Source organism: Nyctibius grandis, chromosome 13 (assembly GCF_013368605.1).
Source record: "Nyctibius grandis isolate bNycGra1 chromosome 13, bNycGra1.pri, whole genome shotgun sequence".
NCBI lineage: Eukaryota > Metazoa > Chordata > Aves > Nyctibiiformes > Nyctibiidae > Nyctibius > Nyctibius grandis.
Window position 1 is genome coordinate 8,778,715 of NC_090670.1, and position 228,750 is coordinate 9,007,464.

Below are 228,750 nucleotides of genomic sequence, written 5' to 3' on the forward strand. Positions count from 1 at the left end.
GAAACAAAAACATGTTTTTAATTCTAAGAAATTTGTCTGGAAGCTCTTTAAAACGAGATTTGGGTCCAAGATGGGTCAAGACTGCTGAAGTGAAAGCTGAGGTAACTGTGGCACAGGCCGTTTTGTACCTTCACTCCACAATGCCGAGTTCACAATGAAGTCAGAGTGTTCTGACATCTCTACCATGTTGTCACGGGCCATGCATGTTCATCTGAGCACACAGATCCTGAAGACTCCTCTTTAGGAATGGAATCAAACTGAAGCCTGGGGCTGCTCCATCTGTCTATAGCACTCCCTGTGGTGTAGCAGCTGGTAGGTGTCCTCTAGACAAGAACAGCATTGGGGGGGACCCAAACCTTTTCAAAGCAACCATGCAACTGCGTGCAAGGAACACCTTTCTTGAACACAAGTTTGTAAGAGGTATAGCCACACCTCTGCACATCTACTAAAATCCAGAATAAAAAGCACAACAAAACAAGCTCATGAAAGTTTACAGAACTTAAATATTTATTTTTAAGCCATTTAAAACCCCCCAAAACATTGAAATAAGCTTCATCTATAAACAGATTTACAAGACTAACAACTACAGAAGCTAAAGGAGCACTACAATTTGTTTCTGTGATGCAGTTATTTTGTAAAGCTTCAGATCAACTGTATTTACAACTTTTGCCGCTTTTACATTTATAAAAATATTTATTTAATCCATAACATTATTGTTTTCAAAAACTATTTCCAGACTTTTTTCTCAGATATAAATTCTAATCGAATTTCAGTTATATAGCAGATGAAAGTTTTAAACAGAAACATTTTTTTAAAATTAAAACAAGGAGTTAAAAGTAATTTTTTTTTTACAGTGTAGGCACCATTGAAAATAATTGTCCTTGGCATATCTAACCACCACCTCTCACAAGTGTCCTTTATATAAAAACGATGTAATGGCAACATTTGACTAAAAATGCAGTATTTACTTGCACACCATTACGTTTTCAGTATTTGGCAGATATATTTCAGATTCTTTAAAATGACTTTTGTGCAAAAACAAAATGTGCAGGTCTGAACCATAAAATAAACACACCCAGCCTTTATCAAAAATAAATTTACACCAACAGTTCCACAGCTAAGTACTGAAAAACAATCCCAGTTCAAAACTTCAGCATAATATACATACTGGGTTGAAAAAGGGAAAAAAAAAAAAAACCAGAAGATATTACCCATCTAGCAGTACCATAAATATATAACTGAAAGCAACTTTTATAGTCTTACCTACTTTTTATGAAAAAAAAATAAGAAAAAAATCACTCCAAACTGCACAGTACTACTTTTTTGTGAAAGAATATCTATAACTCAGTTATTTGCATATTAACTGGTAAATACATACTTAAAATACACTTTCAGAAAATTATAAACAAATTATGTTGATGTACTGTATTTAATGTATTTAAGAACAAAAATGTGTATAAATATGTTACAGGAGAAACAACACCACCACACAGAACGCTGGTGTTACACTTATACCTGCTTGTGAGGTATGTATCATGCGACGCTCGGCTTCTCTGGCTCCCTTCCACCCAGGCATATATACTCAGAGGAAAAAAATTAAATTAAGTTAAACTGGACTTCAGGTTTTGTCCATTATTGCCAAAAGCCCCACCCCCTCAACTGTATTGCTTTAGATTTTCCTACCATGATGATATAAGTTTGAATTACTACTTCAAAACCTGTTCTAAAAGGTAATACATATACTGTACATCAGGATATTCCTGTTGCTACATATCACCTGCAAACTATTGACATATTGCTCTCAAATACATTTAATCATAGAGCTGCCTAAAATACTGTACCAATTTAGAATTATAATAGATACTGTTGCAGGTTTACTTTTCAGGGCATGATAACTATATGCTGGTTGAAGCAGGTGCTACAGCGATACCCTTGCCACTACATTACATGTTTTGAATACGCTTGTGAAAAAGCTATTTTCTCTGAAGCTTGTTAGTGATTTACAAAAGTTTAACTCATGAATACAAAAGGCCTGTACACCCCCATGTACAGGAACAAAACAGCATCAAAACATACTGTACTTGCACTTTCTATTAACTAAAGTAATGGTTATTTCTAAAAGCAAAACTGCACCTCAACATTTATCAGATTAAACAGGTGAAACTACAATATTAAAAGTTGTTCTTTACAAAATAATTTCCTGAAAATATAAAACCATGTGCACTGCCACAAAATAGTTGAGTAGGTTCTTTCAAATCCTCAGTCGCCATCAATATGTTGCAAAGATCCAAAAGGCACAAGGAGCTCATGAGCTAAGCACTGCCAAGCTTGAAGTAGTTTTGGTGGGTTTCACTGGGTCCATATGAAACATCAGTCAATTATGTGAAGTTTCTTAGGCTGAGTCATTAACAGAAAATCTACAGACAAAAAAAAAAAGGCAATCAAGAATTTTGTTAATTATATAGTTTCAGCTTGGCAAACAGCACATAACTATTTTTGCATCACTGAACTAGTACATGCCTTCAACTCAACAGATCATACGAAAAAACACCAGAAGTGACATTCTCAAGAAAATACTCACTGAAAAGGTAAGTTAAAGGATCCCCTGCTCTCTTACTTGCTATAAACATGCTTATGACAAAAATGCAGGCTACATTAAAGGAAGCAAGGTATAACAACTACAGTAGTGTTTGAGACTACCGAAGCTAAAAGTTTAAATCCCTGGAAATAGCAGATCTTTCACCCATCATAAAACTACTCAAATTTCCCCAACATATGAAGTTCAGTGTCAACTAATCTTTCCTGTGCATAAATACTTAATTTAATTTTTTTCTTTTAAAATAAAGCTTCACTCCGCACTGCATACAAGAAATTCCTTAACTTACTTCTGAAATTTCTCCATAAGTTTCTTCACCATCTTATCTGTGATCCCTGGACATGTGGCTTCTGCCATATTGATGCTTTTCTCAAGTTCCTCAATTGCTTTCTTTCTGCTAGCATTATTTGTATCCTGCTGTTTGAGCTGAGTAGCAAACCAAAACAGATACAACTTATAAAACTTATCAGACACTTGGGTAATACTTTGAAAGAAGTTTTTTAAGTCAAGACTTACCTCAGCAAACACAGGGGTGATTATCATAGTTAAACAACTCAGAGTTTTAACAAGATCCTGATCCTAAAAGTCAACAAACAAGGATTACATTAGCAAATTCCTATACAACATAAAAGTTGCATTTAACACAGCACATGTGATTTTGGAAGTTCAGTTAAATTCAACAAAGCGCTTGAAATACACTACAGAAACAACAAAGGCACAGTACCTCAACAAACGTTACATGATGTGGAAACAGATGCCTGATGACATCTGAAACATTGTCACATAACATCAGAAAAACAGTTCAGTTTTTCCTCTCTAGTATTATATAAGCCTTTAAATTCCCATCTCTATGAACAGATAGTAATCTGTTGGTATGTGGTATCTTTTGCATTTAAGGCTGACATGGGCATAGGAAATAACACTAACAATCATCACCTCTTGAACTACAAAAAGGTAGCTCTTATTAGAAGTGAATAATTACTAAGTTTTATCACTATCTTCCTTAAATTGGCTTCAAAAGCAGCCCTTTGGCACTTAGAAAGAACTATTCAGACTGTACATACCGTTCCATTCTGCAGCTTCTTTGCATCTGGCTTCTTTCGAACTGTAGTAAAGCTCCACTCAGGATGAGAGTTATTTTCTTTGTTACTGGACTCCCTGAAGAAAAAGGATATGATGTACACAGTACTAGCCACAACATAACGCTAAGCAAGCGTAGGTAATGCAAATACATAATAAATCTATATGGATTAGTTCCATATTCCTTAAAAGAAAAAAAAAGTGTATTGAAACATTAACTGAACTTTAAATAAACAACTTCAGAGGCTGAATAAACTGAAATACGATCAAAGCAAACAGAAGATGTTATCTACCCATAAAGCTTACCTCCTCCCATGGCATCCCATTTAAAACAGTTACCTGACACCCAGAAAAGCAAGAGACTTACAGATTGTATGTTGTTCCACAGGCATTGTGCAAACTTCTTCATACACCTCAACCTTGCTCTGCCCTTCTAACTGTGACTCATTGTTTTTTGTACAACCACTAGCCCTGACTAGGAAATGCACAGCACTTAAACAGAACTGAAACTGAGTTCAGGGAGAGAAAGTTTAAAGAGAGAATGAGCGCATAGCTTGACCTATGCATTAGTCTTCAGGTTCATACAAGGGGTTTTCTTGAAAGAAGCCCATGAAATACATATGGAACAAAGACAGATATACAGAAGAGGAGTTATTTACAGAGAAACTGCAACAAACCTAACTAACATTTTTTACTAACATTAAAAAAAAAGCCCAAAAGAGACTAAACTGAAAATAAACTTACGAATCGGAACCATCAGAATCACTTTCATCACTACTATGTCCTTCTGCTTTCCATCTCTTAAACCTATCAATCAGTTCTGTCAGATATGACGTCTTCTTGGCATTTTTCATAATGAATTTGTGCTTCAGAAGTTCTTTTGCAGTAGGGCGCTGTAAGAAACACTTATTTAATGTTATGCTAACATTTCATGATTTTAAATGTTAATAGGGGAGATTTAGTAAGACAAATGACTTCTAGAGCTAACTCATGTAGTATCAGGAAATTAGTGAAACAGGAAGTCAAGAAAAGGCAGTAATCCACATTTATAAGCACTCTAAAAATATGATCAAGTTGCACACAAACTATACTGCTTATCCTTCTCTGCTAGAAGGTACACACCCAGGAAAATGACTAATCAAAATTCTCCAATGCACCATTTCCTTGTAAGCAGAATTCAGACAGCAAAAGTTCTGCTGGAGGAAAAGATTTAAGTTCTCTCCTCTGTTAAAGCTTCTCTTCTGACATTATTGTAGGTTTGAGTGCATTTTAGGAAGCTGCCTCTGTCACCATCATTTCTTTCAGCATTCCCCTCTCCCCCTTTCAGTATTTTAAACAACGGAGACTAGGATGGAGACATAGCTATTAAAAAACACTACTACTATTAGCAGTGGAAAGTATAGTGTCTAAAATTATTCCAATCAATTATGATGCACTACACCAGCAAAATGCTTTGCAAGCATGAGAGAGTAAAAAAAAAAACCCAACCCCAAACCATCTATATATACATACACACACATCTACTCACAAATGTTGGGTCCTTATTCAGACATGCATCAATGAATTCTTTAAAAGGTTTACTGAATTCTCCTAATAAAGTCGGAGGATTGTTTTTCGGAATGAGGAACAGAACTCTCATCGGATGCATATCAGAGTTGGGAGGCTCCCCTTTGGCTAGTTCAATAGCAGTGATTCCCAATGACCAGATGTCAGCCTGAAAAAGGGAAAAGTTACTTTTAGTATAAAATTAAGGGCTACCATGACTAAGTATTTAATGACTGAAATCTTCACATATACTGCATCTACATAATAGAATTAATTTTGGTCTAAGTAGATAATGCACAAAGATTCCTTTCTAATACTTGAAGGCTATAATTCCCAAAGACCTGGCTGACTTAATCAGTCTTTAATAACTTTGACAAACATCTACAACATCACTTTTGGTGCACTCTTTGTCACAGTTGTAACACTGTCAGCAAGTTAAACATACACCTAAATACACATGCTTTTGGAAAAAGCTTCAGAAAAGTCAGTCTTCCTTCTTTTTTTTTTTTCTATATAATGAACTACAACTGCCACAAATTTCCTATGTCTACCTCAGTTTTGTTTACATAGCAAAACTGCATGCTGATACTTCTTAAACTGTAGATGCACTGAGGTATCCAGCCTTGTTTGACACCTCACTCTAAAGGAACAAGGCAGAGTTGAATCAAATCCAGCAGGTGATCACTTAATTTCTTTCCTAACAGACTGCTTGATGAATTTAGCTAGAAAATTAACAACCAGTTAGACCTGAAACACCAAGTTCATGGTGCAAGTTTCTGAAGGATAATGAAGTGATATTTATTTTAGCTAAAGGAAGCATTATAAACAAATTCTGTCTTTGCATCAAAATATCTTATGAACTATAAAATTCTTTTCTGATTTTAGAGATTTTTCCCAAATGAAACACACATTACTTGCATCTTTTTCGATGACTTACAATAGCTATTAACATCGCTAAAGGTGTTTCTCATTAAGGAGTGCCTGGCAATGGTTAACTACACTTGGCACAGAAGTCATAAACCAAAGTTGCCCATAGAGTAAACACAGGTTACAATTTGCATCTCTCCAATAGTCCTTTCCTATTGACAAGAATTAAAATATCTGTATTTAATACTGAAGAATTAAGCTAGCTCATTGTTTATTACTGAAATACCATAACCAACAATTGTATATTGGAGCTAAATATTTTGAAAGAGATGGAAATCTCTGCCATGACCAAAATGTACAAATTTCTATTTTATTTTCTGTCGTTTTGAAGTAGGGAGAGAAGGAGAAAGGTTAAAATTCAGTCCAGATGCCAAAATATTCATCAGTATTGGCCTAGAAATTGAAGTGCATTCTGTCCAAACCCCTTCATCTGTCCTACCAAAGGCTTCCATCTTCTGTGCTTTCCCACCAGATTTTGGCATAGAAAGAAAAGGGGGAGGGTATTGCTCTTGCAACATACTTAGAAGATACAGAAGGCAAAAGATTAGGTTGCTGGAAGAATGTAAATGAAAGGGTGGTACAGCTGATTTATACACAGGGCAAGCAGAAGAGGAATTATTGACTGGACAACACGCGTTTTTAAAGCAGGGTTGAGTGCTTTTCCAAAATGCCCTAGGGAGCACATTACAGTTGCGCCACTGAAACCCTAAACATGAAAATACAACTGTATCCACACGCTCCTTATCAGCAAGAAGCCTTGTGGTCTGTACACAAATGCCTTCAAGTCTGAATGATCCTGGGAAAGCCTCCTGGAGTCTGAATATCTTCAGGACATCTCAGATATTCAACAGTCTTTTCTTTATGTGCACATCACAAGTACAGTTACATGTTTACTATTTGAGAAAAAACAATATGAAAGTATGACTTTGCATATACCAAGATTTTTAGATTTCTTGCTCCTATTTAAGGTTGCATCTACGGAGTGTAGAAAGTCCACTGCCAGAACCAAAGTACACTGCCATTTCACTAACCACACGCTCTAGGTCATCTTGTGTGTATACACATGGAGGAAGAGGGAACTGTTCCCTCCTTATCATTTCCAGCAGCAGTTCCCAACCCTCAGAAAAACACGGAGGAGTCCTGCTTTTCTACTGTTAGCTCACATAAGAAAACTCTCCTTTGCAATTAGTCATCCGTTAACAGCTCCCATGAGAAAGAAATGTACAAGGCACCATAATGCTATCACAGCTATCCATCCTAGATTCAAGTTAGTTTTTTCCTTCTCAAGATTAGTCACCTGTGCTAAAATCTTCAGCATTAGACAGGTCCTCAGAAACACAATTAAAGAAATTATATCCAGAGCTGTTTATAAAAATCTGAGAAGAGAGTAAAATTTCAGCCATCATCTTGGCTTTAAATAAGCTGATAGGTTCCACTGGCATTCTAATTTGTGAGAGCTTTATTACTGATTGAATTAAATGTGAAACTTTTAATTGAAATTGAAAGCAAACCAACCAACCAACCCACCCACAACTCTGAAAGCATCCAGGGAGTTTCTCTTAAAGAATCTTAACATGAAAGCATCAATTTACTTGGCAAGTTTACATGGGTCTTGCATGTGAGTACAGTGACATGCAACTAGTGTATAAAAACAATTTAATCATACTTTTTATTTTATTGTTATTTGAAACCCTGTCATTTGAAATCTACTTTTTTCCTCCATACCGACAGAGCTAAAAACACAAAACCAAAAGTCATTTCTGTTGGATCTGCAGATACAAAGAAAAGGTATTCTAGTCTCATACTTACTTTTGAATCATACGCTGACTGCTGAATAACTTCAGGGGCCATCCAAAACGGAGTTCCAACAAAGGTATTCCTCTTAATTTGCGTGTCTGTCAGCTGCCCAGCAACTCCAAAGTCAGCAAGCTTAACATCGCCTTGTTCTGATAACAAGACATTGGCAGCTGCCAAGGAGAAATAACATAACATCTAAATTAGATTACTGCTCTTATGATTCTTAAAGGCTTTAACAAAGTAACATTTAAAATGTTATGCACCTTTTATATCCCTGTGAATTTTCTTCTCTGAGTGTAGGTAGTCAAGACCTTTCAAGATTTCCTTTAGCATGGTAGCAATCTGGAACTCATCAAATGGGCCAGCACGCAGCTTTAGCAAAAAGACACATTAAAATCATTTTAGTCTTGTAAGTTTTGCCTTGTTATTGATTTAATTAAATCTTGAACTTGAAAGATTTTTTAAAGTAATGAACTAACAGAATTCATAAAATATTCAATGAAGTACATCAACATTCTGTCAGAAATAGGTACCATTGGAATGATCATCTTCACAGATAATACACTGAAAATGCTGTTACTTTTCTAACGCATACAGTATGCACTCCCCTCAGCATGCGATGCACATGAAAAGCTAAAGCTTTCCACAAAGTTATAGTTTCCTATAGACAATAAACACAGCAGACTGAACTTTGCATTTTAGATTAAGTGAATTAAGAAACTCACTTTATTTCAAAATAGTCTATTGGTCTATATTCCAGCATTTTTGATTCCTTGCTTGCTTGTGCATCAAGAATATAACGCACTACTATAAAGCTGGTAGTATGGAGTAAGTGTAAACTTTGCACATTAGAAAGCTATGTAAATAAAACAGAAGCAACTAAGGTGGTTGATTCTGCTATTAAAAAAATACCAGCAACACAGCACTGAAACAGAGAACACCATGAAATTACTGTATGGCAAAGTGAGGCAAATGAGGCAAAACTTAAAAGTTTATTCTTCTAAAGGTTCAGTGGTTTCCACTGTCACTAATAAAAGCTATTTGACTATTTCTGACACTCCACAGAAGATGATCAATTACTTGAAAGTGTTAAAGAATAAGTATCTCGCAGCCCCTTTCTCCAAAATACTAAGTTCCAGAGCTACATGCTACACAGAATTACTATGCTTTTGCATTCCCATAGCTAAGTTGATGTGATGTAATTTCATAAAGAAGTTTAAATAGATTTATGAAGTTAAGCACCTACTTCCACCCTTGCAGACAGCACCCACTGTTAGCAAATATATAATTAACACCATTCTGTAACACTGAAGACATGGTATTTTTCCTTCAGAATCGCACAAAGACTGATATACATTATCTTACAGGAAAGGGTGGGTCTCTAAGCTTTACAGCTGAGGCAGAGCTGTACTGAAAGCACGGGGAAACCACATCCACATACAGTGGACTGTGCTCTTGTACTCTCTAAGCTACACCCTTCATGAATGCTACACTATCTTAAGTAAAAGGCACTTTCATGCTTAACTGAAAGTACCTGAAAATGGAAAACCCCAACACCTTTTAACCAGTTAAAATTAACTGTACTCTGTGGGCACACACTTCATTCATTTCTGAGACCCAATCCCAAAGAAGCATTTTTTTATTCAAGTATAATGAATATTCTTCTGGGCAGAAGGGACAGGGAATGGACAGATGACTCAAAACCCCAGAACCCACCACATATGTCAAGAACAGTACTACTTCTCATACTGAAAAAAAATTGCCTTATATTTGACTGAGAACAAATGGATGCTTCCTAATGCTTAGGGACAAACAGTAAAAACAAAAAAATCAACACCAATTCAATATAACAGAACTACCATTCAAATTCACACTTTTTAGAGCATTACAATGTAGCAGAGATGTAGTATCACCCACCTCCAGAAACTAGATTTTATAAAGAGATATGAAGGCACAAGGAAATAAGGTTCACTAGTACTTATTATGCAAAAAAATCATATACTTACAAGATCCAAAGCTGACCCTCCACCCAAATATTCCATTATTATCCATAGTTTTGTGCCCTGTAAAGGAATGCATGAGTTGTTAGAAGCCCAAGTCTGCCATAAAAAAAAATGTATTTCAATAGAGTACCAGCATACTGTTAAGAGAATGCAAATGCAGAGTCCCATTAATCACCAAGTTACATGTAATTACTTCTTGTAGAATGATCACACACCTCCTGTGCAAGATGTCTAAATATCAATTAAAGTTTGACTTCTGCATTTAAGAAAGCAACAACAAAAAAAATCCCACCACCATTCCCCCCCCGCCATTTTCCATTAACTGGTATCTAAAATGATTCCACCTAATGGAATTGAACTTGGGAGAAAAAAAGTGATTTGGTGGTGGTTTAAGTTTGAACTAAGTGTTTTAATGTAAGACTGCAGTTCTTACAAAAGACTTTGTATTACAATTATTGATCCCAGCCATTTGTGATATAAAAGCATTACAATTTTAATAGAAAACTTTCTTGTAACATCACCACACCTCTCATCTGAGGAAAATACTCAGAACTTAAAATTATTTTTGAGGGAGAGAGTGAGCATGAACACGCTTCAAAGACAACAGAAATTTAAAGCCTAATGGAGGCAGCTGCTAGGTGCCTCTTCACCTATGTAATAACTGTGCAAGCGTGTATCTAACATGTCCACAAGCTCCAACTTAAATTGTCAGATCCAGCAAGAAGTGAGAACTGACAGCCCTTGAATATGCTTGTACCTAAGGACTTACCTTACATCCTACCACAAAACATGCCTGCTACCATAGGGGCAGCTCCGATTTTGAGATACAAAGAAGCACTACAACCACCAGCCAGGAGAAATTGCACTGCCAGACCTGGAACCCTACAAAGATGTTCAGGTTTCCAAAGTTTCCAGATCAGAGGTTCGAAATTGGCCATTAAAAGGACAAAGATAAGAGCAACATAATTCAACAAAAAGTATTACTTAAGGAACCTATCTTAGGAATTATTTTTTAAAAATTGTTTCTAGTAATATTGCAAAGTGCACGTACTCCTTCACTTTATGCTATTTGAATCTCAACCCCTGTGAGTTTCTGTGCTTTCTTTGTGCAGATGTCTCAACTAGTAGAATACTAGAACTGACAAATGCTTCTAACACTGATTTCTAGATGCTGACTTTGCCCTTGGTATGCAGCTGCAAAAGGTGGCTGGTTCATACAAACAAAACGGGAAAGATCTGGTATCAGATCTACAGACTGTACGTTTCAAAACTGGGATCTTCTGCTATTTGCTTGTCAGAGTCCCCTCACATTTCCAAATATTAGAAGAAACCCAAATATTAATCTATGGGCTACTACTCTAAGAAATTCTGCAAATAAAAACATTTCTTTATTTAAAATAAAAACCAGTTATTAAAAATACTCAACTAAACCAGACCTGCTGAAGCACTGTGCACGCTGTTTAAGTCTCCAGCAAATATTTACTGGTTCCTTAGGACAGAACACAAGCTTATGGCAGAAGTACTTTTTAAAGCCTCTTGCATTCCACATTGTATGCTTCCCCACCCTATTGCCTGACGAGTGACAGAAATCTAAAGAAAACTCAATAAGCAAATAAAGGTGCAGTTTCTGAAAGTACCACATCCAATTATCTTAACAAAGTGTGCTCTATTAGATTTATTCTGAATTTAAAAAACACACCATTTATGAGAGTCTATTCCAATATTATGAGATCAGCAGGGAAGGGCTGGCTAATTTTAGCAGTTTTTATAAAGCCCAACTTTGTCAGCTGAGAAGACCTGCTAGGAACTCCAGTTTAAGGCAAACATTGTGGTTACCAAACATGTTTGGAGGATTTGACTATTACTTGAAAACAGTATAGGGCGAAAATGAATAAGTAGTACTGTGTTTCTGAAATGATGTCTCAAAGAAATTGCTACTATCCACTGTAACCGGGTGTGGATATTTTCTAGCCAGGCATGAACCACCTTTTTCCTAGCTATTTTAGGTCAATCAAGTATAAATAGACAATGCAGAACAAACAGTATCTTTAGATTGCCTCAAAGCTTTGCTGCACAAAGTGCTGTACAATTTTAATGGAAGTCTCTGGATGCTAATATATTAGTCCTCCATAATAAAAACTGAAAAATGGAGAGTAACTTCAGCCTTGCTTTAATAGCGAAAGAAAAGAGCAAGCCCAGCTGGCTGTAATAGTTACAAGGACAGATATTTAAATCCCTTGGCTAGATGGCACAAATAGGGAAAATAATCAAGAAATTTCAGCCATCAAGAGAAGATCTCTCTCTGTGGGATCAGATGGAAAGCACAGCTCAAGTATTTCATCAAGCTTCACGAATTTGTGTAACCAAAACTCGCCAGAACCAGGGTAACTTTTAATACCTTTAATCTTTTTCTTGCCTGAACCAATAAAGTAGTAATACATTTTGACAAGCCATTAGGCTTGCAGAAAACACTCATTTTGGCTATCTAATGTAACTCACACTTCTGCATTGCTATGCACTATCACTTTCAAGGGCACCCTCCACAACCAATGTTTTATTTATTGAGGTGTGATGTTAATTGCAGTGAAAGTGCAATACGGGATGATGAGACAAATTTAGATCCTGACCTACCACGAATATGAACATCTCCAGACATCTACATCAGGATTTTAATTATCTTGCGGTTACAGAAGTTCCATTAATACAGCTGTAAGCTTGTACAATTCTACATGCATTTAAAAAAGACATGATATAAAGGTAAAACATTTTACTACGGTACACAAATATGTTTATTATGGTGCTTTGACTATATATATGCATGTACATGCCTACCAGTATGTTTAGAAAACACTACTGATCTTGCCAGATACCCAACGAAAATTTAAGAAAAAAATTACTAATGCCTAAGCTCTAGGAGTAGTTCAATGGAAACTCCCATTCAAACTCCAAAATTCAAGACATACAGGTACCCCAAATTACAAAGATATGGAGGTTTTGCACCTTTTTGTGTCACAACAATTGAAAACTGGCATCAGCTTTATCCCAAGAACCTCAAGGAGGTAGATCTTGCCATCTTCTACCATTTATAAGGTTTTTAAAGAGGAAAATATCTGATAATAGACAAATAACATTGCACTGCTACGTAAAAATATTAAGGGACTGTCCATGCTTTTAAAATCACATTTGCAAGTCAGATGTACAAGCTGTAGCTAATGAGCAGCTAGGCTGCAGAACATAAGAGTATCGTACATAGCATCAGCTGAGCTGACTAAGTTACAAATTAGTAAGTCAAGTAATTGAAATAAAGACACTCTTCCCTTCCCCCTTGCAGCAGCAGGAGCATCTGGAAGAGCCTGCATGTAGCTGGTAAGCCTCAGGCTCCCTGAGACTGCGCCACTCCATCCCAGTCAGCCACAAGGCTGGCTTTGCATCCTGACGTACGAGGAAACTGTAAAGCAGCAGAATATGTAGAACAGACTGTACAAAAATAAAATTTTTCATCTGAAATGCTTACAATTAGAAAACCTTCACAGTTAACATCTCTTATTTCGTGTTTTGGTGATAAAAACCTTTTAATTATCAAATATGTTATCTTACTGGAGGAAAAACTGAAACTGGCTACAAATTGATGATGAGAACAATCTGCTTATTCAAAGCTTACTTAAAATTGGTTAAAAAAAACAAGAATAAGTTACAACAGAAGGTGATCCATTACAGTTTAACTGGATGAACTGAGGCACACATGAAAAACCCGCAACCAACACATCACTGCTGCAGTTTCTTAAAAGTAAAAACTATCAAATTTGTAGCATTTAAAGATTTAAACCAGATCTAGATTACTCAACTAAAAATATCAATACAGTGTTGAAAGCAACCTGAATGCCTTTTCACTGAGGGTTTGCTTTGGTATAGTCAGGAAAATATTAAGTCTCTTTGATTTAAACAGTGCAAAACTAAAAAACATTTTTAATGCCACCCCTAGAGCTTCAGAGAAAGCTACATATATGATTAATATATTTTAGTAAACTATTTCTATTCCATAAGCATGATCAGAAAGGGCAGATCGGAAAGGCAGACTCAGCTGTTGTGTTTTCCTGTAGATAAAGATGCAAAAGGAAAAAGAAAACTCTTAAATTTTGAAATATCTTCTATTTACTGTATGCTTATGCTCTTTTTAGCCACTACTTTAAAAGGTATTTCTAGGAATATTTTCAGTGATCTTTAGATATAAAACTAAGTATTCACCAACAAACCTATGGGACCACTTTTAATGTGATCTTTTTACCATAGAAAACTGCTATTAATCTCTGCTGCCTAGGACTTTGCTTTGTAAGAAATAAGATGTCTTAATTTTCAGAATTTAGCTTCAGTATTCTTTAAGCTTTAATTATAAAGTCATTTGGTACACAACTGTATGTACTGTTTCCAAGAGATGTCTACAGTATATAAAGAAATTAAATCCTGAATGAAGTACTACACAGCTAAATACTTAGGCTGACAGCCATTCTCAGAGTAAAAGCTAATAAAAAGTTAAAAGCTATAGCAATTAAGTAAAAAAAAAAAAAAGTAGACAGATACAACTCGAAATATCTGTTATTACTAAAATGAAAAGGTAGCATAAAAGATTCTTCGCACACTTCACAAAGCTAATACACTCTTTCCCCGAGCGATCTCAAGCTGAAAGATCTGGTATTAGTAACCAAGGATAAATCTAGCCTAAGAAAAATTTAGAGCCAAGATACTACTTGAACAGCCATTTTCTTTATTTATTTTAAATTACAGAAATAAAAGTAATCATTTATTTGTGGACTTTTTTATTCATTTACCTGGGGAACTGCAAGCAGTAGTCTGGGATGAAAAACATTCCTGTGAATCATATTTTAGGTGTGTTTTTTTTTTTGTTTTGGTTGGTTTTGTTGTTTGTTTTTTTGTTTTAAAGGAATTTCTTAAAGAAATGGGAAAGTAACCAAAACTCCACAAACACCTCCCCAAGCTCCACACACAGAAACTTTCCTTCCCCAAAAATATTAGAAGTGTGAAAAGTAAACAGGAGATCGGCATTAAGCTTTCAGAATCAGAACAGAAATCGAAAGAACTGAGCGGTGAGGAAAGTACAGCAGTGTTAACATGATCCTATATTTGTCAGCAATTTTTAGAAAGTAAAAAAACCTAACCAGAAGTTGATAGTTTTATAGCACTGACAGAATAACTACACCTACATATCTAAGAAGAGGGGTAAAAAGTGAAAGACTTGCGTAAGGCCAAAGACAAACTGCTGTGATGCACTGGTACTCAGGCAGGTTTGCGAATCCCTTTTTGCTTTCAGTACCTATGTTGCTGTAATAATGACTCTCTTCTTCCCCTACTCAACTCATGACTTATAAAGCTTTTTCCACACACCACCCCTCAAAAAAACCCAAAACAAACAAAACGCCCATCAAATCAAAGTTTCATTTCCCCATTTACAGCTGCTGAAATCACTGTTTAATTCTGAAATTTAACAAAACACTTTGCCAAGCAAAAACACTTCCAAGATTTACCTTGACCTGTTTGTACTTCAGGGCAAACAATTGGGCTTTTACAACACAAAGTTAAAATGACGGACACCCAGGAGGATAACATTTAGGACTGAGCTCATCACAGACAAAAGGACTGTAAAAAAGACTGATCATGTCTGGATCTGCAGTACCATTTGTGCACTGCTCCAGGGGAACATTGCTAGCTGAATTCAAAGTTATCTTGAGAAAAAAACAGCTTGTTCTAATATACTATGATGTGGGAAAGTAAATTCTACTACATCTCAGAGCTCTATCACTTAATAGCAAACAAAACAAAATCCCACTGATTGAGCCCAGTAAGGAGAAGGAAAGATGGGACATCGGTGACAACTTGTATGTTCACTACAGCACGACCCACAGAATACTGAGTAACTAAGTAAACAGCAAAGCCACCATAACTGTCTTATCTTAGTCAAAATGGGAATTTAGTATTTGGCATACAGAAAATTAAATTACCCACTTAGCATTAAAATATTAGAAATGGAATACTTTGGCAATTTAAAGAGGAAAAAAGCCAAATCTACAAAGAACACAACTAAATAAATTCTGCAAATACTTTTATAGTGTCACTGAAAGATACAGCACAAGTGTGACACAGGAACGTTTCTCAGAGATCTGTCTTTAGAATAATGTCAAAAAAACCACCATACCTTAAGGAGCCAGAAATGCCTGGGGAGTTAACAAAACAAAACACCAACAAAAAACCCAAACCCAAGCAAACAAACCAAAAACAAACAAACCCAACAAAAAAAACAAACGCAAGCAAACAAAAAACCTCAGACATTTAAGATAGCTCTAACTACGGTTAACACTTTCGCTTTTATTAAATGGTTTTAGTCTTTTTAGAAATTATCTAAAACATGTACGTACCGCAGATCATTTAAGCAATAGTTAAGGTGATTATATTGGACAATTTTGCAAGTTGAAGAGACTCAACATTTTGTATTTCTGTAGGTTTTCATGTTTGTTTGTTTGTTTTTAAATTATGCCTTAGATAACATTTCACACAGTGGTTACATAACTCTGCTGATGTCAGGTTTACTTTGTCTCAGGCCTACTATGCTGCATAATTACCAACACACCTCTACATGGTGAAGGGCTTCTTTCCATATCAGAGAAAGGTTTGTGTTTCTATAGCTCTGAAGATATTTGTTTCTTCCCCAGGAAGGCCATAAAATTGTGCTAAGGATTGGGGAGGGAGGAGAGAAAACCAAGGTCCAAAAGCAATAACAATGGCAAGAGGAATCCTCTATCAACTCCATTCACCCTCTAGCCATTTTGTGCAAATTCCAGCCTCAAAAAGCAAGCAGCAAAAGGAGCAAAACAAAGTGAAAAGCTCTGTTCAAAGAAAACCAAAAACCTACTAAAAAAAAAGGTCAAGTTGGCATGATAACTCTTCCTGAATTTTAGAATTTTTTCCTAGTGGCATTCAAAACAACTGGGTGCTGGCAAATCTTTGTACAATACTATACATTACCTTTAAATATGATCCGTAGTATTTTGTTACATAAGGACTATCACACTGACTTAAAACAGTTATCTCTTGCTGTATATCTTCTATTTCATCTTCTGCTTCCTCAAGGTCTATGATTTTTATAGCAACCACTTGCTGTGTCCGATTATCAATTCCTTTAAAGACTTCACCAAAGGAGCCTTTCCCAATGCGTTCCAGTTTGGTGAATAGTTCTTCTGGGTCTGCTCTATGGTTCTAGAACGAAGGAAAAAAAAAAAAGAAGGAAAAAAGAAAAAATATACACAAGTTACTTAATTTACTTCCAAGTTATTAGCCCTCATTACTTCCCAAGCAGCACATCATTCAGATTTATCATCACTAGAAGGCGTGCATCCAATAAATTAACTTCCTGCACACTAACTTCTAATTCAGCTATTAGTTACAGAACATACATTATGCAATTATGTCAAAGGTAAATGAGCCTCACCAGGAAGGGTCATGTACAAACCTCATTTCACTTCCCCACATAGCAACCCTTTAAAAAGGAAGAATAGAGCTGTTCTTCATATCAATCCTACCTGTGCGGTAATTCAAAAGACTGGGGAACGCAATTACTGGCACAGAAGCACTAACACCATCACCCAGGCAGAAAAGGCTGGGCTTTCTACCTGGCCGACAGCCTTGGGTAGACAAAGCATCCTATCAAGTAATAGAGCTGGAGCTAGGCACTACCTAGTATTCACTTGCAGATTCTCAGATCTAACAGGTGTCTTCAGGGCAGCTAAAAGTGCTGACAGAAAGTAGAGCAAAAGGGACTGAGAGATGTCCAAAGAAGGAATAAGGCGTCTGGAACAGAGCACTGTAACTGGGGTACTGATCAGAACTGGCTGGTATCACCCAAGCATGCCTTAAAAAGGGGAGCAGAGCACCAAGGCAGCACAGCACTGCTGAGGGACACGTGGCTTAGGGTCTCTGTTGATTCACTACTCTAAGTTCAGCAGACTGATCATACAAAGATTTTAAATTTCTCAGCTCCATTCTAGTAATCATGAAGAAAACAAAAAGGAAGCAAATTCTCATTTTCCCTTCAAGATAAAGCATGCTACATGGCTGCTTAGAGAACCTTGTGTATCCAAAAACCACAGCAGTGACTTCTGAAGGATACGGATGACTTGCTCCACAGTTTAAGAACACAATCTTTAGACCATAGTAAGAAAGTTTGCAGAAAGGTGTTTTTAGGAGGCAAGACAGATGTATTAACAGAACAGCCCACGCTCTGCAGAATAACAGAATTAAATATGTTACTGCTGTCAGAACTGGGCAACTCATTGCACAAATCAAACTTTGAACAAGAAACATCTTCCCAAAAAAGCCCTCTGATTCAATAGCAACATTTGAAAATATAAAAGAGATGCTTTGCTTTAGATCTTTCTTGCACTCCAAAACTCAGAACCAACAAAAGAAGTGACAGTTTTGGCAAAAGCAGACATTCAACCCAAGGCACAGATTACCCTACATAACAAAATACTCAGGTATCAACATGAAACTCCAGAAAACATCTTTACACCAGTATTCTTGCCAATGGATGTGAAAATCTTTACTGGAGAAAACAATACATTAGTACTTTAACCTAGTCTTAAATGGACGATCTGATTTCCTTACTGGGCCCTTATTGTCACTTCTTCTCTTCTCCCAGAACCAGAATTTATTCCACAATACTGTGAGATGAATCAGGAAACAGATTTAGCTAAGAGTTAACCATATGATTTGTCAGGTTTATTTTCAGCAGAATCAGTTCACTGCTCATACAAAGCAAGCTGTCATTTGTGCTATCACAAGAGGAGGGAACATGCAGTATGGCAGATTCATGCTGATCTGTGGAGTTAGATTTTTAGATTTTGCAAATATACAAGACACACTGCTGTTCCTGAGCAGCACATTAAAGCAAAAAGAACGAGGAATTTCCCCTTTGTCTACAATGAGCTCATTACTCTCTGCGCCATTAAAAAAAACCACAAACCTGAAAACCCAAAAAACTACACCCCTTTCAGAGACATAATAAAGAAAAACATTTTGTGTTTTCTTCTACTGATATATCCAGTGAAAGACTTCAACAAATACATAACCAAAGCAAATGAAAAAAGACAGGAGGAGTACTATTTTGATCTGAAATCTGGGACAGTTAATATTATTATACTGGGAAAGAAAAATATTGTAGGCCTCAGATGCTCACAAAGTTAGACAAAAAATAAAAACAAACAAACCAGTAGATCTTCAAACTGCCCAAAGATAGCTATATTGCCATACGCTACTGCATCAGCTCCTGCTATCTTTTAATTGTTAACACTAAAAAAAGAAAAATAATTTAAAAAAAAATCTTAATTTAAAAACTATTTTCAGATGTGTTTCAAAAAAATATTGTAGGGACACATGTGGCAAAAGCAGCAGCAACTGCCACCCAGCCTTTGCCATGCTGCAGAAAAGCTGCAGAACTGTCATTTAGCTAGCAACCTAATGTGTTCCTGAACTACAACTTTAGTTGCAATAAGCAATAATTAACTGATAGTTCTCCATTTGCAATACACAGAGACACGCACACCCCACAAGAAACAGAGTTAAGAGAGAGGATTGGTGAAACTTTCCATTAACTCTAAAATATAGAAATATAGTCTCCAGAAAAACTAGCTTCATTTTGAGACACGCTTGGAGCCTGGGATTCCGGAAATCATTCACGCTAACTGATCGCTCTTGTTGATTTGAGATAAAACCTGTTAAACACTTCCAGACAAAGAAAAGCAATTTAATCACAGATATAGTCAGCTAATCCAGCTCTTCACAAATGTTTGATGAACTCAAAAGACAACACTTGCGTTTTGCTTGGGGAGAAACCTTAAGGAGAAAATTCCTCTGGGCTCCTCAGTGGAAATTCATACCACTCGATCCTATAAAACCCACTTAACCATCACCAACAAAACAAGCCAGGCCTCCAAACTCTCTCCCCCAAGGTACTTCAGATGAATCAGAGCTTTAGAGGTTATTTTAACTTCCAACAACTACTAACGCCATTACGTGGGAGTACTGGAGCATAGGGAGAGATGGGGCATGGCTAGACTTCCCGACACCGAATAACTCCACGTACATCCCTGGAAGGGAGAGGTGGAACAGAGGGGCATCAGAGGGGAGCAAACTGTGCGGAACTACCAGAAGAAAAAGTCGCATCTTTCTGTTCTGAGAAAATCCTCTCACACAAGCAAAGTCAGCTTTACAGCTTCTGTTATCCACAAAGGCTGACAAGGAACTGTAGGACATTCTAGGATAAGGGCAAATATTTCTGACCAACTATGGCTAATATTGAGATCATGTCCTTTGGAAAGGCTTCAAACTTAGAACACTACATAACTTAAATGATGGCCTTAGAACAAATACTGCATTTTGAAACAGATTTGCTTTTACCTTTCTTAATTTCCTTATCTTTCAGACTATTGTTCTACAGGAATGTTTTTCTACAAGTAATTAAAAAAAGAAACACCAAAACTTTAAAAAGAGTACTTTTTAAACAAAGGTAAATTTATATAATGCAGTAATGCCTACCCTCCTTCTCCTGGTACAGAAAAGAATGGAGATATATATTATATAAATAAAAGTGTGTATGTCTGTATACAAACCCCCAAAATATACCAATAAATTTTTGCAGCACAGCTGCCAGCTAAGCTTCTAACATGGTAAAAATTAAGAGTTCTAACACTATTAACACTCCTGAGCAAAACAGTCAAATGTTATTCCCTGTTCTTTCATAGATCTTTCATTGAACGGGAAAAAGGTTTAGAAGTTTTGAAAGTTGCCTGCAGGAATAATTGTTCGGGTTTTTTAAAAAAATAAATACTGGTTTCTATGGGGAGTCGTGTCTGTTGGGCAGCAGATGGTAACAATACAACAGACAGTGTACGGACTCCATCACCACCTCTCCGAAGATAACACCTATAAGTGGACAAATCAGGCAGAGAATCTATTGCTCTTCCCCTCCCTAAGCCCGTTTCCACAGACAAAAGCAGCAACAAGTATGACAAGCACAGGCACATTCACATGCCAACTTCAATCTCGTCAGCATGAGTAACAGTACCAGCATGACAATACAAGCCCTCTGCATAGCTTAGTCCACCATTTCACCAGTGCAGCACAACTCTACAGCCTGCGCTAGTGTTCAGTAAAATCTCTCCTCCTCTCTTACCCAGACGTGTGCCATTACTGTATGTGTTTACACACGTATGTATGTACACATACAGAGTCACATGATCACAGCATAATCTGGCTTGGAAGCAACCTCAGGAGATCATCTAATCCAACCGCCTGCTCAGAAGCCTCAAATAAAAACCACTACAGCGTAACTTTTGCCAGTATACCTGCAGTGTTTGCATCAAGTATTCTGCCAATACGGCTTGTATAAGCATTTTCTTTTTATTCTGACAGACACAGCTACACAGCAACGTCCTGGCTACAAGACTGACTGGCTGACTCACCTTCCCACCTCTGACCCTTTCACAAACCTGTTCTCCAAATTCTGTGTTCTTCTTTTGAAACAAAGTTAAAGTAGACTAAATATCTGACTTCCAAGGTTATATAGGTATCTAATGACATATGCCAAATTAGAAGAAACAATATCTATGTTAAACTCCTTCAGCATCTGTCAGCGCAGGACAGCTCTTTTACAGAAAGAGGGTTCATTAATTAATTCCATTAAAGGGTACTGAGTACAACTGGATGAAAAACCAAAGCTTCAATGAATCTTGGACAGAGACTGAACTAATGCCTTGTACCTAACAAAATCAAAACCAGGATCCTCTAGGTCTCCCAAAGCAAGTAATTTAACATAATCTTGTGAGATTTCTTCTAAGCAGTCTGTCAATGTGAGAACATATATCCTGTTGTCTTAATAGTATTTCTAAAACCTGACCCAGAAATGCTGTTACACTATCTGGATTTTCAAGCGTCTCCCAGGCTTTATGTGGAACAGAAGTTCCCTTAAAATTGTAGCAGCACTACAGAATAACTCACCTACACTGGGAGACATTACTCAAATATGCATTACATAAAGATGCAATAATTAGCTCGAAAGATTTTATAAAAGGTTAGTAAGAGAAGACCAGAGTGTCTACTTGTATATTTTTCAGTATGCTCACTAAAATAAAAACCTGATCTTCGTAGCCAGGGAGAAGTCAAAAGTAAACCATAAGGAAAACAGCTGTCTTACATAAGGGTTAAGGAAAAGAAGAAGGTTATGTTACGGCAAAACATTTCAAACCAAACCAAACCAAAAACAACCCATCACCAAAAACACACCCCAGTAATTAATTTGTTGTGCAGCCTTATAGTTACATTAGCATTAAAATGCCAGATCAGGAGTGTATGCCAACTTTGTTGCTGAAGCCAGCATGCAGTGCCCCGCTGTCTGCATTGTCTGAATTACGGCTAACAATAAAATTAAATAGCAATTATGAGGCCTAGTTTACTATCTGTAAAACTCCAAGATACCTTTTATTGTCTTAAGAATGAATACCTGAAATACAATGAGTAAAAAAAGACACCTGAAAGTCAATAAAAGAAAAACAGATTAAAAGTGAAGACATTTCATCTATTCTCAGCATTTATCTGACTCTTACACAATACTGCATCTGGGTTGAACACATCAAAATCATAAGGAATCAGTCCATTCATAGACATTTATCCCATCTCAGATAATAAAGTACCTCTAAGTTTTTCTTCTGTACAGACCCCCAAAAAATTGAAATGAAGAGGGAGTAAGACTGGTAAACCTGATAGGCTACAGGACTTCTTAGAGCAATGTCTTAATCAACAGATACATTCTTCTTAGTTAAATTTCTTTCCATACACTATCTGCATGTCATTTCAGATATTTTATATATGCACATTAATTATACACCATGCATGTTCTAGTATATAACAACATATATTCACATACATTATATATATTTCCATATTTTATCCACATAAGGAATGTTTTACTTCTTTACAACAAAGACACCATAGGTAGTGACAGATTTTAATTCCTGAAGCTCCTCCCCACCTTGTCCCACCAATTTTATTTTTAAATCCTATTGCAATTAAAGTTACTCACACAAACAGTGCCATAGGCATGTGTGTATATATATAAAAATTTAAATAGCTTGAGGTTAATGAAGGCACAGGTGCAGATCTATTATTATTTATAAAGAATCAGAAAAAAATGAACCTGCAGACATTCAAAACAAGGGTGGAACCTGTACAAATCTTTTTTCTCCATCTTGTACACACACTCTTGCTTCTCAGACTTTTGCATGTAACTAAGCTCTGATGCTACCCTGCAGTCCTGTTCAAGACCCAACCATCAGGATAGTAGATACTTCATTATATCTACTGGAACTGTATGATACATACTGAAGAAGAAAATTATTTTAACAACAAAACAATTTGATTTTGTAAAGTATCAAACTTTTACATTATCAAGCTTTTCTACATGGTAGGTAGCAAAAACTAGATCTGAGCTTTGCCATCCTTAATTGGAACCTGACCTCTGTTACACCCTTTATGAAACATCTCCCTTATCTGACAAGTCCAAGACTCATTGCCATTTTTAGTGAAAACCTGGAGAACTTCAACATAAAACAAAAGCAAAAATTAGCTAGCAAAAAACCCATGTGGCGTTGTTTTCATCAAGTCAGCCATGAGGCGAGCTGCTTGAAAAATCATATGACTATCAGAAGTTTAAAATCAGCATTCAATCCCACCCATTCTCACATTTTTAAGGAAAGAATCACCTTCATCTTCAAACCATCTCTGACCTGTGGCAGATGCAAGCTGTCAATTGTATGCTGTGCTGAAAATGGAAACCACTGAACTCACTTCCTCTATTCTTAGCTATTCTTTCACTTTGGTAACATAACATGAAGCAGCTTAGGAAACAGCAAAAATAAGCAAAAAGCAAGAATACCAACACATCTCACAAAGATCAGCTCTTTGACACAGGCAATTAAAAAAATTTACACCAATTATTTATGAAGAGTTTTCTGCATTGAGGAAACACAAAGAGAAAGTTCTCATGCCAGTGCTCTGTAACTGAATATCCGTACATTTCAAATGGAGTCCCATTTAGCTTCCATTCTATTTATCAATACCTTTTAACCGTCTAGTATCTCTAAAAAAAAAAATCCTCAAACCACTGCATACAGCTGCATATCCTTCAGTCTGCTCACATCTCTGAGGAGCATGGCCTACCAAAAGAGTCAGAGGAACTAAGGAGGGAGGGGGGCACAAACTATGTGGCTAGGTCTTTACTGTGGTTTGAAAAAGACATAAGAGACTGAATGCTCTATAGCCAGGAAGGATGGACATCTTCAGACAGACACAGAAGTCAGTTCAGGAAATCAACAGGTTCTGGTATCCCAAAGTAATAAATGCAGAACAGAGTTTGAACAGAGTTCAACAAGCTGATCTTTCAGAACAAATATAATCTCCTCTGTTGAACAGTGCAGGACAAGTGTTTGCTCAATGGGTAATTAACCCACCTCAATGAACTAACTGCCTGTACACCTGGATTGGAAGCCACAAGACAGAGGATTACTGCAATTTCTCATGCTGAAGAACATTTGTAATCTCTCCATTTCATAAACTGCTTTGAAAAACCTAATCTGCAGAGAGATTACAAAAGCCACATCCAACAGAAATATGGAAAAATAACCATTTATGGGCTGCAGCCTACTTTCAGCAGTATGCCTTTCCTTTCAGCAAGCAGCCTGCTTATCAGTACACAAACTTTTTTTATTTTTGCCACACCCATTTAAAGGAACAACTACATCAAAACTCTGGCAGCAATAAACTCTATCATTACAGCATTTGGACCATTTTCCTAACACATTCAGTATCTACAGCTAAATAGCAACTGCTACATAAACCTTATAGGCCTCCTCACTGCTCTGAGAAGCCATTTTAGCAGTTTTTTCTGTGCAAGTTGGAACACGATACACAGGTTTTCCTCCTGTAAATAAGATTAAACTTGCACTAAAATCCAGGTAGAACAAAAAAAAAAACAACAAAATTCAGCTTTTTAACTTGTCAGTAAACTATAAAGCATCAACAAGACCTCAAGTTTAACACACACGTAAGTATCTTTGTTAAATCTCTCTACTGAAGTAGTCATTACTTATTTTCAGGCTAAATAAAACTAAAGCAAGGAAGAAAAACACTGGTTGAAAAACGATGGCTCCAAAACACAACGTGGGTGGAGCAGCCCACCAGTTTACTTACCACAGATACCTCTCCAGGCATAATCACTGCCTGCAATGAACCCCAAATGGGAACCCACGTTAGAGGATATCACACCATTCCTTCAGCTTGGGTAGGGATCATTTTGAGAAAGGAAGGCAAACACACTAGTCTACTAGAATCCTCGGTTTCTGTCCTCTCCCCAAGGCTAGACGACCACCAGCTTGAAAGCTGTACTCTCTTCTTGAATACTGGCCCTTGATCATATCAATCATACTGGACCTGAAGCTAGAAGCAGCACACAATGAAAAACCAGAAATACAACTCCAAAATGAGCTACAAAGGAAGCAAGAAATGTACTCTGCCAGAACCAACCTGCCCGTTTCAGGAAACTCCTTTTTCAATTAATTTGCAGCTCATTCACAGCATGGCAAAGCATCTCATTACATAAAAGGTGAGGGGAAGGGGGAGGGGAAGAAGAGAAACACCCTGAAAAAAAATTCAGATTCTTCTTGCCAACTAGGCTGGAATAAAGCTGTGCAGGAATGTAATAACGTTCTTGCTATGACCAGCTGCCAGATGACACCTTCCTAGGTGAGAGATCAACAGCAAGCTCATCTTGCTCCGCTCATAATTCTCTATATGCTCTTAATTGATTTACATCAGTAGAAATCCAATCTTTTTCATTCCGTGTTTTACATTTAGGCATTTTACAACACTCACGGTCATTTCAAGCTGTACAGTGTTTTTATTATTCTGCATTCAGCTCCCAACACAGAAGCCCGCATTGAGATACAACTTGACACCCAGCAAAGCATAGACACCCTCTGATCCCCCCCAGTCAACATTGTTCAAATATTCAAAACATATAACAGTACCCAGCTGAAAGAAAAGCCTGCAAAAGATTGGGGAGCAGGGGGAGAAACAGAAAAAAACCCACATTCTTCAAGACTGAACAGATGGTTCTTGATTTCTGGTTCATGAAAACAGTGAAGCCACACTGGGCTCTTAGTCTCCCCCTTCCACACACAGCTCAAGCATGAAATCTATAGATAACTAACATTTCTCTTTCCTTCATCAATGCATATAGAATTCATGCAGATCCAGGACAGATCACATCACAAAGCTTTTCCAGATATAGAATTCATGCAGATCCAGGACAGATCACATCACAAAGCTTTTCCAGATACGCTGCCTCAGTCAAGACCACTCAAATACAGATTTTGGCAAGACAAACTTGGCTTCACACTTCCAAGAGTCAACTACACAGTTGTTCAAAGCTTGCTCATAAAGAAAGATCTAAGCTGAAGCCATGCTCTTTCCCAAGCTATGGACCTGACCAATATAGCCTATCTCTGCAAAACCACATGCACAAGATACGAGGAACAATGAGACCGGTGAGCTACTGACACCTTATCAGTCCTTTTATTAATAGTTTCTCTGATTGAGTTCTTTTTGCGGGATTTATTTGGCCAGCAATACCTCTGGCAGAATGGATTCCAGTGAATATCACTAGATGGGCACCCTTCCCATGAGACTGAAGTCTCTCCTTCAGAGCTAAGGAGTGTGCTCAGTGATCCTCATCTAATCAGCAGAACAGACTTGTTCTAGAAGAACTGCTAGAAGTTTAAATTTAAAGAACAAATGACAGTTCTTTAAATAGACTAAAAACTGGTGACACAGTATTAGGAAGGAATTTGATTTTCAAGTATTATAAGTTAGATCAAAATAACAGGATTTGGAACAGTGGCTCCTAACATGATAGACACCTCACTAACTTTTTATTTCTGCAAAGATAACATACATGTAGCCACTAATTACAGCATGCCAGAAAATTATTTGTTACAGAAAAACTTCAAAACCAACTTTGTACTGTTCATCCCCAACCCCATCCCCCCAAAACCCATTCCTGAACTCTTCAAAGTGTCTGTCAATTATTAAACTCAGTCCCTAAGAATAAATGAAAGACAAAACAATAGTCTCTTATCACTTTTCAGAGTTCGTGACTCTCTCAAATCATAAAGTAATCACCAAAGAGCAAACAAGTGGTACTTTTACTAACAAGTTTAAAATTCATCCTTTCACTTCTGGAGACGACTGAGAACAATGAAAACTGAGGATAATATGCTTGCCTATCTTTATTAAGATGTTTCATAGGTCTCATAGAACAGATACTGCTGCAGAGACATACTCAGTCATACATACTCTTCACAGTGTGCCACAAAGTTACCATATATAAAGAAACAATCCTCACCTCAAAATAAGCACCTAAAGAATTTTGTTTCATTTTTTTAACAACAAATTGCAATATATTACTGAGCTACTACTTGCTATATATTCTCTTTCTTGATGAAAAGGAGAAAAGAAAAAGCAAACTTTCATCAGGATTTGTCAAGCATAACAATAAGACACTGGAGTTCAAAAGCAGACAGTGTGAATCTTTTCAATGTTACATTCAACAGAAAAAAACACTACAGAATAAAGTAACAATTACTTATTTTTAAAAGTTAAAAGTCTCGTTTCAGATGCGATGTTTTTACCTTTTGGGGGAAATTATCCTCTGCCCAAAACTGAGAGTATGTGATGGTACAGAACAGCAGAGAGATTAAGGTGAGAAGAGTTGAGTTTGTTTTATGTGCTCTCTGCAGCTTCAGCAGATTTGCCTCTGAATTCCAGGTCAGTGCACTTAATGCCTGCATAAAAATGTGACATCTGCACAAAAAATACTAGTAAAAGACTGCTGTGGATTTTTTCTTCTAAGCCTGATAAAAACATCTGCTGAATTCCAGCTGATTATACCTACACAGCTCCCATGTATCACTTCCAGAGCTTGCTCGATTCTCCTCCTTTGGTAACAGTAAGACAGTACAAGGATGACTGAGCCCTACTTTTGTCATCAGAATAACTTATTACAATGCACAAGACGGAAGGACCAAGTTCAGCTAATAAAGCCTGAGCTGACTTAGCAGACTACTATTAGGTATGATACAGCTGGTACATCAAGCATGACCAGGGAAGGAACAACTGCAGTGTTGAATTCCACAAATATTTGAATGCATTTCTGCTTCAAGTACAAAGAGGCATGTTCTCCACAGGTCTTAAAACACTATCTTCTGCAGTCTGCCTGCACTGTAACTCAAAGTACAAATCAAGGAACTGAAATTGGACAAGGTATTAATCATCAAAACATTAGAGTCCATCCTAGTTTAATCGTAAGAAATCCCTGTTTTCTAGGCACTGTGGAAGCCTCCTGGTGTCCTGCAAGCGTTAGACTTTCCAGTTTCCTTTAAGTCATGTCTCTAAATTACAAAAGTTTAAAGCTTTTTCAAACTCACAGTAGAAGCATCTGGATACAGCTCATTTCCTAGGAGAGGAATAAATTAACATATCCTTGAATGGATCTTTCTTCAAAGGTTTAAGTTCCTCTAATGTCCACCCTCTAAACGTTTAAAGAGTTTGACAGTAAGAGACTGCTTGCTCTTAACAGAAATCATATTATTGCAGCTACAATGCATAAGGTTTACCAGAGATCTGACACACTTCCAGACTAGCTTTAGGCACCACACAAAGAGCCCATTTCTACAGGTGCACTAAGTTAAGAGAAAATGTGTTTTTTTTATTAGTCTATGAAAAAAACCACTTCCAAAATTAAATGCTACCTTTCCTTCAATCTCTCTATACCCATCCAATAACTAGAGACTAACTGATCTGCCTCTGAGCATCCTGCAGGGAGAGACTCTCCAGCTGCCAGGCTCAGGTTGTTCAGTGAGCTGCACCCTCCAGCCAGTCTGTTAACTGGCAGCACAGAGAGCAAAGCTCACCTTTACATCCAAGTTTGTATTTAATCAAGCAGTCCTTCAGTTGTGAATCAGAGTACACCGGCTGACAGGTCACATGCTTCTGGCTGCTCTGCTTTTAGAGGAAGTTAGGTTCTTTATTGCAAGATAGCCTGAATGCCAATAAAAACAGATGGAGATCAGGTCTAAACAACCTTTCTGGCTGCACTCAAGACTGCTGCCATACAGGATTAGGAGATATCAAAGCCATGAGAAAGGAAACAAAAAGTGTTTAGATGAGTAGGATAGCAGATATATAGAGAAACAAAGCTCCAAATCGGGTTCCAAAGACACGTATACTGACAAAGAGAAATGCAAATGAGAGGAATCAATATTTCCATTAGTTAACAAATGAATATTTCACAGACTTAAGATTTTACACAACAAATCAGAATAGGAAAAGGGAAAAAACTAACAGCTAAAAAAAGGCATTTATTACATGAGTGATGTTCCATTGCTGAAGTTTACAGACTAGTTTGGAAATTTAGGATGCTGACAGAAAAATTTCCTCACTGTCCACCTTAGAAAGGTTAATTGTTACTCGCTTGTAAGTTAACAGTTTCCAGCCTCTTTTATTTGTAAAGAAGTTTTAGAGTACTGTATGAGATACTGCCAATAACATAAGTTCATCAGAAATGCATCAGTCTGAAATGACTGACATAGTAATGACTTTCTGATCACTTGAGACAAACATAACCCTCTGAACTATGCATCCTGCCTGCTGGGCAAAAGAAAAGTAGGACTACTAATAAGGGGTCCGTCACCTTCACTCCAGCTCTGTTTTCAGTACAGGCCCTGGATTGGTAAAAGACACAAGGAGGCTCTAACATCTCTCCTGCAAGCCATATCCAGAAATGCTCCCTATGAGTTCAGCTGGATTCCTTGAAGATAGTGCCAGTGGACAAGTTTCTCACTGCGAGACCTCAAAGCATTCCAGACTAAGAACTAGTTTGAATATTTCTATCCTATTAGAAAAAAGAACAAATTTACAGTTACATTACTGAAAAAAAAGCCTCCAACCTGACATTCAAACTCATTGCAAACTGTGCTTCATGTAACCAGGACACCTTAACTGTGCTCACATAGCTCTATCAACCTTCTATTTTTCCTTCTAGTCTTGGATTCTGTATAAAGCGCCATAATTTGGTGTATCATGGTCAATTTCAGAGCACTCATTTTATACATTCACTGAGTACTTTGATTTTATTGAATGGGCTTAGAAGTTTGGCAGCTGAGTAAGTTAACATCATACAATTGGATCAGGTGGAGCCTTTCCAAAGAAGTGAGGAAAATGAATGTGTTTAGGAAGTTGTCTGCACAGGCAAGAATTGTTAGGTATAAAAATCGGTTTTGTCAGGGACACAAGACAGGTTAAACAGAACGCAACCACTACATAAACAAATGGTTCTGTAACTACTCATAAGAGTAACAGATAATACTACCTCTGGGTCTTCCATTGTTGCCAGGGTACTGACTGCAAGTCAGACTTCGAGTTCACCAAAATAACTCTATGTGACTTTCTGTAATTTTCCATGTTTGGATTTTTTTTAAAGTGAACCTGACTCTTCATAAGATGAAAGATCTTAAAAGAGACAAAAAAAGCTTCTGTTATGCTTTGGTGATACACTGTCAAAGCCTTCTTTTCAGAGTATGGGAATTATATAATACATTATTTCTGGATTTTTGTTGATAAATTTTTTTGTATAATGAAATAAGAGGGAAAGTATAAGATTACAATAAAACTGAAAACTTCAAACCTGTTAACACATTCTCTGGCAAATTCAGGTTTCAATTGTTATATTCAATAAAATGCTTCCCTCAATACAGACAACAAAGCAAGGGGGTTGACATTACAGGCACGTTCCCACAGTGATAGTTTTAATGTAACTATTAGATCTTCTTCCATCACAGAACTGTTATTTCTTCCTCAATCGATCACCATGAATTTACTTCAACACTGAGCAGAAGCGGGGATGCTTTTATCACCACTTGGATGATCCTGACTGAATAGCTCAGATGAGGTTAAAAGAAACCAAAATAAGCAACCCTTATACCTCAGACTATCACACTCTTCTAGACCAGTTTGGGTTTTTTTTAAATTAAAAACAACTATATTATGACTCTTCTAAAAGAAGAGTGAGCAGAATAATTTTACACCAATTTCTATTTCTTTGTATTCTACGACTTTGAGGACTTGTATAATAGCCTTCATAAAAAAAAAAGTCACCAACAGAAAAATAATTTTAATTCTATGCAGCTGTACATATCTAACAGTTTAAAAAATGCTTTAAACATACAGATATACGTTAAGGAGTCTGGGTTAAACTAACAATACTAGTGGAACTAAGTATGCTATTACATAAAGTTTATTGGTGTAATGATGGAAAACAAGACCTCAAATAATTTCAAGGTCCTTTTGTGATGACAGGGCAGCTATGGAAAAATAGGACAGCAATACATTAAGCAAATATAAAAATAAGAAATTGACAAACTTGGACTTTGAAATAGAAGTCTCCCAAATACAAACACTAAAAAAAACAGAGGATATAAATAAAGCCCAGGCAAAAGCCTCTAAACCTTTTATCACAAAATTTCTTTAGGATGTATCAATACAACAGTAACCCTGACATATTAATGGAAGAAGGAGGCTGAGAAAATGTGGTTTATGTCCTCTTATATCAACAGAAAGTCAGTGGATGACCAAAATTTAAGTGATTTCAGAAAACCTGCAAATTATTATAAATCAGAAAGGTAAAGCAAACCTCGGTGTTGTAACTGGACTAAATTTATATAAATACTGTTTATACATCAATTCTACGTTTTCTAAAAGTGATGAAGAAACCTGACCAAGAGAAATTTTAGCTTTCTGTTCTGAAACCTCCTGAACTCTTCACCGTACATGTCTCGCATACATAGAGATGTATCATAAAGGCTTCTATGTTATTTGAACTGAAAAAACCTCCAATATCATACAGGCATGACTATTCCAAAAGCTAAGAGAAAATTCAAGACACTGACTGGGCTGCCAGTGTCTGACAAGCAAAAACCAACACTGAAATGAGTTTGGTCCTCCGCTCCTTTCCGTTTGATAAAGGTCTCCAACCAAACTTGTACTGGATTGTCCAGTGGAGTAAGAATGAAGTCAGAGGCATTCCACCTTTCCTATGAACATCAGTACCATACGGGCTTGTTTGTTTTTTAAGCAGATACCACAAACACAAAGAAAGGACACCAGGTCTCATTGCCAGCCGCAGAGAGGTGTAAGTTTCTGACAGATGACGGCTCCCCACAGCAAGCTGGCCGCCGTGCTGTATCCCCACCGGCCCTCACGTTTACCACCTTCCCGTTAAGCGCAAGGTCCTCGGAGAAGCTGCACTACAGGCCCAGCGCCAAGCGCATGTCGGTGGGGAAGTCCTGCAGGAGGTAACGCTTTGCCAAGCGAGCCTGATATGTCATTTACAGCACACCCACACACCCTGCCATTAACTTCATTTCGCCTTTAATCAGTTTTAGAAGCTCTTACGTGCTCCTGGATGCAGCGCGGCCAACCCTGAACAAAGGAGGGAGGGGAAACCCCTCGCCTCCGAAGGGCTGGCTGCAGGTACGCGGCACCCCCAGGGCACGCTGAGGGAGCGGGGCCCCTCCAGGGCCTCCCGTTACCTCAGAGCACCCCCCTCCCTCGCTCGGCGAGGGCTCCGGCCCGCGCTCCTCCCGAAGCCGGACAAGGCCTTTCCGCGGCCCCTCCGCGGCCAGGTCCCGCCGCCCGCCCCGCTTCACCCACCCGCGGTCCCCCGGACCCGTCGCCCCGGCGGCGGCCTCCGCCCGGTGGGGCCGCAAGCGCCGCTTCCGGGGCCGAGCCCGGGCCCGTCGCCTCCATTTTGGGGCCGGCGCAGCGCGGAACTCACCTGCATGCCGGGCACTTGCACCGCCACGGGCGAGTGGGCCATGGCGGGCTGCGGCGGCCGGGCGCCGCCCGCTGCTCCCCTCTCTCGGCCTCCCTTGCTCCTGGGCGACGGCGGCGCGGCCTGGAAGGACAAAGCGGCGGGGAGGCGGCTTTAGCGCGGGCCGCGCTCCCTCCTTCCCTCCCCGCGGCCCGCCCTGCCCGGCAGCCCCCGCCCGCCGCCGGCTCACCTCGCGGCCGCGGGGCTGGGGCCGAGCTGCGCGACGCGGGCGGGAAGGGGGTCCCTAGCGCCGCTCTCCCATGCCCGCCGGGCTCCTAGCAGCGGCCCTGCCGGCTGGCGCCGCTCGCCCTGCCCATGCCCCCCCTTCCCCGGTCCTGGCGCGGGGGGCGGCTGCTCGGGGCTCCTCCGGAGAGGCGCGCGGGGTGACGGCTCTCGGCACGGCCAGGGCTGGGCTCAGAGCGCCATGTCGGGCTCCGGCGGGAGGCGGTGGCTGCTGTGCGGCGGCGGCGGCTGCTTCCGTCTCAGCTTCGGCCTCGCGGGGCGGAGCCGCCGCACAGGCCCCGGCGTCAGCTGCCCCCGCCTCCTCGGCCGCCTCGGGCCGCCAGCGCCGGGCGGGCGGGGAGCGGGGGACGGAGGGAGGGGCGGTGGCGGCAGCCCGCTCAGCGCCGGTGACCCCTCAGCGCCGTCCCGGGCCCGGCTCACAGGGACGGGGCCACCCGCGACGTTGCGCGGCGCCCTGGGCCCGTCGGGCACTGTCGCACTGCCCTGTACCCCTCAGGCACTGTCACACTGTCACAGGGTCCTGTCCTCCCACACTGTCACGGTGCCTGTACCCCCGGACACACGGCCCCAGCCCTTGTACCCCCAAGCACCCTGTCACCACCACGCCTGTACCCCTGGCTCCTTGCGCCTCAGAGACACGTAGGTGCAAGGAACTGAGTGGATATTTTATGGGGTTTATTTGCCTTTGCGACACAAAGAGGTGGTGTCTTCTCCTCTCGGGCGTTCCTGGCAGCCAGCCTGGGCGAAGGTGGTGTGGGCAAGTCCGATGCAGCTGTGGGGGTTCAGGTCCCAGTTTGGGGTGGTTGGTTTTCTTGCCTCCCCAGGAGGATTTCTCACCCAGGCCGGCTCTTCACCAGCCCTGCCCCAGCTGCCGCGGGACCCTCCCAGCACACACTTCTGTCCCACACTGCCTTCTTCTTCCCGGGTGGGGTGGACTGCCCCCCACATTCTGCTGGGGCCCAGGGAAGAGAAAATAACAGTGTTTTCGGGTGACATTTTTCCTATTCATACATGAGTCACCTATTCGTGTGTGTGATTCACATTCCTATACATGAAAGTTTTGCCAGTTACTCAAGCACAGTTAAAAATGACATCTTTCATGACACTGGTCTTCCCCTCACCCTTCTGAGCAAGAATGTAGAAATCACATGGGCCTGGCACAAATATCCTTGGTGGGTATGCAAGGACTTCCCTTAAATTCACATGTTTATGGGTTTAAAAGCCAAGAAAATGTAAGATAAGCTGGAGATGTTGGATTGTTGGCCATATCAGAGCTACTCCGTTCAGAGGGTGGGTCCCTTCGGAAAGGATGTGATGGAAGGCGGTCTCCCTCCCTTACGACTCAGAGAAATATTGCACTGTGGCAAGAAACACAAAACACCTCTGTTTAAGGTAAGGTTGTGTTTAAACAGGGTAAAGCCAAGAATTTCAAAGTTAGGCAGTCTTTCCATCCTTAACTCACTCTGGTTTGAACCAAAAAACAAACTCACAGTGGTGTTAGTTAAGGACAGACTCGTGGCTCATGCGGGAATATTTTTTTTTCTGACTTGCCAGTTTGTTAAGCCTTTACTGCTATTAAAATATTTACTTTCTTCTGCACCTTTTGAAAAAATAACACAGCTTTAAAAGGCTTCTGTGTGATAGTTATACTTAGACAAGTTACCCAGGAGCCTATAAGGAGACCATTTTAATGGGTGGAATATTTAAGGTAAGTATTTTCTGAAAGTTTATACTATATACTTAAATTAAAAAATATTTTTGATTAATAAACCTTTGGGAAGAAAGGAGGATTTCTACTGACAAAAACTTTCTTAATTATGTACAGTAGTTCAGTAAATAAATGAATGAACATCCACTCATGAACTTCTGAATCCTGCCTTGTTCATTCTGCTAAAACGTACTTAAATCACTTCTCCTCTTACCTTTTAATGATCTTTAGAACATGACTCCTGAAAAAATCCTGACAAATGAAATATGAGGATTTTTGTTTCATGCTGCTAATGCATTACCGTCCCTTTGTTCCTCTTCTGGCTCTGAGGCTCTGCTTTTATTTTTCTATCCATTCGTTACCTTGATTTTTCTCCCCAGAAACCCGCTAACAGGTTACCTCAGCCTTGTCTGGATTTTATACTCTCTCTCACATATTATCTCTTGAAGGCACCTGTTTACTTTGTATCAGAGAGTACTAATTGCCAATCCACACTTCCTGTTTTGGGGCCATATTCTGAGACTTTTGGCCTTTTATGCATTTCTGACTTACATGAAGCTTAATATAATGTGAAAGGGAGTGTAATAAAGTTATTTAATAGTGTACAAGCAGGACAATTGCTATGCACGTGATAAGGTATTCTCCCCAGTAATTATATCTATAGTTATCTGCCACCCATGGTAGATTGGCCGAGAGAACTACAGTGACAAAAACACAAAGCAAACTGTTCTGTGAAAAGGCAATGCTCATCTGTGCCATGCCTACTCGGAAAGCCCCGGGGATGATATGGTGAGCTGGTGAGCGAAGCAAGGGAGGAAAATCTGTCAGGGAATCTTAAGTAATCAGCTGGTCACATAATGACTGAATCATGGAGCCAGGCTGTGGACTGAGGTAGGCTGGCACCATAACATCTAAGAAAAGGGTTGTAATGTTGTCTGCCACTCTCTGTAATTAGCGAGTTCTAATGTGTGCATTAAGAAAGTCCGATGGTCAGTTGCTGATATTGCCGTATGAAAGACCTTCCCTGTCCCCTCCCAGCCTGTCCTGTAAATATTTGTTCCTGCTGTTTTCCAAGACTTAAAATGTGTCTGTAATTCACTTAGGACAGCCTTGCAGTAGCGATGTGACCCAAGTCAGACCTTCTACTGTTTCATGTGTTTAACTACTATTTTTGTGTTTCTGGTGTGAAAATATAATTATTTTTACATCAGAAGCCTGCAGGGAGCTAGTAAAAACACTGGGCTCTTTGAGAGTGCCTGCACTGTGTTTTAGACCTACCACAAAAAGTGGTAGAAATTTCTCTCAAACTTCCAAACATAAATGAATAAGACAAAATTACTTACACTGCTGAATAGAAAAATACTGCATCGTATAGCTGTGGGTTCCAGGGACTCCTCACAGTCGTTTGCTGGGGTGAGGGAGTGAGCGGGTGTCTGATCTGGTTCTAGCAGAGCTGATGCAAACCCTCCATTAGCAAACACCCCATCAGGCTCACACATATGTCTAGCAAATGTGATGTCCAGTTTCTACGTATCAGGGTGGATCTGGGTATGTTAAACCCTCTAGTGCCTTTGCAAAGTTCAGCTGGCCAGTGCAGTGCTGGCTCCGGCTTGTGGGGATGATCCTGTGTGATGAGTTTAGAGCCCACTCCACAATTCTCCTCCTTGCGCCTTTCTCAATACAAGCAGCAGAGCTAATGGATCATCACATAAAAGTGGAATACAGCATCCTGAACTGGTAAAAAACAATGCCTTTCAGGTTTTTACATTTGAAACACCTTGCCAAAGATGTTGTGGAAGTTAAAAGATGATTGGGATCAAAAAAAAAGGGCTGCATATTTGTTTTATTAATGAGAACACCGGAGATGTAAAAGGAAGAATGAAAATGTTTTTTTCAGGGATATAATTTCTCCATTCTTCAACATAAATCAGTCTCTGATTCATGGAAATCACTTTGTCTCAGAGGCAACTTATTCAGCAGCTGCAGAATTTCCAGCACTGCTGCTGGAAACTGCCAATACTCTCTAACATGGGAGACAGATGTAGCTCTTGTCAGTCCCATGTTACAACTTTGATATTTCTGTATCCAGTTAATCATTTAAAATTATAAAGCCTTGCAGTTGGACTAGAACCACTATCATAGTACATCCACTCCATAGTACATTCCACTTTCCACACCCTGTATCCATCCTCTTTCCCTCCCCTCATTCTCCAGCTCCTGCAGCATCTGACCTTCCCTGTTGCCTCTGCGACCTGGCACACTGTTTCCAGCCTCCTGCAGCCTGGGTGCGTGCAGTTGAGTGCCAGGACATAAAGCAGAAGTTCCCCTTGTTCCCAGCATGGTGACAGCAGCCCCATGCCACCAGGAGAACTGGCTGGCAAAAGCCTTCTCCAGCTCTGGGTTCCCCCAGAGGAGCCAGCTCAGTCATTCTGAGGGACAGTGGGTGCAAGGAGCTCTTTCAGCACAAATGGATTATTTAGAGAATTCAGCTGCCAAAGTCTGTCAGTGTCAATGAAGTGCTCATGAATGGAGATTTTCACATAATATGGCCAACCTGTGCGTGTTTTTCAGGAGACATCAATGGCACATCATGATGGCTTTACCACATTCCACGTCCTCCTTCAAAAGCAAGGGGGCAAAATGATATCTCTTAGCACGGCAAAATCATATATCTTCCTGCAATCTTCTTCTTAGAAATGGCTGAAATATTTTTTAATTGACACTTCCTGCACTTTTAAGGAAAATAATCAGGCTGAGGTAAATGCCTAGGATGGAAAAGGTGGGTGAGGGATGCTGGTTCACCATCTCCTTCAATGCAAAGACTAAGGATCATTAAATCAAACAAGCAGGTGCCAAGTTCAAAACAAACAAAAGTAGGCACCTCTTCACACAGGGTGTAGTTAAGCTGGTGAACTTGCTACAGGCCAAAAGTGACTGGACAATTTAATGAAAGAAAAAAAACAACATTGGGAAATACTATTTATAAAACTAGCACCTCTGGTTGAGGAAGTATGTGAGCTGCAAATGCCTGCAGGTGAGCGCAAGCATTGCCCCTGCTCACTCCGTTCTCATGTACTTCCTTAAGCCCCTGCCACTGGCTCCAGCCAGAGATATGGTAGATGGGCTTTGTTCTGGCATGATTGGCCTGTTCCCATGTTGAAGTTTCAGCCTGGAAGGTTAACCTTGGGCCGGTCACGTAATGAGCTGAGATGGGAGGAACCATCCTGCGACGGTAGGTAAAGCTAGTTGCTAACAGGGCAAGTAGACTTGGTACCCATGGTACTAGATGAGTCTGTAGCAGATTTTCATTTCTTTCCAGGGAGTTCTTCATTGAATCTTCACAATCTTTAATTTTCCATAAGAGGAAAGAAAATCAGTAAGTTGTCTTTAGGCAGGTACTAAGCTAACAGTGAATGTGTATTGTACCAGTGCGGTCAATAGTGAGTCACTGCGTTACTAAGGATTATGATAAATTGAATGGACTGTTCACAAATTCAAGGGCAAACTTTCTACCTTTGTCACAAAAAAGATCCTTGTACCTGTGAACTTTTTATTTGAATACAGTATTTGGCTTAAAGAAGCCAGTCTTCTGTAGGACAGTCCTGTGCTTCCAAGATTGCAACATAAGTGAGATGGGGTTAGTGTTGTGTTTATGACCTCTTTATTACAAGTATACTCTACTTACACTTCCATCTGTAAAATAAACCACACGCACACACACACACACATATGTATTTATAGGTAATTATATCCAATTCAGTAGTTTAACATCACAGAACATTGTTCTTCTCAAATTAATGTTCTCATATATTCTCCTCCCTGCTTGCAAATGTATTTTATTCTTTCAAATAACTCTTCCCTGCTCTAATTTCCCCCTTAGCAGGAAACCAAAATTTCAGCAAAGCTTGCGCTCTTGGAATACCAAAAATAGTTTGGCCACAACAGGGGAAGGGGTGAAGGAAGTGAGTGAGAGGCCCTGCCAGTGGGCAAACGAAACACCGGCCACATCAGCACAGCGTCCTTGTATAGCTGGTACAACCATTTTTTAAATATTTTTTTTTAGTAAAATATATATAGTATTTATAGAATTAAAAAACATTTCTATATAAGGGAACAGCAACAAGAAGCTGGTTCTGGTGGAATTCCTAGACTAACAAAGCACGGGCTCCAAAGGGGCATGAGCCCAGGCAGGGCCCTGGGCAGGGTGCTTTTAGCACCCATTTCTGCCAGCAACAAGAAAAGGGTGGGAAGAAAGAGAGACAAGGTGGGTTAAAGGAGAGAGAGAAAAAATAAATAATTTTTTAAAGATTCCAACAGGAAAACTAGGGAGGAAATGAAAGGAAATGGGAAAGGAAGAGGGAAAAAAAAGACATTCAGGAAGAAGTGGTATCTCTTCTCAGTAGTTCTCACCTGGAATTACTGTCCTAAAGAAAGGGATCTCCTTACCTTTTCTACCACATCTTCAGTCTTTTTTGGTGCCTGGCTTCTCTTGCTCTCAAGAAGAGGATGGTCTCATCAGCTCATCCCCCAGCCACGCTGGTCCAGGTCTGCAGCAAGGCAGCAATGATTTGATGAAAGCAACTGAGAGGGAAGAAAAGAGAAAAATGAAGGGCTGGGAGCCCTAGCTGCGAGCAGGAGACTGCTTTTCCCCAGCCTTGCCAGGCTTTCAGCACCAAAACAAAGCCACACAAACACACATATGTGCACACACACACATGCATGTGCATAGACACATGCATGCACATGCACTCTCATTTGCAGTCAGTCTCCACACAGCTTCAGCCACCCCTCCTGAGAGGCCAGGGCCATCAGCTTGCTTTGTGCTGCTCTGCCACATGCCTCTCAGCCCCGTTCCCCTCTGTGCTGGCTGCAGTGACAACGCCTGCCTGTTGGGCCCTGACAAGCGCTTGGCTCCCGGGAAGAAGTATTCACACACGATGGCAGCTCAAGAGAAAAGTCGAAAAGGAATCAAAGCCATCTCTGTTGAAATAAACATCTGCTCTGCGTTTAGTATCACAGCAACAGGGCTCACAAAATACACGGGCATCCCTCCAAGGGCTCCTGGCACATCACAGCTATCAATACCTGCTGAAAACAGGCTGGCGGAGCGGTCACAGCATGGTGGGGAGCACAGACGGGGACGCTCAGAAGAGAAAACTTTGGTCAAAGTTAGAAATAACTTCATAGTTCCCTTGGAGGAATACGGCTTAGAAATCCACCGCCCCCACAGCGATGCTGGCAGATAGGAAGAGACAGCAGCACCATGATTCCTCCCATGCAGCTGGGAAGTGTGCTGATCACCCCAGCCCACTGATGGTTTCTTCCCAGTTGCCCCAATGTGGCAAAAGGAAGAAAGCAGTGGGATGTGGCTTTGGAAAAGCACTTGTCCCTGGAGCCCATGCAAGGAGAAACGTGTGTTTGGTGGCTCTCAGTTAACATGCAATTCCCTGAGGAGCAGTCAGGGTAGACAGAGACCCATTGCCTTTGCTTGTGCTTACAGCTTCTGCAAGGCCAAACTGGGACATTAAATGCAAACCCCTCCGCCCCTGTTTCTGGCTTTTCATTTCTGTATCCCTGCAGAGGCAGCACTGCGACACAATGCTGAGCCAAGTCCGAATGGGGCAACGAGCTCTAACCATTGGGATGGTATTACTGTCACAGCCAGTGGACCCGAGTGCTGTATTTGCCATGTATACCCTTTGCTATTAATAATGATGCCTTAAGCAGGGGGAAGACCACAGCTTGGCTCATGGAGGCCCACCTGAGCCTCCAGCTGGAACTTAGTAATGACGACAATGAGTCCTTTTAATGAGTGAATTGGATGTAGTTAAGCCAGGAATCAATGTGAAGGGACAGCCTGATAATACCGCTGTTACTGAGCTCCTTCTCATAGCAGAAATACACACGAAATGCAGGAATCCAATACCTTCCTGGGAGAGGGAACAGAGAGATTTTTGTTTCCAGTCCAATTTACCCAAATTCCTCCCAGAGCACTAAGTGACAAACACGGCCTTCACTGAGAGCTTCAAAAGGAAATTTCTCTTTGCATAAAAGATTTACTAAGTTCAGCTGGTTGTTAAAAGGGAACTTGAGCAAGAGGAGAGGATGGAACTAATCTCTTGGAAAAATGTCCAAAAGCTACTGGATTGTGGGAAATGAGGCTCAACATCTGTGTCCCAGTTGGGCTGTCACTCGACAAGAACAGCAAGCACCCGGCTTTGGGTGTGCTGCTAGACATCACAGATGGTGGCTCCTGTGTAGAGAAAATCAGGAGATGCTCAAGACTTCAGCAAGGACAGTAAGGGGGAAAGGCAGGGCACTAAGAAGCTGAGATGAAGACAGTTTAGAGTTTTGTTAGTTTTACAGCAAGACAGAGTAAAAGGATAACAAAAATGAAAAGGAAACAGGGCTACCAGAAAATCCTGCTAGGTTTTCATCTCCATTTGAATATGTAAGTAGGGTGATCTGGAAAATTTCCTGCCTTCATAATTCTTGTTTCCAGGAAATTAATCCTCAAGCAATGCTGCAAACCAACCCAGCTGCCAGCACGGCTGTGACTAGCTTTGGGGCAAACAGGGTAACGACAGGGTTGACAATTCTCAGTCCCAGTTCTGAAATCAGACTGGTATGGGCAGAGCCTGCTAGGTAAAACCTAAGTCCACGCAAGAGCCAGGGTCTCTCTGGGTGAATGGGTGAAGCCAAGGCACCAGTGTGGTGAGCTGCGTGGGTCTGGCTGAAGCAAGGAAGGGAAATTTCCAGTACTATTCTGTGTGTACAGAGTCATTTTTCTGCCAACGAGGAGCAAGCAAAGAGCAGATGACTCATAAGCACACATCTCTCCTGGTTGCTTCGGGAGCTCTCCTCTATCTGGTCCAACTGCTACGTAGCAGTTGGACAAAGTTATCCTTTGTGCTGATGAGGAAGTCAGACATAAATATGTGGATCGAGGCCAGCAAGGCTACTGGTGAGACTGTAAGTGCCATGATGGTGACAGTGTGACCTGTGTGCTAAAAGGCTGCATCCATAAAATGCACAGTGGTTGGTGTGTCCTTTGTGTGTGCTACTGCTTGACCACCTTTGCATCCAGGAAAGTGGGCGTATTTTTCAGTAAAACGTAAATAATGGTGAGACCTAGTGAAGTACCACCTTCTACCAGCAGATGTTGAACAGCACACTCAGTCCAGGAAACTGCCACTACAAAGGTTAAAGTACGGGGAGGATATAAGTGAGAAAGGGAAGAAGGGAAGAGGAAGCATCGCAAACCCTATTACCATTCACTGCTAACGAGCTGCTGAATACATGGGCCATTGGTTCCCCCTTTCTCAATGTGTGAATGAGGAAGGACAGCAAAATAACCTACCAGAGAGCACAAAAGGATCCCAGGGAGATGTGTCAAGAGCGCACTCCAGAGCCTGATCTTCCTGCTATGTTTGGAGAGGCTGCCACGGGGCGAAATGTTTACTAGACTGACTCAGATACTAATGGGAGTCAGGGGATAAGTGGGAGAAGAGGGAAACAAAGAAGTAAGCGCCGCAGATGAGAGCTAAACTTTCATAAGAGGGAAGTGAGGAAAGCTTGTTTATGAGCTGCTTTGCCAGGAAGTCCTGTGACTAAACTTATTTCACACACCGATTTTATGCACCAAAATTGTATTAATGGCACGCAGGGCAAAATGCACAATAAAGCTGTGAAAAGGTGGGCTCACCCTTCCTTCGTCAGGTTACAGCGGACTCCCTGAAAGCTGTCCTGCCATGAGAGCACCCCAAGAGAGCAAGGCTTTGCCTTTACAGCTGAGTCTGTCATGCGGGGGCCTAGGAGCATATTTTGTAACCTTGGGGAGGAAACGAACTCAGCAGAGCTGGGTGTTCTTGCAGAACTGTTCTTTTTGCAATTTAAAGAAAGAAAATTTGACATGCTGTAGTTTTGCACGTTGCCGTTCTGATTGCTCTCATGCAGCACGACGGGGCATCTCTTCCCTTTCCGTTCCCCCTCTCCTGCACCTGTCCGCTCCTCTTTGCACTCAAAGGAAAGCCAGACTATACTGTTATACAGTTTCAATGGCAACTTACGGACCACATGGGAAATGCACAGAATTGCACAGGAGTGTTCTCTAGCAGAACTTTCCACTTTTTGCCCATACCACAATGTGGACAGAAAAGCAGAGATGACCTGGGAGTTTATGCAAGCCAAACAGGATGGACGTGAAGCACAGCGTCACCTCAAAAAGCCTGCGCTCATGGCAGGGCAAGTCAAGGAAGGTGCTGACAGACTGAAAAAATCAGGGGAGGAGAAGAGGGAAGGCTCAAGGGCAACAGTGCCAATGCAGAAAGATCATAACAAAATAATGCTTGACTTGGTTAAACATCAACTCACAGATAAGGGGAACAAGCCAGCCTCCTGAAAGTGTTTGCACAAGCCAAAAGGATGAACTGTTTGGCCTAGGCCCATAAAGACACAAGTAACAAAACCAACTAACCAAATAAATGAAGTGATTTTCAGAAGCAGGCTAAATAACAGGAAAAATGTTGATGGTGGAAGGAGGTACTAGCCTGGGCATCAGGGCCCAGTGAGCAGAACGAGGTGCATGTGGCGTCTCAACTCTGTCGCTGCTGTCTGCCCACGCTGCCTGCACCCGTGCCACTGACGTGGGGACAAGGGACTGGGGCGGGTGCTGCCAGGCAGGGTGAGCAGATGCCCTCAAATGTCCTCCCTGCCCCACATCCCGCTGCCAAGGAGAGGAAACCCTGAAAAGTGTTCTCCCTGCCCTGCCACCTCCTGGGGGAAGATGGGTCACCAATCTGCAAGTGTAAGGTCAGAAAGGACAAGTAATGTACCCAGACTGGCCCAACGTGGTAGCAGTCTGTGGAGGTTTATGCTTTAGCTGCTTCGCACAGCTTTTCTGCAGCCCATGAGGTGCTTGAAGGCAGCACCAAGCCCTGAGAAACAGGCCAGGCCGTCAGACATTTGGTCTGATGCCCCCATGGATTAGGTAGGTCCCACCTGGCCAGTTTATCATCCTAGGTGTCTTCTCTGGCACATCTTCCCGTGCTGCAGTTTGGCGGTTTATGGCTGCTCTGATGGACGCATTGCTGGCTGCTGGCTGGCTTGTCCCAACCTAATGAGCAGATTTTGAACTGCCTGCTGTTGGCAAGGTCATCCTAACGCAGGGACGGACAACCTCTGTGGCTATGTTTTGATCTGTAGTGCTTTTCTTTCACTTCTCCCTGATGTGGTGGGCAAAGAGGGTGGAAACCTCCTTTTCTCTGGCAGAGGGCTGTAGAGGCAGCAGGGACATGGCCAGCAGCAGTGGATCACCCTTGGCAGAGATGCATACCATGATACAGTCTTGCAGGAGCTGTGGGCTTGCACTCACCAGGATGCTGGGATTCCTTGTACCCAGTCCCAGTGCACCTCTGCCCATATCCCTCCCACCCCTCCTGCTCCTGGCACAGGCAGTGTCACCAGGAACTCGTGACGTCCAGGCTAGACAGACACAGTGCTCCTGCAGCCTTGCCCATACGATTGCATTCAGCTCCCTGGTAATTATAGCTGGCATAGATTGAAGCCTCTCCCAGTGTTTCCCCATCTGGCATGGCATGTTTGGGTGGGCAGGTAAGGGGCTAGCAGCATACCCTGCTTCCCACTCACCTCCCTGTCCTCACTATGGCTCTGCACAGCCCTGACCATCCAGTGCTGCCATACTGCAGCGGGGCCACGCTGAACCTCACCTGCGGCTGCAGTGCTTCCCCTGGATTTCCCCAGTGCTCTGCATGGTGGTTTCTGTAGGTGGTTTCTGTAGGTGCTTTGCTGTGCTCCAGAGGTGCCTGTATAGGTGGATCCCATTTAACCCACTTTGATTAACCTGCTTCTGCTATCAGCCCTAGCACCTTGCCTCCACGGTGTGCCCATGCCGGTGCTCCTGTGGCATTTGAGTGCCTGAATTTTGGAGCAATTTGTGCCAGCTGGATATCGCTGCTGGTGCTCTATCAAAATGAAACACCAAAGCTCATGCACACGTATGCAAATACGGACATGTATAGCCTGCAGCCCCTGCTTTCCATTGCTGCAACGAACACCCTGATGCAGCCTACAGCGCAGCTTCCTCAGACTTTTGGTTTTGTCCCAGTTATTCCCCCAGCCTGGGCTTTGTTCCCAGGGAGGGACCTGAAGAGTGGGCCACAGCACAGAAAGACCCTGTTGGTTCCCTGGGGTCCAACATAGGTGACCCTTTGCCTCGGGCTGGCTTTTGAGACCTGCCTCTGTGTGTGGCTGGTGCAGACCTGGGCGCATCTCTCCCTGCCGGGGACAGCAGTGATCCCCAGCTGGCCCTTGGCTTGGCGCATGCCCCTGGCCCATGCCAATGGGGAGGGCTACAGCTTCCTTCCCAGCAGGGCTCCCTGCAAATTAACAAGAGGGGGACCCTTGCAAGGACCCCCTGCAACCTGCTCCTATTTTCTCACTCTGGCAAGATGGTAGGGGTGGGGGAGTGGTTTGCCCCAGCTGATGCCAGGGCAAGAGCTCAGCATCTCCCTCCTCCCTCCAAGTTTCTACTGTATCTCCAAGCTGGGAAAGGAAAACACAGGCTGGCAGCATGTCCGGTCCTGCACTCTGTACGGTGGAGGACAAGGGTCAGACCTTACTCTGGGTCAGGTAAGGTGGAGACGGGAGCCTCCCCCTGCGGGCCAGCCCCCAAACAGGGGACCATTTCCACAGACATCTGCCCTTCTCCTTAGAAAAGCCACTCTGAAGAACGGTGCTGTGTCCCTGGAAAGGTCACATTCCCTGGAAAAACACTCTGCACCAGCCCCTTCCACCCAAAAGTCCCCACTTTCCTCTGCTTTGGGGGATATGGGAAAAGAGGGAAGGGCAGCAGCAACTGATGTCCTTCCCCAGCGTTAACTCTTGCCCTGGTTAACTGGGAGAGGCAGCAAAACTGCAACCAGCTGTCTCAAAGAGGCAGTGAGCACCTGGTGAAGCAAGGCCTCTCCCCCAGTTATTTGGTAGATATTTATCACATAACACCTGCACCAGCACCTCCTTTGAAGCCGATTTGTTTAGGAAACAAAAATGAGAGAAAATAACCAAGTCACCCGAGGTGTCTGAGGACGAAAAGGAAGCTCAGTAGTCAGTTACCTTCCCTCTGATGCCTGAAGTGGATGGGGGTGGAGGAAAGATAAAACAGCAGATTACCTGACTTTCATTCATTTGCACATCGGGCCGGTTCAGCAGGATTTCTGGCTGCTGACATCACAGCGCTCCCCACCAGAGGCAAGGCAAAGCCAACGTACCAAGTTTTCAGGAAATGCCAAAGAGACGGTCATTAGCAGCTTATTAATAAAATGTCACCCTTCACTGTCATCTCAGGCTTTCCAACAGGGGCTGCGCACCCCGCTCTGCCCTCTGCTCCTGAGGGACTGCCCAAGTGTACTTTACCTTTACTAATTCGGGCTCTCCTGGCAGAACAGCCCTGGGTCTTCTCCTGTTTATTTGTCCCATTGCACCAATTTCTCTTGATCTGGCAGGAGCAGACATCATGTTTGTGCTGTGTTGATGGCTGCTCCTCTGGGTACCAGTGCCGGATGCCCGCAGTGCAGAGGTAACTTGCTGACCTCAGAGAGCTGTGTAGTGGCAGAGGAGGCTTTACTGGTGCCATGTGCTGCACAACCACAGTGCCTATCTTCTGGTCCTGGAAGCCCCACAGCAGGATGTAGCACATCATTGTCAAACCGCCAAGAGTGGCTACAGAGGTCACAGGCTGCTCAGTCCTGCCTGTTAGAAAACGCAGATTCAGTTAAAACAAGAAAAACAGATTTTGTTGAAGTATCAGAGACTGGCTGTTGCCCGGGACTAAGGGTCAAAGGTGGCTGCAAGAACCCTCTCTGCAAAAGGGAACGTGAGACCTGCTCCTGAGACACTAGTTAACTCTTGGGTAATGCTGCCATGGGCAGCTCTCACCCACTGCAGTTGCTTAAAAACAAATTACATTTCAGGAGATGGATCTGTAGGCAGCTCCTGGCAGGTGCACACCACAAGGGCCCCATTCATCCTTCTGCTCCCCTCTCACCCTTGGGCTGCACTTTGCACCTGGACCAAAGCCCCTTCTGGTCTCTCTGGGTGCTGCTCAGTGCCTGGAATGAGGGCTGTGGGTGAATGAAGTGGCAAGAGCAGGAGGACTCTCACATGAGAGCAGGAGGTTGGCGGGAGGCTGTAGACCAGGGACACTCCCAGGCAGAAGGTCCTTGTGCTCTGAGAAGTTCTTGAAACTGTTCCCCCAGTTTATTCAACCAGCTGGAGGCATGTGTTCCCTCTCCTCACCCACCAAGCCAGACCCAGCATCGGCCCCAGTGCTGGCCGTGCCCTGGAGTATGCACGTACGTCTTGTAGCACACCTGCATCCTCCCGGAGCACCCTTGCACACCCATGAGCACACCTGCACACCCAGCCTTGGTGGTACCAACAGCTGTGAGGCTGCTGGGTGCCTGGGTGTGCACAGGGTGGGGGGCTAGGGGTGCATGGGGGGGCCAGGGCATGTGCGGGGCTGTCAGGGTGGGCGTGTGGGGGTGGCCTGGGCACTCCCAGGGCGTGCACAGTGCAGCCTGTGCCGGAGGTGACAGGCTGGGGGGGGGGGGACACAGCCAGGCTGGGGGGGGGACAGCCAGGCCGGGAGGGCCCGTTTGCGGGAGCCTCCTGCCCCCCAGTGTCGGCTGCGGGCAGCGCCGGGCTCCCGGGGCCAGCCCTGCCCCAGTCCCGGCTTGCTGGGCTGGCCTTGGCTTTGCAGAAGCAGGGTTTTGAAGCCAAACATATTTTTAAACATCGGTTTAAGAAAAACAAAAAACAAAAAACAACGAACCAAAAAAAAAAAAACCCACCAAACAAAAAAACACCCCAAAACACCAGAAAACAAAAACCAAACAATAATCCCACCCCACAACAACAACAAAACCCACATCAGCCACAGAAGCATCCCAAATGCGTGCATTACAAGGACAAACTCCCCAGGGGTGATGCCAAGTCTTTCCCCCCGTGCTGGCCGTGCCTGCCATGCTCTGGTCCTTAGTCACATTCAATGATACGCCAGTCTGCATTCAAATTTTACGCTGCCACTCCTTGTGTAAACCTGAGTTTTCGGAGGGGCAGGGGCAGGGCTGAGTGCTTTCCCTCCTCTCTAGAGTAACTTTTGAACCTTCTGGCCACTTCCAGCTGACTTTGCTAAAGGGCTGAAAGGGCTCCTCCATGGATCTGCTCCTACCATCTTGTGAAGGTGGGAGAGGGATGAGCCCTGTGAACGCATCCCAGGCAAGGGACTACAGCACATCCCCTAGGTGCCAAGGGGCTGTCCGGGAGTGCACGGCACACACCTGGGGGAATCAAGGCTTCATCTGTTTCAGTGCTCACAGCCTTTTGCTGTGGCACGGAAAGCGTGACACCTTTCTCCCTGTCCCCGCTCCGAGCTATGAAAATAAAATGTAACAGGAGCCCAAGCTCTCCCGAGGAGCTAGTTATCCTCCAGCATTAATAACTACAGACAGACATGTCCATGTTGCAGCTGGCAACAGCATTGCCTCAGAGTATCTGTAAATGAAGTGCAAGTAAGACCAGGGCCTGCCACGAATCTTGCAGTGTTTGACATTTTCCCAGAGCTCCATGTCCTGGAGAAAAATGGCTACAGCTTCCCCTAGAAAGCAAAGCTTTTACCTTCGTTGTTATTAAGGGAGAGCCAGGAACTGACCTGATTGCACCAAAAAGGCAAAGAAGCCAGGAAAAAAAAATATTGGTATGATCTATATCTGTGTTGTATCGATTCCGATCAGTCAGTTTGGATTCTGTGCTTCTGGAGGCACAATATGCTAAAGCTTTCAATTTTATTTTTATTTTTTATTTAGCCTTAAAAATAGAGGCACTTCCCCCCTGGCAAAGTGGAAAGTTTTACTCCTGCTGCTCAGGATTCAAAGCGGGATTACAAAATAAAATGCATCGTTTTAGCTTATACACAACAGTAAGTTTCCTTCTTAATTGTCTATCACTCATTCAGAGGCATCTCAAACAGTTAAGCAGTACACTAACAGCATTAATTTGTACCAATTCCTGTAGAGGCCGCACACAACTCATTTATAACGGCACCAGGGGGCTCGGTAGGAGGATCTGCTAACTAGTCTGTCCTTGGTATCGTGAGCTATGCATGCTGAAGAAAATGCTTCTTTTGCAAGCTTATTTTGCTTATCTGACCTAGCGAGGAATAAAAGTGGAAACACAATTGACAAGTCAGGAGATAAACGTAATAGCAGGACAATATAAGCAGAAACACATTTACAAAATCATTCAGAAAATGCCTTCGCTCTGTTTGTTATTTAAATACAAAGAATCATGGTCATGTTCCAGCTCTTTCAGAAAGAGTCTTTAATCCCATTACAGGAGGAAAATTTCTCCCTTGCACACTGGTATTCAAGAGCTGGGTCAGTACAGATGGGAGGAAAAGCCGAAAGGCTGGGAGCAGCCGTGCCCAGGGAGAGCACCCTGGGAGATGCCTGGGGAGGGATTGCAGGGCTGGAGCAAGCAGAGACCAGCTGCATCCACCTCCCTGCCCTGGCTGGCCCATACCGCAGGCTGAGCGGAGCGGGATGCGTGCTGGCTCCTCTGCTGCTTCTCAGCTAGAGGGGCTGGGAATGCTATAGCTACTTCTGCTCTGAACCAGCCAGCATCTCACCCCTTTCTGGGCTGCGTACCTGTACCTGCAGGAGGGAAAATAGCTTGGCAAAGGTCTGCTCTGCACTAGCAACAAAGCTCTCGGCTGCTTCCTCTTCCCAGTTGCTTAGAAAAAAACTTTAAAAATTACATTTCCCAACCCCAGGCAGGGTGCAACATTTCCTCAAGAGGAAGCAAAGCTGTACAACAGCTGAATCAGCTCCAGGTTGTGTAAACGACACCTCCGTCACCCAGGGAGAGACATCCATTCTAATCCCAGTGTTACTAACATCCACAAATCTGCATGGACCACCTCATTATTATGGTAAATTTGCAGCTCTGGAAGTCTTCGTGTAAATAAAATGAACACTATGAAACCCATGTGCATTAAGAAGAAGTTGCTATATGGCTTCCCCACTTACAGATAAAATAAAAGGTTGCAGGTATAAATAAGACCATTTAAAGACCAGTATCCTGAAGTTGGGCCTTAGCAAGTTGAAAATCTCTTGCTACTTATAATGCACCTTACATGAGCACCACAGAGCCCTGAACTCTCTGGCTGCTGTTCTTTTGGAATACACTTCCCTTTCTAGTCCTACTTCAAGAGCACAGCAACAGAGCAAAAAATTTGCATTACATGCACTTTCAAATATTTTTTGTAAACATTTTTAAAATTAGTCTTGACAAGCATGCAAAAATACAGGATGTGTAAAGAAAACAAGCCAGTGAACTTTTTAGGAGTGACATCAAACCACCTTTGAGAGCATTCTGAGAAGAGGAAAGCTGCACGTCGGAACGGGTTGACGTGCATGCCGTCAGGGTTCTGCCTCCCCATGTTCCCACCAGGCACTTGTACCATATTTGGTAGAGTAATGAGGGTGGAAGACCAGAAGGAAAAGCCTGGCTTAGCAGGCAGTTGACAATAAAGCCTGTTTTGTATACGCTGTAGTTTGTGGTCACTATCTGGGTGGGTGCTGATGCCTCTCATTTGCTCTGAGCGTGCCCTTCCTCTGCCCTCCAGCCCTCACCCCACTGGGGACGGGGCTCAGAACCACAGCTTCCAGCACGACTGAGGGCATGGAAGCAAGAAGCTAAAACAAGTCCTAATTAACAGGGGACAAAACAGACAAGAAAAGAGCCTTTGGATACCCTGTGAGCTAAAGGAAGGTGAAGTGCAGCCTCATGACCCGACAGGAAATATCAGATTGAGCTGCAGCGAAGCTTGGTGCTGTCAATTTTTCTTTCGTTTTAGTCTTCACAAGGATTATCTATAGCCAGAGCAAACTAAGTTTAACAAGCAAATAAACATACATCCAGACAAACAGGCTGGAGAACATTCAGATAAAATGGATGTCTTCAGGTGGGCAGGGCCATATTAATCCCACAGCACTTAACGATCTAAACACTGATGCAACCTGAAACCGGGGCAGTTTTCCTTGAGGTCTGCAGCAAACAGGAGAAGTCTTTAAAAACTGAAGGACAAACATCTTATTTGTCTTCAGAAAGGAAACATCCCAGAAATTATTGGTCCATTTGTCCAACTTTTATCCCTAGAGTAATTCTGGAAAAACGTAAACACTTTTTTTAATCTCTTCTTTGCATTGTTTACCAGCCATCAAGAACAGTTTGTGCCAAACCAATCCAGTTTCCCTTTTTGACAGGCCTAACATATGAGGCAACATCCTTCTAATCAGCTTGAGGAAATACAACTGTTAATCACTGAGTAGGATATGCAGCTAGCTGAAAAAACCCCTCTTAAAGAGCACTTCACCACTCAGCAGGACAGCAAATGCCGCTGTTTCACAGGAATCTGTCAGGTTAGCAGCTTTATTCAGCACTTTAAACAATTTGATCATGTGGAAGAAATCACTCCACGGATTATATCAAAGGAGGAATGGTTAGAAAGATGTCCTGGGACATAATCAGAGTGTAAAAAAAAAAAAGCAGCAGTTTTTCAAATGGCACAGCAACACGTGACAAAAATGCAATCCAATAAAATTGTTAAAAGCATTCCTCTTATGCAGGAGAAATCAATTTTGCAGTAAGGAGTGACTGACAGGGCAGCAGCATTGCTAAAAAGCTCAGAAATCAAAGCAAGCCACAAGCTAAGGAGCCGCTATACAACAAGATGTTGCCACAGAGAGGAGAAGGTACTTGTTCTGGATGAACTTGAGGAAAGAGAACTGAGAGACAAATAAAGTAACTGTTCTGCTGGCTTGGGCGTGATGCAGTCTGGTTTAGATAGCAACACACTCAGCTCTAGGTAAGACCAACTAGAATGATGAATGATTTAGTAAACATAACTTAGGAGTTGAGGTTGAAAGATTCAAGCTTTTTTTTTCAAAGCAGAAAAGAGCAGAGACAGAGCTCAAGGCAGCATGATCAGAGCGCAAACTAGATGCTAAACAACCATGGTCCCTGGTGGTGGGAGGAAGGAGAAGGTGGCAACTTAATTTGCAGCAAAATCAATTTAGGTCAGTTGCTGGTGGAGTTTTCTAATTAAGGAGAATACAGCAGTGAGACAGAACATTTGGGAGACTCTTTCACTAGAGATTTTTTACAAGTTGGACAAACCTCCACCAAGAGCATTCCGTTCTGGCACTGCTCAGCAGAAGATCACAGGGCAGGTGGTATCCTGACAACTCTTCCAGCCCTACCTAAGCTTTAATAAACTGATGATCAATACCATTTTACATACATCCCAGAAACAAAAAAAAAAAATCAATGATGTTACACACCTATTAAAAATGGCCCAGTGTTTCCAAGGCTGCAGGATTTTTGCTCCAATCCAAGCTCAAACACAGCCCCTGAAGTCCCACATACAGAAAGGCAGATTCCCTTCTCTCCGACTGGTACGTTATCAGCTTTTCTACCTTTTATTCCTCCTAGGAAAGCAAGTCACAAAGTCTTGTATGCAATAAAAGTGCTATGAAAATCAGCTGTGGAAAAATGTCAACTAATGGCTCTGCCTTAGTACCTGCTGATCTAGTCAGGGTTATCTACAGCAGAATATTCTCTTAGAACAGGATAGCATATGAAGTTAAAACTAAATAGCCATATCCTGAATAACTTCCCCTGTAGCTGACTTTGACATTTGAAGGACTGAGCAGTTTCACACCTTGTAAGAGTACCTAGCTGGCATTTCTGAAGTTTCTACACTGACATTTTCTGTGAAGGAAGGAAACTAGTGAGGCTAAGAGGCTTTGAAGTGCAGGAGGGAGAAATGCTCCAACAGGCAAAACAGATAGACACATGCTGATTTTGGTGCTCTCACTGCCATAGTCAAAAAAATCAGTGGATTTTGTTTCAACTTGCTACATTAAAACAGGTTCAGGAGAAGCGGCAACAACATAGCTCAGTGCCTTAAAAATGCCTCATTTCTGGTATTTCAGACTTTACAAAATTACACTGTACATGTGCAGAGAGCTCTGAGACAGCAATTGCTGGTAGCATGGGATCTAATTGATCTTTCATTAGATCAATAGGAAAGCATGCCCATTGTACACACCGATTTGTTCCAGCATGAAGTACATATAGTTGGTTGTTGGTTTGGTTTTTTTTTTGTTTGTCTGTTTGGGTTTTTTTTTTAGCACAGAAGATGTAGGGCCAGCTCTACTTTTAAACCAAGACATTAGTTTAAGTCCTGGTTCAAGCTGCTCCTAACTTTTGATCTAGCTTAGTAGATTTTGTCCAGATTCCAAAAAGTGTCAGTGCCTGATCTTAACAAAGCCTCTTTCTCACTAAGCTTTCAATCTCATCATGTGCTTAGCCAAGTCCATTTTAGCAGTGTGAGCCAAATTAAATAGAGGAAAACTTCAGTGTAATAAGCTAAAAGTATGATTACTGGAAGAAAGCAACTCTTTGTAGATGCTTTGTGCAAGAGTCATCAAAATAATTGCAGTACTTTGGCAAAAGCAAACCAAGGAGCAGAGAGTGTTACTAGAATACACTGGCTGTTTTACAGCTTTGCGGTGACAGCAGCGATCGTCTTTCCCCGCTGAGTTATTACCTTCAGAAGACTACTTGGTAATAATCAGAGTACAGCTGTACAAGGGATACTTTAGTGATAAACACCACAAGGTTTACAAGCAAAGAGAAACAATTTCATTAACCTAACCAACATAGTTGGAGAAAAGAGAGGAAAAAAACCCCCCAAAAGTCATCGACAAGCTTTCAGGCTCTTACGCGCTACAAACCTGAGGCAGAGTTTCCGGACCTGAAAGAAAGTTTCTCTCTCTCCTGTGCCTCCCACCCAAACCCATATTGCTTTGCTGTGGTAATAGCGTGGATTTAGTTACATCAAAGTGATCTCAAGCCTCCTACTTTCACCATGATTCAACATAGCTAACAGGAAGCTCATCCACATAGAGAGATTTTAATCTGGTTTTGCGTTTGGATTTTAAGTATTATCTAGAAGCCACATTTCTACGGCTGGCAATACAACCGAGGGGGGTTGCTCCCATAAAACATTTTTTGCAAATATTGAGTAAAACTGAAGTATTTGAGAATCGTCTTGACGAACCTCCAATAACCCTGGCAGATCTTCTCCTCTCAGCCCTACCGTGCCCATTCCTGGACCTGAAGAGCTTAGCTGCTGTCCCACCACGGTGCTGGGGTGAGAAGAAAGGAGGGAGGTTTCTGCAGTGCCCTGACCATCCCTGGGCTTCCACTCACCTACCTCCGCTCTTTCTTGGGTGTGGGGAAAACCCTCCAGAACTGAAAGTCTTTTTTTTTTTTTTTTTTTTTTTTTTAAATGAAAAATAAATCAACATTTCCCTTCTAGGGGAAATTCTGAATATTTGAAGTTCCAATTCAGAACTAAGTTTATTGAATATTTTCCAGTGAATGGAAATACCCAATCATCTGTGACTAGTTCTACCTAGTGAGCATTGAAACACCATTGCTTACAACTCAGTGTGTTCATCTATTGACTGATTTAAAGCTATCCAACTATGTCATGGCATTCCTTAATTGAAATGAATTAAAATTCACAAAAAAAAGAAAAAGTGTTTAATTTTTCTAGCATGCCAAATACAGAAAATGTAAATTATTTAACATAGTGTATTAAAATAGGAAAAGGTCACTTATGGGGAGTGATTAAAATCATTATGCCACAAACACTGTAGAACTGGAAAAGAGAAATCCACATGGACTTGCTTTTTAACTTCACAGTTTATTCCTTAATTTTGAATGATCTGCTCACTCACCTGAAGGGAACAAAGCATGCTTTCTCTGAATCTTTCAAAGAAGCCATTGCTAACATGTTTATTTGACACTTGAACACAGTTGTGTCTGTGTACAACTAGGTAACGGCTCTCATCAGTTTAGCAACCTGGCATTTTTAATGACTTCTGCCACTAACAAAGATATAGAATATCGGAGCTACGTTTGGTAAGGCTACAGCAACCTCAGCCAAATTCCAGTCTGAGAATTTATTAACTCTCTACAGTGTTTTGAAAAAACATGCCAATGTAAGAAAGTAGCATGGCATTGAGTACACAGAGGGTGAGAGCACAAGTCTTGTGCACAGTTCCATCTCCATCTCACTACTCCAGTCAAAAAAACAGCAGTTGCAGCATTCCCCACTGATTGCATGGGCTGAGGTAATTTTTGAAAGGGAAGAGGGTAAAGCAACACTCAGTTTTTCTTCTCTGGGTTCTGCATGCCTCAGACATGGTTTCTCATTAAACCATTGCCATCTCTTCTGTCTCGGTTTATCTTCTCAACCCAAGAACAAAATGCCATCCAATTATATTGCAAGACATTCAAACATGTTTATTAATTCTTTAAACAAACTTACAGATCGACTAACTGCAATAAAGAACAAGCAAATGATAGCAAAACTTGGAAAATTTCAAGCTAAAACAACCCTAATCATAAACAAGACACGTTAAAGATGACAATATACTCAGACACCTACTTTACATGCCAAAACACAGGCTCAAGAAATCCATCCAGTAGGAAGTGTGTCAATTATTATTATTCAGGAAACAAATAATCACCCCAAACATTTCTACATAGTGATTGAAACCATTCTCCGCATTTAAGTCTTCCTTTCGGCCTAACACCTTCTGTCTGTTTTTTTCCACTCCTTTGGCTTTATGAATTCAGTTTTTTAATTGTTTTTCAAACAAACAAGCTTTGATTTTACCATAAACACCAAAACAAAAGTCAAAAGAATTTAGGGTGAAGTACCAAGGATCGTCTTCTTAGATTGCTATACTGAAAGCCACAAAACTTTATATTACACTTGTTATGCTTACTTATCTTGAAATCATACAGTTCCGTTTGTCTAGCGGTTTATGATAAGCAACATTCGAGATGAGGTAGATTTGAGAAATATTTATATTGCTATAATGATATAAATGTTGTGGGGGTGAGGGAATGAAGTTGGCACAGGAATTTAATTACCCTTTCCCCCTCGCTATTCCCTTACCTCTGGAATTATTAGACAGTGCTGCTAGCTGACTTTGTATAACCTGAGTTTTGTTTTATCTCACTGAAATCCCTGAGGCTTTATTCTCGTTTTGTCTCATTAACCAATTTTTATAATGTCTTTTTTTTTTTTTTTAGCCTGATTGTAAGTAAAAGACTTAAGCTAATACGGAGTCTCCTACATTTCTCCTCCCCTTTCTACCACCAGTAACAAGAGGTAGATAAGAGACGTGGAGGAAACTGTGTATTCAAGAGGCTCAGTGGGGACTGGGGAAAGCATTGGATTTACTGAGAGGGAGGGAATACATAAGAGGGTAAAGGATGTAAATGTGTAGCTAAAAAGCAAGCTCTGTTAGTTCTACTTCTCGCAGAACAGTATGTTCTAAAAATGTAGCATTTCATTTGAGATTTTTGATTGAATGGAGTTTGAGGATGGGGCTGAACTTTAAAAGGTTAGTGGCTATAGAGTTTGTTCCTAGCAAACTTCTGAGGAGATCTCTTCCCAGCCTGCTAAGACTGACTATATCAATGACTAACGTGTCTGCACTTAGCTGGGAGGAGCAAGAAATTAATAGAATCACAGAATCCTAAGATGGTTTGGGTTGGAAGGGACCTTAAAGATCATCTAGTTCCAACCCCCCTGCCATGGGCAGGGACACCTTCCACCAGACCAGGTTGCTCAAATCCCCATCCAGCCTGGCCTTGAATACTTCCAGGGAGGGGGCATTTCTGAACACTAACAAGGTGCTGCTGTTAACACCCTTGCAGCACAGGGTAGAAACTAATGCTCAGAATTCAGAGCAGAGAAACATCACAGTTGTGCCAGAAAACATCTGTTGAACTTTGCTGGGTAAAGCAACCTCAAAACAAAACCATCAAAAAATGAACAAATCAATTCATGATTTAAAAAAAAAAAAAAGTCACCAAGCTGCTGCAGTAAAATACAGAAGATTTTTTTTTTAAAAAAAAGTCAAATCAGCACCTTGTTTGAAATTGCTAAGCTCCTGGAGGGGAAGCTCAAATCACAGCCTCATCACTACAGAAAAGAATAAAGCTTACCCCTTGGAAAGCAGGCCAAGATTTGTCATCTCCTCTTCCCCCAAATCCATCAGCTCAGCAGTAAGGATGAGTCTTGAAGCCTTTGAATTAATGCAGTTTCAGTGATTTAACACTTGCTAATCAATTTGACCACAGCTCCTTAGACTCATGCATCCATCCTGGTAATTTTGCTGGACGGACTCAGGATGACTTAGCTTCCAAAAATCAGGTGTTTTCAGGCCAATATGGCCAAAGTAGAATCACAGTCTGGTGAGACTCAATACAGTTATCTGCCACTGCACAACACAGGTAAAAAATTCTATTTATCATTTTAAACAGAGTACAATTAACCCAAGAAGTCCAAGAAGGCAAGGCATCTGAGGACAGGCACTTGAAAAGAAAAAACTAAGCCTTTTCTATGAATAGTCTGAATACCGGCTGGAAAGCAGAGGGGCTATTCATACACATTTTTAAAGAAAAAAACAACCCTCTTTTATGGGGTTTCACCAGGCCACAGGTGACACACATCAACTAGAAGCATAAGAAGGTCAGTCCATGAATGCCCTCTGGAAAGCGCCTTGCCCTGCAGCACACGACACAGGCCATCCACCAACAGTCCATGCTCTGGCATCCCAGCTGGCAGCAGTTCCACACACTAGCACTAATGAGCCATCTACTGTAAACGAGCCTCATCTCACCTGCTGCAAAATAGAGCCAAATACTTCAGAGAAGTCACAGTGCTTGCTCCAAAAAACTTATTTACAGTCTAATGTGAGGCACAGACACAAGTGCAAATGACAAGCAACAGGGCAGAGCTGGCTGGAGCCAGAAGGAGAGATGCTGCAATGCAGTCACATGAAATTTATGAACACGCTCATCTTGAACGAACCAAGATGAATATTTCTAGCAGAGGTGGAGGAATGGCCACCATTACTGATGTATCTTCTGAGCATCAGAAAAGTAAGGCTCAGAGAGGACTCAGTAAGGTGAAAGTTGGTGAATGTCTTGCATGCCTCTTCATGTCTACATTGTCACCTGAGGTATGGGAGCAGGAATGAAAGTTTCCTCATCTTTCACTGGTAAAGCAGAGTTTATCGGTTTTCTTTTTCAGAATTAGCACACTCTGGAGTTTCTGTTAAAATTAAAGAATGAATTTCTTCTTCCTTAATTAACCTGTCGTAAGCATTCACAGAATCATCCTTCGCACAGCTCTGAAAGAGAACAACATTATTTTTAACAGCACTTCTTCATGATGAGCATTGTTTTTTCAGCCCAATAAGACCAACCCGTTTCACAATGTATAGCCTATATTGTGGTGAAAAAGACAAGGTAGCTGGGCAACAAATTGTGCTTATTAGGGACATGGCTTAGGCCTGGTTGACAGAAGAGTTGTCCTCTCTGGAGATGAAGAACTGAAGGTTGGACCCCATCTTAAGAGTGCTTCCAACTACAGCTAATGGGTGAAGCTCAGGTAGGAGGATGGAGAAGTGAGGATGCTTAGTAGAGTTTTCACTGAGATCCTGAGCACATAGAGAAGATCAAGATAATACTCAGAGGTAAGAATGTAGAATTACTTGGTGCAGTAACAAAGCACTTGTCAAAGCACGATGAAGTGTAACAGCTACCATAGTTATGATCCTCACAGCCAAGAGTCCCATCTTACTCTCATAATGATCAATACATGCTGAAATATTTGTCCAAAAGGTAGTAAACTAGGAGGCCAGATCCATGCTTTCCACATAGTTCCGGTTTATTATTAGGTGAATTCAGAATAACCCTGTGGAAAAAGGGAATACTGGATTTTGGCCTCTGACTCCATTTGCAATTGGGAGGGCACAAAAGGAGACTTATTTTCAAAAAGTCAGTGATTCCTGCAACTCCTGTTCAACTGGGAACAGCTATGCACATGCAGCTCCAGACATCCAGATAGTCATTACCCTCTACAAACATTCCACAGGTGGCATAAATTTTGAGACACCACAGTGAGTCAGAAGGTCCCTTCCATACAAGGACTGTGTTCAGAGAACACATACGTTGCCTCATGCCCACATTTGAATTAGGGCTTGTCAGTGAACTTCCCTTGGGATTTTTATAAAGAGCTACTGATTTAGTTTTGTTTAGAAACACAGATAATAAAAAAATGCAGAAGAGTTTCCATAATCAGTATTATGTTTATTTTTCCTGAAATAAGGGCCCATAGCAAGTCTTTCATCAACCAAAGCTTGAAGCAGCTATAGTTAGTTTTGGTTTTTGCCAATGAGAAGCTAAATGTCTCTTTGTACTTCATAGCTAACTGACTGTGACAAATGTAAAAGTGCTAAAAATACAGGTTTCTGGAAGTCAAATATGAACAACTTTATTCAGCATCATAAATATGAGCAACTAGCGGAGAAAGACCTGAATGCTCAGAGGTAGTTTAGTGAAGTTGCAAAAAAAAAAAAAAACCAAAAAACCAAAAACCCCACACCACCAAAACCAAAAACAACACCCACCACAAAAAACAATGAACCAAAAAATCCAACAAAAAAAACCCCAAAACCAACCCAAAACACATTTAAGGGACTAGCAGTCTGTGAAATAACAGAATAATAGAATTCTATTAATGTATCTAGAAAAGTATACGCAACTTGAGGGAAAAAATCCCTCTCGGCGTTGGGCAATTGTTTCTGAACAACTCTTACCATTGTAAATAGTTAGTCTGCATACAACATACTTACGTATATACAGTTGGTTTTAAGATAGACACAAGTATTAGGAAAAAGAAAACTGGAAGCCTATGGACTCTGGTTCAACCAATTAGTTGGCCCAACAGCTTCTTACTAACCTGGGAATCCTCATTCTGCTCTCCAAACATGCGCTTAAGAATTTCTCTAGGGTCCGGAATTGGTGGAAGAATTAGTATCTTAAGCCTTCAGAAAATTAAAAAGAAAAGCTTTAGATGAAAGATGCATTAGTTTAAAAATCACCATTTCAAAGTCATACTTGGGTGCAGTCATGCGAATTTTTGGAGTCAGATTTGGCATCACTGGCCAGCCTTCATCCTCTGTGCAACTGTACCTAATTCTCATTTTTACTCCCCAAACCAAGAGGAAATGAGAATATTCACACAGACAAATTCTAAATAACTTTCCCTGTTGACGAAGACAGCAGCAAAAGCCGACTTCTTAAAAAAATCTGGTAAAATATACTTTATATATAAGCTTAATTTTGAATTTGGACTTCATTGCTTGAAGAGAGCAGAGGCAATAGCTGTGCAACAAGAATCTAACTGTAAGCAGATATAAGCAATATTACCCAAGTGCTATCAGAGCATGCGTATGGTCTATAAACCTAATTCTAATGACTGAGGCACAATGATGCTGCCATTTTTGTTAGGCAATGCATGTTATGGATAAAACAGCTGCTATCAAAACATGCTTCACCATGGACAGTTACCACAAAGAGATGAATTGTAATGCAAGTCAAAGACCAATCAGAATTAGTGGATTGTAAATAAAGGGCGATTGTTATTTACCTTTTTAGATAAACTAGTAGAATTACCATAGATACTGCCACTATTAATGGAATGGTGATTATTAAAACAAAATAGAATGTAGAGTCCGTCTTCTCACCTAGAAAATAAAAATTGTAGAAACTTAGGGATGTTTTGGGATGCTCTTTAGGAATAATGACAAAAAATTAATTCTCTAATTAATTCATAGATGGAATGTTTTTCAAACCCGCTAGCACTTTTGTAGGCAAGGACTCATTTTTCAAAGCATGATATTATACTGTAGATACATTTGGCAAGAAAATGAAAACCAGCAAGACTCAGGGCTGAAAAAACTGATGGCACTGGAAAAGGGGTTATTGCACAGCTACATGGATGGCAACCCCACCAACATATATAGCAGTATAGGCAGCAATTTTTGGCAGTGCTGAAGGACTAGAACTCCTAGGACAAGAGTCCTCTTTTCAACGAAAATTAGATACATAGGAAAACGATCTTTGACTCCCATTTATTTAGCAGACAAAAGGTATTAGATGCCTTACAGATGAAGAATAAAGTGCAACAAATTACAGGAACAATTGTTCTCACCAATACTCTTTTCTTCACTCCAGTCACTATAGAGCTTGCTGCTGTAACACTCGGGCTTTGGTTTTGCTCTCACTTTGAAGATGTACTTGCTATTAGGATCAACACTAGGAATTGACGTATAATTATTTTCAACCTAAGGTACAAAGAAAAGGTAATTTGCTTTGTTCAATTACCAGTGTATTCGCAGTCATTTACAATCACATTTTTATTGTGCAGTTAATGTGTTCTGAATGTTTTGATGGAAGATCTTTTGCTGAATACTGAACTTCATGAAAAAGGACACAGTAGCATTTAAACCAGCACAGACTGCCTAAACAGAGATTCCAAAGCTAAGATTTAATCTTATTCACTGCTACATTTATCACACAGCATTTGGCATCAATGATTAAAGAAAGACCTAGTGTCTGAAATAGTGTCTTTCTTTTTTTTTTTTTGAGAAACATCTGTGATTTACGCTGCCTTCTCCTGTCAGGGCAGCAATGTTGATCCAACTTTGACCATAGCAAAGTCTTCTATGATGCCTCTACAGAGACGCACACACACACACCCTCCCACCAGCTGGGATCAAACTTGCCCTTATTGTTGATCCAAAATGCCTGTTTCCTGAGGAGAGTTGATATCATTCAAGTTTGCTAAATCTGGGGTAGAACAAACAACTCAATATCCTTCGCAGGAGAAGACTGCCACCTTACTTCTAAATTTATCACGCTGTTTACCATGCTGATCAAACAGTACAGTCAGTTTAGCTATGCAGATACAGGCATGAGGACATCCAGGCACTGAACTCAATGCTTTTTACACGTACATTAAAATCAGTGTACCTAAGAGCGCACACCTTTTTCTTCCCCCTCATCCTCAGACTTTTTATCCCCTTGCTTTTCCGTATAACATTCTGTGCTCTGGCGTGCACCAGCAATTAATTTTGCTTTACGGTAATCAAGGCATGTCATTCAAGAACAAGGCAGTCATCTGACTGAGCGCAAACCAACGACAGGAAAACCCAACACTAACAGACAGGAGTCCCATATCACTGAGAAGCAAACAGGTACATGCACTGCAGTATATTTCCTGATAAATGTTGTTTAGTTTAGCATATACTTCTTGTTCAGACTGCTTTGCCGTAACAGATGATGGCAAGGATTCAGAAGACTTGTATGAATTGTGTTCTATAGATATTACTACCAGAAACCCACTATATGGGAGAAAAATCTTATGTCCACATAACACTTCCAGCTAGTGCACCAGCCCATTAACATGCAGCATGCATAATTTTTCATTTTTAAACAGCAAATATTTGAGTTACTATGAATATCAACACAAGTTATAAAAGATACATAGGAAAAAAATCAGTTAACTAAGTAATGAAAAATTACTTTAATTATTTGAGCAGTGTCCAAATCACCATTGTGATATTCAACTTCATAAAATAAACAATTTTCTGGAAAGGTGTCTGATTCACTCCATTCTACATGTATTTCACCATTAATCTTTGACAGTGTAACTCTTCTCGGCATAGCAGGTTTTACTGAAATGCAAAATGGCAGAATTAGTTAAAAGCTGTATTTCACTGATTACAAAAGTTGTTCAAGCCCTGTACTGCATAATACTACACTTTTTCCTCTTTCTGTTCCTAAACTGGTATAAGTTAGCATCAAAAAGTAAAGAAAGAATAAAAATAACAGAAGAAGAAGAGTAAAATTGAGTGGAAAATGAAAAAACAAACCCAAACCACAAACAATACCCCCTCAAACCAAACCCAGTCTATATAATTTCTAAATCAAAGGTCAATAGAAGAAAAGAGCATCTAATCATGTTGTCTCATCCACAGCTTATATGTTGCAAGCTTCTCAAACACAATGATATACTAGCAAACTTCTTTCTTTATATATTTTGTAATGTGGTGTTAGAATTACCGAGGGTGGTAGGATTTTTACTTGCACACACAGGCCTAATTTCTTCAGAATCATCTCTAATCAAAATACTTATAGCTGGGTAAGTATTCAGGACTTTTGGGAAGCTAAGGTTGAAAACGCATCCAAAGATTCCTTGGTCCATAGAATAGTTGTTGCACTTCTTATAGTGTTTCAAACCATCAAACCTACAGGAATAAAAATATTTTTTTAAACTTCAAAAGAATAGGACAGCAAAGGGCAAGCTTATTTTTAAACCTGCGTTACAAACTCTACAGACTGATCTTGCATTAAAGCTGTGCTATAGCATATATGAAAGTAAAGCTAAGCAAAGTAAGAAGCTTCTAACTTATCTCAAGCTTTAGAAAGAATATTATTTTTGTAAAGAGTGTCAAGTAGCAGAAAGAGAGGCAGGTTTGCTTTATATCCAAGCATGAAAGGTAACAGCTGCTTTCAGCTTTGGTTCACATTTTCCACATAGGAAAACAATTTCAAAGGAAAAAAAATATTTAGAAAGCAAAACAATTTGGATCACTTCCCATCAACAGAATTTCACTTCTTGGATAGAATGAGCTGATCAATCTCCCTTAGCAATGCCTCAGGTATCGCAGCTCTTGCTAGAGACGGTCAAGTTTCACCTATTGCCTGCATTTGCTTTTCAAAATGTCAGTACTCACTTCCAATAACAGAGAAGCTATTACAGCCTTCTTCCTTGCTTCAATTTGTGCCCCAAGTTCCAATAAAAATATGCCAGTAGCTTTTACGCCACAGAAAATGGATTTTTAAAAAATTTATTCTGTTTAAGTGATATAGAGTAAATCAGAGCTTCATTTAGGAGCACAATAGGAGTGATGTTCCCCTACTTCACATCTCAACACATAGGGGCTGGGGAAGCCAAAACTATCTCTCCTGTTTTCAGGTCCAGACTCTTTTTTTATCCACCCTTCTCACCTCCCTGCCCTGGGGTTTCATTAAGTTGGGAGGCATTCGGAGAGACAACACCGTGCCCAGGCATCAGCCTGCTCTTGTAAGCCTCCGTTTCAGCAAGTATTACTGTTCCCTGCCTGGATTCATTTGTTCTAAGCTAATATCATATACGTGCTCACTTTGGATGAAAAAAGAGGTTTTTAGAGGAAAATGTCAATGAAGAAGAATAAAAAATGGAACTAAGCAGTAATTTTTCAGGTAATTGTTCACTCATTTCTGAAAAACAAAAACAAAACACAAAATAACCCTCATTTCACCTGCACTATGGAAAATGTATCTTTCAGTCCAAAAGTCAAGTGTTTCCTTAGTTTTCAGCTTTAAAACTAATAAAAAAGTCTTTTTCTTTCTAAGCAGCATGAATCAAAACACTTTGCTGTCACTGCAGCTACATCTTGCATTAAAACTAAGGGGTAAGTTGAAAATATATAGCTCTGGTCTAAAGTATTATTCCAGTAAGTATCCATATACCCAGAAATTCAGATCTTCAACATCTCATTGGTACTGTTCTTGTAATAAAGAAAAAAATTTCTTTATTCTCTAAATTATTATAAAGAATAAAGAAAAATTCTTTATTCTTTTGTTCTCTAAAGAGAACAGTCCTCCCTGCATTTAACTAAAGCAGCAAAGTTTCTGCTGTTTGCTGTCCAAATGCATTAAATCAAGCAGTCAGCCTGCGAGACTGTCACTGGAGAGGAAGAGGAAAAAGTCTATTTAGTCGGTTCAGATAAGACAGAAAGCTGATTTAAAACTACAATAAGGGGCTTTCGGAAAGAAAACTTCGATATTTCAACAGAAGCTAATGCAATCTGGCATTTCCCAAGCCCCATCAACATGCAGATGTATGCATAGATTAGTGTGCACAGATCTTGCTGCCAAGTTTTTGCTCGCACCACAACCCTGTTCCTTTGGAACAAAAGTCTATTTATGGCAGTCAGCTGGCAAGCGTGGATGATGATATAAAGATGTTTATAACTTTCAAGGTGAATCAGTTATTTATGGCATAGAAGATACAAACAAAACTACTGCTAAGCATTATGAATGCTTTAATACCATTTTCCAGTCATTTAAGAGCTGACAAATACGTTAGTGAGTGATTCTGACTTAAACGGCCCATGTTTGTTGGGCTGCAAAGCAATTAATATATTGGTCTAGCTCAGTTCTTAATTATTCTCTATTTGAATCCACAATTAGAAAAAATAAGAAAGCAATAGCAGTTATTTTAAAATGGGCTACAAAGCAGCCAGTGCTTCACATAATAGTTACATCAACTTCCCGAAAAGACTCAGCAACAGCCACCTCTTGACCCTTCAGCAGCAAAGTTTTCTGTTGGACAGGACCCAACACTAACTTGTATGCAATGCTCTGGGACCTTTCAAAGCCACAGGAAGCAGACAAGTAAAACGTGTAATGTAAAACTAAAGATTAGCAATAAAGCACTTTAGAGCTGGGAATAAAAAGCTCATACGAACCAGTAGAACAATGTATAATTGGTATCGCTGCTTGCGTTCTCCCCAGGACGCCACATACAAACCATGTACTCCAAATTGTGCCAAACACAGCTCAAGTCAACAGCGGCAGTACCTGGAATACCTGCAAGGCAAGTTGGAAAAGTCTCTTAAGATTTATTTTGCCAGCAAAGTCTTCTCCCCAATTTCCAGAGGTAAAACATCCCTTTTTACATAACTGAAACTGGAAGGCAAAGACGGGTTATCTCTCAGCCTGCACTGCCTGTCTCAGCACAGCCAGTGATGAATTCCAGTTGTTTATTGCTTGCAAGAGCTGAAATCTCAGCAGGGCATCTTCTAAATGCAAGCTAATGGTAACAGTGAATCTCAGTTTCCACCATGTCTGAATTACTAGTTAGAATTACCTGATGCTAAGGACAAAGTGTTGAGTCAGGAAAATATTTTGTTCTATTAAGCTACAGATACTTTAAAAAGGAGTTAAAGTAACTGTTAATTATATGAAGAGCACTTAGCTTTGTTATAGCTATTACAGCCATCAACGTTAAAAACAGTCAGCATTTAATTCTCCAGATACAATATTAATTTCTCAGTATTCTGAATATGGAAATACCTGTAGATCTTAAATATAGACTAAAACAATGCTGGCGTAAGTTGAATTTTTAATTGCGACCCATATACCTCTAGACATTCAACTTCTTCAACATATTGAAAACTCAAATCACAGAACATAAATACAAATGAGTACATGGCAATTGTGAATAGAAACATCAATGTATCTCCCAGGCAGAGCAATTACAGAATAAAGGGGCAGTATCACCTCCCTCGACCTGCTGGCCATGCTTCTTTTGATGCAGACCAGGATGTGGTTGGCCTTCTAGGCTGCAAGCACGCACTGCCGGCTCATGTTGAGCTCGTCAACCATCACCCCCAAGTCCTTCTCCTCAGGGCTGCTCTCAACCCATTCTCCACCCAGCCTGTATTTGTGCTTCAGATTGCCCCGACCCACATGCAGGACCTGGAGTAGTGCGTTCAGCTCTGGGGCCCCCCAACATAAGAAGGACATGGAGCTGTTGGAGCAAGTCCAGAGGAGGGCCACGAAGATGATCAGAGGGCTGGAGCACCTCTCCTATGAAGACAGGCTGAGAGAGTTGGGGCTGTTCAGCCTGGAGAAGAAAAGGCTCCAGGGAGACCTTATAGCAGCCTTCCAGTATCTGAAGGGGGCCTACAGGAAAGCAGGAGAGGGGCTTTTTACAAGGACAAGTAGTGACAGGACGAGGGGGAATAGTTTTAAAGTGAAAGAGGGGAGATTTAGATTAGATATTAGGAAGAAATTCTTTACTATGAGGGTGGTGAGACACTGGAACAGGCTGCCCAGAGAAGTTGTGGCTGCCCCCTCCCTGGCAGTGTTCAAGGCCAGGTTGGATGGGGCTTTGAACAACCTGGTCTAGAGGAAAGGTGTCCCTGCCTGTGGCAGGGGGGGTGGAACTAGATGATCTTTAAGGTCCCTTCCAACCCAAACCATTCTATGATTCTATGATATTCAATCTTGCATTTTTGTATGGTACGAGTTCTTTATACTGTATTAAGATATTACAGCATATTAGATATTTTTTCCTTGTAACAAGTAGCAACATCTCCATGAACTAAAAATAAAATGCATGTTAATTTTATCAACAGTCCAGACTTTTATTGATAGCAAACCCCAAACCACCTTCTACTTCCGAGCTTGCATTCTCCCTGAAGTAGCAACTGTCTACAAGTATAGGAAAATGAAACTGGTTTTCCTATTCCAAGAAGTATTTAAAAATATTTTATCTGCAAGCAGACTTTTAAAAGCCCCAAGCTGTTTAGTACACACTGCCCTAATCACTCACTTCCCTGATTTTCCAGAACACCCTTCTGACAGACACGCAGACAAGCCTGGTAAGGTCTCAGATTCTCCCATCCACATGTGGTTTTCATCCACATCGAGTCACGCTCCTGGGTTAGACCAACTTTTACTACTCAAAGCAAGAAGCTCTATTTCCTTGCTGAACCTCCTAGCTTTCAGCATCCAGCAGAACACATTAAAGTCTGCTTCCTAACAATTTTGCTATGGACCCCTTGTTTCTGGATGTCAATAAACAAAAAATATTTTTTCTCTATTCATTTCGCTATACACAGTTTTGTAGACCCCAGTCATCTCTTTTGAAAAAGAGAGAACCCTACTATAATTATTTGATTAACTCACTATTTATTCAACAAGTTGTTAAATTTGCTAGATTCATCCCTCTAACATTTACAAATGTAGGGTTATTTTAGGGACTTCTGCTTGTACAGAAAAATCATACAAAATAAACTGACTTAGATGTTAGTAATGAAGCCAGCAGGCTTAAAACAACCTAAGTTGTCCCTTGTCTCACAACCACAGCACGGCAGAGACAATAGGAGTAACAGGAATCACTTCATTGTCTTGGAGGAGCATTTAAATTTTACAGGCTTGCCCATAAGGTTTTAAGTGTCAGAAGACTCCATTTAGGTTTAAATGTAGTATAATAATTTCATTTAAACTCTATGAACTGAACTAGCCCTTGTCTCTGGAATCTCCATATTCTCCATATATTTCTCTGATATATGTCTATGATATGTTGTTAAAACAGCACAGAGAACAAGGCTGTGTCTCCTCAGGCCAAGAGGGGCACAGCTGTCCCAGGTCTGGCAGCTGCACATGTTACCTTTTGGCAGAAGAGAGGTCTCCACCCACTGGCTGGGCTCGCTGGTGTTATTGTACTTGCATTCACTTCTCACTTTGAAACGCATTTCCTCATTCAAGAACGTATCTGTCACACGGAAGCGACTCTTACTCCATTCCTGGGTTTAGATGGGGGAGGAAAGAAAACCAGAACCTTTGGTACACCATATCGGACACACGCGAATTACTATGAATATGTAAGAATGTAAGATACATTACAGGCCCTCAGAAGGACTGCAACTCGAAGCCAAATGAAATGAGTGTCTGACAACACAGGAAGCCTTAGCATCACTTAGCTTTTCTTTTTCCTCATCAGGCACACTCAGAACTTGCCAAAGGTAAACTGCTCTTACTGCAGTGACCTGTAGACATGAGCAATGGCCATACGGAGATCAAGGAACAACTATATAGTGGGAGAAAATGGTCCTACAGAGAGTCTTCATGGATAATGCAAAATAAGCATGTTTATACTACAGCTGTACAAACAGGAGCTTACAGAACTAACCTTCATCTTTCTCTTGCGTGCACACGAGTGTGTGACAAAGAGAAGGCAGAACATTTGAGGACATAACCAAAAAGCAATACGAAGCATTTGCATGGATTTAAGGAACAAAGTAAAAAAATTATCAAAACAAATCCACAAGTGTCTATTAAATACAATGACACCACATCAGGTGCAAGTAGTCCATGAGCTTCTGTTTTCATAAGAGAGTATGTGTTTGTGTGAGAAAAAGGCTTGCCCTTTTCTCATACGCTTTCTTGAGCATCTTTTATTGGGCTAGGGGGACATCTTTTACTAACTGGAAACAGGATAAAAAAAAAAATATCTTTGTTATGACCAAAGAATGGTGTAACCACTCATGTATAAAAAAAAAAATATTGGCACTAATGAGAGGGCAAGGAAATCAAACAGCAACAAACAGACTAGGTTCTACCAGCTGTAATGCAAAAAGATGCAGCAAGATGATACGCAGTCTGGTTCATCCTGTCCCATGAAACTGCTCTCCTACAGCTCTTTCACTGCTTCTGACCTTAACAACTGTTAGACCCTTCCACAAACTCATTCAGCTTGTTAACCAAGCAGACTTTCAACTTGTTCATTTGTTAATGAACCCATCAGAGGAGGTAAACAGGTTTCTGCTGAGTTAGCAAGTTCAACTAGCTCATCTAAAGGTCCTATTAAGATCATTAGAGACAGGGATGTCAAAAATGACATATCACCCTTTTAGCAGTGTTAAGCCATTAAATCAGCTCATCTGTTTGTGAAACCACAGCCTTACTTCAAGTCCAGGATGTTGGACATCTTGGAGTTGTCAGAAAAATACGGCTGTCACCATGAAGAGACCATTGTAAACATCAGGACATAAAACGATAACAGGGCTCAACAACAAAGGACTGTTCCAAGAAGCATCGTATTGATCTTAACCGTATCCAAAATAGCAGCGCTGCCAAACCCACAGTTGGTGTGTATTCAAGGCTTCAAATTCTCTTGGTTTGGAATTATGGACTGACTGCATATTATTTTACTGGCAATAATTGTAAAAATATTTGTCCTGCAGCCCCTTCAGTACCATGGCAATGCTGCTCTCAGTCCTGACCAAACAGTTGTTAACCCACACAGAGGACCACATCCGGGCTGCAAACCATCTAACAGAGAAACAAAAACAAACGCCCAAAAGGAAGAAGTTTTACAATTTCTGTTCCAGGGAACAAATGTGTTCCATGTTGTATTCGTAACACAACCCCCGTGGATAACCGTAAGCACAGGCGCTGTGACACGGCAAACACGGGAATACATTAATACTTGGCATTACCTCCAAAAGACGCTGTACTGTCAAATCACAACTACACCAAGGTTCATGTACACACCTCTTAAATTGAGTTCAAAGTGATAGACTGCCCTATATATATTTTATTATTTCTAGAAAGCTGCATAGGCAAAGACTTAAACAAGTCTTTTCACATTATTATTATGGTACTTCTATGTTATCAGTAGCAGCTCAATTATCAGAGAGCGACAGACAGATTTTTCTCATCTGAAGATCCCACACACTGGTATGACTCATTTTTGAGGTTTTGATTCCATAACAAGAATTAAATGCTGCATTAAAATTGTACTTATATATATTTATATATACTTACACACACAATTTTATCACAAGAAGACATTTACTGGAGCATAGCAGAGTTTAAAGAGGCGATACACTTACTCTTTTGTCCTGAGGGACCTCATCAATCACGATGTCGCTGGAATACTCCAGGTCGCAGCTACTGCTGACGTTCTCTGGGGGGTTCCACGTCCAGTTCAGGGTGCAGATTTGGATAAATGAGTAGTCCAGGTTGGATGGAGGTGGAAGAACTTTAGCTCCTAAAAGAAAGCGGTTATCAGTGTAATAATCCTGTTGGTCTACATTTTACCATTAGTAATACTGACAGACTTTCAACTCTCCAACAGAGAAGACCACAAAAGACTTCTCAACTTTGTCAGCTCCCATTTGCAATCAGATAAGCTACCGCCCACTAAATTGTTTCTACTATTCCTGTTATCTCAGTCCACTAATAATTTGAATAATTGTAAGAAATGCACACACACACAAAAAAATCATTGAAAAGTAATTTTAAAGAAATTGCATCATGCAACAATGTAGTGGCCGTGGTAATGAAACTTATGCTCGTGGAGGGAAGATGAGTCTCATTTTTCAGGTCTTTTCTCTGCAAGTTTGCGTCACTCATGCTGCATTTTTAGTAAAAATAGTACATACATTTTGTGGAGCAATTAACACTTTATTCTACCCCAAAATTATCCATCAATGCAGTTCTAGTGAGAAAACTTTACAAAGGCAAGTGATTACATCTTGCAGGCAACAGCTGTATGGTAGAAACACAATTTAGCTCAATCCAAGCAAAACCGAGAATGTTAAAAAACAACAAAGAAATCACAATTACTCACCTATCAAACTTTTAATGCTATGCTCTGGCACAGTGAGCAAAACCAGTGTGGGACAAATAGTAATTTGCTGCTCGTGCACTTCAGTGGTACCTTTTTTCACCTCCCCAAAAGCGAGACAGAAGCAGAGAAAGAGCTACGACTCAGAGACAGTTGCTGGGATAAATCCATTTGTGCACTGACCCTTCCTTAATCTTGTGTACTGAGTCACAGAATACTCAATATCCAGCCACACAGCTTGAAGGTCGTATTAGAAAACAAAGATGGGAAATACAGCAGAAAATAGAAAACTGCCAGGAAAAATAAAAGTATGTGTCAGACTCCAATTCTAGAAAAAATTACTAATTGGTAATTCCCTAAGAAAATGAAAGTGAATTTTGTTTTTTTCTAAAGGGCTACTCTAATGTGTACTATTAGGAGATATTAAATAAGAGGCCAAATGATACTTCTTCTCAAGGGTATCTACATCACTGAAGCACCACCACCTATTTGTCCGTGGAAAGACAGTACCCTTGTTATGCAGCAGTTTCACAAACACTTCCAATTGAAATCAACTAGGGCTGCAGGTCTTGCTCATCCCAGAAAACTTGCTTGTCCCAGGAAACCAGGCTTGACCCACCCCAGCATTTGGGGGAGCAGACAGGGAAAGGGCAGAATAATTCCACCGAGATCAGTTTTCCCATCCAGGTCATGGCGCAGCTCCATTTCCTTCTACCAGCACATGGAAGAGGGCAGATGGAAAGGCAAACCAGCTTCTTTCAGCAAGAATTCTGCTCACAGAATCCATCACGCCGTTATCTTACACTTCCCGAGAGACTTAGCTGCCAAAGCTTGAAGGAAATTCATCAAACTCCTAGAGTTTTCTCAGACCTTTGCACAGATAAAGGACAAGCAATAGTAGAGATCAGACATTGTTACCATCTGTGTGTCCGCGTGTATGTGTGGATAATGTATACTTGCACAGAAAATGAAAATAATTACTAGGATTTACTGTTTTAGTCTGAATATGCTTAGCTTTTTTGGATACTTAAAACTTTTGAGATATTTTTGTTTGTTTAGTTTTATAGCCGACCTTGGGAGCAGAGAAGAGAAATTTTTGTTTTTATAAAAATACTGTCTCCTCTGAGAAAACTGAACCTAACCAGAACATCTTTGCCTATTACTTGTTCCACTAACAAAAACTTCTGATGCGTTTTAGGAACAGCATTTGGGGCTTAAGTTTGCAAATCCTTTAGATCACATAAAAAAAAAAAAAGGATCTATTCAACAAGACTACACAACTCCAAGCATTCTGTCTTTTCATGATCACACTTTTTATTACCTACAAAGGCCACCAACCATTTAAAAAAAGTGTCATCCCTGATTGCCGTTCTGAAGTTCTACACATTTTCTTTAATAGGTTTGATTAGAAGTAATTGTGCTTAAACTTTCAGATTTCTAACCTCACAATGTAAGAACTAGGAATATTCCAGGTTTAGAAATAAATGAATAAATTGTATTAGCATAAAAAGTTTAAATCTAGTAGGTTTTAGATTAGCCGATACAATTCTGAAGCGCTTTAACGTATTCAGCTGAAGATTTGCTTTTAGTCATAGGCTTGGCCAGTCTCATACTTTCGTTGTGTAAAGTATACGTACAGTCTAATACTTTCGTTATTAAAATCTTATCACTACAGCAATTCAGCAGAACAACTAAAAGACCAACTATGAAACACAAGCAAGACATTATTTCACTCTTAAAAAAGAAAACCACAGTGATGCTTCTAAGAAAATAAAGTGCAGCAGTAACTAGTAGAGATTAGCTGAAGCAATCTAGCATAAAAACCATTTTATTTCTAAAAGCGATACTATGGAAACATCAACAAATACTTTGCATCAAGTATCGTAAGTTTTGTAAAGTACACTTTGTATTTGTATTTTGTTCTCCCCTATTTTCTTGATGTTGATTTCATAGTTATAAAACGAATTGTAGCCAGTTGAAAAATAACAATTCTCTAATGTTTGCAACTATTATTTTTGCATAATACTAGCAAAGACAGAACTAGTAAGGCTTCGCGCTCCGTTTCTTATGAAACCCTCTCACACACACACACACACACTCACCTTTCCTGCAACTAAACGTTCGTGCTTCCAACAGCGGGGAAAATAAAAGTAACGGCAAATGTAATGGGGAAAGCACACAGCAAGGGAAACTGTTAATGCCCCGAGCTCCCGCAACCAGCAAACCCAGTTCCCGCAACCAGCAAACCCAGCTCCCGCACTCCGCCGCAAGACAGGCACAGGGAGAGGGGCGGTGGGCTTCTGCTTTGGTTTTTAAGACAGAGACAATCCCGGGAATCGTAGATAGAGCTTAAAAGATTTCTGCTGACCCCCTCAAACGCCGTCTTATAGAGAGAGAAAAGCAGATTTTTAAGCATCCCCGTTCCTCTGCCCGGCAAGAGGCAGCGCGCTGCGGGCACCGCTCCCGCACACGGCTGACGCGCTTCGGCCGATTTCTACTACAAAATGAAAGCGTTTGGCTCAGGCATACGGACACGTACGCACCAAGCCCGCAGCCGAGCGGGCAGTGCAGCTCGCCCGGCCGCCCGGCCCACGGGTGTCCCCCAGCAGCGGCTCCCGCGGGTGTCCCGCCCGGCTCCGCCGGCCGGGGCGAGCGCCCCGGAGCGGAGCGGGGCGAGCCCCTGGCAGCCGCCCGGTGGTCCTGCTCCCCGTCCCGCTCCTACCTGCCACCGTCCCCGCGGCGACCACCCAGCAGACGGCGAGGAGAAGCCGCCGCCGCAGCGGGGCTCCGGCTGGATCCATGGCTCCGGCGTCCCGGCCGCCCGAGCCTGGCCCCTCGCTCCCACTTCCCGTCGCGGGGGCCGGGCCAGACGGGAAGAGCCGCGCCGCGGCCCGCCCAGGTAACCCGAGCCCGCCGGGGAGCGGCGAGCGGCGGCAGCGCTCCGCCCCCGCTACCTGGGCCGCACCGCCTTGCCCGCACCGGGCCGCGCTCCCGGCCCCCGCGGCCCCCCCGCCGCCGCTGCCCCCGGGGTGCCCGCTGCCCCCGGGGTGTCCGCTGCCGCGGCGCTGGGCTGCGTCCCTGCTGCTGCGAGCGGAGCTTCCCACGACATCCCCTGGCCCGGCGCTGCCCTCACTCCACTCCCTCCGTGGTCACCCCGTGTGTCACCCCGTGTGTCACCCCCTGCCTTCCTTCCGGCCTCTGCTGGCCACCGCTGCCTCCCGCACCCACCCTACAGGGACACTGCTTTCCCCCGGCGCCTCCCCAAGCCCCGCCATGGCTCTGCCGCACACCCAGAGCAGCGTCAGCGCTGCCCCAGGACCCCGGGCACTGCCCGCACCCCCTGCAGGGACCACAGCCGGCACCACGCACCACACACCACGCTGCTCCCCCGGCTCCAGCCCGGTGGCCCACCGCCCCCTTCTGCAACACCCTGCCAACTCCCTTCCCATTGCACTTCAGCGCGGCCATAAACTGTGAAAGACCTTGTTTTGGGAGTCAAAGTCGTTTTCCTTTTACAGCCAGATCTATACTCGGCTCCTACTACTATTGAAACACGCCCAAGACATTCCTATCCTCTCACCAGGAAATCAGCCTTGTTAGCACATCTCCTACTAGTTCTCTTGATGTTAAAGCTGGTCATTCAATCCCCCTGGTAGAACTCCTCTTTTCAAAATCCCTCCTGCAAATTCAGGCCATTTCTATAGTTCTCAGCTGTGCTAAAAATGCATATTGTTCTTTTTCTGATCCACTACTCCAGAGTCTTCTTCCTACAAACCTTCCCAAACACCCTCTGCTTCAGCCCCTTCCAGACATGATATGATCACTTGCAATTTTGCTCTCACTTTTATTGGTGTGACATGGCAAGTAGTTTTTCCAAATTTCCACAAAAGCGGGAATATCATGCAGGTGATATTTTGATACATTTCAGGATAAGAAAACATTTGGGATAAGTTTTTTTCTTCTGAACTAGATTTTTGTGGTAGCTAGCGAGCTTGCTCCTAGTTGCCACCCAAATACAGGTATTATAAAGATAGTTCAGATCCAGCAGAGATGTGATGCAGGTCCATGCATCAACTTTCCAGCAGAGAGGAAACTTTGGGTAAGTTTCAAGGCAAAGCAAAATTCATTAGTGAAAATTACTTATTCCTACACCAACAGAATGTTTCAATATTTACTCAGCTCTTCAAAGAGTTTTGCAAGAGTTCATCTGCTTTTTAGATATTCATTTTAGAAAAAGGGAAGCGGATCTTTTTATGATAGGGTGGGGAATATCCTGTGTTAATGTTGGGTTTTTTTTTGCTTTTCTGCCTGCTTGTTTTTATACTCCTGGGAAAAGAAGAGACTTTAGCACCTTTCCTAGTTGCTGTTAGAAAGCATCCAAGGGCCTGCAATTATAATCAAATAAAAACTGTGGTTTAAAGTTCCAGGAGGTGGAAAGTTTAAGCTGTGCGACTGTGTTCCATCTGCGTGGCGACCTATAGCCAACATGGACTATGCCTGCTAGCATACTCTACCCATGTAGAGTAAAGATGATCCGAGATACAGCGACCTCCCTCTTGCTTTCAGTTTCCTTGCTAATGTTTTTTTTCCTTCCTTCTTTCTCTTCTGTCCACTCTTTTCTCTGGGGAGAGCCAGTACCAAGCACACAGCCAATGGTTTGCACACTTTTGGCTGCTTGCCTGTTGATAGAGCCAGATGAAATGTTTTTCCCCGGCTCTCTCCTTCCTCCCCAAGGACTTGTTGTTACATTCCCATCTGGGTGCACAGCAATCAGAACTCCTGCCAAAGCCTTTGATCTCTGCCACCTACCCAAGACTTCCTGTTTCTCAATCTCATGGAGTCCTGTCCTGAATCTTTCTGTTGCAAATCTCATGCTCGCTCATGTTCTTCTTAGACAATACGCCTGCGCTGTAGTGACTGGAACTCATCTAGACACACCTGAGGTATCTTTAAAATGATCTGTTAAGTACTTGGGGTATGGCTTCATGCTTAGTGCAAACTTATTTATGTTCATGCTGGTCATCTGCCCTTGGCCGTGCGTTCCTGCTGTTTTCAGCAACCAAAGCTAGTGATCATGGGGCTGTGCAGTGAGTTTGCTGATGCATTAAAAAAAAGCTAATATTTTTTTTCTGTACATTTTCTCTAAATCGTATCAACAAATGACACTGATGCATGGTTTGGCTGCATGATTACTAGGTCCAACAAGAGGCAGCAGTAAAGAGCAGCATGGGGCTGTGGGGAATTGTCCCTTTTGGGAGCAGAAGAGTCCTTTGTTGCCTCACACTGATGGTGAGATGCCTCCTTTATAGTTTCTGATTTTGCAGCAGCTTCAGTGAATGCTTTAGGTCTCAACTGACACAATTACAGGCTCTTCAGAAGATGGCTGGGGTCAGTTCAAATAACAGCTCAGTCAATTAGAATACAGCTGGACCCGAGGCAAAAAATCCAAAATTGTGAGCTGAAACCCCCCAGTCTGACTCACGGGGCCTCTCCCTTTTCGACCTCAGTGTTCTTTGGGGGATGTCTAGAGCTTTGTGACAGGTGTGTTCAACATGGCCATGAACTCCACAAGTTCTCTCCAACCTGCTGCCCAAGCATCATCGGAAATCAGAAATTACGCAGAATAAAAACTTTGAAGAGCACTTTACGGTAGATATAGAACCATGTATGCTTGTGCAAAAATTGTATCCCTCTCCAATAAATTGCTACTGCAGGTCCATGCATCAACTTTTCTGCTCACGGTTCCCTAAATACCAAGGTCTATTTAATTCATCTTTTTATTTGGCAAGGGAGTAACTCCTTTGCCTCTTGTTACCCATCAAGGGAGGCAGGGCATGAACCTGGTTCTACAGCTGTTTGGCCAAGGTTTGCAGGAGCCCCGTACCGGATGCCTCCCCGGTAGAAAACAGCAGTAGAAAAAACCAGTTTGTCCTTTATCTGATGGTGTGAGGTAAATAATACTTATACCTGACTTCCATGACATCATGTAATAGCCAATACAACTGCCTAAGCTTGGCACATACATTAGTATACTAGCCATTTAAGTTGAGTTAGTTAGAGTGACAATAAATACATTGCCAAAGAGCATTAGTCTGGGTTTGAAAATTGAAACTATAAAACAAGAGCAAAAACCGATCACAAACTTATGGAATATTCTTTAGGAAAGTAGGGTGATTTGCTGGGACATTTCCTTACTAGTGATTCACACCTTATTGCTATTCATAACTTTGTATGCACGTCTATATCTGTCTCGGGTTTCCTGACGAATCATGGTTTTGGGATCCTCCGAGCTGGATGTGTGGCATTTGTGCTCCTTCAGTTATTTCTGAATCAACACCTTCTATTTGCTGCTGAATACTTTAGTCTTAACAATTTCATTTGGTGTACTTACGTATTTGAAGATTTATTACAGTAATCTTCTTCAGAGGCAGCATTTGCGATAGCTCATTTGACTAGGTTTTAGTCCCATGAATCTTACACTGGTGTTAGCTTCAGGTCACTCATCCCGTTCTGTGAAGGGAAAAACCCCCAAGCAAAACATGTCTATTGCAACACTCATTTTTCCTGTTTTTGTAGTCTTTTATTTTGACCTGGAACAAACTCTCTTTTTTCTGGATCGACTGAAATGTGATTTTTGCCCTGACTTCTTGTCAAAATTCTTGATTCTTCAAAAAAAAAAAAAAAAGAGAATAAAAAGAGCAATATAGGATGGTAGTACTCGGTGTCAGAGGTATATCAGTTAACAACCGAGGCAAACGGGATGTACCATTCTGTCGTCACACACAGAAGGTTGAGCAGGGCTTGTACAACACACTTATTATATACAACATGCACGATAAAAGCACTTCTGTAATGAATATGTAGTACCAGGTTTAAATTTACATGAAAAGAGAGTAAATTACATCCAGAATAGCTGAAATATTATGTGTATATCATAATTGGTTCATCATTGCTTGACACAAGCATATTACTTAAAGGTTAAGTATTACAGTCTGTGGTTGCATAATAATGAGCAGTACACAGTATTCCTCAAACCAGTAAGAACCCCTTGTTTAATTAGAAGAACTCAGCTCAGTGAACATCCAATGAACATGTTACTCTCCTCAAGTGGGTAAACTGAGTAAGATGTGGCTTAATTTGGATGAGACTTTTGAGCCCATGACTTCCGCTTATGTTTTCCTCCAGTCTTTTGGGCTGTGTTACATCAGATTGTAGGGTTGTTCTGAAGCCTGCTGTGAAGTCCATGGCACTCTGTCTCTACAGGAAGGGAAATCAAACATTTCATCTACTTTGAGACAAAAGGTGTTATGTTTATGTGAAGTCTTATTCTATATTAAAATACCATGTGGCATATGTTCAAAAGGCTTCTGGAACAAAATAAACACGTTATAGGTCTTCTCACATCCATGATTTTCCACTTCTTGGCCTATCTCGTGAAAATTTCTGTAATCAGAAGAAATTTAGAACATCAAGTAGTATGTAGAAATATATCCTTGGCTGCAGTAAATTCTGCATTCCAGATTTTTTTGGGGAAAGAAATGTAACTCTGAAGTTATTTGTCTTAAAATACTACTTTCTAATCTCTCTGCAGCGAGAAAAGCGGTAAGTCAAAGACAACAGTAAATGTTTACACTTTGCTCACTCTAGCTGGGTGTATAAATCTCTATAAGCCTGCTGTTGTACATAAAGAGCTGGCAGACCCTGTGTTGCTTTGTATGTTGTATTTGCAAACAACCTGGCTCTAACACATACCATTATCCAAAACAGTCCTGATATTGAGAGTAGCCAAGTGCTTTTAATCCTCATTGACAAATACTTTACCCTACTTCTTCTCCTTTTATGCAAACAATTGAGCGATTGCAAAATTACCAGTGCATCCCTTCTGAAGACTTGACGTGTTATACAGCAGTTTTGCAGCAAAAGTAAATAGAGGGGTATATATATAATAGGTATGTGTAGCTGTATTGATATATAGAAAGAGTGCATGCCAGGTTATAATTTGAAATATGTCTACTAATTTTTACAGACCAAAAAACTCCCACTGTCCTTTAGGCAGTGTAAGAGAACCAGAAGGGTTAATGAACAATACACATTTATATTCTTCCAAAAAAGGCAGCAAATAGGAAGTACCCAATGTGAGTACCAGCTACATAAAACAGGCACATATATAGTATGCTCCCCAGATATATCTGTCAATTAAGCTACGTGAACCAGAAATAAGAAAAAAACCTGGAGGACTTCTTTAAACTGGGACAATTACGTAGGAAAAGGATAGGAAGAGAAAGTGTGAACACCTTCTTGGTGCTGTTGTCCAGATACAGCTGTAAAATATCTAATGACTGTTCACTATAATTTCTAGATTGGTGAAAATGTAAAGAAAAACCAAGCTGGTTTGTTATCAGTGTTTTATAACCCATCTAAAAAGGACAAATTTTCCTTTAAGATTTTTCTGTTAAAAATCCAGTTGAATTATTTACCTGCAGGACAGAAGGCAAATCTTTAGGGCATGATAATTTTTGTTATTCATCAAAACTGCATATAAGTGTGTATTCTGAACTGTGCTGACTATATATTCTAACTGGACTGATACTAAATACTGTTTTTGGCCAAATTACTGCGATGATAGCTTTCCAGTATATTAAACTGAAATGACAGGACAAGTCCAATACCGACAATAAATTGAGAAGTTCAGACAAAAATTCATCTCGGACCATTAAAGACATCCAAAGATATGAGTAAGAATTTCACTGGAATTCCAGCAAAAATAAGGAATAACAATTGAAAATTCACCCAACAATGTTATTTCAGAACATTAAAGACATCAAAAAACATGAATAAGAATTTCACTCCAATTCCAGGAAAACTATTAGTTTAGCTATAGTATTTAAAAGAGCCATAGTGCAAGAGCTTTTGGATGTCCACATCTCATCATTGCTCATTTTATTCAATATATGCCTTTAGTACTAATGTTTAGAGTTTAACTAGGTCCAAAAAAAATCTTATAATGTATCCACTATTAAACAGCTTCATCACCTTTTCGTAAAGTAATTTGGAAAACTCTCACTATCTGCCTTTAAATACCGTTTATTGAAAGATGAAAATCAATAAGGGAGTAACCATATTTAAACATACTAGTCTGTCTTCCTCTTTCGGTCACGCAAAATTTAGAGCCTGCCTGGCATAAAAGCACACACAAACAGAAATGCGGTCTGGTTGTTACATAGGCACATCTGTATTTTGCTTGCAACAGCTAATGAGTGAATTTACGGATCACATTATTTTCTTAGAGGACAATTAATTTTAGATATTTAGAATCATGCATAATAAACATTTTGAAGTGTGGTCCAGTTACTATTTGAAGATAGTTTTTGTTACAGAAATTAGGAGCTTAACATTTTATAGACACTATAGCCAAGCTAAATACCCAGCTAGAGTCCTTTTATCATGGCATTTTGTTACATATCCTTAAAAAACCCCCAACTCTTCCCATATGAACTACTGGAACCATATTTACAATGGATGGGATTTTGAAAAACACGGATGTTAAAAATGTTGCTGGATAAAAGAATTACTGATCAGTTTTCTTCTTCCTGCATCTGAAAATGTCTTATTAAAAAGAGACTGAGATAATGTATAATGATAAAGCTTTGGGGAGGGGAGGAAGGAATAAAAGAATTCTGGAAAATACATTTTTTCCAACCACCTGTCAGACAAAAAATAACGGGCTTTCAGAAACAGATCTGTTTAACAGGAGGGAACATACATGTCATATGATGCTAAAAAAACCCCTCAGTTCTGTATGAGTTATTTTGATGCGCTGCATTATTTTTTTTTTAAAGCACATCTCACAGATTATTACAATTTTTCTGAAAGGTGTTAAAGCACTGCATAATTCCCAACTCACTTTAAGGTGTCTTCAGAGTTTATATTTGTGTGAGGCCATGAGTGGTAAAGAGGAAAACTCATATGAAATGACAAACCTCTTAGGTTGTCCCTCCTCAACCCACCCTCCTGCAGCCGTGAAAGGTTAGCCAAAATTGAAATCAGCTACAGTAGCTCAGCTTTCATGGAGGTTACTTGAGAATTATCTGCTCAGAGGACGTATGGAAATGATAATTTCTGAATTAGGGTTTAGTTATTCCAGACTAGGGCAAGTTTACTCTCATTGCGTGAATGCATTAGGGGCATCTGGACCCCAAGTCACTTTTTAGAAGAGGAATGTCTCTTACCAGTCATTACAATTTCGCCTTCATGGTCCCTGTCCAACAAAGCTTTTAGCAGCAAATATGATAAAATGCTAATTTCTATATACTCTATGCTCCTTCTATTTACAAAGTAGTTTTACATTTTATTATATTCCATTGTACAACTTTACATAGTACCATTTCAATTCATAGTTCAGCAATTCAATACATACTTAGATCTGCCTTTCCATGTCCTGTTATATGTTTAGCTTAAAAAAAACCCAAACAGTAGAAAACAAGCACAGTGGTGCAATGTCCAGGCACTTTCAATGTTGCTCAGCAAAATAAGCAAGCACCCTGTTTGAAAGCATGGCAACTTTTTTGGAAAAAAAAAAAATTGAATATTTGCTCATCATGGATTTTTTTAAACATCTTTTGTACAGTTCCAAGTATTCCTGAGAAAGCTGTATAAAATATGACTGATATGTTTATATTTCAGCAGTGGGTCTGAGTGAACAATAACTTCCATCACCAGATGTTCCACTGATTGCACAGAAGACATGTAAGGAGTCGTGCATCCACGGTGAATGCATTGTATCTTCATGGTAGACCTAGACAAAAGAGTCACAAATTCAGTAAAAGTAGCAGTTCGTTATAATAACCAAGCTGTTTAAAAAGGGATGCAAAAGAGATATCCAACCTTGTCTTCAGAGCTGTTTCGCAAAGGCAGCATAACAAAGAAATGAGAAAGAAGAGTAATTTAGCAATTTCTGTAGCATTCAGATATACACTCTTCTGTGTATTACCAGATAGTTTTAATTACAACTATCCAGTATAGGGAAGAAACAATTCCCTGGGTAACAGTTCTTTATTATATCTTAGCAGTAACAGAATTCTAATGTCTTTTTTTTTGTAAGCACGGGGAGTACCTGCAGCTAAATACAGCAAACACTCACTAAACCTGCACCACATGGCAAGATTTTGTCCTTTATAACCTGAAGGATGGTCTTACAGCACAGGATCTACTTGCACTGGCAGAGCTGTTCTAGAGCTGACCGTATATTTGTTTTTCACCCTCTGGTTCACCAGTCAACAAGTTAGTTAGCCTGAATTTACATTAGTGAAACTGAGATCACTGGCCATCACCAACAGTTTCTGGACATCCAGTTTTCTGCCACTCTCCGAGGCTTCCTGTACCTGTTCGGCTGCAGCTCACCATTTTTTTTGTGTTTCCATTTCCCTAACTTAAAAGATTTGTAGACAGGTCACAGGCTGACCCAGTGAGTTATCCATCTATCTGCCCTGCCATCTCAGACTAAGTGTACTGCCTGTGTTGTTTTGGGGCACTATGTTTAGAAAAGCATGTGTTATTTGCAATGAGAACCCTAAATTAACATAATATAGTTTTTATGTTTAACTGAGTAGTTTTGCAGAACAGGAAAACATGTTCCATTAAGTTTAATTTATTAGATGATACTTAGGTCATATGAGGGCAATGCAAAAGTTCAAGTCAGGAGTTATCTACATAATGTTCTACAACCATAAAGAACAGTGCTCATAAACGTGATCTTTTAAGCTGCCTTGTGATCCAATACAAGAAGAAAGTTGAAAGTATATCCTTCCCAGTGAGCCCTTCACTTTGACATTTCAGTTGCTGTAATATTTTGCCTATTAACCAAAGACAACAGGACAGTGGATTTGTAAATCTATCAAGATAATAGGGAGTGTGCTTTAACAATGTTTCTTTGTTTTAAGATAATCTTAGCCATTGTACTGTGACAGTGCAGACCTGAATGATTTGGTTTTGATTTGACTATTGCAGAATTCAGAAACCACAGAAGTTCCAGCAGCTGCATGCAAATTAAATGCCTTGGAAAGGTTTACTTGCAAACAGCTTAGGGTAAGCAGGTGGTAACTCCTATGAACGAACTTCTTTGAACAAAATTCAGCAGTGGAGTATATATGGTAGGTAATGTACATGAAAAAATGAGTGTACCGAATGTGCAAAATTAGTAGTTTGCACACTAAGGAAATGGTGGCAGCGAAATCTAACAAAAGCAAGGGGGAAGCAGCAGTCACTTATTCTCAAATGGATCCTCCCTCATGCTCCTAGAACAAAATTCAGCCCCATCATGAGACCATTTCCCTGACATGATATTGTACTCGTCTATGACAAGACTCTGATTCCTATAAGCATTATTTTATTGTAAATAAACCTAACTTACAAATAGCAGCCTGGTGCAGTTCTATTATTTTGCCACTTGCCCATTTTTGCATTAGTTTGAAAACTGCTCAACTTATTGTGGGATTTGCCTGTATATTTTTAGTGACTTAAAATTTTGCAATTTTAATTAAGTCACACATGGACTGTATGTAGAGTAATAGGGAGATTTTTGAAAACATTCTTCTAAATTTCAAGTACTATGAATCACAATGCAGTCTGTACTGTTCATCTGATGTGCTCGATACTATAAATCTACAATGAACTTTTTAAAGAGCAAAAGTACAGAGATTACTTCAGAAAGTCAGTTTTCATGTAATTTCACAGCATGACACTAGGTAGATGTGCAATTTTTCTTTGAATCTCTCACCTCTCTGATGCTACTATTCAAATGTATTTTCCTAGAAAGATCCAAGAAAACATTAAAACATAGGTCAGATAAATTAGTACAAATATTTTAACAGTGCATATAAATAGCAAGTTGGCATTAGGCCAAAGTTAAAAGAAAACATCCTTTAATAAAAAATAAAAAAAAAGGGAACATAAGCTGGATATGACTGAGGAAATGGAAATTTTGCCAGAGAATTTCAACCTGTGACTTATCACAGGATTCTTACGATGTAGAAAACATGAGGCAAAACATGGCACAGGACTTCTGATGATGATGGCAGCCAGGAAACTATTGGTATGTGTCAGCGAAGACTCCACCCTGAAGCATGCTGTACACGAACACCAGGCTGAGACTTTCAATCAACAGAAAACGGTTTTAGGAATCTGCCAAATGTACCATTTAATTTTCACGTTCAGTTACTCGCCTGTTTATATTGAACTAAATAACATGAAGAGTGATCAAGTTTTCAGTTAGTTTTCAGCATTAGCTAGTTCAAGCGCCTAGAACCACCTCTGTGGGCTCCTGACATGCAGTACGTGCCTGTTCATGGATGATGTCAGAAAGCTCTTTCACCATATCCCGAAAGTTGGATTTTAGCCCCTCGTGGTACTCCACTTGATCCTCCTTAATGAGTCGCTCGTTGAGCTCCAGAGCAATTCCACAGGCTTGTATAAACTTCCTGGGGAGGAAAGGAATGAACTTTGGGCATTACAATAGCCCAGTCTTCTACCAAAGCAATAGATAGGCAAATCTCATTTTTCCCCCCTTTTTTCCAATGTTTGGGACAAGTCACATTCCAGGAGCATCCCTGGCACAGTGGATCAGGGCATGGGGAGAGACCGCAATACAGGTATTGGGCTTTCTGCTGGAGCTCCTTTGAGCTTGGATCCTCAGTAGATGGGACACGTGCACCCGCAGTGCAACACAGTGGTCTTGTACCTTCACCCCAACCTGTAGGACCACACACAGCTTGCAGATCCCAGATAAGCCCAACCAGCTGCACATAGGGTCACAAAACAGAGGGAGGCCATGGTCAGGCACAGGGTGGGAAACCAGTCATACAGGGCTTGACAGATCTGGATTTATATGATGTGGCATGTGAGCTTGAGGTCAATTGCTAACAGCAGACACACGCTCCAGAAAGAAATTCAGATCATGGGGAGCTGTAATGTTGTTTTCTTGGTTACTGTTACTCATTTTCTTCACTTCATTTCACACACACATTTCACACACATATTTCTCCTTTTCATAGACTATAACGAAAATACAAGCACACTGGGATTTTCTGGGATTTTTTTTGCATGAAATAAAGATTGTGTTTGTCCTTCTGGCTGCACTGCAAGGCTGGAAAGTAAAACCCCCTTCCCTCTGTTCTGCATCCATGCGTGGCAGGTTTGCAAGGATTGTTCCCTTATTTGTTCCATGGCTTGCTAGGTTACTCAATACACTGAAGGAAAATAGGATTGGCCCCAATGCTGCTCCTTCCATACAGTGACCGATGGGTAAAATGGGAGTCACCAGCACCCAGAAATGAATGCAGGAGCTGGTGGGCAACGTGTTTCTCCCAAAAGGTCCAGAAAACAGTGTGTCAAAGGCACATCATCCTGAGATGAAGCAGGAGCTGCCTGATTATATCTTGGGGGAGACTTTCAAGTGGGAGATAAAACCTGCTGTAAGGGACAGGAGTTAGAAAAACACCTGTGCAAGTTATATAGCTTCAATAATGAGCAACAGAAACAAGAATGATGCTCCCCCATGAACTGGAAAGGGATTTGCTTTAAAATATTCCAAGTTCATCATTATGTGTTAAAAAAATCCATTTGGAAAGATTGTGAAACAATGCACAATATGAAAGATTCCTCAACACAAGACTGTCAGACCTCTGGTTTTCAAACATACTTTCTTCACACTATAACCTCAAATACGTACACAAACTGTTGAAGCAGGCATTTGGGTACCACCCCCCATAGAGACCACAGCCCTGAGTTTAGGAACTCTTGACATACATAGTTACATTGGCTTTTTTCATATGTCTGAGCACCCACAATCCTGTGAGACCTGGATCTTTATAAGGCACATCTGAGTATTCAGCATCTGCTGATTTTGAAGACAGACAAGAATATAAGAAAAGCAAATACCATGTTCCTGCCTGCTGGCTAGTTTTCATTACATTAGAAGTCCTACCTGAACATTTCTTTTAACTCATTCACCTTCTTAGTAGGATATTTGCTGGACTGGCTGTCACTTAGGAAAGCTCTGGCATAGGCCAAGGGGCCAGCATTAACCTAGAACCAAAGAAGTAAGAAATGATTTATGCTAGAACTTCTGTTGAGTTTCTAAAGGCAGTCATGAAGGGAATAACAATTTTTTTTTTTACAAAAACCATTAGCATATTATTCAAATGCCATCAACTCTGCATTACTAAGGTCACCGGAGGCACCTGAAGTTTCAACACTTGAGTATTAGTTTTTCTATCTAGGTTTTTAAAAGACCAAAAGACAAATGGAAGTAAAAAAAAAAAAGAGAGATGCAATCTGTTTCCTCATACGTCCGTCTTACTTCCATTTGGAAAAGCAGTATGGTCTGAGTCTTAAGGTCACTCATCCAGCTTGAGAAGTCAGGCTCACAAAAAAGTTATTTGTGCCTGATATTTACAGTCCAATCTTCATTAAGTATATTTCATCATTCACCCACGACCAGCTAATGTGCAATTACGTTTGGACTTGACACTGTAAACGTCACTGGACAAAATACTATTGACCATGAGGCACCCGCTAATGTACCAGTGTATGTGGCAGAGCAAGCTGTGCTGGCAGGTTGATGGCTGCAAACGAGGTAGTTAATGATTTCTGGAAAATAAACGTGTTGGCGTTGTGAAAAGATGATGACTCACTCTGAGATGTGTATATAAATGTAATTTTGAACGGACACCAAGCCTTACCTGCACAGAAACACAGCCTTGCAATTTGAGCTGCAGCTGGATCATGTCAACGTCACCAGCAGAGCAGAGTTTTTGCAGCTCTGCTGTCTTGTCTTTTATTTCATCGGTAGCAACGTCAATTGGTTTTAAATTAACCTGATGTTCGTAATTGACTGGAATTCTCTTCTTTACGTATGGAAAGGAGTTCAAAGCTAGCAGAAAGAGCAAAGGAAGTTGATAGATTGAAAAGTCATGCAGCAAAGAGGAGTACCTTTCATAGAACACATACAGGCAGATCCTTGCCCTCAGGGTTTTACTCAGTGTGTGTGAAATCCCAAACAAAGCTATAACTTACCAGCACGACTTATTAATTTGTAAAAATTTGCACACAGAAATATAAGGTAAATTCCCCCTCCCAACCAGAACATTGTATCGCAGTTCTAATTAAGCAGCTGAGAGAATATCTTACTCTTTTGGGATATTTTCATGTGCTAAAATAGACTAAAAATAGTTGCTGATACATACTGTCTCATGTTCAGATGCTTGTACTTACTAGTTAGAATGGTCCTTTTTTTACACTGTTCTTCCACACTGCCATGCTTTTTTCCAGATAAAGTGTAAGGAGTTTCAAATACGAATCTGTTGATGTTATGATTTCTTTCAAATTCAGTCTTTCTTTCAGAGATTTCTTTGTCTTCAAAATAGGGCTTCACGTAAGTCACTTGGATATGGGCATACTTAGGATCAAGGTCTTTAATGTTGACCTGTGAAATAAGTGGGTCAGTCACTAGAATAATAAAGGCTAATAACTTAACTTATAATTGGCTAGTTTATCTACTGGGCTGTGATTTAAACTGATTCTCTGCTGACCCAGCCCCATTGCATGCAGGTGAATGACGCACAAAACACTCCCTTTGATCTCAGCTGTGATGTCTAGACCATCCACTAGCAGACACACAAGACAATGAGGTGTTGGCACCTTGTCTGGTGCCAAACAAGCTGCATCTGGAACAGGCAGCCATGTCACCTTATCCATCAATGCAGCACATTGCCTGAGCTACTTCATCCTTCTAATATGACCATATCGCTTCCAGGCCATGAGCTAGCTAGCACTCATACAGTCCTGTGCTGTGGCATGCAAATCTGCAAGCTTGCACAAAGCAAGCTTTGGGCTTGCCAGCATTGTCTTTAGCAACCCAGACATCTCCATGGCTGCAACCGAAGGGTGTGAACAGCCCTTGCAGGGTGCATAAATGGACATTCCATAGGAAAAGGAAGGAGCTATGGCTGCAACGCCACAAAGAGTTTTCTTTTGGACTTGCATGTCAAAGCTACGACAAGTAACTCTGCTTCCAATCATCTGCTCCTCTGTGCTGACTCCTAACGCCCCCCAATAACAGGGCTCAGTGAGATGTGGATTGCAATTTCCCATTCATAATTCCCAATTCATTTATTTCCACCTGGGAGCCAGAGCAGCACCAAAACTTGTCAAGCTCTGTAACACATCCACAGAGGAGCATGAGGATGCGAGGGGCAGTTGGAAGCAAGGTGCTTGTAAGAAGGCAGAAGACAGGGCTCACTCCTCCATTCCTAGTGGCAGAAGGAAGGGATGCTCTGTCATCTCCTATCTTCAGCTCCACAGAGCAAAGCTCATCCTTCTGTGCTCCATTTGCACAGTGCAGTCCCAGGCCCTGAACAGTATTAGAATACAACTGGTATTTTTGTCACACTCATTAGTGCACTCTCTAGAATGTGGCCCTGATGTTCCCTGCTAATAGCATTTCGTTAGCTTGTTTATGCAGTTTAACTCTACCTTGTTAGAATCCTGGATAATTTTTACATTCTCCGACCCAAATTTTTCTCCATAAAGTTTAAGAAGTCTGAAGGAGATCTCTGAGAGGCCTGTCAGCTTGGGTTCTTTATAGATGTATTCTTTCCCATCTTCTTCTTCAAAGAACGTCTAGCATTAATCACAAACAGTTAGTGAGGAATAGCTGGGTTTCTTCGCTTGGAAAACTTTATTTTAGATTTGCTACTTTGAAAGGAACTTTCTACTAACATTTCAGAAATTCAAGAAGGTTTAGAAGGCTATGGTTTGCATAAAGTCTGACTGAACTTGGCCTATTTAATGAGTTCCTTCAAAAATTGTGTAAAAAAAATCATAAAATTCCTCAACCAACATAAACACATCATTGCTGAGCACAAAGGCTTGAGTATGGCTTTGTCACTGGTCAGAGAGAAATCTAAACAATGCGGAAGAGGGGTTTGGTTTGGCCAGTGGTTAACTTTCAGGAAGGTTGGAAAGAGGCAAGCAGAAGAAAAACCACAAAAACAAGGCATATAGAAGAAGCAGAAAGACACTTATATTGAAGAAGCCCTGACAGCAGAGCCCCATCAACAGTCTAAAGAGAAGAATTTTGTGTAGGCTGAAAGGGACTTCAAGCAATAAAGAAAGAAATGTGTTTCCTCTGCTTTGATTCCTCTTGTATTCAGGGAAGTGGAACTTGGTGTATTTGCTGTAAATAGAGAGAAAATTGCATTAAAGGCCATGCCTGCGTCACCTGTCCTCCCTGTAATGGAAACAGCAAGAAAGCTTCATGCTTTGGCGAGCTGTTCCAGTCAGAAGTTGTGACAGAGTGTTAAAACTCTCTCTGTGTAGCTGGGATATAAAGCTGGCAAAGCTTTAAGGTGCATAACAGGATCAAGTATTGGTTGTCAGGATGATACGTTACATAGCTTAATTTAGGAGCTGATCCAGTTATTTCTACAGCTTTTAGAAAACCAAGCTAGCAGTGGTTTCCTTTTATTAATTGCTAACCTTATTTGCTTTTTACATATCCAAAGTTGAAAATAAGATGAGGACAAAAATAAAATGTATGTTTGCTGCAGCAAAAGTCAATGCTCAGCTGTGTTGTGTGTGTAATGACTGTGGTCTTCAAAGGTACAAACCCAAGATGGTTTCAGGGGTATTCATCATCTCCTCTAAAAGAAGGAACCAGGAAAGGCAGGGCTAATATAATTTACATTGCATTTTCTAAAGAGGGGTCCTGCATCTCCCCCATGGTTATGGGTTCACAGGCAGAAGCAGATAGTGCAGAGACACACGGGAGATAAGTAGTAACACACTTTATTAGGAAAAAAAATGCAACTGCTTTCAGGCTCGTAAGACTTCATCAGATATGATAAGATCATGCTCCTTCTTGGGACTCTGAGCTCCAGACCTTGTCCATTTTTCCAACTACCTCAGCCAACAAAAAATACCATCTCTCTCTACAAGTATGTAACCAACACTGATACATATTTTGCCTCTAGCTTCTCCAATAACCTTTTACTCTACTAAAATCTAGAAGGGAGCAGCAGTTGTCTGTAGAAGAAAATGTCTGTTACTACTACTGTTTATGTACTATGGTTATATACTGTTACTGGTTATATACTGTGTTTGTGTAACTTATAATAACTATAATTACAAAAAAACCCCGGTGTTTTCTGAACCCACTAAGCCATTTCCTAACTGCTGAGCTGTTTTATGAAAAGCCCACCAGCAGAATCATAAACTATAATAAATCAAATGCTCCTGGAGAGAGACACAACCCCTCACCTCAAGGGTGCAATACCAAAACACTCACGTAGATGTGCCAGTGGATGCAGCAGAGGAGCTAGCAGGCTTTTCAGCTCCAGGTCTAACAGAGCAGCAGCTTTAGGGGCCAGGATGCCTGGTCAAGGGTAGCTGGTGAGCCGGTGTATATACTTACTTGTCCATAAAAGGCCACTCTGAAAAAGGTTCCAAGCAGCCTCTTCCTTGTGTGCATTACTTCCAATATTTTAGCATATGCTCCATGAAGTGTTCTGTACAGCTGAGTAAGTTTCTGGAAAGCACATCTTGACATCATTAAAGCAGAATTTTGCAAGCAGGAAGTTCTAGCTAACACTGGAAGCTACTGAGATATCCGAACACAATCCTTTGGAGAATTCAAACTTGAATTTCTAAAGAGGTTGAACTCATGCAGTTTTCTTTGAAAAACACCAGAGTCTTAACTACATGCTTAGCTTCAGGTCTGAAAGGTACCGCAGACTGCAATAACGTTACTATCCTTCAAGAGAAGGCTGAGCCTACTGTCTCAGCATCTTCCCTGCCTGAACCTTTAAGGGTAGAGCAGCTTGCAGTATTTTACCCAGAAATTCCTTTTTGATTAGAAACAGCTTTATGATGAAAAAATAGGTCAAGGCTTCCCCTAGCTTCAGTTATAGAGTTGAATGCTGTCCTGATGTGGAGGGGGTCATGGGAGTGGGAGGGAAAGAGAAGCGCTGTTCAGCAGTGGAGCAGCAGCCTTGCCGAAGCACGGTCACAGCAGGTGTTGGGAAGGAGCAAGGCGGAGGGCTGCTAACAGCTTCCTTCCTTCCTCTCCACTTGCCACTGAATTAGCTGCAGATCTAGTCCTTTCTTTGAACAGTTCTCACTCTGTTTTTAACCCTTAAAATGCTCAAGTCTCAAAAAGCATCTGACTGTGATGAACATATGCAATGATGGCAGCTTTATTTTAGGGGAAGGAAGGTGCGAACTATTCACTAAATATGAGTCTTCCATATCTTCAGCTTTAATAATGACCCTTCAGACCACTGCTTTCACTAATTTGTTTAATGACCAGCAATGAAGCACAGTGTGTGCTATACTGACACCAATTCATTAACTCATAACTTCAAAAATAAAAAAGCCTCCTGTTTTTTCCTTCATGATCTAGGAAATTCCCTGATAGATGTAAACTAGTTCAAAATGCCTACCTCAAATTCACGCCGCTTTTCATAAATAGGAATGATGAGTTTGGAAACTTCAGAAATGGTTTCATAACGCTCTGCTTTCCACAGACCATCTACACATTGCTCCAGCAGCTCCACCAGGACTTCCTACGAGAGCAGCCAAATGGGTGTTGTTAATAATAGTTGAAGTTAGAAGAGAAAACCATGTTAACTTCAGATACTTTAACAGGTCCCAGTAGAAGTAGTGACAGTTACATAAGTTTAAACCCTGGGTGTTCCTGGCCTTTCCAAAGGAATTCTAAATTTCTGGGAAAAAAAAAAAAGAACAAGTTATTTTTTAAAAGTTCATTCATTCTTAATAAATCATTAGCACAATAGGCAGCAAGTAAATCTTGGTTATTTAGCCACCTCCCCAGGAGAATGCCAAACCTCTAGTAGGGTGTGGAGATGACAGCACTGGAAGTCAGATGTAGATGTCTACGGAACACATCCAAGGAACATGTGTGCAATAGCAGTGGGATGTGATGCTAAGGATCCTCAAACCTAGCCTTGATGAATGGGCAATTGGGCAGCTGGGCTGCAGGGCCACCTCACTCAGGCACATGGCCCACACAACACAGTTGTACAGGGATGGTGCAGAAGTAATTGTGAGACTTTATGACTCACGGGAGGATCTACCCACTTCCCCAGTGCCCTGCTATGGTTTCTGGATTGTTCTGCTAATGTGGTGTCCTGCAGCACAGCCCTAACTCAAGGAGAACCTAAGCTGACCTCTCATTTGGCAGAGCTTGACTTGCATTCTGTCTCTCCTTGGATATACCATGCTGTGCTGCCCTGTGCTCGCAGAAGTAGCATTTGCATAACATGGCAGGCAAAGATTGTGGCGTAGCTTTTTCTGTCTTGGTGCTAGAAAAGCCTTTCAAAGGAACCAAGAACTTACACCAGTTATACCTATCTGAATTGTACACAGAAAATCCCTCAGTGCAGATTTCTCTTGGGAAATTGCTGTGGAATAGTCTTCCTTACAGATGCCAGTTCACAACTATAATTTGTTAGAGCTCACGTGAACAAAGTCTAAAATTAAATCCTAATCAGCTATCAAATATCCTTTAGTCTGTACTACAGGACCTCACCTCACTGTAATGTACATCCATCATCCCACCATCTTCTTTCATTGCACCTTCTTCATCAATGTTGGGAGTGATTTTCCTGAAGGCAGTGCATCCACTGGGAAAGAGCTCTGTAGTAGACAAAAGTAAATGGATTAGTGGAACAACATATCTCAAATGCGTCATGCTTCAATGGCCAGGGAAGCAGTCTAGCTAATAGTGAAGTCCTACAAGTAGCAGGGGACTTGACTCCCATTTTTGCTACTGATTTTCTATACAAGACTGAACACATCAGAACCTCCCCAGCCATTTGCCATGGGAGTCATTCCTAGCACTATCATCTGACTACTAACACCATGCACAACAGGTTTCCTAGTGTGCTATCTGGAAGTCATCTTTGACCAACCTAATGGGCTGCAACCAACTGAAAGTCAGGAGAGAAGAACAAGGGTATATTTTTACATAGAAGATGCAAGGTGAAATCTGCTGCTGGATGCTGGAGAACTAAGTAGTAGGTGAACAGGATTTCACTCCCAGCAGAAAGCACAGTTCTTTATGTACCCCAAAACTTTGAGTAGTTCAGCCTTTACTGAACCCTTTCCAGCCTACATGTATGTAAAGAGTGTGAGTGACAGAGATAACTCAATGTATTCACTTGATATTCTTTTGGATTTGTTCCTCATTTTTTTTTAGAAGTTCTCCTTTACCACTGGTTATGGTGGGAAGCCTCCAGGGTACAAATAAAGAATTGCCAACTTTCAATACCCTCCCCTCTGCAGCCATGTGAAATGTGTATACGTATCAGGAAAACAAGTCCTGATTTTTCCCACTTAGCCAACACAAAGTACAGAATTTGGAGGGACTCCAAGCCCCCTGAGCAAGGCACTTAAGACCTTTCCAGCCAAGGCAGTGCATGTAATCAGCTTTTATGGAGTCTTAGCTTTCTGAAATGTTAAGTGTCCATTCCAACAATTACTCCCTTACATAGAAATGAGAAACGGGGTCAATATAACAACTGTGGAACAGATATTTAAAAGAAAACCTGCAAAGTGGTGTTACTTGAGAACACACAAGTCTGTCCTTCCTTCCTGTTTTGCATTAAACCACAACACTCTTGTTTTTTCTGATGGTTCTTTACATATTTGTATCATTAGGCTATAGTCTCATTTTTTGACTGAATTTTGACTGCTTTATTCTATAGCTTTCGGTAGTGCCTATAATGATACTTCTGATGAAAATATTGACAGTCAGTTTTTAACATGGGCTTCCCCCGTGAGCACATTTCCTAACATAAAATACAACTGAACATTTAAACCGAGACATGATGTGTCAGTTGTTATTTCACTCAGCAACATGACAATGTGACTGTCTAAGCAGACTTGGCCAGCCTGTGCTTGTGTATGAACACTTGGATTACTTAAAAAATACTCATCTTCTTCTAGCTTTATCCACTGCATTATTTTTTTTCCTTTTTAGCTTGTTTTAAAAATAATCATTTACCAAATTGAGAGAAACTTGTCTTTAAAAACATTCTGATCCCCCTCAAAACCCATCACTGCATCGTCTTCCTTGTGCCTCCCAACCAGTACACACTTACTTTTCCTGTGCAGAAACTCTGCAACGAGGGCTGCTACGTGGACATAACACATGGCTGCCTGCGAAGTACAAAGGGAAAATTAAAACGTCATCTGTACATCTGTCTTGTTGTGCACCATGTTTTTAATTACATGAATTACCTCTGAAAAGTCTCCGTTTTTGACATGTATCTTTGCCATACTGTCTAGCCATGTTTTCCGGAGCTCTGGGGTACTTGCATAAGATTTGGCTAAACTGTATTGTAGATCTATCAACATTTCTGGATCCTTTTCATGTTCTTTCATTTGAGCGGTAGCCATAAGCACTGTACGGATTCTCTTTGTCAAATCTTTCACTTCGGAAGGAAAAGCAGTTGCCTGACACAAAACAAATCTAATTAGAAGCAAATACAGAAATAAATGGTGTTCCAGGCTTTGCCAAAGACAGACCGTTGTTACACTTTCAGCCAACACCCCACTTACTGCCAATCTGAAAACGCTGAGAACACAGGAGATAAGACTAACGGTAGCTTTTACTTAATGATCTCACACTGCACACGGTGTACAGTATTTCATATGCAATCAGAGGTATTTCAATCTAGGCGTGCGCAGGGCCAATCTCTCCTGGTCATGCGCAGGATGCCAGGTTGGCTGTTCCCGTGCTACAGGGAGGCAGGTACTTTGACATCCTGAGGAGCTGGTGTGAGAGCAAAAGAGAAGTGCTCCATGCACGTCAGTGTCCGAGGATGGGACCATAAACCATGCCTGAAGTATTTTCTGTGACATTCAACATCCAGCTTGTTAGTCTCTGATGTGGTCACTCTTTCATTCCTAAAGCACCAAAGGCATTCATAGAGCTTCCCACCACAGGAATGTAATAAATAGAGAAAGAAACACAGGCTCCAGTCTGATCCCCTGCTCAGAGCATGGCCATCATTGAGTTAGAGCAAGGCTTGTCCAGCCAAGTTTTAAAATCTTCAAGGATAGAAGTCCCACCTCCTTTCTGGGCCTTGCCCCTGGGTGGCACCATGTTCTTGGGAAACAATTTTTTCTTTAAGTAAAGCTGGAATTTCCCTTGCAGCAACTTGTGCCTATTGGCTCTTCTCCTGCCACTCCACACCTCTGAGAAGAGCCTGACCTCCTTGTCTCTGCAACCTTCCTTTTGGAGGTGGAAAGCAGCAGTTAGGTTCCCCCTCAGCTTTCTCTCCTCCATGATGAACCTGGCTCACGTTCCCTCTCCTCGGGCTCCTGCTCCCTAGCTAGCTCTGTGGCTGTGCATGGCATCCTCTGCAGTGTACTGAGATCTCTCTTGTTCTCTTGCACTTACATAAATACATAAACTGGATATAATGATGGTCTCGGGATGTAAAATATGATCAGCAAAGTATGGCTCGGTGAAACCCTTATAAATGCCTGTGTACAGAAGAGAACTGAGGTTTTTGCCAGGAATATCGTACCTGGCAAACACATCAGAACCTTGTGTATAGCACAATTCAACACCTGACTGAGGTTCCCATTCCACCTTTAGGTCACAGGATAATCACAGAACTATAATAACGCTTCCCATTTTCCTCTGTCCTACCTTGGCATCTACACTGTGTGCATTGGAGCAAGCTGCAGTGATGACATATTGTTTCAATGGGTTGGGTAGAAGCTGTTAATTCTAGCACAAAGACAGACAATTATTTTCCAAAGAAATACAACCATTAATCTCCATGAAAGAGTGCTTTCTTAATATTACTGACACTCAATTAATTAAAATTAATTCTGCTAACTATTACCTTCAGGCAACAGAAGCACCAGACCCTCCATTGTCACTCCTCTCAAAGCTGGAAGCTCTCGGAACTCTTTGGACATCCTTGCAAGCAGCACGCTTTGCAAAGTGTAACCTGACTTGCAGAGCTGTAGCCTCTTGGCACGAGGCCTCATGGACGGAGCATGACCTGCCTGTGCGGCTAGCCCTATTGCTGTTGGCATAATAGTTGTTTACTGAGCAAACACAGCCCAGTAGTAGCTTATAAATCATAGTTCCAATCATTAGCCTTACCCTTAAACGTGATTTCCTTGAGTGCGTCCCCAATCTTGTATTAAAGGCTGATAGCACATGATGTGATTTAACGTCTCCAACTTACCTTCATAGGCCTGTCACTGTTTGCAAAGTTGTTAATGATGAGCAAGGAGTCCTGAAACCTCGTCCCACCGCTGAGTGCCACATCTGCTATTAATTGGCTCACTGCAATTATTATCTGTTGGGACAGGGTAGGGGCTTTATTTAAATGAGCCCTAATAGAGGAGTTGTATTGTCACAGTTAAATAAAATGCTCATAGGAAAAGATCAGGTCTTTCCCACAACGTAAGCAATGGTGGTTGTTCTGGCTTTGCTGTCACATCTCCCAAGGACGAACACTTTCCAGAGGATCAAACTGCTTTGCTGAACAGCAAGTTCACAGAATTAACAATATAACAATCATAACACAAATCCCTGTTTGAACAGTAGTTACTTTCTTCCGTGATTCATTACAACCCAGATGGTATTCATTTGTGCCCTTAGGTATCTAAATTTGCTTCAAAAAAAACGATGCTGCGAAACGAGTTCCAGAAAAATCCCTCCTCCTGGCTCAAAGGCAGCTCCTCTTGCCATCCCTTCCACCCCAGCCCAGCCAGCCTCCAGGGCAGAGATGTGTCTTTTGTCTGTGATTCCAAAAACTCAACAGCTTGGGGTACTTGATGGCAGTGTAATTTACCCAAAGGGCCCTGGGCCAATCACTGGAAACAGGAGTTAGGCAAAGGCTAGAAATCAAGAGCATTTTTGTCCATGTAACAACAGCAAGATCCTCTGCAGATATGAGGTGACACAGTTATATTGAAATATCTGTTCATTGAGTGTGAGGCAACCTGCTCTCTAACTTTTCACTAGTCACTGACCTGAAGATGTGTTCTCAGAAATGTTTTCCTTTTTGTGAATTCAAAATTATTTCTCATCAGGAGATACAGAAGAGCAGAGGCTTCATTCCTCGTGGAAGACACCTTGGAAGTACAGCACTTCAGGATCTCGTAGCAGAGGGCAGCGCACATGTTCACCCTTCCCTTGAAAAATGCTGAGGGAAACTTCACAAGAGGCATACAAGCATTAGAAAATACACCATTAAATTACACCCACAGAGCTCAGATGGGCAAGGGCATGGGGCAACACAGTGGGCTCCAGCCTGGACAGCCTCAGTAAAACTTCTGCCAGAGTTTTGAGCCTGAATTCATTTGTGGGAATGAATTCAGGACCTATTTTTAACCATGTTTCCTAGAGCAATGTGAACTTTGCTGTCACACTTTTGGGGGACGTGCTTGTGTATGTCCATCTATCCCTTCCCCCAACAACTTTCGGGTTCATCGGCAAATTCTCACCAAATCCGACAGACAGAAGTTTTATGTTCTTACAAAAGCCATAAACACCAGCAGCGGGGCAGAGAGGAGAGGTCCCACGGACACTCGCACCAATGCCCATTCTGGGACATCAGAAAATCTGCTGGAGCCCACCCAGAAGTCCGACCCCACTGGGAAACATGACCTGCAATGCTCGCACAGCTGCTTCTACATGTCCCCCCAAAAAAGCCTAAAATCATGACTGCTCTCACGAATGCAAACAAGAGACATGCTTGTCCCAGAGAGCCTAAAACACACAGGGACCTGCCCTGGTCCCCCAGATGGAGCTGGCCCCAGGGAGCAGCAGGATCAAGCCAAACTGCAGCCTGAGCTACCTTGGTTAGCAACAGGGCTGAGAGATTTGCAGCAAGGTGAAGAAAAGCAGAAGGGGAAGACCAGCACCCCGTACTGCCATAGCATGTCTATCACCTTACCAAACACCTACTTCCGAGCACATCTGTGGGGACAAGCTCAGCCATGCCTGAAAAGCAGGCAGCTGCAGCGGTGTCCTGCCCTGGTGGGCAGCAGCCTCCGTGCAGGGCTTGCCAGAGCAGGGACCACCAGCGTGTGTCTGTCTGGCTGCGGTCACGAGCGGTGGCTGGCAAGGAGGGGGCAACGCACACGGCTTCCTTCCACCCCAGCTGCAGCGGGCTGGGCACAGGGAAGTAGAGGAAGGAAGGGTTTTGTGCTGGCACGCAGCCACTGCCGCAGCCACTGCAGGGACCTGGCTGGAGAGGGGTGACGCCAACACCTCCCAGGGGGAGCAGAGGCTGTTCGAGCATTGCACAGCAGCACTCCGCTCCCTCTGCCACAGCTGGGGACCAGCCCCAGGGAATTTCCTGGCACAAAGAGGACAGAGGCAACCACGCTTTCCGTCTGTTCAGAGGAGAGGTGTGCTCAGTTCATTCAAGACCCAATGGTATTCATGGGGCATGGTCCATGAGACACTTCTATCAGCCCCACTACCTTCTCTCCATGGGAGATGACAGTAAATACTGCAAGAGTATTCACTCGCCTCCTCCGAGTCAGAGCCTGGAGCTATAACCATGGCCCTCTACTCCTTGCATTAAGTTTACATGATTCAGAAAAGTTTGTAGGTACTGCTGTGGCCGCCGCCACGGCGTGCTGGTCAAAGGGTCTCAAAACAGCAATCTAGGAGCTGTGGCTAGAAAGACTACACTGTTGGGATTACGCCAAGCCACACAGGTTACATGGCAGAATGAAGACGCTGACCAAACACTTGTGTTCACTGCCTCTGGCCAAAAATATTTTCAGAAAAAAAATGGGAGAAAGAAAAGCAGCAAATAAATATCATAGTAACACAGGGCCAAGAGGATCATGTGTGCGCTCGGGAAAGGAGTTAAGTAATTTCTGCCTGTTGTAATGCAATCCTTGTCCCATAGCGAGATGGAGTCATGCTCAGAACTGGGCTTAGCCCAGAGCTGGCCTCAGCGATGAGCAACTGGGCATGCACAGGCAGTACACGGACACCCAAGAAGACACAGCTGGCACTTGCTCTCAGCAGGGACCACTGCTTGCCTACAGAGGCTTTTCAGACATTTCCAACCCAATGCTAGTGAGAAAAACTTTGCCTGGGAATCTGCCATGGAGGAAGCCCAAGATCACTCCCTGTGCGCTCCCCTCCCCACTGCACCAACTCTGGGAGGAAAACCTGTGCCCTGTTCACAGGGAACCTGCGTCCCCAGGCAGCTGCCTTCTGGAGACCAAGTCCAAGCAGATGCCATCGCTCCCAGTGCCAGGTTCAGGGCAGCAGACCCAAGGGTGTATGCCTGCTGGAGATCTAACCAGGTACTGCCTGCGGCTCTCCAGCTGGCAGGAGAACACAAGCTGGGAAGAGCTGCGAAACAGCATGTGTGGCGATGACTCTGCGTGCACTGGGGAAGCACATTTCTGATCCAGCTCTAATATGAAGGGCCAGAGCAGGGGCCAACACAGCAAGCAGCTCCCAGAGAGGCCTTGGTACAAAAGGGATGTGAGTGCAGGGCAGCCACAGCGGCAGGCAGGACATAACAAGTGCCCTTCACAACTGCATGGGAGGCTGTAACAATGCTGCACACCGAGAGCACTAATGGGGAGGGAAAGCACAGGGATTTAGTTCTTATGAAAACCTAGAGTATAAAACAAGAGCAATCTAGCTTTTGTTGCTTCTTCCCAGATCGTAAAACAGAGACAGCTTGCTTCCCAGATTCCCAGCACGCATGCATGCAAGCAGGATTCATTCTAAAACCAAAACCAAACATGCAAACAATTATAGAACTTGTTTGCTCTTTGCTTTCTTGCGACATTTCTTTATTTTAAGCCTTTTGCTTATCAAGTAACCAGATCTAATGCAGAAAGCAAGCTATTTTTAAGACAGATTTTGGGATGCAGAATAAATCTTGGGAGTTCTTTCCCCTCCAGCAACCATTTGCTATGACCCTAGGTAGTGGCGGATTCTTTTCATTGTAATTATTAGCTACAGAAGGCCATAAAAATGCCAAATTGTCCATTCTAGCTGTGTCAAAGGTATAACTCACTTTTGGTTTTCTTGAAGTTAACACTAATTTATAGCTAATGGTGACATGCAGTCCAAAACAAAGCACTGCAGCTTTCATATTTCAAAACAAACTTGCAGGAAAACATACCATCCTTGCACTTGTCACGAAATGCAGTGACACCACCCCTCGCCGCTATTTTATTGTCACTCTGGGCCTTAGAAAAGCCCTTCAGAGGACTTAAAAGGAAGTTTGGAACTCATGTGGTTATGGAGTTGGCAAAGAAAACACTTCCTTATAGATACCATCTGCTGGGCTCATATCTTGCTTTTACAGAAGCACCAGTGTGTCCTGCCATAGGGGAAATGCGAGAAATTAACTGAAATCAATCTTTCATCTCTTTGAAGACCCATGGTGCCAAATTTGGCATAAATCCAAGAAAACAACCCCACTGCCCATCCTCACAACAGCCAAGAACGCAGCCTGCGTCGCTGTAATCAGCGTTTTGGAAAGTGAGTGTGGAACCCCTGAAGGTCTCCAGGTTTTGAAGGCTGATGGGGAGATCAAACTGACCAGGTGCGCAGGTTTGGCTTTGCATTTAAACAACAGCAGACAATTTGTCAGGGAGGCAAGGAAGGTCTTTTCTTTGCTATAGGCACAAAACAAATATTTCTGGTTAAACAAACTTTCAACTAGTAAGGGGAAGAAATGTGCAGAGAGACTGTGTCTGAGTGAAGTGTGTGCAGATCTGCAGCAGGATGGATCTCAAGGCTAAGCAGATAACAGGCAAGCAGAAAACTCAAAAGAAAAGGTAGAGCAATAAACACCGGACCCTGTAGAAAAACTGAGTGGTTTCTGCCAGCGCCAAGTTGCTGGTCTAGCAGGCTTTAAGAAGGCCCATGGAAAAACATCTCGCAGGAAACCACGCTGTCTGGAGCCAGACAGGTAGCTAGCAAGACTTCTGCATTTTCTGCTTCTCATGTGTTTGCTTAGGACAACCCAAAATTCAGCCCTAGACACACTCATACTAGCTCTTAGCTTTGCTGTGGGGTTACAGTCAAATGTACCTAGCACAGACTTTTTCCACCTTCGAAAAACAGTTTAGTGGTCTCTTTCTTTAATCAAACTTTGCTTGGCAACTAGTTCAAGACCTCCTTTGGAAGTAACACTTTGCTGCATATCATTCACATACTGTGCTCTGCCCAGATGCAATCTCACACCACATGGATTTACCTCATTAAGGAACCGTTGCAGTCGAGTGATTTGAGAGGTTTTAATTCATTTTGAATTTATGATAACCGTGCAGCTTGGAAGGAATGGAGTTTGTGTGTACATCTGATCTCGAAAATGTACTTATGAGAAGCCGCAGGTTTTGACAAGCATGAAGGGAAATGTCAGCAAGAGCATCAGTCACTGCTCTTCTGTGGTTAGCTGCGGCTTTGACACTGCTTGAGCTCAGGGGATTAAACAGCTTCACTGCATACCAGGCCTCAGAAAAGTGTAGAAAGAGGATCAGCAAGTAAAACCCTCTTTCAAATGCAGTGGGAGAGGAGCAGCTTGTCAGTACAAGTATTATTCAAGCAATAGCGTCATCAGCAATATTGACAGCTTGGGGCAAAGATTCAAGAAGCACCAGCTTTTGGTTGAACAGGTACTAATCTTTAACAGCAGTTTTGTGACCAAGGCAAGTGAAGGAGTTCTTCGTGATTTCTCCTTTTCTTTCCTGGTCTCCAAAAAATAATAAATAATTGTTGAAACAGGTAACTTAACCCGGGCTATTTTTAAAATCAGTTCAGAAATTTTCTGAAACGCATCTCCAAACAGCACAAAATAGCAATTTAACAGGATTTTAAGTGTACCGATCTCTTCTGTCACACCTATATAAATTCTCATGCACCTTTGTAGTCATGCATTACATACCTTGCTAATGAAAGCTCTCAGAGAGGCAAACACATGCTTAAGAGCTGCTTCCGACTGCCCATTTTTGAGAAAAGCAAGATGAATATCAAAAACCTTCTTCATGAGCGGATTGTGGCCATCGTTGCTTAAAAGCTGGGTCTGGAAAGCAATGAGATAATTTATTTTGCAGAAATGTTGTGCCTGAAGCTGGAAATGACAGAGATAGTTTTGCATAATTAATCAAATTCAATTCATAGGCCACATAAGAACAGAGCCTTCAGGAAAAATATAACCAATAAATGTGACAACCAAACTTCCACTAGTTGGTCAGAAGCTATTTTTACAGCAGAGAATAAAACAAAAATATTTTATCACTTTCGTATCACTAATTCCAAAACCTAATTAAATAATCTGTACAACTTTCACTGGTTGCCTAGAGCTATTTTAAATAAAACAGGCTGTTACCACCATAACCATCATTCTGTTTTTTCCATTTCTTTTTATTTGTCTCAAGTGTTTTATTTGCAGCCCAAAAGAAAGAGAGAGAGAAAAAAAAAAAGACTTATCACATCTTTTCACTGGACAGATTCGTAGCTGTAGTAAGTCAGTACACTTCCCTTGTCTTCTGCAAAGTTTTGACAGTTTGTACCTCCTGGTAACCTATCTCCCTTTTCCCCCTTCCCTGCAGATAGATGGTAAAATGGAATTACGTGGAGAGGATTAATATCATTTGGTGTCAGAGTTACCTTGCCTATGCCTGCTCTCATCCTTGCAGCTGCTGCACAGGACATTGTGGCCACCCAGCAAGGACGTGGATGCCCCATATCAAGAGGAGATCAATAGTCCCTATCTCATTGCCAGTCCAAGCAACGGGCTGGCTCAGATTTGTCTCTTGACATCCTATACACGTCTTGTAGCAGGGTAAGTTTAGGATTCATACTTTCTAACTGAACTCATTTAACTCAGTAAGAACAACATCAGCACTTTTACTGCAGTACAGAGCACACTTGTGTGGTAATGCTGTATGACCATAAAAGCAAAGCAGAAGCCCACTGAAGCGGAAGGGAATCTGGTCTATCCTGTGGTTTGAAAATCACATTGTTTTGTGGTTCAGCCATATTCAAAAAGAGGCAACTGAGAAAGTCAAACAAGTTTTAACTCTTGCATCTTCTGCTGTTGCCAAACTATTAAGGAGTAATTTAACGTATGCACCAGGACGGCTTTTTTGCTCTGTAGCAACAAAGAGCAAAGGATATGAAGCAGAGGATATGATGACCTTTCTCTTCATGTTGTTCAATACAACTAAAAAGGAGATCTTCATTATGCTTGCCCTGAAATCCAGAGTTGTGCTTGTGACATTACGCAAGACACATTGCTATAAGCAGGATTCCTCCAACCACACTTCGAGGAAGAGCTTTCCCGATACAGTATTTCAGTATTTTGCTGACAGCCTGGGGTTCTCTTCCCCAGAGAGGCTTTGATTCTTGTAGATGGCAATGACTGCTGGGGGTATGAATCACTATACGGAGGAGAAGACTTCTACCAGTGCTACTGGTCCTGTCTGAACTGGTAACCACAGCTGGAATGCCTCAGCCCCAGAGACATTCCTGTACAGAGATTCAAAGAAATCTGGGCCTCACTTCTAGGCAATTTATGGTAGAAAACAACGACTGTTCTAAGAACGCTAGACCTTCATTTCCCTTTCCTCTAGTGCCTCCTTTCTATATCATTTCCTCTTATTCTATTTTTGTAATGCCTACACTCATGGTATAGTGTTCACGTAATTTTCTCTGGTCTTGCAGTTTTGAAGAAATTGCAAGATTGCATAAGTGCATAATTACTCTGAGAGCCTGTGAAACATTCAGCATTTCGGAAAATAAACAAGTTGATTTGCTTTTGTAAAGCCTTCCATAATCTGCTGCTCTAGAAGAACGGATCACCAAAATCAACATGCATACAGAAATTCAGCACACTTTTCTAAAATACTTTTGATTTCAATGCTGACCTTGAAACTCTGAGTGAAAAAAGAGATGGTGTCCAGGACTGTCAGGCACACTTCGGTGGCAATATTGCCCTCCAGTAACGCCTGGTGCACAATATCTGCTTCTGAGGTGCCTGCATCTGTGGACAGAAAGCAGATCAGGAGGAAACAGTGTTCAACAGCCCAGCTCCCACAAGATCTCAATGCTGATATAGATAAGGTTCTCCCCTCGCACTTCACTGGCTTTGGGAGATGAGGTAAGTATAGCAAGATGCTGAATTTGCCAGCTCCGTTGAGAGAAGCTGCCTCAGCCTGATGCCAACCAAGAAAACCAGTGTCAGTATTTCTCCTCAATCTCACTGTCTTTAAAGCCAGACAGAGAACGAGGTGTCCAAGTTGTATCCGCAGAGGGGAAACAGCAAGGTGCTTCAATGGGGCAAAACTCACCCCCGTGGAGAGGCTTAAAGCAGATCCTGGCCCAGGTCTCTGAGCAGGGCAGGCAGGAGAGCTGGGGTGATGCCTTGGTTTGGGTAGAGAGCTCACTACCCAAACCAAGGCATCACCTGCACACACACTCAGCCAAGGGGCTGAGCCAAGACAGGCAAGAGGAAAAAGCCACGCAAGTCCTAAGTCCCAGGGGTGATTCTTAAGGGGCTGGTTTAAATGTCGCCCCCCCAATCTAGGAATGTTGCAGGGAGGAGCAGTGACCACTGTAATTCTGCAGAGTTTGAATATCCTGAAGCAAGAAGCAGCAAGTGGAAAATGGCTACATGCAGTTTTCAACAGGCTAATACTCCACGGTCCCATCTCGCTCCGCTGTACATACTGGGGTTGAGCGTGAAGGAGGTCTCCAAGCTGCCCAGATGCTGGAGCCGCACCTGCATCCCCCCAGCTCTGCTGCGGAGCGCTGGCATCGTCTGGGATTTCCTATCGGCTCCCGTGTGCTTGGACAACCAGGCGTCATGCACCCTGCAAGGGGAAGCAAAGACTGCGGGTCTGGACAAGCAGCAGCAGCCACACCACTACAGGATTACACGAGGCACCAGGATGGAGACCTGGCCTTCCTCCAGCGCACTAATCTGGCTTAACCAGCAGGACTGACCAGGCTACCCTGGTCTTGCCTGCACCACATGGCCCTAGAGCTAATGAAAGAGTACCACTGCTGCTCAGGGAGCAGAGATGCAGCCGTGACTCATGTCTCACCTGCAGCTGACCGCGGGGGACACTGTCAACCTGCGCGGGCAGCCCGGAGCGCCTGGGGGTCTCATGCAGAAGCTGGAGGGGAGGGAAGGGGCAGGGTGCTAAGACGAGGGGACTCTGCTCACGGCATGGTGCTGAGCAGAGTCCCAGCCCCACAGGCTTCCTGCCTGCTCGGGTTCCCACGGCATGGGTGTGCACGCTCCCTTCCTGCCTCGGCTGCAGCAGGGAGCATGGCAACAGCCCCCCACCCCAGCCCCGGATGGGAGAATACAGTACCTGGCAATGTTTCTCTTCCCTACATATCTGAAGTGAAATAAACACACTCTAGAAAGAAAACAAAATATGTATCTGTTACAGATCCTGCAGATCAGGAATGATCCAGAACATTTAAATTCTGCCCTGTCCTTGTCTGTGGCCACATGAGGGTTTGGGGGCTGTATTTACAAGTTACTTAACCTCACACCCTTGGTTTCCAAACCCTGTGGCACATCCCTGTTTCCTCACCCATCTGTCCCACCAAACCCGCTGCAAAGTGGAGGTTGTGCCAGTTACAGGGGGAGGCTGTGCCATAAGCTCTGCTCGCCTGTGGGCGGGGGGACACCCTCTGCACAGCCCGGACCGAGCACAGGGCACCACCACTTCACCTTGCTCCCTCGATATACAGCAGTTTCTTAGCAGAGGGAGGAAGAGCATTTCATTACACCCTGGCCAGACACCTCTAGGGCCACACAGGACGGCGGGCACCCTGCGAGGGACACTGCACCCGTGTCTTCTTCTTGGCCAGGTGCAGCGTTTGAACTGCAGCCTCATGATACTCACTCCAGTAGCACAAGGACATTGATCAGCTCTTGGGGCGAGAATTTGTTCCAGTAAGCTAAAAGGGTATCTGAAAGAAAGAAAAACAACAGTGCACTGAGATTTTACATAAATAAAAGGAGGCCCTTACAGACCAAAACCGCCCGTGATGGCCTCTTGTCTTTCTGGCTGCCCTCCTGTGAGCAAGAGCCACCAACCTTCAGAGATCATCTTCATGATGTAGAGGTAGCACATCAGGAGCGTCCGGATCTCAAACTGGTCCAAGCGGCTGCAGTGCGACACGCTGCTCCTCATCGAGCTTCTGCGGATCTAACGGGACACGGATGTAACACAGAGGCCAGCAGCTGCGAGTGTCTGGGCTGCACCCAAGTGGAGCACAGGGCTAGACACCATGCAGCGTGGGCACAGCAAATCCAGCACATACCAGATGTACCAGCATTCAGGGTAGATTTAGATTAGATATGAGGAAGAAATTCTTTCCTGTGAGGGCAGTGAGACACTGGCACAGGTTGCCCAGAGAAGCTGTGGATGCCCCCTCCCTGGCAGTGTTCAAGGCCAAGTTGGATGGGGCTTGGAGCAACCTGGTCTAGTGGAAGGTGTCCCTGCCCGTGGCAGGGGGTTGGAACTAGATGATCTTTAAGGTCCCTTCCAAACCAAACCATGCTAGGATTCTATGATTCCTCCTGTCTCCCTACATCTGCACCCCCACAGCACCATGTGTGACATGTTTTGGAGACATCTCCTGCTTCAGGGTTGCTGCCCATCCAGTGATGGGCAGTGTGGAAATCCTGGACACATGGCCTAACGCTTCTCTGCCCAGGAAAAAAAAAGTCTGAGCAGAGAATGATGGCTTATCCAGCAACACGCACAGCAGCCCTGCTTTCACTTCCCCTGCTCTCTGCGGCGTCTAAGCTCCCTGATATTTTTGAAGTCAGTTCTTGTCAAACAAAATAGTTCATTAGCTTTCACAGTCTAAAGCAAGAATCTAACTTTCTGTTAAAGATGTATACTTCAAAACTTCAGTTATCAAAAAACCAGGAATTTTCAGATTAAGAACTTTTTTTTCCCCCTGATTTTTGGAAGTGTCTCTTGTTTTTCCTCCTGCTTAGTGACTCAGGCAAAGATAAGTGCAATCCTGCTGGCGAGTCAATCTGCATGGGAAAGGCTTGGGCATTGTGTGGTGGGAAACATTACTTTCAAAGCTTTACCAATTTTTTTTGCATTCTCTGTGCTCACCCTAGCTGTATCCTCCGACAAATGGATACGATTAAGCTCTAAGCAGGATGCGTCTCTTAAAGCTGTGCCTCACATGTTTGGAGAAGGATCCACAGATCTTATTTGTTGTTTATTCTGGGACAGGCTGTGGATGTGAGTCATAATAAATCAGAATTAAACATTCAGTTTAGAGCAGGAGATACAGTGCTATAGCCAGAACTTTGCTGTTGACCATGCCAAACTATCATGTCAGCAGACAACTCACTCCAGGGGAACAGGCAAAAAGCAACATGTCTATCTCTAAAGAGCAGCGTTAAAGCTGTGCTCTGCCACGTGGCATCGCTTTTAAATGGTTTTGCGGATATTGCATTTCCTAACAGAAAAGCTGCTTTCAATGACTCTGAAAAACATGCCTTCACAGACACAGAAGAGGCTGCCTAGGCATGGGGAAGAGCTGAGCTGCAAGCAATAACGCTTTCTGCAAACCCTGCCAGGTATTGCTGCCAGCAGGGCTGAAGCATACGCTCAAAGCTTTGCTGAATATGAACAGTTTGATAGTCAAGTGTTTGGCTATACTTGGTCTTGTAGCTTCGTGATTGATGTGGGAGAGCCTGCAAGGCCCCACCTGTCCTCAGCATGTCAGGACATAGCCAGCAGAAGCCCAGATAATCTTTGCCTTGCTTGTTGTAAGGGCCAAAGTTTTTAAAGATGCATCAATGATTTACGTCAACCCAAGACATCTGGAAAGCGCCTTGAGGAAAACCAGGGGCTGGTTTGCACAAATACCTGATTTCCATGTATGCAATCTGCCAACAAGGAAAGTACAGCCTGTTTGAATACGGGGGTCAGAGCTCTTCGTGGTGTGACCACGGTCACCTTCTGCAAGGCCGGGGCTGTGGTTATTAGCCTGTGCTGGTTTTCCTACAAATACGTCATCTTCTCTTAAGCCAGTGGTCTCTGACAATCTCACATCGTGGTGCTTTGTCTCCCAGCCATGTGCAGAAACCAGTTCCCAGCACCGTGCACTGGGCACTGGCCAGGCTCAGACCCATCCACGCACAGGGAGCGTATGGATAAATGCACCATGGGAGCAGAGATTTTCTCCACGGATTTTGCCTTTCATCTTTGATAAGTAATTCGTCAACAGTTATATTTTTGGCTCAGAGTTTGAAGAGGGAAAACATACCAGACTTGTGAGTCTGACCTCCTCTGTTAAACATGAATCTGTTTGTTTCCAAACAGAGATATTTATAAGCTGGCTTTTGAGAGCTTTACTGCAGGGAACTCCTCTTCCCTCCCCCTTATTTAACACAGCCCACAGACTGGTGCAGTGAGCACCGTCCTTTCTAAACCCAGATACGTTACATTTTCACTCTGATCCGGGGAACTGGTTGCCCCCTCTGAGTTCAGGGAACCTTTCGAGTCCTCTCGCTTTATCGCATGACCATTGGGAAGTGCTGCTCCACAGGCTGAAAAAAAAAAAGAAAAAAAAAAAAATCAAACCCCACAACTGACCCCTTTGCACCAGCACTCCTCAGTGCCTCCATCACGGCCGGGGAGTGGAGGATGCGATTTGGACAGCACAGATGGAGCTTGCCAAAAACCTATGTCAAAAGATGATTAATCTGTAAAGGACAGTTGGGGTGACACCACGTCCAGAGAAATGCATTCGAGCCCTGAGAGGCCCTTTGCAGACAGCTATTTCAGGTTTTGGGTGATGGGGTTTGGGTTTTTGGGCCTGGTAATAGTTACACTCAAAATAAATGGGAAAGTTCAAATTTAGAAAAATGAATTTACCTGGATCTTTGTCTGCAATCAGGCTGGATCTATTTGAGGGGGATGCAAAACTGCATATGAATTCATCCCTGGATGCCTGTAAAGCAATATATTCTTTTTATGACCAATGGAAGACAACACCTATTCTCTTATAGAAGAGAATAATGAAATAAAAAAAAAGCAAATTAGAGCAGCTTTTAAAATGCAGACGAAAATAAATCTATCTATTTCCTTACTTCCATAACAAGGAGATAAATGACTTGGGGAGGAGTACAAGGAACAGGAGAACATATTAAAGTCAGTCATAGCATTTTTTTCCCTTTTGTTTTCCATAATTTGAGTTGAAATTGTGAGTTGTTTTTTTCAAATGTCTTTGTTGTTGTTGTTGTTTTGCCCTGAACAAGGAGGAAAGCCTAGTCTCCCTGGGAACCACACACAGCCCTCAGGCAGATAGGCAACTCCCCAGAACAGCTGCTGGAATCTGAGGCTGAGTCCTGTTGCAACTCATTGCACTTGGAGGGACTTACCTCACAGCACTATGCATACCGTAAGGAAACGCATGAAATGATAGCAAGCAAAAGGGCAGAGACATTGTACCCAGTGCTACAATCAGAAAAAAGTCACAGGAAAAGCTAAATTAAACCAAATAAGCGCATTATGGGGCTGTGGGGAGAAGAAAAGCACACTTATTTCTAAAGCTGAGCCTGGCTGCAGGCAGTGGAAGTCGCACAGGGGATGCGTGGGGAAAGGAGGACCAAGGAGAGGGCAAAGAGGCATCGCTGGGCTTTACTCACGGGGCTGGAGGCAGCCGCGCAGGAGTAGAGTGCCTCACGGCTGGCCACTCGCTGGAGGTTCTCCAGGAGCAGCCCGAACAGCGGCAGGTAGAGCTGGGCTATTTTTGCCTGTTGGTTCTGAAAAAAGATGAGGAGAAAATTATAGGTAATAGCCCAGGCTTTCAATAGAGAAAAAAAGGGAAACTCTTGAGCCAAAACACACACTCACACACATATATTTTTTTTATATATATATATACACATATATATATATACACATATATATATATACACATATATATATATACACACACACACAGAGAGTATATGGTGTCTGAGGACATGGGTTGGTTTGGCTTCTCATCTCCACTTCCAGAGCTGCCAGGTAGGTATTACCCTTCTAGCAGCAAGCCTGGGACACTCAGGGATTTTGGGGGCTGAATAACATTCCCAGTCATACAGGATGTGTGACAAACTACATATGGGATTTCCTAACTCTTTAACTGGCACTTCACTCACATGGCTTGATTTTCAAGTGCAACACCCAGGAGTAATGACACAACAACATTTGCTCCTCGCCTGGTTCTGGTTATTGCTTCCAGCCAGGAATTCTCCATAGCAAATACTTTTAGTTAAAACAGTTTGTAGAAACAGATAAATTTGGATTAACTGATACAGATCAAAAATGGTCTGGCTGATGTTTTCTAAATGTGGGGCTCTCTTACACCCAATTCTTTTTTCTTAAAAATTTATTATTCTGGACTTGACAGAGAGGTTAAAAAAATAAATTTAAGACTTGCAAATTGAATGGCACATTTTGACTGTTACAAGAATCCAATTTTTTCTTCTGATTCAGTATGACAAAACAAAAAGGAAATCTTGAAAACACCCATGGGTTGAGAAAACCCTCTCTCAGCCATTGATGAAGCCCAGGTTTCCTTGGCTGGGGCGAGACTGCAAGAGACCCTGCCACGCTCAGCCCGCCCTGGCTGTGACATGATTTTTTGCTTCTGTCTCAGGACACTGGCTGAGCAGCCTGCTCTGGCTCCAGGCAGTTTGCTGGTCACGCAGCCCAGAGCACATGTACAAAAATCCAGTGGGATGATGTTAAGACAGGTGGTGTTTTTGAGGAGGCAGGGATTGTGCTGCACACCGAGGGGGCAAACAGCTCCTGAATTACTGTGATGGTTTTCAGGCACCCAGAAGAGCAGAAACAGGCTGCCTCTGACCCAGTCTTGGCAGAGAGCTGGCACATCTCTCCTGAAATATCAAATCTTGCCAGCTGCCATGGGCTGCAGTTTTGTTTCCAGGCTATGCCAGTCACTATGGATCTCCACTGCAGAGAAAAGCAAACCCACCTCCCGCTCAGTCCTTCCAAACAAGCAGAGAAGGGAGAGGAGAGGAGCTGGCTTGGGGTCCATGCAGAGCGCAGGAGCCCCAGGGCACATTTGGGTCATTTCTCCCACCCTTCAGGCCCAGGAGGCTATCCACATTCCCAGATAAAACTCAGGAATGAAGCACACTAGGAGCAATTTGAGGAGCTGAACTCTAAAGAAAGGCATGTTTTCAGCCTACAGCAAGGACAGGTAGAGTCTGCACAGGTAGCTGGGCACTTTCAAGGACATATGGGTCAGCAGGGAGCAGCATCAAGAAAGAAACCAAGCCCATCTCCAGGCCCTTTCAGCAATACCACACGCTGAGCCTCCAACCGAAGAAAGCTGAAAGCTACCCAGCAGAAATCCAGCATCTCATGAGAATCCACAGATCCACTCCTCTGATTCACTAATTAGTAAAACATGCAGCTTACTTGTAACAGAGATCAGTCCTGTTTCCTAATTATAGTGTATTAATGCAGGATATTAATTTAAGCCCAAGACCAGAAGAACATTGATGTTGCTTAATTTTGTTGAACAGCCTTCTTGGCTAATGACACTCTCAAGTCCCTTAATGGCTCAGGGCTTTCTTATCTAAATATTCAGCACAAATAAGAGCGCTGCAGTTATTTGACTGCATTGTTTGTGCTCCTACATAATTTCTCAGAGCTATTACTGTAATGCCATAACTTCCGACAGTTCCCTAAAAAGTAAAGAGAATACCCTTAGTGCACCATGCAACATCTAAAACTCCTGATGTGTATTTTTCATAGAATTCAAGTACATTATGTTTTAAAGCCAACAAAATATGCCTGACCTTGTGCTGGTATCTGTTGTCGAAGGCATGCTTTATCAGGAGATTTTTTAAGACTGAGATGGCCGTATATCTGATATCATAGTTGTCCTGCAAGGCAACAGAGGCTTCTCTGAGAAGCGTCCCCACCAGGAAATGATGCCTGCAATACTCATCAGTTAAACTGTATTCAAGGTTTACATCTGAAAGAAACAGCAAGGCAATGGTTAAGGGAACTGTTTCGAGGATCTGTCCAGAGCAAGACATAAAGGTCATGTAAGCCAAAACACCCTGTGAGTAGGGTTCATCACTCTCACTCCTACAGTGCATTGATCTTTTAATAAAGCCTGAACTGACTACAGTTTTCTCCACCACTGAATTAAGGCATATCAAAGAACTTGGCATCTTCCAGTTCAGGCTAAGCATGAATTTCAACCCTCACCATTTCAGCAGCAGCTAAAAGACGGATTTCTGCAGCGTGATGCTTTGCAAAGCTTAGCGCTCCAAGGGCTAATTTGTAAAGTCAGAGGTGGATGAAATGGGGAAAGACAGCACAACTTACTGCCTGGGGGCTGCTTGCTATGCTCATGACAGGGTTATCCTGTAAATCCCCAAACTACCCAGGCAGCAGAGGTGCCAACCTCTGCAGAGCAGCTATAAGGGTGGCAACGGGCAGTGGAGACGGTGCGTTTATCACAGTCGCCCAGCCCTAGCAGTGCCGTCCCTGCAGCTTGCTCCACATCCTCTGTGAGATCTGCATTCCTTCTCACCAGATCAGGGAGCAGAGAAAAGGCAAATACTCATGCTGGGATGAGGGATGCAAACAAGGACGTGATGCCAAGTGACCGCTACCGCATCCGCCAGCAGTTTACACAGCTGGGCTTTCCAGCCCTGCTGCAAGGACCGGGGAACCAGGGCAGGGTTCCAGGCAGCTGCTTGCCAGAAACTGAGACTCCCTTAGCTTCCCACCAGCAGATATTGAACCCAGCTCCTTAAAAGCTGCACTGACTGCCAGCAGAAAGGCAGCTCTGTACCTAATCACCTTGGTTAACTTAACTTGTACCCCACCTCTCACGTAGATTCAGGCTACACACTGTGATCAAAGGGGCAGCTGCTATAAGGGTAAGGCATTATTTTCACTGACTTGTCTGGATAATGTAGCAGAGAAGTGAACAGAGACACAGATTTCAGTGCAGGGTGCCTGTGCACTCAGGCTGCTATGAATGACCTTGCCCTGACACTGTTATCAGTGTCAAGCAACCCACATGCCTAATCAGGGCCACAACAGGCACCGTATGACTGTTGCATTTTGGCACGAAGCCTTCAAGAGGGACAACCCCAAAGCTGTGCGTTCTTCCCCCAAAGGGTACAAATACTGTGTGCTCAGCTCGGGCTTTTTTTTTTTTAAAAAATCCCACAGGTGTGAAAGTTTTTCTGTGGTAAAGCAGAGTGCATACACACCGCTTTGAAAATACCAGCCAAAGGGTTCCAACAGCTCTGTGGCTGCAAAAGATATTTTTAAGTTCGTTGATTCATAAAGTAGCATTTACTGGTTTGTGAAAGTCTGATTCAGACGAAAAAGAAAGCAATCTGGAGAATTATCTAGCTTTCATTGTTAGTCATGTTAGCAAGTGCCTAAGTGTCACACATCATGGTTATTTCATTAGTTGGATGCAAGCTAATTGATTGGAAGCTGCGTATATGACATTAGAGTATTCATTGATCCCAGTTGGACCTACCTACTGAAGTGAACCGTTCCACAGCAAATGAAAAAAAATCTAATTCATGTGTAAAAAGAAAAGGGACAAATAAAAATACAGCAAAAATAAACAGGAATAAGTAATGCTATAAGTCTTGGAGAAACAGGACAGTACGTCATGTTTTAATACTATTTGTAAGGCTATTGCTTAACTCCCAGCTTCTGTCAATCTCTTGGGTTCTTTGCTATCACAAGATTGCAAAAACAATTCTGTGCTGCTGGTTGTGAGGACAGGCTCGGGGGTTTGCTCTGGCTGATGAAACACACGTGTCCCCCAGGTGAGGCAGCAGGGACGCAGACCAGCAACCAGCTTTATTAAGTTGAGACGTTTCAGAGAAACTGCTCCAAGATGCAACGCTCCAACTCAACAGAATGTGGTCACAGGGATGCGCTCTGCCTGCAGGCCCATCTGCACCAGCTTCTGCCACAGAAGCCCTCTTTATCCACCTTCCTGAGGGCTATTCCTTCTTTTCCCAGAAACAGAGTAGTAGGGGGCTGGGTATGTCCCCTCTCTTCAACTAAACAAGGTGATAAAGAGGTGAGGCACGCCAGCAGGATATCTCCTTGGTGATGTGCACACTATACCTCCCCATCTCTGAGCCCACTGTCCCCCATAATCACAAGTCTGTCCATAAAAACAGACATGTTTGCAATGGAGATGCATCACTACACGTCTCTACCATGGCAGGCAGAGCACAGGCACCACTGCAAAGGCACTTCTGCTACCCGAGGATAGGCTCCTCTACTGTGAAGAGATGTGCGTGAATGACAATTGCTACCACTGTTTTAAAAGATATATTTTAAAAACAAAACCTTAGCTGGTAGGTCTTAGTCACAGTAAAACAGAGGAGGAAAGATGAACTGCTCTTACAGCTTTTCAGTTTAACCATCACAAATGCAAAGGTGAATGCTAACCAAGAAAGAGCATCCTTATGTTATCATGCCACTAATAAGCAACAGGGAGACACTGTGGTTGTGTTTTTCCTCTTTCTCAGCCATTTCTAGCAGCGCACTTTGTTAAACTATGCCAGGCAAGTAGCCAAACTGATGTAAGTCTAAGAGATTAGCAGCTGGTCCAGAAAGCTCTGAGCAGTCAGAAAAATACTAAAATAACGGAACCTTTACAGTTACTGCTGCTTCTGCCACCTGGATGTGTGTGGAACCACTTTGAGATGTGTATGGCTGCACCCTGAGGCACAACCAAACATCCCCTTGTCACCGAAATCAGGAATAAAACCTCTTAACACCAATGTAGCATTAAGAAGCAGGCAGAAATTAAATTCCATTTAATTTCGAATATTTATAACACCCTTGCCTCCACCAGAATAAATCACAGAATCATAAATCCACTGGGCTTTCACATGGGGAAATCCCAAACCTCACTCTCCTCTCTGGTACTTATCTTGGCCAGGCTATTAGCACCCAAACCTGGCAATCTTTACTGTATTTATCTAGCACAGATGAGAAAATGGGACCCAAAGAGTAAGAGGCTATGTCTATAGCAATCCTAGGAGGGTGGCAAGGCATGCTGCTGGGCTCAGCACTGCGGTCCACACCGTCATGGGTAGCAGAGCTGCAGCCATCCACACTTGCACAGCGCCTCAGCTGAGCCCCTTGCAAACCCCATCTGCGCTGTGGTGAACAGTACCAGGACCAAAGGGGACGCGGTGTGACAGCGAGAGCAGCGTGGATACATGGTGGTGCCACAGTACGTACGTCCTTGTATGTGCTAAGGATTGGCATGGGCTCAAGCTCTCCACTGTCTGCCTTCAGCCCAGGTTTGAGTACAAGTGTGAATGCACTGTGCACCGCTATACTCTTATTCAAAATGAAAGCAGAAGGTAACCCAAATCACCTTCTTGCAGCCACAAAGAGAGCTGGCAGTGGAACAGTGCATTCAGTCTGTTCTCATGTATCTCCGTTTTCTACAGCACCAATTGATGAGACACCCTGCTTCTCAGGGGATGCTGACACTTACAGAAACAAAGGATTACACTTGCACAATTTGTGTATTTACTGACACAGGGGCAGTTTCTTTCAGATATTGTTAGTCCCATGCAAACCTAAATATAGGAAATACTGAAAAGACTCCCTGCATATCATTCTGGAGCAAAATGATGTAAACCTGACAGAACAGCAACTTTTCCTGAGGTTAATATAAATCAGGCTAACCAGGACATAAATTTCCTTGACACCAAACCAAATTCCATCTGCTCAGAAGTCATCAAGCCTAATAAATTATAGCTCTCTAGCCAGTGTCTTGAGAAAGGACATACCTTGAACCCTTTGCAGCTTGGGTTTGGAAAAGGTCATTGGTAAGTTCAGAGGAATGTAGTGCTCATGATTGCAAATGGTTTGAAGAAATTCAAACTTGTATTCAATCAGCAGCTGAGGAAAAAAAAAAAGACAAATGCAAACTATGTTTTCACAGTTTGACTCATGTGCTTCCAGTCCAATGTGTTTGTTGCACAAGGACTGGGGAATCTAAACAGTATTTGGTGAAACTCAGTAATAATTGGCAAATTTTTGTGTTGCTCCACTTAAGTGTCAGTGCATGCAGATGTCACTTGGGACTTCTTTACCTTTTTCATCCAGACTATTAACCAATCTCTCCTTTAATTCTGACTTACATTGTTTTAAAGCTTAGCTGCATACAGGCTCTCGGCCCAGACAAAGAGGTCTCTGCCTCCAGAAGACTCTGCAGGAACAGTGTCTAAAAGGCCTCCAAGAGTTTTATAAAATAATCACTACAGAGCTTTGACTGATGTAGATGTGTACAACTGCAAACCAGCTTTCAAGAAACATACTGCTTACCTTAGGGTCTTTTGGGCTGAATCCAGAAATGTAATCATTTATCAAGTTAAAAACAAATCCTCTGTCCATAAAGGTCAAACAACGCTGGAGAAAAAATAGCAACATGTGACCCATCATTAAAAATAAAAGCAATCATCCTAAATCACCTCCATACTACTGCCCCACCAGCATCCAGATTTGATCCTCTGGGCTGGCGCTGACTCTCCAAAACATATTTGATCCTGTTTCTCTGAAATTATTTGGATGACCTCACTTAAGTCTCCAGTGGACACCAGAAATCTTTAAAATGAGAGCACACATGTTTCCTCTCCGGTTTTGAACAGTTGCTAGGCATGACTGAAAACTCTAGATAACATATAGAGTATCATAGTCTCTTGGAAAGAAAAAAGTTTCTTTCCTAGGAAAGCTTATGCCCTCCAGAGTTTTCATCACTAAAGAAACTAAAGAGATGATAAAGTACAAACACATTCATTTGCTTGCTGCTTATTTCTAATTGTGGGGTTTTTTTTGTTTTCTGATAAAAGCTTGGGAAAAGGAAAGAAACCGCTGACCTTCAGGAAGTTAGCCAAGCTGAAGTTGACATTCCTGGACTCTTCGGGGATTTCATTATAGCGAATGGTCACGTGAGGAATGATGGCGAGCAGCAACGAATGCAGGGCGTGCTGGTAGGAGTCGGGGAACCGCTGGCCTCTGGGCAGCTGAAAGCAAAAGCACATTGTATGTTCAGTGCTGCAAGCGAGCAGACGGGGAGAGCCGAGTGCAGGCATGAGCTCCCTTCAGCATTTGTTTATATTGTTTCCTAATAAGATATTGGCACAAAGAAAGCACTGGCTGAAACCGCAGTAGCTGGTAACACAAAAGGAGGCTGCACAAGCCGTAAGGAGATCTGGAATTTTTAAATTACAATTGAGAGTGAAAAGGGGAAGAAGGGAAAAGTGAAAAAAAGAGGAAAGATCTGGCTAGCTGTTCAGCTTGTCAGGGGTTTTGTAAATAAAGAGTTACATTTCAGAAGAACTTTTGGAGGAGAGTTTGTGATAGCTCTGTAATGCAGCATCGAACAAATTTACTTTTTACCTTGATTTTGTTTTCTTCCAGTAAATACATTGCCATGGACTTTGCCAGTGCTTCAAAGAAAAACCATGAGTACTAGAATAAACAAAGAATACTATTATTTTTCTCAGCAGGATTGAACATGTTTGACCATGTGGGGAAGCAGGATGTGGGAGGGAGAGCTCACACTCAAATGGCATTTCATCAGTACAGCTGTGCTTGCACCAGCTAGCTTGGTGTGGGGGCCTTTGCTACCTGGAGGAGTCTGGCCAGTCTTGGGGTTGGAATAGCTCCATCCTCTCTGCACCCCAACACACCCTGCAAGGAGCCAGCAGAGTCTGGGGTGCAAGGCCAGCAAAGGCCCAGAGAGACAGAAACTCAGTCTGCCTCCTGTGAGCCACCCCTCACGTGTGACTTGAAGAAAACAGATAAAACTGGCAAAATAAAAAGCCCTTTGCTGTGTCCTGCCACGAGCCTTAACACAGGCAGGTTCCCTGCAAGAATTAATCTCTGTTGTAAGAGAAGAAGCTTGAGGATGTGGACACGAGGAGCTGCCCTGGGAGCTCTGCTCCTGCGGTCGGTTTGGATGGGTGGAAGCGTTGGGCTTTATACCAGACCCCCTTTTCCTCCCTTCCACCCTGACAGCCAAGTACTGCCAATACTTCACCTTGAGTAGCTTATTGATGGCTAGAAAATCTGCCGACTGCTTCAAGATCGTGGCCATGGAAAGGACCAGGATTTCATGGGTCATCTTCGCCTGTGTGACACTGGGTTTCTCAGCTCGAAAGACGTACTGAGGCAAGAGGAACAGCATCAGCAGTGTGCCTGCTCCCAGCAGGGAGTTTTGCAGAGCGGTGTGTCATGACTGACCTTTATGAAGGAGCGCAAGTAGTGGTCTAGACCTTCTTCATGGCACTTGGACACGATGTGCAGAAGAACCCTGTGGAGAAATGCGGTTTGTGTTCAGCACGCAATGCGAGGGTAAGTTCCTCCAGCTCGTGAAAGGAGACACCACCTGTGCCCTATCCTGCCCAACCCGAAAAGCCTCACCGCTGGCACAGCTGGATTTGCAGAGAGCCAGTACTTGCAGGCTAGCATCCCACACAGCTCCTGTGGCTGCGCCATCCTTGGCCACAGCACAGCCCCTCGACAGAGTACTCAGAGCTGAGGTGGCCAAAGCCTCTTCTCCACTGTGGTGCAGGACCAGGTGTCGCCCAGACCAGCTGCCTTCAATGCTCGAGGCTCTCTGCGCGAAGAGCTGAGGAGGAGTATTTCTCTGCAGAGGACATATCCTATTCTTTGGCCTCTGTGCATGCCAGGATTAAAGCCTGCAGCTACTTAAACTCATGTTGCAGTGAGCATTAGACACCTGAACAACACTCAGGTGTTAGATAAGTCGAAAACAAAAATATGAAATTAATCTGCTCTGCATCCAGTTCTCTTTGGCTGTATCTACAGACCTGCTACATGGAGAGCAAGCCCACTTTCCCCTCCTTTACACGCTACAGATTCATCCACACTGTACAGCTTATCACGTCTTGAGTCTGTCCTCACTGGGAGCCCTTTCCTAATGATAATACAAGTGACAATTAACAACTATACCACTACATCAAGTCTGCAAAACGAATACAAAAACCCCACAGAATCTCTGCTGGGAAGCGGGGAAAAAAAATTCTCCATGGTTGTTATACTGATACCTTCCTGCATCCCCTGAATTTATTAATCCTGGAAGGCTCTTTTTTACTGAATTTACGTCATATGTATCCTCCCTCGCTCCTTGTTACATGCACTGTATTATTTTTGGGCTCTTGCCTTGCAGTTCACTGGGGACAGGCAGACCCTGGAGAACATGACAGCCCTCTGGAAGCACTCCAGGCAGCTAACGAAGGCACCAAGTGCCTGGTTTCCCCGGCCAACATTGGGGATTTACATTCCAGTCCCAGCCAGAGGGAACAACAAACTACTGCACATTGTCACTGACCCCACAGGCCAAACCACAGAGAGGAGTTTACAAGCCATTTATCAGATAAAACGAGTTTTAAATTCCACCCTGAAAGTCTGGATGAGAAAACAGTTGTCACTAAACAGAAAGCTATCGACAAACTGGAAAGCATCAGGCCAAGCATTAAAAATCTCTGGAAGTGAAGGTGGATGCTGGTCACCCAGCCGGCAGCAGGGGTCACTTGTTCCCCTGTCCTTGCCCTCTGGGGATTCAAGCAGAGTGGGATTACAGTGCTCCGCACAAAAGTCCCCACCACCTGCACTACATGGCGCAGGACTGTGATTGCAATGGGTCCTGCATAGTTGGGTGATCAGGGCTCAGGCTTCGCATCCCTGGGGGACCAGGGCTCAGCCTCCAACCTCCGCTTTCATGGGAGCGAGATGCTTTTGGTACATGGATGCACAGTACCTCCTGGAAGATCTCCATGGAGTGGCATCCAGCATCCCCCTTTGCACCGCAGCACTTCACAGAGGATGAACCACAGGAGGAAAATGGATGTTTTAATGCACCCATCAGTTTAGGGGTGCCATGGCCAGAGCTAGGCAGGAAAGGTGCTTTTGCACCTTTTGCTACCTTTGGGCCCTGCACATGCCTCCACACAGCAGAAACTGTCTGCGGGGACCAGACCCTGGTCGGTGCTGCCCTCTTGGGGCTGCAGGCACAGCAGAGCCATCGCTCAACAAACCACTGCCTGCTTCAGGCCCTGTATTCTGAGCCAACACGGATGTAGCAGCTCCTTCTACAGCACAACACACCCAGCACCAGGGGATTTTTAGCAATACTTCTGACACAGGGGACTGGTGTGCAGGGATGAGACTGGGGCATCGCTCCCACAGGAAAACCACGTCTGCTGCCTGCAGCTGGGATGTGCCCACGTGCTCTGGAGTCTTTCGACACCCCAATAACTTGGGTGCACCTCCCAGAGCCATCCTCACCAGCAAACCCTTTTTCTTTTGAAAAAGAAACCAGGAGTATCTTTAAAATACCACATTTTTCCCCATGAAGCTCCCAGGACAAGGGCCCCACGCTGCCCCATGCCACCCAGACATGCCAGGAGAAGACAGCAGCTGGTATTTCACAGCATGGGAGCAAGCAGCAAGGGACAGCCAATGCTGTCACTTAGCACCTTGTACTGGGAAGCCACACCCTGCTTTGCACTGTAGTTTGTGGCTTTGCCTTTGTAACTGAAGAAAACCAGATGGTTTACTCACATGGTGCAGTTGACAGCTATTTCATCTTCCTGCGTCACATTTGTAAGGACTCTAAATAGTTGCACAAGAATTACAGGTAGAAACTGAATCATTACTTGGATCTCCATGGCGTGCAAACACTAAAATAAATTTTCAAAACACAGACACTTTTAGTTCAACATTTTGCAGATGTTAAATATTTACAGTCCACAGACACTTCTGTGGCAATAGGACAGGCATTAGCAAATGCTTCAGGGTGTAGGCTTCAGCCTGCCAGAGGACAGGAGAACTTGGACCCATAGCAGCGCTTACTGCCTGCCTTCCAGCTGACAGATCCCAGCTGCATGCCTCCGAGGAGCACCATGAATCACTCATGGCGGGTATTAATCCTCCTCTCAGATGTGCCCAGGCAGCTATGACTTAATTAGAGGTCACATGCTATGATTTGACCCCAATAACCCAGAATTTAAGGCTGAAGGTTTGCTCCCAAGTCTTCTCATCACTTGAGAGTTTTTTTTGAAGTGACGAAGTCCCATCTTCACAAATGCCTTTGGAGCATGGAAACCTGATGCCCAATAACTTGCAGTGAGACTTTTCTCCAAAGGGCAGAGCTTGCTATTGGAAATGGGATTTAAGTGACTTGGTGAAGGTCAAGATCATCTGGTGCATACAGCCTCCACCCACTTCATAGACCTCTTTTGCCTGAATCTCACAACCTAAGTCTAGGAGAGACAGTGCATTTCATTTTCAGTTTTCAAACCTGCAAATCTAATGAAAGGTTCCTAAATCTGTGTCTAGTTATTTAAATTACTGAAGTTATTGAGGTATTGGTGGTAAGAAGCCCTCACTTGGGGTCAGCATGAAAATGTCTCCCTGTTCAATGATCTGCCCAGCCCCTTGACAAAATGCTCTCAACAAAGCAACCGTTCTTTTAGTGCTTGGCTTCAAAACCTGCCATTATTTCTATTTCTTAAAATATTTACACGTAATCCGAAACACACCCAGTAACTTTGTGGTGATAAATCCCCATCACTGGAAGTGGAGCTGTTGCTACGGCAGCACTCTCAAAAACAGGCAGTTATGAAAGAAAACAAGGACAGTAAACAGCCAATAAATATATTCCCTGCAGAAGTCTTTGCTGGACCTGCTCCAAGGCCATTATTTATGCCACAGTGACTGCTGAAAAGCTGGGTCTGGGTCACAGGTCATCTGTGGTCAAATTTAACTGACTCATAATCACAACGATCTTTTTCAGCCTGAAAAAAAATTCCTGTTTTGAATGGATAATCCTGAAAACAAGGAATTGTGCTACAGTTTAAAGGTTTGAATCAGACCTAGGGCAACAGGGGAGGAGCGTGCGAGCCCACCAGGAGCAGGGGTTGCCATCAGCACTGCAGAGTGATGTTGCCTACTTGTTTCCTCTGCTGTGAAAGGCAGTGGGAAGCAGCACACAGAAAGCAGACAGCTGTGCCAGTAAGCAAAGGTGAGGATATTGCACAATGCACCCGTCCCAGCGCTGCAGGGAGTGCATGCTTCCCCAGGGCAGGGCTCTGGGTATTTACTGATGGTCTGTAAAAACACAAACAAAGCCCACCGACAGGAGCTGTTCACCTTTAGGTATTTAACAAGCTCTCCTGGGACTTCCTTAGCTCCCGCCTGAACCAGCTGGCAGTACTGGAAGAATTTGTGCAAATGCATGTCCTGGAAGAGAAGAAAAACAAGTTCAATACAGCAGCCTTAATACTTGTCAACTCCTACTCTGCAGCTTACACCTGAAAATCTGCTGACATACCTGCGGCAGCGGGCCATGTCCCTGGCAAGCCCCATGTCACTACCAGTGGCACTCTTGGTTCCCAGCCGCCAACTCCCAGGACTACAGTACTGCTCCCTGCCTTTCCAATGTACCCAGCCACTGCCCATCCCCTGGCTCCCAACTAACCATAGAATCATTTTGGTTGGGAAGGACCTTTAAGATCATTGAGTACAACCATTAACCTGGCACTGCCAAGTCCACCACTAAACCATGTCCCTAAGCATCACATCTACACGTCTTTTAAATACCTCCAGGGATGGTGACTCCACCTTCCCTGGGCAGCCTGTTCCAATGCTTGATAACCCTCTCAGTGAAGAAATTTTCCCTGACATCCCTTCTAAACCTCCCCTGGCACAACTTGAGGCCGTTTCCTCTCGTCCTATCACTTCTTACCTGGGAGAAGAGACTGACACTCACCACGCTACAACCTTCTTTCAGGTAGTTGCAGACAGCGATAAGGTCTCCCCTGAGCTTCCTTTTCTCCAGACTAAATAACCCCAGTTCCCTCAGCTGCTCCTCATCACACTTGTGCTCCAGACCCTTCACCAGCTTCGTTGCCCTTCTTTGGACTCGCTCTGGCACCTCAATGTCTTTCTTGTAGCAAGGGCCCAAAACTGAACATAGGATTCGAGGTGCAGCCTCACCAGTGCCAAGTACAGGTGAACAATCACTTCCCTAGTCCTTCTGGCCACACTATTCTGATACATGCCAGGATGCTGTTGGCCTTCTTGGCCACCTGGGCACACTGCTGGCTCATGTTCAGCCAGCCATTGATCAAGCACAAAACTGCCAGCAGTGTTAAAATTCGCCTGTAGTTGCACTATCCTGAGGCCCAATCCCCATCCAACACTGGCCTGGAGAAGTGGGAGCCCTCCTCTCCCAGCTGTGACCCTTCGAGACTGTCTCATCATCTGCCTCACCGACCTCCTGCTATCCATCTGAGGCAGACTCTCCTTCCCACTTCTCTCCCTCCTCCTCCAAGATTACATTCAATTACTAAGGTTATTTAACCCTGAAAAGCACCTGGGAATGTAATAGTGGGGAGTGGAACTACTGTGCTGCTCCCAGTGCTGTACAGAATCAGTAAGACCCTAAACCAGGTTCAGATGATGCTGAAGTTGCTGTGAGTGTAAATGCAGCTGATTACATCCAGCATGGGACAACAAGCCCTGCCAAGAGCATTTCCCCATGAGCAGTGCTGACAGGAGGTGCCCCAGAGTATGTGCTGGGGATCTTTGCTGAGTATCATGTGAAGCTTGGGGAAGCCCATCACTACCATAAGACGGTGGAACACACAAGGACTTGATAAAACAGCCTGAACTTGTTTCAAATGGAAATTAGGACTCTTGTTTTCTTGTGTCTGCTGCTGTCAGAAAACTTTTTCTTTTTAAACTTAATAAACAGTCTAATATTTGGGGAAACCTCCCATTTCCACCAGTTCTCTCTTTTGCAACATCGAAGCAGCTCATTTGCTCAAGTGTTTCCTTGGTCCTGCCAGTTACAGTGCAATTGGCTAAGAAAACATCAGCCTCTCCCCTAGGCTCATTCACTCACATGACTGGTTCATCACATCTCGACAAAGGAGCAGAGCCCTGCAAGTAATCCCAGACCTGCTGCTACAGAAGGATCTCAGTGCTGCTCTGCAAACACAGATACCTCTTCCCACAGCACCTACAGCGTAGCAGTTGTAGAGATACAGCAATTGCTTCCTCTAAATTTGTGTTGCAAGTCTTTAAGAGCAAGGTGCTTGACTTACCTGGGTGTAAATCGTCGAGTCCAAATGGATTCTGATTTTAAATAGTGGCTTTGCTCCATCCACCCACTTTGCATCCACACTGGGCTGCTGTGAACAGACAATATTCAAGTACTTGGTTTCAGACTGCGGTGAGAAGGTGGCTCTGTGCAGACAGACACCTGGTCAGAAGGTATGGGTCAGGGAAGAATGGGTTTCCACCCCACAACAAACACCAGTGACCCGACTGCAGCCACAGCAGGGCAGAGGGGTCCCTGCAAGAACGTGCACACAGAGCACATGCCCACTGCTGGTCTGCACCATGTGGAACAGCCTAGTCCAGCTTGCCACAAAAATATTTCCCTGCAACCTATATAACCATGGAAAGGGGCATTAAAAGTGTCCTGTCTCCCTTAAGCTTTGGGGACTGCCCTGCAGTAGAGGTCTTTCCAGCTGAGCAGAGCACCAACAGAAGCCCATAACTTAAGAGGGGTAACAAAAGCTCAGCTTTCCTCTTCCCTTTATGTTTAAGTCCATTTTAATTGGCCTTCCTACCCTTCGTGACTCTGTGTCCCCTAGATCGAGGTAGCCAGGTGGAAGGTTGGATGAAACCGGCAAATGCCGCTCCAGGGTGACAATCCGTCCATCCTTCAGCAACGGGACCCAGGCGTATCCCACTGTGGAGGCAACCAGTGACCAGAATTAGCAGACACACAGCGATACATGTTTAGCTCAAGCTCCAGACAGAGCTGTGTCTCACCCTGAGAAGATCAAACTCGCAGTTGTGCAAGCGGCTTCAACATGGCTGGGATCGACCATGTCAGCCTTGCTAAAGCACGTTTTACCTGGTGTCTTCATGAACAAAATTCAGATACAGCACAAGCAAGATCAGGAGTGGGTTTGAGGGGCAGAAACTGTGTGTGAGCCATGGTTGTGCACCTTAACGAGGGTCCTTCAGTCAACCGAGGCATCCTAACCAGTGGGACCTGGGTGTGCTCAGTCTCTTACTCATGCCTAGTGTTGGCAGGATTGGTCCTTGAGGCCCAAGATTTTGTTGCTGACTTAACTGACGACAGCCCATTCAGGCAAGCCAAGTCAAGAACACGCAGAAATAGCTGTCAGACTGCAGTGAAAATTTGAGCTTTAGTATACACTAAAAACATTGTGTTTTATTCCAGTGTAGACCTATGATTTGTACTAGGTTCCATTCAAAAAAGAAAATTCAGATAGGCTAGTATTTTAATCAAATATTTTTTCATGTCCCCACATTCATTTTATCTTGGATTCTTACACTCCAACAGAAGTAATTTAAGCAGTAAACATACCTTGAGTTTCAACGGTGTCCTGTTTTTTCGATGTTGCCTTTGTATTAATTTCACAGCTGACATGATAGAAGGTGAAAAGCAAATGATGCTTTTGATGGAGGTGAATTGGAAGCTCAATTTTAATCTAAAATGATACCATGATAGATAAGACTGAATTTTCAATTGTGGAGTAATATTTTAAGTTCTATTTTATTTCACAAATGCTATGTTGTATGTAGTAACACAAGACAAATTCTTACCCATCTTAAATACCTCCTGGCTAACATTTTCATCACATCTGCACATTACTTGTTAATGGGGGTGTGTGATTGGAGTGCACAAAGCGTGACAGTAAAGACAGCAGAAAACAAACTGGCATTAAAAATTGAGAAAGTCTCTGGCTTTGCTGAGGTCTTCTACTGAGGCAAAGGGCTGGTAATTATTTTTATCCGTATTTCACCCAGCCCTGGAAAAAGAGATATCCTGAAAGGCCCCTTGGCTTTGTAGCACCCAAAAAAAATCTGTTATTTCCCACTGTTTCATTTTTACCTCATCGTAGAACTCTGGACTCTGGTTATGATGCAGCACGGCAGCATACGCGTTTGTGGTCAGGAGATGGCCTCCGGGTTTGCCATATATACACTGGAAACGCAAATGAAGAGCTGAATTCAGGGTTGCTGCCACCCTAAATTAGCCAGCCAAATTAAAACAGCGACCATGGAAACTCAGTGCTTGCCTATTGTCCTGCTGAGCCTGGCTGGCATGCAGCACACAGCAGCAAGCAAATGGCAGCCCCATTAACAGGTACCCACCTTTAATGGCTTGGCATCAGCTTCATCTGAGTCCCTGAACTCAACACAGACCGCAATATTCCTTGCCTGAAATGGGGGAGAACACAAGGATGAGCCATTGCTACAGGTCAGGCGCATCAGCCCAGACCACACCGAGTCTGGCTACAGCCTGCTCTCTGGGTCGCTCACCTTTGCAAACACCTTCTGGTTCTCGTACTTCAAATGCAAGGGGTAGACATAGAGGTGGTTTTTGTAGACTGTGAAGGGATAACAGTATTTTGCAACTTCTGGGACAAGCTCCTCCACTTCAACTGCAATGTCCTCACAGCTCTTCTCAAAAGGCTTTATAGGAATATAAGAAGCTGTGACACAATCTAGAAGAGAAGGAAAGCTTGGATAAGCGTGCACTCCACAAATATGGGAAATACAGCTCACGTGAAAGGAAATTTGTGGGTCTGAAACTCTGCCATTGCTCTTGAGCATCCAGTGCTCTTTGCATCTGAGGGTCGTGTGTGTTGACCAGGCAGCAGGACTTGGCCAGCTCCCCTTGAAACGATTAAGCGAAAATTCTCCCCTGGGTCATACAACATCTGTGGTCACTGACTGCATTAGCAACACTGAGAAAAGATGGGTGCATGGGCACCATGGGGCTCTGCTCTTCTTGCTTGTGGGGACTGCAGAAGCGGCACTTTCCTGTAGCTCTGTGTAAAGTCAAAGGGTCTTGTAAATGACCCATGTCTGGGCAGAGACAGCTGCTCTGCCCAGGGCCTGCACCTTGAGACTTCCAGGAATTTGACCCATTAAGTTACTGTTTTATAAACCATGCAGACATCACTTGACTGAAGCAGACAGGCTACTGAGATGATGACTCGAGACTGATGTCTCAAAGTGCGTCAGTCCCACTGCGTCAGTCCTTTGCCACTCTGCTTCAGAAAGATGTTTGACACTTAAGTTGCCTTCAAATACCAGTGCACAAGCCCCGTCTAATTCAGTGAGACTCACATGCACCATGAGGGAGAGTTCATATCAAGTGATGGCCTTTCAAAGAACAAAAGAATTAAGTCCACCAGAAAAGCCTTTTGGACAGGGGGCCAGACTACAGAACTCGTAACATGAGCCACCAAAGGCCCGTGGGGTGACACTGAACATGTCACAAGTCCTTTCTTTGCCTCAGTTTCTTTACATGCAAAGAGAAGAATCACACTGACTACGTTTGTGAAGCCCTCTGGTGTTATGGATCAAAAATGTTATATGAGATTGGTGTAATAATAATAGCAAAAACAGGCAGGTGGCTTCCTTTAGATTTAAAATGTGACTGCCAAACTGCAAAGCAGATGCACCCCTCAGGTAAACCTCTGCACTTGGACCACATCCGTCCACAGAATCCATCAGAAAGACTTACAAGTCAGTGGTTGTGCTGAATTACTCATTTCTTATCACAGCCTTGAGATACTCTTGCTAATGAAACAGCAAAACTCCCCATAAAAGCATTAACTCCTGAGGCTAGAGCCATCAGTATTTATTTTAAGATTCAGAATCCTTACTTGTGAAATCTAGTGGGACATCTTTGATGACAATATTCAACTGGGCTGGAATGATCTGTAGTTTTGTCTTCTCCGGTCTGCGTTAGGGAGAAAGGAACAAGAATGTTAACCTTGAAAGCTCAGCTGCTGAACTCATCAGCAGGGCTTTTTGTTACCCTCTGAGAATTTTAGAAATTGTCATCTCATGCTTATGCTTAACTGTTTAAAAATGTATATTAAAATGCCTGCTCAGCCTCTGCACCAGTCTCTTACACTTACTTCTTATACTCTGCTAAAAGCTTCAGCATATCTTCATTCGAGAGTTTGCCGCTGTCTTGCTTGTACAGAGGTGAGAATTTTCCTTCAGCATCGAGAGTGCCCTGGGAGTCTTTGAATACTGGTCTGCAGAAAAGAAGAGACACACTTCTGAAATGTTGGTAAATATGCAGATGCTGAGGTTTTTGACACGTCAGACTGAAGGGCAGTTTATCAGGCGAGAGGTTCACTGGCCTGTGCCTGCTCTGAACACTGCCAGACCTCCTGATCACCCTCCCATCCTCACGCAGTGCTTAGACCCCATACAGACTGCAATCCACCGTGTCCCATAAAATTGCACGGGACATCACCCACTTCCCTTCTCTCCAGCCAGGTGAGAAGGACACACCCAGCCCAGTTCCAAGCCTGGTCCACAATCATGAACGCCCTTCAATCCCCTCCCTCTAACACCAACTGGTATCTTCCTAGTTGCACATGGGGTCGGAGCATGGAAATTCTCCTAGGAAAGGACTGAATGATGAAGACCAGCCTCAGGACATACATCAGCTTCCTCCAGAGCAGGAGATTGGACTCTGCCCTGGATGAATACTGACCTTGAATATAAAGGTTGTGGGTGTCTGTACAGTAAGAACGTTAAAGCATCCGTACTCCCTTTCTGGGCAAACACCTTCCTCTGAGACCCACTGGGAAACTGTTCCAGGGATGTAGATTAACACAGCTCCCCACACCAGGCCACTCAACTCCTTGGTCTCCAAATGCAGCTTTTCACCCAGCAGGAACAAATCTGAAGCCTGTCAAAGTCAATGCCCACACAGAGCCCACCGTTAGGCTGAGGCACCACTGGAAAGAGGGCTGAGGCACTGCACAGGCTGTGTGCTGGCTCCCAGGAGCGAGCTGCATCCCAGAAATACCATCTCGAAGCTGAGCAGCCAGTATCACAGTAAAATCCAGCTCAAGAATATGCACTGCAAGCCGTACACCACCAAATCCCAGCCCACTGTGACAGTCATCTGGTGTTCCAATGTCATTACCATCCCTTTTGTCAGCACCAAAGAGCAATTTAGCAATAGGAGGCAGTGGCAGAGGGATGAACTGGCCTTCAGGCCTTCCTCTGATGTGAGATTTAAGGGAGTTAGCACTGAAGTACTTTATCAGTCCCAGTAAGAGAACAGCAAGGGAATGGAATCACTACCTCCAGTCATTCCCAAGAACATTAATTAAAGCAGAATCTAAGATGGGAGACAAACCCCAGCTGATTGCCACTGCCAGGCCAGGAGGTCCTCCACTCTCACCCTGTCCCGGGCAATGGCTGGTGTCAGGAGGGAATTTCTGCACCAATTCCTGCAGTAGCACAGGACGGTGTAATTTGCCCCCAGAAGTGTTCTGCCCTGATAGCAGTAGCCACAGGTCAGCAGGAAGGTTACTGTCTTCCCAGCACTGTTTACTTTTTAATATTTTGTTTCTAATTCTAGATAGAGCATTTCAGGCCAATCCCCCATTCTGTCTTGGGAATTGGAGCCAGATTCTGCCCTTGGCTACAACTTCACTGACTTCAGTCCCTTGGCCCGATCACGTCCCAGATAACTTGCAGCGGCAGCTCCCACCGTGGCCAAAGCGTGGTCCGAGGTGACTAACCTGGCAGCCCAGCCGAAGGGCATCCTGTACTGCCCCAGACGGCTGCACACCTGCTTGGCCACCTTATGGACCTTCTGGGCAGTCTGAAAAACACAAGAGAGGTTAGTGTGTGCCACAGCTTCCACCTTCCTGGGAAAAGGAGTAAAGAGCACTGCACTCTCCAGGGAGAAGGAACCCTCTGTGCTCCACAACGCACAGCTCCCCAGGCACACAGCACCACAGCTGCCAAAGCAGCTGATAGACACCCCTGTGTGTCACTTCACACCGTGCACATTTGTTACTTTTGCAAAGCAATCGCAAACATGTTGTGGGCACAGTAATATTAAAACTCCTCTTGATTCTGTGTCAAACTGTCAGGGTATTAGTATTTTCTCTTCCAAAGGGCATTAGTTTATTTTCCAAAACTGGCTCATCTTGTACAGGTTTTCGAAGTGTGCCAAGGGAATGCCATCGCATACCAGGTGTTCCACACATTGATTTTCCAGGGACTAATTCTGACCGGCTGCAGCAAGGCAGCATCAGCTCCAGCTGGGATGCAGAGACTGATGACAGCAGCACCAGGGCCCCTCCCTGACCACTCTTTGCATAAGTTCACCCATATGATCACAGCACTCTGCATGGAACAAGACACAGGCAGGGAGAGCAGAATAAAGGGTGAAGCCCATGTTCTGCTACTACTAAAACAACGCTGTTCCCAGCGGGAGTGAGCTGGGACCAGTCCAAGACACTGTGTGTAGCACCACGTAGCAGCGCAGCCCATTTCTCTGGGGATGAAGTGTCCCACTTTTTTGCTGCCAGCCCAGGCTTTGCCTTGTTGAAGTGTAACGTGGAAAGATTCCCCTGCCCCAACTGCTTGGCTTTTTCTAAAAATCCTCTGCCTATTTCCAGAGGAAGGAACTGAATCTCCCAGGACAGCTCAGCTGAAGCCAGGCTAGGAACAGCACAAGCAGCAGAAAGGATGAAGACCAGTATTTGCCAGAAAGAAGCAAAAGAGCAGCAGAAACAACCCATATTTCAGACCACACTACTCCCTGCAGCAGCAGCAGACAGCATCACTAAGCAGATACTCTCATGGCCCCATCCAATACCTTCCCCGGGTCCGAGTTTTTCATGTAGGGCTCTGCGCAGTGCGTAATGCTGCCCTGCAGCACCTTCTCCACACGGGCCACCAGGAAGATCTCCACGTGTGGATTGGTCACGGAGAACAGCCCCTGCAACAGATAGATGGTAGGCTGTCAGAGAGCAGGACACCCTACCTGCACCACCGGGTTTGGCCCCCATCATCTCGCAGTCCCTTGCCACAACCCCCACAGACCCTGCTCTGCGGGTGGGCCATGGGGACTCACAAGGCTTGAGCATGGTCAAGTCTTGAAAAGCTTTGCCTATCACTGCCAGTGAGCCCGAAGTGACAACTGGCTTGAAACACTGACCAAAACCCCACAGCTCAAGAGAAAAGCTGACTTCTGCTTCTCCACACAGTGGATAACAACACACCACAACACTACTGAACAGCCACAGCCTCAACAGAGATACAGAATGAGGAGAAAGTCAGTTCTTCACCCGCTTTATGTAGCGCAGGCAAGACTCAGGGACCCCGTGCACAAGGCTCTCGCCTGGCGAACGTCCTTTGGCGCCCTCCGCTCCGGACGCAAACTTATCCAGCAGCATGTCACGGACAGACGGAGGGTTCAAGTCCACGTGGAAGTCAGCTGAAATCTTGCAATTATTTTTCAGGTCAAATAACGCCAAGCTTAGGAAAAAGGGCTCAACCTGGAAATTTGATTGAATATATGTGTCAAAAAAAATGCATGGTACAGGCTCAAGAGTATCAACATGCATTGCCTTCCCTGCTAAGTTTGCCTTCTGCATCAGTTTGTTCCTTTAATTTTGTACACCAGCATTTTACAGAATACTTACAGCCAATCCATGTTTATTTGCTTTATAAATACACAAAACCATTTTTTCCTGCATCTTCTTGCATTTTGATCTAGTCAATTTGAACAAAGCTACTTCAAAACCATCAATGAAGCATAAAGAATGAAATTCATAGGGTTTTTCATATAAGTGATAAACTATGAAGTTAGGAAGAAAAGATGACCCAAGTCCATCAGAGCTGTTTACCCTTTGCAATGAGAAAGAAACCAACTTAAGAATGTTTATGTTCACATGCTAAAGACCACTTCACGTATTGTCCAAAGTCAATCAGCTCTGGATGGCCCAACTGCAAGACACTCAAAATGTTCCTCAGCTGCTATCTGCCAGGCAGCACAGGAGCAAAGTTAGTTCTCCCAGCCAGGTGAGCTCAAATACAAGGCTAACACTGCTGAGGAACTGCAGGTGCAATATCTGCCAACTCATTTGTAGCTATTGACCTTGGCAGCACAAGGCAAGTAGCAACAATTCCACTTATTTTTAATTCAAAGATCCTAGCAGGCATGTGTCCACGTAAAGATAAAAGTGAAGCCCTTAAGATAAGAACCGAGCATATCCGAGACATTACAGCATAACCCGGAGGCATTACATCAATACTAGAAATGTGCTGACTAGGTCTGACTCTGGCCCTGATTAAGGATGAATAACAATGTATTCATCCGCTGGGTGTTACCGAGGAGAATGAGCCTGGTGCCCTAGCTGTGAGCTGCCAATATGAAACCATCACAAAAAAGCCTTTACAACTCTAACAGGCATCAGACAAGGTACGATCAGCAGAGATCGGACAGTGCCAGCGCCGCTGCCTCCCCTGCAATGCTACCTGCTGCTCTGACACCCTTGGGTTGACTCCAGCCAGAGCAGATGCAGGACATAACAGGGATTATGTTTTGGCAGGAAAGACTGGAGGAGCCTGGTCTGTTCAGCCTGGCAGAACAAAGGCTGAGGAGAGATGTAATAGCTGTCTACAGACATCAGAGGCTCAGAAAATACAAGGAAGAGCTTTTTAGGCTAAGGCACAACTTTGGCACAATAACAAATGCATATAATAGAGTGGCTGTGAATACAGTTAGGCTGGGAGTCAGAAGAAGGTTTCAGAACAGGGAAATCCCTTGCCATTATGGGAAATGAAATAAAACACAGCAGTGAGTGGTTTGGAGATGGAGCTTAATCATTTACCAACAGGACTTTCACAGGGACCCAGAATGTGGCAGACACACGCTCCCCATTCCCTATGCCTCTGAACCACTGGTTTCCCAGCAGTCCCAGTTCCTGGCAGGCTGATGCACGTCAGGACAGACCCTGTCCCCAAACACATTTTTGGAACACCAAAATATCAAGGCAGACAAATCCTGCAATGACCCTGGGCCAGCAGCCACCGCCTGCCCAGGTCCCATCAGAGTTCATGGCAAAATGGGATGTTTTTATCCACCCAGATTAATCTGTTGAGGGATTTTTCTTGCTGGTGAGGAGAAAGAAGACAAAGCAGGACATGCCAGAGCTCCCCTTACGTTGGTGGGTGCTCCTTCCAACCTGTCGCTGAGCTGAGCAAGGAGGCTGAGGGAGAAGTCCTGGCAGCACACCACGAAGCGCCTGCTGCACTTTTCCTCAAACGGCTTCACGTCCGGCTCGATCCCTGAGAAGTCTAGCCTCTAGACAGCAAACAAACAAATCTGGTCTCATTAAAAAAGAAAATGAACCCCTGAATAATGTTAAGGGATCACATTATGGCCAATGCTATCTTAATTAATTTTTTTTTAAGCGGTACAAGACATTCACAAATGAGTGCCATTTGGTGATGTAACACAAATGTATTCAAGACGTGAATTCATGGGCATGTATCAATTTTTAGCAAACTGTTTTGTAGACCACAGAAAACTAAACCTCAGTATGCTTTCAGTTCCTTCCTGCTTTGCTGTAACCCTGCTGTAAATGGATCCTCCCAAACACCATTTAGAGTTTAGGGAAGAAAGGGGAACAGAAGCTGTCGTTACACTCTGAAAATTATCTTCCACTTTGAAAATTTGACTAGTTTAAGGGATGGTCCCTGTGCCTGAAATAGAGAGAAGGCACATGCTGTTGGGATCGTGAACAACATCTCGAACTGGCAAGCATTTCTAGATGCACAGCAATAACCAGTGCATGGTTACAAACAACAAAGACTGTCTGCAGAGCTAGCTGAGAAATCCAAACAGTCTTGATTATAATCACCTCCTTCCTAACCCAAAACACCCATGCCTTGTCTGTGCCTCGACATCCGCCCTTCCCAGAGAGCAGACACGTACGTGACCAAAATACCATCAGCCAGATAAGGACGCCCAGCCTTCACCATATGCATCGTACTGGACACTGGGTACACAGAGCTACCAAACACCCCTAAATACCAGCACATCTCTCAGTGACAATATGGCACAGTCCTATTCATTTTTCCCCCTGCAGAAACCTGCATGTCAAACTTAGCGTGCTGGTATGTCACGATCAAGTAATTTCAGCAAAATAGGCTGCAATTGTTAATCTGATTCTGGGAAACTCTTCCCATTGTTTCCCCTATTTCCTTTCGATGAGGAAAGTACGTTGCAGGCACACGTTCCTGCTCCATGTTTCCTTAGCACCAGGCATACAAGCGTGCACGTACACACCAGCATTGACTAGAGCAGTGATTCTGAATGCTCAGTGTATAGCAGATCTGACTGACCCACACTTGAATGAAGAGCTCTGGGTATAGAGGGAGGGCAGTGAATTCAGCCTAACCATTTGGTTAGGTAAAAAAAAGATAACTTAGGTGCTCCGCACTGAATAATATTTCCATTTTTGTTATCTGACTAGAATATTGGCAACTTCTCAAAGCTTCTCAAAAAAAAAAAGCCTCCTGGATGCTTATCTTCTTCCTGTTAAAGACTTTAAAGAAGTGCCAAGAGAAAAGCTCATATTGTACAACTAAACCTTTTAAAGACTAATTACATTTCCCTGTTAAACCAGAATGTTCTTTTTCACAGGTGTGAACAAGCCAAAGCATGCGAGAATGAGAACCAGAAACTATGAAATAACTTGGAACAATTCTCTAAAACTGTGCTAACAATTGCAGCTCATTCCACTGAAATCCCAGACCTGGACCTTGGCAGAGAGCTCAGCAAAGACATCAAAGCTGAGAAGAAAACAAGCCAATAGTCAATGAACCTCTACTCCAGTGCAGGAGAACATCATGGGCTGTTTTTTCTGTTTGTATGTCCCCTACATCTGAAAGCTCCCTGAAGACTGAGGCTCCCCCTGTAAACTCCTGTCATGGTCTTTAACATCACTGCTCCCTACTCCATACGTGTTGAGCCCACACAGCATTGCAGGTGTCCTTGCAATACCACTTCTACGGCTTCTGCAACCATGAGAACATCCCAGAGACCCACACGAAGGGTTTGAAATCCAGCAACATCAAGATGCATCACACAAAAGTCAGCAAAGCTGGAGGGAGGCCATGTGTGGGGCTGCTGCGAGTCCTCCCTCCCTTTATTTGGGTTGTCACCTGAGCATTGACAACTTGTTCAGCTCGCACCAACAGGGACATAGGCTGCACTTCTATTCTCCCATCCACGGAAGAACACGCTGCCTGTGTAGGCGAACACTGTGGCCATGCAAGGGAACAGGGGAGGCATGACACCAAAGGAGATCTTACAGAGAGCAAAACCTCCTATTTGCAAACATGGGGATGTTTACCTGGACTTCTGGGTCAAAAGAAAAGAGGTTTTGTCTTCCATCATTTCTGCTCAGTTTGTTCAGCTGATCTGTTTCTCTTCCATACTAGGACAAAGGAAAGCATTGAGATTACCGCCTGGCCACACAGAGGCAAACATTTGTTATTTGGAAAGAATGGAAGTAAAACAAAATAAGTATTTTTCAGGTTCCCTTTGTGATGTGGGAGACAACGCAAGGCTTCTCACTGCAGTCACCAACACAGTGCAATGACAGTAAAGTGCTGTGGCTCGGTGTGCTGGTTTTGGCTGGGGTAGAGTTAATTTTCTTGATAGTAGCTGGTATGGGGCTGTGTTTTGGATTTGTGCTGGAGACAGTGTTGATAACACAGGGATGCTTTTGTTATTGCTGAGCAGTGCTTACACAGAGTCAAGGCCTGTTCTGCCCCTCACACCACCTCACCAGCGAGGAGGCTGAGGGTGCACAAGAAGTGGGGAGGTGACAGAGCCAGCACAGGTGACCCCAAGTGACCAAACGGATATTCCATACCGTATGACACTGCGTTCAGCAATAAAACTAGGGGGAGGTTGGCGAGGGGCCGCTGCTCAGGGACTGGCTGGGCATCGATCAGTTGGTGGTGAGCAATTGTTGTCATTTGCATCACTTGGGTTTTATTTCTCGCTCTTTGTTACAATTTATTATCATTATTATTATTACTATTTATCATTACTATTTTTATTTTAATTATCAAACTGTTCTTATCTCAACCCACGAGTTTTCTCATTTTTACTCTTCCATTTCTCTTTCCCATCCTGCTGCGGGGAAAGTGAGCGAGCGGCTGTGTGGGGCTTAGCTGCCGGCTGGGGTTAAACCACGACACTGCCAAACGAGAAAGCAGACAGAAGCAGGCAACCACACTCTGGATCACACAGGAGGCAGCTGCCACCTAACTGCCCCTCCGCTCTCACAGCCAGGACAGTCACCCACGCTGCGCAGGAACGAGCAGCATCGACCACAACAGCCCTTCATTTGCTCCAAGTCTGGTTCTTCGTCAAGGACCCCACACTTGGGGGTGAGGAGCGTGCAGCCTCAAACCAGGGAGCTCCATCTGCGAGACAGGCAGATGAGATAAGAGACCCCAGCAGCACTTGGTGCTTGCCCAGCTCCCCCAGAGCTGAAGACAAAATGTGGAAAACCCCTTTTAAAGACCTGGTGCAGAGAAGTAGCCGTGGGCTGGGAGAGCAGTCTCTGCAAACACGATACCTTCATCAGCTCCGGATGCATGCTTCTCTCCAGGCTCTCCAGGATGTTCTCTGATTTTCCCTGCATGCTTGATTCATCATCTGCAGGGACACAAAAAACAGATGTCCAAAACAACTGCAGGAGCACCACTCTGCCAGAAAGCATCCTGCAGTATTTGCTTACAATAGCAGAGGCACAGTTCTTCAAGACTTTTCGATTGCTCAGGAGTAAGATTTTTCCATACACTACTAGTACCAGAGTGTACTATTACAGCCTGCTAGGTCTTTCCAAAGCAGAACTTCAGCACAGAGCCAATTTTCCAGGAGTCTTGAAATTTTGCCGTGGATTTCCCATCCAGAGGAAGGGTCATGTTTCCCTCCACATTTATTCCTCAGACTATCACCTACGTTATACTAAGCCCTTTTGCATGATATCATGTGTCAGCCACACTTCTTGGTATGAATCCAGAAAGAAAAGTATATACTTTTCCAAGCACACTGCTTGCATCCTGCTGGAAAGGGTAAAGGTAGGTGTTTATTTATAAACTGACCTTGCACAGATTCCACAGTATCTTTCTTCTCTTGCACCAGACTCTCAGTATTGCTCTGAATGATCTTTCTCAGAGTTACCAGCCACTCTTCCATCTCCTGCTCAGTTTCAGCTGCCAGATAATGGCTGTACTTGTCTATTGTCTTGAGTTCAAATGCATAACGCCGCATTTTAGGACACTGAACAGACAAACAAGAAAGAGCAGGGTTTGTATTACATTTCCCTCAATGACTCAGCACAGTACCTGCCATAAGGGTCCTCTCTGTGAAAGCATCCTGAACTGAAACACCATGACAGGGAAGAAAGAAGAAAAAAAAAAAAAAAAAAAAAAATCACATAACAATGCAAGCACCCTCCTTGACACAGCACCTCTCCTGCAATAATCACCAAGGGCTGCACGGCTGCAATCAAGCAGTACACAGCTCCATGGCTGCCAGCTACTCTGAAAGTGGAAGAAAGCCAGAGTGAACCACAGCCATTGCACTGAGGAGCAGGAGCAAGCTCCTTCTTACGTCGTTAGACCTTCAAGCTTTAGCCAGCAAAGCCAAGAACTGGATTTGTCTAACACAGTAAGCAATGCTGCACTCCAGGACACTTAGAGGCATCTATCTTAAAAGCAAATTGTTCAATGGAACTCTTCTGAGCTCTGCTGGCCTTTAAACAGCATTTTCCAATGAGAAGCCAAGGCAAATCTGGTGCACTTGGGAAGTACATCCTGTACATCTCCAAGGCATGTGCACTGCTGCTTTTACTGTGTTCAGAAAGATAAACGGAAACACACAGCTCTGACTCATCCACACTGAAGCAAACCACCGGAGGCGTTTAAGCTGCCCTGTACCAGCTCTACTACACTCTGTGCTGGAAAATTCTGCAGAGACAGCAACGGCAGGTGGCACAACAGCAATCCACTGCTGCACTTCACTCTCAGCATAACAAAGCAAACCCATCTTTAAGCCCTGTACAAATACCTGCTCCTAAAACCTTACAAGACCTTTGCAGGTCTTAAGTCCCAAAGGGCTGCATGTTTGCATGGACTTATCAGGACATAACTTAAGAAACAAAAAGCTGGTGCGAGCAGCAAGCAGAGGAGGAAGGTGTGCAAGACTAAGTCACACTTACTGACTTCAACCCTTGGGGTGTCTTGGAAGGCTCCTGACCTATGGTAACGAGGTAAAGGAGATGGACAGAGCAGGCAGACAGCAGACGAGGTAACGATGAAACGCTTCCATTTTACTCTGACAGCAGTTCTTCCACTTGCTGCCTACCCGGCCAAAAGTATGGCACCCTTATGAAACTCCTTGCCTGCCTTTTAATCAGACTGGCTGACAGCTCTGGGTTAGTTTGTAAATCTGTGCCTTCACCCCTCAATGGCACAGACCTTGAGAGAGCATTTCTGTCTCAGAGCTAGAAATGCATAAGCTCATGTACAGCTGCGCAAGAAAGCACACCTACCTGAACAACATCATTGCAAGCATCCAAGAAAATACAGCCTTTGGATTCTTTTGAGATTTTCTCATCTTTGTAGGAATTAAGGATATAGGAGCCATCTGTGAGTTGTGACAAGTAGAAATACCTCCTCTTGAATACCTGCAAAAGAAGAGTCTTGCAAGTATTCACGCTGTTGTATATCACAAACCACAGTCTCAGTTTCAGTATCTGCCCTCCTGCTACTGAGAAAATGCCGTAACAAGAAACACCGATGACCCTAGAGTGTTGCAGATTCATCCCTTTGTGTATGACTTGGTTTTGTAAAGAGAGACTTTGTCATCTTCTTTAATTTTAATGTGCTTGTTGTTATAAGTTTGGCCATCTAAAGCAAACCCCCAGGGCTTCCAGCTCGTCTCTCAGCTGGCTCCAGCCTCATTTATCTTTACAAAGTAATGCTGCACGGTAAATTCAGATCAGCACGTTGCTTGAAGATTCATCCCCCCCCAGAGCAGGTATTTCCAGAGCCTTTTTGATAAAGACCTCAGTTAGAATTACAAAGCAATTCTCCAGAAGACTTTGGAACAGACATGTGGAAATTCCTAGCACTCAAATGCAAGCCAAGAAACACTCTAATCCATTCAACTGCTTGTTTTTTTGTGTTATAGGTTTGTTTTTTTTTTTTAATACAAACCTATTTTCATAGGCTTTGTCTTAGTGTTCAATTCTCACCCCAGAAAGCAGCAAGTTTGGGAGAAGTGTTCCTGTGTTTGAGCTATTGATATTTATGAAAACTGTGCATTAATTAAAAGAAGAGCTCTCCAGTATCTCAGAACACCTTCCTTCACATTTGTCAGCCAATAAGCACCGGACTACAATTCAGGAGAACATTTTGGCAGCAATTATGGTAGCACCATATGCCATCAGGTAAGGAGCAGGGTGCATTTCACAGTTGCTGGCTATCTGCGTTAGGAGAATCACGAAGGAAGCCAGGGCAAGCGCTACTGAGTATTTCCACTGTTCTGCATATCTGGAAGATCTATGAACAAACACAGCATTTTTCATCCCAGATGGAAGACTACTAGCAATTTCCTGCTCCCATCGTTACTGACACTAGCAAATGTCCAATAAAACCACTCGCTTCCTCACACAAAACCGGAAGGGAGCATCGCACTCTGAACGGTAACCTAAGCCCTCTGAAAGGTAACCTCTGGCATCATTTTGACGAGTAGTTAGCTGTAGAGATACTCCAAGGGTTGTTGAACTTTAAGTTTCATAAGACTTAACGAAACCTTTAGTTCAACAAAGCACAAAAATACATGGAAATTAAGTATGCTAAGTGTTAAACCAGCTTAAACACTGATTTAGCACTTCACTGAATCAATCTCAGAAACTTTGGCAGTGGATGCTACAGAAACCCATGACAGATCTCTCTCTAGATATCACAGGGTTGATATCCCTCGTGGGTATGGGATTTCATGCTAAGCCATTTGCATCTCATGAGTAGTCATTTTAAAACTCAGATTAAAATTAGCCCTGATCCACTTCTCATGAAAGCGTAACTCATTGAATCAAGCCTCAGAACAACTGAGCTTTTTGAGATTTAGTAATATCCTTACAAAGCAGCTTCACTGCAGCCATCCTTCAGCTGCACAGTTGAGCATAACTCCGTAATATTCTCTCTATGCTGTAACAAGGCAGCTGCATGGTGGAACAACAGACTGGCTCATTGTCACAGCAAAAACCTGCGGTGGAACTATTAAAAACCTCCACTGCAAAATCTAAGCAATGACACGTCGGATTATGTACGGCAGAGAACAGGAGACAATGCAGCTGTTGCTTCGAGGTCAGTAATGCTCCATCTCCTCAGTGATATCACCCTTGCTTTTAAAGCAAGACTTGTAATTTCAATTTAAAGCTGGCCTCTGTACATATTTCCTACCAGCAAGGAAACCATCAATTCAGAAAGTCTTCTTTGCAGGGCAGCTGTTTCTGTTATTTAAACTGCCTTCCTCTTCTGGGTCTCAGTTGCTCATTCAGAAAACAATCTTGGTTTACTAGAACTTGCTTTGCCTTTTTGTTCAGCTTGCCTGTCATGATTTGAAATGCATTGGTCTGATATTCTGGGGAGGGAAGGGTCAAAAGCTGTTACCAGACTGGGTTTTCCAGTCCACCTTGGGATATGCTACAATCAGAACAGATGCCCATCCAAACCCAAACCCACCCATTGTACTCCTGCTAGCTTTAGAGATGTGGTCTGAACTTAACCTCACGCCTAGTTCACGATTAACATAATGCTGCATCAAACTCACCCTCATGGTAACAGTGATTGTGCTATTTACATTTGCTTTGTGCAGCCAGCCTTGCTTTATCACACCACCCTTCTGGGAGCACAAGGACGAGGAATCCTGAAAGAGAGCAAAAGATCAGAAAAAGAGGAGATCAGGTGAACTGCCTCCCGTGCAAAATTCCCCTGGGACACAAGGGATATGTCCACCCCGGAAAGCAATACTGTTTTAACTACAGCAACACAGTAATACGTAGAATGTATGTGTAACATGTACAGCTACACGTACAGTGTTATCACAAAAAAATTCAGGGTTAACTCTAAGAAAGAGGCAAAACAGGCTAGTTTGGGTCACCTTTAAAAAAGAAAGATTACATCTATGCTGATAGAGCTGCACAGCGATTTTGCAATGAGGAAACCCATGCTGGTTCTTAGGCAGTATTTCAAAAACCAGGAGAAGAAGGAAATTTTCAAAATGGTCTGTTTAGAAAGTTGCAAAATGCAGAACTCCAGACTTATTTTGTCATTTCCTTTTGCATAAATCCACTCTCCGTTTTAAATTTAGGCAAAAACCACCAAACCCCAATAGCTGAAATGTAACAGACTTGTTTCACATTTATCAAAACAAGAAGTTTCAAGTGACCCAACCAGGCTGTTCTTGGCATACCAGCTGGGATTTCCATCTCTGCTCCTGTCCCGTGGTCCCAGAAAGGGAGAAGAGCTCTCCATACAATTAGGCTCCATACCTAACCATGACCTCAGCTGGAGAGGGAGGGAAATGAGATCCCAGACTGATGAAAAAAACTTGCCCTGGGACTTCCAGTGACTCAGCAGCAGAGGTAGACCTGGACTGTCTGCCGATGAGCTACAAAGGGGCTGGTTTATATAATCTCCTGTATTCCAAATGGCAGGTTTTCACTCTTTTCTTGTCAAACTTCCAATGACAAAGTAAATTTTCTGATGCTTTACTTCCCTGGGTAAAACAACCCATGATTTCTCCTTTATAATGGTTCACCTTTTTTCATCAAGAGATTTCTTTTACTTGAATTTCCATTACATAATTCTAATGTAAACTCTCTGTCAGGAAACTGTAACAGAATCCTTCAGATACAGCCATGCCAAAAGAGATAAATGCCAAAATATCTGCCAAAGCACTTGGAATACTCTTCCACAACCAACCTCAGTAACTTCACTTGTTTGAGTTTTGGGACACTGACCAGAAGAAAAAAGGCCTCCACCAAATTTTGATAGCATATTTTTGTCTTTTTGCTTTTTCAGAAGTGTGCTGATAAGATACTGCACAGCTCTGCCTCCAGCCCAAATGAGATATTATTAAAGAGGTAACAGCTCAAGTTAACGATGTAATGCAAACCGACAACACAGCCAAAAAAAATTAAGATCAAACTTGAAAAATACATTTCCGTTTAGGAAAAAACCATCCCAGTCCAGACCTGAGATGTGCTGGGACATACACAGCAATTGTGAGAAACATGCATGAAACAACCCCTTAAAATCTTCAGCTCTGCAAGAAAAACTTCCCTTTTCCTCTCTAAGTTCCTCAGCAGCACCATCTTGGTGCCATGTGGATTTTAAACAGCTGGGTTAAATTCTTCCCAGTGTAAACTAAAACTTTTTAATGTCACCTGTGTGAATTAAGCTTCACATGGGACTTGAGACAGAAAAATGCTACCCCTCCCTTTTGTAGAAAACATGATATGCAGAGGGAAACATGGCATCTGCGTTGTCCAAAATGACCACCAGCTTGGAGACGTCCCAATTGCCAGAGCCCCCAGCTCACCCCCATGGAAGAGCTCCAGGGTTGCAAATCTTCCCTGTGACCAGGTGAGCACAAACATGCCAACTTCCCGAGGAAGCAAACGCCTCTGAACATTTGCACAGTATATACAGAATGGGACTGACACACTGGGAATACGTTGGGTAGAAGGGACTGATTAAGAATTGCAGGTTATGTGACAGAGCGCAAGACTTTTGAAGAGGAGAACCTTGATAGCGCAGTGTAGTTGAAAACCAAATTGACCACTTTAAATTCTGGACATGAATAATTTTACTTAGTAATTGTTTGGCTTCCTTTTTTTCCTCTTCCACTGCTGTAGCATTTCAAGTGAAAAAGCCATGAGAAATATTATGGCTAATCTTCCAGATAATTTAGGAGACCCTTGGCTCCAAGAGATTATCTTGGCATAGTTTGAAATAAATTGCTGTCTCAGTTTTGGTCCCATCTTCACAGTACGAAGCACCTCACCAGAAAACCATTCCTGGGAACTGAATTCTGACTTTGCCTTGTGAAATCTGCTTTTTAATTGATCTTAGAGCCGAATATGGGGAAAAAAAAAATCTCCTTACCTCATCCTTTTCAAAGTCTTCATCAATTTCAAACACATGGCTTGGAATCTTGTCTGGTCTAAAGGATTTGCTGAAATCACAACACATTTTCATTTTTAATGACTGGTAAACAAGCACCCTCCACGCCAGCAAGTGGATGCTGGATCCAGAACCAACAGCCAAACTGCAGACTACAGAGCACAGCAGAACTGTCCCCCTGCAGAAGACAGATTTCAAGAGACCTACAGCCCCTTACAGCTGTAGGAAACTAACATCTGAGTGCATTTCACAGAAATTAAGCATAAGCAGTATGTAATTAGCTTTCTCCTTGTTAGCTGTCTGATTCTGCAGAGCTTTTGCTGATTTGCCTTTACGCAGCACAGTGATGCAGCAGGCCAGTCTATCTTCCATCTTGCTAAAAAAGAAGCAAGATCAGACTGCAAGATTATTCACAAATTTTAAGATGATCAACAGTGTTGCCCCATTGCTGTTTCACTTCCCTGCGAGATCCTCAGAACAGAGCCACTTCAGCCAATTAACAAGGAAAAGCATTTAACAAGCTGCCAGCACACGAGCAGCCTGAACGGTGGTCCAGATGTGCACAGAGCATGGGGAGTGAGAGCAGAGCAGGCACCACCACTGAGAAAATAAAAAATCCAGTAGAAATCTTAGATGTATATGCCCGTCTGAAAAACCTGATTAGCTTTGGGGCTGGAGTCACTGGCACAGCCCGGCATTTCAGAGCACAAAACTCTCCAGCACTGCCAGCATTAATAGTGATACTACACCACCGGATTGACATTGTAAAACAACATCTCAGTGACAAGGGACACAAAGAGGATCTGCTCAGCATGGGAACATCGTGTCTAGCATGCAGAGGACATCAGCCCAAGGGGACAACAAGGTTCCCAGTTCGGGCTGAGCAGACACTGCCAACACTATTTATCCTGCCTGGTGCCCACACTGTAGTCCGTCCTCATCCTAGATGAAGAGGGCTGTTTGCACGCTGGTGGATAGGATGTGAAATAACGACCTGTGCTGCCAATATTGTCAGCATGTCCCTGACACAGCTGAGTGACAACGGCATGATAACATGAAGGTCTGGCTCTCTAACCTTCAGAGTGACATTCCTCTGGAGGGGAAGCTGCTTGGGGGACGGACACCAGGAAAACGGGCAGACTGTTTCTCCTAAGCCTGATCAAACCCCAGTCCTGTGACCATGCATTAGTATTCCAAGGGAGTGTGACACTTACCATGGCAACATCCGAAAGTCTCCTGAGTATTCCTCATACTTGTAGTTTACCACGTGCCAGTCTGAGCTGTAGGTTTTAATGCACTAAAAGGAAAACAATACAGCTCTTTGAAAGCTACACCAAGCAAAACAAAACCATGCACAAATCTGAAAGGCTACAGACTGCTGGGTGAGGTAAGCACGAGTGGAAAGGCTCTGAACAAGCTGCTTCACTTTTTTTGTGTTGCAATACAGAATTTCCTAAGGAATCTTTTCAGCACAGAGACAAAATCACACAGCATCTTGCCTGCCACACAGCTGCTGATTTTGTATTTATATCACTCCAAGGCTTTAAAAAAGGAGTAGTGATTTGGGAGAGGACTGTTTTCCAGAAAGAATCAATTTTCTGCCCTTGGAAATGTAGTGCCTCTAACATGACATCGACCATCACTTGGTACTTAGTTTCACTGCACTTGGAGGGAACGATCCTGGAGAGCGGCACTTGACAGAACAAACCTGTGGCACTCAGGATGCTCGAGGAGGCTGTGCAGCCCACCCCCTGCCCCACTGCACACCCCACACCTTGAAGCTCAGGCAGGCAGTGCAAAGCCACACGCTTTGTCTGCTGCGTCCAAAACCCACTGGAAAGAAGCACCGCACAAGAGGCACGTTTGAGAACTATCTCGTGCGGCCAGCCTGCCGGTGACTGCTGCTTCCTACGCAGGAAAAACAAAGAGATCTGCAACCTCGTAGACCAGGAGCTACAGCAGAGCATCTTGCCTAAGGGAGCAAGTGCTGAAGGCAGGCATTGCGTGGACTTTTGCCCCTACCTCTTTGACGAAGAGACTCTGAGCTTTCTTTAAAGCGTCTTCTGGCACTGTAGACTGGACAGTCCTTCTCTGCCGACCGATAACTGAGATCTGCAGGGAGAAGGAGAACATGTTTTCAGTACAAACTGGGTCTTTAGGGCTTGATACTTCCTTTAAATAAACGTAATGGGCCCAAATCGCCAGTGGGTCATTTCAGTTTTATGTGTCAGTAATGCAGCCAAAAACAACATGTGGTTAGCAGTAGAAATTGTCCAAGGTCAGCAGGGCTGGAGTAGAGAGCGCCTCAAACATGAGAAATAGCCTGGGCAAACTCACAGATACATCTTCGATCGGAAATATCAGCAGGTCCCGGAGAGGATCACTGTAGATCTGAACTTTGCGTTGAAGGATCACGTTCTCATAGTCCAAGGGTTCAACCACTTTGGTTTTTTCCTGCAGGAAAAATAGAAGATGATAAAATTTACATACATATAATAGATAAAATAACCAGTAACTAACATCTTGTGCTTAATTTTGCCTGACAATTTCAAACGGTGTCACCAATGGACTGCTCGTTAATCCAGCAATCTGAAACTCATGCGATGCAGGTAAACACCGATGTGCATGTCTTACAGAGAGGGAAATGAGGGGTTAAGTTATTTCTGCCTGGTAATAAGCTACAAGAAGAAACAAAGCACTGTGCTGCTCTCGTCCAAGCACAGTCTCTAATTTCTTAATGGAGCAAGAAATCCTCATGGACAGACCACAGCTTTAACAGCTGCAAGCTTCAGCATCTTTGTGTATCAGCAGCTCATCCGTACAGCTCCGAAGAAATATGGCTCCCACACTGGCTCTGCTCAGCTCGGAGTTGGTTTTGCTAGAGAAGCTGATGAGAGTCATGCTCTCTCTCGAAACGTGTCACTGGCGAGATGAGAGCAAGCCGTCTGCTATGACCTCCAGAGCAGGAATCTCGCCCCATGGAAGGAACAGTGACATACCTCTGGAAAGGCAGGAAAGGCCTCTCCATAAATCATACCTCAGCCAGAGCCAAAGGCTGGAAAAATCTGGGGCCTGGTTTTGCTCTCACTTACATTTCTGGGAAGCAAGAGGAACTTCAAAATCCCTGGAGTCATGAGTAAAAGCTATTAGAACACCTTTATGTTCACTATTGCAGTACTTTTGTCCATGTTACAAGCCCAGAAAACAGAACTTTAAAAAAATGTGAGAAAAACACAGGCTTCTGAAGTAGGAAAAAGTCATCTCAGCTGCCCAGCCCTAGACTTCAGATTTCATAAGCAAAGAGTCAGGCACTTAGCACTGCCGTTGTGAAAATTAAACTTTACACTGAAAGCAAACCCATGACTCTGGATATGAATGGGCAAAATAAAATAGGAAGTAAATTCTGGTACATCAACTTTGCCTTGTTTTGAATCTCAACCAAAATCTTGATGCCTGGCCATGCCCTGGACAGTGTTTATGAAACCCCTCCAGCAGCCGCGTGATGCCAGGATGGCACGTGCTGCTGGGAGATGACACCCTTGCAGGACAGCATGTTTGGGCTCTCCACCCTTGGAAGAGGAACAACAGATGCTTCGTCATCAGCAGCAAACTTCAGAATCATAGAATCATTTTGGTTGGAAAGGACCTTTAAGGTCATCGAGTCCAACCGTTAACATAACACTACCGAGTCCACCACTACACCATGTGTCTTCATTTAGCCCGCACCTGGGGCTAAACAATAGCAGTTTTTCTCTCACCCAATATCCCTTCCCCAAATGAGGAAGGGAATTGGGAAAAGGAGGGAGACTTGTAGGTTGAAGTTAACCAGATTTAATGAAATGAAGAAATCAATATAAATGACAACACAAAACATACAAAACTATACTTATCCACAGAGCACCAGCAAGTTGCTCCAGGAATCACAATGAGGGAGAAGAAAGGAGAGACAAGAAGAGCAGAAAGAACCCCACCTCTTCCCAGCAAACCCTCTCTTTTATAGTGAGCTTGATGTCAATGATATAGAATACACCTGTGGGCCAGCCAGGGTCAGCTGCCCTGGATTTAACTGCTAAGGGCCTTCATCACCATGGCTGGCCACAAACTGAAACCAAATCCCTATGAAACCAGGACACCATGTCCCTAAGCACCACATCTACATGTTTTTTAAATACCTCCAGGGATGGTGACTTCACCACTTCCCTGGGCAGCCTGTTCCAATGCTTGACAACCCTTTTGGTGAAGAAATTTTTCCTGATATCCAATCTAAACCTCCCCTGGCACAAACTGAGGCTGGTTCCTCTTGTCCTATCCCTTGTTACCTGGGAGAAGAGACCAACACCTGCTTTGTTACACCCTCCTTTCAGGTAGTTGTAGAGAGCGATAAGGCCTCCCCTCAGCCTCCTTTTCTCCAGACTAAACACCCCCAGTTCCCTCAGTCGCTCCTCATCAGACTTGTTCTGCAGACCCTTCACCAGCTTCGTTGCTCTTCTTTGGACTCGCTCCAGCACCTCAATGTCTTTCTTGTAGTGAGGGGCCCAAAACTGAACACAGGATTCGAGGTGCGGCCTCACCAGTGCCGAGTACAGAGGGCAAACTTTACCTCCCAGCTGAATGATTTTGCTGGGATGAACTATCATATAGCCTGTTCCACGAGCTAAAAATGAGACCAGCACAAGGTCTCTCCCTGAAGACAGCAAAACCTGCAGCCTGAGAAAATGAGTCCAAAATGAGGATCAAAAGCTCAGCACCATATAACACCACGGGATAAATAGCCACACCACCGAGCATCCAAACGGCTCAATATTGCCTGTGATGCATGAGATAAGCCAAGAAATCAACATTGCTCTTCTGAAAACAACCACGGCCAAAGGGTTTCTGTCCTGTGCCTTTGGCTCATGAGTCTCTGGGCTGCATTCAGTAACATCTTCAAACCCTTTGCAGCAAATGCAAGCCAGGGTTTTGCTTTAATGACAGCTGAGGATCTCCTGCATTGCAGTGGAGCCGGTGCTGGGACTTGGGGGAGACAGTTGTCATGCGAGGGGGTGACGGCCCCAGGAAAGAGCTATTTGGAGATCGTCATATTTTAATCTTTTAAAAATCTTTTTTCCGAAATGCTGCAGAAAATCTTTGTACGGTGATATCTTCTCATACACCAGCACCTTTAAAAAAATCAAAGAATTGGAGAAAAAATTTCTTTCCTTTTTTTCCCACGCTCTGGTACATGGTAAAAAGAGAATAAAAAAACAGGGTCTGTAGTAGACCTGGACGGTCCATTGGGCTGCAGCAGTGAAGGCAGTGTCTCTCTTAGGCTGCCTCTGGCTTCTCTCACCCAAAGGACCAGCCCCACTGAGCAGAGGCTGTTCCTCTGTTCCAGGTGCACAACTGGTAAGCCTTTAGTAAGTTCAGAAAGCAAATCGGAGATGAAAGCTTTTCCCCACAGCACTTCAGAAATGCAAGGCAGGTACCTTTCACGCCGTGTTTCCCAGGACTGCATCCCAGCAGCAGAATGACATCCCAGCATCTCTCTGATGGAGGAATGCACAGAGTCCACGTGCAATTAAGGCCCGTTTTACTAATGCAAGCAATGCCTGGGTCCTGTGCAAGTCTCTGGGCAATTTCTGCACAGCCTGTCGCTGAGCACCCGCTCTGCTGTGCTTCTGGCTGTCCACAAAGAAGCTCTTACTCTTGGCTGGGAAAAATATACCTCCTGCCCCAGATGGTTTTGCATTCAAAACGTCTCTTTTCCTTGCTGCAGGAATCCAGCATGGATTAGCTCAGATATCTGAAACACTTCCCTCTTAATCGCTCTCTGGAAACTTTGCTTCACAGAATCACAGAATGGTTGGGGTTGGAAGGGACCTCTGGAGATCATCTAGTCCAGCCCCCTGCCAAAGGAGGTTGCACAGGGTCACATCCAGCTGGATTTTTAATATCTCCAGAGAAGAAGACTCCACAACCTCCCTGGGCAGTCTGTTCCAGTGCTCTCTCACCCCCAAAGTAAAGAAGCTTTTCCTCATAAAGAAGTTTTTCACTGCTCGCAGAGTCCTGAAAGAAACTTTCCAAACCTCAGTGCTGTGTTAGCACCAGCAGATGCACCACAGCCATCGCCGGAGAAGCCCACCAGATTACCGGTGGGAAAGACAAAGGTCACTTGGCAGAGAGCCTATGCTGGGTGCCAGAGCACCCAGGGGCTGCTGCCCACTTCCTTGGGGGGGATTTGGGCCATGGGGCAGCGAATGCTGCCAGCCCCACTGCACATGGAGCGCCTCTTGCTCCCGCATCCAGGACCCGAGCCGCATGGGAATCTCATCAAAAAGAGAGATCATCTGAAAAATAGGAGTCCCAAAAACCCAACAGGTACACGGAGAAAAGGAACCTGTTTTCTCTCAGTCTCATGCTCTTTAAATGCTTAATTGAATTTTGGTCCTATTTCAGGATAACATTATGCACTTCTGAAAATTTTCAAGCTTTGCAAATTAATCTGAATTAACAGGACATTCACAAACTGCTCTCCCATTTGCAGGTCTGGGGCCAGGTGTCCCCAAAGCTCGGGGGATAGGCAAGACCTTACAGACCAGGCGTACGACTCTCTGCCAACCTGTCCAATTTACTTTTCTCACTGCTAATCACCACAGCAATCCCAGCAAAACTCAGCAGCATAAGCTGGTTAAAGCAGCGCCGTGAGCCTGAGCACTCGCTTACACCAGCTCCCCATCTCACCTCACCCAGCAGCAGCTGTAACAGTAAATTAGATTCCCTCTAAAAGCCTTTCAGATCACCATGCCATTAAATAGCAGCTTTGGGTACGCAGAACTGAGGCCTTCCAATTAGACAATATTTTTAGTCCTTTTTTATTTTGCAACATGGTCCTGAAACTGGGACTCTGTTTCTAACGTTGAAAAAATTGGGGTTTTGATACATTCATTTTCTAGCTTTGACATCTCTGCTGACCAGCAAGACAAAGTCCTGGCAGTGACCCTTGTGGGATTTGATGACAATTAAAGGGTAAGGACTGAAAAGGATCCCACATCCTCACGTGAGAGGCTTCAAAACCCGTACAGCACTGCCCACCACAGGTATGGAAAAGCTCCTTAAAATAACTCACTACAGCCTGCCACTCTTGTGGATTTAGTGATATTGGACAAAACGTGTTGTGCAGGCTGGTGCTGTGATCCGTATCCGTGAGGTCCTGCTGAGTCCTGGGACACAGGACCAACCACCCAGGCAGCTCCAGGAGGAGAGGGACATGCACCTGCAGAGAGCTGTCACCCAGATGGGCTTTGCAGCACCCACAGATGGGCATTTCTCCTCCTGAGCTGTTAGAAATGCAGTTCCTAGGGCTCTCCTTACCCAAGCTGTGTGATTGCCCTGTTCCAGCACACAGCAGCCCTCCATCACCTGCAGCGTGGCGTTACGCCGGCCATGCTCGCACCCAGCACGACGCAGCCAGGCTGTCACAGACCACGACAGACACCACAGCAATGTCTCTAAAGTGAAGCCAAAAGATGTAGGTCAACCTGTTTGCAAGCAAAGCAGCTGCTCACAAAAGGAGGTGGCCTGTCCCCTGCCTGCCATTGAGGAAACACAGACTCCTCCGTCCATCCCAAACCATGCTGGCTACCCAGCGGGGCCAGGCATGCCCATGATCCTGCAAACAGACCTGCGGAGTAAGGAGGGAGGCATCACAAATATTTTTCACCCTTTGGCCCACCCTAGTGCCCAGTGTCCCAACAGGGCTGGAGGTAAAGCTTTAAGCCCTGAAAATCAGATTTCAAAGTCTTAGGTTTTCTGAAGAGCTTTGTTAAAGCACACACCTCCCGGTGCCCAGGGCTCAGCGTCGTGCTGCCCCATGCTGTCACAACAGCAGATGGTACCCACCAAAGTCATTACGAAAGCAGAGGAAAAACTATTACACTAAAGCAATTAGAGTTTTAGAACCCACAAATTCCTCCACAGGGAAAGCCAATCTCCAAACGTTGCCAGTCCAGCAACAAACCCAACCCATTTCTGCAGGAAAAAAACGTGCAGTGCTGCCAAATCCACCCTGTTCTCCAGCATACACGCAGCAGCTATTCACCCAGGGCAGGCAGATGGGTGCAACTGTGATGCTCCTCAGGTTCCTCCCACCTCTTGTGCAACATCAGCATGGGCAGGTTGGGGTGAGCTGCCTTCTCCCACGGTTGCAGCATCCCGAGCACACCCGGCAGCAGCTCCCAGCCCAAAGCACCGCAGCCCACTGCACTGGGATAAAAACGAAGACCCGTGGGAAAGACCTCATAGTGGGAAAACATAAACAAACACTATTTAAATCAAAAGATAACAGGAGAGCAGTGTACCCTCCCAGACGAGCCCACCTGCCTCTCTTAAAAAACCACTGGTTCAAGCCCCGTACACTAGCCTGCTCCCAAACCCACGTTGCACTCCCTGTCCCTCTGCTTCTGCCCCGAGACTGCTGCTCCCCTGAGCACGGGGCCATGCAGAGCACGAGGAAGACGATCATCTGCCATGCTCGAGCCCCCATCCAGGCTGGGTCATGAGGCTCTGCTTGGACAACAGCACAGGCGAAACAACAGCCTATCTATTAGGGTATTGACTCTCCACCAGCAAGCAACTTGGCTGGCATTTTAACAGCACATCCAATCACATTACTTCAACAGAAACATGCCCAGAAACACCAACGCAAGGCTCTGCCTTTGGCCAAGCACGGGCACAAAGAGCCCAGCACAAGGAAAGCCCCAAGTAAAGGTCCTCACCCTCAGTGCCCTGCTTGTCCCCCTGCCCTCCGCCAGCCTGAGCACAAACCCCACTGGACAGAAACCACCAGAGAGAGTTTGAAGGAAAGGTTTAGCAAGGGAGTTACCCATTAACCACGAGGGGGGAATCTTAAGAAGTCAGATTAAATTATCACCTTTATGTATTCATTTGCAAAGCTTAAAAAAATCCTTATATTTGCTGTATAAACAAGGGGTCACAAGACAGCTGGAGGTATTCATGTGGGGAAGTATAGAAAAGGACATTTGTATTTTAAACTTTTATTGCCTGAAAAACAGTAGCCACCTGTCTTCTAGTGTTCTGCATTTGTACACCATATAAACGTCCCAATGTTTTTATTATGTTATTAATGTTTTTCTGAGATCCTTTTCTCCCAGAATTACAACAGGTATAATCCAAGTGATGCGAATGTACAGAAAGTGAAAGAAAAACATTTCATTCGAGGATTTTCTTAAAAGAGCAGCTAAAGGAAAACTATCATAAAACTTTTGTATTTTCAGTCTGTTCAGGCTGGCTCTCATCTAAAACAATACCAAGAGAAGAAAACGGCAAATCCCGCTGGTTTGGCTCCGCTTTAACTGCTCTGCTCGTCCCTGTGCATTAACATGAGCCCCGCGGTGTTTCCCGTTGCACGGCGGAAGCCAAGCCCAGAGCACCCGCCAGCCCAGTGCTCGAGCCACACTGTGCTGGGCTTTCGCTTCTCACGGCACCGACGGCCAGCGCACAGACACACACGCTGCTCCATCTCTGCCCGACGCAGCCGGCCCTGCAATGCTTCCCCCGTGCTTCCACTGAAACACTTGCGGGTTCGCCAGCACCCGGGACGTGGTGTTTGCTCACTTCCTCAGAGACAAAGCTCAACTCAGTGCACGCACCCACGCTCACAAAGCAGCCAAGGAGACAGGGGTGATCCGAATAGTAAAAATGTTGATTCTTTAGAGTAGCTAAAGAGAGAAGAGGAAATAGCACGGACCACGCGTACGTATAAATGTATTTTCTCAGACTGTACAGCTGTTCCCCAAAACTTAGCGAGCGTTTTACAGCTTATCTATTTACAGCCTCATCTGTTTCAACCCTGTAATGCACCTACATGGAAAGCCTAGCAAAGCCCAAATTTTAAAACATCCCAAAGGGCCAAGTAGGTGAAATATACAGAAAATAGGAGGCAGAGTCGATCTGGAGGACTGATTAAAAGCTAAAGAGGGGAAAAAATGAAGCATACCATTACCCTTTGGACATACTAGTCACGGTCATGTCACTTCCGAGACTGGCAACAGCCCAGGGCAGAGAGGTACCACGTCCCACCTCAATGTGCAATCTGGAAATGCAAGGATACTTCGCAGACAGCAAAGAGAACTCCCCATTTTTAACTTTGCTCATGAAACCTGACAGTACATGGGAGAATTTAAATGGCAACTGAGAAAATTCACTTGGCAACCCATATGGGCACATGGAACAGAGGAATTTCTTTCCATAGAAAAGCTTTTCCAAAGCCAGGGATACAAAAATCTCAGGCCAGGGCTCTCTCAAATTGGGTAGTCTTTAAGAGCTTTTTTTTTTTTTTTAAATAGCACATTTGTGACACCTCACTTTTTCTGTCCCCAGTTCCTGCACTGCCATCTGATCCCGTTTACACGCTCTAACTCAAGCATGCAGGAAGGCTACAGAGCTTCATTTTAAAAAGTTGAGTTTCACACATAATTCATCATTGCAGCAACCTGGATGTAAGAAAGAGCAAGGAAAAATGGGAAACCCTGAGCTTGGCTATCCAGCACCTGGAACCGCCATAACCCTGTACAAAGACAGAATAAAGTCTGCACCCCAAAGGCTTTGCACTCAAAAGCACAGGAGAGAGGGAAGAGGTGGAAACAGAACTGGGGGAGGAAGAGCAAACAGGGAGACGGTGTGAGTCAGCACACGACAGCAGTCACAACACGGCGCAGCCTTGCTGCTGCCAAGAAGTTTGTAGGCTTCTCAGCAAAGCCACATTTTGGGAGGAAATCAGAAGGGAGGCAATGATGCAGCTCTCACCAGGTGATGGGGAGCTTGTGCCCATGAGCCTGCTGCAAACCCAGCACTCAGCTGGATGCAAGAGCAGGGCCCAGGGCAAGCTGCACAGAGATGCGCTATGGTAAAACCACGAGGATGAAAAATAATCAATAAAGCTGGGTATGAGCAGGCCACAACTATTTTTACACTGGCCAGAGAGAAGGAAGTTTGAAAACACAAGAGGAATGCCCAGAGAGGAATCCTGGCCATGCTGAGGGCACAAAAACACTGAGCTTGAGACCATGGGGGAAACGTCTGCACCTGGGACAGGGGAGAGAGACGGGCTGTAAGATGGACACACAAACACACCAAGCATTTTGCGAAATGCCAAGAGAGGAAAACCTCCTGAGGGGGAGGAGGAGGAGGAGCAGGGGAAGCAGGGAGAGGGAAGGGGGTCAGGGGCTGGTCCAAGGTGGTGCAGGGGCAGGTAGGATGGGGGATGCCGGTTTTGCCCACCTGGGGATGGGGCTGTGCTGGAGGCAGGTGAGCGCAGAGACATGGGAATGTCCCGTGTCATGGGAAGCAGGGCTGGTGCGAAGGCTGGGGCTGTGTAGCTGTGAGAGGCGGGAGATGGGGACAGGGAGGCCAAGAGGGGATGGCGGAGAAGGTATGTGCTGCAGACAGGAGAGAGGAGACCCGTGGGCAGCCAGGAAAAGAAGGATGAGGTGAGGAGAAGGGGCTCAGAAGAAGGCTCAGAGCAATGCTCTGCACAGCCCTCCCACGGGCAGCGGGAGAGCAACCTCTGGAACAGGACCACTCCTGACAGCTCCAAGGTGATGTCCCCAGGGCTCCAACCTGCCCAGTGGGGAGGAGCTGTTAGCTGATGCCTTCAGCAGGGTACCCCAGCACCTCCTTTCCCCCTGCAGGACTCGTCCTATACCCTGGAAACAAACATTTCCCCAGCTGTGGTCCAGGCAAGCAGACTCTCCCCTCCCCAGTCCCCAGCACCCCCACAGCAAGCTGCAGGGCTCACTCCGTCTCTTTTACACCCAGAAACAGGTACGTGGGGCAAAGCGAGCCCAGCGGCTGGACAGCAGGAGACACAGCTGCAAGAACATCATTTCCAGGGCTCTCATCAGACAGCGGTCTGGGTGAGAGTCTCCACGGTCCCATCTCCGTACAGGAGTTATGTGGCGGCCTGCACCACGATCCAGCTCTGAAAGACAGCGCAGGCAGCACAAGGCTGCTGTACCCCTCTCTCTCCCTGCTCTACGTTAAATGGAGACGGAATCTGACAGGAGCTCTCAGAGCAATAAAAAGCCACGTGGTGGGGAAGGGGAGGACGGGTACACAGAAAACACTTGCAGTGGAAATGACTCATGCTTTCCATCTGAAAGCGCGGAGCAAAAGCCTGTCCCCTCCCCTGTGCTTCCCTCCACCCTGCTCAAGTCCTGCGCAAAAGCCTCTCCCTGACCCACACCTCTCTCCTCCTGCAACGATGGCCCCGGGTGGCAGCAGAACCTCATCTGAGCACTACGAAGGGCAGACTGAGTTCTGGGTATTTTGTAACTTGGATGTGTCCTTTGTCAATGTAATGCCCAGTTCTCTAGTGACAAAGCAAGCGTTTGCAGTTATCAGCACTGTCTCCAAGAGTGGCGTAGCATCAGTGCAAGACACCAGCTTGGAGAAGGCTTGAAGAAACAGTCAAAAAATGGATGTCAGTGTAGACATACAAACATTTACCTGTCATTACTGTTTAGGCCTGGCAAATAAAACTAATTCAGGCCTTGAAACACCTTCAAACTGGCTCAGGAATTACAGGAACTCAGAATAATCAGCTTATGGCTCTTCATTTCCCTTCCACTTATTTAGGAGAGGACTCCACACTTCACAGCCTTTATCAGATCACATTTTGAAACTTAGTTCTGCAGCCACGAGAGCCAAGAATGCTGTTTTTTCCTGAAAGCTCAAGATTCTTGCATAATCACTTAAGCAAAGGAAACAGCCGTCAGAAAGAAGCTGCATTGCAATGAAGCAGCGAGAGTTCACTGCCAACCCTGAGCGGCCCAGGCTGAGAGGCAGTGCTGCTGCTCCAGCCCACGTGCACTTCACCTTCACACATCACCTCTCAAAACGATGCCCTGAACAAGCGCAGTCACAGAATCACAGAATCGACTAGGTTGGAAGAGACCTCTGGGATGATCGAGTCCAACCTTTGACCTAACACCACTGTATCAACTAGACCATGGCACTAAGTTCCACATCCAGTCTTTTCTTAAACACCTCCAGGGATGGTGACTCCACCACCTCCCTTCCCTGGGTAGCCCACTCCAACGTCTAATAACCCTTTCTGTGAAGAAATTTTTCCTGATGTCTAACCTGAACCTCCCTTACATAGCTTGAGGCTATGTCCTCTTGTCCTATCGCTAGTTGCCTGAGAGAAGAGGCTGACACTCCCCTCCGCCTCATTTCAGGTAGTTGTAGAGAGTGATAAGGTCTCCCCTGAGCCTTCTTTTCTCCAGGCTAAACAATTCCAGTTCCCTCAGCTGCTCCTCATAGGACATACCCTCTAGACCCTTCACCAGCTTTGTTGCCCTTCTCTGGAACAGGAAAATAGTCAATAGGGAAAGCACAAACAGAGGCAAATGGTAGCTCGGGGCATGGCATATCTCTGGCATAAGCAAACACTCAGGGTGATCCAGCACCCCTCCTGCACATGGCAATGAATTAGGGCAAGCATCTGAGACTGCTTTCAGTACCCTTGTCCCCTGTGCCCTGACCTTCCTCAGGATCACTGAGTGCTTCTGTGTGACACCAGTGACAGCTCAGTACAGACTGCCACGGCACCTCCAGTCCCCAGACACAACACCCGAAGTCCCACGTGTCCCTGCCCACACACAGGTACATCCTGGCTCAAATCCAGCCCTCCTGCACAAGGAGCAGAGGGAGGGCTCAGCGTATCTCTACGTCAGTGGACCTGCACCTGCATCCAGCTGAGCATCTGCCGCAGAGCACGAGAGATGAAAACACGGCACGGCTTTGATTTTCTCCTCTGAAAACAACAGCGTTAATAGAAATTGGCAAAAGGGTGCTGGTTTCTATGAGACAGCTGAATTTCTGCCAGATATGACTTCTCAAAACATTCTGTAAGCACAGGCATGCTAAAAAAGGAAACCAGTACTTACAATGACAATAATACATGTTATTTATATAAGTTCTTAACTGGAGCATCCCAAAGTGCTTTTCAAATGTCACTGGTATTTCATCATTTATTTATGTAGTATCAGTTTTATATTTAGCATCCAGTTCCAGAATAGCCAGCTTCTGAACATCTTAGAGCAATTAATTGCACATAAGCAGAACCCCTCCCTTTCCTGCCTGCTCTTAAAAACTCTTGTTTTTCACTCAAGAAACCACTCGCGCGCGGGGCCAAGCCAAATGCGCAGCCACTCCCCGAAGGCAAGCAGGCGAAACGCTCCTCGCCTTTGCCGGGGCACCAACCAAGCCAGGCAGCAGTGAAGCGACTTGCCCGAGCCCAAACAGCAACAGCGGGGAAAAACAGCAGGAAGTCGCAAGACACTTTTGGGTTGCCTTAGCGAAACAGCGAACACGCCCAGCAGAGAAGTCAAACCCCAGAGATGTCAGTGGCGGTTTCACCAGCTCAGGAAGTTTGTCTCAGCCCGCATCTATGCTTCATCAGCGGGCTGCATGCCTCGGACGCAGGTGCAGATGGCTGCAGCGGCTGCAAAGTTAAACTCTTTTCTCCCCAGCAAACGCAGCGGGGCCTGTGGACGGGCCCTGCAACGGAGGGGCCCTGCAACGGAGGGGCCCTGCAACACTTCAACCCACCCACAGTGAAAACGCCATTGTCGACAGAAGCACCTCAGAGTTTCCCCAGATGAAGACATCCCTACAAGCTCCAGCATTATGCAAAGGGACAAGGGGGCACTTAGGGCTCCCTGGGCACAGAGGAAAAGGCAGAACTGTGAGGGAAACCTGTCTGAGTTGAATGCAACTTTCCTGGACCCCCAAACTGCAGCTGTCTCTTGGCAGCTGAGCTTGCCTCCCTGAAAAGCAGCTTTGTGGGCGTTCAGCCCACCCCAGCCAGTACCATCGTCTCCCTTCCAAGGGATGAAGGCTCCTTTCCTCTCTCCTGACTGTGCCTTTCCTACCTGCCCCTATCATAAACCCAGCCCCTGCCAAGCTTCTCGTCTCCCTGTGCCCCTCCAGCCCTTTCCAGCTGGCACAACGTTTCCCTCGAGTCCCCGCTCCAGCTAACCCTGTGTCCCTGAGGGCCGAGCCACAGAGCCGCAGGCTTGGCAGGCTGGCAGAGCCCTGGCAGGCGCAGGGCCAGCCACCATCCTGAGCTGCGGCTTCCTCCAGACCTGCCTGGAGATGTGCCCTGCTCCGCACGCAGAGACTGCAGTGCACCTCCAACCCACGTCCCAGGCTCCTGACCACTGCCAAAATACAGTCATATATATATATATATATATGCCATTACAGAGAGCAACGTATGGCACTTTGACGTGACCAGCTCCTAATACCCGTGCAGTGTGCCCACTCTGGGGACAGAGGGGCCGGGCTGTGGTGGGGATGTCACCCAGCATGGAGCCAGGAGCAGGATGACGGAGCCGGGAGCGCTCTGGATGGAAACAGGCAGGGTCTCCTTCCAGCTGCAGCCACTCCCCAGGGACAGTCCTGTGGCAGGAGATATTAATAGGGGAGAGAAAAAATTGCATTTCAGCAAGAAAGGAAAGAGGGGTGAGAAAGGGGTCAGGAACAAGCAGACCTGACCCCATTAGAGAAGGAGCAGGAGGCAGGGAAAAGCTGTAAAGGTAAGTCAGGGCTGTGCAGAAGGAAAGAGAAGCCAGCAAGGGAGAGCTTTGATTTGTACTTTTTAAGGGAATGAAAGAGATGGAGGGAGGTGGTGGCAGGGAAACATACTCCAGCATTTCTGAGATGACAGCTGTGGCCACAAAGGCATATGAAAACACCCTTTTCTTCCTTGGACAGAACAGGAGTGAGGAGGCCAATTAATCAGGGAAGCTAAAGCACATGTGTGCCTGAAGCCTGTTCAGCTGCTGTGGGTGACTGTGACTTGCATTCTCAGGCCACAGAAATGTCAAAAGCTTTGTGTAATTTTGCATCATTAGAGATAATAAATCAGTGTGCAAAGGGCTAAGTGAAATGCTGTAAGAGCCACTAAGCTGCACATATAAAAGGATACTACAATACACACTATAGCAGGTAGTCCAGGTTCAAATACTCCTGGTCCTGGGGGGGGGGTCTCTGCAGAGAGAGAAGATGATGAAACAAAGCCCAAGAGCCATCCCCTCACCGCATTCTGAGTGCACCAAATCTCCAGCCGCATTGCTGGCATTAGCTGCAGGCACCACCACCAACCATCTGTCCCAGGCGTTTCACTGCATTGACAGTGGCAGGTTGGGGCAGATGCTGTCAATGCAGGGACACCTGCATTTTCATGACGCTGTCCCTGGCACAGAACAAACCACTCTCAGCCTTGCCCAGCAAGTGCCAAAATCACGGCCACACGGCTAGCAAAATGTGCTAAGAGGTATACGCACATGTGTGTAAGGGCTGGGTGCTTTGCTCTCTTCCTAGAGATTTCCTAGGAGGACATATATATTTAAATGATGCTTTGGGAAGGATAAGATTTAGTGTCCATCAAAAGCTTGTAGTAGCTTCCAAAAACCTCAAGAAATGGATGCATTGACTACATCTTGTCCTATAGCACCCATGCCTCAGCACACAAGCGTGCATGGGGGAGTAAGGTGTTGCTTCATCTCTTCTGGACTGGGTATTGGTAGGAGACATGCCGGAGATTTGCTAAGTGGCCCCAAAAAGCTGCACAGTGTACTTGGGGCCCTGCTCCTCTCCATAAAATGGTGTCCCTCATCCACTGCACAACCAGTGTGTGCTCAGGCAGGAGCAAACCAGGCATGTGCTGCCCAGGGCCGCGCCACAGCACTCAGTCAGCGCCGAGATAAATTCAGCCCCTTACAGCACACAAGCCCCAGTTCAGGAAAGCATGTGATTAATTTTAAGAATGCTTTTAAGTGTTTTCTTGAATAAGCCCCTGTGAGCAGTAATCTCTCCGTAAGCACTTCCACAGAAGTCACCCAAGCGAGCTGTGGTGGCAGATCCCGGAGGCACCCCACCGCAGTGGGCAAAACCTGTCCCGGCTGAACTGACAGCAAAACTCCCACCCACTTACACAGGGACAGAATTTCCTCCCATGTCTCATATACATCTCTTTTTCTATTTAAAACATGCAAACACAGCGTACTGACTACACCCGAGGGGGAACGTGCATATATTCTGTGTCTCTTTTGAGCACCAAGATCACTATAAATGCTGCACATAAACAGTCCTCACATTGATCAAAGTGAATTTAGCTTATTAAAAGAGGATTCTACACAGAAAGCTGATTTTCTCTGCATGAGTATGAATTCAGACACTAATAATATAGTTTAAGCTGAAAAAACTACAGAAAGAACAAAATGCCTTTTTGCCTCCAGTCAAAACCTTCTTAATATCACCGTTAAGGAGCTTTTTATCTCCTATTTTGCGTCTGCCTGAAACACTTGTACAAGCCCAGCCTAGTCAGGATCAAACAAAACCCATCTTCTCCTGGCATGCTGCCCACCGTCTCATGGTGACGTTTCAGGGAGCACACCCCACGGCACCATGTAACACAGGAGAGCAGACACTCGGTTTGAATGGTTCTGGATGGCAAGAATTGATGCAGTTGTTTGCAAGCAGAGGTTTTCCCACATGGCAATTGCCAGGAGTTCATGTGCTGGCAGATGTGTGGCCAAGAGCTGTGAGTGTGCCTGGGTGCCACCAAGCTGTGCCTTGGGGTGCCCAGGGATGGACCACTGGGCTGGTGAACACTCAACACGGGCAAAGCCTTTGCAGCTCCTCCTTCTCAGATAAGATGCTCTGGATTTGCATCCTTTGTAAATCTCTAAGTCGAAGCAGCAAATGTATCTTCAGTTAATCCGTATAGAAATGATCTAAAGAAAATCAGAGTAATTGTGGGAGACTTAAAATTGCTACCAGATGACTAGTTTTGGCAGCACTGTGGGAAAATGGGTTGGCTGGGTTTTGTCAAGCACTTGCTCCTCTGATCTCATGTCTCCCACACATTTTATTTCTCTGTCACGACACAGAGAACGACACCTTTGGAAAACTTGCAACTGGCTTGAGACACAGCCCTCTCCTTGCGGGGGCCCAGCCGCTTCCAAGCGCATCGCTCCCAAAGAGAGGGGAGGCACGGGAAGGCCCTGGCTCACCCTTGGCCTTTCACGCACGCAGGGAAACAAGTGACCATGTGCAGCTGATTTGGGTCCTGAGGCAGAAGGTAATTTCCTATTATTTTCCTGGCAGAGCCACAAGACCCGAGATTACAGACCTCATTCACATGTGTGTGCTCTTAAACTGTTCAATTCTACAATGCCCCACAATGCTTCAGGGGGAAAGCAAGGATGGGGTGAAGGAGAGGAACACAGGCTACACGGGCATCTCTGCCAGAGCAGGGGACCACACAGCAGAGCACATGTGTGCCTCCTCCTGTCAAGGGCTGAGCTCCACCTTGCAACACTCCTGCAGCTGCCCAGGTCCCATGTCAGCCAGCGCCTCAGTGCAGGTTTCTCCTGCCTTGCCGTGCGACTTTCCCATTAATATTCAGCAACATCCTGAGCGTGGAGAGGATGAGAGGAGGGAGATTGCACTGAAGGTCTGAGCCAAAATCGCCCGTGTCTATCCACTGCCAAAGGTCCCTGGCTGCTCTCCCTGAGGTTTAGCCTGGATGTCTCTCACAGGTATCACCAACGCTTTATACTCTGGCTCTGAAGTTGCACTTCTAACACAGTATTTTACGTTTGGTGCCCCAAGGTTTAAAAGCTGCAGGTAATCTCTTGGTTACGAATGGTTTAAATTACCACACTTCAGCTCTGACTGTTCCTCTCTAACCAAATCTTAGTATTTTCCTTCATCTTTTAGAGTGTCATTTATCCCACCTGCCAACTTAAAGCTTTTGCTAAATTTGTCTGTTTATTTAAACAGTGCCCTTGTTTATCTGTTACTCTGCCAAAACTCCATCCACTGAGTTATAATCAGTAGCACACATCAGGGACCATTCAAAACTGGAGTTGATACAATCTGCCCTCCAGCTTTGCAAAGAAAAGCGCGGAGAGAACCGGGGTTCCCACCCGCCCCGGCTGCCCGCAGCACCCCCGGCGCTCCCAGCTCCGCTCCACAGGGCTGTACGTGCTTTCAAGGGACTCCTGTTCAACTCTTTTTTGCTCCCCAAAACCTCCCTTACACAGCCTGTCTGTGAATGTGATGCAAAGCCAGAACGACAGCCAGGATGCTGGGAACACCAGTGCAGGAAGAAGAAACAAAAGAGCCCCAAGTGAAAGCTGTACTTCATCCTTCCCCATCCACGGGGACTGAAGTGCCTCTGAGCTCTCCACCACAGCCTATGCTTGCTTACTTTTGCTGCTACACCTCAGGATTACCGTGACAGGAACAGCACTGACTGCATCCTAGCAGCTGGTCCAAAGGGCAATCGGTGGAACACTGGTACCCCAGAACACCTTGGAAAGCGACAGCCTCCCTTTGCTGCTGCTGTCTGACCATCCAACGCTCCCCTTTCACAGGTACAAAAGAGTGAAGCTCTGCCAGAAGTCACCGACCAAACTGCCACTGACTTCACCTCAGCTTTGAGCACCAAAGAGAAGCGTAAATATTCTCCTGGTGATAGACAAGCACAAATGGAAAACCGGGAACAGAAACAACACGCCACAAGCTTCACTGCACCTGCAGGACAGCCCTTTCGGAGCTGCATCGTACCAGACATCACGCTCGCTCAGGCTGTTCACGCCGGAGCACAGCTCTCCTGGCTGGAGGTGCATCTCCTTTAATGCACAAATTATGGCTCCATACAAGCTGACTACTTCCATGACGTTAAAAGCTTTCCTCGCTGAGACGTTTTCATTTACTAGTATTTAATTCACCGACTACAAATGGCTTCTTACTCCAGACAGTTCCCTGTCTCAAGGGAGTGCCTTGAATGCCCAAAAAGGCCGAGCTCAAGCTACACATCGTAAGAGCTGTACAGTGCCCGCTCCTCCTGCGGCTGAAGTTACGTGCTCTGGTACACACAGCATTAGCTCTGCTCCCCACCTCTTCATCTCATCCATGCTTACCACCACAGACCCCTGCAGTCTCAGCTACGATTGCCCCAAGGCAAGCAGACAGCCAAGGCACCTGACAGGATCACCGAGGGACAGGCAGGGTGTCCCCAGGGTCTCAGGGAATATTAAACTACTCACATGCTCTTATTGACTTAACGTCACCTGCTGTGTCCAGGCTGCAGGGAGGGGATGGGATCCTGCAAAGCAAGGTCACTACTGCGACTCCAGCCTGCTTCAGACTGCCAGAAAGCCCCAGCTCCTGACACCCCAGGACACACTGCATGGTGCCAGCCTGCTCCACCCACCTTCTAAGCACCAGCCCAAGCTCCAGCTCCGCAGGTACCCATCAACCACCCCCTGCCTCCCAGGGGCACAGGTGAGCTCAGCACTGCCCCAGGTTGAGGCAGAGCTACGACTGCAGCCTGCTGGCACACAGCCTGATGCCAGGGCCTTCGGTCTCCCCCCCCTCTGCCCGGGGCAAGGAGGGGGCACACGGGTAGGGGATGTGCTCACACCATGCTCTGCAACTGCCCAGTTCACCAGCGCCAAGGCTGAGCCTCGCCTTTGGAGCAGGATCAGAAACTATGGCTTTTCGGTCTTCCCCTTTCCACCGCTCCCCACCATCACTTCCCCGGATGCCCTCCCCACCCTCCTGACAGCCAGCACACCAGCGCATAGACATCCCTTCCTTGCAAGGATGATGATCTGGTGGATGGAGAGGAACCACCTTTTCCTTGGAGAAACCTAGGGAGCACGCACCTCATCCTTTATCATTGAGGGCATCCAAAGTGCCTTCTGAGACTCTTCTATGAGCTTACACCATCTCCTTCCCCACTCCCTGAACACTGCAGTGTCTTACGGCTCTTCCTAGCGATGCAGAAGTGCTGGGATTTATCCCTCGCTGCTGAACTGTCGAAAGCAGGAAACTCTGCCAAGACCGAGGAACCAGAGACACCTGCCCTCACCCTCCTCCGGTGCTTGGCTGCGAACATACCAAGCAGCACAGCAGCTCTGGGGGATTTACCTGTCAGAAAGAGAGAGTTGGCAGGGAGAGTGCAGGCAACAAAACCCTAGAGAGGATGAGAAAGAGAGCAGCTGCTGGTGGGTGCTGGACTCTGCCGGCTCCTTTGGGTTGCTGTCAGGGCTTTATTTATTTTCATCTGCAGTCCCAGACATCCCTTCCCTCTCTGACAGAAGGCACCTGGCGCAGGCACCGAGTCAGCATTTGCCTGTAGGATACCAAAGCTCTTCAGGTCCTACACAAACAATTTCATTTTTAATGAGAGGTTCCATCAGCTCGTACAAAGCATTTGTCCCTATGTATTGTTGATGCAAGAGGGAAAGCAAATTACATGGCAGCCCATATGGATCCCTGAACAGCTGCACATGGGAAGCAATAGCCATGGCACTGGGAAAACAGACTGGATTATCACCATGGCTTTTTTCAGCTATAGAAATCAGTAAATTTACAAGAAAACTCTGTTTTTAAAAGAATTGTTTAAAATCCTCCATTTATTTAACAGCACACGCCATTTAATCTGTCAGTAGAGAACTAAAAGGGATTATTCATTGAACTTGTACTGCACTTTCTGCATATCCCATTGACTAACCTTCCATCAAGTCAAGGTCAAAGTTGATTACACGCTAGAGTAACTCAATGAGCAACAGTGAAATACATCCAACAAAGCCCAGGGAAGCTTTGAACTGACCCCGGCACCCACCCAGGGTACAGCAGCCCACATTTGCACAGCTATAAGCACAACAAAGACAACCTGCTGCAGCATCCTACATGAAGGAATGAAACGCATCCGATCAAGCACGTGACCTTCACCCCAGACATTTGAGCGTGATTCCTGGGACACGTCGGACTCCCGGCTTACGCCAATGCCCATGCCTCTCTCTCACCTTGCCAGGCCGTGCCCTTCAGTCCTGCCCTATTTATTTGCCCGTTTTACATTGCCTGCACCCTGTGCAGGGTGAGCCCCCTTATCTGTTTGCTCAATGCCCTGCACTGATAGATCCTTCTTAATTCCTGCTCCCATCACTCAAGCACTAACCAACACCGAGTGGTAGAAGTGCCGGTTCCCCGTGCTCCTCACCTCTCTGAACTGCGCTCGGACAGGCACGGGTGACAGCAGGGGGCAAGTGGGGTGGAAGGCGGGATGGCATGACACAACACAGAGGGAGGGGAACCCAAAGAGGGGATTCTGCCCCTGCCCTGCCCTTCCCCATCCCCATCCCCTGCCTCGCTCAGCCCCGCCCTGCCCATCCCTTACCCAGCGCTTCTCAACCCCTGCCCAGCGCTGCCCTGCGCACCCCCAGCTCTGCCCAGCCCCGACCTAACTCTGCCCCTTCTCCGTGCCCTGCCCAGCCCCTTCCTTTTCCTCTTCCCTCGCCCTGCGCATCCCCTGCCCAGCTCTAGCCCTGCCCCAGCCGCTGCCGGGCGCCTCTCCGCTGCCCGCCCTGGAGCTGCCCGAGGTACAGCCGGGCCGGGCCGGGCCGGGCGGGGCTCCTAGCCGCTGCGCCCCCCGAGCTGAGCCGAGCCGAGCCGAGCCGAGCCGCGCTCACCAGGACGAAGGAGCTGCGCACCGCCTCCGAGACGCTCTGCCGCAGCTCGGCGGCCGTGCCCGGCTTGCTGAGCCGCTTCGTGAACTTCCTCACTTCCGACATGGCGACATGGTCCGCGCCGACCGCAGAAGGGCCGCGCCGAGCCGAGCGGAGCCGAGCCGCGGGCTCCTGCTTCCCGGCCAGCGGGCGCGGCGGGGCCGGGGGCGGGCGGAGCTGCCTGGCGGGGACGGGGAGGGGCTCTGCTCGGCCCGCCCCGACCCCCGGCCCGGCCCCGCTTTGTCCCGGCAGCAGGTGCCGCCCCGCAGCCGCTGCCCCCGGAGCTGAGGTCCCCCTCGCCGCACGCCCGTCCTGCTCCGGCACACACAGCCCGGGCTGGGGCACTGTGGAGGACACCCCGGGCTGGAGCGGGGCCACAGCCCGGCACCGGCACGGCCCGGGCCTGCTCCGCGGAGGTGCTCCCCGACTCCCTTGGTGAAGCTCCGGGGACACAGCAGCGGCTTCACAGAATCACAGGATGGTTTGGGTTGGAAGGGACCTTAAAGATCATCTACTTCCAACCCCCTGCCACGGGCAGGGACACCTTCCACCAGACCAGGTTGCTCCAAGCCCCATCCAACCCGGCCTTGAACACTGCCAGGGAGGGGGCAGCCACAGCTTCTCTGGGCAACCTGTGCCAGTGTCTCACCACCCTCACAGGGAAGAGTTTCTTCCTAATATCTAATCTAAATCTACCCTCTTTCAGTTTAAAACCATTCCCCCTCATCCTGTCACTACATGCTCTTGCAAAAAGTCCCTGCTTTGCCCCCAGCAAGGGCACCCTGGGGCTCACCCAAAGGCAGCCAGCCTCTAGCTGGAGTTACTGGATATTTATAATCATACCGTCCCAAGGAGACTCGGTGCCAGCTGGGCAGGCAGGCTGTGTGGCCTGGTGCTCTCCATGGAGCTCTGTCCCTGCTATACTAGCTGTGCTTCTGTAAGGCAAAGCTGGAGTCAGGACAAGATCTTATTACTGAGCATCTCCAGCCTATAGGGTTTGCTATAGGGAAGTGCTTTGATTATAGAGGCCATGATCCCATTTGTCTGCCTGGCTGCAAAAGCAAGAAGGACATGGAAGGAAGGTGCCTTAGGACTGAAATTAAGTCCTAGTCCTTGTTACTTTGTCATTGTGCACTGTTTTTAAGCATGGTGGTTTTGAAATTATAATAGAGGTAGAGAGCACCATTGATCCTTTATGTTTTGTACATTAAAGCCTTACTTTTAAATCTTTTTACTTATTTTATTCTGTGCTGTGTCTTCACAGCAAGATACTGAATTGGATAGAGTTGCCATGTAGTCATACTCTTAAGGAATTTACACATATTGTGCCATATGGCTGATTAAATACTATCTACAAGGACACCACTGGAATTATAGGCATGCCATAAGTCACACAACATATAGAGAAATTGTTTTGATTATGAGAGCCGATCTGTAGGGGGTAATGAATACAGCTATTATGATCCAAATCATTCAAAATGTTATTTGTGACTTCTAAAGCATGCAAGCCAGTTATTGTTCTACTTTTTAGCAGTTCACTGAAGGGGCAGCAGACACCATTTCATATTAAATATTGCTCTGATTTTTTACACCAGAAGCAAAACAAATCTAAAAGTTTATTGTTAATTATCAAATATCTATTACACGAAAGACAGAAAAAAAAGAGAGTTTATGAGCTGGAGAATTAATATTTTCACAAACACAAAGCTTTTCCAAATCTGTTTAAATTAAGAACAAAAAAGCGCTGTGACACACAATTCCAGCTGCAGCACACTGAGGTTCACTTCCGTATCTCCACACCCATGCACACTCCTGCAGAGATTTTACCAACCACTTCAAATCATCACACCAGACAGCTCCAGTGACTGCATTGCGATGAACTGGGCTATGTCTATACTGGTAAGTAAAATCATGTAGGTCTCATTCACCTGGCTGCAAGAGGACAGGTAACAGAGCGATGCCTGTCACAGAATGGGGTAGCCCCATTCATCCTGCCTGCTGGGGAGAGCCCCTGGCCCCTGCGGTTCCTCAGAGCAGGCTGGGCACTGCAGGAGAGCACAAGCCACCACAACGCCGATGATCAGAGGCCAACACTTATGGCAGTGCCATTTCTGCCTTCGCTTTGCTACATTAGGAATAGCTCCGAGAACCAGAGTGTTTGCTAAGGGGCTGAGGAGAAAAGTGCTGTGATGGGTCACATGACAAGAAATAAAATCACCCCTAAAGCTCCCAGCATCCAGTCAGAAGCAAAAAGTTCCTACTAAGGTTATGAGCTTGGTCTGGTGCCAGCGAGGGGCTGCAGCCGATCAGCTGCCCATCAGCATCCCACTCAACTGAACTAAGCAGCCATGGAAGACCAGTGAACAGTGAGGCTGTTTTTTGCAGCTAAGCATGAAAACAAAAGGAAAATAGAAGCAATGGGAAGGACACATCACATGAAAACAACATGCAGAAAGCCATGACTCCCTCTCAGGAAGGCAAAACATCAGAATAAGAGTCTCAAGCACAAGGAGTACTAAGGCAAGACAAGAGCAGCCACAGCACCACTGTGACAAGATAAGCCAAAGGCTGCAAGGATTGTGTTTTTCATCTCCTTTTTCATGGGGAAAAAAGGCCAGTAATGGTTCATCAGCATAAGAAAGGCATCCAAGAACATGCAAGGGCATTCTAAAGGTGCTGAGGAATTGCACTGCCTCAGATAACCAAACTTTCTTGAACTCAGCCTGCCACAGGGAACTCACAGACTCAACTCAATGTTATTTTGATCCCAGGCCTTTCCAACACATAAGCATTATTGAAATCACTTCGGTTTTCTTCCCATGTACACAACTGCAGCTTGTTTTTGCCTTTAGCAGATCCAGTCAAGAGCACCAGGCTCTCCAGCTGACGGGCTACAGCTGATGGATTGACTGCCCTTTCCCCAGGCACGTGCATCTATTGCAAGCCCAGGAACAGCAATGAACACCAGATTCTCTGAAGAAATAGTCTTTGCTGCAAGCTGAGACTGTCTTTAGGACAGGCAGCTCTTCCCCCTTCCTTTGTCTGTCACCCTCTACTCACCAAGTTCAGACAAGGAATTCCTCTTTCTGAGGAAAGAATCAAATTCAACGGAAATGTGCTCTGCTACTGGCAAGGTTTTATGATGCACCCAACCCAAAAGGAAATGCCAACAACACATAAATTTCAAATAAAAAAAAAAATAAAGAAAGAAGCGGAGCTGCTGAAGCAACATGGAGCAGCTATAAGCCTTAAAGAGACAATACTGGGCCAGTGGCCACCGGATTTTTATATTTTGTCAAAGTACAACAAATAGAAGTTCTCCCAAGGTTTAGTTCCTGGAAAATAAGATACTTTATCATAAAATGTGATTTAAGAAAATGAAACCGAGAGACATGCTGCTTCTGAAACACATGGTGTTAACTATTTTCAGATATAGAACTACAAATTAGATGGATAGCTACTCCAGTCTGTCTCTAAATCCCCCCTTCTTAATTTTTCTTAAGAGACTTTTTTTTTTTTCTTTCTGCCACAGAGAACTGGATGGAGATAAAACCTCCCCTAACCACTTCAGGTATTCTGTACACCCAGATGGTGGAAGGGAGAGGGGTCAAGACATGGTTGCTGCTGAGGGCCAGCAGGAACCTGCTGGGCTCACTGTACAAGTGGAGAGCGCTGACAGCTACTGCAAGAGCTGGTGCTTGCACCAGCACTTCACGAACACAGTCATACACAGCAGCAACAGCCTCACCTGTCTCGCTGCCCGTGCAGGCTACATCCCTAACCCAAGTAAGCAGAGCAAAGACGCATGCCCTGGTGCAAGAACAACTTCTGGTAAATTGAGCCCACCAGAGAACACTTCAAGGGGCAGAAGTTTGGGTCTGTTCTAGTGTTTGATCACGCCGACAGGAAAAAAAAAACAACAACCCACTTTTTCTTATGTTTAAGTGGAAATCCCTATATTTCATTTGTGCCCATTGCCTCTTGTCCTTCCACTGGATACTACCGAGAAGAGTCTGTATCCGTTGTTTTTACGCTGTCAGGAATATATACACATGGGTAAGATCCCCCTGAGCCCCCTCTTCTCCAGGCTGAACAGCCCTAGCTCTCTCAGGCTCTCCCCACGTGTCAGATGCTCCAAGCTCTTAATCATCTGAGTAGCCCTTGCTGGACTCTCTGCAGTATATCCATGTCTCTCTTGGACTGGAGAACCCAGCACTGCACACCAATGAGGCCACTGAGCTGTGGGCTCATCAGCACTGAGGAGAGGGGGAAGGTCATCTTTGAATTGCTGGCAATGCTCTTCTTCGAGTTGGCCCTCTTTTCTGCATCTAAGCAGATGGGAGTGATGGTATGAAAGTACAGGGTTTGGTTTAAGAAGTAGAGCTGTATGGTAATGAAGCAGAATCCAGTTTATGAGTACTCCTCTATTTATCTTCCTCTTCTTGAAGTCTTTAAAGATCATTTACAGTAACTGCCATGCAAGAGGATTGTTAAGATCTCACACAACTCCCATGAGCATCTCTCTAGCTTGGACAAGGAAGACAGCAATTAGGAGGAGGATATACACAGCTGCTACAGCTGCTGGACATCCCCCTTGAGGTCAAAATGCCATTGCTGCCTGGTCTCAGCCCAATATTTTACAGGGCAAGTCTGTGTGAAAAAAGACTTCCTCCAGCCAGAGCTGTAAATCGCGTCAATTAAGGCACAGCAAAGCCACTGTTCTGCTCCCAAGGCCCTTAGCTCTTGCCAGACTTGCAGATCTCTGTAGCACTAATCCCCTCCTCCAGCCAGAGCTGTCAAACAAGTTGTTTAAGGCATACAAACTCTGTCCCTCACAGCTTGATATTCCAGTAAAAAGCAGCACCCAAGTTTGTTTCAGAAGATAGCAGCTTACCATTCACTTACACTCACATGTTCACTTTCAATCAAGTTTGAAGAGTGGCCAGATTCCAACATTTTCGTGAACACGCATGCAGCAAATTGCTAATGGCAGGCAAAAAAGCATAGAGCAGCTTTCCCTGGGCCTGATAAATCAATTCTGCCATGTCTATGGCTAACGTTCTTATATTTAATAACATTAGCATCATGGCAGTGGCCGAGTTCAGCATTGCTTTCAGTTAAAAAACCAAAAAATCCCCCCACCTTTTTAACTGGAGAAAACATGGTTTGTGCAGCATTTAAAGATCCAATTTTAGCATTGTTCATCTACTTGAACTGTTGTTTTTGTCCTCTACACATGCATTGGGTTTGATGCCCAGCACTGAAAGAGACAAAGGTAGTGGAGAAACTGCTTTGTTTCCATTCATAGCTGCTTGCTGCCCGAACTAGCTCACAGGAGCCAGTTACAGTAGAAATTAGGTGTTGAAGGGAAGAGTCCAAGTGATCTGTGACACTCCAATCAGCTCATTTTATTGATTCTTGGGAAGTGACTGAGTTAATTCAGACATCTCCTGCACCAAGGTACTGTGCCATGGCAATTCCTCACTTCTGCATCCTGGGAATTTTCAATCATATTCTGGAAGCAGAATTTTGATTGTATGGATGTCAACAGCTTTGTTAAAGAACAAAAGGTTAAGTAGGCCCTTGGAAGAAGCAGTCCAGAGAGGAACCCTCCAGCGCAAGGGGAAGTGTTTTATTTTAACAGACCTCCACCCCTGCTTCGCTTGTGTTCAAGGGAACATCACTTCCAGTGCAAGGGCGCTACCTGATGTACGGGCAGCGAAGGCACTTCACTGAACAAAACAGGCCCAGCAGACATTTACCTGGAAGGAGAACTTGTAGCCTCTAGACAAAAGCAGAACCCAGCTGTGTAAGGTACCAGAAAAGCCTTGAGACCCAGTAGTCGGTGAGATTAGACAGGACACAGCAGCACTCAGACTGGAGTAGATCTTAAGATAACTTAACTGATCATAGAATCATAGAGCGGTTTAGGTTAGAAGGAACCTTTAAATGCCAGCTAGTCCAACCTCTCTGCAGTGAGCAGGGACATCTTCAACTAGATCAGGTTGGTCAGAGCCCCATCCAACCTGACCTTGAATATTTCCAGGGATGGGGCATCTACCAGGGCAACCTGTGCCAGTGTCTCACCACCCTCATTGTAAAAAATTTCTTCCTTGTATCTGGTCTAAATCTACCCTCTTTTAGTTTAAAACCATTACCCCTTGTCCTATCGTAACAGACCCTGCTAAAAAGTTTGTCCCCATCTTTCTTATAAGCCTCCTTTAAGTACTGAAAGGCCGCAATAAGGTCTTCCCAGAGCCTTTGCTTCTCCAGGCTGAACACCCCCAACTCTCAGTCTGTCCTCATAGGAGAGGTGCTCCAGCCCTCTGATCATCTTTGTGGCACTCCCCTGGACCTGCTCCAACAGGTCCATGTCTTTCCTGTGCTGAGGACCGCAGAGTTGGACGTAGTACTGCAGGTGGGGCCTCACAAGGGGCAAAGGGGCAGAATCACCTCCCTCGACCTGCTGGCCATGCTGCTTTTGATGCAGCCCAGGATATGGTTGGCCTTCTGGGCTGCAAGCACGCACTGCTGGCTCATGTCCAGCTTTTCATCCACCAGTACCTCCAAGTCCTTCTCCACAGGGCTGGTCTCAATCCCTTCATCCCTCAGCCTGTATTGATTGGGGGTTGCCCCGACCCAGGTGCAGGACCTTGCACTTGGCCTTTTTCACACAGGCCCACTTCTCAAGCTTGTCCAGGTCCCTCTGGATGGCATCCCATCCCTCAGGCATGTCAACCATACCACTCAGCTTGGTGTCATCTGCAAACTTGCTGAGGGTGCCCTCAATCCCACCCTCTAGGCCATTGATGAAGATGCAGCTTTTGGAAGGAGAGGGAAAGAGGCACCAATTTCTGAACCATTAAAAATGTGCAGCACAGTTCAGCTGGGGAAAAAGCATAGAGAATACTAGATCACTGCAGAGGAACACCAGAGTTGAGTGCTAGAAGCTGAATAGCAAGATAAATGCAAGTCAAACATCTTCCTCAAGATCTGCTTTGTTCACCGCCTGCACAAGATCCTGGATAATGAAAAACAACAATAACCTTTTTTTTATGATCAAGTACTTCAGTACTTAAGGTGTTGTGTTGGACCAGTTATTAATAGAGCTTCTTGCAGCTACAAGGAGAAACTACAGTTCAACTTAGGTCTCCAAAGCAGTCATGTCTAAATCTTAAAAAACCCCAAACCATTCAGATCATAAAGAGGTTACGGAGGAGACTGTTTGCATAGAACATTTAAAACAACCTGCCAATATGCATGCAATTAATGTTGCAGGATCCCTCCTGAAGCCCACTCAGTCCCCATTTTTGTATTTATTTTGTCTGATGATACACCCCTTGCAACTGCCTTTCTTGTTCAAGACAATTTTACACAAAGTCATGGTCAAATTCACCTGAGTAAAAAAGAATTAAAAGAAAAGTGAGACTTATCTCCTGCCTTTCCATGCCTTCCTTCTTCCACTAACAGGAAGGAGAGGATTCTTTACACACCTTTGAAGTCTCCTCTTCACACTAAACTATCATATAACTACTCTTAATTCTGCTTAATATCCAGTTCCAATACTCCATTCCCCATTACTTCAGAAAGCAAGCTGGCATCAAAAAGTGACAAGATCAGGAAAAGTAGAACTCAAAAGTTAACAAATGCATGCAAGCTCAACGATCCGAGAAACAGGTCAAAACTACTTAGACAGAAGGCAAATTTATGAATCAAAATGGAAAAGAAGCAACAATTTCCAAGTGTGTGACCAAATTTAATGATACATCTGTTCTCTGAAACACTTGACCATCAATAACATTTCACAGGTTATGATGCCCAGAATGTTACTTCATAGGTGTTTTATATGAATATCTACAAAGATTTTCAAAAGTCAGTGGCACTAAACAAACGAGAAGAACTTAAAACTTTAAGCTACAATGCTTAAAAAATGTAAACAGTTTATTTTACATAGTTGTAAAATACAAGAACTTTCTAATGCAGCTTAGTTTTATCTGGAAGGTGAATATATCCTGGTGCCCATGAACAAGGAATGAGAGAATTCTTTACACAAGTATTGTGCTCCAGTGTGCAAAAAATATATATAAAGAAAGGAATCTAAAGTCCACAACAATTAAAAGACAACAAAAAAATTTTCACGTCCTGAAGTTGAGAAATTTATAAAAACATTTACACGTGGTTGCTGACCCATCAAAAACTCGCATAACTTAAAATTCTGAACAATAGCTACTACAAATTGAAGATCTTTCTCAAATGGAATTTTGTGCAAAGACCAGAACAGATCATTCAGCATGTTTTCAGTCATTCCTCCAACCATCCCTTGCCATCCCCATTCCTAACATCTAGTGGCCACAAGCACCACTAAAATCCTTTTGATGTATGTTCAAATTAGTGCATGTAACCAAAAGGCACACACATGTGTGAATACATTTTCGTGCAGAAACCTGTGCAGGTTCACAATTATGTTGCAAAACAACTGTTCTTAGAAAGTTTAGAGTCTAATGTTTGGCAGGATTATTCTTACACATTCCTTTCTATTTTACAAGCCCAGGTGTTAACAGGTAGACACTACTTTCCAAGGATCCAATATTTGAGTAGTCTTAAAATAAAGATTTAAAAATATATCAGCCTGTAACATTATTATATTAGATACTTTGCTTTTGCCCGCATTATTTACGGAATTTTAATCCCACAGTACCATAGCTTTACACTGTCAGTTGCAAAACAACTAAGATACATATTTCTTTTTGTTAATGAAGACTTTGATTGCTCCAGTAAAGTCAGCCGATAAAAGCACTTCTGTGTGATCTGTCTTCAAAGCTCCTTAATAAGGAAAGAGAATAAACTGTTAGTTCATTAAAAAAATATATATAAAAACCAAGCTCTCATTAAAAGATAACCTATCACTGTGACACCCTTCTTCCTCTATCACATTCCTGTTATCTAGCCAATACTTCAAGAAACATCTGCATTTCTAGGAAAGGGACCATTATATGTTGGTACAGCTCTACCTCCTAACAGCTCAAGTGTAGGAAGAATAATCCTAAAGTACACAAGACAACAGTGATGTCCCTCACTTCACATTCTCTATGGTTTTAAGAACGCAACAGCTGCAAAAATGTTCAACTGCTAAGGTAGGAATATATATCGATGCCCCTGCAAGGGCTTTTCTTCTCAAGAAACCCCCCTCCCAAATTGAAAGTATTCTTCATAATCTTTTCCTCCTTATACCATGGTATCAAGCAGAGGTCATCTTAAACACCTACCAGAGGGTATGGTATCTGATGTTTCAGAATCTTCTCCCTTACTCTCAGCTTCTTGCTTTTCAGAAGTTTCCAGTGACACCATCAAACCAGGATTGGGAGCAAAAATCGCAGATGTGACCACAGCATTGTGTGCTACAAGAATAACAGGCATAAATTTTAGTAAATATCCAAGAATCACAGTACTAGTGGCACCAAGTAAGCTCATCATTCAAGGGGAAATTGTCATTGTTTTATAAGCTTAGGGATCTCAGAAGTTCCGTAAGTGACCAAAACTAACTGGCAAGAGCTCCAAAACACATTTGATATATACATGGCCCCACATTTCCCAAAAACTGTGTGTATGTGGAGGAGATAAGAGAGTTGCTCTTCTTTTTTTAATCCTTCCATGAGAGAAAAAAAAAGCTTGCATTTGTTTCAAAGTCACTTTTCCATAAAGGATCTAAGGATTGATAGTTATTTTGATCACTACACTTACACCATCAAGTCCTGCCAGTGACATTCATTCAGAATCTCTTACTGAAGCTGGACAACCTCTTAGCTACTCTGTCTCTTGCCTTCCCAATCATGCATCTGTAGAGAGTTTCCTGTGGACAAGGTTTTCTGACAGTCTACTTATTGAAAATCCACCAATAACAATGCATCTCACTAATAATTTGTTCAAACTAAATGAATACACTGCTGAGCAAATAAAAACTAGAAGATAAAAACATTTAATTTTTTAAATCATATGAGCTTCAATGAAACAAAAGATCAAAAGTTGATTTTTACCTTTAATGCCTTCCCAGAAGTCATTACGGTCTCTTCTTACAGATGTAAACTTGCTCAAGTCATGGTATGTACTCCAAATATAAACATATTTATCTTCTGAACCACTTACAATGTAGGTAAAGTCATGGCTAAAGATTGAAAGAAGAAAAAACATTACTTCTCTTAGCTGTTCAACCAACCATTACAATAGCTCTCCAGATGACTTGCAGCTTTACAAGTGCAATCAGGCTGAGTTCACAATCCAAACTGATCCTTTATTTCAGTGACTGCAGCTCAAAAAAAATAATGTTCATCCTTAAATGAATGCATGCAAGTTTCCTGATGCTCTCCCTCTGGAAGAAAAAATAGTTCTCATGAATAGCACACAGAAGCTGTTCTCCTGCAGCTTCTGACACGGAAGAGCGTTAGTCTAACAGCTATACTCAGCAACAAGAAAATGGCATAATCTTTAAGTGCAATTTGCTTCTGTTTGAGTCTGGAACATGTGTGAACACCCAAGACTGTGTAACACGAATTGTTTACAATACAATCATAGGCAAAAAAAAAATCCACACAGGTGGAAGATGAAAGGCATTCAGCAAGACTGTAACCAGATGACTGTATAATGCACACTGCCAGACACAGAACAGTACCTGCAAACCCAACTCAAGTATTTACTTTTAATTTACCTACTGCATGAATATGCCACATATCTAAATTCTTACGCTAACTATGCTACAGCCCTGTAAGTAGAGATGACTTAATTTTGGAAATTAATCTTGAGCAGGGGGGCTGGACAAGATGACCTCCAGAGGTCCCTTCCAATGTCAGCCAATCTGTCAAATACTGGGTCAGCCTTAAAGGTGCTTTCAAAGGCCAACAGCTAACAATCAAGACTAAACTTGGCATTATTCCTTAAGCACTGCTGCCCTCCTCTGCTCAAACATCCAGGTTAAACAGATACTGAAGCGTTTTTCCCCTTTGGCTTCCGCAAGACTCAAAGAGGGAATAGAACAAATATTCTTCTCCCTCTACTCTCTCTCTTTTACTACCTTAAAACCCAGTATTTCCATGACAGTCACAATAATATACTCAAACTCAGAAAGGCATCTTAGGCCAGCACAGAGAAAGAAGAAAAAAGAATTCCAACTCAGATTTACAGGCTGTTTCCTGACAGTGATGATACACAGGCAGTGACCAACAGCCTTGGGCAACAGTTGGGTGACCAACACATCTGCAACAATACCTGACAAAATTAAGGAAATAAAACCTATTTATCATGGAGAAGAGGAAAGATGCGGTGTCCCAGCTCCACCAGTTCTATCACAGTTCCTGTATTTACAGCAATAGTAATGGACATGCATCGTACTGTCAATATGAAAGGATTCACTCATCCACAGAAGCTCCCTGCTCATAGGCAGCTTTGTCATTCTTGACCAGAGCCTTTAGTTACCTTTGTATTCCGAGCCAAGTGACACTTCAGGGGCTCAGCTGCATACCATGGTAAACAGACTATTTAAAAGAAATCCTCTGTACTTCAGCCACAGCATTTCCCAAATCCAACAACTCCATTGCTATAATACTTTCTTACCTAAAGCTGGCTTTGATTTGGCTGCTGCTGTTGACATAACCTTTGTATTTCATAGATAAAGACAGATCTCTTAAGTCATATAATCTGATTCTGGAATCATTTGATGTCACTAGTATCTAGAAAATAAATAAATAAAATTTAGAAGTGGCAACCATTAGCACACCCAAGGAGGAGCAACACAGTTCATTCCAACAGTCAGAATTCCCAGTTCTTTTGATAAAAAAAAGTGACATAGACAAATAATAGGTCCAAAGAAGCAGAACAAGTTTTAGGACAATGACATTTTTCTCTCTCATCTTCTGTCAATGGATGGAAGACAACTTCACTGTCAAGATCATCCTAAATAGTCTGAACCAGAACAGCTGCTCTTTACAGCTAGTGAAGTCTATGAAACTGTCACCAAAATGCATAAGGGCATTCAGCTGATTAGCCCTTTTATGGTACCTTAGAAGTGGAGCAGACTGCAGGTTAGCAATAAGTCTCAAGATGATGCTAGCAAAAGTGTATAGCAGAGCAACAGACAAATACTGACCCCTACTTATCTAATCATTTATGCAACAAAGTTGTGACAACTCTTGGAACACCATTACCATCAGATTACAGAACTTCCTACTTACTTTCAAAAGAGTTCATGCTGAACTGTGTTTCATTACATCATCTAACGTGCCAACGCACAGCATTTGATGTAAACCCAAAAGCACTATTGATTTCTGAATCTTCTCCATGCCTTTGGAATTAAGTAATTTCTGTGTCATTGATAAGAATACAATACAGGTGATAACCACTGCTGAACTGCTACTCTAATAGAGCCAGCTGTTGACCCAACATCACCCCTGAAACTTTATATACAAGGAGAAACTCTCCAGCTTTAGATTATGACTTTAATATTCAACAGCATGTTCTTTGCCTGATGAGAATTTGACCCTTTCAACGTAAGACTTCGGTTTAGATTGAAGCTAAACAAAAGGACTGATTCTGAAGAACAGAGCACAATTGTTTGGATAACAGCTTCTGAGCTTTCAGCGTTTTTTTCAGCTTCTGTATGAAGCACATTTCCAAATGAGTATTAAATTCGAGAGAGGCTAGTTATGCCAAAGACATTTTCACTGAAAGTCATCTGTAAGCATTTTCTCACCTTTACAGTAATCAGAGCATAACATAATTTTTTAAAAAAAAGTCTATTTTACCACTATTTAGTATTGTATCAGTCTCAATCAGCAAAAACTAGCATTCATTTTAGTAGTGTTAAAAGATTTCTGATTTAAGTCAGTGACTACAAACAAGACTTAGCACAAACTTGTTAAGCATTAGATATAAATACCGGACTCCACTACTGAGCCAAAGTTGCACTGAAAGACAGTACCTTATTTTCTCCAGGTAAGGGTTCAATGCCAGTAATTTTTCTCCCAACTCTATTTCGACCTCTGGTAGAACGCACATGTATTTGAGTATGGTACTTCAAGTGCTGAAAAGATATTGAAATATATCCTGATTCGAAATAATTGTGTAAAAACTTTAAACTATTTTGCTTCAAGTTCTAATTGTTTGTTTCTTGATATTTAAATAAGCACAACTTTTGAAACTGTTTGTTATTTAACATGAAAAAAAAAAACCAGTTTCAAAAACTTTTTACCTCTGTGTCATAGAAGATGCATCTTCCATCGTATGTGCCTATCACTGCGTATTTGCCATTCTGGCAGAAGTTGGCAGCTGTAATCAATTTTGTCTGCCCATCTACTTCATTCCATAATGCCACTTTTTTGTCAGGAATGTTCCAGAGTCTGAGTTTCCCATCCAATGAACCACTTAAGAAGTACCTGTCATCCTGAGAGGACAAACTACATTAATCTCCGCTTGTGCTATGAGTATACCCTGATTTGCTTAAAACCTTCCTGCCCCATTTTCAAACAGCTTCTCTCCAGAACCTCCCAAATAAGAGCTCTCAGATGAGTTGATTATAATGTTTACAAAAGCTGAAAAGACAATGTTAAAATTACTGGTAAATGGAGTTCAATTTCTTACAGACTTTTGACAAGATTACACACATGCAGCATGTACATCTCAAGTTAGAAAATTGTTCGCTGTTACCACAGTTACTTTTTACCCTCTCAACGTAAGTTAGAAAAAAACCCTAATTTTATCAGGGGTTGAAAGCTCCTTTCAGAGTTCCCGAAACATCTACCAGTTATGTATGTTCAGGGAACACTGAAAAACACTTTTCCTCTACTTGAGTTTTATTAATATTAGTAAGCTTTATTACAGTATTTTTTTAAAATCATCAAGTAAGATAGGTTGGAAGGGGTCTCTGGAAGTCTCTGTTCCACCTTCACTGCTCATAGCAAGGACAGCCTCAAAAGTTTGATCAGGCTGTAGAGGGTTGCGTCCTGTCAAGTTTTAAACATGCCTAGGGATTCTGTGGTCTCTGGACAATCTGTTCTATTTCATTATGATTTTTTCCACTAATATTTAATCACAACATCCCTCATCGGAAATTCTGACTTTTCACCAAAAGTTACTCAAAACTATACCAGCTGTGATGTTATAGCCAATAGACAATTCACTTTCCACATCATGCTTACAAATGGTTAAACCACATGGACACTCCTGGTGAAGTTTAACGAAGATGAACACTTCAAGTTCCACAATATTATCCAATAGGGATATTGCTGACGTGCACAAACTCTGTTATTCAATTATTTCTTTTTTTAATTGAAAATAAAGGGGTAGGACTCTCGTAATTTCAAATTCTGCCTCTCTAGAAGAAAGAGAACAATTACACTTACCCTTGGATGGAATGCTATAGCAGTGACAAAGTCTATATGCTGGAAACAGCAAAGACATTCTCTTCTTGATATATGCCATAATCTGACAGTCTTGTCCATAGAAGAAGAAAGCAAGAAGTAATTCTGTGAAACAAGAAAATTCCATGGTTACTAATAGATGCAAAAGTAACAGAAAATACAGAAGCAATCTGATTGGTAAAGTCTTACCAATTTTTCTGTTGCCATGAAATTCAACATTTTATCCTTCCATATAAAATGTTTTATCCAAATTATCAGTACTGGTTGGTGCTTTCCTTAAGCCCAGTACACTGATGCTCAGTCACAGAAAGTTTTCTGGAAGAATCTCAATGGAAATGAATATTTGGAAAGTAGAGTATTCAGAGAAGAAACAGCACAACAGGCTTCAGAGAAAGGGTAAGAGTCTCTCCTGCCTAAGATCCTTCAGCCAGACTGTGTTCTTAAAATTACAACTGTATTCCAATGTGGAGAATTAACTGAATAAGCTTTATGTGAAACATTTTGGAAGTTAAGTACAAGGTAATGCTCTAATTTTAAGATATATGTATATATTCAGCAATTTTATAATCTGTGCACTGCATAAAACCAATGAAGCATATTGAAGACATGAAAAGCGCAAACACCATAAATCAGAAATCACACAGCTCAATGGAAATTCCTCTCACTCTAAACAATTTAACTTCACTATTGAATACACAATTGCAATTGTTACTAGCTTGATTTTTAAAATTTAAGACAACTTTTAATTAGAGAAGCCCAAGAATTTTCTTCATTTTATCCCAACTATTTCAGTTGGAATACATGTTGTCTCTACAAATCTTTTCTCTTCACTTCAATGACTGTTTCATATTGTTTACATGTATGGTTCCAATGGCAATTGACAAAAGAAAAAAACAAAAACACAAAAGAACTGTGTAGTCTGTATTAAGGTGCCTTACTTTAGACCAGGAAAGATCAAGAAGATCTGCTGTATGCCCTTTGTATTTGCAAAACGGTCGTTGACGAAATGGGGCATTTTTATCATCTGGGTCTTCATCAACTCCACTGCAGATCTATCAGAGAAGTGTACAGAAACAGTACAAAATGTTAGCTGGAAAAATTAACAATAAAGCAATTATTGCTTACAAACAGCACAAGGCCAATAACCATTTGAAGAACAACTCTTATGACTTTAAAACAAACAACACTGCAGTAATAAACAAAGTAAATTTCAAGTACAATGGGCTGTGAAACATCATCTTGAAATTCCAAAATTAAGAAGCTCCACATTTTCTATCCATACACCCTTTATTCAATGGGATAAGCTTGACAGCAATTTAAGCAAACATCTGAAGATAAGCTTTTGGAACAAAGTATATCAATCTTGAAAACTGCATTCCAATTTAAAATATAAACTGTGAACTAAGATTCCATGTTTCTAGTGCATATCAAAATGACAACTTCCTAATAAGAGATGCTTTCAGAATAAACGGGTGCAAAATAAAAAACCCTAGAAGTTCCTATACAAAAGCTCTCCAGCAAAAAAAACCGCTCAAAACGACATTCCTGGTGTGTTTGGCTAAGCAAGCCTATTCATTTACCTAAGGTAAGGAAAGACTCCGGCCCACTCCCACCACCCCCCCAAACAGTGCACATTAAATAATGCTACTGCTAAAATCTTTGCTTAAACCCTCATTTTGTCATCTGTTTCTTACACTACTGGAAACCAAAAATAGAAAAAAGCCCCACCACTTAAATACATTCATTTTAATGGCAAGTTTACTAAAGTATGTGAAAACACTACCAAGTGAGAGTCATGTTCCACTTTATTCTACATAGATGCAAAAAAATTAAAAACATCAGGTTTTATTATGCTTCTGAGTATCCTGTTGAGTTTGGCCTTCCTCAGAAAACACATCAAGTCAGATGTTAACTGTAAGTAATGCTCCAAGGCAAAACACTAAGGAAATGCAACAATGTAGGTTTTTTCCCCTTTAGCATTTCACTCAGAAATCTACTCTGGCAGAAGGCCACAGCGAAGTTATGCAGATTTTGTAATGCATTAAGTTTAGTATTGTACTTTCTTGCTTGCACCCCATACACATGGGATAACAGTATTCGACTGAAGGTATCTATTGATGAGACAGTTTGTCTATGCCTCAAAGACACAGGCCAAGAACTCTTTAATGTGTGTTTGCATAAAGTGACAATGAAGATCAGGCATTACAGAACAAAGAGACTCCTCCACCTCTTCCCCTCCCAATACCTAGTGTACATACCCCTGCATCAGTATCAGACTTTGAAGAATTCAGACTCTCTTGAGATGGGGAGGGAGAGACACGGCCTAGAACACAGGCAGAAACACCATGGTCAACTCTAAGTTCCCAAATAACTAGAGTTTTAGAGCTCTAGTGATGCACTGAAAGATACCTTCTGTGTTGTACTTCATTCGCATGTTATTGAAATAGTCAAAAGCATTCTTTAAAACCCATATTCTTACTACGTTGTCCTGTCCTGCAGATGCAAGTAATCGACCGCAGTGAGAGAATTTCATTGTCCAAACAGCACCCTGTCAAAACAAAAAGATCTTTAAGTTACATAAGGTGCCTTTTTCCATACCAAAAAGTCTTTCCACAACATAAACTGACAGGATTTAGGACATATACAAGATACCACAAGCAAAATAAACTGTAGATCAAAACACTGAAAAGTAACTGTTAAGACTGGTGGATTGTGCAACACACTTGCAAAAACAGTTTGAAAGAAACAGCCCACAAGGAAGATCACTGTAGGGGAGGAGTTAAGGGAGCTCAGTGCTACCACAGCATTCTACATAAAATTGGTACGGTTAGTAACAGTCAGCAAGCCAGGGCTCCGAGTGACTTATAACCTGCTATTTGATTTGTAAAACTGGCAAGTATTTGTAGTTGCACTTTAAGTTAGCACAAGCTGTGCTAACACTTTTTTTTTTTTTTTTAATACAAATTGTGCTTGGTTATATCAATTCTGGCAACTGAGTACTACATAGAATTGTCTTCACAGGCTTTGCAAAATCCTCATGCCAATTCTGAATTTAACAAATATTTCTCCACTGCAAAGTCCAAAGGGTCAGTAGTCAATAAAACACAGCACCACACAAGCAATATTCCATTTCCTCCTGTTATTTAATGAACAGCTATATTAGGCATTTGACTCCACCAACCTAGCACTCTTTTAGGATGCTTTTGGGGAATTTCCTAGGTTTTAAGAAGTCAAATACTGGCATGATGGAAACTAATGCAGACAGATTACCAGTAGGACTGGAAACTTTAGTTGTGGATGACAAGCTTGAACTCTCCAGTCACCAAAATGATTGCTGTAGGTCTATATCCTTAGCCTAAAACTTAAAGATGGGGGACTGTGTCAATTGTTGTCAGACAGTTGCTGTCAGGAGAAGAATCTGGGAAGTCAGGAATACTAGAATGTATTTCAGACTCTGCAGGGGAGCATGCACACTTCCAACAGTGATGAATAGGTAGTTTTTCTGCCTCGTTCTCTACAGGCATCTCTGCAAATATCATATCCTGGTCTCTCCTCTCCTTATCATTCTGATCCACATACACCATTAATCTCTACCCACTTTTGCCACCAGAACCTATCTGTTCTGTTCAATACTTTTCTGTTCAATACTTGTGTTCGTATCTCTAACAGGCAGACTGGTTTATTTCCTGAGTAGGTCAACTCTGCTGCTCTGTGCTCAATTCTGGTAGTGGAACATAGCCAATTTCAGCCCAAATTTGTAATTGCATGAACCAAGAAACCAAGTACCACTCGATACCAAAACTCTTTCAAGGCAAAGCTCTTGAGAATCCCTGAAGCCTGAGTATCTACTGACTTTTTTTTTTTAAATTCCTCTAAAGATCTGATCAAACCAGCCAAATTTTCATTTCTTGCCAGAATGTTATTTTCCAGAATGAAACTGCTCTTCAAGAAGAATAACCCCGACAGTAATTTCCAGAGGTCACCAAGCAGACGAAAACTAAAAGTTGAAACTCAGGCTGAACAGATTCAGCAACACCACATATGAAATTTGAGAGACCTACCATATGCTCTCCACTGAGATCCTGAACAACTTTAATTTGTTCAAAATCATAAGGTCCCTTGAAGCCATGTGCTGCTTTGAACTTAACTGGTCTCGTATATGGCATCCCTTCATCATCACTGGAAGAGGGATCGTCTTGATCTGTATGGAAGACTAAGAGGAACACAAAGTCAGCAGTACATATTGCAGCATGCATTTAATCTACTAGTAAGCATTTGCCAATATTTTTTGGTAGCAGATTAGTCTTGAATTAGCAAATTTTTATAGGCAATATTAAGATCTTAAAGCAATACAAGAATACTGGTGCATCAAGGTCTAAAAATACATCTACACTAATTTTAGGTTGCAGTGAATCCAAACACTGAACACTCAAAATAAGAACTGCTATCCATTTTTGTTCTGACCCTTTCTTTGCACTGGGTCTTGCATTCAGCGGATCCTGCCCTAAGTGACTTCTGTCAGTTTAATGTGTGCTGAAAATTATCCATTTCATTGTATTGGTTTCTTTTGACTGAGTACGCTGAAACGACCTGGTGATTTGCCCACGAAGCATAAGAATTGCAAAAGAGCTGGGGCAAACAGCCAGTGGCAACATAAGATGCTAAAGTGCACAGCAGTTCTATGGCACTTATCTCAGACTGTAGTTAGATCGGCTTACTGCAGTACTAGAACTCTGTCTGAAAGAAACACTGATGACACAAGAAGGGGAAATTTCAGTTGTAGCTGAGAAACCTTCTAACAGGAGCTGAAGCTCTATGAGAATTCTAATGGTAGCACTGGTTATCAAAAAACAATCTGATTTTATTCAAGTAATGAAGACAACCCCCACTTCTACCTTTGCTGGAATAACTTTCCAAAAAGATTTACATTTTGATATCCAGACAGCTTTCTAACAGCACAACAAAAATCAGTGTATTCAACTGGTTTAGCTGAAAAGGTCTCTCAAGTACTACTTTACAAGAATTCATCCTTGTAACCCGCTAGTCTCAGAATGCCTACCAAGCTACAAGCTTTAACTCTAAAAAGCCACATCAACTGTACGGTATACTGTACAGTAGTAGTATACACCAGTATAAGTCCCTCAGACAGCTTTGATTCCTAGAAGCCCAAGGATAAACAGACTATCCTACTAAAAACAAACATAAAAACCAGTCAGTGTCACTGACCTTCGTCTCGAACACTCTTAACTTTATTTACAGCACGTTCGCCGTATTCTTCAGCAAGGTGCTTTGCTCGCTTTACAGATTTGCCAAGGAACTTTTTCAGCTGGGTCCTTAAAAAGCAAGGGCACTTTTTCAAAACATAACACTGGCAAATTCTCATTTTTTGCTATTATGAATCAACAGTTTTGATCTGAAATGCAATGTTTCTCTCTTTCCATTACTGCTTCTTAAAATAAGCATTTAATTTGCCAGCAGTCATGTAATCTTCAGTTTAACTGCAGAGCAATGGACTTACATAAATTCAGGTATCACTTGTACTTAAAAGGTAGCTTGTTCAGAAGTCAGAAGGAGAGCTTCAGCTTAGAAAAACAAAACCTGCCTTTTCTTTGTAGGGACATGAAACAGCATCTTACGTTTTTTGTTTTAACCTCCCTCCATCAGAATCGGTTTGCTGTGTCTGCATTTTGTCTTCATCATCAGACTGTGCTGCATCGTTACTAGGAAATAGAGAAGTGATTAATACAAAATCATAATTAATCTAAAGTGAATGAAACATTAGTAAAGTAGGATCTGCATTTTAGGATCCATCTTTATTCCTTCATATAACACATTGGAAATACATGGACGTGGTGTTAATCAAGTAATAAAACAGATCTTTCCATTCTTAGGCATCTTGATACTAAAACTGTATACACACTCCAGATGCCAAAGACACATTACTCCCTTCCATAAACTCAAAACTTTAAGCTTACAGTCATGCTTTGAAAGCTAAGAGCAGAAAAAATACATTACATTACTAGGAACTGGTAACATGCCACCTTGTTCTCATACCTTGCTTCCATAGATCAAATAAATTAATACTGGCTAATTCTGAAACAGAAGTTCATACACAGAAGAGTACATTTCTACAGAAGTGAGATTTAAATTACAATACAGCAATGCAAAAAACCCTAAAATTGTCTCCTATATAATTTACATAAATAGAGATCTTTGAAAAAAAGATCTAGACTGACACAATTTCCTGATCATTAAGAAGCTGTATTTTTCTATCAAAGTTTACAAACAAATTCAGTTTTAAACATTAAAAGTGCCTAAAGCCCTGCTGAGGACAGAAAAACCTCAAAGTTCGAGGTGATCTGTGATGAGCACAGAAGTCTGCTAAATTAAACACTGAAAAAGCTACAGGAGGTAGAAGCATGAACAACATAAGAGTACTTGAACGTAAACTGTGTTTAATTCAGCATAGAAGTGACAACATTTAACACATCAAGTGCTAACCACAGTTCAGCTGGATTTTCAGAGATACTTGCCTGTCAAGTTCCAGCAATATCATCAACTTTTAGTTAACTTAAAAGAATTCAATAAAGAGCCTAGTGCATAGAGAACTGGGAATTAGCACTCAAATTAGTCAAGAGACAGATGGATTGGAACTCTCTCTACCTGCACAAGAACTGCCTCCATGCACGCAAAAACTACGAGAGCAACAGTATTAGGAAGAGCTGAAAGCTATCATCATCCATACCTGACGTATTCTTTAGTTCTTCTCATGATATGCAAAGTTAGGGGATTAATGCCTGTTGGCAACTTTTCTTCTGCCAAACTCAGGGGTATTTCTTCACCTGTATCAAGGTTTTTTATCATTACACTTGCTAGAATTTCCTACGGAAAAAATAAGATGTGAAATCAAGATGACTTGATTAGACTCCAAAACCTAGGGCAAAATACAAATCATCTGATCTTACAGATTATTTATCGTAATGGGAAATTCTGTAGCTCACTATATATTTGTTTTACAAAGACTAAGTTTAAGTTAAAATTGCCTTTAGCATGTTAACACAAACATTATCAACCACTACACACAGATGAACAATTACATATCATCACAAGCTTCAACTTCATAAATCAGAAATGCAGCTGTACAGACATCAGCCATTGCCTGACACCTTCCATGGTAATATCAAGCTTATTATATAATTATAAGATTTTGAAGTCTTCCCCTTTCAGATATTCTAACAGCTGTAGCTTAGATTTAGTCAAAGACAACCTTTACCTACAGAAAAAAAGCATTTAGACCTAACGAGTACTACACAAAGGAAAAGGGTTTTTTTGGAGCGTCTCATGATCTGTTCATGATCATACAACTGTTTAGCAGCAGCAAAAAAAAGCTATACACAGATATACGCAAATAAAAAAATGGCAGCAGCTCGATAACATCATTAGGATTAATGGAAGTTATTAACTGAAGAAAGTATTTCTTAATATTAGGAAAAGCATTCTCCTATTGCTGACTCCTTCCCTTTTTAGATACATGACAAAACGCCAAGTTTGCTGGTGTTCCCTCACATTGAAATCTTGCAACATGTTTGCATAGCTACAAACACAGACTCATAGCATTTCAGATCTATTAGAGCTCACACTTTCAAACACTAATACTACATGTGACTCAGGGACCACAAAGTGCTTAGGTGGACAAAGCCAGCATGTCATCACTCCTGTTTGCATCCCTGGTCACAACATATAGTGGTTCAGAGTGCAAAGAGTGACATGCTACTACTTCAATTCATTTGACAGATTGGAAAAGCAAGCACAAGAATGTACTATGTAGAGACCATATTCATTAATACCTCATCCGTGAGCTCTCTTCCAGAACTAGACCTGGGTCTCTGTGATCCAAGCACTTCATTTGTTGTTTGGCCATCAGCTGCCTTCCCATTTTCCTGAAATTTTGCAGACAGAACACGTTATCTCTAGTGTAACACTAAAGTGATAGAAAATGTTACAGTTATTGAACTAAACATAGTTTCCTGATACCTGTGCAGTGACTATTTTGTCTCCGCTAGTTGCACTTGCCAAATCCAAAGAAGGTTGAGAATCTTTGGGCATGCCTTCTGTCACTGTGCTTGGAGTTAAAAGACTACCAGCTGTGAAGTTCTCTCGAGAAACTGAAAAGAGGTTCATATTAGAAAGAAAAGCATAACACTTGCCATAGACAGTGTACAGGTTGTTAGAATCCTAACATCATACTCTTGAACACCCTTTCTGACAAGTTTCACTTCTTTTAAACATCAACTGTCACCAAATCTGCCTTATTGATTATATATTTCATATATATGTGGAGGCACAGGCACAATTTCACAGCTAGTCCTCTTAAGTTTTATTAACAATTTTTTTTTTTTTTAGTAATTTCCCTAGTAACCCAGGACTACTCATTTTCATGAGACTTCAGTCTACATTTTGACTTGTATTTCTATGCAAATACAGATTGCACACATTTTGTTTGAAGTGTGTAACTTTTTTTAGTTTCTGTATTGATAAGGCAACTTCTCCTTGCTACAGAAGTAGCTATTTTGGTAGGAAGTGGTAGTTTACAAGAAAGGCTATGAATAAGGAACAATTCAAAATGCAAAAGGGTATTTCTCCACTGTAACAAGCTAAGATTGTTGAATTTTTTTTTCCTCATTTAGATGTCAACTAAACTCAAATCACAAGATTGAATGATTCTTCACTCAAAACACAAAAATAGTAACCACATAGATAACTAAAGCCATCTAAAATAGAATACTTGCCTTCTAAAACAGGTTTTTGCACTTCAAAATCCAGTTCACTCTTCTTCTTCCGGGGTGGTGGAGCTGGCCGTGCAGGTGGTGGTGGTCTTGGAGGAGGAACATTTGTTGGAGGTGGTGGTCGTGCTGGGACAGGCTTCTTTGTGCTAGCAACTATATCAGGTTCTACAGTAAGCTGCCTTGGTGGTTTGGCTGGAGGCATTTCTTCTGCTGTAGAAAGGTCTTTGGTAGATAAATCTGAAGCCACTTGTTCTGAAGTATTTGCCTCGTTCTTGTCTGTTATGTCCTCATTTTTTGATGTTTCTTCTTGTGCTTCAGTTTCATCCATTTTATGGTCAGTTGCATTTGTTACTTTTGTTAGTTTATGAGTTTCCTGTTGCTCAGAAGTAAACAAAAGCTTCCCTGACTCCAATTCAGTGTCCTTACACACACTCTGATACACCGGTTCTCTAGGGTCTTCTTGCAATGACATCTTAGCAACTAATCCTTCTGGAATACTACTAATGATACCTGCTCCAGAAATCCAAGTATTTTCATCTGAAGTTGGAACAGTCAGTTCTTTTCCTCTAGAAGCTAAAGAATCATCCTCCAGTTGTGCCTTCTGGCTTTCTTCTATAATACTGTCAATAATCTAAAAAGCAAAACCAAAACCATTCTACTGTTAAATAGCAGGCACTTCTAGGGTACACTTACCAGCCAGTCTGTACAACACCCACAAGAACTCTTTCATTGAAGAGTTGCTTTGTAAACAAAATACATTTTGTTTAAAAAAATCTGGAGACCTCGGTGCAGAAATTGGCATAACTGAAAAATAAAACAAAGTGACTCATTTCCATTCCTCTTTAATATACTTTGAGAGAAAGTCAGGAAACAAGAGCTGTTTACTCTTCAGAGTTCTCATGCACTGTATGATCCTGTAAATCACACAAATAATTCAACACGGGTGAATCCTAAATATGTTTTTAGAACACTTAGTTTCATATTTACCCTTTAGATGGACACTCTTACTAATGACAAATTCTAACCTATGTTAATTTCAGGCTGAGGACTGATTATTAAATTATTTAATATTTCTAGTGTGATGCTGGAAGTGCAAAGCAACATTTAACTAACCTCTTTTGAATCATCTTGTTTAATTTCTTGCACAAAGGTTTCATTTCCAGCTTTGTGTAGATTGCTGTCCGTATCCTATGGAAAAAAGATGGTAGATATCATAAGATGGTGGTAGTAAGTCCTTCAGTAAGATGAACTAACAAAATATAGCTACAACAAATTAAATAGCATAAAGAACAAGAATTTTGCTACATTTTTACATATTACTGCTGTCAGATAGATGTTTAAACATTAATGCACAGTACACATGAAGAGTATTTCACACAACCACATACAGAGAGAAAGCCTGCACAAAATTATACAAAAAAGGCAGTTATCTTTAAGAGGTTTCAACTTCAACTAAAATAAAACTGAAGGTAGCATGAAGTTTAGAGAAACATACACACTTAATAACCTGCAGCAAAGAAAATCCATTTTAAAATATTTTTTTCTTTATCAGCTAGCGAGAAAAGATGCAAGAACTAGATTATCTCAACATATAATAGAAACTTTTTTAGAAATTTCAAGATTAAGTCAGGCAGATCTATCAAGTGATCACAAATATGCCTTTGAGGTTCTGACACGGAATCTTACATTCTACAATTTATTCCTACTGCACATTGTCTATTTTTGCCATCAGTCATCTTCATGCACATCCTTCCAAAATCTAAATAAACTGCAGCAGAACAAATTAAATAACTGGATTTAAACAAAAACCAAGAACATTTTCAGAACATTTGCATGAAAGACTGCATAAATTTTCAAGGCTGAGTACACTTTTTTTTTTATATATGTATAATCAACACTACCAGGGTATTATACTACTGATGTGAAGTCAGCTTGCAGTTTAAGAAGTATAGTTTTGAGATGTGCAAACAGCATCAACACTTTGGCATATCCTACTAAACAAAGAATTAATAAAAGCAATTCACTAAAGGTGGCCTCATGTGCCAAAATAATGTAGTAAATCTTTGTAATAGTTTTAAGTCTTATTTAATTTTAAAAATAAATAAATAAATAAATCATACTTAAGATGGGCAGCCCTACGAATATTAGAATTAGATTACACCTTGGGCACATTAAGTATGGATATTCTATACAAAGTCTTAAAACAGAAGTGAAAATATTCTAGTTGTGAATGAACATATTCACCAATTCCTGAAAAATCTTAAGGTTCAGAAAAGCAAGTAGTTTATACCATAGAAGGACACGGTTTTAACCAGAAGCGTGCTTTAACCTCAGTTAATATGGTCTATGCCTTCTGTTCTACATGAATTACTGATGACATCGCCTACAAGTATATATATTAGCAATATCTAAAGGGGAATCTGATAGAATCCTTGATGTTGGAAGGGACATGTGGAGATCCTGTAGTCCTCAAAGCAGAGCTAACTAGAACAAGTTGCTCAGAGATGGGTCCAGTCAGGTTTTAACTACATCCAACAATGGAGACTGCACATCGTCTCTGTGCAACTTGTTCCACTGTTTGGCCATCCTGCACAGTCTATTTGGTGACCAAAGCTGCAGATAAAAGCCTGTATTTGTCTCACAAAAGAGAAAAACTCCTCACAATTGGCTCAAATAATTAAGTTACTGAGCTTAAAACATTAAGAACAAACACACACATCTCAACTGATTCCCTGAGTTGAGATACAGAACTGCTGTTCTACTCTTCCTTCCTGTCTACAGATACGAAACTCTTTTCTGGTGAGGTCAGTAGTCCTCAACTGTCTCCCCACAATGTTAAAGCCCCCAAAGACTAGCTGTTAGCATTATAAACTATTTTTCTTAGGCTATTAATTTAATTCCACTTACATGGCTTTAGATATACATGAGATACCTATCTCCATATTAAACAGGTCTTTTAAAAGACCTCCCCATATTTTTTGGACCCTGACAAGATTTAGAGTGACTGTCTAGTACAGATATCTAAGGAATTTCTCCTTAGACTTTTTTTAGACACTTAGCTAGTCAAACAGAATCTTTATAGCATACTAACACACTATAATATGTTTGAAAAAAGCACACAACTCTTGTAGACATCCATCTTTGAGAGTTCTGACCTCAAGAAATGGCATATCATGCAGAGACAGCTGCAATTATAGAAAAATTCTTCCTCCCTCTCCACTCCCTCTCCCTCCTTCCACAAAGTTTTTGTAATCTAAATTCAAGTTCTATTTTACTTTATCACTAAAATCTATCTTCAAACATATGACAAGTTAAATACTTACATGTAATCAGTGTCTACAGAAGCCCATTATATTAATTTCTAATTTTATTGACAATAACCTCACACACCTGTTAAACTTTGGACTTAGAAAATATTTCTAACACATTCCAAGACAAACGATACCATTAGTCACACATTCACTCAACTGATATGGTACCAAGCAAAGCAGCAAGTACTTTTTCCACCTTCAAAAGCTTAGCTTTGAACAAGTGACTTAGGAATATACTTAAAAAAAAACCAAAACAAAAAAACAACCTACAATCAACATACAGAACTTCATAGCTAGGAATTCAGTCAACAAGACATTAAAGTTAGTTCTGAAGTGCATTGATTGCACTGAGTTTAGTCAGAATGATAGAGCAACATTTCTTGAAAGGCTTACGCATGAAATGCTTAATCATTAAAGGGACATTAAATAGAACACAAAATAGGGGATACGTCTCTGTTCCATAAAAGACATCATCAGATAAGGTATCACTGTAAAAAGATTACTGATTCAGAGCACAGTGCTGCTGACAAATCAGAAACACTATTTTCACTACGATTTCCCAACACTTTGCAGACAAAATGTCAAGCCTTCTTTACTCTATATAACAGCATGGCTCAGCATCACCTTTGGCCCTTCTAAGACCAGGAAATGAGTGTCATTTGTACAAGGTTCCAAATCCTCACTTTACTTAATGTGTGCCAGATTCAGCTGCACTGTCACTATGCACAGATACAGCATACCAATTACCTGCGTGGGAAGTGGCAATGCTGTCTCATTAAGCTAAATATAGTGTTTTATCTTCACATAACCCAGAGGGGAGGCTTCTGAAGTACAAACACTAAGATTTTTCTTATATTGAAGACAGAATAGAGCAAAGTCAACTATTTCATATAAATCAAAACCAAACACCAAGTGCTGCAGAGACTTGCTTACTACTCACAAATCACTTGAAAGAGGGTAGTCTGGTAATTAAGTAGAGCTCAACTAAATTGCACATATACATTTCAGAATAAAATTAGCTTCAAGACATGTTAACATACCCTAAATAAAAGTAAGGTTGGAAGTTCAAGAGACATAAGCACAACAATTGCTACCTACAACAAGGAAAGCCTATAATTTCCTGTCTGTGTAGATGTTAGGGCTACTGTAGCACATCTACTTTATGTATAAATGTTCAACATCATGTTTATCAACAAGCATTTGATTGATTTTAAGAAGAAACTCACCTTTAATACATGGGATGCAACTTTAGTTGGTGACCTGTTAGAAAGAGAAGACAAACTTAAGTAGAGCTCCAAGAAAAAAAATCTCTGGACAGTAAGCTTCATATTAAACAGTCTATAATACAGTCTTCCTTTGCCGTTAATGTATACTTGATACTTTAGACCAGCAAATATAACGACACTACTCCTTTACACAAAAGGCTCCAAATGGAGTTAAGTGCTCAATTGTCTATAATGCACAAATCCACAGCTTCTACAATCCCTGAAAGTTTCTCGGCAGAATCTTCTAGAGATCGTATTTATATCACCCTTTTGTAATAAGCGGGTGCTATTCCAAGTATAGATTTAAAAACATTTCGCATTACAGAGAATTTAAAATTAGCATGTACAGGGAGCACAGGGTGGACATCAAAGACACCAAAACTCTCAGAAAGCAGAAGTACAAATGCTCTAGTAGCTTGCAAATAAGTGCCTGAACCCTGATCTGTAGAGTCAACGCTATCACAGCCATTCTGCCCTTCAGCTTCTCCAGTAAATGTAAGGTCTTGTTTCTAAACATGACACTTGGAATAAATATAAGTATTTACATTATAACAGGAGGAAACTAGTTTTGCACTACTTTCCAAAATACATACTCTGAAACAGTGATTTTGCATTGGCATCCACTCACACATAACCTCTCATTTCACTAATTACATGAAAGAACAAGGTATCTTAGGGGAATGGTCTCAAATAATTACTTCTCTTCAGGTCACCACTCAATCCAATCAGCAAACAGCCAACTCCTACTATATCCTGGACCTACATTTTCCACAAGATTTTCAGAATTCTAGAAGATATTTAGATATTGAGTTTCACTGCTTACTCTGACTACAGGATCTTACTCATATATAAAGATGTTAAAAGGCTGGACCAGATACCTTTTGAGGTCCCTTTCAAACTGGGCTGTTCTATGATTCTGTCAGTTTGTCAGTCACAAGCAGAGACCAAATTACAGATTACTTCCTTGAAAGCTTACTACCAAATGAACTACAACATGGATTGTACAAGCATCCCAGCTGGCTACAAAGGTCAATGACACTTGACAACTTTGAGTTTCATCTTGTACCAAGCAACACAGACAAAGATGGAGATCTCAGTCTAATTTGCCCCTCCTGTCTCCAAAATGATGGTTTCAAGGGACGATACCCTCTGAAAAAGAGAACTATTTCAACTTCATTTTTAGGAATTTCACTTCTTCTCTTTACTGTCTGAAAGCATTTCATCACAAAAAGAAAAGATCACATTTATACAGCAAAGTTAAGTAACCAAGAAAGTGCAGTGGATTGGTATATAAAGATGTCCTGGTTTCATAGGGATTTGGTTTCAGTTTGTGGCCAGCCATGGTGATCAAGGCCCTTAGCAGTTAAATCCAGGGCAGCTGACCCAGGCTGGCCTGCAGGTGTGTTCTATAGCATTGACATCAAGTTCACTTTAAAAGGGAGGGCTTGCTGGGAAAGAGGTGGGGCTCTTCCTGCCCTCCTTGCCTCTCTTCTTCCCTCCCTCATTTCCAATAATTGCAATTCCTGGAGCAACTTGCCAGTGCTCTAGAGATAAGTATAATTTTGTCTCTTTTGCGTTGTCATTTATATTGATTTCTTTATTTCATTAAATCTGGTTAACTTCAACCCACAAGTCTCCCTCCTTTTCCCAATTCCCTTCCTCATTTGGGGAAGGGACACTGGGTGATAGAAAAACTGTTTATTGTTTAGCCCTGGGTACAGGCTAAACATAGACAAAAGACTGCACCATTTGTAACTCATTTAACACCTTAAACCTAAATGCTTCTGTCCAGATATTGACACTTAAGATGTACAATATCCATAACACTGTTTCGAGGCACGATCCACCTAGAAGGTGCTAACCCCAGTGAGCAAAAAAGAGCAAAATCAGTATTTAAACCTGAAAAAACAAACATATTTTGTCTTCCAAAACACATTGCTGGGAAAGGCCATAGTCTGTGTTGAATTTCTGGTTACTGAAACATTTTCAGTTACACTACCAACTCTTGGATTTCCTTAGAAATAGCAGCAGAAATGCTTGTCAGTTCATTAAATCCACAAGGTGACTTTAACAATTAAATATATTTATAATTACAACATTAATGCCTAGACTTCAGCAAGGTGTAGGGTCCTATCGTACAAGGCACTGCTAAGACTTTACAACCTAAATAAAATGCAAATTCCTCAACTGCAAATAGATACTTTAGTTTTCTATTGTGACACTACCAATTTGCGTGTCACTTCTGTTACAGGCAAATCATTCCTCCACTGGTAACATAAAATATGAGGTTCAAAAGACACTGCTACCCTTTCAGACGACTTTAGCCAATTAGTTTTGTGGCAAATCTGCACTCAAACTAAAACAGATGTTATTTCCCACTTTCATGCTTTACCTTGGAAAAAAGCTGCTCAAGTGATAAAGGTTACAGAGAGAGCAGGTATAGAATATAACACAGCACTGAGAGCTTGATATAGCACACATGCATGTCTTATGTAAAGGTGAAGCTTTGCCCGTGAAATTACACGCTTTTAAAACACTGCAAAGCTTCCACAACTGTTTGGCAATAATACCACTTTCAGATCAGTTCATAATACAGCCAAATAAGTTTAGTGGCTTGCCTGAGATTATTTAAGCTACGTGTTTATAAGCATCATTGTGCTCTTAGTCATGATTAGTTGCTGCTTATATGCTATTATATTTATAAAGACAAAGTCAGTCACAGAATAAGTTTGGTATCTGAAGTCTCTTGTAGTCGAACGTTAATGTGGAATGCTCTCACCTTCCCAGCCGCCCGAAGTTACCAGCCTTTTCCACTCCCCATTTTTACTTTAAGGCCACTAGTTTTATGGATGCAGTATCTGAAATGCTTGCACTTTTTAAAAAGTATATATAGTGGCAAAAGTGTCTGAAAAGATTTATATGAAGATAAATCCAATGATCAAATATTGATTTTGCTTTGAAAGGTCTGTAGCTTTACAGAATTATCAGGCAGAGTATCAAGACTGAGATATGCCACAGAAAATGTAAGGCAAAAACTTCTGTCATCAAGTATGATTGTTTAGTAAATAGTGGGATTTTAAAATTTATAACAATAGATCTTGTAGACTGCATTTCAAATACAATGTAAGAAACTTGTTAGAAGTGTTGTAACACCAGTTTAACAAAGGAGGGGTTCAAGGTTATCTAGAAAGATTAAACAGAATTCAAAGAAAAATCCCATTTCACCTGCACAAACATAACCAGATGCCTGATTAACATGAAAGTCAAATAAACTCCTGAAGAACTTTTTTTTTTTGTATTTATTCAGCTGTCAAATTCATCCTAATAGTGACCAGACTATAGGAAGCTGCCATTCCCACTATCAGGTAGCTCAGCCTATTCAAAATAAGCTTCACATTTTCAATACATTGTTGCTAAGTTTTGTGATAGAAAGCAAAACATTTTGCACATAAAAAAAAAAAAAAAAAAAAAGATGTGAATGACTGGCCTTGGTTAAATCCCAGAACCACAGTGCCTGCTTTCCTGGGAGGATGTACATTGTTACAAAGCAGGTGTGCTGAGAGGCACATGAAAAGACATGTAAAATGCATGTATAGCAGCAGTACACTGCACAGAACATACAGGTTCAGCAGCCAGCCCACTAACTGTATTTACCGCTGTCCTTCAGCTTGCAGCTGCACATGATATTTTCCTCCCTCTAACCTATGGCTGGCCTGGAAGCTACAATTATTCTTGATGTAGCACTCTGTGGCAGTCCACACCTTCAAAACCACAAGGATTCATCACTGCAGTGCACTGTTCGGGCTGCCCTTGGAAAGCATTTGGGAACTTCGGCTAACTCAGAACGCAGCAACTTGTCTGCAGTGCTGCAAGTCACTACAGCAACATAACTAACGCTTCACACTCCATCTGCTTGCTGCCAAGATAAGTTTTGCACAGAGGCTAAAATACACACCAATAAAAAAGCTGTACTAAGCATGGCCCGTGTGTCAACAGGGTACAACGTAACACTATCTAGCTGCCTACACAGAAGAAAACTAGATTCTTCAGGGAAAGCATCAAAGCAACTTCAAAAAGATAGGACTACTGAAGTTAGAATTCAAGAATTCAAATGAAGGTATCAGATGATGTATCTCATTATCTACACCATCTCTTGAATCCAGTGCCTTTTGTTTGAGCACACTTGCCCCTTACTGTTAGGCATATGACATTCAAACTATTAGGTTTGGCAGGTTTTTATTTCAGAGCGGGTGTATCACTTTTCTTACAAATAAAATATAAGAGGGTCTGTCACATGCCTGCATCCAAACAAGTGTGTCTTACTTTGTATTTTCCTTCTCTCAAAACTGACATCCTCCTTCATGGGATAGTTCATGCCTTTCAATTTCAGGGTCTTTTTCTAAATCTCTTCTGTGGTTATAGTCTTTCGAAAGCCAAGTGACAGAGGTTAAGTAAGGGCATCTTCTGTCACACTACCTCTCCCTCTCCACTCCTCTGGCTACACAACAAATGGATGCCTTCACCGACCAGTCCACAAAGGCATCTAGATCTTTTTTCTAGGGTCTAGAAAAGCAAATAGAAACAGACATTGTTTGAGATCTAGCTGTCCAACAGATGGACACTCTCCACACATCCTGTCAAAAGCAGAATTACACGTAAAAGGCAAGATCTGCAGCAGAAATGAAGCATACAGGCCTGGCCAGAGGGGATACAATAGTCTCCAAACATCTGGTTTAAACACACTTCACCTTAAGGAAGTCATTAACCCAGCAGAGCTATCTCAGTCCATTATGATCTAAAAGAAACATTTTGTAACAAGTTCTGTAATTTTTGCTAATTAATCCTTAAAGAGCACCAGTTATATACATACTTGAGGATGCAGATATGGTGCTTTCTTGAAAGAGGGGCTTAAGCATCAGTACCTATTGACTCAGAGTAGGAATTGGGAACTTACATCCCAATGAAGCTTACAACTTGAAAATTGCACTCTTCCACATCACATGAGACAATAAAACAAATAGCAAAGAAGTCGTCAACTTTACATAAACAGCTGTCAGCACTTTCAGAATTTCTCTATCAGCAGTTATTAAACTTCCCCACTCAGGGCAGGGGGGAGTGAGTTACAAACCCCACATTTTTAATGAGGGCAAATATATCTACACCACTTCGCTAAAAGCTGGCTATAGCACATGCTGCCAAAAAGGATTCCCAAGTGTTTTTGCTGATCATCAGAACACTGAATGCACAAGGAAGTGCCTCAAACTGCAGAGGGCAATATGCATTTGTTTTCAGTTGCCCTTCCTCCCGCAAGAAGGTTTTGATTTTTTTTTTTTGGTGGGTTCCAACTCAATACCATTACACATGCACAGGTCTCAAAACTACAATCTACAAGCTTGCTTCCGAGAAGTGTCCAATGTAAATGTGAATTTAGCTCTTAAGAAATCTCAAAGCTTATCTACAGAAAATACACTCCATATTCACACAGATTTGATAGCAGGCTGAATTACAGAATCAGTATCCGTATTGCAAACTAAGCCCTCTGAGATCACCTCCTTACTTGACTCAAGCTGACAGAATTCTATTGACTTGAGTCAATGATGCATCCTTATAGGTTATGGCAGAGCAACAGAAAAATTAAAAGCATCTTTCATTTTAATTTCTAGTGAGTGACTTCATACTATTAAGTTTTGCTTAGATACAGCTGGGGGAAACCTGTAAAGTCAGCACAAATGGCATTATCTGTATCAAATAAAAGGTAGGATGTGCAGCTTGGCCAGATTTAATGGCTCACTTCTACCAAAAGGTCTGGTTCCCCCTTCCTGCCTGTGGCTTCTAGCCACACAAATACCACACCTTCACCTTTTCCTGGTTCCAGTTGTTTTAACTTCTAGAAACAGCAAAAACTATTCAATTTTTCAGCTGTTTTCATAGAATCATGGAATGGTTTGGGTTGGAAGGGACTGTAAAGATCATCTAGTTCCAATCCCCCTGCCATGGGCAGGGGAACCTTTCCACTAGCCCAGATTGCTCAAAGCCCCTGTTTTCAATTACTTCGAGTTAAAGCAACTCATAGAAGAGTCTGATGATCACTAGTACCAGAGCAAGGTAAGCAGCTGGAGCAAAATCTCATTTCAGCACAACTGCTGTTAATTTGGCTTACCACATCTTGCAGGACTGTATGCCAAGATGTGCTTTTCACCAGGCTACGTAAAAAAACTAAGTTCAGAAAAGCTTTGATACAGGATGTGTGGGTGAGGAGAACAGACCTAGTCCTTCCTTTGTTCTAGGCATCCAGTGACCACTGACACACAGATTAAATCAAGCCCTTAGTCAATTATTAAAGCTTCAAATGGATGGATCCCACAATCCATATCTTATTGCTCTTTGAACAAGCTACATGAAACCTCATCCTGCAAGGTCAAATAATGGAGAGGTTTGGTCCAGACGACATGAAAGACAACTGATAGAAACCACAACCTGTTTAGCACACAACCAGAAAGAGATATTTACAATTGAAAAAGAGGGAGCATATTTGGCTAACATCAACAATATAGTGACACAGTTAGTTTTGAGGTAACAGCACTAGGAATCTACATTATAAAATGCTGTTAAAGCTTCACTACACAGAACCATACGCTGGCTAAATACAAGAAGCATCAAAGCAACACCATTAAAAACAAATGACAGAGCACACTAGAAGTTGTTTTACATGCAGCAACCGTTAGCCTGTTGCTGAAGAAGCTCACTCTCTTCTTGTTCCTAGAAAATCTGTTACTTTTATCATATTTCAGGGATTAGTTCTGTTGGTGCCGAATTCACCTCCGCACATCGTTTCTAAAAACTACATAACGCCAGACCAAGGAAGGCAGATATGATCTCATCAAGATAATGGCTACTGCCATCCCCACAAGCCTTAGAAAGTACATCGACAACTGCTGGATTTCTTCGCAGCCTCCTGACTTTTGGGCTTGCCACGGGCTCAACCGCCCCCCCGCCAAGCGCCCCCCGCCTGCCCGCGCCCAGGACGGCCGAGCACCCCGCTCCCCAGCCGCAGAGCCCTGTGCCTTCAGGCGGGGGGGACGCAGGGCTCGGGGCAGACCCCCAGTCCCTCCCCCGCGGAGCTCCCCAACGGCCGTGACGGTCGGGGGCGGCCGCCTCCCCTCAGGGCCGCGCTGAGGGATGGCAGGGCAGGGCGGCGGCCGTGCCTGACTCACGGGGCGGGGGAGGCGCCCGCCAGGTGAACGTCCTCGGGCGCATCGTAGAATTCCTCGGTGTCGCTGTCGGAGGCCATGAAGGTGCCGTGTCGAGCCGAGCCGGGCCAGGCCGGGCCCAGCCGCCGGCAGCGTAGCGCAGGGCGGCCGCCGCCACCTCAGGGCAGGACGGGCGGGCGGGGTCCGCCCTGCTCTCGCGAGAGCGGCGGCGGCCCCGCCCCCTGCCGGGCGGAAGAGCCAGGGGCGAGGGGCGGGAGGGGCTGGAGGCGGCCGGGCCTTCCACTGGCGCGTGACGTCGGGCGCAGGGCGGCCTCACCGCGTGCCCCCGCTGCGGCGCCACCTTGCGGAGCGGCAGGTGAATCCCCGTGGGGTCCCGCGCACCCGGGGCGGTGCCGCGTACCCTGTGCAGCGCCGGGCACCCCAGCGCGCTCCGGGAGGCGGCAGCCGCGCAGCCCTCAGCACGGGGGATGACAGTGCTGCGGTTGGAGCCCCCCGCGCGTCCCCGCCCGGTGGCAACGGCAGACGGAGCAGCCGCGGCTCTGCAGCGCTTTGCCCGTTTTTCAGCTGCTCTCACGATCGCTCTTTCAAGGAGGTTGTGCAACCAAAACCGTGCTGACCGTGACCGTTCAGGTGATGTGCAAACTGAGGTCGATAAATCAGATGCAAATATTTATCCCTGCTGTTAAACACTGTCAAAGCACTTGGTTAATAAAGGCAAGCAAATATACAGTGGAAAAGAAGAAAGCAGAAAGTCTGATATTGCTCTATCAGTCTGGCCATAGAGGGAAACCAGAATGAAGGTAATAGAGTCAGATGATGGGAGAATTAAGTTACTCTATTAGATGAATTGTTAAGAAATATTTAAAGGATTTTTTCTCATTAACTTCTTTAATGTTTGAAACTGGTAGCAGGAATTCAATTACAAGGTTCTGTATTGCTTTTCCTTGTATTTTCCTTTCAATAAATTGTCATGTGATTTTTCCAGTCATTTTTCCTCTGCCATCGAATTATGAATGATCAGACAGCAATAACTCACGGAGGAAAGAGGCTTCCCTTTGAAACCTGAAATGCTTTTCCTTTTAATATCTGCACAGTGATAAGTACCTGTTTCTGAGCCAAAGCGGTATTCCTTCATTGACACGTGTGACAATGACAAGTTGATTATAATTTTAGCCTTCCCTCGATGTTCTCTGTGTGCTGACCTCCCATCCCTGTTGCTCTCTGGCTTAGCTGGGTTACAGCTCTTTTTCATGTGTCTTCTCTGGCTCCTAACAAGCACAGTGTTTCCCAAAGCAGCAACACAAACAAGGCCTCTCTATCTATGCACTTATTTTTGTAAAATGGGTAAAAGCTTAATGTATTTGAGACAGCTACCGTTGTCAAAATGGTCAACGTAGAGGTACGTGTGCATATGCAAGCATGCACACACTCACCTGCCCCTGCACACGCGTGTGGTGTAGGGCCACATCCTCATGTTGCCTTAAAAATTCATGAAGCTTCTCAGCCAAGCTAGGAGAAGGGCTGGGATGACAGGAAGGAGACTAATTGGAAATGCATGAGCAATTCCTCTGATTCCTCTTGAAAACAAGGAAGTATGAGCCTAGTGTACACCTTAAGCTCTTAATGTTGAAGAATTTGGGCAAATAAGTAGTACAGAAAATTACTGACTTGTGATTCATTGCTCACTGTTCCTGTTCTGACTGACAGCCAAACATGACGATTGCATTAGTCTAAGTAGGATGGTCTTTAAATTATTAAAGACAATGATGATGTAACCTTAGCTAGGAAGGCAGACAGCTCTAGAAACTGAGAAAAAAATACTATGGAAAGCATCTTGAATTGTTTTTATCAGTTTGTCAGTAACTGACGGCAGCTGCACAACTTCATGTTTTGTTAGGCAGAGGAAATTATACAGTTGCAGAATTAAGGAACACTCAAATAAAAGCCCAATTCTGGCATTTGCTGAGGTCTACATGATGATTAAAATTCAACCTAATTGCAGTGATCTTGACCTTCCCGCTCCAAACCCACTTGCCTTTTGCATCAGAGTGGCTTCTCAGAGGCTGTTAGAGCCCCCGGACCAGAAGGATTAGAACCACGGCTCCACCATGATGCAGCCCAGCCTGCCTTTGTCCATGGAGACAAGTATAATATTGTCTATGAAAGTTTCCTCTGGTGTCACTAAGCATCAGGAAACCCACTGGCCAGGACAGAGCCTGAGCAGGACGGCGTTTTTGCCAGTGGCAAGTGCTGATGAGGTTACGCTGGCTCCTAACTCTGCAGGGTGTTGCTGGGGCTTTACAAAGCACTGCCAAGGCTGACTGCTGTTACCTTTGCTGCTTGTAGAGATCAGCAAGAGGACAATTGGGTGTAACAGGGACAAAGTTTCCAGAGAAAGAAGATAAAGGTTATAATTAGTGTTTACAAATGACCCAGGTGTTTTCTTGCCAGGGTTGGCACAGCCCTTTCCCAGGCTGCAGGCAGGGATGAGCACCGGGGTGACAGTGGGCATTAGCAAGGGCTCATCACGCCTCACTGTACGTGTGCCTTGCACGCACTGAAGAAAAGTGGCATGCTTTGGCTTGGAGGGGCTGTGGTGACCAGGTCTGTAAGAACTAGGCTGTTAAATCCTCAGACTTATACCTAACATCTCCCCTGGGCCAGTTGTCCCAAAAGCCAAACCCATGTGAAGAAGAAGAGGTCATAGGTAAAAATCCTTATGATTGGCAGACTCTTTGGCATAGCAGAGAGTACATTTGCTGGGATTTTCTAACATAAAATAATACACAATTGGATTACTTGAATTACTTTCTGGCTTCTATGTACTGCTCAACAGATCGTCTATGCATTTCTCACCCGAATGAGCACAGACTGGTCCCAGTGCTTCCCCAGTACCCCATGGCTGAGCCTTGTGCCTGCACCGCTCCTGACTAGGTGATGGTAGTTTTTGTCTTCTTTGGCTTTGAAGCAAACTTCCCCCAAGAACTCCCATGGATCAGAGCTCACATGTCAGCTTGTCCCAAGCACCTCGTGGTATCAGCAGGACCATCCTACCAAAATCACCGCTAACGTGCGAAAGTTTCCCGGTCTTTTGCCACTGCCAGGCTGATTTTTAGTGTAAAGGTTTGTGTCTACTTAAGTGAGTGTGCTGCTGCTTTTCTAGTTCAGAGGCCCAGAAAGCACAGAAGTCCCTCTCTGTTGTTTCCCAGCTCATTTGCTAGCAGTGCTGATGTGGGCAGATAGGTCTTGTTCCCACTAAATCTTAATATACTCACTGCAGACAGATATTGGGTAGATTTGCAGCCTCTGCAAAATATTATGAGTCTCCCGATTCATCTGTTCACCTAGTGACATAAGCTCTTAAAGCAAAATTATTTTTTATCATTGCATTAAAAATATAAGGGCAAGAAGCATGTTTAGACAGAACTTGGAGCTGGTTCCCTCCTGCAGCGTAGCCAGTGGGTGATCTCCTGTGTGCCCTCTGGGCACAGGGAGAGGCAAGGAGATGTGCTGGAAGAACTGCTGGTCCTGCATCACCCATGGGGAGAAAAGGGTCAAAGTCAAGCCTAAAACATGTGGCTGAACCAAGAATCACACCGAGGTCTCCTGCATTGCATCCCAGGGCTTGGAGATGCTTATCTGTGTGACCTTGCTCCTATGGGATACAGAGTTTGGTGAGAGTAGGAGAGACAAAGATGATCAATGGTGATGACAATGTGGAGCTATGATGTGGCTTGGGAATGGCATCAATGGTCAGATAAAAGAGAGTGATTCCTTCTGATTTAAAGGCCAGAGCACCAAGCCTGTGCTGGTCTAAGAGGAGCAGGAAAACAGGAAAAGCTGCATACCTTGAGCACACATGCAGGATCATCTATCTTTGCTAACTTGTTTGACAGCCCATTGATGTAAATCATGATATCTGGTTCTCTTTGTGAGAACTGCCCCTTCCTAGCGCTGCATACTGCTGCTGACTCACTGCTGCTGCTCGGGCAGCTTCCCCTGGCACCCGCCACCTCAGCTGTCACGTGAAGGCACCCCAGCCCCTGAGCTGTCCTGGGGAGAGGGGTTGCTGGGAGGTTTGGTGGGGTCACGACTGTCTTGCACAGGCAGCTTTGTGCAAACAGTGGTCACACAGGATAAGGTTTAACTATGCTCTGAGCTGACAACAGCCTGGCCCTGTCCTTAGAGGCGTCCCGTGGCTTCTGCTGCAGCAAATACCATCCTGTATATGTGTGCACATGCACAGGGGCACACGCAGACATAAGTGCGTGTAGGTATGCACACACATGCACACAGCATGTTGTTATAACTGACACGCCAGGAAAGCATGCCAGGGAGCAAGGCAGCGTGATGCAGGACACAGCAGAGTCTGAGGAGACCATGAGGAGCTGTGGCCCAACTTAGGCAGTTGTACAGATCTTGTTTTCAGAGGTGCTTGTGTGTTTTGGTCTGGAATTGCATCGCTTGTATCTCCCTTTGCTTTCCCTTGCTTTTTCCTCCACCTAGGTCCCAGGTTACGCTGCTCCCTGGTGTTATCCCAGTGTGCTGATATACCCCATTGCTGCAGGCTGTTACAGAGCTTCCAGAAATTACCACTGCCCAAAACGGTGCGGGATAGCCAGGAGGGTCGTGGGAAGATGAAGAGGGGCGAGCAGCTGTGGGAGAGTATTGGCAATGAGAGGAAACAGAGGAAACTGGAGGGAGGGAGGATCCCTGTGAGCAGGGAACAAAACGCTATGGGGGAGCTCAAATCATCCTGCAAGAGGGTGAAGTAGCATGCTGAGAAATGCAAACAAACACAGAGACAACCAGTGGAATGTGGTTCAGCACCCACCTCCAGGCACAGAGAAGTGGAAAACCTGTGCTGGGAAATGCTTCATACCCCACTGAGGGCTCCCATGCAGCCCTTGCCAGGGCATCCAGGTAACAACAGTGAAAACCTCCCATAAATACCAAATCAGGTCACTGCAAACATGCCGACAAAAATATATCAAGCCAAATATTTCCTGAAGAAGGTGTGGCAAGGGAGAGAGACGTGGCAGTGTTGGCTGTGTCTGCTACTGTGCATGGCAGGTGTGGAAACAGAGACGGTGGCATTCTCTGGCTGCTGATCACTAACTCACGCTGCAAGACCTGTGCCTGGGATGTTTACACCAGCAGCGATGAAACAGGTTTGTATTCGTGCAGGTTATGAGGCTGGCAGAGAGCACACGGTACTGTAACACGTGCCTTTCCTTTCTGGGAACATGGGAAGTGCTCAGCAACAGGCATGCTGTAGGAAAGAAAATATCCCACATAGCTGTGAAATGCAGATGTGGAAAATATTTTCCCTGAATGGACTGGATAGTCTTTTCCTGTCGTGATTAAGAGGGAAAGGTGTTCTGACATAAAGAGACTTTGCAGAGCTGGTTATGTTGGTGGGTTCAGGCTCTCGCTGAACTGTGTGAGCAAGACAGGCTGCAGCATCCTTCTTTAGTGCTGTTTTTCTTCTGTTTGCAGCCCTGATGAAGTAGCAGGTCTTCAGTAAAGGCAGATTTCCCTTTGTTCCTGAGATGACAGGCCGGAGGAGTCATGTCCCAGAAGCAGATAACCTGAGGCACAGATGACTCCAGATGGGTGGTGAGACTTTCCCATAATACAACTTTTCTGGTCCTTCAGCAGTCCCAGCGCAGCCCTGCAGCCCCGAGGAGAGGAGCGGTCAGTCAGGGCTGCAGCCTCCTTCCTTATGGGACTGCACTTCCCGCACCCAGAGGTGCTCAGCAGCATATGTTTTATGCAGCTGAAATCATTGGCTTAATTTTCCTCTGCAAAGGCCAGTCCCACTCTGGGAAAATGCAGCGGGGAGGCTCCTTCCCATGGCCCAAGAAGTGATAGGAAGAGGAGTTAATGGCCATTGGGAGATTGGTGCCCTTTTGCTCCCAGCACAGGATGAGCCCAGGCTGGACCCTGCCTTCATCCCTGCCTCCACCCCGCAGGTGTGGGGACACGGTGCCTGGAGCTGAGCAGTGACAGCTGGTCCCTTGCAAGGAGGAGCCAGGAAGGGCTTCTAGAACCAAAGCATCAAACTGGTCTGTTGGAAGTGAAGTAGCCTTGTTATTTTTCTGGGGAGCTATCCAAAGTATGAAACAGGATGGGGTGCAGCCATTAAATCGAAGGTGAGGTGCAGACTTGGTGCCTGATGAATAGAGTAAGAAGTGATTGAGAAAGCTCCGTCTGTCTCTCGAGGTGGCCTCCCAAAACTCAGACTGCGCGTGGATTTTTATTCGAAGAATGTTCCTGCTGCTCTGACTTGCACTACGTCATCTGCTTGCACAAATAAGCCAATTTAATGACAGACACACTCTTTATTCATTCTTCCTGGCATGCTGACAATTTCTGCATGTGCAGATGAGTTGTGTCTCAGCCTTTGCCAATGTAAATGCTCCATCCTCCAAATTCCCATGTTTTATTTTTGTCTGAAGATGCTCAATGGATGCATACGCTTTCATATACGATTGTTACATTTTTGTTTTCCCTAAATGTCTAAAAGCATACTGCTAGTTTATGAATCAGAGTTGGTGTACCACTGTATAGCAGAGCTGTGAGTTATGCTTTCCTCTGGTGATCTACTTCTGTTCTTCATTGCAGCTCACCAAGAGTCATGATCAAAGCAGTGCACACTAAAAGAGGGTGCATTTGCTGGTTTTGTAAGGAAGAATTGTGAACAGCTTGCTTTGAACTGAATTTTGTCAGGTTTGAAAAGGTAATTTGCTACTTGTGAAGATTAAAAAAAATCCAAAATTAATGTAAGTGTTGAAAGAGAAACAAATATGTAACTTTTACTAACATGGTTCTACAGAAGACACATATTTGAAAGGAAAGTAGAAATAGAAAAGATAATAACATTACAGTGAACGAATTACATTGCGTACATTTTCTGTATTGGACCCAAATTCACGCCAAAATCGCTGCATTCTAAAAATGCTTACAAAAATCAGTTAGATCAACAGGGGTTGATCTCTGCTGTGGAAGCTGATAGAGACATCAGTAGTCATTTGTAAAAACAGCTCCAAGACTCTAATGTTGATATTGTTGTGGCTTATCCAGCAGCTCCGGGTCCCTGCTGTGCTCTGGGTGAGAAATAACAAAGCAGCTCCTTTGCTGATACCTGCACTTTCATTCTCACCTCCCTTAATTTCCTGCATTAATTAAAAAATAATACTAATAATCCCAGAAATATTTAGGAAGTGCAGAAACTCAGCTGCATCCTGCACATGGTGGGCCACTGTGCATGTGTAAGCACAAGCCAGGAAGCTCCTCTCCCCCCTGAACTGCTGCCTCCACAGGGCTGCTTTCAAACCACTGCAGCTGGCAAGATTTCTTCCTTTATCCCTTTGCTGTTCATCAACTCTCCCCTCCTCACCCACCACTCCAGCCCGCCTGGCACCCACTCTGTGGACTCTTTTGATCGTTCCCCTGTACTCGCACTGGTTAGGCTGCACCTCGAATACTGTGTTCAGTTTTGGGCCCCTCACTACAAGAAAGACATTGAGGTGCTGGAGAGAGTCCAGAGAAGAGCAACAAAGCTGGTGAAGGTCTGGGGCACAAGTCTGATGAGGAGCGACTGAGGGAACTGGGGTTGTTTAGCCTGGAGAAAAGGAGGCTGAGGGGAGACCTTATTGCTCTCTACAACTACCTGAAAGGAGGTTGTAGCAAGGTGGGTGTCAGTCTCTTCTCCCAAGTAACAAGGGATAGAACGAGAGGAAATGGCCTCAAGTTGTGCTAGGGGAGGTTTAGATTGGATATCAGGAAAAATTTCTTCACTGGAAGGATTAGCAAGCATTGGCACAGGCTGCCCAGGGAAGTGGTGGAGTCACCATCCCTGGAGGTATTTAAAAGATGAGTAGATGTGGTGCTTAGGGACGTGGTTTAGTGGTGGACTTGGCAGTGCTGGGTTAATGGTTGGACTTGATGATCTTAAAGGTCCTTTCCAACCAAAATGATTCTATGATTCTCTCTGGGGCCAGGACTACCTCTGCTTCCCCTGCAATGCCTTGCTCAGAGGGGCTAAGCCAGAGGCTGGAGATCCCCAGTACCAACCACCATTGAAATGAAACCAAACCATATCCAGCAATAACTTTTGCGTAGAAACGGGGATTTACTGGGAAAGCCTGGTTTTCTTTTCGCCACTTTGAGTCACGCTGTGGGTCTGGGTGAGCTGAAACTGCTCCGGGAATTCTTGACACTGTGCTAAAAAGAGCCTGATTTATTGTGCTTACTTTATAGAGGAGCAAAAACCTCTCTGGCAGTGGGCAATAAACAACCATCTATGGGGATGCAGAAAGCAGCAATATTAAAGAGTACAAAATTGAAGACATTTCTTAATGACGCAGTTATTTAAGACAGCCAAGCCATCGAGCACTTCACGTACTGCAGCGCAGCAACGCCAAGCTCTAGATGAGCAACCTCGCTGGACCAGCATCTGCACCAGCAAGGGACAATGAGAAACACCCTGCCCTAGGGAACTCACAGCCCCACTGAACCCCAAGAGAGGACCTATAGATACCAGGAGATAAAGTCAAAGCAGGGAACAACGAGCCCATGTTCTTTATGTGAGAGGTAAAACTACTAGCGTGTTGTTTATCCCATTGTTTTATGGGCTGCTAGGCTAAAAACCAGTACACCTGGCCCTCGGCAGCGATGGGAACAAACCCGAATTGTTTCCTTTATCGCCACACTGAAACCCTGGGGATGAGGAACATCTGTATGCTCCAGGCTAGGACCAGCATCCTGCAGAAATGATTTTCCCATCTTGGTGAAATTTTCAATATTTTAGACTTTTCTGCCCCTTCTCAGCCAAAAATTCAAAATTAGGGAGAAATGCAAATCTCAGACATTTCATTTTGAACAGAGCTCCATAAATCACGCAGCCTAACAGGCAAAAGGGGTTACTGTAAGGTCTTTGTTTAGATCTTTGTTCTAAATTTACAGCTTTTGCTGGCTTTAAATAAAACCCTTGTAGTTGCCTATATACAACATTTTTCCTTCTCTTGGTTTAATTTTGGATGTGTACAGCTAAATGTTAAATATGCATTACTAAGTAATTGAAATGTCATAGTCCTAGATTAAACTCCTCTAGTGGAATTAAATTAAAGGTTGCTACTCCCAGTTTAAAAGAGCACAGTGTGAAGGTTTTATAGCAGCAGCAAAGCCAGAATTACAGGTTAGGCTCCCAATCCGTGTGCATGACTAACACCAGGAAAAACAAAAGTTTGAACTTTTAAAGGCTGGAGCCAAGAAACAATGAAGGAGATGTAACTTATTTTAGACCCAGCTTTCTGCTGGAAGGAAGCAGCTCCTGCTACAACCCTGGGCTCTGGTGGCTTGGAGCTGTGGTTGCACCCCAGGGAGGATGCCTGGACCCTGTGTGGATGTGGTATGTTCATCCCAAACATCCCGTGGTGCTTGATTTGGTGGGAATGGCCTTGCTTCTGCTCACAGCAAAGCCACTCAAGCTGTGCAATCAGCTCTATTTCTTGCTGTAGGTAAGTGATTTAAGAGCTCATACTCATAGCGATCACTGCCCTGCCAACACTAATACTGCATTGGAAGGTCAGAGTTTTGGCAAACGTTCATTGGGTATAGGGAAAGAAATCCACATAACTATCTGTTTGTGACTGCACATCATGCCCTCTGCACGGAGCCAGCCCGGAGGCAAGGCACGCTCTCAGGTGAGCGTTCGGAGGAAGCAGTGGGGTGTTAAAGGCCAACCCTTCCCGTTGTGCCAGCTCTGGCCCTGCCGGCAGTGGGAGGGAAGCAGACAGGAGAGGAAGCTAAGGAAAAGCCTTCTCCAGACTTTCCTCTTCCCCAGACGACCCTGGGAAGAACAAGAGGGTTACTTATATCTGCTCCCATATTTAGTATGGGAGGGAAATGTCCTTTCAGCGCAGCAGGGAGCATTTCTGCTGCTTCCTTCCATAACCACCAACCACTGCCCAGCCACAGGTGCAGACAGAGGGTCCCACTGTGGAGCTGAAGATGGTGACGGGCTCCCAGTTGCCTCAGACCAACGGTGACAAATGTAACATGTTGTCCCCAAAAGCCAGCAGTGATGTGTCCCTCACCCCTCCAGTGAAGGTCACTGCTGTCCTGCACACTGGGACACACAGAAAGGAGGGTCAAGCACACTGGTTTAGTGGTGGACTTGGCAGTGCTGGGTTAACGGTTGGACTTTTTGATCTTAAACGTCCCTTCCAACCAAAACGATTGTATGATTCCATGAAAAGGGAAGCGAAGGCCCGCTCTGCGCTGGGGGAGGAAGGAGAGCCAGGGCGGGAGCCGGGGCCGGGCGGCTCCGGGCGCGTTCCCAGGCGGTGGTGCTGGGGCCCCGCCGCGCGCAGCGGCAGCCGCGGAGCTGGGCGGACACGGACAGCCGAGAGGCAGCAGTGGATGGATGTGCGCTGCCCTGGGCTTTGCTCGGCAGCCTGTAAGCGCCTGATGCGCAGACGTCTGCGGGGGACTCCCCGGAGCAAGGGCATATCGGAGAGGCAATAAATTAACTGGGCTGTAGTGAAAAAAGCAGAGGGTCACGGCTACAGATGTAAAAATACAGGAAAAAGCGTTTTTCTGGCTGAAATTAACCTTGGTTTTGCTCCAAAGCAGCGCACTGCACTGAAGCCGCAGACAGCAGACAGCTGCGGTGGGGTTCAGAGGCAGCTCCCAGCGAGATGCCACATGGAGATGCCCCCAGCACCGGCGCACAGGGCAGGAGCACGAAGGCGCTGCAGCCACACCAGTGTGTCTGCCCAACGAACCCAGCCAGTCCATCCTCGTCTGGACTGCACAGTGGAGCCCCAGTTTCAAGCCCCTCTGGAGGCTTAAGGGCCACTAGTTCCCCTGGGTCAACGTGGATTTGATACTCCAAGGAGAAGCAGACCATGTCCTGCCACTGGTATCCAATAGCTAAAGCCATCCTTAAGGGAAAATGGATCATGCCTCCCTTCAGAGGATGGCAAAAGGAACTAACTCAAAGACCTTGGGTGGTGAGACACGGGAACCCAGGTGAGAATGGTTGCCCAAAGAAGTTGTGGATGCCCCCTCCCTGGCAGTGTTCAAGGCCAGGTTGGATGGGGCTTTGAGCAACCTGATCTAACGGAAAGGTGTCCCTGCCCATGGCAGGGGGTTGGAACTAGATGATCTTTAAGGTCCCTTCCAACCCAAACTATTCTATGACCTTTCTTTGTTTCCACATGGCAGCTGAGCTTGGGTGTGCTTACTCACTCAGGACCTTTCTTCTTGCTCATCTTTGTGGCAACTCTCAGATTATTTTGATCTTCTCTCCCTTTATTACAAGAAGGAAGACCCTGATGGCTTTTCCCAGCTCATTTCCAGCAGTTTGGTTCTTGAGTACCTGTTGAAATACTGGACACAGCGTGTCTGCAGTAAAGCAAACTGAGGTCTGCCCCATGCACAGTTTGGCTTGGCTCGTCTCTTTTCTAACTGAGAAATGCAGAAAGCCCACAGGCTCTCCTGCACAGATATTTCAGAAAGGCTGAAAGGCAAAATCAATTTTAAATGGATTAACTCTTATGAGTATACCTCTGTTTTCTTGAATACATATCACAGGGTAATTTAAATAGATCAACCGCTGCAAGTTTAGCTCTGTATCCTGAATACCATGGAATTAAGGAAACATTATTTTGTAAAATCTCTGGGAAGGACACTGATTCATTGCATGAAGCACAGGTCTCAGCACAGGCCAGTGTCTTGGAAAAAGCTTGCTGTATTGCTCAGGTTGCTGATTGGTGCTTGTCTCGACTCACAATATCTTAAAGCAGAGCAAACAGCATCTCACTACACCCTTGTTCAGGCAGGAGTAAAAGGCAATTCAGGTATAATAGAAAAGCACCACTGCTTCTGCAGTAATGACAGAAAAAACATACTGGTGTGGGGAAAGAAATGCATGTTGGTGCAGTGGAAACGGAGCTCACCCTTCCTTGGCGCTGGGGCAGAACAGCGCCTGGGGTGCTGCAGGAGGGGGTCTGGCACTGGGTGCTGTGCTGATGATAGCACCCATAGGCTCCTGCCCCTCTCCTGCCACCTGGGTTTGGGTGTTTCCAGTGCCACATCACTGCCACGTGCAGATGGCACCGCTGCGGGGGAACGTGTGTGCATGAATGCAAGAGTCACACTGCAGGCAGGGGAGATACCTGCTGCCAGATCCCCTGTGGAGTCATTCTGCCTCTAGAGCCAAAGCAGCCTCAGGCCCCCGAGCATGCTCCATTTGGCATACAGGCTGCTGGAGTTTTGTCTGAATACCTGCTTTGGAAGGCAGTTTGCAAAGCCATGGAGGGCTGCTCCTCCCTGGCACAGTGCTGGCAGGGCAATACTGGGATCAGGAGAATGGGCACTGCTGCAGTGCAGTGAATCCTGCAAGGACTGCCAGGGATAAGGGTGAATGGGCTACACCATGGGAACACGCTGTGTGGTCCTTCTGATGCCTTATGTTAATAACTACATTTTTATCAATTGCTGTCATTAATGCTAGGAAAATGGCTGCAAATGCAGAGTTAAAAACCTAGCGCACACTCTTGCAACCATCCCAGCCTCCAGATCTCCCAGATAACGTTGCAGAACTTAACAGATGCCCATCCACGGTATGCTTGCAGGCGATTGTCAGTGGCAAATCCACTGTCTACCTTCAGCACAGGGTATATGAGAGAAGACCTTAGCACTGACATCCACCATCTGGTGGCCTACAGCAGAGCAGAGTCATGTAAATGGACTAACCCCTGTGAGTTCAAGGCAATTCCGTGTACCAGAAGGACCTCTGTACATTGTTGTAATCGAGACTGGGGTGCACAAAGAGACCATGTAACCTTTGCCATGTGGAAAATCACGTTCATTATGTTTTTTTCTATATCTCTGTCAAATGCTTCTCTGCAAGATGTTTTTCTATTGCTTCTCAGGTGGAGCAATGCTCCAACTGTGCCATTCAGCAGGGTAAGCCATGCACCCATCCCTGCTTGTGCTTGCCTGGATCTGGCAGCTGCTGCAGGCAGGGACCCTGCTTCACCCTCGCTGCTCCCGCCGACCATAGGGGCCACCACCTCCAATACGGTCCTGCTCCTTCAGTGCAGGCTCTGCATGCCCCACATAGTGCTTGGAAATACAAGATAGGATCTTCCTGCCTTGCAGATTTTAACACCTCATTTTGTTTTCACAACTGCAAGATGAGCAGCTAATTCCACGAAGCAGGTAAAGACAGACTTGCCCTTTCTGGGAACCAGTATACATCCCCAGGCAGAAAAGCTCCATGCATGCAGCACAAAAAAATATGTCAAGGAGCAGAATAAAACACTTCTAAGAGATAATGTCTGCGTATAAAAAGCCCAGTGAGTAACTACTAGTATGAATCTTGAAATAAAGGAGCCAGACCCTTCCCAGAGGACCTGCAGCTGGATATGTGGGGAGCAGCTTGGCAGTGCCCGCTGCCTCTTCCCCAGGGCATCAGGTCTCAGAAAGGCTCTTCTTGGGGTTCAGAAACACTGGCTGGCAGCTGAGCACATGCGATTTGCAGTGCTATTCAGCAGTAAGCATGAGGTGCCCTGACAGCTTGCAGTAAAAGCAAATATTGGCATTTTGGTGAGCAGGGAAGAGAAACTTGTAAATAGCATCTGGGATAAAATTTTAGTTAAGCAGACAGAACCTTTACGCTCACAAGCAATGCGAAATCAAGCAAAGTCCAAATGTCAGACCGTAGCCTTTAAAGAACAAGACAAATGACCACAGTAAAGGACACATTACAATAAATAAAGCTGAAATCGTCAGCAGCCCTCAGAGCACCTGGAGGAAACAGAGGCTGCTCCTGCAGAGCCCCAGTCCCAGCATCCCCCCTGTCACGATGTGAGCCGTAGTATATGCAGCAGAAGCCAATTTCCAGCTCATGCTACTCAGGATGACCCTGAACCAAAGTAAGATGATTTCTCCTTCTCCTGCGCATGGCAATGTCGGCAACGTGGCTGCTTTGCATCACAGACCGGCTGCACCAGGGACATTTTCCACTGAGCTGTGCTAAGGCAGAAGAACAGCGTTTGCCCAGCGGCAGCACCCCAACGCTGAACACAGTGATGTTCCCCCTGGCACTGGCGAAGCAAAACAGGCACCCACCTACCCGAGGGGAATCTGAGCTGGAAGGAGGTTCTCTGTGTGAAACAGTCACCGCAGAGCATACTCTAAATGAACAGAGGCAAGGCTGTGTAACTGTGTTGTCCCTAAATCAGAGTTCTTCACCCAGTGTGCAAAACGCCAGTCAACACACTGAGTAGAGGTATTTGTCCTTATTGCCAGTCTGCAGAGTGGGGTGCCGGACATCTAACACCAGCCAGCACACTGCTTATAAACACATAGGGTCTTTTATACAAAACGATAACAAAGAAGAAACCACATTAAAATAGTTGATTGGTCACTTATACAAAAGTTTATCTGCGTATGTCCTAATTTTAGTTTAGCTCATTATACTAGGGCTGACCTACATTTGCATCTAAAATCTCCTCCTAGTTTTTTAATATTATAATTTCCCAAGGTAACTAAAGGTCATACCTTCATCCCATCAGCTACCACTGAGTTACTGTTTAACTTTACATCCGGCTGCAGTTCCTGCTTAAACAATGCTTAGCCACAAGGCAGGTATTTGCAGATCTTTAATTAGGGGCTTTCTTTCCTGTGAGGGTGGTGAGACACGGGAACAGGTTGCCCAGAGAAGCTGTGGATGCCCCCTGGAAGTGTTCAAGGCCAGGTTGGATGGGGCTTTGAGCAACCTGGTCTAGAGAAAAGGTGTCCCTGTCTATGGCAGGGGGTTGGAACTAGATGACCTTTAAGGTCCTTTCCAACCCAAACCATTCTATGATTCTATGACTTTCTATTCACATTGTCGTGGTTTCAAAACAGACTGTCACAGTTGCCTTATTTTAACCCTTCAATATCAACAGCACTTAGGCTCGTGGCATCCTCCACGCCCGGGCAGTGCAGGTCCCGGCTGGATGCGCTGGCAGAGCAGGGAAACACACTCCGTGCTTTGCCAGCCATTTGCTTGTGCCCCTAGCTAGCACTAAAAATAGTTCACTTTCATCAGCTTCAAGTTCATCACCAAAAGAGCAGATTGAATTCGTTTCAACAGAGCTTCATCTAGTCTTCAAGGGGAAAATTCAAGCCTGACTTATTGCATTTATTATTTATACAGGATGGAAACATTTAGGGTGCAGCAGCAGGGCCAGGAGGGGACTTCTCCTGATGGTAACTGTGGCAGTCTGTCCTTCTTCCTGCTAATGAGGGTCGGGCCAGATCCAGTCCTGTCTTTGGCAGCATTTCTGCTGAACCTGGGGATTACACCAACGCTCAAATTACTTCCCATTAGTCAAGGACTGAATGAAGCGAGCTCAGTGGGGCTTAAAGCTCATGCAAAACCCCTGCACAGCGCACTGAACCGTGCACACTCACGTGCAGAAATTACTTGTTCACCTCTACATAGGTAATAGCCATGTAACACTTTCACAGGGGTTGCTATCACCGAGCCGTGGTCTCAGGGACGCAGCAGGAAGCGTAGCTCAGTCTGTGTTTTGAAGTGTTTAACTCAGACTGGTACTAGGAAGAGCAGCTTCCCAGAAAGCCAATATTTGTACCTTTGGTGGATGCATCTGGCTCTCAGCATACCGACATTTAGACTCCAATGTAATCTCAGTCACTTGCATTTGATTTATTCCTCAGCCAGGAATGGTCTCTGTATTTCTGCCCATTCATTAGATCTAAAGCGTAACCATATTGCTTCAACCTGAGAACTCATCCAATTTTTTATGCTGATGTACACTGACATAAAACAAGTCAGGAATGGGAAACTATGGCAATACTTGCTTTGGGCCCCCTAATCTGAAGTACTCGGGGACCGAGCAGTGCCTAGGTGCCTGCCCCGGGGCTCTCTGGGGCATTGGTGCCACGCTGCGCCATGCCGAGCACTCTTGTTACAGCACTCCAGGCCTAATCAAAGGGAACATCAGGGCTCTGGTTCAGGGACCGACTGCTGCTCTGATGCAGATAACGCCACAGTCCTGGCTCACAAGGAGAATATTGTGGGGAAATGCTAATGTGACTTTTGCTGCTTATTTGCTGTGGGCCAACACTAGCAATAAGAAACCACAAGTTACACCTGGCTGTAGAAAGGACAAAGGCAACTCTGCAGAGTGACTTCAGAAATCAAGGAACATGACCCACAGACTTTCTGTAACCTAACAGTGCACAAACGTACCCATACCCCCTTCCAAATGTCCCGGAGAGCCGACAGCAGTCCATCCCTGCTGCCACCATAGCCTGGGCTGCACCGTGCACCATCAGAGCTCCAGCCCCATTTGGTACCTTCAGCCTGCATAGCCTCATGGGAGCCGAGAGCTGTCTCAGGATGTGATGTTCAGGCAGCTCTTTTTGTTCAGCAAAGGTCAGCAGCGATGGGGAGAGGCCTGGGGAGAGGCCTAGGGACAGACCAGCAGCTTGATATATTATTGTGCCCCAGATCAGGTCACTGTGCACATATCACACCTTTGTTAAATGGAAAATTAAAGGAAAAAAAAAAGAGTAAACTAGAAAATGCTAAAACATTCAGCAATGTGCTGGAACTGCCTGCCCTGCCACCATGCCCAGGGAAGCATCCTGTAAGGACTCAACTCCCAAGCCCTCCAGGGGTGCCAGGCACCTCCTCAGCCATCAGCCACTCTAAAAGTATATCCTAGCTCCATAGATATGGCTGGGTGTTTACTCGGTGTGTCACATACCTGTTCACACTCACGGAGAGGCAGTTCAGGGCCTCCTGCCTCCTTATGGGAGACAGCTGCTGGCTGGGGTAAGGACCACCCTTCTCTTGACATGATGATGGCTCAGCTGGAGGGAGGATGGAAAAGGTTTTGATTTAATACTGCAGAATGACAAGCATTGAACCTTGAAGAGCTGGCTCAAAATGAAATATTTAATTTCTTGGTGGGAAAGAAAGGTTTCAGCACAACTAAAATGTTCCAGTGGAAAACACTAAGTTGGTAGATATCACATTATCTTCTAAGAAAGTTCTACTAGAGAATCCTGAGGCGAGTCCTGCTGGCAATGCACAGACACAGCAGCTTCCTGGGGCTTGCTCAGAGTGAAGCTGCACCATCTTCTCACATGTGCGTAGATTCTTTTTTTGTATGCTCTCAGTTATACCTTTTAAGATCAAGCAAAAAAAATCAACATTATTTAAAAAAAAATCCTATCTGCCTGGTAACATGGAAGATGATGCTCTGGAGGGGCTTGACTCATCTTTATCTACAGAACAGCCTCATCTTTATCTACAGATGCTCCAGCAATGCTCAGGGTGAATTAACCTGCCCTTCAAGGGTGGCCAGTGTGTGCCAGGAGTGGGTCAGCCCTTGGGGACTGGAGCCTTCTTCCCAGTTCTGCCCCCACACTCATCCTTGCGCCACTGGCTCTAAGGCTCCAGAGAGGTTCTTGGGCACCGCCACCAGCCCTTACACCTTTTTTTCCCCACCCACAGTGAGCAGCAGACCTGGTCTTAGACCACAGCCATGTCAGGGGTCTGAGGTGTCCACCCCATGGGGCTTGGGGCAGGAAAAACCCTGGGCAAAGCTGCTTTCCCCAAGCCCCGGAACACCCAACAGCCAAGAGCAGCACTGCTGCAGGGAGGACCTTGCGTACTGATGCCTGAACCCTCCCATTCCCAGGGGTAACACTGGTGCTGATAAAAGACAATTTCCCACACATTCTGCAGTTTACACAGTGATTAACTTCTATGCTAATTCCCGGGGAGGGGGGGGTAGCTGAATTATAATTGGCTATCTGACATAGTAAGGGTGTAACTGAACTCCTCAGAAGCCTTTTCTGAGGAACAGATGGGTTTCTTGATTACGCTGTCTGCATTTCTAGCCAAATGTTTTTTGAACAAGGCACATTTGTTATCTAGATCCCCCTCCAGCAGCCGGGTGCTGAGGCAGCAGCTCTGAGCCGATGGGAGAAACCACATAGGTGCAGGCTGGTTCAGGAGCAGGGTGACAGCCCCAGGCGTGCTGCTTGTGGACAGGGTGCAATGCACAGGGGCATGCATAGGCACAGCTCCTCTCCTTGCTTCTTGGTCACAAGCATTGGGGTTTGAAATATTGACAGCTTTTTTTTTTTTTGATGTGTTTTTCTAAAAATCTTACACAATAGCCAGGGTTTTTAAATTGACATTTTTCTGATACTCTTGTCAGGTAATTGAAATTTTTTTGAAACCATGTACAATTTCAATCACTTTTTGCATATGTTCTGAAAGAAAAAAATGTAGGAAAAACAGGAAGGGAAAGAGTTGAGGTTCACTTTCCCAGCCGGCATCTACAGAGCCATTTGGCCAGTGAGTGATGTTGGAGCCACAACTGGCAGGCACAAAGCAAGGGTGGGCTGGGAACATCCCCATAGCTCTCCTGGCCTGAACTGGCTTCCTTCAGGCCCAAGGAGACCTGGAAGGACACCCTAGACAGCTCATCCCTGTCCAGAGGAGACACCTCTCAAAACAAATACCGGAGAAGGCAGCATTGCAGCTGTGCTCAAAGCACAGCCCCATCTGCCCCAAGTGTTTAGGGCAGCATCTCCCTTCAATCAGGGAAACATTAATGTGGGATGGAACACTGAACTGCGGTGTCAAACCCAAGCAGCTGCTTCAAAGTGCTGGGTTACATGATAAAAGCTTTAATCATTGAAGAAAATAGAGAGGGATAAAAATAGCACTGAACGCATGTAACACACTGTGGCACATCTGGTTGTGTGAGTCACTTTTAAGCACAGAAATTTTTGTGAAGGAGTGGGACCTCTGATGTTATGTTTGTGAAACTTCAGCAGTCGGGCTTAATAACAGGAGAAACAACTAGAAAATCATGTGAATACAAGTTGGCACAAAGAACTATATATATGCTACACACACATATATATATATATATTTTCGCAGCGGAGGTTTAAGGGAACAGCATCCATATCTGATTTCCAAAGAATCACTACGTAGTTTTTTTTTGTCAGCCAGTTTCTCCTTAGGGAACCATCAGAGCAAAAAGATCGCGGAAGCAGCAAAGCAGTATCTCAACAAACTCCTGAAAAGACAAGCTGTGATTTTAAAGTTAGAGGAATCATTTAAAAAGGCACAATAAGTACCTGCCAGGTGCTCAGATGTGGCTGGATTTCCATGGGTGTATTTTCCCTTTGCTCCCTTGGGAATCTCTCCCCAGCAAGTGGCTTCACATCGACCAGGAGGCTCGGACATCTCCCAGCCAGAGTGACCTGCCACCAAAGGCAGAGCTGGGGTGTTATCTGACCAGTGCTGGCAATAGCTACCTCTGATTTTCCCAGCTTTTAGAGGCTTTTAAAAGATTTATTGTAGCTGTCCTCTCTGAGGTGTCAGCATGTCTAGTGCTGAATGTGGGACTGATCTCCCCAAAGACACAGACTACTTTTGCTTTAAATTAAGCTTAAATAAACAAAATTAAAGAGCATTTACCTAAGAGATTGCACGGGAGCAATCCAGCAGAGAAAACAAAAGCAAGGTGGTAATATTAGCAACAGCTTTTGAGCAGAAAGACCCTGGAGGTTGTGTCTTTGTCCTAATTTTACACTATCAGTTTCATACCTTTCCTTGTATCCTGAGGAGTGTTATTACAAGACATAAATAGCTGTGACTGAGGACAGAGCAATAACTTTGTCTCTTCTACAGCAGAGACAATAACTACAGAGCATTAAGCAAGCAAAAACCCCTTGAAATAATAAGCAAAACCGATGAGATTCATTCACGCTTGTAAATACAATTACATTCTTTGATGGTATGTGTATGTTCAAATGAATCTCAATCCAAGGCTGATGGGAGAACGAAAAGGGACCACTCCTCCCTGCAGCTCCCTGTGAACCCCAAGCAGATGCCCGAAGCAGGCGGAGCCCAGTTCCAGCGATGCCCCATCGCCCTCGAAACGGAGCAGCCACTTCGAACAGAGACTTGCGAGGATGTGAGCATCACACAAAGCACTTCAAATTGATGCAAAAAAACAATATGGATGCAGCTCAGCACCGCTGGATGGCTGCAGCGAGGGAGCACAGTAATGCCTGTGGCCATTGGCGTGACCATGCCTGAGACAAGTGGGACAGACGTAGCAGCAGCACATTTCAGTGAGGCCAAGGCGTATTTCAGAGCAGAAGCTCGAGGCTGGCACATTGCACTCAAGTTCCTGCCTGCGTTTACCTCCATATAACCTTCTCCCTGCTTCCATTGTCCACATCTATCCTATCTGTTGGACTGCACACTTTATCTCAATTTTCTTTAAAAAAATACAAGGAATCCTATTTGAGAGCCTTTCCCCAAAAGCTGAAGCTGTGGCATAGAAAGTAAAAAGCTTTTGTAGAAATAATGTTTAAGTGTCCTTTTACAGGCCAAGGCTACTACAGAAGTAGCAGCAGCAAAGATGATGCCTGATGGAGGCCGCAGCGTAGTCTGTAAAGTTTCTTGATGATTAGGCAGCAGTGACAGGTAACCAGATCTCAGTGGAAACCATCTCTGCTCACCTTTTCTCAGACCCACATCTCCTTTCGAAGGAGTTCACTGGTAGAGGCAGTGGTCTGTGCTGTGAATTTTACCTTCGTTGTGCCATTTACTTAGGCTCGGTGTGGGTCTCAGATTCGCCTCTGTCCTCTTTGCTCTTAGAGATTTTGGTCTTACCAATTCGGTATGCAAGTAGCTGAAATGCTCCTCTATTGCTAAAATATTGGACTGAACGGCTTCTTTGTTTTCCCTCCACATTCGATATTCTTGTGCTGGACAGAAGGATAAGGGCACGGACTTTTAGTGCAGCCACAACTCAAAACTGAGGATTTATACCCGTACAGCTTCTGCAGTAAAATACCCTGTAACGAGAGAGCTGGTTTCATTAGATTCTGCTTATACTGTGCACACTGCAGTATCTCAGTGGTGCAAGCACATTTTATGACAATTTATTTATCTCTGAAGAAATAACTCAGCAAATAAACCCTTCACTGTTGCTCCTGCAGTGCTGTTTAGCCTTAGTGCCTAAATCTGCTTCAGGGCAGGAGAGCGTGTGAGTTTGACATGTACTCCCTTGCTTTCGGGAATATCATGATGAAGCACTATATTTTATCCTGTGGCAAATTGAAAATTCTTTTTGAAGCATTGCTTTTGGAAATGTCTACTGTATAGTCCCGTGTTGTTCCCCTGACCAGCTTTAGAAGTAGCTCAGCGGGTGCTAAGATACTGTACTACTGGGTGAGCTCAGCTGATGAATTGAGTACTTCCACATCACTGACAGTTACTAAATTTGCTTCACTTGGAACCATTGAGCTGTTCTTGCTTGGAGGCAGATTTGTTATTGTATTTCCTGACAGCAATCAATAATTTATTTTATATTCATTGTGATCTTTAATTGGGAGTGAACCTAAAGACACATTACTTGGATACAAGACCTATTGATTGCTGCAGAAAGCCTACTTAGCACCTTACGTTCTGGAGAACAAGAGCATACAGTTTCTAGTGCTGCTTTTGTGATGTTAAGGGAGGTAAGAGGTAGCTCTTCTGCCAGGACATAGCTAGGTCATGTCATAACCAACTTTGGTCAGATTTTACCACTTCCCCATGAGCAGTGCTCCAGAGACCAGCATGAGTGTTTGCAAAAGGCAAGCGAAATCTGACTTTTAATACTTTTCTTGTGATAGTAAAAATAATACATGACATGTTTGTATCTTGTTTTCACATCGTAGTGACAAATGATAATTTATTAAGACATACAGGGATTGTTAAGAGTTCCAAATGTTCTATCCTTAGTGCTAATTATAAGGAAACAAAGGTGCGTTGCTTTCTTCTATATGGAAAGAAATTCCCAGGTACCAAGCTACCATATGGATTATGCCATGTGCCTTGAGCAAAAGAGCAGTGTAGTGCTGTAGGACACTGCTATATTGCCTCATCAAAAGGCACTGCTCTCCCTATTGCTCCAGGGGGAATTCTATCTGGAACCCCTCCATCTGGCACAGCCACTTTTCCTGCATACTGGTTGAACTGCGTTGGCTGGAGCGGTTTCCTCCTCTGGCCTTCCCCACCTGTGGGAATGGGAAGGAAGATGAAAGTGATAGTCTTTATCCTGACACATTCCTGGAAAGATGAGGAGTGTTGAGCTCCCCATTTCCTCTGTGATAAGAAAGACCTGTATCACCAGTTTTAGGAGTTAAAAGCAAGTGATTATACTGAAGTTTGAGAATTTTTTTTTTTAATTCCTATCATGTTCTTAAAGCTGACCTGTGGTCATATGAGAGGAGTTAGTACCATTTGCCAGCGGGGAACAAAAGCATATAAGTGTGCAATGATAAACTGTTTAGCCTGGAGAATACACAGTCTACGGAGGTAAAAGTAATTATCTGCAGTGACTAGTAATTCTGTGCAAAAAGTGTTGTTGCAGTTATTGCCCAAACTAGAAGAACAGTGAATGCTTGCAGAAGACATTGATTAACCCAGCATTTCTGTTGGCTGTTGGAACTTGTATACGATAAATGAGAACGTAATTATTTAATGAATCATAAAGCATCCCCATGCTGGCACATCAAAGCTCACTGCTGGTACATTCTTCTGTACAGACATTTGGAAAAAAAAAAAAAGATAGATTGATGGGAATGATATTAAAAGCCCTATTGCAGTGCATTTTGGAAATGCGTAGAGTTGAGGCTGAGCATTGTATTTTGCCTTTTGCCTCTGACATTTGGTGGAAGCATTTCCTTACTTGCACTACTTCACTTATTGCCTAACAGCAAAAAAGAATTACATCTGGCTATTTTTTTCCAAGATAGTAAAAGCTAGAAAAAAAGGCAAACCTTGAAAAAGAGACAATGAAGATACAAAGCTGGCTTACAAAACAACAGATAACAGACTTTGGACTTGAAAATCTATGACTCAGACTTCAAATTCCCACCCCTCTCTGGACCGTCTCAAAACATGTATAAAAAATTAAGAAAAAGAGCAATGTAGAGAAGTAGTACAACTAAAATATTAAGTTGCCCCACTCTTCTTTACAACTATATCTCTCAAAGAGGGCAAGCAAGGAAAGACTTTACAAGAAAACTCCTGTATGACTTGGAAATGAAGGCTGTTATGGAAGAACACCTGCATTACCAAAGAAATGGCTTGGCTGAGTCCTGCACTGAGTTCTTGAGCACAACCTGCAGCCTCCCCCAGCTCCCCAAATGGCTCTCTACCACCACTATGGAAAAGTACCCACTGGTCATTTGACAGTGCTATTTTATTATAATATTTTATAGCATAAAGAAATCTATTTTTAAAATAGCTGTTCCTCCAAATCTAGAATTCTGCTTCATTGAGATAAGCTGGAGGAAAAACATGATAAGCTCCAAAATGAGTTTGGAGGAAATGACAAGTTCCACTGCTATTTATTTTCTTTGAGTGAAATCCTTTGAGGTAAGGGAAGACTTTGGGCTGGGACTGGCAGACTGCAGTTGGTAAAAGCTGTTATTTGTCAGTGCTTATGTGCCCAAGGAAGGCTTCCAAAACAATTTAGTCAACTGAAGATGAGGAATTCCTTGTTGCAAATGTAAATGTTGCAATCATACAAGAATTTGCAAGACAAAGTGGGTAAAACATTTTGTGTGTCCACCATGATAACTTGTACTCTGGGCAATGGGCCTCTGGTGATGAAAGGGAGTGATGGACCGTCCGATCCTCACTTTACTCTCTTATACAAAGCTGGCATGATACAGCAGGTAAGATCTACTGGTATTTCTTAAAAGGAATAGCTTGATCAGCACTCTTATCATGTATGAGTTTAAAAAATAGGATTAAAACGTCAGTGTTACTTTTATTTTAGTCCGCCATATTCTCTAACTATAGAGGTTATTGTAACACCAGACAATGTAAGGATGTAAGTGGCCTATTTAGGTCACATACTGTCTTTGTAGCTGCTATGTTAAATTTTGCAACCACTCCAAATTCGTGAGGCACTTAAACCTCTGCTCGCACTGGTTGTTAGTTACCGACTGTAGTCCCTGCAGTAGTCTTCTCTGATTTCCCCATCCTTCCTTCCACTCCTTTCACATTTCATTTACCTTCCTACACTCCTAAGGTTTACATCAATTGTACAGTGAATGTTTTTTGCTTTTTCCCTCACACATGATAAATTTTAATGCTCAGTGGCCAAAATAATTCCCCCCTCCTACATATTTTAATATTTTGACTGTGTCTCGAGTGAGATTCTCCATTTACATTGGAGATGTTTCTCTGAGAATAGCAGTAATGTTTATGCTGATTTCTTCCCTATTCTGCTGTGTTTTTGCCTGAAAGAGAAGGGAAGGCTGTCAAAACAGCCTGTGATTCTCAGCTGTCCCAATGATTGTCATTTCCATGGCGGGAGACTGTAGAGGGCAAAGAGAGAAGAGACATTAAAAGAGGTATTAACAAAAATTAGTTGTTAGGTTGGTGTTTTACCCTCATTTTACATTTGTGGAAATGACTGTGGGTGGTGAAAAAAGGTTGACAATCAAGGCTTGCACATGCAGGGTCTATCTGTATTATAATTGTATAATATATTATCTGTATTATAATTGTAATTTAAAATGCTAATGTGTGCCAGCACATACCAGGCAGTTATTTCCTCTTCCAAGCACAGGGAAAAAATCTGATATCTAGTAGGTTAGTGATGTAAAGGCACTGACTCTACAAGGAGAGATGTCAAATAGCTTTTTCACCAAGCTTTAATATAATTTTAGTGTCATTTTCTTTTGAGGGCTGCCCGCAGCTGTCTGGGCAGGCACGGCCACGGCTCAGTGAGCTCCAGCTGGCTCTGATCCTACCAGCGCTGGGGTGATGAAGAAGATCATACCTATTTCTCCGCCCTAAAGCATGAGGCTGGAAGATGGCATTTCCCTTTTCCACTGTGGGCACCAAGGGTGTCTGGTACTTGCCGCTGTGGGCAGGGAGAGAGGCTGCGAGGCCATCTCCCCTTGCAGGAAATATCTGGGAAATGGGAGAGTCTTTCCTTGCTGGTGTTCCTGGAAGGTGGCTTGTGCCTCCTGGGTGCTGCTGGAAGCAGAGATGGAGTAGGAAAACTTGGTAAAGCACTGCTGGGATAGTGAACCTCCCTCTAGGGATTTTTATTTCGGTAACCTCCTTGGGGAAATTTCCAGTTCACACCGTGGGAAAACAGCAAGGATAGGAAGTAGATACGCTCTGGTCTGAAAAGGTTTTTTAATAAGGCTTCACCAGGCTCAGCAAACATGATTTATTGCTGCTCAAATCCCTTTCTCCCTCTTGGAGGTTGGGTAATACTCACGAAGCTGCTCCAGATGGTCGGCTGCCGAGCAGCTTCCGTCTGCACATCCCAGCCTGTGGGAAGGGATGCCAGCCTGCGGGAACAGCCGCAAGCCGGCTGCCTGCACTCAGCAGATGTTACTTTTTACTCCAGGTTAATAAAGTGACTTGGAAAAACCAGCTCCGTAGGATTTGTTGTGCATTAGCTGGGACCAGAGTAGTCAGGGAACTTTGGAAATGCACTGTGTATGGGTGGAATCAAGCTGTCTGTAGCGGAGAGTGAGGGGGAAAGTCAAGGGCTTTAAAAATACTTAAAATTAATGATTTTTTATCACAAAATATTTCCAATGTTTGCTACTACTATGTACTACAAATATGCACCTCACCTCTCATTTTAGAATGATTGTAATTCTGTGAACTGTTATTGTGGCATGAATACACAGATCTATCCAACACAGAACACTTCCAGTATAGAGAAGGCATAAATCCTGAAAGTAACTGTTTTCTAAACTGCAGCATGTAAAAGGTAAGAGGATATAAAAAGTGCTCATGCAGCACATGAGCTTGCTTCAAGAGCTGGAAGCAGATAGATGCATCTCTGTCTACAGCATTGCACTTGGAGAAGGGGTCAGGGATGGTGCAGTTCACTTTGGCAGGCAATGCAAGTTGAAACAGCTGGAGAAATGCTGCCTTAAATACACGTGTGTGGGTATTCCCACTGCAGCTCCTCACATGCTCAAATTAAGTTCACCAGTGACTCCCTGCAGAACTGCAAACAGTGAATCTACCTCGTCACAAGCAATTCAAGCTTAATGGAGCTTAGTTCCTCTTTTACCCAAGTTCTGCCTTCAGCTCTATAATGGATTCTGTTATAATTTATGACAAATGTTCAAGAGTGAATTGTTTCTAGCTGAGGTGGTGATGGGTATCCATTATCTTTTCTTCTTAGACAAAATCAAGTTGTAAAACTTCTGGGCAGGAAATACTGTTGCTTAATGGGTATTGTTCTCTCTATATAATCTGTAATGTCAATGCAAAATGGTTGTGAGGTGAATATAAACATGCTCTGTCAGAACTGGTAATTTTGTTCATTCTTTATACTGCTGTTAGATGTTGAGCACATACATTGCCACAGCAAATTGTGTTCAGTATAGTTATCAAATGTTGGATTTGTGGGCATAAATATTTAGTATGATGTTTTGAAAGGAACTATGCTGTAAGTAGACTTTAATAGGAAATGTTTGTGATTACAGTGTTATGGTAAAGTTATGTAGAAAGAACTTACCTTGTAAATTGCTTTATATTACTAATTTTGTATATTTGTCTTATGATGTGTTTATACTGTGAGATGCCTGTCAGAGAGTCTGCAGCAAATTTAAGGTGGATTTCTTGCAGAGAAATACATAACAGAGAATCATAGAATGGTTTCAGTTGGAAGGGACCTTAAAGATCATCTAGTTCCAACCCCCCTGCCACAGGCAGGGACACCTTCCACTAGACCAGGTTGCTCAAAGACCCATCCAACCTGGCCTTAAACACTGCCAGGGAGGGGGTGTCCACAGCTTCTCTGGGCAGCCTGTGCCAGTGTCTCACTACCCTCACAGTAAAGAATTTCTTCCTAGTATCTAATCTAAATCTATCCTCTTTCAGTTTAAAACATCAAAGCTTTGTAGATAAGTATGCTTAGAACAATTTTATTAATAACAAAATAACATTTGAGCAACCATAGTACACGTATTTTCAATAAGAAATCTTTAGTGACAAAGCCTAGGTCTGCTGAACAGAGCTTTCCAGCTCTTCCCTTGCCCTGCTGGGCTGTCATCTCCTGGGGGCTGCCAGAGGCACGTCTATGGGTTTTGGTGCTGAGAGCCCCCAGGTAAAGCCTGGGAAAACTTGCCTGGGTTTCAAAGTAGAACCATTAGAACAACACTGAAGCACTATTAGCATTTCATTCATTTACCAAGTCCTTACAAAAAAAGTGGGTATATTCAACAGTGAAATGAGATGGAACCTGGGCTGTAAGAAAACCACCTTGTGCCATGCAAGTAAGCAAAGAGGGTCAGAAAGTTTCTGTGTAGTTAGAAGTGTGGGATCAGTTTGAAACTTGGCCAAGAGCCCATCTTAAGTGTACATTAGAGACATCTTGCCTTGGGAGTAAAAAGAGCTTGAAAAGCATTATATCTAGAGGGACGTGTGTTTTATAGCTACAGTCTATTTAAATGGCAAATTTAACTTTTTTTCTAATGGAAATAGACAAGTAAAAAGGTGAAGGACTCACTATTACAATTTGCTTTTTGTAAAACATTGTGAGTGAGCACATTTCAAGACTCGAGTTATTCTGT

General features: G+C 43.5%; 4 protein-coding genes across 15 annotated transcripts; all 4 read right to left on the minus strand.

Annotated features, from left to right (window-relative positions):
- Positions 1-485: 485 nt before the first annotated feature.
- STK26 (serine/threonine kinase 26) lies at positions 486-33,496 on the minus strand. 3 transcript variants are annotated; one of them, XM_068411936.1, is made up of 12 exons: positions 33,183-33,496; positions 32,957-33,076; positions 16,984-17,214; positions 9,952-10,008; positions 8,209-8,317; positions 7,958-8,115; positions 5,205-5,390; positions 4,421-4,569; positions 3,661-3,754; positions 3,113-3,175; positions 2,886-3,022; positions 486-2,417 (listed from the first exon to the last, which is right to left on the minus strand). In XM_068411936.1, the coding sequence occupies exons 2-12, from the start codon at positions 32,996-32,998 to the stop codon at positions 2,393-2,395; spliced, it is 1,251 nt and encodes a 416-aa protein (XP_068268037.1). In that variant the 5' UTR covers positions 32,999-33,076; positions 33,183-33,496; the 3' UTR covers positions 486-2,392. The 3 variants fall into 3 exon arrangements, with proteins under 3 accessions (XP_068268037.1, XP_068268039.1, XP_068268038.1); XM_068411938.1 differs by lacking the exons at positions 32,957-33,076; positions 33,183-33,496 and adding an exon at positions 30,494-30,523; XM_068411937.1 differs by lacking the exon at positions 486-2,417 and having other exon boundaries at positions 2,882-3,022.
- A 21,945-nt stretch (positions 33,497-55,441) lies between these two features.
- On the minus strand, positions 55,442-74,492 carry IL13RA1 (interleukin 13 receptor subunit alpha 1). The gene is made up of 11 exons (XM_068412137.1): positions 74,451-74,492; positions 73,940-74,171; positions 70,481-70,638; positions 68,254-68,389; positions 65,543-65,663; positions 63,090-63,274; positions 62,550-62,701; positions 61,177-61,309; positions 60,613-60,709; positions 59,923-60,007; positions 55,442-58,309 (listed from the first exon to the last, which is right to left on the minus strand). Exons 1-11 carry the CDS (start codon positions 74,490-74,492, stop codon positions 58,190-58,192), a joined length of 1,461 nt encoding a protein of 486 aa, XP_068268238.1. The 3' UTR covers positions 55,442-58,189.
- Positions 74,493-77,813: 3,321 nt separating this feature from the next.
- On the minus strand, positions 77,814-166,231 carry DOCK11 (dedicator of cytokinesis 11). Of its 9 annotated transcripts, XR_011049162.1 has the most exons (56): positions 166,050-166,231; positions 145,834-145,950; positions 145,519-145,608; positions 144,711-144,793; positions 143,479-143,548; positions 141,140-141,235; positions 138,855-138,989; positions 137,404-137,581; positions 136,875-136,954; positions 135,636-135,719; positions 133,439-133,579; positions 131,559-131,768; positions 131,087-131,209; positions 129,999-130,081; positions 128,367-128,489; positions 128,109-128,185; positions 126,754-126,938; positions 126,586-126,651; positions 126,323-126,415; positions 125,795-125,918; positions 125,025-125,146; positions 124,494-124,580; positions 122,536-122,625; positions 120,946-121,064; positions 118,603-118,672; positions 118,400-118,525; positions 117,757-117,828; positions 117,234-117,380; positions 116,683-116,766; positions 116,145-116,256; positions 113,849-113,887; positions 112,134-112,312; positions 109,965-110,081; positions 109,192-109,267; positions 108,760-108,863; positions 106,377-106,488; positions 106,183-106,249; positions 105,640-105,687; positions 105,367-105,438; positions 104,990-105,132; positions 104,188-104,303; positions 102,204-102,341; positions 97,297-97,479; positions 96,504-96,617; positions 94,534-94,749; positions 94,395-94,452; positions 92,822-92,928; positions 91,713-91,835; positions 90,686-90,799; positions 88,747-88,893; positions 87,487-87,697; positions 86,955-87,145; positions 86,198-86,298; positions 84,554-84,692; positions 81,635-82,012; positions 77,814-78,660 (listed from the first exon to the last, which is right to left on the minus strand). XR_011049162.1 is itself a non-coding variant. In XM_068412018.1 (55 exons), exons 1-55 carry the CDS (start codon positions 166,149-166,151, stop codon positions 81,890-81,892), a joined length of 6,324 nt encoding a protein of 2,107 aa, XP_068268119.1. In that variant the 5' UTR covers positions 166,152-166,231; the 3' UTR covers positions 80,428-81,889. The 9 variants fall into 9 exon arrangements, 8 of the variants coding, with proteins under 8 accessions (XP_068268119.1, XP_068268118.1, XP_068268123.1 ...); XM_068412018.1 differs by lacking the exon at positions 77,814-78,660 and having other exon boundaries at positions 80,428-82,012; positions 124,494-124,577; XM_068412017.1 differs by lacking the exon at positions 77,814-78,660 and having other exon boundaries at positions 80,428-82,012.
- Positions 166,232-173,820: 7,589 nt separating this feature from the next.
- WDR44 (WD repeat domain 44) lies at positions 173,821-201,246 on the minus strand. Of its 2 annotated transcripts, XM_068411844.1 has the most exons (20): positions 201,067-201,246; positions 193,814-193,847; positions 190,390-190,464; positions 189,280-189,907; positions 188,525-188,655; positions 188,338-188,430; positions 187,236-187,372; positions 186,127-186,210; positions 185,717-185,823; positions 184,552-184,703; positions 182,900-183,038; positions 182,749-182,813; positions 181,429-181,542; positions 180,473-180,595; positions 179,323-179,514; positions 179,053-179,154; positions 177,690-177,805; positions 176,120-176,247; positions 175,352-175,483; positions 173,821-174,908 (listed from the first exon to the last, which is right to left on the minus strand). In XM_068411844.1, the coding sequence occupies exons 1-20, from the start codon at positions 201,141-201,143 to the stop codon at positions 174,814-174,816; spliced, it is 2,724 nt and encodes a 907-aa protein (XP_068267945.1). In that variant the 5' UTR covers positions 201,144-201,246; the 3' UTR covers positions 173,821-174,813. The 2 variants fall into 2 exon arrangements, with proteins under 2 accessions (XP_068267945.1, XP_068267946.1); XM_068411845.1 differs by lacking the exons at positions 173,821-174,908; positions 175,352-175,483; positions 177,690-177,805 and having other exon boundaries at positions 176,161-176,247.
- Positions 201,247-228,750: the final 27,504 nt, after the last annotated feature.

Excerpts from the sequence above, each read along its gene's own strand:
- STK26 (XM_068411936.1), bottom strand. The coding sequence starts at position 32,998 with ATGGCCCACTCGCCCGTGGCGGTGCAAGTGCCCGGCATGCAG. Across the intron at positions 10,009-16,983 it reads ACTACGGATCATATTTAAAG|GGCACAAAACTATGGATAAT; the intron begins GTAATGTATAGT and ends ATTCCTTTACAG. Across the intron at positions 4,570-5,204 it reads TGAATAAGGACCCAACATTT|CGCCCTACTGCAAAAGAACT; the intron begins GTGAGTAGATGT and ends TGTTTCTTACAG.
- IL13RA1 (XM_068412137.1), bottom strand. The coding sequence starts at position 74,492 with ATGGCGGGGCTTGGGGAGGCGCCGGGGGAAAGCAGTGTCCCT. Across the intron at positions 74,172-74,450 it reads CGGGGGAAAGCAGTGTCCCT|GTAGCGGGGGCGGAGCGCTG; the intron begins GTAGGGTGGGTG and ends GGTGCGGCCCAG. Across the intron at positions 58,310-59,922 it reads AGCAGAATGAGGATTCCCAG|AGCTGTGCGAAGGATGATTC; the intron begins GTTAGTAAGAAG and ends GTTCTCTTTCAG.
- DOCK11 (XM_068412017.1), bottom strand. The coding sequence starts at position 166,151 with ATGTCGGAAGTGAGGAAGTTCACGAAGCGGCTCAGCAAGCCGGGCACG. Across the intron at positions 144,794-145,518 it reads AGAGTCTCTTCGTCAAAGAG|TGCATTAAAACCTACAGCTC; the intron begins GTAGGGGCAAAA and ends TTTTCCTTTTAG. Across the intron at positions 86,299-86,954 it reads AAGGCTGTGTTTCTGTGCAG|GTTAATGCTGGCCCCTTGGC; the intron begins GTAAGGCTTGGT and ends CTTTGGTTCTAG.
- WDR44 (XM_068411844.1), bottom strand. The coding sequence starts at position 201,143 with ATGGCCTCCGACAGCGACACCGAGGAATTCTACGATGCGCCCGAGGAC. Across the intron at positions 188,656-189,279 it reads GCAAAAACCTGTTTTAGAAG|TTTCTCGAGAGAACTTCACA; the intron begins GCAAGTATTCTA and ends ACCTCTTTTCAG. Across the intron at positions 185,824-186,126 it reads GGGAGGTTAAAACAAAAAAC|GACCCAGCTGAAAAAGTTCC; the intron begins GTAAGATGCTGT and ends TTGCTTTTTAAG.